Raw genomic sequence first — 288,358 nt, 5'->3', positions numbered from 1 at the left:
ACAGCATCCCACATGCTATGCAAAGTCTCATGAATCCTCTTGCAGAGACTATCCAATGAGACCTTTAGAGACTACTGACCTAACGAAACATCTGATACGACGAGAGTTAGTGAGTACTGGGTTACTGACATTCGATGACTGCCTGTCACGGAATTGATGAATGTGAGACGAGGATTCAAATGCAGAGGAAATTTATTAACCGGCAGACAAGGTACAAACTCAAAAACTCAGATTGCAAAACGGGAAGGAAACACCAGGAACAAGCAACTAGGACAAACAAACCAGCACAGGACTTCTTCTTCTTCTTTTATTTTTATCTGGCGGTTGACAACTTGTTGTTGTATTACCGCCACCTCTGGACTGGAGTATACCCACAACTTACATTTTCTCTATACTTTTTAAATTCTTTTTAAAAGCCCTGTATTTTTTAAAAAAGAAAACAATATTTGACACATCTTATCAGAACTTCTATGTAAAATATTTCTATAATTAAATATAATTTCATTGGCTTCTACTTGCTCAATAAACCTTTCCCTCTCATTCTTATATTTCTGACAATAAAACAATACATGCTCTACAGTTTCTGGGTTATTTCCAAGACAATACTCACAGATACCATCAGCATGCTTTTTCATTAAAAATAATGTACTGTTAAGTCTGGTGTGCCCAATCCTCAGCCTGGACAACACCACTTCTTCATGTCTAGTTCTACCTGACACTGCATTCTTATTTAGGCCTACTTTAGACTGTAAGTTAAAAAGATGTCTCCCACTTGATTCATTTTCCCAACAGCGCTGCCATATTTCAAAAGTTCTTGTTTTAATAATACTTTTAACTTCTGCTTTACTGAGCTTTATGTCAACATCAATGATATCTTTATCAGCTGCTTTTTTGGCCCATACATCAGCCAGCTCATTCCCCTCCACCCCTATGTGTGCTGGAACCCATAAGAAGGAAAACATTTTACCCGCCTTTTTCAATCCATTCGCTAACTGCAATATTTCAAGCAGAATGTCTTTCCTGGACCCTGAATGGGAATTCTTGATACTTAAAATAGCAGAACTGGAGTCAGAAGCTATGACAGATTGCCTATTCCCCGCATTACTTTCTACCCATACCAGGGCAAACCATATAGCTACAAGCTCTGCTGTATATACTGCCAAATCATCACTTAGCCTATTTCCTACAGCCAAACCCAGCTCAGGCACCACATGAGCCACTCCCACCCTTTTATCTGATCTTTTAGATGCATCTGTAAAAATAATCCTGTCATTTCTGTAGTTTTCTGTTATATATCTATTAACCATCCCCTTTTCCACTCCACCTACCTGCTTTTCCTCCAGAAGCCCTAAGTCCACTTTTAATTCCTCAAAAGTCCACGGGGGAACTGTAGAGTATGGTACTGTCATACAGATATTAAGAGCACTTAAACCCATACACTCAACTTTTTGTTCAATACCCCACCCAAAGCTTTTTACTCTTTTATTTAATCGCTCTTGACAATTTCTTAGGGTTATGTGAGCAATATGATCCTCTCTATGACCTTTAAGATTAGCCCAGTACACTAGGGCCAGCTGATCTCTTCTTAAATTCAAGGGCATTTCCCCCACCTCCACTTGGATGGCTGCCACCGGAGAGGACTTGACTGCTCCACTGCAAATTCTCAAGGCTTGGTTTTGCATTACATCAAGTTTATATAACATTGACTTGGAGGCTGACCCATATGCTACACTCCCATAATCGAATACGGACCTCATTAAACCAGTGTAAATTGTTCTCAAAGCTGCACCAGACGCACCCCACTCAACCCCACACAAGCACCTCATCACATTTAGAATTTTCTTACATTTCTCAACCATCTTCTGGATATGGAAGGCCCATGTCAACTTCTTGTCAAACCATACACCCAAGTACTTAAAAACCTCTACTCTTTCCAGCTCTTTTCCTGCCAAGCTAATCTTAAATTCAGGTCTTATACTCCCCCTAGAAAAGAACATAACTTTTGTTTTCTCTGCTGATATCCTAAATCCCCATTGAACTGCCCATTTCTGAACTTCATTTACTGCTCTCTGAATTTTCTTAACTATGAATTCCACATTCCTCCCTTTCTTCCACATGGCACCATCATCAGCAAACAAAGCTACTCCGTCAGGCCCCTTCACATTTTTAAAGATCTGATCTATTATTATATCAAACAATATAGGACTAACAATACTCCCCTGCGGAGTACCATTCTCAACTATATATTCATTACTTAATTCTCCGTTTATTTTAACCCTTAGCCTTCTTTCATCCAAAAAAGCTTTTATCCACTGGAGCATTCTGCCACCAATCCCCATCTGCTGCAACCTAATCAACAATCCGTTCGTCCACAACATGTCGTACGCTTTTTCAATATCGAAGAATACTACCACCACTGCTTCTCTATTTACTTGAGCTCTTCTTATACCATCTTCCAAACATACTATTGGGTCCATTGTACCTCTACCTCTTCTGAAACCACTCTGGTAGCTCTGCAATAACCCCTTTGACTCAACCCAATAATTTAACCTATCATTTACCATTTTCTCCATAGTCTTACCCACCTGCGAAGTTAAAGCTATAGGCCTGTAACTACTTGGATTATGAGGATCCTTACCAGGTTTCCTAATTGGCACAATTATAGACTCTTTCCACTCCTTAGGTATCCTTCCCTCCATCCATATCTTGTTAAATAACAGCAACAGCTTATCTTTCCCTATTCCACTCAAATTATCCAACATATCATAACATATTGTGTCTCTCCCTGGCGCAGATTTTCTTAATTTTCTCAGGGCAATATTTAGTTCTAGTCTAGTAAAAAATTCATTAATTCTACCTTCATCCTCATTCACAATCCCTTCCACATTCGAATATCTTAACAATGTCTCTCTCCTTCCTTCCTTTTCCTCCAAACTGAGGTTATCAGAACTATGCACCCTAGCTAATGTTTTAGCAATCACTTCCGCTTTATCTTTACTCGTCACCACTATATCCTCTCCATCTATAAGCATGGGGTACCCATAACTTCTATCTATTCCTTTCATTTTTTTGATCATACCCCAAATCCTCTCTATAGGAGTAGTACGACCCACAGCATTACAAAACCTCCACCAATATTCCTTTTTTGCCTTCTTAACAGTTCTTCTCACCAAAGCTTGAGTTCTCTTATACTCAATCAAGCATTGAAAATTATGTGACTTCTTCAATTTCCTAAAAATTCTATTCCTTTCTTTTACTGCCTCCTGACACTCTTTTGACCACCAAGGTACTATCCTATTTAAAGGCCTGGGCTCCGCCTTAGGAATAGTTGCCCCTGCTGCATCCACTATACTTGAACTAATTGCCCCACATAGCTCTTCCACACTCATACTTCCTTCAATAGTTGACATCCACTCATCACTGACTTCTCTAAACTTCCCCCAATCAGCTTTTCCTAGTATCCATCTCCCGCCTCTCCTTTCCCCGTCTTTTTCCAATTCCACCCCTACCTGCACTCTGATGGGGTAATGGTCACTCCCAATTGTCGTCTTCTTAAATACTTCCCACCCACACTTATCAGCTATATTTCTAGAAACTATTGTCAAATCAATTGCTGACTCTGTACCTCTAGAAACGTCTAGTCTAGTGGTAGAACCATCATTAAGACAAACTAAACCCTCTTCCTCAATAAACTCTTCTACGACAGTCCCATTACTATCATCCCTATCACCCCACAGTGTACTATGTGCATTAAAATCCCCGCACCATATTACCTTTCCAGTCAGATCTTTCCATATTCCTTCAAGCTGTCCCCTTTCCAATTGTCTACATGGATTATATAAATTAATAATCAAGATTCTACCAGTATTTGACCATACTTCAACTATAATATACTCCAAATCCTCTCCTTTCCTTACTTCTCTAAACTGGAGACCCCTCTGAATGAATGTAACTACCCCACCTCCTTTACCATTGTCTCTGTCTCTTCTTACTGATATATACCCCTTTATCCCAAAATCTAACCTTGGGATCAACCATGATTCTTGTATACATAATACATTTGGTTTCACCTCAAGATCTTCTACATACTTTTTGAACTCTTGCCCATTAGAAATCAAACTCCTTGCATTCCATTGGATTATATTCAATACCATTAAGACTATCCTTAGCATGACTGACTTTGAGATGACTCCTCAACATCATTAGCTTCTGAATCCTTAAGACAATCAACAACAAACCCCCACTCCACCCTTTGCACATTCAAGAACTTTTTGGCTGATTTAACTATGATCCTAATCCTATCTGTTCTACTACTTGTTTGAGCAGCTCCATTAACAACATCTGCCATGAAAAGCACAAAGTCCAATTTCTTTACTATCAGTGTGTCTTCTTGAATTTTTTTACATGCTATACACTCTCCTTCCATTTTGCTATTAACCTTCTTTGCCTCTGGAACTAGTTTAGGGACTTGCTTTACTGCCTCCGCATAGGACATTCCTTGTTCTGCTTTCATCCTCTGAATTTCTCTCATGCGTTTATACACCTCACATCCTCCATATGCTGCACTATGGTCGCCACCACAATTGCAACATTTTTGAGTTGCCCCTTCTTCGCATTCACCGTACTTATGTTCTCCTCCACACTTACTACACCTAATCTTCCCTTTGCATACAGCAGCCACATGCCCATACCTTTGGCAGTTGAAACATCTCAATGGAGGTGGGATGTATACCCTAACATTATAGCTCATAAACCCAATATACACCTTATCTGGGAGTTGTTTTTCATCAAACGTTAGCAATATTGACAGACTATCGCTCAACACACCATCCTTTTTCATTTTCAACCGTTTCGCTTCTTTTACTTTCACATTTTTTATGTTTCCCAACAACTCATCAATTGAATCTTTAACTGGAATCCCAGTAATAACTCCTCTAATCAGTTCATTGTCACTGGCTATAACCCCTCTCACTCCTTGGCCATTCATCTTTCTTATTTTAACTGCTTTCTTCTGTTGTTCCTCATCAGTACATTCTACCAACAATGATCCATTTCTCAATTTTTTCACATTCAATACTTCCCCTATCTCCTTATGTACACATTTCGTTAACTGTACAGGACTCCAATCAGAAAAGGAACCTCCCTCCTTTATAAAGGATATAAATACCTTATATACCATCTTCCTTTCAGAGATATCCATATCCTCATCACCTTGTTTACTAAATTTCTTTTTCTTGCGTTTTGGCCTACCTTCCTCTTCATACCCACGCTCAGATTCATCCATTCCCCACTGCTTACTCCGTCCCAGCACAGGACTACAAACACAGGGAGGCTAAATAGGGGAACAAACAAAGGAGGGTAACGAGAAGGGCAGGTGGGACAAATTAACCAATAATCAGATAACAAGATGGGAGGGGCTAGACAATAGACAGGAGAGCACATGGCACAAGGAAATAACATGACAGCCATGTGCTCACAACAGACCAAACAACACAAACACATGACAAACCGGGAGTGTCACAGCTCTGTCACAAACCAAGAGAAAACCCAGAACAAGGGTGACAGAACTGTGACACTGCCCAGAAAATTATTGGGCATGGAAGACATCATTCCGGAGTGTGATAAGAGACCTCAATTTAACCACCAGAGAGGAGTTAGACCTGCTCATAAAGTGGCTCGGGCCAGAATCATCACAAAAGGTCAAAAGAATCAGGTCAGTACAGGTTCATAATGCAGCACTAGGTGTTCAGATGACATGGCAGAGAATGGAGGAATGCTATGGTAGCACTGAGGTAATTGAGGATGCTCTGTTAAAGAAACTGGAGAATTTTCCTAAAATCTCTATTAAAGACAATGTAAAGTTAAAAGAGCTTGGAGACCTTTTGTTAAAAATGGATGTAGCAAAGTCAGGAGGCCACTTAACAGGACTGGCTTATCTAGACACTGCTAGTGGAGTTAAATCAATCATCGAAAAGCTGCCATACAGTTTGCAAGATAAGTGGATTGCACAAGGCTCCAAGTACAAGGAAGATTACCGTTTTTCCTTTCCACCATTCAGTTTCTTCACCAGATTCATTGTTAATCAAGCGAAGATCAAGAATGATCCAAGTTTTTCATTCTCAATGAGTAGTAACCAAACTTCTGCATCTGCAGCAATCTGCAGCAAGGTACAGCAACCGATCATCTGTATCAGTCAGAAAGACAGACGTGTTAACTGTGCATACACCCTTTCAAAGGAAAAACCTTGAAAAGAAATCGATTGAACCAGACAGTCAGTGTCCAATCCACAATAAACCTCATCCATTGGCAAAGTGTTGTGAGTTCAGGAGTGGACACATATATAATCACAAAAAGTACCTAAAAGAAAATGACATTTGTTTTAGATGTTGTTTATCTACTCAGCATGTTGCCAAAAGCCCTATTCGCACGGGATTAGTATTATCTGGGGACCTCGTGTGATTTAGAAATGACCCCCCCACGTCTGAATTTCATGTAGCGCATTCGCACGGGATAACCGAGGCCTGTGATTTTACTCGAATTTACTGACTTATCTCCCGGATATGATGTCAATAGGCTTGCTTGGAAATGACTTGTCGTTATTATAGGTCTAGCTGTATGAGTTATCATAAACAGAAGAATGTTCCTCGCCGCATGCTGCTATGCAGTGGCGTAACTTTAAAAAGTGGGTGGGACGGGGGACGGGGGATGGGGGACGGGGGGATTTATGAATGCTAAATCATAAATCGATGTAGGCCTATGTACAATAACATTACGATGTCCAGCAATTGATTTAAATGGTGCATTGGGTTTAATTTGTTGTTTAATGAGAATTTTCACATGAATAAATACATAAATCCGTTAGATAAAAAGTGTGGGCTATTAAAATGGTCTAGTGGTAGAACTTTTGCCAAGCGTGTCAGAGGTTCTGGGTTCTAATCCACACTCGTATAGGTTTTTTTTTTCTTATTTTTTCGTTTTCATACGTTTGTATGCATTTTGTTTTGTAATTTCACCAGAACGAATAGAGAGTCTCCACAACGGATTGAAGCGCATGTACGAGTGAAGACTGTGCGCGAGCCACAAGAGAATACAGTATCCGCGCCACTGATCGCAGCGGCAACGAGCACTTTGATCACTTGATTTCAGAAACAACACATTTCAGCGCTAGATCGCCCCTTACAAACGAACTAAATGAATGCTCTGCTAGTTAACTGGAGATGTTTTATTTATTTGTATTGGTACATTAGTGCAGCGAGATGTTTCAAAAATGGTGGGGACATATCCCACCTGCAAATTACGCCTATGTATGTCATTCATCTCCATCTCATCATGGTTTTCAACTTTCTCTTTCTGATAATTGTATAGTTGTATCGTATCATGGTGTATAGCGATATGACCCAGCGCCCAAAATACTATCAGAACACTCCAACACAGCCTCCATTCTTCACGAAAAATGGATAAAAAAGCGCACAGGAAACAAAAACCTTGAAAAAATTATATACACCCTGTTAAATCACAGAGATGCCGATTCGCACGGGACTAATATTATCACAGGACCTCGGTGTTCGCTGAAATATGGCAGGTCATTTGTGGAGGAATTTTTACTTTACAAATTACAGACATGGCCGATTCGCACGGGATTAAGATCACAGACAACCTCCGCAATTATTACAAATTACTAGAGGTCGCCAGGTAATACTAATCCCGTGCGAATAGTTCTAAAGACTGTAAAGTCAACATAAAGTGCAAAGAATGCAACAGTGAGAAGCATACCACAGCACTGCATCTGGGTCCAGCTCCCTGGGTTACAGAACCGCCTGTGGGAGAGAGCCAGCATGGCGGGGAGAAAGAAGAGGCTACTTCGACAGACATTGTATCCAAGTGTACAGAAATCTGTAGAAACATGACAAAGCCCAGATCGTGTTCTAAAATCTGCTTGGTGACAGTATATCCTTGTAACAAACCTGAAAATGTTGTGAGGATGTATGCAGTAAGATGATCAAAGTAATCGATCATTAGCCAAATCAAAGTTTTTTGATGTTTTCGGCATCACAGGAGAATAATTCTCATATACCCTAAAAACATGCTCGGGAACTATGGAGAAAAAAGGACGCAGAGCATCTGACTTCACAGTTCAATCCATCGATGGGAAAACTCAGGTAGAACTTCTGTCACTCATTGAATGTGATACTGTATGATGCTTGATGACCGATCTGAAATTCCAACACCTGATGTCATGCAGTACTTCCCTCATCTGAAATCTGTATCAGATAAGATTCCAGAACATGATCCTGATGCACCAATCCTTCTGCTGTTGGGAAGAGATATCTTAAGTGTTCATAAAGCATGTGAGCAAATCAATCAACTTTATATCTCGCAATTCTGAGAAATAAAGTCAGAATTGCGAGATGTAAACTCGCAATTGTGAGATAAAAAGTCGCAATTATCTTTTAAAATGTTTTATTCTGTGGCTTAAAAAAAGCTTCTATACCTCCTGGCCTCTTCCTCCAATCCATCCTCCCTGACGCGTTACGGTAGGGCCGGCCCAGCTATCGGTAGGCGCCAGGCCTGGAGTGGGTAATCGGGAGAATCGGGAGAATTCCCGGTGGGCCGCTTCACTTTTGGGCCGGTCGAGGAATTTTTTTTTTTTTTTTTTTTTTTTTTCACATTTCAATGTCACGTTAGTTACATAGGCTACACACGTTTCACATTCTGACACCGCAGCGCGCAGCCTCTGCATGGGTTGTACCATGTGAGGGAGTTCTCCCCTCCCCTCCTATAGAGTTGGTTGGGTCCATAGTCCGTCTTTTCCAAAACGTTTCCTCAGGAAGGCTACCGCGGCAACGCCGGCGCCTTATAATTTATTACAGCTGGGAAACTGACTTGCATAATGAGCTTTTTTTTTCACCTTAGCCTTTGTAGTTTTTAATGTGAAAATTTCCCAGTGTCACAGGAAGTCATTCGAGAGTTTGAAGACATTCTAACACTGCAGCGCAGTCTTTCTGGTGACGGTAATCTCCAAGTTCATTTTGCAGACTTAGAGAGACAGAGTGGGCTGTCTCCACCACTCAACTACTGTAGATAAATGATGTTGAAAATTACATAACACTCAAAAATATGTCTGGACTCTAAAATCATTAGTTTCTGATTCTTTGATATGATTATTTGTGTTACACATGCACATGTTACCAATGCCATTACAGTTAAGTATTCTCATAATCTACTGGGTAGCTTGATCTGCTATTTGCAAAGAACATTCATGCTTCCAGGAGGGTATTGATTCTGGAGATCCTGTAAACAGCCTTCACATACTTTAAAGCACAGTATTTGTTATATAATCCCTATTTTACTCATCTAGACAGTATAGTGTAACTTATTAACTGCTGATTGGGTAGATAGTTGTGCAGAAGTCAGATTTTTTTTTTTTAAGATTTTATTTTATTTTGTAACTGTTATTTCTAAATGAAGTACATGCAACAGCTTTATACATTTTAAACAACTTTATTTGTTCGCTGCATGTTTACACCAGTGTTTTTCTGAACGTCAGTGATTGAAGCTCTGTGTATAACATAAAATCTTAAGTTTTGTGCCAAGAACATGCCATGCATTTATGCTCTAAAAAAAAAAGTTTTGGTCCTTGATGAAAAACGGCTCCGTTACGACTGTAACCTCGGTTCCCTGAAGAGGGAACGAGCGTAGCGTCGAGATTGACGCTATGGGGAACGCTTTGCGTGATGATGTCTTGAAGCACATGTAAAATCAGTCCAATGGCGTGGCGGAACGTCAGACGTGGGTGACGTCACGTACCAGGAAGCTATAAAGCCTGCTCGAAAACAGAGATCGCCAGCTTCGTAAAGTCTGAAGTAGTCGCTGACAGGCATGAAGGAGATATGGCAAGGTGACGCAACGCTCGTTCCCTCTTCTGGGAACCGAGATTACAGTCGTAACCGAGGCGTTCCCTTTCAAGGGAACTTGTGTTGCATCGAGACTGACGCTATGGGGAACGTCTATACCAACGCCACCATAGCTACAAATGTCTGTCCTGTGTGAAATCGAGTGAGCAGCACTAGGATGACAAAACCTGAGACCCTGGTGTAGAGTCTAGGTCCAAAGAGTAAAATCTGACGAAGGTGTGCGGTGAGGACCAGCCTGCCGCATCACAAACGTCCTGTAAGGAAACTCCTGATATAAGGGCCTTGGAGGCCGCCATACTCCTTGTAGAGTGGGACCGGACAGTCATAGGAGAAGGCTGTCCGGCCGCCTCATTAGCAAGTGAGATAGCCTCAACCACCCACTTGCTCATTCTTTGCTTAGATGCAGGGGACCCCTTGCTTGGGGACCCAAAACACACAAATAGTTGGTCAGATTTACGCCACAGGGCAGCTCTGTGGACATAAGCATCTAATGCCCGTACCGGGCAAAGCAAATTACTTCTTTCCTGGTCCGCATTCTGAAAAGGAGGAGGACAAAAGGCCTGCAGAATAATAGGTCTGACCACATTAGTGGGGACCTTGGGGATATAACCCGGTCTAGGGTGAAGAAACACTTTGACCATACCAGGTGCAAACTCCAGGCATGAGGGAGCAACCGACAACGCCTGTAAATCCCCTATTCTCTTAAGAGAAGAAACTGCGAGGAGGAACAGAGCTTTCAACGTGAGAAACTTAATCGGAACATCCTCTATAGCTTCGAAAGGGGCCAGGGAGAGGCCTTGGAGAGCAACGGCCAAATCCCATGTGGGCACCCTGGAACGAGCTGCAGGCCTCAGCCTCAACGTGCCACAGAGGAAACGGGATACCAAGGGGTCCTTCCCCACAGACATTCCACCCAAAGGAATGTGGAAGGCACCCATGGCCGCCACATAAACCTTTAACCTGTTAACCGTTGCCAGTGCGCGGGCGCACTGAAGCGTTTTTTTTTTATATATAGTTCAAAGTTACTATTAGATTTAATGTAATACCTTGACAAACTATACATCATTAAAAAGATATAAGACTCAAGTTTCAGTATTTGACCACTATTGTATTCTGAGAAACTTATAGCGACAGTTATTTCTTAATTTGTGTCAGGAGTTATGAAATGAAAAAATGAGTCGATACCTTTAATATGAATTATGCGCGTCAGCCGCTTTCATTCATAAAAAACTCTGTGCTGTCGTCATGACAGCGATACACAAAACAACGTCCTTCAGGGCTTTTAGCTCAAAAATGTGCAGATTTGGAGAAATATTGATAGATTCTCATAGATTTACATCAGATTTCTATAGACAGGAATAATATTTATTGAATTTATACCCAAATGCGTCGATGTAATCATTATGAGCGTTTGGATACTCTGATACTGTGTTTTCAATTCATACCAATAGCCTGAGGGCGCTATTATGCACAATAATAGTCCATATATGGAACATGAAGAAGAGCCATGATCATGTGACATTCCAGGACGTCACTTATACACACAAAGCTAACAAGAGATCGCTGTAACATGCAGATACAGACGTTTTGAAGACAGTAAACATGTTTGCTATGATATTTGAGTTACCTGTGTTTTTCAAGCCATGCCAGGTATTTCCATAATAATAGATTATATTTATAATGTAATGCTAATCTATATAGACTGTCATTGTGCAGAATACCATACAATAGTATATTTTAGTGTATATTTTTAGTATATAGTATATATAATAGTATATATTTTTATAAATACTCACTTGCGTTATAAAAGTAAGTTTGGAGCACAAACATGGTTTTAATCTCATAAATTGTCGTGTATTGATGGTGTGCTAAGCTAACATGCTAGCTAGCCCTAGGTGCACCTGCCACCTAGAAGTTTCAAGAAATGCATTTGATACAGTTTAAAATGTGAGGTGAACTTTGAGAAAAGAAATTAGGGACTGAAACCCTATGAATAGCCTGTGAATAGCCAGTCGTTAGTAGCTATAATGCAGACAAAAGAAATGCATATTTAGAACCATAACCAGGCTGGAGAGGTGTGAATGTGTGCAGAAAAAACACATGAATTTCACGTGTTATCACATGTTTTCCACATGTGATTACATGTGACCTCATGTGATCACATGTGTTCTCATGTGAACAACATGTCACCACATGTGAACAGTGTCACCACATGTGAACAACGTTTCACCACATGTGAACAACATGTCACCACATGTGAATGTCACCACATGTGAACATAATGGAGCATGTGGCACATGTGGAAAACACATGTTCATTTTTAACATGTGAATCATCCCAGCTAACAATGACCTGGCGGTCCACCAGCGTTTTTTGGGCGGCACAAAGTCAGCGGTTTGACACGGTCGGACCTCCGGCGGCACACCATCGGCAACCCGACCAATCTGAACTGCCAACTGCCCGGTCGGTCTGCCAGCGTTTTTTGGGTGGCACGCCACCAGCGGTTTTCCGCGGCTGGGCCACCGTCGGCACACCAGTGGCAAGTCGATAGTCGGTCCATGTGTTTCTGAGCGCTTACAGGACATCTTTAATTTATAAATGTAGGATATATTTGTTTTAATTTATTTTTAGCGCAATTTTCCACCGGACAAAATTGCGATTGTTAACTCATGATTTCTGTTCTGTCTGTGCGCACCAATCTTGGACTTCTATCTACTCCTCAACCAGACCACCTAGAGACTTCGGGTTTTCGGCATTATGTTAAGGAAGGTCTAATCTCGGGAACGCACAAAAAAAAAAATCCAGGAAAAGATTTTGGATTTCCTGGAAATTCCAGAAAAAATTCTGTTTTTTGCAAATTTCTCGGCAACCATAATAGCTATCGAGTTGAAACAAATTGCAATCGATAGCTTATAAAATTTAAAATAATATTGGAAAAAAAGAATTGATCAAAAATCTTTCCTTTATGCTTCAAAAATTAATTAAAACTTTATATGAAGGGAAATAAGAAAAATATTACCTTTTCACCTATAAAACTATTGTTGTATATTTGGAGAAATATTGATTAATTATCATATGTTACTAAAATATTTCGCCAATACAGAATACAATTCCTATTCATTTTCCACTGAATTATACCATCTGAATAGCTCAAACAGCGCACTCTCCCCTACCTGATTTGCTTCAGATCTGACCTCTGAGAAATATGATTCGGCTGCACGGCTGTCAATCATCACACGTGATTCAACGTGACCTCTTCTGCATGACGCATCCTGTGTAAACTTCCTGATTCTGGACAGCCTTGATAAACAAAGCGAAAGTGACATTTCTTCACCGAAACTAGTTCTAATAAATGCACGATTTAATTATGTGTGTTTTGGGTGTTATTTTCGTGCGATTTGGGGTATTTTTTATATTTTATCTTTCATTTACTATCTCTTAGTGTTGTGATCCCATGACGTGAGAAAATTGCGCTAAAACACTCACTGAGTTTTTATTACTTGTTTACATTTAAAAAGAATCCGAAAGCACAGAATAAAAAAAAATGGTGAAACTGACCTAATAGCTGTAGCAATATCAAAAGCAAAGTGTTGGTGGTATAAAAAATACTGCCTATGAGCATTTTTAGCACGCGTTCAAATGGAATATGGGGCTTGAGTGTTCGTAAAAACAACAATAAAAAAATGTGAAATTATAAAAAAGCCACAATTGTCCCACTAATACTATCACGTGCAGTAGTGGTAATTTGCACCTATGAATGGGTCATAGAACTTCAAAATGAGTTTTAAATTCATGATTGAATAATGAGATTTTTATTCAAGTAAGGTTCTTATTCTAGATGTTTATGTTTGTAAATGCTGTGACTTTGATGCGTTTTAATGTGCGTGCGCGTGAACACTCGAGCCGCCTTCAAGTTCAAACCATAGACTGTAAAAAAATATGGACGTAGTGTCCGTGACGTCACCCGTAGGTTTCTGAAGAGCATTTTTGAAGCCTAAAGTGGGCGGAGCCGGCCGTCGCCATCTTGGCCTTGCGTCACTCCCGGATAACAGAAAATGGGCAAAGAGGCGGGGGGGCGTGAGTGGAGCTGAGGAGCCTGGCCGCCTGGCTATCTGAAATCACCTAGCTCGACGTGATCGAGTTAGCTGATGATGTAAAGCCAATTAAACGTTCCTATTTTTGCCCTTCGAAATATTATAATAGTTAAAAGACATGGCTACAAGTGAGACTGTGTATTACTTTGAGAGTATTTGTGTGTGACAGTGATTTATGTGCATACATGTCCGTCACTCTTTCATGGTCCGTCAGCGCGGCATTGCTCAAGTTCGTAGAGAGCTTATTCAGTCCATTTTAAATTCTGATTTTGGCCGCCTCTCAAATGGGTTAAACCGTTAAACATAGATATATTGCCTTTGAAGTGCAAGTAAATGCGCTAGAAAATCCGCGCTCATACATGTGCATTTATTGCACGGACGGAGAAAGCGCCGACGCCTGCATGATTTCATCTAACGGTACATAAGCATATTATAATCCATCTGTTCCGTGAGAGCAGAACGAACGAGCATTTATTGACGTTTTAAATTTGAAAACCCCAAAAAGCAACAAAATTGTCAGACATCCATTAGTGCATGTTCACGGAGGAAAACAACTGAAATACAGCGCTGGTTGTTCTCTCGAACGATAACGACGGAATCCAAAGACGTGGGCTTTGTACCCAAGTATTAAATTGTATGAAATAATCCCGAAAAAAAGCACAAACACTGCAGAGATGGCAAGTTCAGCAGCTAACATTTGCTGAGGTGAAGTGACGGCTAGTAACAGCAGACAAACGGCTAGCACTGACAGCGGCAATCCATCTGTCACTCAAGTGCCACTGGCCACACCCTTAAATTTAAATATTAATCAACTAAACGGACGAGTTATAAAATAATTCACCCCCCTCACAGTTGTTATGAAGGGCAAAATTAGCTGTATAGACCAAAGCCACATAGAAATCCAGGCTGTAAACATATTTTTTTCTGCTGTAAAGTTGGTAATTTTAACATGAGGGAGATACAGATTTGACTCACTTCTGCAGCCAGGCCAAGCGGCCAGTCAATGAATTGCAGTTTAACTCACTTCCGTGTTGGTTTCAAGAGAGAGATGGGGAGGTTGCCGCTTGGTTCAAACACTGGAGCGGAGATGAGTTGCCATGGAAACGGCACGGGACCGCACTAACGTTACTGCAACTGTAAGCAAAACTCCGTCTCTCGCTGTTGTTTTCACTGCTTTCAGGTGAGTTTAGCCTCTAAAATCACACAAATAATACACACAACTGTTCTTGACACTTATCTTACTTGTAATTGACACGCTTCTGTTGAATATTTACTTTATAGAAATGGTTTAGTGTCTTCGAAAAAATCCGTTAGCATCTCAACCGTTTTCAGAAGAGGTAGGCTAACAGTTAACTTTATAGCTTGAGCTTTTGTTTATGAAAGTTTGGGGCTTTAATCACATCTTATGTGTAGATGAGAGGTTTTGATAGTTTTGTAAAGATTTTGCTTGGACGTGAGCTAATTTATTTAATGTAAACGTACTGTTAATCGGTGACGTCATTTACATGGAGTGCTTAAAAATTGCTGAAACAAATAGGCCTATTGATAAAAATTGTTCTGTGATTTCAGCAGCAACACAAATAATCCCTCTACAACAGAGGAAAGCTCCAAAATGTCAACATTTCTGAAGAAAGCTGCTGCCAGAGAAGTGGGAAACACCGGTAAGGTGAGGAAGCTCATTAAATAACAGAAGGAAATTGGTTGCAACTCCGGTTTCATCACAAATTTAAGGAAACAGGCCTAACTAATATAGTTATGTTAAATTATTTTATAAGCGTCAAATTATTATTATTATTTTGTGATCAATTGTACTTTTATTTTTTGTGATCAATTATACTTTTATTTCTCCATCAGGGTGTGGCCAAAGTGATGCTCTGTCGTCATTGCAAGTTTTCTGACAAAAAGCCAGTTAATTCTCCTACAGCAGTGGTTCTCAATTCCAGTCCTCGTGACCCACTGCTCTGCACATTTTGTATGTCTCCCTTATTTAACACACCTGAACCAGATCATCAGCTCATTAGGAGAGACTCCATGAACTGAACTGAGTGTGTCAGATAAGAGAGACAAAATGTGCAGAGTAGTGGGTCATGAGGACTGGAATTGAGAACCACTGTCCTACAGCAATATCTACTGAAACACTGGCACGTGACCAGAACACTTCACTGCATTTACATACATTCAAAACCAAAGGTGCGTTAAAGACTCATCTGGCAAGATTTCACTCTGAAAAAAAAAGCAAGAGAGTTTTCTACATTCAGTTGTTCAGTTTGTGAGTTCAGTGACATCTGTGAGGAAAAGACATAGTTTAGCCATCTAAAGCAACATGAGACTGTAACATGCCCTTTTGCAAACTGTACATTTGAAACAAATATATTATCAACTTTTAAAACGCACAAAAATCGCAAACATAGTAGACAAACTCCACAGGATTTAAAAGGATCTGTTTTAATGCATTGCGAACAATTTGTAACTGAAGAGGGGAGTATTTGGCAAAAGTGTATTTTTCATACATATGTCACCAAATAGGCAGTACATGGTGAGAGAAAACAAAATTCACAATTCATTAGTTGTCTCTATCTGAGCAACAGATAACAGATATATTTTCATAATTACAAGATTCTAGAAAGTTCTTCAGCACTTCAAGTAGCTTTATCTATTTTCTTTCTCTTGTATACCTCTCCTCTTTCTACACTGATAGAGAGACTACAAAAATTATGTAAAGGAGCTTGAGGAGAGGCTGAAAAACCAAGAAAAGGAGATAAGGAGTTTGCGAAAATTAAACTTTCAAATGCAAGAGGGTAAGCATTTCAGTTTTACAGTTCCACCTGTACTGCATTTTGCACAAAAAAAAAATTCTCCTTGTGAGTTTTGTGATCAAAATTAATAAGAAGGGTAATTTCAAGAAATGTGCACCCAAAAATTCACCCTCAAGTTGTTACAAACCTGTATGAGTTTCTTTCTTCTGTTAAACAAAAAAGAGATTTGGAAAAGCTTGAGGGTGAGTAAGTGATGACAAAATTTTGATGTTTGGGTGAACAATTTTAATTTGATCATTCATACATGTATCGCCTTTTGCTTTGTTTCACACTGACCACTCACTGACATAAACATCTTTATCCTCATGGAAATAATATACAACTTTAATTAAAGGTACACTATGGCTGCGTTTACACTCGTGTCTCACCTCCCTCAGTGCTACCGCGACAAAGCACGTCGTACGCGACAAATGACGTCAGAAAAGTGTCAGTACATTATAATCGGTTTTGTCTATTACTATACCGATACCGAATCGCCCTCGTTTGTATCGCGATGCATCGTTGAAACGATTAATTTCGACACCCCTAATGTCACGTTGTCACTTCACTGTAGTGTCAGCTGCTGCAGTGTGCCAAAATCAAAATCGTTGGCACTTTAAATCGTTGACGCTTTAAATTCTGTTTCAGTATTTTATATTTTGTTCCTGGAGTTCATAAAGTTTGTGAGGTGTTTTGCGCTAAAAATGTCCAATGTTTGTAAATGTGATCATTTTCTAATCTCACCTCTTAAATGTGTAAATATCAAGAATATTTTGATTATCCATTTCATGACTCCTTTAGCACACAAAAATGTACTTTTTCACGTCTCCAATTTAAAAAGTCTCCAATTTTTCATTACTCTAATGAAAATAATACTTTTGCACTTTTTGATGAATCATCGACATATTTTTTACACAGTATAGATTATTGGATTATTTAGGCCCTCTTTGGCATTCCAAACTTGTTTTCAAATTTCAATGTTATCAATCTCATTTCTTACAGACCATGTCAAAAAGACACATCGGAGGCACTGAGATCAAGGTCTGCATGGCACAAAAGTTAAAAGATCTGAGGAGACGAGCAGAAAGGTAATCTTCAGATGATCCAACATCAGTCTATTCCTCAGTCTATTTTGTGATCTATTCACAAATTGTCAATAGTGCTTTTTATAAAAAAGACGCATCACTCTTATACAGTTGTTTAAGCCAAGATGAAAACGATATTGCTGTTCGCCAGCATTTTTTGTTTCCATAGCATATGTACTCGTCAGTACTTATAATGTACTGACGAGTGAATCTGACTGCAGTAGATGTGAAAGATATGTATAAAAATGATGTTATTTAAGCCAGCGCAAATACCTGTGTTTACATCCTGTTTTCAGTTGAAGTCCAAAGTAATCGATTGTCGAGTTCACGCGCGTGATCATAGGTAACTAAACCCTATGCGTGTGAACTCGACAATCGATTACTATGGGCTTCGACCGAAAACAGGAAGAAAATACAGGTATGTGCGCTGGCTGAAATAACATATTTTTTATTAATATCTTTCACATCTACTGCAGTCAGATTCACCCGTGTTCACTCAGAAGGAATCACTCACATTTTCTGTGCACTTGTAATGACACATCAAGGATGTTAAGAGGCTAAAAGCAGGTTTAGTACTTGCCCCATTGAAGTCAACAGGGTGCAAATTTTAAAAATAGAATAACTCGGTGTAGGCAACACCGATTTTTGTCGTTGTTCTCTGTATTGACAGCACTCCAAATGTACAAAAAAATGACCGATTGAATTGACCGGAGTTCTCCTTTTACCCTCCCTTCCAACTGTTAGCCTGCTATGAGCAGAGATGGAGAGGAGGAGCGCTAAAGCAAAAACCCTGCCCTCTGTTCAATATTCCGTTTCATTTGGAAACGTGTCACAACACTGAAATAAAGTCGGTTGGGAATAAGAGCACGTTTACATCCATGTTCTTAATGCGATTATGAACTCATTATGAACTTATTGAACCAACTCATTAAGATCTTCAGAAATGCTTGATAATTGGGCACAGGATTGGGTATTGCTAAGATACCGATGACACTAACTCCATTTTAAGGTTTTAATCCAAAGGAAACTTTAAAGACCTTATACGTTTTTTTGTTTTTTTTTATTGCTCTTTTATAGCATTTCAACTTACATGCCAAGGAACCTTGGCTGGCATGCCGTTAAAACACCAACCAACCTACAAAGATACTAATAAATGTGTAATCCTTAGAACCTTCTAGAGGGCATGCTGTAGGATCTGCTTGTTTATATATTTGGCTACAGCCAATATACATAGACCAGTCATCACTTGACATTAACAGATACAATCCTGAAATCAAGAAAGAAAAGAAAGAAAATTTTAGTTTATCAGGATAGACTGATAGTGTTTGCACTGCCCTAATCTTTGATTGTTTTTCTATCCCAAAACAGGATGCCTGCTGAAGGAGACAGAGGACTGAGACAACACACGTTCACAAACACACAATACACACACACACGCCCTTATACATCATCGTTTTAGAGGCTTTTTTTTATGTATAATTTTCATTTGGTTTTGCTTTGTTTTAAACATTAAATTTGTATTGCATATTTTGAAATGAAATAAAAGCTCAATTTGAATTATTTGTTTTAATGTTGGGAAACATGGCTATAGGCCCTACAAAAGAACATGGTAGGCCTACTGTTTTCTGTGGTATATTGCTTAATAATTTTACATGGGTTTCACATGAAGTTGCAGGTTTACAAGGGGTGTAGGTTTAACATAGATTGTTGATGGGTTTCAAATGTTATTCCACGGGTCTCGCATGGGAATTTTACGTTTCACATGTGATTATAGGTTTCACATGTGATCTCATAGGTTTCACATGTGATCTCATGGATTTCACATGTGATTATAGGTTTCACATGTGATCTCATAGGTTTCACATGTGATCTCATGGGTTTCACATGTGATTATAGGTTTCACATGTGATCTCATGGGTTTCACATGTGATTTCATGGGTTTCACATGTGATCTCATGGGTTTCACATGTGATCTCATGGGTTTCACATGTGATTATAGGTTTCACATGTAATCTCATGGGTTTCACATGTGATCTCATGGGTTTCACATGTGATCTCATGGGTTTCACATGTGATTATAGGTTTCACATGTGATTATAGGTTTCACATGGAAATTTTACGTTTCACATGTGATCACATGGGTCTCACATGGGTTTCACATGTGATCACATGGGTTTCACATGTAATCACGTGTAAATGTTCCAAAAGCACACATTTCCCATGTGCAAAACACGTTTCACATGTGATCCACATATTTCACATGTGCAAATCACGTTTTTACATGTTAAATTTCACATGTGCAAAATCACATGTGCAAAACACATGTGATCCACATATTTCACATGTGCAAATCACATGTTTTTACATGTTAAATTTCACATGTGCAAAATCACACGTGCATGTGGTCACATGTGACCACATGAGTTTATGCACATGTGAAGTTCATGTGTTTTTTCTGTAAGGGGGGGGGGAGACTGAGACTGAATGGGGCTCGTCTGCACCACAAAACAATAGAGACAATATACAGGATAGATGCTTAGAAGATGACAATAAACATCAGTTGCATTTTAGAGTCAAATCAAAATAAAGTAATTTGACATGGTCTTGAAAAACATTTAACTAAATACAGAGTTTTAGACTTATCATCTTCAGATTTTAAACATAAAATGTTTAGACGTGTGGCTTTAGCTGTAGTGCATTTCTAGATTGCTACAGTGCCAACTTCAATTTTATTTTCATGAGGATGTTTCATAAAAAATAATTTCTAATAACTTTACAAAATTTTGAAGCTATTTATAACATTTTTTTTTCATTATGACAATAATTAATTCTACATTTACAATAAACTGCCAGGTGTCAGCTTTCAAATGAGATCATACTTGTGCTTTTAGTACAAAGGGTTCATGAACTGTATCTGTTTCAGTTTGGGTATGTCATTTCTGGGGATTTTTCAAAAGTGGGGTTGCAGCTTAACAGGTTAAAGTGGACGGGGTTAGACCTGCAGTGAACCGGTCCTGCAGGAACTCCAGCACTGTACCAACTGGGCAGTAAACTGGGTCCAACCGACAGTCACTACACCAAGAAGTGAAAACTCTCCACTTCAGGGCATAAAGTTTCCTCGTGGAGGGAGCTCTGGAATGTAGAATGGTCTCTACAGCCTCAGTTGAGAGACCTGACTCTATGAGCTGGGCCCCCTCAGAGGCCAAGCCCACAGCTTCCACAGTTCTGATCGGGGATGAATTATCGAGCCCTCCGCTTGGGACAGAAGGTCCCTCCTGACGGGTAGCTCCAGGGGAGGCCCGTCGAGGAGAGACACGAGATCGGGGAACCATACTCTGCCCGGCCAGCGCAGGGCTACAAGAAGTAGGTGAATCCGGTCCCTGCAAACTCTCTCCAGAACTCCCGGGAGCAGAGCGATTGGGGGAAAAGCATATAGACGTAGCCTCGGCCACGTCTGTACCATAGCGTCCAGTCCCAGAGGAGCTGGATGCGTGAGAACCAAAGTGGACAGTGAGACGTCTCTCGAGACGCAAACAGATCCACTTGTGCTCGGCCAAACACCCTCCATATCTGCGTGCCAGCTTGCATAATGGGCGTGAGCGCAAACCCCCTTGATGATTTATGTAGGCGACTAACGATGTGTTGTCTGTGTGAACTAAAACATGGTGTCCCCTGAGATCTGTGAGAAAATGCTTGAGAGCTAGAAATACAGCCAACATCTCCAGGCGGTTGATATGCCATTTCACGAGTTCACACTTACAAATAAGTCAGATAGAATAAATGCGTATTTGGCGTGCTGTCCGAGGAGAGGGCTCCGGGCTCGGTATTCTGCCCGAACCCAGAGTACTCCCCCCGTATTCCTGGCTGTGAAAGAACAAGCCAAGAGTGAAAACTGTCAAGGAAGTTAGATGAGTTGACAGAGTGAATATATATATGCTTCCTCTCATGCTGATAAGGTAGACATGGTAATTGTTTGATGAGTTGATTGATTACTTGATTATTTGAACGTGCTCCTCCCGAACTTTGTTAATAAAACATCATGAAAGATGATGGAAATGATCTTCTAAATCTGCCAAACCAGCGTCCACTGCCTCACGGAAACTTGTCTCACGATTAAGTGCACTTTCAACTGACTGTTTAAAATCATGTTAATTTGTCTGTACTTTAGCACTAAGGGCCAATAAATCCACTTTGAGTTTGTCAATCTCAGTTTGCATTGTTTGAACAACATTTCCATTCAACACACAGCTTTCATCATCATCATCATCCGATTTTCTACGGGGTTATTATTGTTGCAATATTCCAAATAAATAGATACATATTCACTAATAAATGTAAAGAGATTCACAAAAATGTATCGAATTCACAAATAAATAGATTCATATTCACTAATAAATGTAAATAGTTTCACAAAAAATGATCAAATTCACAAATAAATAAAATGAGATTTGCAAATAAATAAAATATTTACAAATGTTTTATTATTTTACAAACACAACTCTGCCTGACATTTATTTGTGAACCGCTTTCTGTGCATTTGTAAATCGCTGCACACATTTGTGAATCGGTTCCTGTGCATTTGTGAATCCCCTCAAGCATTTGTGGATTTTGAAACACTTCTAGCGTCGACGTGCAGACAAATCCACAAATAAGTAGACTCCACCCACTGTGTACTCAAGCCAATCAGATAACGGCCACATCGAGCTGGCCAAGCGTAGCACGTTCTCGCTTCAACCAATCACGTTTGGCTTTACACTCGGGGCAGGAACTGATTCTTGCATCCTTGAAAGGAGCAGTAGTAATGCTGAACTGTTTGTGTGGTAAAAACACTCTGTTTTCAAAAGATTGTTGGAGTTTAAGGCCTCTTTATATTTCCATCAGGATACACTCAGGGAATTATGATAATCAGAGATCCCGAGCATCATGAACAGTCTCTACACCGACAAGAGGTGCGACACAGCACGTCAAAAGCAAATAGGCACTATCTATTCACTGCTGCTGTAGCATTTTCAAATAGCCTAATGTAAATATAGCATGTTTTAAAATGTTAACACATATTCCCTATGTGACGTCTGCTTAGCTGCAAAAATGTCTGCATAATCGTACTCTTAACGACTCTGATCGTAGCCTACTTATTGACTAGTGCTGGTTACTTGAAAAATCATATTTTGTGATAGTGTCCTGGACGCGGGGCATTCATTGATGGTAAACGGATGCCCGCACTTATTCTGATGTAGCGGCTACTCCATGCAATTAGGACAAATGTTTTGCACATTCGGTTTGCCCAGTGTAGATAGCCTCGCACGGGGTAGACACGATGCAAGAAATTACAGAACATACGATATTGCCTTTTAAAGCACAATCACGGTGACAAATAGCAATAGGACATAAATAAATGTAATGTAGAATACCAAATATGAGCCCAAATGACCACCCAATATGTAACAGTACGAGCCTCAGCATCAGCGTGTAGTAGGCTACTGGGGTCGATGCTGCAAATAAAAATCCTGCAATGCAAATTAAAAACTTGTGTAGCTATTTATGGGTTGAACCCAATTATTCATTAGTCAGCTACTTGATGCTTTTCTGTTCTATCTTGAATAACGTGACGTGTCCATAACGCGTTGTTCCCATAACAGAGATGTAAAGTGCTGTTTCTCTGGCTTTTTTCAAGGCTCATAAAAATTGTGGCTTGGCTTGACAAGCAGTCTAAGGCGGCGTTCACATATCGCGCCTAAAACGCATAGAAAACGCTAGGCGCGCCACGCTCTCCTTTTTCCAAAGCGCTCGAGTGGTTGCGCTCCGGAGGCGTCTGTCGTTGCTAAGCTTGGTTCTTGTCACGTGACCTGCGGTGCGCTTGCGGCATTCTGAAAAGTTGAGATGTTTTTATCTCGATGCGACGCGGACGCGCTTGGAAAAAACGAGCGCGTCGCTTCCATTATGAGCGCGCATACTTGGAAAAAACGAGCGCGTCGCACCGCGTCGCTTCCATTATGAGCGCGCATACTGCGCTTACATTTGAAATAACGAACTTGCACGCGCAAAAGATGCGATATGTGAACAGGCCCTAATGGTGTAATTCTAACAAAATCCAAATTTTAAACATATTTTATGGGTCTTTACACGTACACTTCCTATTTGAGCAAATGCAGATGAATGATGAATGAGCAGTTATTTCAGAGTAAGATCACCCAGTGTAAAGCCAAACTGATTGGTTGAAGCGAGAATGTGCTACGATTGGCTAGCTCAATGTGGCCGTTATCTGATTGGCTTGAGTAGGCGGTGGGTGGAGTTCACTTATTTGTGAATTTGTCTGCACGTTGACACTAGAAGTGTTTAAAAATCCACAGATGCGTGAGAGGATTTACAAATGCACAGGAACTGATTCACAAATGTGTGCAGCGATTTACAAATGCACAGGAACCGATTCACAAATAAATGCCAGGCAGAGTTGTGTTTGTTATAAAACATTTGTAAATATTTTATTTATTTGCAAATCTCATTTTATTTATTTGTGTATTTTATAATTTTTTTGTGAAACTCTTTACATTTATTTGTGGATCTTAATCTATTTATTTGTGAATTCGATACATTTTTGTGAATCTCTTTACATTTATTTGTGAATATTAATCTATTTATTTGGAATATTGCAACAATAATAACCCCATAATTTTCCCTCATCATCGGAAATTTCCCCTGTAGGATTACGTCTAGTTACGAATGGACCTGCAGTGAAATCTGCCACTTGTGTCTCATTCGAACCCCTTCTCGATCCCGATACATTATAATCAGGGTTATCTGTTTTTACAATCTGCGTATGGGTGTCATCATCATTTACATTCTGAATAATTCTCTCATCATTCACATTTGTATCTCCCTCCATAATTATGGACATACCAGAAAACAATATATCACAATGAAACAGTACGGCCCCGTACGGGCCACCACTATGTAACACTCCGCTGCTATTTAAACAACTGAGTGCCCACTAGTCAAGTCAAGTCATCTTCATTTATATAGCGCTTTTAACAATGTAGATTGTTTCAAAGCAGCTTTACAGAGATAAGCGTATAATTTAAGGTAACAGAGATTGTTTTGGCTTTATAGCAGAGTTAAGTTATTTCCATCTAAAGTTAGTTTTAATTGATTTGCTTCTGTCGCAATGATCATTTGTTATTAAATTAGGGGCCGCTAAGACGACACCATTCTCTCTACACAGACTTTAAACGTGAACCTGTGAGAAACGCTGATGGCGTTCACATGCGCATTTAGAATGGGTTCTATAGTTATGTGCGTTTGAATATACGCAGGTTTGGAATTCCCTACAAGCCAAGCCTAAACAAAATACTTGTCTTTCCTTATAAATTTTGATAAGGAATTATATTTTATTTGTTGCTTTGGGGTAGGGCCGCGAGACGAATTTTCCCGACAACGCCTTATCTGTATAGTGGTAGAGGGATCCTCCATAGGGAGAGACTAGTTGGCACTTCAGCACTGCGTTGTCATCGGTCCAGGCGAAGGTCCTTCGTCAGATCTGGATACGGCCTGGATCCGGCAGGCTGCAGGAAAACCTCGGGATAAACACAGACACTAAAATTAGCGTAGATGCCATTCTTCTCATGATGTAACGAGTACATCAGGATTTTTGGGAAGTGTTCCCGGTTCCGGCTGACCTACTATATGCAGCCTAACATTAAATTATAGAAGTCTATAATGTATTATGTGAATGCTAGGTCAAAGAGATGTGTCTTTAATCTGGCTTTGAACTGACAGAGTGTGTCTGCTTCCCGGACAATGGTAGGAAGACTGTTCCAGAGTTTTGGTGCTAAATAGGAAAAGGATCTACCGCCAGCAGTCGATTTTGATATTCTAGGTATTATCAACTGGCCGGAATTTTGAGATCGTAATAGACGTGAAGGACTATAATGCGTTAAGAGCTCGCTCAAGTACTGCGGAGCTAAACCATTCAGTGCTTTGTAAGTAATCAGCAATATTTTAAAATTGATGCGATGTTTAATAGGGAGCCAATGCAGTTTTGACAGAACTGGGCTAATATGGTCATACTTCCTGGTTCTGGTAAGAACTCGAGCTGCTGCGTTTTGAACCAGCTGTAGTTTGTTTATTAAGCGTGCAGGGCAACCACCCAGCAGAGCATTACAATAATCTAGCCTTGAGGTCATGAACGCATGAACCAATTGTTCCGCTATAAATTGGAACACTTGTTCCCATTGTCTAGTCCACATACAAATCACAGATTCACAAGAGATCACAAATATCACAAAGAGATTAGTTTAGCAAACAACCTCAGTGTATTAACAGCTTCACAGAACATAAATAACAAACCCATATATCACATAGATAATACAGACAGCTTTGATTACGTGTGTGTGTGTGTATGTACACCGCGTACACATACACACCGTCAGGTTTGTGAATAAGAAGACGCTTCTCCTGAAGACATACCGGCATACCGGTTCCTTTTATGGCCAAACTCATAGTCATTTCCTGTTTACCGGGTGAAACCCACGTGATGAGAAGTCACACGCAGATCTAGCGTGAACAATAATGAGGTTCCCAATACACAATAGTAGAGGCATACAGAGGAAAGCCGACAAGGTAATACATAAAGTGACACAACATACTTAGTTATATGGCACTAACCTTATTTAAAGGTCCCGTTCTTTGTGATCCCATGTTTCAAACTTTAGTTAGTGTGTAATGTTGCTGTTAGAGCATAAATAATATCTGTAAAATTATAAAGCTCAAAGTACAATGCCAAGCGAGATATTTTATTTAACAGAAGTCGCCTACATCGAACGGCCCGTTTGGACTACATCCCTCTACTTCCTTCTTTAATGACGTCACTAGAACCGTTTTTTGACTAACCTCCGCCCACAGGAATGCTCCCTCAACTCTACCAAAATTCGTTTATGTACTTGCGCACTTCTTATAACTTACTGTGTTTACTCAGCTCTTACGGTGATTTTCAGAAGTAAAACTGACGCTTCATCTTTTGTGTGATGTACAATAAACTTTATTAAACTCATCAGTATATGTTTGATCATCATTCAGACAGCAGACTTGTAGGCTATTAATAAATAATGGATACATACAAGCAGATGACAAATACGTTATAATAACCGTAATTAAACTACTAAACTATACCTGTTTCATCTCTATACAGCACTCTGACTCTGTAGGCATTATTGTCCGACTCGAAATGAACACCGTTACTGCGAGTTTCTGATATTATCATCATTCTGTGAGATGAAATTGTCCTGACAGACTGAGTGCGAGCTCATTAAGCTCCTCCCCCTGGGTCGTCCAGCAGCAGCTTATTTGCATTTAAAGGGCACACACTAAAACAGCGCGTTTTTCTGTGCCCCAAAAAATGACAATTTAAACATGCTGTAAAAAATGATCTGTTGGGTATTTTGAGCTGAAACTTCACATACACACTCTGGGGACATCCATGACTTATTTTACATCTTGTGAAAAGGGGCATAATACGGGATCTTTAAAAACTTCCCTTTTATGTGGCCACGCAAATGCTATTATGGGTGGTTGCCCTGCACGCTTAATAAACAAATTACAGCTGGTCCAAAACGTAGCAGCTAGAACCATCTTACCAGAACCAGGAAGTATGACGATATTAGCCCAGTTCTGTCAACACTGCACTGGCTCCCTATTAAACATCGTATACATTTTAAAATATTGCTGATTACTTACAAAGTGTCACGGTTCATGAATTCACTGTCTCTCTCTCGTCTAACGTGCTGTTATTTGTGTGTGTGTGTGTGTCTGTGGGCGTGGTCACTATCATCAGTGATCATTAGCGCCAGCTGGTTTCAATTGTATGTCCCTTTATAAGCTCAATAACTGGTGTCTCATGTTGTCAGATCGTTGTGGTTTTCCTGGTGTGTTTCCCGTGCTTGTTCCTGTGTTCCCCGTGCCGTTTGGATCTTCCTGTCTTCGTCGTGTCTTCCTGGATTTCTGCACTCTTCACGGATTCATCTAGCACTTCACGAGGGATTACCTATGGATGGGGAAATGAAGCCTCATGAATCACTGAGGCTTTCCCCTGACTGTTCCGGGAAAAGATTCAAAGCTTCGAGAGTGTCGAGAACAGCGCCGAGAACAGCGCCATCTGGTGCTTATTTAAAATAAAGCAGCCACAAGCCTGTGTTAGAAGCTCTGGCAGATGAAGCAACCACAACACACTCCATAGTTTCAATGTTATGTGTACAAATAAAAGCCTTACATGTTTGTGTTTGATTTGTTCATTAAATAAATTAATTTTCCCATTAAAGTGTGACAATAAAATATAGTAGCTTATATGATTCAATAAGATTTAATGTAGGCCTACTCTCTCTCTCTCTCTCTCTCTCTCTCTCTCTCTCTCTCTCTCTCTCTCTCTCTCTCTCTCTCTCTCTCTCTCTCTCTCTCTCTCTCTCTCTCTCTACACACACACACACACACACACACAATGAATAAGGACATTGTCTGATAGGATCATCTGTTATTAAATGTCAATAATTGTAAATATCAACCAGACCGACTGAGGCAACAATGACTCGTTAAATACGATCTGAAGTTCGAGCCTTCTGACACCCAAAGCGAAACGCGCACGTGACTGGACAGAAAGTGAGGCTTCGTTTGTCATCGATCACGTGACTCTAGCAAACCAATACACGCCTCGATACGGGGCTTCACTACAAATTGTGTCGCTTATGTGATACGCGCATCGAAGCTTCAGTGTCATATGTAACATCACTAGGATTACCACAGGATCATTGCACCAGCACCTGTTGCCCACCGAGGTCCCTGCATCACCTCACCATCAGCGTTTGTGTCCGCCCACCTGTCCCGCTGAGTTGGTGATCATCTGTGTGCTGTGTTTCTGACCATCTGTGTGTTTTCAATAAAGAGCGTTGTTGCATATACATCCTGTCTGTCATCCGTTACAGAAAGCACTAAATGGTTTAGCTCCACAGTACTTGAGCGAGCTCTTAACACATTATAGTCCTTCACGTCTATTGCAATCTCAAAATTCCGGCCAGTTGATAATACCTAGAATATCAAAATCAACTGCTGGCGGTAGATCCTTTTCCTATTTAGCACCAAAACTTTGGAACAGTCTTCCTAACATTGTGTGAAGCAGACACACTCTGTCAGTTCAAATCTAGACTAAAAACACATCTCTTTGACCTAGCATACACATAACACATTATAGACTTTTATAATTCAATGTTAGGCTGCATAGATTAGGTCAGCCGGAACCAGGAACACTTCCCATAAATCCTGATGTACTCGTTACATCATAAGAAGAATGGCGTTTACGCTAATATTAGTATCTCTGTTTATCCCGAGGTTTACCACAGTCCGCTGGATCCAGGCTGTATCCAGATCTGACGAAGGACCTGCGCTTGCACGCGACGACAGCGCAATCCTGAAATGTCAACTAGGCTCTTCCCTGTGAAGGCCTCCCTCCCCTCCCTTTACCTGTCTACAGATAAAGCGTTGTTGGGATAATTCCGGAAGCGATAAAATTCTGTATTTTTAATTTTAAGGCCAGACAAGTAGCATGTTGAGGGTTGATTGGGAAGGACTACACGCCTGCGCACATATATTCAAACGCACATACCTATAGACTGAACTCGTAATACGCATGTGCACGCCATCGGCATTCTCACTGGTTCGCGTTTTTGAAGTTTGCGCAGAAAGAACTTAAGAGTTTTCTGTTAAAACTGTGTCGTGTTAGTTGCCCCTAAGTTAATAACTAATGATCGTTGCGACGGAAGTGAATCAATCAAACTAACTTTAGCTGGACAATAACTTTATTCTAGAGCTGCTATAAAGCCAAAACACTTTACTTTAATTTCCTATTATCAATGTAAAGCTGCTTTGGAACAATCTACATTGTTAAAAGCGCTATATAAATGAAGATGACTTGACTTGATTTGACAAATGGACTATTATTGTAAACTGTTACCATTTCATATAAACCCAAACAGTCATGCTTAAAGATGGCCATCTTTAAATATCTACAGGCCATAGCACTGAAATTAGACATGTATTATTTATACTTTCACACGTTATTTGCTTCTATTTTAGAATACTTGATGATTATCTAATAAAAATATGTGTTACAGTGACGATAAAAAAAGAACTAAACTCAAATGCATTTCTGATTTGTTTATATTTCTGTCGGCTGCATGACGATACAGTTTGCTTCCTCATGTCTCTAGTTTTAAATATGCAACTTCGCTGGATAATGAATGCATAAAACCGAACAAATGGATATAAACTAAAGCAAATAGATGGTACCAATCATGACATTAAACATTTGGCTCAGACTTGCGTGTGTTTTTGTCACATTGTTTTAACCGCTTGAGATAGGCTACTAATGTTAGATTCTTCGTCAAATATACTGCTGTTCTCCACTAATACAGCATCTAGTCAACAAACAAATTGCTTTACAATGATATGAAAACATGTAAAGTAGTGTACTGTATGACATACTATTTTGTTGTCTGTTTTAAATCCTTTTGTGAAGAGTCCCGCTCTGTGCAGTCTCATGTCACGTGTCAATACAAACTGCATGAGGCATCAGTGAAAGTTCTTATTTCACCTCTAGAGGTATTATACTGTATAATGACAGCACACTTTTCTCAGCCACTCCAGCAATGGACACAACCCGGAAAATGAAATCAACCATGAAATCAATCATTGTGAGAGCACACCCCGGAGGCCTGATTATCTTAGTACACCTGGGGAATACCTACTTCTATATTCAAATAGCCAGCCCTCATCATGAGTGTTTGTAAGGTTGCTTCATAGGAACATCGTGCTGCTTCACAGTCCCTACGAATAAGCAAAGATTTCTGTGTACATTTATGTAATGTGTGATTGTGGCTCTCTCACCTCTAAAATGAGTGAAGTTTGCGTGCTGAATGATCTGGATGATTGACTGATCATGTTTCATTCATGGAGTGTGTTTAACCATCACAGACTCCTGCTTATCAACCACCCAAAATCTCCTTCTTAGGAAGTGGAGTTCAGCTTTATTTTCATACGGGCCCACCTTTGACAGGGGCACTCCCAGCCTGTAATTTATTCTCCGCCTGAGTTCGAGCCGAGAGTTTTCTGCCTTTGAGAGTTCTCAGGAAACACTCGGGCTGATTGCTGTGGCCTTGGCAGTGTGCCAACTGGGACTGCTTGATGTTCTTGCCCAGCACAGGCGGTACCCCTGGAAAAGTCCTTTTAAGTGTGTTTATAGGAGTTGTGAAGTAGTTGGCGATCCCGACGTGGCCGCTGCACTATTGCGATTTAGGCATTGTATTGGACTTATTGCTATATATAGGACTTATTCCTGTGACATGTAAGGGTTCCTGCCCCATCTTGGACATAGGACAGACTGAATTGTGCACTATCGAAGCATTCATTTACTGACCATATTGAAACAGACCCTCGCACATAAGTGGCCAAGAGACCAAGTGGCCATAAGAGGCCAAGAGATTATGTCAGTGGTCTTGAAATAAGTCTACTTTCATAGGCATTTGCTTATCTCAGTAACGTGGTGTAGAAGGCCTGGTGGTGTAGAAGGAAATGCACCAATTCTGCGATGCTGAGAAGAGAAGAGAAGAGGAGAACAGTTTTGGACTCGAGAGAGTTCAGACAGCCCATGCTCACTCAACTGTTGAGTTGTCATCACATCAGACGGTGGGGGAGGGGTGCATTGTTTTAATTGAGTAAACTTACACAATTTCTCATGAGTGTGTTAAATATATTAATAATATTGATTTGAATTAAGTAATATTTTTGTTTCTAGAAACAGTGTAATTCTCCATTCTCAAATATTTTGATATAATATATTATCAAATATATTAAGTGTATTATAAATAAATAATTGGTTTGTCAAATACTAAATTCTTTTAGTGAAAAAAATAAATAAACATAACTGTAAATTTTAGATAAAATTATCTGTTGGATTTTTAGTCAATTATTTTGGTATGTTTAACTCAAACAATCAAGTAAATGATATTCAGAGATTTTATTAAGTTAATAAAGTTAAATATTACTGTAATATTTACTAAGCCACAGAATTATTTTTTAGAGTGTAGGCATGACTACAGTCTATTTTTTCCCTGGTTAAATACAGTATGTATATACAAAATGCCTCATACATAATATCGATCAATCAGTGTTTTTCGGCCTGAAATCTCGAAATATCCGAATGCATGCGTTTTTTTTTTCCTATTTACATGGTCATAGAACACATCCGATCTGTGTCACATATAAGCAAAAAATCTATAGAGGTAGTATACTTAATGCCCCCGCCCTTTAGACTCTTTATTTCTGTACAACCAGAGTGGGGATGTCACTGATATCGCTGGCTTAATATTTAGCCATTGTGCACTCAGGACTAGAGACCTTAGGGAGTAACAGGAAATGGTATAGACACAGAAGCTGCTGAGTTCTGTTAAGTTGGACAAATTTGAGATGGAGTCTATAAAGTTACTGGTGAGAAGGCAGGGCCCTAAGAGTGATGGTAAGTTTTAGGTTGTTTATTGTTTCCAAGTCATTTTTAGTAGACATGTGGCAAGCATGCATGCATAGCTGATAACAGAATGGATGATAGTGCTTCTCTTGTGATGATTTGTAATGGCAGAATAACATTCTCTATTTAACTGTCCTAGTTCCCATACAATCCACCAAAATAACAAGTTAAACACATTTCATGACAGATAGGCTAGAAATATCATTGGGTTAGTAAAATGCCATTGGATAGCCAAAAGGTCTATTCACACCAAATGTGAAATGAAAATGTGGAACAAATCACTATTCTGTGTTGAGGAAGCATTATATTTTTATTTGACTTAATGCGTAAATGAACCATAGCAACCTTGGATAATCATATTTGGAGATTATTAATAAATAGGGATGTGCACGATCAGTACTCGAGTAATATTATTGTAAAGTGGTTTATCCATGTGTTGGCTTTCCTGTTCTAACTATTGGACACTCTATGTTCTCTGGTTGTGCACTGTCTGCTGTCTGGTCGTAACTTATGATAAAGTCAAAGACTGATGAAAAATGTTGCTGTAATTCCAGTGTTTTTTTATGTGTTTCCAGTGATTATTATTATTTTTTTTTTTTTTAGAAATGTACAAACAAAGATAATCTACAAATTAAAATCCCCACAAGTTTAAGGTTCCACTTGCACAGCGAAAGCAAAAATCCCAGAATACCTGAATGATTTCCTTAAACAAAGCACCTGCAATGTCAATGATGTATTGCTATGTTCTTCTGTTATCTAACCTTATGAAGATTTAAAACAGGGTTATCCCTCTGGCAATGAATTAAATAATATTCACAATCAAATCAGAATTTTGCAACCTGTACTGTTGTTATTCTCTGTCATTTTGTTCTGAAGAACACAATGATGATCATTGATACACTACAAACATTAATTCAATATTATTTATAGGTCATAAAGCTTCATAAACATGCATGTTCTTAACAGATTCAAAGAACACAGAATAAGATGTTACTATCCTTTGTGCAAGCATTTCCAAGAGTTCGTGAACAGAGAGCCTGATGAAATTTGGGGAGCGCATCGTCAGTAGTGTACCTTTGGTTCATAGGGTGTTTCGGCCTTTCACACTATACACCCTCCCCACAGGCGGCCAGCGACAGGGTGATCAATCCTACGCTTGCGTCCCATACCCAATTAGTCATAGGAGTTGCCTTGTTGTTGATAGCCAACATCCCATGGGACTATGCATGGCAGGGGCGTCCTCCTCCCTGAGTCAAGCATTGTTGACCGCATACCTCCTGACCCTCTCACTTCGGGGCCCAGCTGGGGTCTTTCCTCTTCATCCAGAGCCACTGACTGCTGCCTTCTGCCACCTCCGATACATCTCTGATTGCCGAACGCTGGCTCTGGCCCTTAATTCCCAGGTCTCTAAGCAGTCTGGTTGTAGATGTTGCCACAAAACCTCTGCAGCCCACCTCCACTGGTCGGACTTCTGTGTTCCAGCCATGATGCCGTGCTTCGGCAGCTAGATCGGCATAGCGCAGATGTTTTCGCTCATAAGCCTCATCTACCGAGTCCTCCCAGGGTACTGTGAGCTCAATAATGATTAATTAGGGGCACTTTTGACTACTTGACATTTTGAAAAATGAAACTTCTGTAAACTTTACTGGATTTATGTTAAAACATACCACATAAAGATTGGACTATGGCCTTGATTAGCCTTTGATTTCTGAAAGTTGGTGTAAAGTGTGATGAGTAGACATTTAATGTGTGAGATGGTAATTACATTTTGTTGTCATTTTTTTTCTTGAAAAAAAAAAAACTTGCTATGTGTAATATATGACACATAATAAAGCTATTCTCAGATCAATGTCATAATATTAATACATTTTCTAGTTTTAAAGATTCCGGCACTTTTAAATTTAAATACAAATATATTTATACAACAAAATTTCAACATTTACAACTATTATTTTCTTTTTACATACAGTGGAAAAAGTACAGTTGCAATCACAATGATTCAAGCCCCTGGAGACTGTGATAATTGACAAATGTAAGCTTTTGTCACATCTTGTTTTGGTTCATGTTTCATGTCAGTCATGTTTCATGTCTTGTCATGTGATTCCCAGTTATAGTCATGTGATCCTGCGATGTGTTCCCTTGTCTTGTGTTATGTTCTGATTGGTTAATTGTCTTGATTGTGCACAGTTGTCCCTTGTCTTGTCATTAGTCCTTGTATATTTAAGCCCTCCTGTTTGCCTTGGAACTTTATCAAGTATTGTTTTCCTGCAACCACTGGTGGAAAGTGCTATGTCTATGTTCATGGTTTTGAGTTTCATGCCATGCCTTTGTTTTATGTTTGATCTTGTTTTTGGATATTAAATAAACTGCACTTGGGCTCTGCAACTTGCCTCCAGTGGACTCCAGAATTTTTAACATTTTTAGTAGCATTAAATTGTAATGCTTTTGAGTTATAGGATTTTTTTTGTAATACAGCTATGTCCTAATTATTCAACCCCTATTCAACGCTGCTGTTTTTAAGTCACTTAGTTGTATGGTATAGTACAAAATTGTGTTAAAACACAATTAAGCCTTTGGAAGCTCTAACAAAACTGAATTAGCTTGATTTAAGCAATCTATTGTATAAAGTGCTATATAAACGTGACGTGACTACTGGAGTGACGAATTGCAGAGCTTGTGCAAACATATCAACCTAACATATTTTATGACGTGACAAAAACAAACATCAGAAGCAAATTAACACATTTGCACTTTGTCAAAATGCTCTCATGGAACATGCACAGAATGAAAGCTAAAAGATCATTATCTATCCCTCGTGCCATTTTGGTGAGCAAATGTGTGCTTCTTATCGCAGTTATTATCTCCACTATGGTTTAACACTTCAAGTTTATTTCATATCAGAAAGTATTTCCTCTGAACAAGCATTTTACACCTCAACTACAGAGTGCAGTTGATCTTAGAGTTTAGTTTTAAAGAATTAAGCAGGTGGTTGATTCTACATGACTGCCTACTGTATATGCAAAAAGATGCATTTAAAAACAATATATAAAAAAGTACATCTGGGTCATTTACTAATTTGCATGAGTATTAAAATTACCTTGTACCAAATATCACTCATAGCCAAGTGAGTTTTGCTATCAACATAAGCATAAGCAGCTGAATTCTTTTTGCGATTAACAAGGAAAATGGCACTTCATGACAAAAAGGTTGCCGACCTCTCACCCCTGCTCTGAGCATATAATAGTATGTCATTAACAAATATTAATATTATTACAATTATTATATTTTTAAATAGATTTAAGTCTTTTTATTAAAGCTGCACTACGCAGGATTTTTTCCAAAAAAAATAAAGTATAGTTTCGTAGAAAAATTACTCCTCTCAGTCATTGCTAATGATCCACAACAAGTTTGTCTACAGAGACATTGTCCTTTCCCTGTATTTTCTTATTCCATTCTTCTTTTGCTGTGTTCGGGATGTTTTTGGGCTGCAACCTTTGGCCAGTGGGTGTTTTGTCTGTGTCTGTATACTGTGTCAGATTAATACTCTGTAAAAAACTGTGGTGATTTTAAAGGTAAATGTACAAATGCTACAGTGAACAATTAAAGGGGTGGTATAATGCCCTTTTCACAAGATGTAAAATAAGTCTCTGATGTCCCCAGAGTGTGTATATGAAGTTTAAGCTCAAAATACCCCACATATATTTTTATATAGCATGTTAAAATTGTCACTTTTTGAGGGTGAGCAAAAACGTACCGTTTTTGTGTCTGTCCCTTTAAATGCAAATTAGCTGCTGCTCCCAGCACAGGGGTGGAGCTACAACAGTTTGTGTCCTTTTACCTCACACAGACATGCACTGAAAATTTCAAAAACTTTTAGCCTTTTATGTTCGGAGTCAGACAAAGATGGAGAGACTCAAGAAGAAGTGACAACGTAGAATGGAACAGGACATTTCTGAATGGTTAGTTGATGAATTTGTGTACCTTATGTGTAGTTATCTTCTAGCCATTGATTAGCATATTCTGTCATGATAATCTATAAATCATGTTCCCGGGGGAGGGGTTTATATAAATTTTCGGGTTAGTGATGTCACTAACCCGGGAGGAATGTCCTGTAGTCCCTACCAGCCGTTTGTTGTAGTCCTTAAAAAGCAATTTCTTTTAAAGAAAAAAAATCTCCCTTTGCTTTGATCTTTTTTTTTCATAATCTATAAAATAATGTACTGCAATGTGTCAAAAACATCATACAGCTCATGAAACATTCACAGATCATTGAAAATGGCACTTAATTTTTTACAGCATATTATTACAATTAAAATGAGCCCAAAATTAACATAATCTATTGCTTTTATGACAAGATATTCTTAATGGAGAAAAAAATGCCCAAGAGGGGGTGTCAAAGACTGTACAAAAAGGCTATCTCTTTTCCAAATGCTGTAATTTTTTATTCCTTTATCCAAATTTTTTTTTTTTTTTTTTTTATCCAGATGCAGCTAACATGTAGGGGGACTTCACTAAACAAGAATTTTCCTCCTACCTTATTTCCTTCCTGAGTTATTCCATGACAAATAAGAAAGATATGCAAAATCATAATAAAAAATTATATATATATATTTGTCTTTTATCAGCCGTTTCTCGGCAGGACAATGTCCAAATGTAATCTAATTTATATTTTCAAAAAATTTAAAAAGAGTTCTTTCAAATGATATCTACCTTTTCCTTTTGACTCTCCTTGCTACAGTTTTGGAGTTATGATTATATAGTTTTTATATAGTTTGGAGCATAATTTGTTGTGTGTTTGTGTGTGTGTGTGTGTGTGGGGGGGGGGGGGGGTGTCATATTTGCACTCTTGATGTTTTAGAGTGTCACCCCTTCATTGCTGTACACTTTTTTTCAGCACAGTGGCTGATCTGCAGCTTGTACCACCAAAAGTTTCTCTGAGTTTTCCTATTTTTTCGTATTTCCCATTCATTTCCTATGTCACCCGTTTTTGACCGGGAGGAAGCTAAGTGTGACTATTTTTTTTACGACCCTTTAACATATCAGAATCATCTCCTTGATTTTTTTGGGAAAAAGTCACCAAGTTTCACCCCCATCCGATGAAGCAAACAAATTAAACATTTCGAAACGTTCAAGTTTTCGGTCGTTTTCGGACGAAGAAGCCCATAAATTTTCCATACTATATGAATAGGGGTAATAGGCCGAACCGTACATTTAAAGTAATTAATAATTAAAAATACCTTTAAATTTACAGTTTTTGAACGTGAAAAAGAACAAGTCGCTGTATAATTTACCGTGAGAAACCATAAATTGACATTCCCTGAATTCCCTGCGTGACACTTCACATTTGATATATTTTCGTTGAAGTAACTGTTTTTTCTTAGTTTGTCTTACTTTTCCAATCAGTTATGTTACATTTAATGTTGGTACATTGATTTTGATTGCATTTTATCTATGTCATGTGTGTTACCATGATGTCAAGTCAAGTCAAGTCACCTTCATTTATATAGCGCTTTTAACAACATGGACTGTTTCAAAGCAGCTTTACAGTGATAATAGGAAATTAAAGTAACAGAGATCGTTTTGGCTTTACAGCAGCTCTAGAATAAAGTTATTGTCCAGCTAAAGTTAGTTTTGATCGATTCACTTCTGTTGCAAAGATCATTAGTTATTAACTTAGGGGCCACTTACACAACACCGTTCTAACAGAAAACCCTTAACTCGCTCCGGCCCACTCATTTGCAGAATTATTTATTGCTTCCGAGTAGCCATGTGAACCGGAACTAGTTTGACAACGTTTTATCTGTACAGAGGTAAAGGGAAGGAGAAGGGGCCTTCACAGGGGAGAGACTAGTTGACACTTCTGGACTGCGTTGTCGTCGTGTCCAGGAGCAGGTCCTTCATCAGATCTGGATCCGGCGGACTGCGGTAAACCTCGGGATAAACAGAGAGACTAATATTAGCATAGACGCCATTCTTCTTATGATGTAAAAAGTACATCAGGATTTATGGGGAGTGTTCCCGGTTCCGGCTGACCTAATCTATGCAGCCTAACATTCAATTATAGAAGTTTATAATGTGTTATGTGTATGCTAGGTCAAAGAGGTGTGTTTTTAGTCTAGATTTGAACTGACAGAGTGTGTCTGCTTCCCAGACAATGTTAGGAAGACTGTTCCAGAGTTTTGGTTCCAAATAGGAAAATGATCTACCACCAGCAGTTGATTTTGATATTCTAGGTATTATCAACTGGCCGGAATTTTGAGATTGCAATAGACGTGAAGGACTATAATGTGTTAAGAGCTTGCTCAAATACTGGGGAGCTAAACCATTTAGTGCTTTGTAAGTAATCAGCAATATTTAAAAATGTATACAATGTTTAATAGTATACAATGCAGTGTTGATAGAACCGGGCTAATATGGTCATACTTCCTGGTTCTAGTAAGAACTCTAGCTGCTGCGTTTTGGACCAGCTGTAGTTTATTTATTAATAAGCGTGCAGGGCAACCACCCATAAAAGTATTACAATAATCTAGCCTTGATGTCATGAACGCATGAACTAATTTTTCCGCATTTGTCATTGAGAACATATGACGTAATTTAGATATATTTTTAAGATGGAAGAATGCGGTTTTACAGATACTAGAAACGTGACTTTCAAATGAAAGATTGGTATCAAAGAGCACACCCAGGTTCCTAACCAACAATGAAGGTTTGACAGAGCAGCCATCAAGTGTTAGAAAGTATTCTAGGTTATTACATGAGGAAGGTTTTTGTCCAAAAATTTGAATCTCTGTTTTTTCAGAGTTAAGTAGTAGGAAATTACTAGTCATCCAGTTTTATATCAGCTATGCATTCTGTTAATTTTGTGAATTGGTAAGTTTCGTCAGGGCGTGAAGAATTATAGAGCTGAGTATCAACAGCATAACAGTGAAAACTAATTCCATGCTTCCTAATGATATCTCCCAAGGGTGGCATGTACAGAGTGAACAGCAATGGTCCTAGTACTGAGCCTTGTGGTACTCCATACTGAACTTGTGATCGTTAAGACATCTCTTCATTTACTGCTACAAACTGATAACAGTCAGATAAGTATGATTTAAACCATGCTAATGCAATTCCACTAATGCCAACATAATTTTTGAGTCTATGTTGTGAGAATTTTTTTGAGAATGTTGTGGTCAATAGTATCAAATGCAGCACTAAGATCAAGTAACACTAATAGAGAGATACAACCACGATCGGATGATAAGAGCAAATCATTTGTGACTCTAATGAGAGCTGTCTCAGTAGGCTACTATAGTACAGTCTAAATCCTGACTGGAAATCCTTGCAGATACCATTTCTTTCTAAAAAGTAACATAGTTGTGAGGATACTGGCTTTTCCTTTGACAGAAAAGGTAGATTCGAGATTGGCCTGTAATTGACTGTAATTCGAAAAGTCTGTAGGATCAAGTTGCGTTTTTATAACAAGCGGTTTAATCATAGCCAGTTTAAAAGTTTTAGGTACATATCCTAATGACAAAGATTAATTAATTATATTAAGAGGATCTATGACCTCTGGAAGCATCTCTTTCAATAGCTTAGTCGGAATAGGGTCTAAGATACATGTTGTCGATTTAGATGATTTAACGATTTTAGAAAATTCTTCCTCTCCTATAGCAATGAAAGAATTGATTTTTTCCTCAGGGAAACTACAATGCATGGTCTGATGCTATACTGTAGTAGATGGTTGCATAGTTATAATTTTCTCCCTGATATTATCAATCTTGTAAGTAAAGAAGTGCATAAAGTCATTACTGCTGTGCTGCTTGGAAATGTCTGGGGTTGAAGCTTTATTTTTTGTTTAAGCTACACTGTGTAATTTTTTAAGTTGATTCTTAGCAAAAAACACTTTGTTCTTTCAAAATTATATGTGCTCATTAATGTGTAATTACTTCTACCAACTAATCAAGTATTCTCGTGAGCGTAGAATCTGCCATTTAGAATACATATGAGCGAGTTGCTCGAATGGCGGAAGCCATGTTGCGCCTCCATCTTGAAAATACATTAGCCAAAGAGGGACATACCTGGAAATTCAAGCTTCGCCCTTCGTGTTTTTACACTCAGTGGCACCGTGACGAATGCGAGGGGGAGATTACTCGCGACTGCCGGCAGATTTGAAATAATACGGCCACCGTAGGAGTTAAAACGCCCTCGGAATGGGAGGGGCTAGAAAGTAATATTCAGTTGGTAGTCATATACAATTTCACCGCTAGATGGGAGAAAATCCTACACAGTATTGCTTTAATTTAGCCACTGTTTCAAATAAATACCTAGGGTTTTGTTTATTTTCTTCTAATAGGGTTGAAAAATAAGCAGATCTAGCTGTTTTTAAGGCCTCTCTGTACACAATTGTGCTCTCTTTCCATGAAATGCGAAAAAATTCCAGTTGCGCTCCATTTTTATCATGATGGTGTTTAATGTTTGTGTGAATGACTGTGCATCTTCTACATAATTAGTATTGACCTTCTCAGCTTGTGGAAAAGCTGCTTGTGATGAGCTTAGACTCATCATGCGACTCTCATCACCACCATGTTTGGTGGTTGTCAGTATATTATAAAGGTACATAACAGATATTAGTTCTTCAATAGATAGTTCATATCAGTTAATGAAATATGGTATTTTACTGTAAATAAAAAGGGACAATTTGTAAGATTTTTGGCTTACACTTTATTTTAAGGTGTCATTGTTACAGTGTAATTACATATTTAAGTACTGAGTAATATTAAGCAACTACATGTACTTACTATAGGGTTAGGGTAGGATTAAGATTTGGTTGAGGGTTAGTTGCATGTAATTATGCATAATTTACTGTTTTTATTATGGAGTACATCATGTAACATATGTAACAAGGACACGGTAAAATAAAGTGTTTTTGATTTTTGTATTAAAATATCCAAAAACCACTTGCACAGTGTTATATATTTCGTTCAATTGTGTACTTATCCTAAATATTTCCAAGAATTTGTAAATTCAGAGAAATTCATAATTGTAAAAAGTGTCCGTCACTTCTCGCCTGTCAGTGGCGTAAAATCTGTGTGGTTTCTGCTTGTACTGCCATAGTAACCATGGCAACAGACATGGACAACTGCGTAACATCTAGCGGTATGCTGTTGTTGTTTCGCTCTAAAACATTACGGACCATGGCAAGCAGACCTTGTGACAAAAGGAGAAATAAAACGAGGATCAATATCGGTGTGCCGTTTTTGAGATGCAGAGAACTTCACGACAGACTTCGACTTGGGAGTCGAAGAGCGGCTCTTGCATGTGCTTTATTAGACAGGTGAACAAATGTACATAAAACGAATCAATGTTATATAGCTCAACATAATGAAATGTTAGAATATGATCAGTATGATATTCTAATGTTACTGCTAGTATCCATAGCCAACAAACTAACAAATAGAATAACATTATAACTTTCAACACACTCAAATGCAGTTTAGTATGATAGTGTAGACCAAGTGAAACAGCGCTGCGTTACCTCACAATTTTAATTTGCCAAATAAACTGACCTGTATGAGTAGTAATTCAGCACTTGCAGGTAGTTCGATAGCATGAACTGTTCTCATTCCTTTATATCCCCCGGGACTCGCGTGTGGTAAATAAAGGCCTTCTGAAGCAAAGCGATGAGTTTGTGTAAGAAAAATATCAATATTTAAAACTTTATAAGGTAAAATAACAAGCTACCGACCACACAAACATACAGATTCCACTAAAATCTAAAGCACAACTTTAGAAGGCCTTTATTAACCCCCTGGTGCCGTGTGGAGTTCTTTTATAATGGATGGATGCACTTTTTTTAGCTTCAAACTGATGGTTGCAATCCACTGCCATTATAAAGTTGAAGTGCAGGGTGTTTATTAATATAACTATGATTGTATTCGTCTTAAAGAAGAAAGTCGTATACACCAAGGATGGCTTGAGGTTAAGTAAATCATGGGGTTATTTTCACTTTAAAGTGAACTACTCCTTTAAGTTAAATCTATAAAATCTAAAATGTGTCTACTGTATTTTTTACGGTAAATTTCTGGGAACCACAGCTGAATGTTTTTTACCGATAATTTAACTGAATTTTTCAAAAGTTCTTATGATGACCAGGGCAGTGGTTCTCAAACTTTTTCAGCATTAGGACCCCTTTGTGTAGGGTGCATCACTTTACAATTTTAATTAAAGCAAAAGCATATTAAATTATACAATGCTGGAACATCAATTATGTTGGTTGGTAACGTTATTTCCCTTTCGTGGTCACTCCGAGTTACGTCGGATGACGACGATTGGGGTTTCGCCTAGAAGCCTATCACCTTCGAGTATATAAAACGAGCCAATGGCAATGAAATGCCATGGGTCTGCGGAATTTGCATAGCGTAACTCCGCCCGCCGCAGGGGGTATATAAGGAAGTACGCTGGCACAATGCAGACATGTTTTCGCTTCGGAGCCGAGAACTTCTCCACTCCTGCAAGCCAAATATTCTGAGTTAGTCTTCTCTTACCTTCGAGACGAGCGAACTCTCCGGTGTTGGTGTGACGGCGATTTCAGCGAGTGCTCACTACCCTGCTGATCTGTTCAGTGATCTGACAGTTAGTGTGTTTTCTCCCTGTTCGCTTCAGCATCCGCGGAGTTTATCCTCTCACAAAAAGAGCATTGCACGTGGCACGTCTTTTTAAAGATGCCTCGCCCGTGCACTTCTGGTTGCGGTCGCGAGATATTTTTCTCTGATGGGCACGATCTCTGCTTGGCGTGTTTGGGCGTTGATCACGCTAAAGCAGCGTTCGTGGATGACTCATGTTCCCACTGCGGGAATATGACCATCTCCATGCTGCGGTCGAGACTCAATGAACTCACCAGAGCGAGAGTCCCCCTACCCACACCCCGATCTACTGGCTCCAAGAGGGCTAGTACTTCGGCTGGTGGCCGGGGTGACCTGAGGGTGACTGTGTGGGACATACCGCCGACACGTCCACGGTCCACACACCCCTCTTCAGCATCGGTACCCGCGAGTGTACAAACTGAGACCGCTGGTCCCTCTTCGGAGCCCCAGCGCGTCTCGTTTGGAGCTCCAGAGGAAGATACCATGTCGATCGCGGCATCACAAGGTGGGCGCGAGTCCTCGGCTGTGTTGCCGCCCTCGGGCGTGCCAGCATTGTCCGAGTCTGATCCCGAGCTGACCGCCATGCTTTCCCGGGCAGCCGCGGCCATTGGTGTTGAGTGGTCCCCGCCACCTGATCCAGTGCGCTCGCGGCTGGATGATTGGTTTTTGGGAGCGGCCGCTGACACCCGTCGCCGCCCAACCCCAATACCATTCTTCCCGGAAGTGCATGAGGAAGTCACGCGGTCCTGGAAGGCTCCCATGTCTTCCCGCGATCGTTCGTCGGCTTTCTCCGCCTTTCCTCCCCTCGATAGAGCTGATGCTTGTGGGTACACTGGGATTCCCACGGTTGAACGTTCTGTCGCGATGCAGCTGTGTCCGGCAAGCGCTTCATCACGTGGTGATCCAAAGCACCCGTCCAAAGCCTGTAGATTCTCGTCTACTATGGTGGCGAAGTTTTACAGAGCGGCGGGACAGGCAGCTGCTTCTCTGCATGCCATGGCCATCTTGCAGGTTTACCAGGCCAAGATGCTCCGTGACATGCACGAGGGTAGGACAGACCCAGGGCTCTTTGATGAGCTGCGCGCCGCCACCGACCTCGCTCTCCGGGCGACGAAGGTGACCGCGCGCTCCCTGGGTTTGGTCATGTCCACAGCTGTGGTCCAGGAGAGACATCTTTGGCTGAACCTGGCTGATATGCGTGAGCCCGAGCGGACTCGTCTGCTTGACGCTCCCATATCCCAGGCCGGCCTTTTCGGCGGTGCAGTCGAGGATTTTGCCCAACAGTTCTTGACTGCCCAGAAGCAGACTGAGGCGATCAAGCACATTCTGCCCCGGCGTGCTGTTGCTGCTAGGCCACCGGTACAGAATCCTCAGCCTGCTCGCCGCCGAGGGCGCCCTCCTACGGCTCCCGCCCCTCCCGCACGGCCCCAGCAGCAGCCTTCGTCTGGGCCGCGTCGTGGAGGAAGCCGCAGGAAGGCGCCACAGCCCTCTCCAGCCCCGCTGCCCGCTAAACGCCAGGCCAAGCGGCGCTCCTGAGACGGGCAGCTCAGGATTGGCTTTCCTTTCTGTCCAGGAGGTGGTAGCAGGGCCAGAATCTTTTGTTCTCCACTCCCCGCTGCTCGTCCCACGACGGGCAGCACCCTAATGTGGTTAAAGACAGAATCGAATTCCCCAATCCTGAGCCCACAGAGCCCGAGGGCCACAGTGCGCGCCACCCTCGGGTCCCGCCACTGCCGCCCTCCTCTGTCCCAGAGGTGCGGGATGACAGCACGCGCCGCCCACGGGCCACGCTCCTCTCATCCCCCTCTGTCGCCAGACCCCTGCCAGAGCACGCCCCCGTGGGACGCGCGCCCTCCCCTGGCCTCCTCTGGCAGGACGCGGTTAATGTCCGTGCCCCTGCACAGGGCCGCTATGCCACCCTCGCTGGTGCCGGTCATTCCGCCTCGCTGCCCCACCGACGGTACGTCTGTGGTTCGTATGACCCCGCTGGTGCACTTTCTGGAGGCCTGGCTAGAGCTTCCCAGACTGTCCCGCTGGGTCGCGAGAACCATCAGGCTCGGCTACGCGATTCAGTTCGCGCGATCTCCTCCCCGCTTCAGGGGAGTCCGCTTCACTATGGTCGGTGGCAATGCCCCTGTCATGAGAGCGGAGGTCGCCACCCTGCTGGCGAAGTGTGCGATCGAGATTGTCCCTCCAGCCGAAATGAAGTCCGGCTTCTACAGCCCTTACTTCATTGTACCCAAGAAGTCCGGTGGGTTACGGCCAATCCTCGACCTGCACGTCTTGAACCGCTCCCTTCACAGGCTGCCGTTCAAGATGCTAACGACCAAACACATCCTCCAGTGTGTGCGGCCGCAGGATTGGTTTGCAGCGATCGACCTGAAGGACGCCTACTTCCATGTCTCCATTTTACCTCGACACAGACCGTTTCTACGGTTTGCTTTCGAGGGGCAGGCATACCAGTACGTGGTTCTCCCTTTCGGGCTAGCCCTGTCTCCTCGCGTCTTTACGAAGGTCGTCGAGGCAGCCCTTGTTCCCCTCCGGGAACACGGGGTTCGCATCCTGAACTATCTCGACGACTGGCTAATCCTAGCTCACTCTCGAGACCAGGTTTGCGAACACAGGGACCTAGTGCTCCGGCACCTAGCTCGTCTGGGCCTTCGGGTCAACTGGGAGAAGAGCAAACTCTGCCCCGTGCAGAGGATCTCTTTTCTCGGTATGGAGATCGACTCGGTCGCCATGTGCGCGCAGCTTACGAGCGAGCGCGCGCAGTCACTGCTGACTTGTCTTCACCAATTCGAGGGCAAGAGTGCGGTTCCACTGAAACTATTTCAGAGGCTCCTGGGGCATATGGCATCCGTAGCCGCAGTAACGCCGCTGGGATTGCTTCATATGAGACCGCTTCAGCTTTGGCTTCGCGATCGAGTCCCGAGGTGGGCATGGCAACACGGCACGCTCCAAGTCCCAGTGACTCCAGCCTGCCGTCAGACCTTCACCCCGTGGACGAACCTCAATTTTCTACGGGCCGGAGTGCCCTTAGAACGAGTTTCCCGGCATGTTGTTGTATCAACAGATGCCTCCACCACGGGCTGGGGCGCCATGTGCAATGGTCATGCTGCCGCGGGCTCCTGGACAGGACCCCAGCGCCTTTGGCATGTCAATTGCCTCGAGTTGCTGGCTGTACGTCTCGCCCTGCACCGCTTCCATGCGTTGCTCAGGGGTCAGCACGTACTAGTCCGATCAGACAATACCGCAACAGTAGCGTACATCAACCATCAAGGTGGTCTACGCTCCCGCCGTATGTCGCAACTCGCTCGCCACTTCCTCATATGGAGTCAGAAGCATCTGAGGTCGCTTCGAGCCATTTATATCCCGGGACCCCTGAACCAGGTGGCCGACGAGCTGTCTCGAGTTCGGCCTCTCGCTGGAGAATGGCGACTCCATCCCCAGACGGTCCAGCTGATTTGGGATCAGTTCGGCGACGCACAGGTAGACCTGTTTGCCTCCCACGACTCGTCCCATTGCGACCTGTTTTATTCCCTGACCGAGGGCACGCTCGGCACGGATGCACTGGCGCACAGCTGGCCGCGGGGCCTACGCAAGTATGCGTTTCCCCCAGTTAGCCTCCTTGCGCAGACCTTGCGCAAGATCAGGGAGGACGAGGAGCAGGTCATTTTGGTTGCCCCGTATTGGCACAACCGGACCTGGTTCTCCGAACTAGTACTCCTCGCGACAGCACCTCCCTGGCCAATTCCTCTGAGGAAGGACCTCCTTTCTCAGGGACGGGGCACCTTATGGCACCCTCGTCCCGATCTTTGGAACCTCCACGTGTGGCTACTGGACGGGACGAGGCAGGTTTGAGTACCCTACCACCTGCGGTGGTGGCTACCATCACTTCCGCTAGAGCATCGTCCACGAGACATGCCTATGCGTTGAAGTGGAACCTCTTCGTCAACTGGTGTTCTTCTAAACATCAAGAACCCACGAAATGCCCGATCAGTGTCGTGCTTTCCTTCCTGCAAGAAGGGTTGGAGCGAAGGCTGTCTCCCTCCACCCTGAAAGTGTATGTTGCCGCCATTGTCGCACATCACGAAGCAGTCGATGGTAAGTCTTTGGGGAAGCACGATCTGATCGTCAGGTTCCTGAGGGGAGCGAGGAGACTAAATCCTCCTCGTCCTCCCCTCGTACCCTCTTGGGACCTCTCAGTGGTTCTAACTGCCCTGCAGAGTGCTCCATTTGAGCCTTTGCAATCAGTGGAGCTTAAGTTCCTGTCAATGAAGACAGCGCTCCTGGTTGCATTGGCCTCCATCAAGAGGGTAGGGGACCTGCAGGCATTTTCGGTTGACAAAGCGTGCCTGGAATTCGGGCCGGCTGACTCTCACGTGATCCTGAGACCCCGGCTTGGATATGTGCCCAAGGTTCCTACCACACCCTTTCGAGACCAGGTAGTGAATCTGCAAGCGCTGCCCTTGGAGGAGGCAGACCCAGCCTTGGCACTGCTCTGTCCAGTACGCGCCCTCCGTGCTTACGTAGACAGAACGCGGTGTTTCAGGACCTCAGACCAGCTCTTTGTCTGTCATGGTGGGAAGCTGAAGGGAAAGGCTCTCTCAAAGCAAAGGTTATCCCACTGGATAGTGGATACCATTGCTTTGGCATACCAGCAGCAAGGTCGTCCGTGCCCCCTTGGTGTGAAAGCCCACTCCACACGTAGTGTGGCTTCCTCTTGGGCTCTAGCGCATGGCGCCTCGCTAACAGACATTTGTAGAGCTGCAGGCTGGGCGACACCCAACACATTCGCGAGATTCTATAATCTCCGAGTAGAGCCAGTTTCTTCTCAAGTACTCGCTTCAACCAGCCGGTGCTAGATTCTGCTCAGGTGTCTTCGCTTGCTCGCCATTCCTCTCCACGGACGGGATACGTGCGATCATCTTCTCAGGTGAGTCTGATAAGCTCTGAGTTCCTCCAGCACTGGTTACGTCATCGCCTGAGTTATGCCAATTTCCATAACACAGCTTTTGCGCTTGACTAGATGCCTCCATGTGCATGGTTCCCCCTCTGGGCGACCCCCACATGTGTATTCCACTGTAAGTCTCCTTGTGAGCGTGTGTCTTTCCCTTGGCAAGCCACCTTGCCACCCCTGGGGTTTAAAATTCCACCTGCGGCTAGACACCCCAGTGATTTTCCATATGCAGCCCTCTGGGTCATATGTGTATTCTAGTCCCCCCCATCAATGGCTGGGCATATTGCATATTTCTCTCTGGAGATATGCTTCCCAGTGTACTTTGGTATCCCTGTGTTAAGTAGGACTCCTTCGTTCGTGCTAGTCTCACAACAGGGAGCTCAGACTTACGCAGGGCACTGGAAGACAGCCGAGGTGGCGTGATTAGACTGGAACCCCAATCGTCGTCATCTGACCTAACTCGGAGTGACCACGAAAGGGAACGTCTCGGTTACGGATGTAACCCTCGTTCCCTGAGTGGGAACGGAGACGTTACGTCTTCCTGCCACTTCCGCTGTACTGCTGAAAAACGCCTGGGGCCAGTCTCGGCTCCTCAGCGAAGACATGTCTGCATTGTGCCAGCGTACTTCCTTATATACCCCCTGCGGCGGGCGGAGTTACGCTATGCAAATTCCGCAGACCCATGGCATTTCATTGCCATTGGCTCGTTTTATATACTCGAAGGTGATAGGCTTCTAGGCGAAACCCCAATCGTCGTCATCCGACGTAACGTCTCCGTTCCCACTCAGGGAACGAGGGTTACATCCGTAACCGAGACGTTCTATCATGTTTGGAAAAGTGCAACAAAACAACGGTGACAGCCAACCATCGACGGTTATGCAGAAATGATCCCTTTAATGTGATTCAAACTTTAACTAATGTAAGAGACAATTTTAAAATGTTAAAATTAGTAGATGTTAAAATTAACAATGAACAATACTTTTAGTAACCTTAGTTAATGTTACAAGTGGTCTCTTATTGTAAAGTTTTACCATTTCATATAAACCCAAACAGGCATGCTTAAAGATGGCCATCTTTGCACACAAAGGCATAGCATTGAAATTAGACACATATGTATATTATATGTATACTTTCACACGTTATTTGCTTTTATTTTAGAACACTTGATGTTTATCTAATCAAAATATGTTACAGTGACGAAAAAAAAAAAAACTGAAGTCGAATGCATTTCTAATTTATGTTTCTGTCTGCTGCATGAGGAGTTTGCTTTCTCATGTCACTAGATTTAAATATGCCACTTCGCTGGATAAGGAATGCATAAAAGCATCCAGCTGGATATAAACTAATGCAAAAGTAATTAATTTGTAGACTAGATGCCGCATTAATGCTGTCGAGGCTCAGAGGATGCTAACGCTAGTACCTCAAGTGGTTAAAACAATGGTTTGTTACCATCGTGACATGAAACATTTGGGTCAGACTTGCGTGTGTTTTTGTCACATTGTTTTAACCACTTGAGGTACTAGCATTAGCGTCCTCTCAGCCTCGACAGCATTAATGCGGCATCTAGTCTACAAATTAATTACTTTATACTGATATGAACACATGTACTGTAGTGTACTGTATAACATACCATTTTGTTTTCTATGTTTTAAATCCGTTTTTGAAGTGTCCCACTCTGTGCTGCACGCAACCTCATGAGTCAAACTGGGCTACCAGGCATCAGTGATAGTTTTTGTTTTGCCTCTAGAGGCCGCTCTCCTAATGTATAATGACAGCAGACCCTTCCCAGCCACTCCAGCAACGGATGCAATCCGGAAAATGAAATCAGCTACTTGTTTGCACATGCTTGCATGCAGTTTGTATTTTTCCAAATTTATTTTGTAGTAAGTAAAAAATATGCTTTGTGGAAATGTATTGTAATGTATTGAAGTAAAAGTGTACATTTTATTTAGGAAATGTAGTGGATTAAAAGTAAAAGTTGACAGTCAGAAGTATAAAAACTCAAGTAAAGTACAGATTCTCCCAAAAAATATTCAAGTACTGTAACAAAGTATTATTACTTTGTTACATTACACCACAGTGAAATGATAATTGCTGCAGTCTATTTAAAATTTGAATTAATAAAAAAAAAAAAAATGGATTGAATGAATGATTCAATGATTCACTCATATAGACTTCAATTGTTACATTACTGGTCAAATGAGCATTTTTGAACCAATCTCTTGAATAAATGGTTAAATGAAAAAACATTTTTAACAGTCACTTGTTGCCACCTACTGGTGTAACAATGTAATTGTTACAATCTTCAGGCTATTTGAAGCATCTAGTTACTTTCAAAAGGATTTAGGCCTACTTTATTTTGACCGCTACCGTTGACATCAGTGTTTATATCCGAAATATAAATGTAACGCAGTTCGTTGTTTTGGGAAGAATGAGGCAGGAACCGGCGAACATTCAAATACTTTAATAATAAAATAAACAAATACAAAATGAAAGTAAAGACGGCAGCCCCTCACGGACGACTGCTGTCACATATAACAAAACACAACATAAAATCCAGGCCTGGTCTCTCTCGATCTCCACTGTCATCGCTCCACCTTTTATGCTTCCGCTCCTCCGTGAGAGATACGAGACCGGTGTGTCGCGCAGGTGTCGCTCATCATCAATCACACCACTGGCCTTGCGCCATTCTCTCACGACCCTTGGCCTTGTCCTGTTCGCCACAATAAACTTTTATCCAATTATATTATATCAAATAATTAGAATGTTTGTTAGACAATGTTGAAAATATTTTTTTTACACATTTTGCCTATACTAGGTTAAATACAAATAATAATAATAATAAACTAGAATACTGCTATATTATTTAACTGGAATATTTAATTTGACATAAATAAGCTGAAAAAAAAAAGACCTGAAATGCCATATGGGACTCAAATCGGTGAATCTGTTCCCTAAGAACCTTCCAAACGAAGTGATTCACTAGGACCGTTTAGATCAGGGGTGCCCAAACTCAGTCCTGGAGGGCCACTGTCCTGCAGAGTTTAGCTCTAGCCTGCCTCAACACACCTACCTGGAAGTTTCTAGAATGCCTAATAAGACCTTGATTATCTGGTTCAGGTGTGTTTATTTGGGGTTGGTGCTAAACTCTGCAGGACAGTGGCCCTCCAGGAGCAGGATTGGACATCCCTGGTTTAGATGAACCGATTTGCTAGAATGAACCAGATTTTCCAAAGCTACACATGAAAGAGTACCATTTTAGATGAACCGATTCAATAGAATAAATCGGATTTAACAGCGCTATATACAAGATAGAGCTGACAGTGTGGTTTACCTCCCCTCGCTCGTCAGTATGCCTATTCAAATGTGACATAAAAACAGAGATTGCCGCGCTGCACAGCTAATCGTTGGGAAAAGTAGCTCTTTCCTGGAAAAGCTTGTTTTGAAAGCAGAGCTCTTCTCAAAGTTTTAAGTGTTTGGTGTGTCACCATCATAGTGGAGTTTGGGAAGGATACACTGAAATTTCTAATCTAACTTCATTTTGTAGAAATTGTTTACTCACAGATGACTATGTTGTTGTTACCTTAGAATAAACAATCACTGTAAAAATAAAACAAAGCGGCACAGTATTATCAGCTCAAATCATCCGCTGCATAGCCGATGTTGTGACTCTGGAAAGCTCATCGAGCCGGCGCGAAATAAAAACATGATGTTATATGTATTTTTAATAATAGGCTACACTTTACAAATTATATATACACATCTTATGATTATTTTGCAGTTTCGTTTTATTTCCAAACCATTGGTAGTATATTCTGGCACCTTTGATTGGGTGGGCCAGCCATCAATTTGGGTGGGCCAGAGCCACCCTGGCCCTTATGTGGCCTCGCCACTGGTACATCTACTTGTGCTAACAATAGACTTTTGTTCTGTTGCAGACACTGATGCCACAGACGTCTCTGAGCAGATCACATCCTCCCCCCTCTCCCCCTTCGCCCGACTGTACATTTATGCCCTACATGGTTGCCTCTGTGAGGTGGCATTCACAGCATCCTGGGATTGGTACTACACCCATGACCACAGACTAGCAGGCCACACAAGCCTTTGGGCGCTCCTTATATACAGCTCTGCCATCTTCTACATGGAAGGTCTAAGTGTGACACTGCAGAAGAAACACTGCCCACTACCAGTCAGGTTGACTGTCTACACTCTCTTCATCTATCTATGGGAGTTCAGCTGGGGGTATCTGCTTAGGCTTTTCGGAGCATGTCCTTGGGACTACTCAGAATTTAGGTATAACTTCATAGGCCTGGTGACACTTGAATATGCTGTTCCTTGGGCGTTGGCGGCGCTTGTAGCTGAAAAGCACGTTATTAGGAACACTCTGAAGATGAGGCTATAAACTGACTGTATAAAAAAAAAGTACCCACTGTACACATAAACTGTTGAACAGAAACCTTTTACAAATCTTTGATTTTGTATTGGGATAAAGTGTTTAGCAGGCCTGTAAATCCTACAATGCTTACAGAGTGCAACAGTCGGGTTCCGGAAGCAAAAATCACATTTATTCTCGCAGTTCGCATTATTTCAACTTATTTTTTAAATAATTTTTAACAGCAGAATTCTTTCTTCAAAGAAATCTCCACTAATCAGAGAACTGAAATAAGGTAATTGTAGCAAAAGATCTCTTTAGTGCCCACCCACTCACATAAAGCAGTGTGAAAGACACTATGTACACTCAGCTTAACCATTTGTATATGCATATTTTGCAATGCAATATGTTATTTATATATACACTATCAACATATTTTAATTAATAGTTTTATATTTATGGTATTTTATATTTAATTATGTAATTTGCAATGCTTGGGATGCATGTAGATTTTACCCTCTTTTTTAAATATTTTTTTGCTTCAAATCAAAGTTTGAAGTGTTATTTTGTGGCTGTTTGGTTTGGTTCATGGCTTAAAACTCTTTAATGAAGACTTTTTTTTTAAATACACTGTTTTGAGAACTCTATTGCACACACACACACACACACACACACACACACACACACACAAATATATATATATATATATATATGTATATTCATTTCATGAATGTAAGCATTTGATAAGACTGAAGACTTGGCTGCAATGTAATTAGGTTGAGCTGTGTCCTGTATAGCAAAATAGCCCAAAAGGGAAATATATATATACAGTATATACCTAATATACCTAATTACATTGCAGCCAATCAGTCTTATCAAATGCTTACATTCATGAAATTTATATTGGATTGATAGAATAGGAAATATTACGCAGTTGGTATTTTTAGGTCCATAGGTGTTGGAAAATGAAAATTAAATGAAATGAAAGAATAATACGGATTATGATGGAGACTTAATTACAAAAATTATATTCAAGAAACTTTTTGAGAGTTTATTATTGACTTGCACCTTTGCACGTATAGAGTGTTTAAATTGATTAGAGGATTTGAGAGATGTTTCTTAAGATTTTTATTATTATTTAAGGCTTAATACAAGGAATGTATGTTTATTTGTCTAATGTCTGAATATGATGACTGATTGTGAATATAATACTGTGGTGGATACATAAGTGTTTACAATAAAAGCTGTACATTGGAAAGAATATGAAGTTTTAAAGGTCATACATTTTGCCCTAAACAAGTGATCTAACTTCTTTATGTGTCTCAGAAAGGTCTCTTCCTGTCTGGGTCTTGGGCAACATACAAAGCAACACAATCCTGTGACCGTTTCCACTGATACCTAAAGAAGCCCACACACAAACACAGTGGTGTTAATCAAACAGTTGTTATCATTCACACTGACATAAATACTTGTTGATTTGGTTTCTTTTCACTGAAATTTCCCATCCCTTGCAAACAATTCTTTCACTTAAAGAGGTCATGAAATGGAGAATCTTGATATTTACACATAAGAGGATACGCTAGAATAAAAATTGTCTCAGGTTACGTCTGTGACCCTAGCTCCCTTAGAAGGGAATGATACGCTGCGTCGATGACGCTTTGGGCACGCCTCCACGTGATTGCGTCTGAAGTATGAATGTCCAGTGGCGTAACGGGTGGGTGATCTCACAACCAGAAAAGAATAAAAGCACATCCGGAATGACCGCCGTTAGCTTCCATTAGCCGAAGCAAGTCGATCACAGGGATGAAGGAAGTATGGCAGGGCGACGTAGCGTCTCGTTCTCTTCTCAGGGAACTAGGGTTACAGTCGTAACCTGAGACGTTCCCTATCGAGGGAACTCACGCTGCGTCGATGGCGCTTTGGGAACGATAATATCCAAACGCCGTACTTACAAGTGCCTGTCTGTGTGAAACTGTGGCACAACTAAGACATAAGGACCTGAGTACCTCGGGCAGTGTCCAGGTCCAGGCTATAAAACCTCATGAATGTGATCGGGGAAGACCAACACGCCGCATCACAAACCTCTTGAAGGGATACACCCGAAATTAAGGCCTTGGAGGCCGCCATACTCCTGGTTGAATGAGCTCTGACAGCCAAAGGTGAAGGCTGACCAGAGACCACATAAGTAAGAGAGATAGCCTCGACTATCCACGTGCTGACTGTCTGCTTAAAAGCAGGAATACTTTTCTTAGGTGATCCAAAACAGACAAACAGCTGATCCGATATCCTCCACAGGGAAGCTCTGTGGACATATGTATCCAGCGCTCTTCCTGGACAGAGGAGGTTCAGCTTTTCCTGGTCCTGATCTCTGAAAGGAGGAGGGCAGAAGGCTTGCAAAACGATAGGATGCAATGCGAACTCAGGGCATGTGGCGGATACCGATAAGTCCTGAAGATCTCCTACTCATTTTAAGAAAAGAAATAGCTAGAAGGAAGACTGCTTTTTACATCAGAAACTTTTCTGAAACAGTTTCAAGGGGCTCGCAGGTCAGGCAGGTCCCAAGCAGGAACCCTGGTTCGAATTGCAGGCCTCAGCCTCAAAGTACCATGAAGGAAACAAGTTATTAGAGGGTTCCTCCCAAAAGATGCCTTATCCACAGGGCCATGGTAAGCCGCTATGGCAGCCACATAAACCTTTAAGGTAGAAGGGGATAGCCCTGCCGAAAAGCAATCTTGTAGAAACTCAAGCACTAAACCAACCTCAGCCCCTGTCTTGACAGGATGTCTGGTCCAATGTTTTGGTACCCCGGTATGTATACTGCTCTCAGAGAGAGAATCTTCCCTAGGGACCACAGGAGGATCCGGTGGGCCAGTTTGCATAGTGGACGTGAACGCAGACCCTCTCGTGATTTATATAAGAGACCACCGACGTGTTGTCTGAACGGACCTCCACATAATGGTCTCTTAGGTTTGGGAGGAATTGCCCCAATGCCACGAAGACAGTCATCATCTCCAGGCAGTTTATGTGCCTCTAAAGATGATGACTCCTCCATAAACCCTGAGCTATGCGGCCTTCCATTACCGCTCCTAATCCTGTGAGAGAGGCGTCTGTCATGAGAGTGACTTGATAATGAACTCCTAACACACTGGGACAGGAACCAAGGTTTTCCTCCATATAACCAAGGCGTGGAGACACGCCGCGTGGTCTTGATCACACAAAGTGGGTTCCCCCTCGGGGAAAACCCTTTGGTCCTGAGCCACTACTGCATGTGTCTCATGTAGCCAAAAGGAATCACGTTTGACGCAGCTGCCATCAGACCCAACAGTCTCTGAAACTGCTCGCCCACGACGTTCCCTCTCGCCATCGGACTAGTTGACATACGTGCTTCAGACGCAATCGCGTGGAGGTCAAGTCAAGTCATCTTCATTTATATAGTGCTTTTAACAATGTAGATTGTTTCAAAGCAGCTTTACAGAGATAAGCGTATAATTTAAGGTAACAGAGATTGTTTTGGCTTTATAGCAGAGTTAAGTTATTTTCCATCTAAAGTTAGTTTTGATTGATTTGCTTCCGTCGCAACGATCATTTGTTCGGGGCCGCTAAGACGACACCATTCCCTCTACACAGACTTTAAACGCGAACCTGTGAGAAATGCTGATGGCGTTCACATGCGCATTTAGAATGGGTTCTATAGTTATGTGCGTTTGAAAATACGCAGGTTTGGAATTCCCTACAAACCAAGCCTAAACAAAGTACTTGTCTTTCCTTATAAATTTTGATAAAGAATTTTATTTTATTTTGTTGCTTTGGGGTAGGAACGCAAAACACATTTTCCCGACAACGCCTTATCTGTATAGTGGTAGAGGGATCCTCCTTAGGGAGAGACTAGTTGGCACTTCAGCACTGCGTTGTCATCGGTCCAGGCGAAGGTCCTTCGTCAGATCTGGATACGGAGGTGTTCACAAATCATCGAAGCAATGCGAGTTCCCTCGAAAGGGAACTTACTGCAAGTTTCAGAACTCAAAACTAACTCTCCAGGTATGGAATCCATTTTCTACCCTTCTGAATACCAGGATTTGAAATCGGGAGAATCATGATGAGAATCACTATTCTCCTCGATGCCCCTAAAAATGTGTCACTGTCGTATGTAACCAAGGAGGTATTCTGAGCAACTCATGTTAGTCCAATCACAAGAGTGATACTGCTGTTGGATAAAGATGTTGAGTAAAATGGAATTCCAAAGTTGGCATAATAATAAATAACTATAAATAAATAAATAAATGTACAATGAAATGTAAAAAAAAAATAAAAAAAAATAAATGAGTATTTATACTCAAAGTATTTTTTCATTGATTTATTTCCACATTTATTTATGTATATTTGTATTTATGTCTACATTTATTTATTTCCACATTTATTTATTTCTACATTTGTGTCCTTACATAGCAATCGAGCTCAGAGTGGCAGTGCTGAAGCTTTGAGGCCACAGTGACACTTTGTGGTATGACCAAACAATACGCAAGAGGTTTGTGGACGTGACTTTACAGGTCACGCAGGAAATAAATGACTTAGAGATGGGCAATATGGCCAAAATCTTATATCACGGTTTATGTCCGTTAATATCACACTAACTATAGGTTTACCATACATAGGCCTACTCTTTATTCCGGACATGGCCGTAAAACATCAGCTGGTTGGGATTTCTCAAATGTCTGGGCACACATGAACAGAATACTCTGATAACAGACACTTTGACACGGAAGCGTGTCAATTATCCACTATTAACCACATTTTATGCCATGCATTGTAGATCCGTACACAGAAGCAAACTGCATTTTTTTTTTTTTTTACATTTTAGCAACATAACAGACAGAAAAGAGAAAGAAAAAAAACAATACTAATAATAAAAATAATAAAAATAAAATACAGCAAATTAAATCAAGTCAGTCCATGGTCACAGATCACGGTTCATCCTTTGTGAATGTTATGTAAACATGCCAAACCCTGTTATGACATGGTAGTGTCAGAGGTCCATAAGCGGTTTCCATATCCTCCCTTATTTTTTAGGGCGTATGTGCGTTGTTCCAGTCTTAAAGTTTTATTCAGGATTTGTTTAAACAGATTAAATGATGGGGGTCTTTGTTGATTCCAATTGAGCAAGATGCATTTCTTTGCTATATAGGACATTATGATAATCCTTTTACTGCATGTGGTGTCCAGTGTCTTGTCCAATTCCGTACCAAAGAGGTACCGTGTTGGTGTAATGTCCAGTGGGGTTTTCGCAATCTTAACAATTAGATCATGTACCGCCTTCCAGAAATGTTTTAATTTCCTGCATTCCCAAAAAACATGCATAATTGACCTTTTACACGTTTTACAATGATGACATCTGGGGGATGAGTTAGGGAACATTTTACTTAAGCGGAGGGGAGTAAGGTATATCCTGTGCATGAATTTATAATTTTGTTCGATTATTTTATTACAGGACAGTGAGGAAAAAAAATTCTGACATATCGTGTCCCACTGATCTTCACCAAAAGCACGCCCCATATCCTTCTGCCATATGTTCCTAAGTGAGGTCAAGGAAAAGCTGTAATGGTCCAACAAAGCACTATAAATTTCAGAGATTTTTCCTTTTAATGATGTTGATTTTACCAAAATCTCCTCAAGATTTTTTAGCCCCAAAGACAGGCGTTTTCCCCCTGTTAGGGTGTTTATTAGATGGCGAATTTGTAAGTATTTATAAAAGTTCTGTTTCGGAATTTCATATTCTGACATTAAAACAGCAAAGGACTTGAGTGTATCCCTGTCAAACAATTGTTGGAATTGATGAACACCATTTCCTCTACACTTGAACAAGGAACCACCAATAGGTGGTGGCAGATCTGGGTTTAAGGATGAGGGGGAAAGCCTTGAGATTTTGCCAAAATTCCCGCAGAACTTATTTATATCTTGCCAAGCCCGAAGAGTGTTGTAAACAACATATGTTTTTGTTATTTGATGTATTGCATTTACTATATGTTGTTAATGAATGGTAGCAAGGTTGTAGAAATAGGAGTACAAAGTTCTTCTTCTATGTCTATCCAGTGTGCATTATTACGTCTTTGCACCCAGCTAATCAGGCCCTTTGTCTGGGCGGCCCAATAGTACATCTGTAAGTCTGGTAATGCCAGTCCCCCTTTCTCTCTAGATTTTGTTAAAGTTTTAAAAGCTATTCTTGGTAAGGAATTTTTCCAGATGAAAGAGGTTAACATTTTGTTTATAGATTTAAAGAATGTTTTATTCAAGTAACAGGGCAGTGACTGAAATAAGTAGCTAAAACGGGGCAAACGTTCATTTTAATTACATTAATTCGTCCGAGAAATGAGATGGGGAGCATTTTCCAATGCTCTAATTCCTCCTTAATCTTTTTAAGCAATGGAACATAATTTATGAGGTAAAGATCCTTGAGTTTTAGAGCCACATTCACCCCAAGATATTTGAAGCTGCTTTGGGCCCAGGTGAAAGGTGAGATTGCCCTGAGTCTATTAGAAACTGACAAGTTAATTAATAATGCATTGGATTTTGTCAATTTGTCATATTTTATAGCCTGATATTGTTCCAAATTTAGTGATAAGGTCTTATACTGCTGGGATTGATCGCTCGGGGCTGGTTAAGTATAGGATTATGTCATCCGCATATAGTGAAATTTTGTTCTGTGTTTTCCCGATATTGATACCAGCAATCTCTTCATTAGCCCGTATGGCTTATGCGAGTGGTTCAATTGCAAAGTTAAATAAAAATGGAGATAGAGGGCACCCCTGCTAGCAGCCTCTAAACAAATCAAATTTTTCAGTGAGGGTACCATTTATACATATTTGGGCTTGTGGGTTGCTATACATAGTTCTGACCCACCCAATACATTTTTCACCAAGATGAGAGATGATCCTGTGGTAAAAAAATAAATCTAATCGGGAGTATGATTTGTGTCTAGCCGAATAGAAAGTGTAGTCTTTCCTTGTAGGATTAAGTTCTCTCCAAACATCGACCAGGCCTACATCAGCCGAGGCTAACCTCAGAGTCTTAGAAGCATTTGGGTTAGACAGTGTGGTTGAGGATTAAGTTACTATCCATATGACAATTAAAATCTCCAGCAACTAAGTCTGTATTATATCCCACTGGAACAGGTAACACCCTCAAGTTGACCGGCAAGTAACAGCTATCCGTCAACAACGCACATCTTGTTTAGAAAAAGGCGCTATCTCTCTGCAGGAGAACAGGCAAGAAAAGAGTTCAAGCTTAGCTTTCTTTGGTGGTACTTCACTCTACTTAACAGCAAGCATGTAGGTAAAAAAAATAAAAAAATGAAAAAAAAAAAAATATCCAAAATAAAATAGAATAAAATAAAATAAAGATAAAGCAGAAGTTTTGCACTGTCTGTTTGATAGAAACCAGTGTGTGCCTGCTGTGAATTGTTCATATTTCCCACTGTTGTAGAGTCACCTGGCTTAAGTGTTCACCATCAGGCCCGGTGGTGAGCCTGTCTCCTGCACATAAGTTAATGCACTCACCCCTCTCCATGTATGGAGAACGATTCGATTCAAACCTGGTCATGTGTAGGCTATTTGGCAGAGATTTTGCGGTAGAATTCCTCAGCCTCTTGTGGGGAGGAAAACAACTGGATTTTCCCGTTGTGTAGCACTCTTAGCCTGCACGGTTGGAGGTGAAATCCTCGGAAGGTCCCCATGTCAACAAACAGCTTTTTTACAGCGTTGAACTCCCGTCTTCGTCGGATCGTCTCCGCTGAGAAATCCTGGACGAATGCGAGTTTTGATCCGTCGTGTGTAATGTCCCATTTTCTTGTAGAGCGTAGGACGAATTCTTTATCCTGATAGTTGAGAAAGCGAAGGAGGACGGCTCGGTTCTGCTGAGGCCAGGGGACGGTAGGCTCTTTCCAGTATGAATACTCTGTCGGGTTCGCTGCCCAGCCACTGGGGTAGCATATCGGTTATAAAGTCCAAAAGAGGACACTTACCCTCAGCTCCCTCCTTAAGCCCAAACAGCCGGATATTTTTCCTCCTCCCACGGTTTTCCAGGTCCTTGGTCTTTTCCTCCAGGTATGTGAGCCGCTTTGTTGCTTTAACCAGAGCCCTCTCGGCCTTGTCCAACGTGTCCTCTGTAGCGGCTATGCTGGCTTCAGCCTCCTCGATTCGTTGTTCATTCGCTGTTACATCTCGTTTAATTTCACCTAAATTATTCTCCATGACCGAGACAGAGTTCGTCAGCTCCCCCAGTTGGTTGTTTATTCCGTCCAGCTTTGAGCTGAACTCGGAGTGGAGTGATTTAAGCTCAGTTAGCATGTCGGCTACACTAGCCATGCTATTACCTTCGACACTCTCGACCGGAGATGATGTTTTCGCGCTTCGTGAGCTTTTTTTTCGAGCGTTCGAGAAGATGTCACACTCCTTTGCTACCGGGGGTTTAGGCATTATTTGTATTATGTAGTTGACCAGGCAAAGGTCTGGGGCTGTTTCATGTGCGAGGTTGTAGGGAGCCGTCACGCTATGCTGCCATCTTGTTCGGGCTCTCTAGCGCCCCCCTATACTGCATTTTTAATGTATCTTCCAAAGCCAATGTTGACAACAACAGAAACAAACTTTTCCATAAAGAGGTGATATTTCCGCTATAAACTGATTTCTTGGGGCATTTTTGAAAACCTTATCAAATAGTAGGCTATATGCATTTTCATGTAGCCTATAAATTCTTAATTTTAACTGATCAATTCAGTTAATAAGGCACTACTGCGAAATTTGGAGAAAAGCATTTATTTTATAATGTGATTTACCCCCCACTTTCAATTCTTTTACTTCAATGAAAGGTTCGATTTTTGTGAATTTTTTGAATGAAGGATCAAAAGGACAAACAATGCAGATTTATTTTTTTACAGCCATTTTTGATCATATTTACCAGGGGTGCCATTAATTCTGACCACAACTGTACATACAGTTAGGGTGATATTAAATGACTTAAACTGTGATATAAGATTTTGGCCATATTGCCCATCTCGAAGTCATTCATTCCCTGTGTGACTTGCAAAGGCTTACGTTTAGTTTGGTCACACCAAAAGGTGTCACTGTGGCCTCAAAGCTTCAGCACTGCCACACTAAGCTCAATTGCTATGTCTGAGGTAAAACACGCCCAACTCATTACCATACGGACAAAGAAATGTATAAATAAATAAATGTAGACAAATGCAAAGACACATAAATAAATGTGGAAATAAAAAAATGAAAAAAAAAATGAATACAATTATACATAAATAAGTAAATAAATATTTAAAGAAATGTATAAATAAATAAATCAGTATTTAAACTTTTATCTACGTATATATTTATGTATTATTATTTTTTTATTTATTTTTTCTTCATATATTTATTTATGCATTTATTTATTATTGGGTCAACTTTGGAGTAAGACCATCAAACTCAGTCATTGTTCATTCAGCTTGGAGTACGTCAGAAATTGAACGAGGCATCAGTTTACTGTCGAGTGCATCCAGTGTTGACAGCATCACAGATTATAATGGTTCTATTGTCTTTTGGCATGGATATGATGCAATCACAGCAGTCGGCATTTACTTCCGTTTCTGCTAAGGTAACGCCCCTTTTCCAGAGAGTGTAAATAAGGATGGAAAATTATATATATTTTTTACAAATAATGGACCGCTTTTGGTGCAAAATCTGGAACTGCATTTCATGACCTCTTTTACACACACCAGTAACACAAATGCTCATCACACTTACTCGGTCTCTCCAAAAATAAGAAGACAATCCCCTGCAGACAGGATGTACTCCTTGCCATTCATGAAGACATTGGAGGACCCCTCCTAAATAAAACACAATCCAGAGTAGGAAAAGATAAGGAAAGTATAAAGCTAAAATATATATAAAACAGAGGGAACATAAAGATTAAACAAAAAAAACGTAATGAAGAAATTCTGTAACAATATAAAGAATAGATGTTACCAGCTGCCAAATCCAGCCATCAGTTCGTCTTCTAGAGGATTCAGAAATCCCAGGACCAAAGAGTAGCGTCTAACAGAGAGAAAATCTAAGTCAGCATATGCATCACTGCCATTGCTTGATTCTCGACCAAACCTTTATATTGTTAATTTCACGTTGCATCTTAAAGACTCTCTTGATGAAGGATTGCAGAACCGAGGAAAAAACTTTTATTTTAAATTCAAAACCAAGAAACTCAGGAAAACCCAGGCAGACCAGCATCAAACAGACTATATAGCTTTTAACCTAGACTAATAAGAGAACCAATAACTAACTCAGGGGCTGTTTACATGACACCGTTTTCAACTAAAAACATAATAAATGTTATGCGTTTTGGCTGTTCATTTACATGACAATGGCGTTTTGGGTGCCTGAAAAGTACAAGTACACTTTCAAAGTGCAAGTTTTTGAAAACGGTCTCCGTGTAAACAGCAAAAACGTGAATCTCTGAAGACGAAGACGTCAAGTCTATAGTGTTTAATCGCCATCTAATGGCCTGGCAGCAGAATACAGCGTTTTTAGTCGTTTTCGTGGATCCGTGTGAATTGCGATCGTTTTAACAATGGTGTCACCTGTACACTGACAACTCAAAGGAAATACTTCTCCATTTTAAGCATATCATTGTAAACGTACCCTACAACTGAGGGCTTATATGCACAGCAAACAAAGGGTAACTAAAGTGAGGAACACCTGAACTGAATACTCAAATCAATCCGTAACTATGGTGACAGACAGACAGACAGGGAACGGAGGATGACTGAAACAAACTAGAAAACTAATTTAGGGTCTGTTTGACACTGTTTGAAACACGACACTGTTTTCAACTAAAAACATAAAACTTTTTTTCCATTTTAAGCATATCGTTGTCGTGTAAACGTACCCTAAGAAACACAGACATGAACAGAACAGAAAAACAGATCAAAAACAAACTCAAAACGTGCCAGCTATACGTTACTATAATAGAGATAGTAAACGGTAGAGTCATCCTGTAACGAACGAAACTGTGTATTTACATGCATCACATTATTGTGCGCTGTGCCCTTTAAGAGACTGATCACGTCATTCATGACGTGCTCTGTGCGTTATGATGTTATTGAGTTCTGAGTGTGAGATAAGAACCACAGTAGATGATAAGCGTGCTCTACCTTCTTGTTGTACTTTTGTTTATTAGGGATTAGACTATTATTAATGTGACATCGCTAGCTTTTATCTAAATCGTTATCGCTTGCACAACACTATATCGCTAGCCTGTTAACCTGCCTTCCGTTTTTGCCGTCTCATGTGCACTCGCACCTTTTACAAGTCCATCAAACAACTGTGGTAAGTAGGATCAGTCAACAAACACAGTGAATAATGTCTTCTCCTGTTATTGTCACTTGCACTTTGTGTCACATGTATAGCATAGCCTTCTCTGTCAGCACAGAGGGCTTTTCATGTGATAAATGCAGGGAGATAGTTAGGCTGATGGAGAAGATTTCAGAACTAGAGACACACATCCAAACTTTAATCGAGGATAGTAAGAATGTAAGGTCATTGGATACTGCTTTGGATACGACTAGCTTAGTGAACTCTGTACATTGTTCAGTTACGGCTGTAGAGCCCGTGCAGCAAGGCAACTGGGTGACCGTGAGACGCTGTAGTCGCGGGACAAAACACTGCCCCTTCGTTCTGATTATAATAACAAATAGATTCTCCCCACTCAGTGAAACACCCACTGAGAATCCTGCTAAAAAGTGCCCTAGTTAGTGGTGATTCTATTACACGGAACGTGAAAATAGAGACACCAGCCACCATAGTCACGTTTGCCGGGAGCCAGAGCGCCTGACATCAAAGTAAATTTAAAAGTACTGGCTAATGCTAATTGTAAATTCTCTAAGATTATTATTCACGTCGGCAATAATGACGTTCGACTTCGCCAGTCAGAGATCACTAAAATTAACATTAAAGAGGTGTGTGAACTCGCAAGTACGATGCCATGCACTGTAATTTGCTCTGGCCCCCTTCCTGTTCGCCAGAGTGATGAGATACTTAGTAGACTGTCCTCACTCAATGGCTGGCTGTCTAAGTGGTGTCCGCAAAATAATATAGGGTTCATAGACTATTGGAAAGGTTTTTGGGGCAGACCTGACCTGTTGAAAAGAGATAGTATTCATCCCTCCTGGGATGGTGCTGCTCTTCTCTCTAGTAATATGGCACATAGTCTTAGAGCTCAAACATGAATTAGGGCTCAGGTCAGGAAGCAGACAGACTGGCTAAACCGACCATCTGCTACCTTACTCACGTCACTGAGGTCAGATAAATCTCATCACATAAGCCCCTTTCACACAGCGCGATGATCCCTGCAAATTGCCAGAACGCCTTCTGTGTGAACACAAACACGATCCGGGATTGATGCCGGCATCGATGCCGGGTTGGGGACCTAGTAACATTGCCGTGTTCAGTTTTGGAACGCGCGCTGTGTGAACAAAAGCCGTAATAATGCCGTGTTGTAGTGATGACGCTGAAGCCGGGATCGTTCGCCAGCTGTGAAACGGTACGTAATGCGCAAGTTTATGATCGAATCAGAGAAAAAAATGCACAAGCGTGGTTTCTCGAGAGAGAAATCGCAGCTCATAAGCAAACTTAAGACGCTGCAGAGACATTACAAGTCACATCGATGTCACATGTCTTTACAGGATTTTTACGGGTTGTGTGTGAACGCACTCTCTGATTCCGGAAAATCACTGGCAGTGTGAATGAACCAAAATCAAACAAACCCGGATCAAATCCCGGGTCACTTTATCCGTGTATTTTCCCGAATCTCTGTGTGAAAGGGGCTATAGAGACTCTTTCACCTAGATATCATCATATAGAGACTGTGTCTGTTCCCCCAAACTCATTTAAGGGTAAAAAATTGTATCGATTTTCAACAAATAAAAAATAGATATAATACAGATGAACAAATGATAAAGCTTGGGTTGCTGAATATTCAATCCCTTACTTCAAAAGCACTAAAAGCACTAATTGTTGGTGATTTTAATATACATATAGATAACGTAAAAGTCGCATTGGGATTGGCATTTAGAGACATTCTGAACTCTACTGGAGTTAGACAAAACGTGTCAGGACCCACTCATTGTCATAATCATACTTTAGATCTAAAATTGTCTAGGGCTGGACCCGAATATTCGAATATTCGTTCGGTGGGTTGGTATTGGATTTGAAAATTTGACATTCGAATAATCGTTTTTTTGGGGGGTTTTTTTGCACACCTGGGATCCCCCACGAAACGGTTCTCATTCGCGCTTGAATAAGGCCGGCGACACACTGGCTGCGTGGCATGAGCGTCTCAACTGCGTGGCGTGTCCGTTTTTATTTCGGCTCCCATGTTAACAGGTTGGAGTTTGCACACTGCCTGCATGAGACACGCGTCTCAGGTGCGGCTCGAGCCACGCGGAAAACGCGTGCATGCTAGAAATAGAACCGACAAGTGTTCCAGCAACGGGAGTGTTCTCTGGCTATAGAGCGCAGAACAGCGGAGTTTGTATGAACCGAAGTGCATGCCTAAGCTTGTGTTTTGGGTTAAGCTGCGTTGCTTTGACATTGTGGAAAATAGAATAATAGAAAAAAAAATGTATTAGTCTTTTTACCCGTTATTATCAATCTAAATTAATCTCGTTTTTAATTTAACTTAATTACATTTTTCTTAATTTAAATTTTGTTTTTTCTTTATTTAAATTTTGTTTTTCTTTATTTAAATCTACCCTTTACTGTATCAGTAATTTGTTAGTCAGAAAAATATTAGACTACCTTAAAAGTATTGCTTAATTTAACAGACCTGTGTGTGTGCGCTTTATATCACTAGTGCAATGTCCGTTCTCGGAGCATATAAGCCCTGCCCGAGTGAGGCGCGCCGCTTCCCGCTCACGCTGTTCTGTAGTTTACGAAAAGTTTATTAATTCTGAATGTGTCCGCATGTCCATATTGCACCAAATGCGACACTGCACTCCCTTGTGAAGTCGATTGGATGAACGGTTCTCGAAATAATCAAAATGCAAACAGACATACAGACACATAGAGAATACTGCCTTTATTAGAGAGAAGAATATGTTCAGCACCCTCTCTCCGAAGCTTCGAATATTCGATGTTCATTACTACCGAAGCTTCAAAGCTCAAAAAATGGTATTCGGACCAGCCCTAATATTGTCACATGGAATCAATGTTAATGCCAATGAAATTTTGCAGCAGAGCGATGACATCTCAGATCATTATCTAGTCTCGTGTATACTCCATTTAGCCAAGGTTAAAAAGCCGACTAGGCTAAAATATTCCTGATCAGTTTCATCTCCTCAGCATCCCAGATAGCTAAGAAGAACTCGATATTGCGACTTTTGACTCTCTCTTTTCCAGCACTTTAGACAGTCACAGAGGAGGCTCCCGTACTGCCTCCTCCGCACTACCGGAGGGATCCGTCTCCTGAATATTAACCATCTCGTTTTGAACTCCATTTCCCATAATGCCTCTCACCTAGGACTGATTGCGCAACACACCTGCACCTCATTTACACACACATATAAGCCACTTCCACACACCACATCTCTGCGAAGTCTTGATTTGCCCTGGCTGTCACTACTGAGCATTATTCCCCGTGTTTGCTTCTTGTATTATTGACCTTGGACTGTTTCACCATTTCCTGATTGTTTCTCTGCCTGGCCTGACTTGGATTGTTTATTGGACTCTGGTTATTGCTGCCTGCCCTGACCTCTGCCTGTTATACGGATGTTCTCTGTGATTCCTCCATTGGTCTGTCTGCTGTTGTTGACCCTGCCTGTACGACTATTCTTAATAAAGCTGCAAATGGATCCTACTGAGTCTGGTGCCTTGTTACAGAAGACTTCGCCAAAACCCGATCCAGCAGCGGTTATGCAACTGTCCACAGAATTGTCAGCTCAAGCTTCACAACTCACGTTGCATCACCACCAGCTTAACCATCTGACGACGCTTACTGAGGAGCTTGTCAAGAATCTACAAGGTCTCCGTGCATTAGCGGCTAATGCTCCCTCTGTGCAACCTCAAGAAGTTTCTCCACCCACCGTGAGTACTCCAGTTAACCCTCGACTAGCCTTTCCTGAAAAATTCGACGGCACCTCAACAAAATGCAAAGGTTTCCTGCTTCAATGCACACTCTTCATCGATCAACAACCATCACTTTACTCCGCTGATTCCAGCCGAATTGCATTTGTATGTTCACTCTTCTGTCAGATACCATCAAGCATGTTCAGAACTGCACCAATTGTCACACCTCCAAATCACTCCGAAAATTACCTGCTGGTCTCCTAAACCCACTTCCCATACCTCAATGTCCCTGGTCTCATATCGCCATCGACTTCACCGACCTACCCAATTCCCAAGGATACACCACCATACTCACCATCATGGATCGATTCTCCAAGGCCTGCCGATTAATCCCTCTAACCAAACTTCCCACTGCATTCGAAACAGCAGAGCTCCTTTGCAACCAAGTGTTCAGATTTTATGGCTTACCTGTTTACACACACTGACTGTCACTACTGAGCGTTATTCCCCGTGTTTGCTTCTTGCCTGTACGACTATTCTTAATAAAGCTGCAAATGGATCCTACTGAGTCTGGTGCCTCGTTACAGACACAGTTGCTCCTTTGCGCTTAAATAAGATTAAAGAAAATAGTCCAGTGCCGTGGTACAGCACACTCGGGCCCTTAAGCGAGCAGCCAGAAAAATGGAGCACAACTGGAAGAATACAAAACAGTAGACATTTTTCCGAATTTCGTGGTGAGAGAGCACGATTGCGTACAGAAAAATCTTAAAAACTGCTAGATCTGCTTATTTTTCGACTCTCTTAGAAGAATACAAACACAACCCTAGGTATTTATTTGACACAGTGACTAAATTAACAAGAAATAAAGCTCCTACTTCTGAGGTTTCCAAAGAGCATAGCAGAAATGACTTTATAAATTTACTTACAAGATTGATAATATTAGAGAGAAAATTATAACTATGCAACCATCTACTACATTATCACATCAGGCAGTGCATTGTAGTGTCCCTGAGGAAAAAATCCATTCATTTGTTGCAATAGGAGAGGAAGAATTGTCTAAACTCGTTAAATCATCTAAATCATCAACATGTATGTTAGACCCTATACTGACTAAGCTACTGAAAGAAATGCTTCCAGAGGTCATAGATCATCTTCTTAATATCATTAATTCATTTTTGTCACTAGGATATGTACCGAAAACTTTTAAGCTGGCTATTATTGAACCTTTTATTAAAAAAAACCTAACTTGATCGTACAGAATTAGTCAATTACAGGCCGATCTCAAATCTACCCTTTTTGTCAAAGATACTAGAAAATCAGTATCCTCACAACAATGTTCCTTTTTAGAAAGAAATGGTATCTGCGAGGATTTCCAGTCAGGATTTAGACCGTACCATAGTACTGAGATTGCTCTCATTAGAGTTACAAATAATTTGCTCTTATCATCTTATCATAAGAAGATGATCTATGACCTCTGGAAGCATTGCTTTCAGTAGCTTAGTCAGTATAGGGTCTAACATACATGTTGATGATGTTGATGATGCACGTCATCCAAATCATTTCGCTAGATAAGACCCTATTCCTCTGCTGGGATCGTGCAGAGCCCTTTGAAGCACTTTGAAACTGCACTGATTTGGACTTCAACAATTTGGTTACCGATGAAGTCCATTGTGTGGAGAAAAATCCTGAAATGTTTTTCTCAAAAAACTTAATTTCTTTTCCACTGAAGAAAGAAAGACATGAACATCTTGGATTGCATTGGGGTGAGTAAATTATTAGGAAATCTTCATTTTGAGGTGAACTAATCCTTTAAATTTAACATTTAATTTAATATTCAACAATAAAATTGATCTGCCTGCATTGACACTATTATACAAGAACTGAACTGAGCTGGACGATGATATCACGGTTTACTTCAAAGTGGCTATATATATATAAATGAACTTGAATAACTTTTTTAAAACAAAAATGAAACATCATTGAACTTACTTAAGCTGGACTGTGACGCTATTTTCTTCTGGAAAGAAACTTTTTTGCATTATTTTCCTGTTATCTCTGTAAAGCTGCTTTGAAACAATCTGTATTGTAAAAAGCGCTATATAAATAAATGTGAATTGACTTGACTTGACTCTACCTTATGCTTATGTCGATAACTTTCTGATGAGAAATTGCTCATAGTCAGACCTCTGATTAATGATTAGGATCTCATCTGACTGACTCCTGCAGGAAGTAGGACTGATTGGTTTAGCTAGCCGCCTTCTCACCTCAGTCTCAAACTTTGCTCCAAACATATCAACCGGCTGACCATAGGCCAAGGCAGGCTTCTGCTTTTCCACCCACTCACTGAAGCAGAACGGTGTCATCACATCCATAGTGTTAAGTGGGTATGGGGCTGGCTTGATGGGTTCAGCTGCAAAAATTAAACAGTTACTGGATAAACCAAATTATTAAGTACAAGAAATAAGTTACCACAGTGTATAACGGCTACTTGATATTAACAATATGGCACCAACATCACTTAAAGTGTTAGATCACCCCCAAAAATAAAATTGTGTCAATAATACACTGAATAGTTCACCCACATGTCATTCCAATGAGACCTTCGTTTATCTTCGGAACACAAATGAAGATATTTTGATTAAATCCGAGAGCTTTCTGACCCCCAGCCCATAGACTGCACCACTTTCAAGGACCAGAAAGGTAGTAAAGACATCGTTAAAATAGTCCATGTGACTAGAGACCTGCGTGGGACGGATTTTTCCAGCGCAAAATCCCGCGGGTAAACGTATAAGTAGTTTTTTTTTTTTAAATACATTGCATATTCTACATCTTTTAGTGCACTTGACACTTTCGACTGACTTGCCGTAAACGTCTGGGAAGTTCGGCCTTTCAAAACGGTGCACACATGACACTTCAGACCTGAAGTTCCAGACTTGTGAGTATTTTGCTGCATTTGTCACAGCTCGCAAAAGGAAGGTGCTTTCCATCGCTGTCGCATACTAAAACATTTCCAAATATCAGATTTTCCTTTGTTTGGTTTTGTAGTTTTGCATGTTCCTTTCTTTAATAACGAACTAATATCTGTAACACTAAACAATCCACCTGAGTAATGCGGTGCAAGGCTTGGCTGTTCCGCGCCTATGAACCACGCGAGAGTTAGCTTCCGACCTTGCGCCTGTAAATCGTTTTTATTTTAGTTATCCTTGTGTCACCGGGTGATTAAAGAGAGAAAAAAAAAAAATGAGCAGCAGGTGTGGAGTGGGGGCACAAGGAGATGTGAGGCGCGCAGCACGTGGGCGGCCCGGCCGCGGCGGGAGGCCGCGGGAAAGAGAAAAAGGAGAGGAGGACATGACGCGAGAGGACATGTGAGGCATGCGGCACGTGAACGGCTGCGACCGTGGATGCGGAGGTAGGCTGAGAGAGAGAGAGCGAGGAAGAGAGAGAGAGACAGAGAAGACTTCGGCTGGACTGCGGGTGCAAGCCTTAGCTGCACTGTGAGTCTGTTGAGTTGCAGTTTTATTGTGGAAATGAGCACGAGTGAAATCTTACAGTGTGTGGTGGATATGTGAGTGTGGGAATTGTTTCTGCTGTTCACTCGCAGTCACAGCTGTTCATTAACCTCTCCTTTATCTGAGCCTTGTGAAGTTACAGCTGCATTGGGGAAATGCCATTATCCTCCACTCTCTGTCTGAGGCTAGTGAAGAGCCTGCTAATACTGGAAGAGCCTGCTAATGCTGGAAGAGCCAGCTAATGCTGTGAGTTACACGTATTTATTCCTCTCTCTGTCTGAGTCCAGTGAAGAGCCGGCTAATGCTGTGAGTTAAACGTATCCTCCACTCTCTGTCTGAGGCTAGTGAAGAGCCTGCTAATGCTGTGAGTTACACGTATCTATTCCTCTCTCTGCCTGAGTCCAGTGAAGAGCCGGCTAATGCTGTGCCGAGATACGCGAAGAGAACGCTGAAGAAGAGAACGCGGAAGCTGTGAATTATGTTCATTCCTCTCTCTGTCTGAAGGTGCTGAGAAACGCGAAGAGCTCGCTGAAGAAGAGAACGCGGAAGCTGTGAATTATGTTCATTCCTCTCTCTGTCCGAAGGTGCTGAGAAACGCGAAGAGAACGCTGAAGAGAACGCGGAAGCTGTGAATTATGTTCATTCCTCTCTCTGTCCGAAGGTGCTGAGATACGCGAAGAGCTCGCTGAAGAAGAGAATGCGGAAGCTGTGAATTATGTTCATTCCTTTCTCTGTCTGAAGGTGCTGAGAAACGCGAAGAGCTCACTGAAGAAGAGAACGCGGAAGCTGTGAATTATGTTCATTCCTCTCTCTGTCCGAAGGTGCTGAGAAACGCGAAGAGAACGCTGAAGAGAACGCGGAAGCTGTGAATTATGTTCATTCCTCTCTCTGTCCGAAGGTGCTGAGATACGCGAAGAGCTCGCTGAAGAAGAGAATGCGGAAGCTGTGAATTATGTTCATTCCTCTCTCTGTCTGAAGGTGCTGAGAAACGCGAAGAGAACGCTGAAGAGAACGCGGAAGCTGTGAATTATGTTCATTCCTCTCTCTGTCTGAAGGTGCTGAGATACATGAAGAGAATGCTGAAGAGACTTTTTAAGATTGTTTTTATTATTTAATAAAGAGCATATTTATTTTTAATCCTGTGTCCGCCTTTTCCCTTCGTGTCCACGGTCAGCTCCTCAGGGGCGGCACTCAAGCGAAGGGGTGGGCGGCCCGCTGGCGCTCCACCCCGACCTGTGACACTTGGTGCTTGTGCATTAGATAAATAACGGTTTATTTGTTTCTAGTTATTTTATTTTGTTAGATATTTCCCGCAAATAATTTTATTTTCCCGCAACCCGCACACAATAATATCTTGCCGCCCACACCCGCATTCACCCATCAAATATTATCCCGTGCCGCACTCGGTTGCGCTGGGTCCCGCGGTAGTCCCGCGGGAGTGCAGGTCTCTACATGTGACTACAGTGGTTCAACCTTAATTTTATGAAGCGACAAGAATACTTTCTGTGCGCAAAAACAAACAAAAATAACAACTTTATTCAACAATTTCTTCTCTTCCAAGTGAGTCTCTGACACTGTTCACGTGAGCACCACAACGAATGTCAATACTGAGCCAGCATTCTGACGTAGAACCTGGAAGTGCTGCACTGTGTTTGCAATGAGAACAGCGTCAGAGACTGACACGGAAGAGAAGAAAGATGAATGAAGGTCTTACAGGTTTGGAATGACATAAGGCTGAGTAATTGACAGAACTTTCATTTTTGGGTGAACTAACCCTTTAATATTACACAAAACCTTCAGAAATAGAGAAGAACAAGTCATCAGGAGACCCCTGAACAACAGCACTATACAATAATGGCATGTTAAATGTAAAGGTATTTCACAACAAACAGTAAGGGGAACTACTCTATTTACCTGGATCAGGTTTTCCTGTTTTATGCTGTTTGGAATCCATAAACCTGATATATACAAAAGCAAGTCATTATTTGTGCTTACATCCATATGCACATGAAAAAACTGAGAGGACAACTGAGAGACTCCATTGACTTTATTTATTTTTTATTTATTCTTTATATTATTTGTTAGAATTTATTTTGTTTTTAAGTAATTATAAGGTATTTAGGCAAGGTATATTTGCAATATGTGTGTATATTTTCTTTAACTAAGGAACAGAATATTGAAGTTTCACATTCTTTTATTACATACTACTACGAAGAATGAAAACAGAACTTCTGCTCCAGCAACCAGTGCTCTTTTGGCTTCAAGCCCTCCTGCCCCATATATGCTGAGCTGTTTGGAGGTAACGGAGCACGCTACCGCCAGGCTCGAGTTGCCATGGCAGCGCGGGATGGAAGAGGCCGCTCGGGGAAGGCTGGACGAGCCGTTTCTTTCTGGCCACAATCCACCAGCTCCTGTGAGCCTTCCATTCCTTCCCGATCTGCATTCTGAGATTGAGAAGGTATGGAAGAACCCGTACTCTGCCTGCATCCATCGATGTCAGTATGCCAACTATGCAAATATCGAGGCAATGTGCGAGCATGGGTGTGAGTCAATGCCTCCCATTGAAGAGATGTTTGCAAGCTATCTCTCGCTGAGTGAGACATCAATGCAGAAAGCTCCGGCCTTGCCATCTAAGCCACTTAAGACTACATCACGCACAAATGGCAGGGCATATGTGGCAGCGGGTCAGGCTGGTGCTGCACTGCACACAATAGCAATGTATATCAAGCCGACCTGCTGAGAGACTTGGACCAGGGTCCGGTGGCCACGGAGAGACACCTGTGGGTGAACTTGGTGAGCATCAAGGAGAACGAGAAGGCCTTTCTTCTCGATGCCCCAGTTTCACCATTAGAATTGTTTGGCATATCCGTCGAGGCAGTGGTCGGGAAATTCAGAGAGGTGAAGGCGTGTTCAGTTACCTTTAGATCTTGTATACCACGCCGGTCCCAGTCAGGGGGCCCTGGCCCGTCTCAGTCTGAGGACCGAAGGTGGGGCCAGAGTGCTGCTGCTTGTGCGCCTCCTCATGCAATGAGAAGCAGGACCTCACAGGGAAGTGATCCAGTTCAGATGCGAACAGCGTCCTGGAACCAGCAGAGGCAAATAACATCGCCTCCTTCCCCTTTTGAGGGTTATTACAGCTAGCCTCTTCGTCTTCCTTCCCCCTCCTCACGCAACATCAGGCCCTAGAAAGGGCTGGAATGATGTCTGACGGTCCAGCTTGGGCTTTTTGTTAGCAAGCACGCCTTTCAACATAATAACAGAAGCGTGGTAGGCCTCTTCTTAATATGAAAGTTCACATGTCTGCGGCTTCCGCTCTCCAAATAACAGCTGTGAGCTTTGTTAGATCTCCTCCCAGTAGTGAGAATCGTTTTACAGAAATCTCAGTTCCCTGTAGCTCCATAGTTTTATTGTGGGAGAGTTGTTGGCATTCTTTAGCCTCCTCCAGCTAGCCTTTAGGAGGTAGAGCATAGTTAGGCCAATTCCTTTAAAAAAATAATTAAAAAAAGGGCTAGTCGGCCTCCGTTCCCTCAAGCCCCTATATTACTTGTGAAGCTGTTACAGGGCCTCTGTTGCTACTTTGTCCTAGTTATTTACAATAGCACATCTAGCATAGCGGTAGCTGGAGACGTGGGCCTTTCTGGTTCAAGCCCCCTCTGCTAGATTAAAATAGGAAGTATATCCTTCTTGGCTTCCTCTCAATTTGAGAGTCATTCTTTGCTTTACAGTGCTTCCGTCATCAGTCACGCTGAGGCGTTCCCCAATAGTGTCTCAGGACGCAGTGTCTCGTTCCCTGCTCTCAGGGAACCAGGGTTACAGTAGTAATCCGAGATGTTTTTCATATAATTTAAACAAATAATTTTGCCATTTTAGTAGATGCAGATACTGTTATAAATATAAGTTATATATATTAATATATAGTTAAATATAAGTTATATCTTTTTTTTACATTTTTTTATTTTATTATATATATAAAAAGAGAGAGAAACACTGGTGACTTACTCTTTGATGATGGGAACTAGTTGGGTTCCAAGGTTCTCACAGTAGAACCAACGTTCAAACAAGACATCTGTACTATTAACCACAAAGTACCTAGAGTAAAGTAAAAGGAAACCAAATATCACACACATATTTTATCTTTTATTCCATGATCTAGCATCCATTAGTATCATGGTTCAGATAAGGTCACAGGAGAATGGAAGACGTAATATGGAATGGATGTGACTGGGAGTAGTATCCCATGGTACCTGAGGCCATCTGTCTCTGATCGAAGCCTCCTCCTCTCCACCACCAGCCCTACTGTGTTTGCCTGTCTGTGAGGGGAGTGGGGAATCCGTGCTGGAAGCAGGAACATCTGAATACAGCAGCAATAAGCAGGCTTTTGAGCATATACTGTAAAATGTCTTTATAGACTAAATTGGCTTTTGTTACATGAATTCAGCCTGTCAGACAATAACAATAACAGAGCCATTTAAGAGGCAGCTCACACAGACAAATCTGGATTATTCTCACCTCTCCTTCTCGAATATGTACTTCTTTATGCTTGCCGTTCTCTATCACTTTCAAAACCATGTCACCCCTCACCTGGTAAAAGAGCTGAGACACAATGACAAGTGAAACAGGAATATCAGTGTTCTGTGAACTGTGGATAACAAATCTTTTAGCCTCATATGCCTTTATTTGAAATAAAGGGGTAAAGTACACTCTTATCATGTCTGTAATATCTAGAGAAAATACAGCCATGGCTCAGCTGGATAGTTTGCGCTGACCTCTGGTGATCAAAATGAAAACATTAACTAAAGAACAGAGTTCTGACTTCTGCTCACTAAACTATGTCATTTTTTGAAAGGGACTCAGCAAGAGACAGTTCTATTAAATTCCTGCTATGGTTTGATTTGAAAGCTGGCCACTGTAAAGGTGCTGTAAAAAAATTGCCATTGAGGAAATTTCTCTACTTCTTGAAAGATACTAAGGAATTATTTGCCATTTACACATTTAAATCTTTTCACTTAGCAGATGCTTTTATTCAAAGTGACTTACAAATGAGAAATCCATTAGATATTTATCCTACGAAACATAAGACATGCTGCAATTTAAGTTTCAAAATTGCTCAGAGAAGTAGACCAGAGCTGAGATAAAAGATGAAAGGAAGGTTTAAGACATTGGTGAAATAATGAGTTACATTTTTCTATAGAAATAGTTGAGATAGGATTGTCTTGAGATTTGTCAAAAAAAAAATAAAAAAAAAATAAAAATAATAATATACAAGTCAGGTGCTCTTTTTGCCACCCTAAAAACTAGCCAATCGGAAATGTTTGTAAATCATTTTGTGTGTTAGGAAGTGCTGACATAAGGTTGGCTAACATGTCTTTGAAGGGCGGGGCTTTGGAGAGGTGATGAGTGGGTGAAGATAGAAAAATAGTTAAAGATTAATTTTTTTATAATCGCTTTAAACAAAATTCCTATAATCGCTCACAGCACCAACATAATATTACACATAGGGATTTAATATTGCACTTAATACGCCTTAATGTTATTATAAGCTGGTTGTTACAGTATGTACTTAACTTTATAGTGACGTTACCTAAAACTTGCAAATAAATAAAAATTATAAATAATAAATAAGTTAAAATCAAATCAAATGGTAAAATCAAGAAAGACAATACAGTGTGAGTGACACTAAAATATATTAGGTACAAACATGCTCTTAAAAGCAGGTAATTGCATCTTCACATAGACTATTGTCCCCATTAAAAAAAAAATGCAAAGTTTACTTGGAAAACTATTCCAGTTTGGAATAGTATTAGTAGAATGCAATGTAGTGCACGTTTGTGCTGTAAATCCTGACTAGCAACAATTAACGTGGAGAGCAATCAAGCTTCAAAGCAATTGTAGAAGATCTGCAAAAATAGCACTATCAATATTCAGATCATCTTTAGTTATGAGTTTTGCCCCCTTGTCCATTTTCTCTTCTGAGTCTCAAGCACTAACCTTTTGTAAATCTCATGGCTAATTCTGTTCTTATCAACTGTTAGCATTCTCGGTGCAGTCTGATTCCCAAAATGCAGATCATTTGATCAAGAGAAAATCAAGTCAGCTAGTCTTGTCATGTCATGTAAATTTGTAATTTAATTGGTAGTACATGTAGCACCTTACCTCTTCCCCTTCCTCAATGTGATAATCCTTTCTCATGTTTGGACCACCAACATACATTATATTCAACTGATAAAAAAACCTAGAGAACCATGTAAAGATAGGGGTTATTGTTTGTAAATGTGATTTAAAAACATATTTTTTTGTTTGTTGATCAAAGATCATTTCAACTTACATTAATTTGTTGCAAACAGGTGGTGAAAATGAACTTTCATTCTCAGCAATCCACTTGTCAATGTTTACATGAAGAGATTGGTTGGTCATTTTTCTCTCTAATTTGGGAATACAGCGAGATGCTTGAATTAATCTGTCCGGTTAGGCAGCAACTGAGCAGTGGATCACTACATAAAAGAATTTATGACTTTGAGTTAATTAGTAATAGGGGTGGTGTTCATGTATGCAGTATGTGACTGTGAGGTTGAAATCCATGTTTACACAGCAGTAACCATTCAGTGTGGACAATGCAGCATAAACCTGGATTTCAAAATAGAGACCATTGTTTTACAGGTTTTTATGTGATATAAATTATTTACATTTGCATTTAAATGACTCACCATTAGACATTGAAGACCTGATATGTGAATAAATAAAGTTTTGATTTTGAGCCAAAGATCAATAAACCAAATAGCGCTGTCAATAGATACATTTTTTGAATCGCGATTAATCGCACACTTATCGTGAAACTAAGCATACACTATTTATCTTGATTAAAATATTCATTTTGTCATCATTGCTATCCAACAAAGTAAACCATCAGACTGAAGGGTGATTCTCACAAAATTGTATTTTGCAAGTTTTTTCAAGGTACATTTTTGAAACGGACTGATATATAGGCCTCATTGATCTGAGTTTATAGTCCAATTATCCAGTAAGCAAATGCATTCAAACAATCAGTCCAAAACACCTCTAATGAAAAGAAAGTCCACCGCTGTATGGACAGATTATACGCAAACCACGTTTCTAGGCTGGATAAAGCAAATCAGATTCTCGCTGTAAAGTTTTGGTGGGTGTGAATTGTAATCAAGGTAAAGAGTCGTACAGTAAGCACGTGCTACTCCGTTATTATTGCTGCATTATTTTTGTGCTGTCATTTGATGAATCGATTCTACTGATTTTTTTTTCTACTCGATTAATCACAATTTTTTCTGTGATTAATCGTGATTAATCGCAATTAATTTATCTTACTATTTATCTTTATCTAATATAGGTTCACTGTAAATGATTTCTGTTGTTTTCACAGTAATACTGTATTCTCAACAATTCCCTACTGTATGACGTTTTCGTCTAGGATTTCCTGATACTTCAGTGAATCCATCTTGCCTTCCATATGGCGCAGGTTTCCAGTGCCAGAGGATGCAAAGCAGCCCCAGAGCATCACCGAGCCACCACCATGCTTAACTGTATGCAGACTGTTCTTTTCGGCATATGCTTCATTCTTCTTCCTCCAGACATAACGTTGATCCATAGGGCCAGAAAGTTCTAGTTTTGTTTCATCGCTCTACAGAACAGAATCCCAAAACTTCAGTGGCTTATTTATATGATTTTGAGGGACTTTTCTTGTGCTTTTGGGTCAGTAGTGGTGTATGCCTTGGAGTTCTGGCATGGAAACCTCCTGAAGTGAAGCGACGTGTTCGTGTAAGAAAAATATCAATATTTAAAACTTTATCGACTAAAATAACTAGCTTCCGGCAGACGGCCATTCGCATTGTTTTACGCCAAAAGAGTAACACTTGACCTGATGCACAACGTACTGACGAACACAGTTGCCCAGCCATGTTTGTTTGAACCGCGAGAGGCGTCAATTGCCGTCATTACGTTGTGCGTCAAGTTCAAGGGTTACTCTTTTGGCGTAAATCGATGTGTACGGCTGTCTGCCGGAACCTAGTTATTTTAGTCCATAAAGTTTTAAATATGGATATTTTTCTTACATGAATGCATCCCTTCACTTCAGAAGGCCTTTATTAACCCCTGGAGACACGTGGAGCACTTTAATCATGAATAGATGTGCTTTGATGGACCTCCAAAGACATATAGCCATTCACTGCATTATAAAGCTTGGAAGAGCCAGGACATTTTTTTATATAACACCGATTGTTTACGTCTGAAAGAAGAATGTCATATACACCTAGGATGACTTCAGGGTGAGTAAATCATGGGCTAATTACAATTTTTGGGTGAACTATCCCTTTAACTTTGAACTGGTGTCTCTAGGAACATTTAGTGCCTTCGCTATCTTTTTGTATCCTGTTCCTTGTTTGAGAAGGCTGATGATATCTTCTCTTAACTTTTTGGACGACCATTCTTTTGACTTAGTCATATTTCTAACATGCAGTCAAACATGTCACACTCAACAAACCTAGCCTGTTCAGATATTCCATGCGTTCTAGCTCAGGCACACCTGATGCAACTAAACAAGGGCATGTGACAACATCTGTTTTGCAGATTTGTGCTGTTGTGAGGGATTCTATTCAGGTGGTTGACTAATTTTGAGACTGCAGAAGTCATTAAAATTAGCATTTTCAGTTGAATTTGGAGAAACCACTTGAAACATTTGTTGTGTTGAGCTATTTGAATTACTTTTGTTTGATCTGTTCATTGCAAACAGCTTAAAGTCTGTAAATTTTCCCAATAAACCTGATTTGCAATGGGGGTTGAATAATTTCGATAACATCTGTATATTTGTACATATACAGTAGCTCCAAGAAGAACATCATGTGTTGTCATCTTGAAATTATAGTAATTACAACATGCGTGCATGCAACTCCAACCCTAATCAAGCACACCTGAACCAACAAGTGATTTTAAAGGTTATATGTCCAATCAAAAAAACTAATTTTGGTGCAAATTCATATTGTCACATGGTAAAAGCTAGCTAAAGCTCTGCTGGATGCAAAAAAAAAAAAAAAAGCTAGCTAAAGCTCTGCTGGATGCAAAACCATGAACAAAACTACAAAAGGAAACAAAGAAAAAACAACAAAAAACAACAACAAATAAACAAAAACAAACAATTAGTTTTTTTTTTTTTTTTGCAAATGTTAGTGGGTCTGCAGAAATATGAAAGGAGTTTTTAATTTGCACTTTTTGTTTGGACCATCAGACAAAAAACAAACAATCAATCAAACAAGCACATTTTTAATGTCTGGGCATTTCTGTGAATGTTTCAAGCAACTGAATCCATGGGGTTGCAGTCATGATGATGATGCAGTGGCACAACTCCTTAATTAGTTCACGACAGAGCCTTAAAGCTACACTGTGTAGGATTTACTCCCATCTAGCGGTGAAATTGTATACTGTATGACTACCAACTGAATATTACTTTCTAGCTCCTCCCATTCCGAAGGCGTTTTAACTCCTACGGTGGCCGTATTATTTCAAATCTCCCTCTCGCATTCATCACGGTGCCACTGCGTGTAAAAACGTGAAAGGCGAAGCTTGTATGTCCCTCTTTGTCTAATGTATTTTCAAGATGGATGCGCAACATGGCTTCCGCCATTCGAGCGACTCGCTCGAATGTATTCTAAATGGCAGATTATACACTTACGAGAATACTTAATTAGTTGGTTGAAGTGATTACACATTAATGAGAACGTATCATTTTGAAATAACGTGTTTTTTGCTAAAAATCAACTTAAAATATTACACAGTGTAGCTTTAATGAGCTGTTTAAAAATGTCCTTGCCATTAGAATGTAATAAAAAAAATGGCTCATGAACCATATATAAAAAGGTGGAAGTGAAACCGGGTGTCTTCCTCATTAACATTACATAACCTCTTGTTTCCTCATAGAAGCTATGTTGTATTGTCCAGCCAACTGTATTTGAATTAATGAAACAAAACAAAAATGACATGTGGTAGCATTTATGAATACCATACCACATTATTAATGCATCATTCAAAGTCGAAAATATAAAATCTATTTCTGTGTTAGGTGTTCATGAAAAGGATTGTGAAATGAAAAGGAAAGCAATGATCTATTTCCTACAGTAGTTATATCATTTCCACTTAAACTCTTATACCATTCTAAGGGTATACCCTTATTCAATAAGCAAAAAGTTTATCAAAAATTGCAATTGTGACTACAGGAGTGTCAGAATTATCTGTTTGAATTATGAAAAACTAAAAAAAAACAACTTACCAAACTGAGGGTGAAGTGGTAGCTTTGCATACAAAAAGGAAGTGATATGACCTTAGTTCTGTCTGATGCATGAATTCCTCATTTGCAGGGAATGCATTAGAGATCACGTTGTCAGTCATCTTTTATATCAAATCCTTTCTAAGGCAATAACTTAAACCAGAAATGAAGGGCTTTGAAGAGCCAAGTCAAAGTACAGATTTTATATAAGATGTGAGGAGACTTTCAGCAGAGAGGCCCTCAAACAGCTGAAAAGTGTTAAACACAAGAAGAGATTTCTGCCAAGAGCAACACAATCAACAAAAGATTCATAGCAGAATCTTTTTTTATTATGATTTTTTTAATTAGTGTAAACTTTGAACAAATATTGGGTAACATTTTAACTATGTACTTACTATTAAGAATAATATTTGTTAGGTACAATGTACTTATTGTGTTCATATTGTATTGCAAAACACTTTTGCAGCAATTGTGTGATACGGGTAAGGTTATGGCCAGGTTTTGTGGCATATGGTCAGGTGTAAGGGATGGTTAAGGTGTAAAGGAAGAATCAACAGTGTAATAGATTTAATAACAAATGAATTACAGTTGTAGTAATTACATATTCAATTCAATTCAATTCAATTCAATTCAAAAACGTTATTGTCTATCCCCACAGGGTTAGAAAATTGTCTTTAGACAAAGGCTCAACAAACAATACAATAACAACACATAACATCAATTTTTAAAACCAAAACCTACACAATTCTTATGAAAAACATAAGACTCATCTTAAGATCCCATTTAAAATACCAATAGAGATTGGAATAAAAGTCTTCCTTAATTTGGCCTTTTTCACCAAACTTTATACCGTCTGCCAGAAGGAAGTAACTGACATGTGCTATGCAGGGGATTAGAAGAATCTGTCACAATAACAGAGGCTTTCCTTTTTACTGCCACCATGTAAAGATCCGTAAGCTATTCTTGTTTTTCCCCCAATTATTTTACTAGCCAAATTTATAATCTTTAAGAGTCTGTTTTTACTCTTAAAGCTCCAGTCCGTAACTCTTTAACTGGGTTAAAAATTATCCAAAGTAAATTTTTAAGCAGGTACATAACCAGCCAGTGTTCAAAACTATCTGCTTGCCTTAGCTCGATTTAAAACGGTAAGCTTGTAATAATGTTTTTAATTCAAGTGGTACTGGTGGATTTCGGTGGGAAATTCGAGCATGTCTTTACGTCAAAACTCCCACGTGGGGGAAAAAAACAGAACAAATACTAACAAGGCAAAAACACTAGGAACAAGAAACAGGAACTTAGACAAACGAACCAGCACCGGACTGAAAACACAAAGGAGGCTATAAAGGAAACATACACAAGGGTAACGAGACAACAGGTGAGGAATGTTAATTACTAAACAGATAACGAGAAGGGAGGAGCTAACAATTAGACAGAAAGCACATGGCACAGGAATAATCAGGAGCCATGTGCTCACATGAAACTAGACTAATAAAACACGTGACAGACAGGAAATGTCATAGCTCTGTCACCACACAGAACTAGTAACCAAAGGCAGAAGTGACAGAACCATGACATTAGGTGTAGATTATATATAATAGGTGTAGAACACAGATTCAACTAGTGATTTATATATTAGAATGTCCTTTTCAGTATCAAAACTCCTCAGTTTCCTTAACAAGCCTAGACGTTGGTAAGCCTTCTTAAAAACACTATCTGCATGCTTATCAAATGTAAACTTGTGATCAATTTCTGTACCTAGATATTTAAAAGATCCTACCAGCTAAACTTCCTTTCCATTAATTGACAAAGGCTCAAAAAATATACTTGCATTATTAGGCCCACAGCACATTTCTTTAGTTTTACTACAACCCCAAATCAGAAAAAGTTGGGACACTGTACAAATTGTGAATAAAAACAGAATGCAATGATGTGGAAGTTTCAAATTTCAATATTTTATTCAAAATACAACATAGATGACATATCAAATGTTTAAACTGAGAAAATTTATCATTTTAAGGGAAAAATAAGTTGATTTTAAATTTCATGGCATCAACACATCTCAAACAAGTAATAAAAACTCGGTGAGTGTTTTAGCGCAATTTTCTCACCTCATGGGATCACAACACTAAGAGATAGTAAATATTTTTTCCTGGATTTTTTTTGTGCGTTCCCGAGATTAGACTTCCTTAACATAATGCTGAAAACCCGAAGTCTCTAGGTGGTCTGGTTGAGGAGTAGATAGAAGTGCAAGATTGGTGCGCACAGACGGACAGAACAGAAATCATGAGTTAACAAGCGCAATTTTGTCCGGTGCAAAATTGCGCTAAAAAGTTCGGACAAGGCCATGTTTACCACTGTGTGGCATCCCCTCTTCTTTTTATAACAGTCTGCAAACGTCTGGAGACTGAGGAGACAAGTTGCTTGTAGCGACTGGGCTATTTGAATCATTCATTCGTTTGATTCTGAATTAACAAATTCGGACTCTCTGTGTTTTCTAAGCACATTCCTTCTTGCTGTCCCACTCTGAACCCCCGAAGGTAAATCAGTTGTGTTGGCTCCGGCTAGTCGGCGACAACTGGACTTTTACGACACTTATTGCACCTTGGGGGATAAGTTCTGCATTCCAAACCCCCCCCCCCCCCTTCCCCTCTCTGGACCACAGAGAGATAACGAAACTTGAAACTTTCTACACACACACACACAAACATCCTCCTATAGAAATATAGTTTTAATGTATGTAACTCAGATTTGGGTTTGATCTTCCTGTATGCATGTTTTATTAATTCGTTTGACCATATAATTATGATTTTCTAGAGGTGTGGTTTTGAAATGTATTCTTTAATCAATAGTGTTTTAGTTAGAGAGGGTTCACTAACATTCTCTGGCAATCCCTTCCCCCCTGTGTGGAACTGTGTTTTAGTACCTAACGGAATGTTAGCCAGCCAGGAATCTCACTGAGATCCTGGCAGAAGAGCAGAATTAGGTGTTCATCCTAGATATTTTATATGTATAACCATTGAAGAAATATGTAAGCCTGAATGTAATTTCTCTTTTTCATGATTGTTCTTCTCTGTGATGGGTTTTTGTATTCTTGTAAACCGTAAAGGAATAATGTTTCAGATGTGCACCCTGTTGCAATCATAGATATGCCATGTGGATCTTTCTAAAGTCCAATCTTCAATGCCCACTTATCAATGTACATCACATGTTGGGTTCATTTTATTCCTAGGTTGTTAGTTTAACTTTTAAGCTTATTTTTACAGAATAATAATCTATCTCGACGTGTACCTTCAAAACATATCTAATTCGGTATCCACGTAAAGCTCTCCTTGTACTGGAACCAAATGTATGCATCAGGATCTGGTAAAACGTATGATACTATTTTTACCCTCGTTAGAGTATAACTGATCACATAATAACGCTGCCATAAAACATGCAAATTAAACTGGGAACTAAGACAAAGAAACTTTTTCCCGCTCGAGATACTCTGAGATGATTGGTTCACGTACGTGGAGCAGGCGTGAGGCCATCCTCTCCATAAGAGACAGACACAGAACTTTCGCGAGAGCACTTTTACGAACCCGCCTCGCCAGCGAGAAGATCCATATGGCTCCCGTTCAGGGAGCATTCATTCACCGTCCTCGTGAATGAATTTCTCTTTTATTCTCTTTTATTTCTTTAGTTTTCCTATTCGCCTCTGCTCATTCACGAGCTGAATGAACTTAGCCTGAATCATTCCCGGCAACTTCACCTCAAAGAAAGACTCTTTGAAGCTCCCGCGCTCGCACGCGCGCCAGAAGACACAGCACGCGCACACCTCCCCTCAGACGACTCATGCTGCTTGAAAGACACGCAGAACCCTGCCTTCCTCCCTCATACACAGAGAACCATGTGCCATGCAAGTATCGATTATTGAATTGAACTTACAATGTGATTTCTTTGTTGTCTCTTACGGGTTACTGTCTGTGATTTTGCCATGCTGAGGTCATCTCGGTGATCTCTCTCATCCTGAACTTTAGTTTCACTTTCTCCCTTCCTCTCCCTCTCTCATCTGTTATCCGTTTAGTCTTGTATTTTGTTTATGTGTCCTGTACATACATATTTACTCGTGTAAATTGTAGAACTTGTATTCCTTAGTTCGATGTAGTATTAGTCTGATTATTAAATTCCATATGTCCTTGACTGACTCTGTTTTAATTGCCCATGTTACTTAGTCCCTGAAATGTTCGATCTTAGCTATATGCTTTATCTTGGTAGGCTACGATTTAAGTAACCTAATTTTAGTCTACAAACACCGAGAGTGTCTTTTCAAGGCCTGGAAAAGATACTCTTTCTCGTGTTTGTAAGAAGGATAATTTTCCTTGAGAGTTAAGTTAATCTTACGTATGTTTGCTGGACAAACAGATTGTTTGATAACTAAATTAATTCCATTAAAGTTATCCCATAACTTCGAGCTGAAATAAGAACAATTGATGTATTAATGACGAACCATAACCCGTTATGGTAATCGTTCATATATCAATCTAGTTCAGCTGCGATAAATTAATTTAACTGTAACATACAAAATATTAATCATATCCATGATTAATTATTAAAATTCCCTATAGATCATTTGAGCTAATATTAATATTAATGTACAACCCATTGTTGCTACAGTTGTGGTGGAGAACGCGACGCATTTCAAACTTTGTTTATGGGAAATATTCAGTTTCAGTCTGTTTATATGGTTATTAATAATTTTTGCGCATTATGAAATTATGAATTTGTGAGTTAAGTCGCTAACGCGAACTCACTCCTAACTGTCGAAGGCAAAAAGCCGAAGTCAGTAGGCCTAACGTACATTTTAACAAGTTGCTAAAATATGCCTAGACGATTTTAGCACTGTTAAATGCTACGTACACTGCAATATTTAATATTACAAATGTCCTGTTAAGAGATGAAGAAATATCTCTGCAGTTGATACATTTCTAATATTTGTTTTAAATCGCTGTGAACGAAGAATTCTCACGTGCGTACTACCGGTATTAATAAATATGTTTCTAAAGCGAGATTCCTTTTTAAACATTTAGGCCTTGCAATGCATGCATGCTATCGTTATTGAATTCGTGGTTAGTCCAGTGATATTCAACAAAACGATAAACTCCTGGTTAACATTGACCTAGCTAATCAATCGAAAACCTAAATACACAAATCATAAGTGCTATTTTGATAAATGTGTAATATGGGAGTCTAGCAACAGACGGAAAATTCCTGTTGCCCACATTTGAGTATTTGCGGCGAAGAAACCCCGCCATACTTTCTTGTGCAGTATTAATAGCACCCAAAGGTCCGCCGAGACCTCTGTCCTATTTGTGAGTGTTGCAGAAATCAGCGCGTGACGCGAGCTGAAAAGCTCTTAGCGTTTGAATCACATTGAAGTTGTGTAATTCCATTTACTAAACGCCAGAGGGCGTAAGTGGTTAGCGGCCTCAAATTACCCCTTTGCCCCCCTGATTTCCGCCTGCATGAGCGCAACAACGCCATCTCGTGGCCAGTTATCAGATAACGCTCTCTTTACGGCTGAATTCATTTCCCTGTGAATTAATGTTTAAACTCTAAATAACTATTCGCATTTATAGCTTTGCTCGTGCAATTATTATTTTGTGTTAGACAGTTTTCCTGCTTTTGGACTGATACATTTACTCTGAGTTTGGTTCAAACAAGATTTGGATTAAAACTCAGATTAAATCTCAGCCATTCCCTTAGAGGAAACAACGGCACCTAGTGGCCGCCTCCCGCTAGGTCGGTCCACTCAGCTCTTTTTTCTCTCTTTACAAATCCTGTCGGGAATTGTTTACTTCCACTTTTCTCTTTTGATTATCTTAATAATTATTGATGAGACTTCACTGTTACCATTAATTATTATGGGATATTATTCTGAGTTTTCCTTTTACATGTTCTTTACATGCTCATTCAAATTTGATTTAAACTAGTTTGAATTTTAAATTTAAATTGAGTTGTGTATTCACCCACTGATATCCACTTGGAGGAAACAGCACCATCATGTGGCCTTGTGGATACTAAGTCGGCATCACTATTTTCCTCCTTTCACTCTTTTATATCGGCTTTCTCTCCTGATTATTTTTATAAATAGGACTGATACTTTAGTGTATCTGGATTATTATAAGATATTCTGATTTTTACATTTCCTTACATGCTTATTTTAAATTTTAATTTAAACAAGTTTTGAATTTTTGATTTGAATTAAGTTTTCTGTTTGCCAGGTTGAGCACAGAGAGGGAGCACGCCCCATTGTGGTGAAAACCCACTACTGCGGCCTGCCTCTTCTCCTGGGTTCATCCTGTCATTTCATTTTGATTTTATTTTATTTTTTTTATTTTTTCTATCATTTTATTTCTACTGTTATTCTTTTCCTTCTCTCTTTTGGGTTAGGTCATTTTGATAAGTGACGTTATCATAATCTCCTTTTGTTATAATTATTTAGTAAAACCTTTGACTCTTATTGCCACATAAATAATTAATCCATTTGGTTTAAACAAACTAGTCTTAATTCACTTTAAGTTTCACTTGTTTATCCTTTTGTGTATTTATAGGTGGCATTCACTAGAGCACTGTGGTGAGTTGCAGTCATCTCGGGTTGGTTTCCGCGAGTGAGGTCATCTGTCCAACGCTACCTGGCACTGGCCGTGTGTCTCGGACTCTTCCGAATCTCGTACCTCCGGTTGTGGCACGCCACCCCGACATCAGCAATTTGGCCCGCCAAAAGGTTAAGTCAACGTCAGCGACACACAAGGCAATTTTGAGACAATCACTCGAACTGGGGTCTGCTGAAAGGACCACTCCGAAAGGAGAGTTCCGAGGAAAACTCAATCTTTCCGTGCCGTCTGATGATTGACACCTTGGCGTTGCCACTTTGTGTTTAAAGTCGCAAGTGGTTTGAGTGGGCACACCGTGGTACCGAGAGACGAGGTTGCCCGGGAGCACTGCGGTCAAGTGTTGGAGAACCGTCGGAGAGGTTGACCGAGCCACTGGTTTCCACCTGAGTGGCCTCAATTCACCGCAGGTAAACTAAATTTAGTAAAACCCATTCCACTTACTATAAGCCACAGAATATTAGATATCCCCCTGTGTACATTCTAGATGTTTGGCCCACCTTTCTCTCTTCTCTAAGCCATACCATCTTCCTAGGTTTCCTGCCCCGATAGCCCCCACTCACCTGTTGGTCTATCTTAAACCCTAGCAGTGGTAATAGCTTAGGTCTCTTTATCCTCTTGAACACGTACTGTGTTACTATTCTGTTTATTTTAATTTCAGACCTAGTCATCACTAGTGTTTTGTTGTACCTCAGTCTTTTCTATCCTTTGTTCGGTTGTGATTTGTTTCTTTCATTTTCACCCAGAGACAAGTAACCTATGAGAGCCACCAAGGAAGCTAGATAATAGGGCGACAAACCAAGCAGCCGGTGTCATCACGTGACCCGCGAGGCTACTGCCTGTCAAATCTCTAGTTCGGGTCTTTCGACCCAAGTCAATTGGCTCCGCTAACTGTCTAACTGTGCATCAGTTAGCCCAAAATTCTCATAAACGGCATAGGCCTTATGAGTATAGCTAATCAACCTTAGAACGAACTTGCATTGGTCTCTTTGTGTGTGTGCTGTGTTTTCTCTCGCCTACAGTGAAGCCAATATGTCCCGTGCATCCAGTCCCGCGGTCCGTCGGGAGCACTTAGCGACATGGCTGGAAGCGACAACGAGCACCTTGCTGCCCAAGGAAGCCAGTGACCTGCAGCATCTGAACCAAACGCAGCTGGATACTGAGCTGGACCAGCTGATGGCACAGGATCCTAGCCCGAGTTACACCCACAAAGAACTCGCCAGGATCACCGGGACCCTAGCTCACCTCCTCGTCGCCCAGGCACGGCTCAGCGAACGGAGCAACATCGACCTGGAGCAGCAAGCCGCAACGCTAAAGCTTCAAGCGGATGAGGCCTGGAAGGACCAGGCCCGTACCCAGAGTCGTCTAGATCAGCTCCTCCTCGAGACCCAGAACCAGCGCGAGAAAGAGGACGCCACAGATCCAGAACTACAGAAAGAAGTAGAAAGACTTCGAAATGCCCTGCAAGATCTGCGCCTCGACACAGACCAAAGAGAACAGTTGGAGAGAGAAACCAGAAAAGAACTCGACGAAAAACTCCAACAAAGTGACGCTCTCCTAGAGAGAGCCGAGACTGAACTAAAAGAAGCAGAAGCAAAAGCCAGGGCCTGTGAAAAACATTTGCAAACGGCCCGAGCTAAAATCGGCGAGCTTACTCTGCAGAGAGACGAGCTCCAAGATGAACTTGACACTGTTCATGCAGAACTGAGACATTCTTACAGACTGCAGAGTGGCTGGAACGGTGAAACGCACATCACAGAGTTTCCCCTGACCAGCTGGTCCGCACCTTTCAGCCAAGAACCCAGAGCTGAAAAGGGAGATGTAAGCCCACGGCTCAAGACATCACCAGCCAGCTTTCAAGAACACCTGTCAGCAGCAAAAGGGGGAGGACCCCTTCAGACAAGCCCCGACAGAGAGTGGAACCACTCTCGACACGACACTGGTAAGCTCAAGCCTGAGCTCACATCACATAACCACACTGCAGCCACGTCTGAAACAGCAGAGATCCTAAGGGTGCTGAAAGAGCTTCTTCACCAGAAACGTCGCAAGAAAGACAAGAAGGATGAGCCAGACATCTTATGCCTAAGCATAAGAACTGAAACCAAACCGTCTGACCGCCATCTGACTGAGCCAAGCACCCCGAACACTGCTTGTCATCCACAGACCACAGAGCTAACTGTCACATCACAAGGTGACAGCATCACCAAAGCTCCACAGCTGACAGCTGCACACCCTGAACGAGACGACACACTTCCTCACACCAAGCACCAAAATACCAAGGTACCAGGAAACACTGTTCTGTCTAACTGCCTCCACAGCAAGCCACACGAGACCGGTCCTAACCACCCATCGACGGTCACACCTGCCATGCCAACTTTCCTGGGCAACCTGATCAAAAAGGGGGTGGTCCGAAAACTCCACCTGAACATCACTTTGGAAAAGGAAGTGTGCATGGAAGCCTTGATCGACACAGGATCAAATCTTACAATGATTTCAGCTGAACTTTTCAAGAGACTCCAATTTGAAGCTAAGAGACAAGATCAAACTCTTACACCTCAAACTTGTGAACTGAACGTACAGTCATACAGTCAACATGACATCCGGCTCGAACAGGTAGCCCACATTCACCTGACGATTGGTCCTTTGAGTCTAGTCCATCCCGTGTTCATCTCAAAAATGGACACTTTTCCGTTCCTCATCGGCAGAGACCTTCTAGATCGTTTTGAACCGTTACTGGACTTGAAACAGCTCAAAGTCTGGGCTCAAGTACGAGAACTTTGCCCCCTCCAGTCACAGCCAGACGGTCAGGTCACAAAGGTCACAGAGTTCATAGGAACTCCCACAGCCAGCCAAAAAGACACAGACTCAGCACCAACTGAAGGTTCGAATCCGCTACCCTGCACCTTACAGCCCACCAAAGACTTTGACATTTGCTGCCTCAATGTCATGACTGACCTGCAGCGACATGACCTCATTCAAGCCATTGCCAAGCCTGGTGCATTAAACAACAAGCTGTGGTCACTTTCAACCCACCCACCCACCCTAGAGGTTGAAAAGCTTACGCACAGCATAAGAACTTTACAAGCTCAACTGCCTACTTCAGAGCCGCTTACGCTGGCTCCGCTATTTGAAAAGACAACCATAATGGACATGCGGGCTTTTGTCAGCTACATAAAGACTTTCCTTATCCACCCTCACACGCCGTCTGACCTCACTAACAACCAGTGCCTCAGACCACTGCATGACACCACGCACATGCTGCGTGTACAGAACAACATTATGAGCTGTGCACCGATTGACATCACTATGCCAAGGCATGTAATGCCACGGCGCACAAAGGGGGATAAACTGCTAATGTTCGTCTATAACGCATCATGTGCTGCACACCGCAACACCAGAGACACTGACGAGACACTGAAGCAAGCGACAAGCCAACAGCAAGATGTGGCAAAACATGGGCCAAGGCGAACTAAACCCAGTCGCCGCCCACGAAGTAAAAAGACTGCCCTGTCTAACCAAAGACAACCCTCGCTGGTTTCTTCCTCCCCTTTCTCTCTCTCTCTCCCTGTTGTCTGTACCAGGTTGCTGCTGTGGTTCGCCATGCTGTACTGTCAGCCAACCAGAGGACAGCTGCCACCGAGGGAACGACCGAGATCCCAGATCACTGACGGCAGGACCTACACCCAGCAAGTGCATGTTCGACTCATCCAGCCCCGCCCGGTCTACAGAGCACACTACCCCAGCTCCGTAGCCCAATACATCTGGACAAGTGTCCGACGGACAGAGGACTCCCTCTCTCACGCCGAGGCCAAGGTCGAACACATGCTCAACCAACTGGAGAAAGTGACTGTCGCACAATCGGGACTCCTAAGCACCAACCACCACTCCAGACGGCTCCTGGGAGTGTTGCTCCGAGTCGTAGCTGCTGCCAGAACTCTGTTTAACATTGGTATGTCCAGTGTAAATGCAGCGAACCAGACCGCGAACTCCATGAAGCCGCTGTTTACTGTCTTACAGAGTGACTTTGTCCAGACTCAGCTGGTTACAGCGCTAACGACAGACATGCTGTGGGAGGTTAACTCTTCCAGTAACAGCCTAGCCACAGCCGTAATCCTACCGCACCTGATACCCTCAAGCCTCGTGCTCACTGTGCGGGTTTCCGCCATCAACACGCCAGCTGACTTTCTACAAAAACACCTGGCCTACTCTCTGGGTAGCACCATCTCACTCTGCGTCGATCCCGAGCAGAGAGAAGTGGGCTTTCTCCTAAATCCGCCTATCATCGAGTTAAGCCAAGTCTACAGACTTACAGACATTTGCAAGGTCAGGTTTTGGGAACGCAACACCCACATCAAGATACGCACTCCAGACGTGGTGGCCTACCACAACAGCGACATACAACCGTACTCAGCCCCAAACCTGCACCTGTGCACTATGACCAAAGACATTCATTATCTCTGCCCTGCCGAAGCTAAGCCTCACACACAAGTGACAGAGACGCAAGCAGAGATTGTAGGTGAAAGGTGGTCTGCTAACACACCTGTGCGCACAGCCACTGTCACTCACGACCAGCATGACACAACCAGCCGTGTCAACATGCTCAACCAGAATACGGGACTTCAAGTACCGAAAGGTGTCATCCTACACCTTGATGGCCTAACATGGTACCAGCTTCCCAGCAAAGAGTACCAGACAGCACTGAAACTCCCATCCTCCAAGAACTTCAACTTCACCTTGAATCCAGGACTGGAACTCTGGATTGAGAAAAGGGGGTCCCAACTCACCGACCCTGCTCCTGTCAATACAGCCCTCCGAGCACTGTCTCGACGACCTGTTCTGAACACTTCATCTGCGGTCCAAGCCGGGACTGTAGCGACTGGGCTATTTGAATCATTCATTCGTTTGATTCTGAATTAACAAATTCGGACTCTCTGTGTTTTCTAAGCACATTCCTTCTTGCTGTCCCACTCTGAACCCCCGAAGGTAAATCAGTTGTGTTGGCTCCGGCTAGTCGGCGACAACTGGACTTTTACGACACTAATTGCACCTTGGAGGATAAGTTCTGCATTCCAAACGATTTCTTTCGTTTTCCTATTCGCCTCTGCTCATTCACGAGCTGAATGAACTTAGCCTGAATCATTCCCGGCAACTTCACCTCAAAGAAAGACTCTTTGAAGCTCCCGCGCTCGCACGCGCGCCGGAAGACACAGCACGCGCACACCTCCCCTCAGACGACTCACGCTGCTTGAAAGACACGCAGAACCCTGCCTTCCTCCCTCATACACAGAGAACCATGTGCCATGCAAGTATCGATTATTGAATTGAACTTACAATGTGATTTCTTTGTTGTCTCTTACGGGTTACTGTCTGTGATTTTGCCATGCTGAGGTCATCTCGGTGATCTCTCTCATCCTGAACTTTAGTTTCACTTTCTCCCTTCCTCTCCCTCTCTCATCTGTTATCCGTTTAGTCTTGTATTTTGTTTACGTGTCCTGTACATACATATTTACTCGTGTAAATTGTAGAACTTGTATTCCTTAGTTCGATGTAGTATTAGTCTGATTATTAAATTCCATATGTCCTTGACTGACTGTTTTAATTGCCCATGTTACTTAGTCCCTGAAATGTTCGATCTTAGCTATATGCTTTATCTTGGTAGGCTACGATTTAAGTAACCTAATTTTAGTCTACAAACACCGAGAGTGTCTTTTCAAGGCCTGGAAAAGATACTCTTTCTCGTGTTTGTAAGAAGGATAATTTTCCTTGAGAGTTAAGTTAATCTTACGTATGTTTGCTGGACAAACAGATTGTTTGATAACTAAATTAATTCCATTAAAGTTATCCCATAACTTCGAGCTGAAATAAGAACAATTGATGTATTAATGACGAACCATAACCCGTTATGGTAATCGTTCATATATCAATCTAGTTCAGCTGCGATAAATTAATTTAACTGTAACATACAAAATATTAATCATATCCATGATTAATTATTAAAATTCCCTATAGATCATTTGAGCTAATATTAATATTAATGTACAACCCATTGTTGCTACATGCTCAAGTTTAGGAATAGGAATGATGTCCCATTCTTGTCTAATACAGGCTTCTAGTTGCTCAACTGTCTTAGGTCTTCTTTGCTGCATCTTCCTCTTTATGATGCGCAAAATGTTTTCTATGGGTGAAAGATCTGGACTGCAGGCTGGCCATTTCAGTACCCAGATCCTTCTTCTACGCAGCCATGATATTGTAATTGATGCAGTATGTGGTCTGGCATTGTCATGTTGGAAAGTGCAAGGTCTTCCCTGAAAGAGACGACGTCTGGATGGGAGCATATGTTGTTCTAGAACTTGGATATACCTTTCAGCATTGATGGTGCCTTTCCAGATGTGTAAGCTGCCCATGCCACACGCACTCATGCAACCCCATACCATCAGAGATGCATGCTTCTGAACTGAGCGCTGATAACAACTTGGGTTGTCCTTGTCCTCTTTAGTCTGGATGACATGGCGTCCCAGTTTTCCAAAAAGAACTTCAAATTTTGATTCGTCTGACCACAGAACAGTTTTCCACTTTGCCACAGTCCATTTTAAATGAGCCTTGGCCCAGAGAAAACGCCTGCGCTTCTGGATCCTGTTTAGATATGGCTTCTTTTTTGACCTATAGAGTTTTAGCTGGCAACGGCGAGTGGCACGGTGGATTGTTTTCACCGACAATGTTTTCTGGAAGTATTCCTGAGCCCATGTTGTGATTTCCATTACAGTAGCATTCCTGTATGTGATGCAGTGCCGTCTAAGGGCCCGAAGATCACGGGCATCCAGTATGGTTTTCCGGCTTGACCCTTACGCACAGAGATTGTTCCAGATTCTCTGAATCTTTGGATGATATTATGCACTGTAGATGATGATAACTTCAAACTCTTTGCAATTTTTCTCTGAGAAACTCCTTTATGATATTGCTCCACTATTTTTCACCGCAGCATTGGGGGAATTGGTGATCCTCTGCCCATCTTGACTTCTGAGAGACACTGCCACTCTGAGAGGCTCTTTTTATACCCAATCATGTTGCCAATTGACCTAATAAGTTGCAAATTGGTCCTCCAGCTGTTCCTTATATGTACATTTAACTTTTCCGGCCTCTTATTGCTACCTGTCCCAACTTTTTTGGAATGTGTACACTGTAAAAAGAATACTGTGAAATTTACAGCAACTTGCTGGCAGCAATTAGCAAGTAAGTTGCTGTAGTTCATTTCACAGTATGCTTACTGTAAACGTATTTGCAGTAACTTTAAAAATACTGTAAACTTTTTTACAGTAATAATCACAGTACTGTGTTTCATCACCTCACATATCTTACTACTGTAATAGGGATTACTGCATTAATTTTGTGTACTGTAAAATGAAGACACTGTTTTTATCACAAAAATGCCGTTTATTGACAACTTTTCACACTTTAAATTTCAAAATTCATAAAATAAATAGCAAAAAAAAACACATTTTTTTTTCAATAGGTAAACATTTTTCTGTTAACATTTCATTTTGTTTTGTATACAACAACACTTTTCTGAACATAAAAATCAATCCTGTTCAAATGTATTAAAATGTTTGGTTAAAATTAGAGTGTATAAAAGACAAAATAAATTATTTAAAAACAGCAGGATTTCAAACAGTAGAATTTAGTCCCTTAATGTTGTTTTTCTCCCAGAACTGTATTTTCCTTCAAAAACGGGGCCTGAACTAGTCAACGTCCTGGGCTGGAGTCTTCTACCCTGCAGTGGAAGAAATTAATTATTAATTGAAAAGTTTATAAGCAAGACAGATGGGTTGATGACAATATATATAAAAGTTTGATTAGATCATTTGATTTAGTCAATCAACATGTAATACAATGTCCACTTCAACCAAAACTCTTAAAACACACATTTACATATATATTAGGGCTTGGAGAGAAAAATAGATTAACCTAGCTATCGTGTAGATTCTACAATCTTTTTTTATTTTTTTTTATTCCAGAATCGATATCAATTCAAATTCAATTGCTTTAATTTTGTCCTTGCTTGTAGATGAGGTTGACAGAAGTTAGCCACTTTCGTTCCAAGAGAGGATGAAATTTGTCGTTATCTATGAGTGTTTAAGTCGCGTAATATCCAGAATGGACGCATATAAGAAACATGAGACTGAACGCACTGAAAAGCCTTTGCACTGCTCATATGCTGAGAATGAGATTAGACAAAAGAGCTGCACGATTCATCTTCAAAGACTGTGATCTCGGTCATCGAGACCTTTCAATTCGTCTGTCGTATTAAACTTTGACAAAATCATATCGCAACATTCAAATTTGTGTTGGCGCTGCCGTTGACCCAGAGAGAGAAACGTTAGTCATGAAACAGCTTCACAAACAGTTTTTTAAATAAATATTTAAAATTGAATATATTTTTTAATAATTGTTAAACATCAAACTTTTATTTTAACTCACCGTGCAAATGGTAGAAAAGTTAATAATAAAAATAAAAGTTTGATGTTTAACAATTACACAACAGTCCATATAAACCCAAATAAACACTTTGAGAATTATTTTACTAGTCGGGTAGGTGGTTAAAAAATGACTACTCAAATATTTGTTCCCATTCCTAGTCAAAAATATATCAACAACAAATAAGTGCTTACCTCTGGATAAATTCTAATGTATAATATTTATTTAAAAGACTGTTTGTGAAGCTGTTTCATGACTAACGTTTCTCTCTCTGGGTCAACGGCAGCGCCAACACAGATTTGAATGTTGTGATATGATTTTGTCAAAGTTTAATAGACAGACGAATTGAAAGGTCTCGATGACCGAGATCACAGTTTTTGAAGATGAATCGTGCAGCTCTATTGTCTAATCTCTCTCTCAGCATATGAGCAGTGCAAAGGCTTTTTAGTGCGTTCAGTCTCATGTCTCTTATACGCGTCCATTCTGGATATTACGCCACTTAAACACTTTGGACACTTTGGAATCTAAGTGCAAGATGACGAAAAACTTTGTTCACACACAGTGAATCGATACAAATATACTTAACACTTAATATACTTATACACTTAAAATTGGGATCTATTGTGTATGTCTAGTGCTGGGATCTTACCGAGCATGATGAGCCTAGGAGTGCTTGGCAGGGAAATCTGGGCCTCAACGTCTGCTTGGGTGGAAGTTTCCTGTAACAAGTCAAGTCAAGTCATCTTCATTTATATAGCGCTTTTAACAATGTAGATTGTCTCAAAGCAGCTTTACAGAGATAAGCGTATAATTTAAGGTAACAGAGATTGTTTCGGCTTTACAGCAGAGTTAAGTTATTTCCATCTAAAGTTAGTTTTAATTGATTTGGTTCCGTCGCAATGATCATTTGTTAGGGGGCCGCTAAGACGACACCATTCTCTCTACACAGACTTTAAACGCGAACCTGTGAGAAACGCTGATGGCGGTCACATGCGCATTTAGAATGGGTTCTATAGTTATGTGCGTTTGAATATACGCAGGTTTGGAAATCCCTACAAGCCAAGCCTAAACAAAATACTTGTTTTTCCTTATAAATTTTGATAAGGAATTTTATTTGTTGCTTTGGGGTAGGACCGCGAGACGAATTTTCCCAACAACGCCTTATCTGTAGAGTGGTAGTGGGATCCTCCATAGGGAGAGACTAGTTGGCACTTCAGCACTGCGTTGTCATCGGTCCAGGTGAAGGTCCTTCGTCAGATCTGGATACGGCCTGGATCCGGCAGGCTGCAGGAAAAACCTTGGGATAAACACAGACACTAAAATTAGCGTAGATGCCATTCTTCTCATGATGTAACGAGTACATCAGGATTTTTGGGAAGTGTTCCCGGTTCCGGCTGACCTAGTCTATGCAGCATAACATTAAATTATAGAAGTCTATAATGTATTATGTGAAAGCTAGGTCAAAGAGATGTGTCTTTAATCTGGCTTTGAACTGACAGAGTGTGTCTGCTTCCCGGACAATGGTAGGAAGACTGTTCCAGAGTTTTGGTGCTAAATAGGAAAAGGATCTACCGCCAGCAGTCGATTTTGATATTCTAGGTATAATCAACTGGCCGGAATTTTGAGATCGTAATAGACGTGACGGACTATAATGCGATAAGAGCTCGCTCAAGTACTGCGGAGCTAAACCATTCAGTGCTTTGTAAGTAATCAGCAATATTTTAAAATTTATGCGATGTTTAATAGGGAGCCAATGCAGTTTTGACAGAACTGGGCTAATATGGTCATACCTCCTGGTTCTGGTAAGAACTCGAGCTGCTGCGTTTTGAACCAGCTGTAGTTTGTTTATTAAGCGTGCAGGGCAACCACCTAGTAGAGCATTACAATAATCTAGCCTTGAGGTCATGAACGCATGAACTAATTGTTCCGCATTTGTCAATGAGAGCATATGACGTAATTTAGATATATTTTTAAGATGGAAAAATGCAGTTTTACAGATACTAGACACGTGACTTTCAAATGAAAGATTGGTATCAAAGAGCACACCCAGGTTCCTAACCGACGACGAAGACTTAACAGAGCAGCCATCAAGTGTTAGACAGTATTCTAGGTTATTACGTGAGGAAGTTTTTTGTCCAATAATTAGAAACTCTGTTTTTTCAGAATTTAGAAGTAGGAAATTACAAGTCATCCAATTTTTTATATCCGCTATGCATTCCGTTAATTTTGTGAATTGATAAGTTTCGTTAGGTTTTGAAGAAATATAGAGCTGAGTATCATCGGCATAACAGTGAAAGCTAATGCCATGTTTCCTAATGATATCTCCTAAGGGTAGCATGTACAGAGTGAACAGCAGCGGTCCTAGTACTGAGCCTTGTGGTACGCCATACTGAACTTGTGATCGATGAGACATCTCATCATTTACTGCTACAAACTGATAACGGTCAGATAAGTATGATTTAAACCATGCTAGTGCATTTCCCGTAATGCCAACATAATGTTCTAATCTATTTAAAAGTACGTTGTGGTCGATGGTGTCAAATGCAGCGCTAAGATCGAGTAACACTAATAGAGAGATACAACCACGATCGGATGATAAGAGCAAATCATTTGTGACTCTAACGAGAGCTGTTTCGGTACTATGGTACGGTCTAAATCCGGACTGGAAATCCTCGCAGATATCATTTCTTTCAAGAAAGGAACACAGTTGTGAGGATACTGCCTTTTCTAATATCTTTGACAGAAAAGGTAGATTCGAGATCGGCCTGTAATTGACTAATTCTGAAGGATCAAGTTGCGTTTTTTTAACAAGCGGTTTAATCAAAGCCAGCTTAAAGTTTTTTGGTACGTATCCTAGAGACAAAGACGAATTAATGATATTAAGAAGAGGATCTATGACCTCTGGAAGTATGTCTTTCAGTAGCTTAGTCGGTATAGGGTCTAACATACATGTTGTAGATTTAGATGATTTAATGAGTTTAGTAAATTCTTCCTCTCCTATAGCAACGAATGAATCAAATTTTTCCTCAGGGAGACTACAATGCACTGCCTGATGCGATACTGTAGTAGACGGTTGCATAGTTATAATTTTGTCCCTGATATTATCAATCTTATAAGTGAAGAAGTTCATAAAGTCATTACTGCTGTGTTGCTTGGAAACTTCGGTGCTTGAAGCTTTATTTTTCGTTAGTTTAGCCACCGTTTCAAATAAATACCTAGGATTATGTTTATTTTCTTCTAATAGGGTTGAAAAATAAGCAGATCTAGCTTTTAAAGCCTCTCTGTAAGTAATTGAGCTCTCTTTCCATGAAATGCGAAATACCTCTAGTTTTGTTTTCTTCCAGTTGCGCTCCATTTTTCTGGCTGCTCTCTTAAGGGCCCGAGTGTGCTCGTTGTACCACGGCGTTGGACTATTTTCTTTAATCTTCTTTAAGCGCAACGGAGCAACTGTGTCTAAAGTGCTGGAAAAGAGAGAGTTAAACGTTTCTGTTGTAATATCTAGTTCTTCTAAGCTATCTGAGATGCTGAGATGATGAAACTGATTAGGAAGATTATTAATAAAGCAATCTTTAGTAGCAGAAGTGATAGGTCTCACATATTTGAAACACGGAGTCGGCTTTGCAGCCTTGGCTAAATGCAAATTACACGAGACTAGATAATGATCTGAGATGTCATCGCTCTGCTGCAGAATTTCAACGGCATCCACATCTATTCCGTGTGATAATATTAGATCTAGAGTATGATTACGACGATGAGTAGGTCCTGACACGTGTTGTCTAACTCCAATTGAATTTACAATGTCTTTAAATGCCAATCCCAATGCATCTTTTTCATTATTGATGTGTATATTAAAATCACCAACAATTAGTACTTTATCTGCAGTCAATATTAATTCTGATAGAAAGTCCGCAAATTCTTTGATAAAGTCTGTATGGTGCCCTGGTGGCCTGTATACAGTAGCCAGCACAAATCTCAAACGTGATTTATCGTTTACACTATATATTTTTACATTAAGCACCAATGCTTCAAAAGAATTATATTTAAAACTTGATTTCTTAGTGGTTTTGAAACTATTACTATAGATTACAGCAACACCACCCCCTTTGCGTTTCAGACGAGGCTCATGTTTATAACAGTAATCTTGCGGGGTTGATTCATTTAAAGTAATGTAATCGTTTGGTTTTAGCCAGGTTTCTGTCAAACACAGCACATCTAGGTTATTATCTGAAATCATATCGTTAACAACGAGTGCTTTTGAAGTAAGCGATCGAATATTCAGCAACCCAAGCTTTAGCATTTGCTCATCTGTATTATAGCTGTTTTTTATTTGTTGAACATCAATTAAATTTTTAACCTTAGTTGGGTTTAAACGTTTTTTGGATTTCCAAATTCGGGGAACAGACACAGTCTCTATATGATGATAGCTAGGTGAAAGAGGCTCTATGTGATGGGATTTATCTGACCTTGGTGACGCGAGGCCGCTAGCAGACGGTCGGTTTAGCCAGTCTGTCTGCTTCCTGACCTGAGCCCCAGATTGTCATGTTTGAGCTCTAAGACTATGAGCCATATTACTAGAGAGAAGAGCAGCACCATCCCAGGAGGGATGAATACCATCTCTTTTCAACAGGTCAGGTTTGCCCCAAAAACTTTTCCAATTGTCTATGAATTCTATATTATTAAGCGGACACCACCGAGACAGCCAACCGTTAAGCGAACATAATCTACTAACTATCTCATCACTCCTGCGAACAGGAAGGGGGCCAGAGCAAATTACAGTCCTTGACATCGTACTTGCAAGTTCACACACCTCTTTAATATTAATTTTGGTGATCTCCGACTGGCGTAGTCGAACATCATTAGTGCCGACATGAATAATGATCTTAGAGAATTTACGATTAGCATTAGCCAGCACTTTTAAATTTGCTTTGATGTCAGGCGCTCTGGCTCCCGGCAAACATGTGACTATGGTGGTTGGTGTCTCTATTTTCACGTTCCGTGTAATAGAATCTCCAATAACTAGGGCACAATCATTCTCAGTGGGTGTTTCACTGAGCGGGGCAAATCGATTTGTTATGGTAATCGGAACGGAAGAGTGGTTTTTAGATCCGCGACTAGAGCGATCCCTCACTGTCACCCATTTGCCCGGCTGCACGGGCTCTACTTCAGCCAGAACCGCGTCATGTAAAGAGTTCTCTATTCTATGCGCATCCAAAACATCTAAAGCACTAGCACTCTTACTATCCTCAATTAAAGTTTGGATGCGTGTTTCTAATTCTGAAATCTTCTCTGTCAACCTAACTGTCTCCTTACATTTATCACATATAAATCCTATATTGTCGACAGAGAAGCCTATACTAAACATGTGACATGAAGTGCAAGTGACAATAACAGGACAAGACATTACTCACCGTGTTTGTTGAGTGATTCTTACTCACCTGAGCTTTTTATGAACTCAAAGGCGCGGACGCGCGAGAGAAAAATAAATAAATAAAATAGCTGAGCGCACGGGTGGGGCGTTAACAGGCTAGCGAATTACTAGCGTTTTGTGCTAGTAGTACTAATTACAAAAGCTAGCGATGTCAGGTTAATCTGAGATGTTGGGTAAAATGTAGTAGTATAAACAACTAGAAATGGTAGTAAAATGATGGTTCAAAACAAAGAAATATATGGCTAAGACGGAGCTTATCGCACCGAATCAAACAAACACACTCACAGCAGGCAGCGAGGCAGACAGGAGCAATCGATCCAAACACAAAATAAACAGAAAAAAAAAACCTTTTAAAAATCACAAGTATAATAAATGGTAAATAAATGAACTAGTAAGATCTCGAAAAATCTTAATACAGTGCGAGTATATTATTATGCTTCCACAAGTCATGAATAAAACTTTCGAATCGGCCCGCTTAAATGTCTGATTCTTCAGGCGGCAACGTTAGCATTAGCAAGCATGAAAAAAAAAAACGAGTGAGATTATTCAAACGGCAACCGCGCCAACACATAAATTACATCAAATACACAATTACAAATTAATTTTATTCAACAATGCTACACGTTACTCTTTAATCAAATTTAAGACGTTATAAATGTAATGTTGCCAGATAAGACAAATCTTAATACAGTATAGGCCTATGCTCCCACATGTGAAGGACATTTGAAGGAATGGCACTTTAAATTAGGTTATCAACAATCTCGTTTCTGCAGTTTGACCTGCGATTAAGTTCAGAAAAATCATGATCCTATGAAAAATGTGTTAAGTCTTACCTCTACCTGCGTTTTCTGTCGAGTCGGCTGGCTTCACTGCTTCGGCACGCGGTGTCGTCCGCGGTGACAGTTGACGTGCTCAGGCAAGAGAAAAATCCAAGTGTAAGGGGATCAAATTTCCAGCTAGCGCACATACACAGTTCCAATTAAATTGTTATTCATTATGACGTTATCGAATGTTGCCAGATTAGAAAATTTATCGAAATTATGTGCAAATATATATAGATATATTTATTTTTAATTTTTTATAAAATGCACACAAGACACGAGTTTACTAGGAAGTGCGCCGCTCGTTTACTTGGTGCACTCTTAAAGTTGAACAAATAGGTAACTTTACAAGAGTAAACTGTGGAAATAAATCAGCAGTTACCTTTCTGAAGTTAAAATTCCGATAAAAGTGTGGAATCTCGTAGCTTTTCAGCTTACCATGGCAAAGAAATTGCTGTATTGTGATTCACAGAAAAAATATTTTTACTGTAGAATTTACCCGCCATTGAAAATTGACCATGATGCTTTGCAGATCTACAGTAACATGCTGTATACAGGTTCTACAGTAAGCATTTGCTCATTTTACAGTAATAATGCTGTGAAAACTACAGAAATTTGTTACAGTGTAGCTCTCATGAAATCCAAAATGAGCCAATATTTGGCATGACATTTCAAAATGTCCCACTTTCAACATTTGAAATGTTATCTATATGTAGCAGGGTGGAATAACTCCACCTATTGGGAGATCGTGCGCATGCCTGTGGCTTATTCACGGGTTTCACGTGACGTCACACAGCGGTGTTGCCGCCATTTGTAGGACCAAATCCAAACATGCCGTCTATCTGCTGTGCTGTAAGCTGCGATAACAGCAAATCTCAAAGAAATGAGAAATTAACGTTTTATAATATCCCTAAAAACCCGGAGCGTCGTCAGAGATGGATCGCTGCTATAAAGAGGGATCACTGGACACCTACAGAACACTCCAGACTCTGCAGTGAGCACTTTATTTCAGGTAAATAATGGCTAGGTTAGCATTAGCTGTTCTAACATTAGCACTAGTTCCTTACCAATCAGCCTTTGCAGACAAATTGAATTCGTTAATGTGTAGCTAGCTAACATTTCCAGACAAAATAGGTCATCTGTGTCTCTGCTAACCTTAAGTTAACTATATCCACTGTTAGACTGTTAGTAACTAATTCTGAGTAGGTAACGTTAATTGGTGTCTCATCTTCTACCACTGCAGGCAAAAAAAGTGAAAATCCTCTGAACCCCGATTATGTGCCAAGTATTTTTGGCTACCTGTCACCTGAGCAACGACAAAGAAGAAGATTATGTTGAAAGGATGCTGATGTAAATAAGTGGTGAAACTTATTAATCAAAACACTTTTGTAAATATATACACGTCAAATAACTACACGTTTTCTTCTGCACTCCACACATTTCCATGTCTTCGGTACCCTGCTTAATTTAAGGCAAGACTTGTGAAAGTGCTTCCGCGTACATTGTCCAGATGTGCAGGTGATGTCATCTGTGTCACAAGGTTTACCACAGTAGCATCCCATTTCAGATGGCTGTTCAGTGGTTGTAGTGTGTGTGGGAGTATGGCGTAGAGCTGTATACCATTTTCCCAGCAGCTCTGGTAGTACTCTAGTCTTGATGAATTCAACCACTTTGAGGTAAGCATTGTGGAAGAAAACAGGATCATACTTGATCCGCTGGATGAAAAACTCCTGCGGTGTCCATACAATAAAGTCACAGTAACTCACCATGGAAACATGCATCTGAACTTGCACTTGATACATGAACTTGTGGTCAGTCTTAAGCTCCATTGTCCCATCCTCTCCTATGCATAGACAGAATGATGAATCTCTGCAGCTTTCGTTGAGTGAACGGTCCCTGCTGTTGAATGGGCATTTTATCTCAAGGACGCCGTCACCATGGCAAGTGCATGTTACCATGCCGTCGGGTGATGCTCCAATCCAGGGTAGGTCTGGGTTGATGATGAATCCAGATGCTTTAACCTGAAATGTATGCACAATATATAGATAAACAGTAAATAAATATTGATAGGCTGTACTTGTATTAATTGTTGACAGACCTGGAAGTCTCCATGGTGATCTTGCATCATAGATGTATAGTGTGCCCTTGCTCTTTCCTCATTCACTTGACCCCATCTGACAAAAATTTAAATACAAACTGTTTATTAAAATGTATTTGTCAGAATGACATTTACTGCCTATCAACATTTACCTTAAAGGTAAGTATCCCTCATGTTGTTTCAAAGCTGTATGAATTTCTTTCTGCTGCTGAACAGAAAGGAAGATATTTAGAAGAATATCAGTAACCAGACAGTTTTTGGGTCCCATTGACTTCCATAGTATATTTTTTTCCTACTATGGAAGTCAATGGGACCCAAAAACTGTCTGGTTACTGATATTCTTCTAAAAATCTTCCTTTCTGTTCAGCAGAAGAAAGAAATTCATACAGGTTTGAAACAACATGAGGGTGAGTATATATGATGACAAAATTTTCATTTTAAAAGTGAACTTCTTTAAGGTGTTGCACTCTGACCGCAAAACTGTCATAAATACCTTTATGCTTCTAATTTGCTTGTAAACTGCTTCTCCTCATTTACTTGTATTGAATGGCTAAAGAGAGTACATAATGGCAAGTAACCATGTTTAAAGGACAACTCCAGTGAAAAATTAACCTTGGGGTAATTAACACATGGTTACCGAGTCGATCGTTCCCTGGGGTGCGTTTTCATGATAATCGAATGTAAAGAGTTTTATTTATAAAAACAGATTAGCTCATAACACTAGTATATGGGGCAGAGAGTAAGTAAAACTAGTCGAGCCACGAACACCGTGCTACGTTAGATTTCACAAACGTAATTCCTATCGACCATCTCACGTAGCAGGGCGTTCGTGGCTCCACTAGTCGAGTTGTCCTTTAATTGTGCTTCATTCTATTTACCTTGTTGCCTCAGTGGAAAACTGAGAAGAGCGTGGATAGCAAATTCTTTTGATCAAGGATACCGGTCTGTTTGCTTTGGCTGCCTCGTAGAATACTGACCCTGTGACTCTCCCTGCCCTTTGATCAAACCATACCCTACTGTTACTCTGCTCCCTGGTCTCCTCCTCAACTACCAAACACTGGAGAAAGGTTTGTTAGTTATTTAGTCAATTATCTAGATAGTCATGAATTTAAACTGCACAGGTAGAAATATTAGTAGTAATTAGTTGGTAACGTTTTTATACTTGCCTGTTGCTGTGTCAGATGTAGGTTATCAAAGACCTTGGCACTCTCAACCAGTAGCGTGGGCAAGTCCATCTCCAGCCAGGTGCTTGAATATATGTTTGACAGAGGAGTGGGCAAGTCCAGCTGCATCACCTTTGGCGTGTACCTGCAGTGGTGGAAGATGTATTCAGATATTTGACTTGAAAAGGTGACAGTCATAATTTACTCACCCTCAAGTTGTTCCAACCTTTTATACATTTCTTTCCTCTGCTGAACACAAAAGATGATATTTTAAATAATGCTGGTAACCAGACGGTTGACGGTAGCTACTGACTTCCATAGTATTTTTCTTCCTACTATAAAAAGTCAATGAGTGCCATCATCTGTTTGATTACAAACATTCTTTAAAATACATTTTTGTGTGCATATGCAAGATGTTGTAAGCATGATATTGTAAATCAATTTATACAGGTTCGAAACAACTTGAGGGTGAGTAAATGATGACAGAATTTTGAGTGAACTATCCCTTGAAAAAATACCATAGTAAAACATGTTGTGTCAAGTAAAACTGAGACAAAACGCAGGTATATACTTCATAAAAGTATCATATGCATTATGTTATTGGATGCACTTAGTTATATTTCAACACGGTGTACCTGTGGGAGTGGCCCTCGATGACAGAAAGAATGGCACTTTTCTTTGGCTTTGTCTCTTGCATTTCACTGTGATGAAGCATCTCAAAAAACACCCTGCACTCTTCATCTGATGGTGTGATGTCAGGAAAACCAGGGCCTTGAACATGACGGGGCTCTTGTTTATGACAGAAATTGATGTTACGGATCTCTGCATATTGGACACCTCGAACAGACTCCATACTTGGCTGGGCCCATGCACAGGGCTTCTGGGTGCAAGCCTGCCCATTATTGACATCAACAGAAGCCAAAACACAATACATTAGAGCTGCTGCATGAGAGCAAACCTCTCCTAAACCAGCCTTACAGGTACAATGAGCCATGAGAACAGTCCCATCTTCCTGTACTGTTATCCAGGGGTGTGTTGGTGTTACACTGAGGCTTTGTGAATGCTTCACCTGGAAACTTAATAAAAGTAAAATTACTTTTAATTTCACATTATTATTGCATATTACAGGTTAGCTAGCTAAATTAAAACATGTAGTTTACAAGTGGAACACGTATAACGTCATTCTAGACAGCTATCTTCTTCTTCTTCTTTTTCTTTCGGCTGCTCCCATTAGGGGTCGCCACAGCGGATCATCCGTCTCCATACCACCTTGTCCTCTACATCTGCCTCTTTTACACCAACTACCTGCATGTCTTCCCTCACCACATCCATGAACCTCCTCCTTGGTCTTCCTCTTTTCCTCCTTCCTGGTGGCTCCATCCTCAGCATTCTCCTACCAATATAATTCATGTCCCTCCTCTGCACATGTCCAAACCATCTCAATCTCGCCTCCCTCACCTTGTCACCAAAACGTCCAACATGCGCTGTCCCTCTAATAAACTCATTTCTAATCTTGTCCATCCTCGTCACTCCCAACGAAAACCTTAACATCTTCAGCTCTGCTACCTCCAGCTCCGCCTCCTGCCTTTTACTCAATGCCACTGTCTCTAACCCATACAACATCGCAGGTCTCACCACAGTCCTATAAACTTTTCCTTTCATTCTTGCAGATACTTTACTATCACAAATCACTCCTGTCACTCTTCTCCACCCACTCCACCCTGCCTGCACTCTTTTCTTCACTTCCCTAACACACTCTCCATTACTTTGCACTGTTGACCCCAGGTACCTGAACTCCTCCACCTTCTTCACCTCTTCACCCTGTAACCGCACCACTCCACTGCCCTCCCTCTCATTTACGCACATGTACTCTGTCTTACTCCTACTGACTTTCATTCCCCTCCTCTCCAGCACGTACCTCCACCTCTCCAGGCTCTTCTCAACCTGCTCACTACTCTCACCACAAATCACAATATCATCCGCAAACATCATAGTCCAGGGAGACTCTTGTCTGACCTCGTCCGTCAACCTGTCCATCACCACTGCAAACAGGAAAGGGCTCAGGGCCGATCCTTGATGCAGTCCAACCTTCACCTTGAACCAGTCTGTCGTTCCTACTGCACACTTCACTGCAGTCACACTGTCCTCATACATGTCCTGCACCACCCTCACATACTTCTCTGACACACCTGACTTCCTCATACAATACCACAACTCCTCTCTTGGCACTCTGTCGTACGCTTTCTCTAGATCCACAAATACACAATGCAGCTCCTTCTGTCCTTCTCTATACTTCTCCATCAACGTTCTCAAAGCAAATATGGCATCTGTGGTGCTCTTCCTCGGCATGAAACCATACTGTTGCTCACAGATGGTCACCTCTTCTCTCAGCCTGGCTTCCACTACTCTTTCCCATAACTTCATGGTGTGACTGATCAACTTAATTCCCCTGTAGTTACTGCAGTTCTGCACATCTCCCTTATGCTTAAAGATCGGTACCAGCACACTCCTTCTCCATTCCTCAGGCATCCTCTCACCTTCCAAAATCTTGTTAAACAATCTGGTTAAAAACTCCACTGCCATCTCTCCTAAACATCTCCATGCTTCTACCGGTATGTCATCTGGTCCAACTGACTTTCCACTCTTCATCCTCTTAATTGCTGCTCTCACTTCCTCCTTACTAATCCTATCCACTTCCTGCTTTACTAACACCACATCATCCAACCTTCTCTCTCTCTCATTTTCCTCGTTCATCAGCTGCTCAAAATACTCCCTCCATCTTCTCAACAAACTCTCCTCACTAGTCAACACATTTCCATCTCCATCCTTTATTGCTCTAACTTGCAACACATCCTTCCCAGCTCGATCTCTCTGCCTGGTCAATCGGTACAAATCCTTTTCTCCTTCCTTAGTGTTCAACCTCTCATACAGCTCCTCGTATGCCTTTTCCTTGGCTTTCGCCACATCCCTCTTTACCTGTTGCCGCATCTCCTTGTACTCCTGCCTACTTTTCTCATCACCCTGTCGATCCCACTTCTGTTTTGCTAACCTCTTTCCCCTTATGCTCCCCTGCACTTCCTCATTCCACCACCACGTCTCCTTGTCTTCCTTTCTATTTCCAGATGTCACACCAAGTACCTTTCTAGCTGCCTCCCTCATCACTCCTGCGGAAGTTTCCCAATCATCCAGCACCTCTTCACCACCACCTAGCCTCTGTCTGACCTCTTCCCTGAACCTCACACTACAGTCTTCCTCCTTCAGTTTCCACCATCTTATTCTTCTTTCAGTCCTTACTTTCCTCCTCTTCTTCTTCGTCTCTAAAACCATCCTACAGACCACCATCCGATGCTGTCTAGCTACACTGTCCCCTGCCAACACCTTACAGTCTCCAATCTCCTTCAGGTTGCATCTCCTACATAGAACATAGTCCACCTGTGTGCACCTTCCTCCACTCTTATAGGTCACCCTATGATCCTCCTTCTTCTTAAAATACGTATTCACCACTGCCATTTCCATCCTTTTAGCAAAATCTACCACCATCTGCCCTTCCACATTTCTCTCCTTTAGGCCATACCTACCCATAACCTTCTCATCACCTCTGTTCCCCTCACCTACATGTCCATTAAAGTCTGCCCCAATCACCAATCGTTCATTTCTAGGTACACCATCTACCACTTCATCTAATTCACTCCAGAATCTTTCCTTCTCCTCCATCTCACAGCCGACTTGTGGAGCATAGGCACTGATGACATTTATCATCATCCCTTCAACTTCCACCTTCACGATCATCACCCTATCAGAAACTCTCTTCACCTCCACTACACTCTTACTGTACTCTTCCTTCATAATCACCCCTACACCATTTCTCTTTCCATCCACACCATGATAGAACAGTTTAAACCCACCTCCAATGTTTCTGGCCTTACTCCCTTTCCACTTGGTCTCCTGAACACACAACATATCTACCCTTCTCCTCTCCATCATATCAGCTAACTCTCTCCCTTTACCAGTCATAGTGCCAACATTTAAAGTACCAACCCGAACCTCCACTCTCCTACACATCTCCTTTCCCCGTCGCCTCTGTAGACGTCTTCCTCCTCTCCTCCTCCTCCTTCGGCCGACAGTAGCCCAATTTCCACCGGTACCCTGTTGGCTAACGATACCTGAGGCGGTCGTTGTTAACCCGGGCCTCGACCGATCCGGTATGAAATTCTTATTCGTGACCCGCATATTTGATTTGGCACATGTTTTACGCTGGATGCCCTTCCTAACGCAACCCTCCCCATTTATCCGGGCTTGGGACCGGCACTAAGAGTGCACTGGCTTGTGCCTCCCTAATGGCTGGGTTATTCTAGACAGCTATCTATTTTTACATTACTAAACTTAGTTATATGTATGGCTGGATGATGTTGTTGTTACCTGCTTCAGTATGCTAAACTACTGCTCACTGTTTCTGCCTTAAATTAATACATTGTTTAAATTAATAGATTATTCTAACTGCGTGATTTTTAAACATTTCTGAAATGCATAACTTGGACCCTCTAAATTGTAATGTAACGTTAGACCCATGCATTTTCTGTAAAGCTGCTTTGAAACGATATTGCGAAAAGCGCTTTACAAATAAATGAGAATTGAAAATAAAGGTGTCCAAACCTCATTAATAATACAGGAGATGTGCTTTACCGACATTATTAGCAATTCAGTTCAGCGATTACTCGTGTAACGTTAATATCACTCACCCGTCCTGTTATCAAGAACATTTTCTTCATCTCCAGATGATAGATTTTGGGATCATTAACCCATCCCGAAGTGAAGTAGAGGTAGGCTTCAGTGCTTTTAAATGCCTTGAGAGCTTCGCCGGTGTATGGAGAGGGATTGTGGACGAGGTAGATATAAATATCAGCACACGTCAAATCTGGCAAGTTTTTACAAGACTTTAGTGGAGTCAGCAGTTCGCTTGGCAGTAAATAAGGATCTATACCTAAAGTATCTATTTTATTTAAATACCGTTGCTTTTCGTCTGTAGTGAGGTGTGCTATTTTAGTGTGCGACATCTTTCCAATCACACCAGGGAGAGGCTAGGTCCTAAAGATGGCGGCCACAACAAAAAAGTCACGTGACTGAAACCCATGAATTGGCTGCCCTTGTATGTAGTATAAAAGTGCGTTTTGGCGACCGGATATGCGTCTTGGTATTGCCGTCATGTCATCTGTTGCCGTCGACGGTTAAGACTGTGTCCTTGTCTTCCGTCTGCTGTGCGCTCGCGGTCTACTTATCATAGGTATGTTCAGCCTCCTTATAAACAAGTATTGATCGTGTTTCGCTGTTATCTGTTCTATTTTCAGTAAATATTTATAGCATGTTATTTACAGCGGTATGTTTCAGATCGAGCGGCTGCATTCCCGCATAGTGTGCGAGTCAGTGCGACCATGAATGGTTTGTTTACGATGACTGTTCGGATCGAGCGGCTGCATTCCCGCATAGTGTGCGACCATGAATGGTTTGTTTACGATGACCATCCTGCGGTATGTATAATTATAGCTTTGTTGTTTAGTAATCTGTTATTTTCTTTTACATATTCTTGTTATGCTCTGCAGATTTGAGGGTCCTCCCCGTCTACTCAATGGGATTGAGCGTCAATATTAACTCGTGAAGCGCCTAATTGTGACTACGTTGCTGTTTTGCCTCTACGTTTAGTTTATAGTAACTGTGCACGTTGTTGCGGTGTCGTGACGCGTCGGGGCTGGTGCGGCTTGCTGGCTGGTCTGTCTTCACCAGCTGCCACCTGCTTGATCTTCTGATTGTGCATCAGTATATTGAGTTTGTTTATGAATGTTTATTGTTTTTCATACTTCATTCTGGGCATTGTAATTTATAACTGCTGAGTCTGAGTGAAGTGTGTGCTTTTAATTTGTCTTTGCTTCCTTGTTTTTGTTTGCTGTGTTATACTTGTATTGTCTTTTATAAGTTTGTTGGTTTTTTATTCATTTTCTGTGCAGGAGTCGGGGGTATCTGGAGTGAGGAGGCTAGCTGTTAGCGTATGGTGTGTGGTGATTACACCTAGTGCCGTGTGTTTTCTTGCATCCAATCCTCACGTGTGTGTGCGGGCGTGTGTTTGGGTTACTGGGGTTCTTCTAATTGAGGCAGCTAGCCCGTGTCTCCAGGTACCTCTGCTGCTGGTCAACTAACTCAATTTAAATAGAAGTTTGTGGTTGTTGTGTCTGGTACATATTGTGCACGTTACTTTAAAATTGATTCTAAGAATCTTGCTGTGTTTTAAATATTTATATTTAAAACAATCACCAATCGTTCATTTCTAGGTACACCATCTACCACTTCATCTAATTCACTCCAGAATCTTTCCTTCTCCTCCATCTCACAGCCGACTTGTGGAGCATAGGCACTGATGACATTTATCATCATCCCTTCAACTTCCACCTTCACGATCATCACCCTATCAGAAACTCTCTTCACCTCCACTACACTCTTACTGTACTCTTCCTTCATAATCACCCCTACACCATTTCTCTTTCCATCCACACCATGATAGAACAGTTTAAACCCACCTCCAATGTTTCTGGCCTTACTCCCTTTCCACTTGGTCTCCTGAACACACAACATATCTACCCTTCTCCTCTCCATCATATCAGCTAACTCTCTCCCTTTACCAGTCATAGTGCCAACATTTAAAGTACCAACCCGAACCTCCACTCTCCTACACATCTCCTTTCCCCGTCGCCTCTGTAGACGTCTTCCTCCTCTCCTCCTCCTCCTTCGGCCGACAGTAGCCCAATTTCCACCGGTACCCTGTTGGCTAACGATACCTGAGGCGGTCGTTGTTAACCCGGGCCTCGACCGATCCGGTATGAAATTCTTATTCGTGACCCGCATATTTGATTTGGCACATGTTTTACGCTGGATGCCCTTCCTAACGCAACCCTCCCCATTTATCCGGGCTTGGGACCGGCACTAAGAGTGCACTGGCTTGTGCCTCCCTAATGGCTGGGTTATTCTAGACAGCTATCTATTTTTACATTACTAAACTTAGTTATATGTATGGCTGGATGATGTTGTTGTTACCTGCTTCAGTATGCTAAACTACTGCTCACTGTTTCTGCCTTAAATTAATACATTGTTTAAATTAAATTGCTTCACCTGCTTGATCTTCTGATTGTGCATCAGTATATTGAGTTTGTTTATGAATGTTTATTGTTTTTCATACTTCATTCTGGGCATTGTAATTTATAACTGCTGAGTCTGAGTGAAGTGTGTGCTTTTAATTTGTCTTTGCTTCCTTGTTTTTGTTTGCTGTGTTATACTTGTATTGTCTTTTATAAGTTTGTTGGTTTTGTATTCATTTTCTGTGCAGGAGTCGGGGGTATCTGGAGTGAGGAGGCTAGCTGTTAGCGTATGGTGTGTGGTGATTACACCTAGTGCCGTGTGTTTTCTTGCATCCAATCCTCACGTGTGTGTGCGGGCGTGTGTTTGGGTTACTGGGGTTCTTCTAATTGAGGCAGCTAGCCCGTGTCTCCAGGTACCTCTGCTGCTGGTCAACTAACTCAATTTAAATAGAAGTTTGTGGTTGTTGTGTCTGGTACATATTGTGCACGTTACTGTAAAATTGATTCTAAGAATCTTGCTGTGTTTTAAATATTTATATTTTCAATGTAGATGAAAATAAAAGTGTGTTCTTTTTTCAATATGACCCACGTCTCCTCAACCATCCTTTGATCAACGAACCAGTGCGCCCTTAGGGCTGTTAGTCCTCAGTATTCTGGGGTGGCGTAGTCGACAATTATCACCATAAGGTAGATTATTTATTGAGAGCCAATTCCGCTTCCTGCCACATATATTCTATTGTGAATAAAATATAAGTTTATGAGATTTGTAAATTATTCCATTCCTTTTTTACTCAATTTGTACAGTGTCCCAACTTTTTCTGATTTGGGGTTGTAGTATTAAGCTGCAAAGAACTCTCCTCCATCCAGGTTGTAAAGAAATTAACAAAATTTAAATGATTATTCAATGATTGAGTATCCTTCATCCGACCAATACCATGTTGTCTGCGTATTTTATAAGCATCAAATTGTCCTTATCACACGTCATCTCATTTGTATAAATAGAAAAAAAAATTGGGGATAAAACACATCCCTGTGGGAGACCAGTGCAGTGTGTGATTTTTAGCGGCATCTAGTGGTGAGGTTACAAATTGCAACCATCAAAAGTTACAGTGCCCGACAGGAAAAGATGTCATCATCTGAGACAGCGAGTAGCCAGTTAAGCAATGAGGTTTCTTTACGAAGAGGTTTCCCTCAACGTAAAGTTTGTTGCCCATCTGTTATTCACAGCAATACAAAGCCCCCCCCACCAACATTTTTCTTCGTTTTAAGAGCATCTCGATCAAATCGGATCCAGAAAAAACATCTGGTAAAACCATCCATATGAACATCCGTTATTTCCTGGGTGAACCACGTCTCAGTAAAACAAAAGAGGCTTGTGTGACGATAATCCCCATCATATCTGATCAACCAGACAGCTCATCAATTTTAATTCCTTAGCATTCTAACATTTGATAAAATGATGGTAAAGGCAATATAATACCTCTTCTCCGTAGACTTTTGAGAAATCCTCCTCTCAAACCTCTTTTCCTCCGTTTCCCGTTGATCTTTTTCCGACTGAAGCCAACCAAGAGACACCTCGGAACATTTTTCAAAAGTGTTGAATCGGTAGTTGGCATAAAAACAAACGGGCTTAAATCCAGCAGTAGTCCCCGGGAATAAACTAAGTTTTTCGCAGTTAACGTGCATGCTCCAATCGGCCTTGTCGGCGTTGTCCAAATAGCCAAGACTGGTTACAAAATGGACACCCAAAGAGCCAGAATTGCCCAAAAGTTAACAGATGGTTTATGATGCATAATAGGTACGTGAATAAATTTAAAACTACGAAAATAGTTATTACAAAACAGAACAAAACAAACAAATATAGAGCTTGTGTCACAAGTCGCACGAGCAGCGTTCCAAAGTATTCAAAGGAAGTGTCATATTAAGTGGCTTTAAGTATGTACTTACATTGAAATTAATAATTTGATACAGTGGACTTATTGTGTACATAGCCTACATGTTTTTACATTGTATTTATATTTTGAAAATACCTGCATGTAATTACAGCTGTAATTAATGCATGTAATTACATTTGTAATTACACTGACCCTTCCCTTACACCTTAACCCACCCTTAAACCTACCCCCATACCTATCACACCTCAATAGCAGCAAAAGTGTTTTACAATACAACATGAACACAATAATTTTTGTACTTATTTTACTTAAATCCACTTAATATAAAGTGGGACCCAGTTTTTTTTTTTTTATTAAATATAAGTAAAATGTAAAAACATGTATGGTCACAACAAGTGCATTATATTAATTGATTAATTTAAATGTAATATATAGTAAATTCGTTATGCCACGTGGTAGACAAAGGCACAGATATGATGATGAATGCTCATAAGGCTTTAATATAAACCTTAGGCTATCTAAACACAAGGGTAACATCCATGTATGTACTGACGAGAGCGGACAAACTGAACTGAATATTTAAAGATGGCCATCTGTAAGCATGACTATATATAAAATAACACTTTACAATAAGATTCCATTTGTAACAATAACTAAGGTTAATAAAAGTATTGTTCATTGTTAATTTAACTTAATTAATTGAATTAAGTTAATTGAACTAAGTTTTTGAATTAAGTTAATTGAAAAATGTAAAACATTTTTTAGTTCACAGTGCATTAACTAATGTTAACAAACAACTTCTGATTTTAATCATGTTATTGTATATTGTTCATTCATGTTAACTACAGTAGTTCATGAATGTTAACAAATGAAACCTTATTGTATGTTACCATTTTTTTTTTACTTACCTTAAACATTTTGACAGTTTTTATTAATTTAAAGAAAACAAAATGGAAGAAACAGAGTTAAAACTGAAACTTTCTTGAAGCTCAAACAGTGTTTAGAACCATTTTAATATGTTTTTGCTCCTTGAATATTTTGCATTTACTTGTAATTTTACTTTCAATACTTGTTTAATATATATAAAAATACTTTTCATACTTAGGTACAATACAAATCACATACTTTAAAACTTTTACTCAATTAATATTCTAAACATTGACTTGAACTTCTAATAAAGTCATTTTCTGGTAAGATATCTATACTTTTACTCAAGTGTGGATTTCAGGTACTTCGTCCACCACTGCTCAGGGCACCCAGGGTCTATGCTAACAGAGCAGAGGGTCAGCAGTCATGGGCATTCATGCAGTCATGGGCCTAGGCATTTTGTGACAACACAAAAGGTAGAATCTGCAAACAGATTGTTCTGAGACACTGCTTATGATTTATGGGGATTTAAAAAAAAAAAAAAAAGGAGTGGGTGGATTTTTATCATTATAGAGTGCTTGTTGCCGACACACATTTATGTTCAAATTTATGTGCATTTTGCATAATAGGTCCCCTTTACATAAAAAAGGGGAGATACCTGACTACTAACAGGGGTTGCTTCTTAATACTTAAAATTTGATTAAAATAAAAATATGACTTTAAAATGCTCCACACAAACAGTTTAGACAGTATGACACAAAATCTGATCATTAAAAAAAAAACTTTTTTAACTTGAATTATTTTTTTATTTTATTTTTTTTATTTTTTTTTGCAGAAGGAATATTCACATGCTGCTTTAATCCAGGAAGGAAGGGGGGCTAACTGAGCATGAGTAATATGAATATCATCTCTCTAGCTCATTCCTGACTGGAGAAATATGCTATGTTGCAACCATACCTGCTCTCCCCTATTCAAGGTGTAAACATATTAGGCCATATTAAAATATTAGGAAGGGATGTGACCTGATGCATGTGTTTTGATTAAATGCTTTATAATTTATGTATAGGCCTAGGCCTAAGGGTGACCCTGGGTTAAAACTGTTTGTCATTTTCTACTTATAGGCCTTCGTCATATCATTTTATAACATATACCAATACAATATTGTTAATACATTAATTATAACATTATTATTGCTTTTAGAATCATTACTACTTTTCAATTAGATACAGCACTGTAAACACTGGCGAGAAACAATTCACAGGAAGAAAGTGACCTATAGAGGAGGGAGTCATATTGTAATCATTACAATTGTTCTGAGTAAGTGGCAAGTGGACTGAACACAACACAGACAACAGGTCACCATTCACCTACAGTTTTGCAGAACTGAATTACTGGCCGTATAATATAAGTTTTGGTAAGTGAGGACATTGTATTGCTAACTCTGCTGGGACCGTAACAGAGCAACTCATTCACTGTTGTTTGGTAGTAGGCTACGTTGGTAACAGACAGATTTTTATCACTGAAGCAAAAGCATTATCTATTAAAAATTGTGAAATTGAAGAAATGCAGCTTGATTTAGGCCTATATTTTAATAGTGCTTTCTTATAATAATGTTATCTCATCGTGCTTCGAAAAGGCCACTGCTGTTAGCTGTCTTGCTATAGCATCTGCAATAGTACAAAATGCTGCTGTTAGTCTCTGATAATATCACGATACTAGCATTCAACAGAAATAATTTAATTCTTCACAAAACGTTCACAAAATCGATGACATTTTTAACTGCCGTTTACAATACTAAATCCATATAGCCTACACATCTACACACTTCAGTATGCTGTTTCTAACTTTCACAGCAAGTTAAAACACATGAAAAACAACGCTCAGTGATTCTACATTCTACATTCTGATTCTACATCAGAATATAATTATTGCATAAACATATCGCAATGAAATAAATATTATGTATGAATGGCATATATGTTTGTCATGATATATCTGATTGCAGCCAATGTGAGCGACGCTCCAGTGGCGCAATCGGTTAGCGCGCGGTACTTATACAGCAGTACGTTGCAGAGCAATGCCGAGGTTGTGAGTTCGAGCCTCACCTGGAGCAATGTTTTTGTAATTTTGCTAATATTAACTTTATGATCAGCAGTCTAGCAGTAATTATTGGCGGAATAATAGCCCGTTTTGGAAAAAATAAAACGTAGTTTATGGGGAGTTAACAGTTTTACAATTTAAACTGCTTAAGTTAATTATTTTCATGTGTATTTATTTGCCGTTTACGTTTTTTAATACAATATAAATAAATGATTCCAATGTTTTTCTGTGTAACCTGTTAATCTGATATTTTAATTTGTGAAATATGTTTATACATTTTATAGATTGTATTCTGATTTCAGGATTTCAATTGAATTGGTAGCAGTACCTCAGTCTAACAGCAGATCGCAGTCTAAGATAATCTAAAAGGCCTTTTACTTCTCGTTAACATGAAGCACTTACACGGGCCCGTCAGCTGGTGGCAGTGTAGTTCATTTCCCTCTTATTTACTTTTTTTTGGATGTTGAAATAAGATTTCATTTTACAGATCCACTGTCCACACATTTTACTAAATGTGGATTGTTTTAAAAAGTTTTTTTTTTTTCAACTTTTATTAACATTTTATTTGATTCTGTTCTGTTTTATTTTATTCACGTTTGAAGCACAGATCACTTTCAGATCACTTTGACTTGACAGACTTTTGAAAATTAAAAGTTTTGAAAAGTTTGAAAATTAAGAATTTTCACTCATTACAACCCCAAATAAGTATACTTTATTGTATTTGAAATAAATTCCCTTTTTCAATAGTATTGCAAATATACTAACAATAATTTTACTCTATAAATATATTAAAAGTATATTAGTATCATGCTTTTACCTATTTTCACAATACAACTTTTAACAAACTTTAAAATAATTGTACTTTAGTATATTTTCTAAAAATATATTTTCTAAAATATACTTTAAGTGAAAATTCTTTTTTTTGTGTGTGTATTTATTTGCACTTTATTAAAAATATATTTTAGGTATATTTTAACTGTGTGCTGGAAATGATCATTGTAACAATGCATTGAAAGTATACTTTCAAAATACATTATAGCTACAATAATATTTTGTACAAAGTATAGCTAAGTTTTATTTGTCTAATAATGTACATTTGTTATTGAAGACAAAGTATGCAATTTGTAGTATTTGGAATAAGCCAAAGGTATTAATGATCCTATACTTTTTACTCAACTATATCACACCACGATAGCCTCACGGGCAAGTGTCCCGATGTGTGCTTTTGGAGAACCGAGTTCGAGTCCCGGCTTGTGGATCTTTTCTGATCCTGTCCCTCCTCTCACTTCCTGTCTAGCTACTGTCCTATCCTAACAAAAGGTGAAAAAAACAAATATATATATATATTTTTAATAAAAAAAAAAATATATATATATATATATAAATACACTTATGGTATATTGCTTGTATGTTTCGAAGACACTCATAATGAATTTGTAATGTACTTATAACACAAATAAAGTACACTTTAATATCACTAATCAAGCTAGTAATTAGCCCCCTACCACAGGCATATACTTAAAGTGCAGTATACTAAGTATACTTGAAGTTGGTCCAATTTAGTACACAAAAGTACCCTAAATAGACTTAAAGTTATGCTTTACTACAATTTAATTACAACTAAAATATACTTAGTACAAAATTAGTTGTTTCAAAATAGCACACTTCAAGTTAACTAATCATTAACACACTTGTCAAGTCAAGTCAAGTCATCTTCATTTATATAGCGCTTCTAACAATGTAGATTGTTCCAAAGCGGCTTTACATTGATAATAGGAAAATAAATAAACAGAGATTGTTTTGGCTTTATAGCAGCTCTAGAATAAAGTTGTTGTCCAGCTAAAGTTAGTTTTGAATTTAGGTGTGCACGTGTATTACGCCTATAGGATCAGCTATAGTAGTGATGTTACATTCGTGAACAAATCGTTCTTTTTGAACGAATCTTTTAGGTGAACGAATCGTTCTCGTTCACGTAATCCATTGACTCATATTTCTCGTTCAATGAAATCCCTCCCTCCACAGCAGTGTGGCGCTATTGGCAGCTCATGCGCAGCTCAGTGAACCGGGTAGCTCTATTGACTTTTTCAATCTGTCAAAGAATGACTAAACCTCAAGGCAATAGCCTTCGAGTATGAGATGTGACAAAGCATGTGATTTGTTGAATGTAGTGAACGAATACGCCCGTCACTGACTGTGACCGAGTTGCTTTTTGAGTCTGAACGAGAGCGAGAGAAGCTCTTCTCGTTCGTGAACGAGTTGAACGAACTGGGACATGTCGTTCGTGAACGAAAAGAACCAGTTGTTTGAACGATAATGATGGGAAATAGATAGAGCTAGGCTTGTGTAAATGGCATATTTGCATCAAAGAAAGAAATTTACAATTTACCATTGTAATGAAAACAGTTTAATAACGCAAGCTGATGGTTAAATGTAACAAATTAACATTGTCATTTTTTACTTGGTTTGAGCTAAGTGGGCGAGGGGCACTTGACATTTACTTGATTTAAATTTACACTACTCTTTACCTGCTTTCTTATGTTTTATTTTTGTGTTTTATACTTAGTTTTGTGGTATTTTGCACTTTGAACAATTTACTTGACTACTGTACAGTGCTGGAAGCAGTGTTTTGTGTTCATGTTCTTGTTCATTTATCAAATTCATTACGTTTTATTAATGTCATGCATTTCTCTAAAAACTGTAAAACAAACAAACAAAAAATATGTCAGTATTGGTTAGGTCTCATTTGCGTAACGTCAGCAAATAGCATTTCAGTTTGAGCTGTGAAGGGGTAAATGTAAATGGTTGGATGAATTTACTGAACGAATACGCCCATCACTGAACGAGATCGCTGTTTTGAGTCTGAACGAGAGAGAGATCTCAATGAACTGGTACATTTCGTTCGTGAATGAAATGAATGAGAGTACCAGGTAGATCGGTCATTTAGCATGTGATTCAATCTCATTCAGCAATCAGCAAGTCAAGTCAAGTCATCTTCATTTATATAGCGCTTTTAACAATGTAGATTGTTTCAAAGCAGCTTTACAGAGATAAACGTATAATTTAAGGTAACAGAGATTGTTTTGGCTTTATAGCGGTTCTTTAATAAAGTTATTTTCCAGCTAAATTTAGTTTTGATTGATTTGCTTCCGTCGCAACGATCATTTGTTATTAAATTAGGGGCCGCTAAGCCGACACGATTCTCTCTACACAGACTTTGAACGCGAACCTGTGATAAATGCGTATGGCGTTCACATGCGCATTAAGAATTGGTTCTATAATTATGTGCATTTGAATATATGTGCGCAGGTTTGTAATTCCCTACAAACCAAGCCTAAACAAAGTACTGGTCTTTCCTTATAAATTTTGATACAGAATTTTATTTTATTTTGTCACTTCGGGGTAGGTACGCAAAACGAATTTTCACAACAACGCTTTATCTGTAGAGTGGTAAAGGGATCCTCCATAGGGAGAGACTAGTTGGCACTTCAGCACTGCGTTGTCATCGGGTCCAGGCAAAGGTGCTTCGTCAGATCTGGATAAGGCCTGGATCCGGCAGGCTGCGGGAAAACCTTGGGATAAACAAAGACACTAAAATTAGTGTAGATGCCATTCTTCTTATGATGTAACGAGTACATCAGGATTTATGGGAAGTGTTCCCGGTTCCGGCTGACCTAATCTATTCAGCCTAACATTGAATTATAGAAGTCTATAATGTATTATGTGAATGCTAGGTCAAAGAGATGTGTATTTAATCTAGCTTTGAACTGACAGAGTGTGTCTGCTTCCCGGACAATGTTAGGAAGACTGTTCCAAAGTTTTGGTGCTAAATAGGAAAAGGATGTACCGCCAGCAGTTGATTTTGATATTCTAGGTATTATTAACTGGCCGGAATTTTTAGATCGCAATAGACGTGAAGGACTATAATGCATTAAGAGCTCGCTCAAGTACTGGGGAGCTAAACCATTTAGTGCTTTGTAAGTAATCAGCAATATTTTAAAATTTATGCGATGTTTAATAGGGAGCCAGTACAGTGTTGACAGAACAGGGCTAATATGGTCATACTTCCTGGTTCTGGAAGAACTCGAGCTGCTGCATTTGGACCAGCTGTAGTTTCTTTATTAAGCGTGCAGGGCAACCACCCAGTAGAGCATTACAATACTAAATGTATTACAATTAGATATATTTTTAAGATGGAAAAATGCGGTTTTACAGATACTAGACACGTGACTTTCAAATGAAAGATTGGTATCAAAGAGCACACCCAGGTTCCTAACCGACAACGAAGACTTGACAGAGCAGCCATCACTGAAATTGTCACTGAACGAATCAGTGAACGAATCTGAACGAATCATTTTGGTGAACGAACTGAAAATGAACGATTCTCTGGAAAGAATCAAAAATTCCACCACTTGTCTATAGGTATGTGTGTTTGAATATATGTGTGCAGGCGTGTAGTCCTTCCCTACAAACCAACCCTCAACAAACTGCTTGTCTGGCCTTAAAATTTATAATACAGAATTTTTATCACTTCCGCGTAGCCACGCAAACCGGAATTATCCCGACAACGCTTTATCTGTAGAGAGGTAAAGGGAGGGGAGGAATTTTGAGATTGCAATAGACGTGAAGGACTATAGTGCGTTAAGAGCTCGCTCAAGTACTGCGGAGCTAAACCATTTAGTGCTTTGTTAAGTAATCAGCAATATTTTTAAATTTATACAATGTTTAATAGGGAGCCAATGCAGTGTTGACAGAACAGGGCTAAAATGGTCATACTTCCTGGTTCTGGAAGAACTAGAGCTGCTGCATTTGGACCAGCTGTAATTTGTTTAATAAGCGTGCAGGGCAACCACCCATAAGAGCATTACAATACTCTAGCCTTGATGTCATGAATGCATTAACTAATTGTTCCGCATTTGTCAATGAGAGCATATGACGTAATTTAGATATATTTTTAAGATGAAAAAATGCAGTTTTACAGATACTAGACACGTGACTTTCAAATGAAAGATTGGTATCAAAGAGCACCCCGGTTCCAAACTGACGACGAAGACTTGACAGAGCAGCCATCAAGTGTTAGACAGTATTCTTCGAGGTTATTACGTGAGGACGTTTTTTTTGTCCAATAATTAGAATCTCTTTTTTTCCGAATTAAGTAGTAGGAAATTACTAGTCATCCATTTTTTTTTATTCAGCTATGCATTTCGTTAATTTTGTGAATTGGTAAGTTTCGTCAGGGCGTGAAGAAATATAGAGCTGAGTATCATCAGCATTAACAGTGAAAACTAATTCCATGCTTCCTAATGATATCTCCCAAGGGTGGCATGTACAGAGTGAAAAGCAATGGTCCTAGTATTGAGCTGTGTGGTACGCCATACTGAACTTGTGATTGATGAGACATCTCTTCATTTACTGCTACAAACTGATAACGGTCAGATAAGTATGATTTAAAACATGCTAATGCAATTCCACTAATGCCAACATAATTTTCGAGTCTATTTAAAAGAATGTTGTGGTCAATAGTATCAAATGCAGCACCAAGATTGAGTAACACTAATAGCGAGATACAACCACGATCGGATGATAAGAGCAAATTATTTCTAACTCTAATGAGAGCTGTCTCAGTACTATGGTATGGTCTAAATCCTGACTGAAAATCCTCGCAAATATCATTTCTTTCTAAAAAGGAACATAGTTGTGAGGATACCGCCTTTTCTAGTATCTTTGACAAAAAGGGTAGATTCGAGATCGGCCTGTAATTGACTAATTCTGTACAATCAAGTTGCAGTTTTTTAATAAGCGGTTTAATCATAGCCAGCTTAAAAGTTTTTGGTACGTATCCTAAGGACAAAGATGAATTAATGATATTAAGGACTGGCAGCTGAATTTTAAATTTAAACTATTAACCTCAAGCTTTAAACAATTTTTAACTTGTATAATGCATATCTTAATTTACCTAACAAAAAATAATTTGACGGTTGTTAATCTTTATTTATTTAATATATAACTTTCAAATTTGCATGTAAAAAATGTCATAAAACAATGTACTTTCATTTATTAATTTTAACAATGTACTATTATTTTTGTAATGACACGTCTACAGGATGAAGATCCATCTGCAGTTTTATTGAAAATCAGAGTTACGCAGTAAAGGTGCAGTCTACAGCAATGACAGTAGCGAGGACGAGACAACAGCATAAACAGAAATGGGCAGTAGTCCGGGCAGGCAGCAAACGTACAAAGTCCAAAGGCAAGCAGAGTTCAGGGCAGGTAGCAAACAAATAATAAAAATAATTCATTACAGTATATAATGTATATATGGATAATTAGGTGGCCATGATGGACAGAGGCCACTGGGCAAATTTTTTGAGACTTTTTTTGGGATTTTTTGTGACCACAGAGAGTCAGGACCTCGGTTTAACGTCTCATCCGAAGGACGGTGCTCTCTAACAGTACAGTGTCCCCGTCACTATACTGGGGTGTTAGGACCCACAGAGTTCCCTTTCGTTCGGGATCTCCTACGTCTCGTCGGAGGAGTTTCCAACGAATTGGGATCACGCTAGGGAGACCAATTGCCTTCGAGTGAATTAAAACACCTACGCGTCGTTCTGTGCTCTAGATGCGCGGTCGAGATTCGTGTGCCTCAACGAGGTGGAGTCCCTTTGCTTTTTCCCCGATCTTGTTTCTCTTCTGATGTCCCAGAAAAGGGCTACTTTGGCTAATAGCATTGGTGATCTGAGGATTACAGTAAGAGTACCACTCACTCCTCTAGCGCATCGCAAACATGCTGAGACTGCGTTCGTGGGTGGTTTATGCTCTCTCATGAGAGCATGACCACGGCGGCACGTTGCTCGTCTTGCCTTTTTCATGAAGGCTTGAGCGCTCAGCGTGCTGTGTGTCAGCGATGGCCACCTTCACTGTCTTGCATGCCCGGCAGCTTCAGATGGCATTCTGGTCCTTCTCATGAGGGACCAGGTATTTCATTCGGGGCTCCAGGGGAGGATCGGATGTCGATCGCTACATCGGAGAGAGGGCTGTTATACTCTGGAAATTAAGTTGATGCTGAGTTCCCACTATAATGGTGTGTGTGCGCATGCTGAATCAGATTCAGACTTGACAGCCACACTTTCCCAGGCTACTCTGGGGGCGCTGTGCGACGCTTAAATGCCTTGCCCGCGCCTGCCCGGATGTGTGTGAAAAACTTTGGCAGTATGGAAGCATTTTGGCGCCAATATGGCAAAATCTGCAGAAAAGTTTTTCCTCTCTCACTACCCTTGGTGGTGAGGCGGCTTTGTTAATTGCAGACTGCCTCAGTGCACAAGGGTAGTTCAAAAATAAAAAATAAATAAAAAATCAGCCCGCTCGGAGTTCATCTACCCCCCCCCCCCCCAGCAAGAGGGAGGGAAGCGACTCTGAGACGGGCGACCCAGAGGATGTGACGTCTGCTCTTCAGGAGTGCGTGTCGGCACCACTCCTTCCCCCTTTCCCCAGACTCTGTGCAAGATCAGGGAGGACGAGGAGCAGGTCCTGGAGCAGAAATCATACTCCTCGCGACAGCCCATCCTTGGCCGAATCCTCTGAGGAAAGACCTTCTCTCTCAGAGACGGGGCACTCTATGGCACCCGCGTCCAGACCTCTGGAAACTCCATGTCTGGTAAAAGAAAAAAAAAAAAAGAGAGAATGGACGGGACACGGATGTTCTAGGTGGCCTACCACAGGCTGTGGTAGACACCATGACTTCTGCTAGAGCCCCCTCTACGAGGCGCCTCTATGCATTGAAGTGGAACCTATTCGTCGGTTGGTGTTCTTCCCGCCGGGAAGACCCCCGAATTTGCCCGATCAGTGTCGTGCTTTCCTTCCTGCAAGATGGGTTGGAGCGAAGGCTGTCTCTCTCCACCCTCAAAGTGTATGTTGCCGCGATAGCCGCAGATCACGATGCAGTAGAAGGTAAGTCTTTGGGAAAGCACGACCTGGTCATCAGGTTCCTCAGGGGTGCTAGAAGATTGACTCCTCCTCGTAATTAGCACCCCGTGCCCTCTTGGGATCTGACTTTAGTGCTCAGAGCACTCCAGAATTCTGCATTTGAGCCCTTGCATGCAGTTGATTTAAATATCTTGTCAATGAAGACAGCTCTCCTGCTCGCTTTGGCGTCCATCAAGAGGGTAGGGGACCTGCAGGCATTTTCGGTCGACGAATCGTGCCTAGAGTTCACGCCGGACTTCTCTCACGTTGTTCTGAGACCCCGGCCCGGATATGTGCCCAAGGTTCCTACCACTCCTTTTAGAGATCAGGTAGTGAACCTGCAAGCGCTGGCCCCGGAGGAGGCAGACCCAGCCCTGGCTTTGCTCTGTCCTGTTCGCGCTCTGCGCTGCTACATTGACAGAACTCAAAGCTTTAGGACCTCATACCAGCTCTTTGTCTGTTACGGAGGCCAGCAGAAGGGGAAGGCTGTCTCCAAGCAGAGGTTAGCCCGCTGGCTAGTGGATGCTATCGTCCGGGCTTATGATTCCCAGGACGTGCCTTGTCCACCTAGGTTGAGGGCACACTCTACTAGGAGTGTTGCCTCTTCCTGGGCTTTGGCTCAAGGCGCCTCACTGACAGATATCTGTAGAGCTGCGGTCTGGGCGACACCTAACACGTTCGCTAGGTTTTATAGCCTTCGTGTAGAACCTGTTTCCTCCCGTGTACTCGCTTCGGCCAGTAGCGCGAGGAATTAGGTTAGTGTCGGCTTGCTGTGCCATTCTCGCCCCAGGGGCCACCCTAGGGGCCTACCCTACGGGCTAGTGCACATGTGTATTCCTAGTGCCTCCCTTCGGGCAGGTTTTGGGCTCCGCAGCATTCCCTTTTACATCATGGGCACGCTTTCCCAGTGTTATCCAATGTCCACTGAGCGGGTCTTGCGGAACAGCAGTGTGACCTCTTCCCAGCTAAGCTTCCGCACATAAGAGATAAGTTTCAAGAAACTGCTGGCTGAAGCTTAGGTAGGGCGCTGGAAGGGGCCAGCACCATGGCGTTTTATTAGGGATCCCAATTCGTTGGAAACTCCTCCGACGAGACGTAGGAGTTCCCGAACGAAAGGGAACGTCTCGGTTATGTATGGTAACCCTCGTTCCCTGAGTAGGGAACGGAGACGTCTCGTCCCGTCACCATGCTGCTGTACCTTCGCGGAGGACTGGACACCGTTCGGCTCCTCAGCGAAAAGCATTTGTGTATGCGCTTGCTTCCACCTTTATACCCGCACTGGTAGGCAGGCCGCGGAATGCAAATCTTGCATGCCAATGTTCATTGGCCCGTTTTAATTCACTCGAAGGCAATTGGTCTCCCTAGCGTGATCCCAATTCGTTGGAAACTCCTCCAACGAGACGTCTCCGTTCCCTACTCAGGGAACGAGGGTTACCATACGTAACCGAGACGTTTTCCCAGGAGGTCTCCCATCCAATTACTTACCAGGCTTGGATGGGAGACTGCCTGCTTAGCTTCTGTGGGCAACCAGTCGTGGGCTACAGGGTGATATGGCTGCCGGCCAATCCAAACGGAATCCAAATGGCAGGCAAGGGTCAAGGCAGGTGGCAAAGAATCAAATACGAGTAACAGTCCAATTCAAACCTCATTTGTAACAATTTTGAACTCATTTTTTATTTACAAAATAATTTTATTTTTAAATGGCCAATTAAAGGGTTAGTTCACCAAAAATAAAAATTCTGTCATTAATTACTCATGTCATTTCAAACCTGTAAGACCTTCGTTCATATTTGGAACACAAATAAAAAAATATTTTTTGATGAAATCCAAGAGCTTTCTGTCCATCCATTTGGAGTGACGCAATTTACACATTCAAGATTCACATTCAACGATAGGAAAGACATGATTAATATATTACAATATGTTGAATAATACATACGGAATTTACACTTTTCATATATTGAAAAATATGTGATAATATATTTACTAATAAATAGTATAATAATATGTATGTAATTTTATATTCAGCAATACAATTCATAATATATAGATGTATATGTGATCAGATATGGTACTGCATGTGTAATATATTGCAGATATATTTACTCATGCAACATAAACACCCATATTTAGAGAAATATATAATGTAATATATTTCTTTTTTATTTTTATTATTTACATTATACATGTAAGGGTGGATTTCCTGCAGGGGTTCAGCCTGTAAGACTGCCGAATGACTAAAGAAACGTTGTCAGCAAGATGGTAGAAAACTGTACATTTCTTGTCTATTACCACCCACTGCTACTTACACCAACGACGTAAACAAGCAGTTACAATAGCTTAATATGTGGGAGAGTGTTGCTATAGTGAGTGACAATATTGTATTGCAATAGGTAGCAATTCAAAGTCAATAACAAATCAAAACTAGTTAGCACATCCTTTGTAATTGAAAAGTTTTAATGACAAAATATAGTTCCCTTTCGTCCTGGGAACTCCGACGTGTCGTCAGGGGAGTTCCCTGACGAATTGGGATCCCAATTCGTCAAATAATTACAACTTCCCCCATTGTACTAAAGGTGTGACAATTCATATACCCCTGAAGTACACACATCTTGGCCTACAGGCCTTGATCACTATCAGCCCCTCTGTGCCTTTGGGAACTCCAAATGGTCCTTGTGGTAGAAAGAGTGGGTGGAAAACAGTAAAGCAAATGTCTTTGTTGATTTCAAATATCTTGGATTATTTTCAAACCTACACAAATGTTTCATATTTTCAAGCTAGTTAACAAAAGTACAAGCACACCTACATGTACTAAAGTATTTAATCAAGAGACTATCACTATGCTGAGGAATGCACAGCCATTACTTTTAAAATTTAGTAATCATAGTCTTAATGGCCTTTGGCCAGTTGTCAACCAAACCAAAAACTCACACATACCAGAAAAACTTTTAAATTCCAAAATAATAGAACATGAAACACAAACAGATCTCCCTTCTATATTAATATTGAGCAAAACACATTAAATAACACTTCATTTTAACTACAGCTAAAGTTCTCCGTTAACAGTCAGAAGCAAAGCATGCTGGGAACTAGAAATCTGTTGTAACTCATTCCGTGAATGTGTGTGTGTGTGTATATATATATATATATATATATATATATATATATACATATGTGTGTGTGTGTGTGTGTGTGTGTGTGAACATTTGAAACACGAAACACGTTTATGAAACACGATCATGAAGTCGACATGAGAAAACTCCATAAAGAGGCATAACGGGCCGAGCACACAAGACACCTCGGAGCTACGCTCCATCTGCCACCAGAAACGGATCGGAAGTGAGAGTGAGAGGCCGCGGATGTCAAACAAGGCGTCTTTAAAGCAGTTGCCCCCACCCACCATCAACAATCGGCGGGACGTCACGTGACCTATAGAGGAAACAGAAACAACCGCACAAAGCAGCACAAACACTGTTCCCATTAGGCTTGACAGCATAACACCCCCACCCTTAAAGAAAATAAATTGGGGTTTAAATCAACAACTAATAAATATTTACAAATAAACATTTACAAACCCACATTCAGCAATGGCTCCAGAAACCTGCTAAACTAAACAGAAAAGGAAAAAAAAATAAGGTGCAACAAGTAAGTTTTTTTTTTTTTTTTTTACTATACCACAATTTATTTACCATACTTTCCTATCAAGCACGAGACAATGCATCGGCAACTACATTGTCACGTCCTCGGATGTGCCTGATCTCCAAGTTACAACCTTGTAGAATCAAGCTCCACCGCATTAAGCGCTGGTTAGAATTGCGCATGCGATCAAGAAAAACCAAAGGGTTGTGGTCTGTATGGACATGCAGCAAACCCACCTCCCACATAGACCTCAAAGTGCTGATAGGCAAGCACAAGAGCAAGAGCTTCCTTTTCTATGGTCGAATAAGCACGCTGATAACAGACTCATGATGGCTGAGCGCCAAATTCGAACGGCACCTTCTTCGTTAAAAGCTAACGTATGTAAAATTGGCAATTTCATTGTTACCTATTTAGTATTTTTGTATGAGAGCTGCTTTCTGTATTGTTTAGTTTTCACATCAGTACACTGTGTAAACCGATCTGTTATACGTACGTTATACTGCAATATGTGCAATTTCAGTCACAAAAAGTTACATTTTGACTGTGCTCTCTGCAGATGGTCATTCACTTTTTTTGTATAAGCTGTTTTTGATTGTAGTATACAGCAAACATTTCAAGTCATAACTCTTTATTATTTAGTTGTGTATAAGAGTGGCTTTGTATGTTACTAATTGAAGCTACAGTAAGTTGTTCAAAAATGTTCATTTTGTCTTCTTAATGATTAAATTGGACAATTTTCTTCTAGAAAGACAAGGTGTTCAGGTGGAGAAAAAACTTTTTCTTTACCTTGACATGTTTCGACTGCAACCTGCAGTCTTCTTCCACCTGAACACCTTGTCTTTCTAGAAGAAAATTGTCCAATTTCTACAGTATGTTGGTTCTGATCTACTTCCTAAAGGAAATAAGCCTTTCATTTATTTGTTATTGTTTAGTTCAACTTGATAAGTCACAACACAATGTGATGTATTCATTTCTGTGTTCTACAGAACATAAGCTACATACAAATAATTCTGAAGTTATAACTACACGACACAGAAAGTGCTTTGAGTTGTTGTTACTCAATAAAAGAGTTAAGTAATTCAGCAGCTGACTTTTTTTAATACTGCAATCACTTTGTAGTGTATTTTCGTTTACTGTTGTGAAATGGAAAATCAATAATCGCTAATCGAGAATCGTTAATAATCGAAAATCGACTGTAATCGAATCGGGACTTCAATAATCGTAATCGAATCGAATCGGGAAATCAGACAGATTAACCACCCCTAGTAGTAACCTACCATGCCAAGAAAGCAACGGAGTTCGCGGCGGGTGGTTGGAGGAGGATAATTCACAATCGCCTCAACTTTAGACTGGACAGGGCGCACCTGCCCACGGCCAACCACTTTACCCAGATATACCACAGTGGCCTGGCCAAACTCACATTTAGCTAAATTGATGGTTAAATTAACTCCTGATAGTCTGCGAAACACAGTAGAAAGATGGGCCACATGCGAAGGCCAGGTGTCACTATAGATGACCAAATCATCTAAATAGGCCTCTCAATTAGGCACACCTTCAAGAACGCCGTTGATAAGCCTTTGAAAAGTGGCGGGAGCGTTACGAAGGCCGAAGGCCATGGCGGTATACTGTAGGAAGTGATCGGGTGTCACAAAGGCTGAGATCTCTAAGGCACGGAGTATCAGCGGAACTTGCCAGTAACCCTTCAATAGGTCAATTTTACTGACAAATACAGCTGAGCCCAAACGATCAACACAATCGTCAATACGCGGTAATGGGTAGCTGTCAGGTTTTGTAACGGCGTTCACCCTCCTAAAATCCGTGCAAAAACGCATGGAACCATCACTTTTTGGAACCAATAAACAGGGCGAACTCCATGGGCTATTACTAGACTCTGCAATGCCGTTTTTCAGCATAAACTTCACCTCATTTTGAAACAACAACCTTTTGTGTGGATTTACACGATAAGGATGTTGTTTAATTGGACATGTAGCGCCCACATCAATGTCATGTTCAATTGCCGTGGTCCGATGAGGCACATCAGGAAACAAATTCTCATGTTTCTTAATCAGAGAGATTAAATCATTACGTTCTAAGGTGGATAAACTAGACAAAAATAGATCTAGATCATTAAGAACCTCAGAATTCTTCATTCTCCCTTCAATAACCTCCTTCGAGGGAGTATGACCCTCATCTTCAAATAAAGGACTAGTCACAGTACCCTGTTGTACCGACGGAGACGTGCTTTCAACTTGTGCCGCAACTGCCAGTGAAGAAACAACTTGAGCACCACACTTCTTAGACAGCGCCACTTTTGTTGCGCAAGCATTATTTCTGACAGTTGAAGTGCAAAGCGACTTGAGTTCCGAAATTGAACCTTCTCCACGATCACAAAACAACTTCAAACGATTAATGTGACAGCGTGGTCTTTCTCCTTCGATCTGGAGTGGAGATGACATAGTTTAAATCACTCACTCGTCGTTCGACACGATAAGGACGACTGAGCCTACTACGCATATTGGACACATAATCCGTCAAACTGGGACACTCTTTAGTGCCACGTTTCAAGCCACGACTCTTTCAACAGCTTTAAAGGTCCACGAACCGTGTGCCCGAAAACCAGCTCCGACGGGCTAAAACCCAAACTCTCTTGTACTACCTTGAGCACAGCAAAAAGAGCAAACGGAACACCTTCATCCCAATCACGCTGGAACTCGAGGCAGAAACACTTGAGCATACTTTTCAAAGTTTGATGGAACCTCTCAAGTGCACCTTGGGTCTGTGGACGATACGGGCTAGATGTAGCATGGTGGACCGCGAGCTGACGCATAGCTTGTGCAAACCCACGGGACATAAAATTAGTACCGCGGTCAGTCTGAATAGTTTTTGGAAGGCCAAAAAGAGAGAAAAAACCCATCAGGGCTTTAATGATGACAGGAGCTGTGATCTTACGGAGCGGAATAGCTTCTGGAAAACGAGTCAAGCTGCACATTATGGTGAGTAACCATTGATTCCCAGTCTTTGTTCGAGACAATGGGCCAACACAGTCCACTATAACGTTTTCAAAAGGCTCAGACGTAACCGGAATCGGCTGTAAAGGCGCAGGTGGAATCACCTGGTTAGGTTTACCAGTGACCTGACACAGGTGACATGTTCGACAATATCTCACAACATCTTTCTTAATACCTGGCCAAAAAAAATGGCATAAAATTCTGTCAGTAGTCTTATTTACGCCGAGATGACCCGCGAAGTGACGGTCATGAGCTAAACTCAAAACTTTATCACGAAACGAAACTGGGACAACAATTTGAAAAAGAACTCTCCACTCATCTTGCGCTGAGGCCATAAGAGGTCTCCACTTGCGCATCAAGACACCATCTCGTAAAAAATAGCCATGCAGTGAATGCTCAATATCTTCTTCAGACATAGCTTCCGAAAAAAAAGAAGACAGAGACGGGTCATTTTCCTGTTCCTTAATAAGCTGCTCTCGACTCATAGAAAAATTAGGAACATCAGAAGAAAACGACAGTGAAACAGAATTCCCAGATAAGTCACTATCGCTTGAGAGTGAAGGTCGAGCAATAAAAGTATGACTAAGATCAAGTTGATCCTCAATTCCATTCTCTTTTTCGTTTCTCGCCATAGTACGAGTAACCACACTAGAAGAAAAAACCTCAGGGAAGTTTGACAGGTCATCAGTACATATTTTTGGGGATGCATGAGACACTATGGGGCAAGGCAAGACTTTTCCACCACACAAATCGTTACCAAGTAGCACCGCTACATTTTCAATAGGCAAGGAGGGGCGTCCACAATAACCTTGCCAGTAACTAAGTCAGACTTAAGAGAAATCTCATGCAAAGGGACGTTAACATAACCCATTTAGAATCCACGTACAAGAATACTATCACCAGTAAAAGTCTTATCACTAAAAGGCAACACATCTTGTAAAATAAAGCTCTGTGAGGCGCCAGTATCACGCAGAATTTTTACCGGAATTTTTAAGCGCTCACTAGACTCACCGGGCAAAGAAACAAAGCCATCCATTATAAAAGGTGCAAAACTGTGATTGCCAGTATTGGAGTCGTCCCTACTCACAGGCATGTTTGAAACACACAAACCCACTTCTGATCTATAAGCCGGTTGACTCGCTGCCTTATTTTTACGCTTTAAAGAATAACAGTCGGCCAGAACATGACCACGTTTCTTACAATAGGCGCAGGTCGGAACTGTAGCGTTAGATACTGGCGGACGCCAGTCGGGAGAGCAAGCAGAAACAGGCACGGTTTCTCTAAAAATCTTAGACACATTTGGATGACTAGAAACGTTTTGTGAAAATTTAGAATTAGAAGGAACACGCTTATGTGTGAGCACATACTCGTCAGCAAGCACGGCTGCACGAGCAGAAGTCAGATTCTGATGCTCACTAACATGGGTAGCAACTGTCTGAGGAAGACCGTTTTTAAAATCTTCAAGAATCATCAAATCACGAAGAGATTGGAATGTTGTTACTTCTTGAGAACTAAGCCATCGATCAAATAGCATTTCTTTTTCTCTAACATACTCGACATACGTGAGAGCTTCAGGTTTATGATAACTACGAAACTTTTGTCGATAAGCCTCTGGCACAAGAGCATAGATGCGTAAAACAGCATGTTTGACTTTTTAGTAATCTGCTGCTTCTTTAAGAGTTAATGAGGAATAAGCTTCCTGTGCTTTCCCAGTGAAAACACATTGCACATTGCAAATTTCTTTGGGCCATTTAAAAGTCAACGCTACGCGCTCGAAATGTGCAAAAAACTTATCAACTTCGCCCTCATTAAAAGGTGGAACGAGTTATGTCAAATTGATCTGGCTTGAATGAAACACCAGCTTCACGGGCCTTCAGCTCAAGTTCTTTAATTCGTAATGCCTGCACAAATTCAAGATCTTTCAATCACAATTCGTGATCTCTTTTTTCTCGTTCTCGTGCTGTCTGTCTATCAGCCTCCAATCTAGTTTTTTCGCTTTCCCATTCAATTTCCTTTTCTCTTGTCAAGTCAAGTCATCTTCATTTATATAGCGCTTTTAACAATGTAGATTGTTTCAAAGCAGCTTTACAGAGATAAGCGTATAATTTAAGGTAACAGAGATTGTTTTGGCTTTATAGCAGAGTTAAGTTATTTCCATCTAAAGTTAGTTTTAATTGATTTGCTTCTGTCGCAATGATCATTTGTTATTAAATTAGGGGCCGCTAAGACGACACCATTCTCTCTACACAGACTTTAAACGCGAACCTGTGAGAAACGCTGATGGCGTTCACATGTGCATTTAGAATGGGTTCTATAGTTATGTGCGTTTGAATATATGCAGACTGTAAACGTTTCAATTCTAGTGCTGCTTTACTAGGTGAAGGTGAAGGGTCAGTAGAAGACGTTTACCCTGATCAGGCGACGTAGATACATCAGGAGACACTTTCCCAAACACTCCAAGTTCTCGCAAATCTTCAATAAGCTTATCCTGAAGCTCAGCCTTGGAAGGACTACAACTCACCTCAAGCTTATAGTGGCCAGCGATTCTAACAAGGTCATCACGCGTTACAGTTAACAAAATATCCTGTGAAGGAGCAAGAATAAACGCGTCTAAATCAAACATTGCGAGTGACACAAAATTCCCTAAATAAGTGAAAAGTCAAGGAAATGCACAACAACAACTAAAAAAAAAAATCACCGAAAATCTAACGGCACAAAAAGAGCAAAGGGCGATCACAACAAACTAATGCGCACTCACAGTGTGCAGTGTGACCACCACGGAAAAAGATTTTCACAAAGGGAAAATCTGACTCACACATGTCTACCGGAGAAATAACACTTGCCTTCCTCCCGTTTGAAAACAAAAGACAATGTTCGCCGTGAGTCTTCCGGGTCCTCTGATTGCTACCCTAACTAATCCTAAACTAAAGAACATGTGAAAACCCATCACCAATTACCACCAGCTCTAAATAAAGTTATAAACTAAATCTAACAGACGTGCATTCCACTCCGGGAACGTGCTTATGAAACACGATCATGAAGTCGACATGAGAAACTCCATAAAGAGGCATAACGGGCCGAGCACACGAGACACCTCAGAGCTATGCTCCGTCTGCCACCAGAAATGGATCGAAAGTGAGAGTGAGAGGCCGCGGATGTCAAACAAGGCGTCTTTAAAGCAGTTGCCCCCACCCACAATCAGCAATCGGTGGGACGTCACGTGACCTATAGAGGAAACAGAAACAACCGCACAAAGCAGCACAAACACTGTTCCCATTAGGCTTGACAGCGTAACAATATGTTTTGGCCAAGTAAAATTAAACAAAGTTAAACAATGAAAATGGATGTCAGGCCATTGATGCAGAGAACTTGTAAAAACGTGGAAAAAACTGTAAAATAACTGTAAAATACACAACAAACACAGGCTGTTGGTAGAAATCAAGCGTGCCACAAGCCCTGAAAAGTGAAGCCAAAACGTCTCGATCGCCCCCCGGTGACTGGTCCTAAGATAGGTCATAAGCCCCGCCTCCCTGTGTTATTCAACGGGACGTGAGACCAACTAAACAATTAAATTACACTTCAAATATCTTTTTTCCAAAGGTGGTTTCTGTCATTTACTGTAGTTTTTATCACGCTGATGTAAGTTCAAGTGTCTGTTTAAAAAATAAGTTGGTTTTTAGTTAGTTACGTGATGCTATAAAAACGGTGGTGTAGCGAAGTAGTCACTGAAGCACCAACTGACATTTTTTTAGGGATCTTCTTTTTTTACAGTCTATGGTAGAAATACATAACACCTTACCTCAACAACATTTTTTATTCAACAATGTATTTTTAAGGCAGGCACTCTTGCACTGCAGGTATCAGCTCCAATGTTCATCAACAGCCTCTGAATCACCTCACAAGTGTATCTGAAGTGTTAAACTATACTTTGTCACGAAATAGAGTTGTAGAAAATAAATAGCAAATGTTCGTCTTTGAAACTACCTACATATTTGAAAATTCCGTTGGCTAATTACAGGGCCTAACGTTAAAGGAATAGTTCACTTTAAAATTAAAATTCTGTCATCATATTGCCCTCATGTTGTTTCAAACCTGTATGAATTTCTTTCTTCTGCTGAACAGAAAGGAAGATATTTAGAAGAATATCAGTAACCAGACAGTTTCTGGGTCCCATTGACTTCCATAGGATATTTTTTTCCTACTATGGAAGTCAATGGGACCTTCAAAGAAATTCATACAGGTTTGAAACAACATGAGGGTGAGTATATGATGACAGAATTTTCATTTTAAAGTGAACTACTCCTTTAACCCAACTGATGGAAATAAATAACTGAACTTGTAACAGTTTTGTTACAAAGCACAATATTATGGTGAAATTAGATCTCATGTCTCATTAAAACCGAATTATTGTTGTATAAGTATAGCAAGCATCATAGAAAAAAGGCTAACAAACGTAAGAGTTATACCCACCAATTAACATTAGCCCTTCATTCATGACATGGATACCGTAATCATACAGAGATAACATAGTTGCATACCTCGTTTCTCCTCTTCTTCTTTTTTTTTTTTCTTCTGAATTGGGCACCTGATGGCTTTGACCTTTTCCTGTCCATCTCTGTTTATTTGGCACTCGGCAATCAACAGATTTCCCATCCCCCCAACACGTCACTCACAACCTGAAATCAAGACTAAACCAATTCACCTTGGTGACCACATAATCGTTTTGTATAACCTATTTTTATTAGCCATTTCACATAATTCAGAAAAACACAAATTTGCAGGAACTATAGGCCTGTATTTATAATATTATGAATGAAATGTGCGTTATTTGGAAGAAAGTCGAGGTGTGACTGACTTTAGCCCACTATTTCCATTAGAGTATTGCTCTATACAGTGTTTTTTTTTTTTTTTTTACTACTCGTGCCGCCCCCCATGTGTCATGAAAAAATGCCACACAGGGCAGCTGCCAAAAACCGCTACTGCCTCCCCCCCAAAGAAAAAAAAAGTTTACTGATTAGAACTTCATTAGAAGTTTATTTAGTTAGTTAGTCATGGATTTAATCACAAACATCTTTATTTGTGTTCCGAAGAAGAATGAAGGTCTTACAGTTTTGGAACGACATGACGGTGTAACTTTCATTTTGGATGAACTATCCCTTTAGACTGAGAGAATTAGGTCAAATACTATTCACTGTGAATAAATGGAGGCATTTTGCATATTCGTAGATCTGTACACTAAATGAAGCAAGGGTATAAAAAGTTACAACCAAGCTACAATACTAAAAAGGCCTGAAGAAATTGATTTCACAGGGAAAAAAAAACTTTCAATATGTCATTTTGATTATCAAAGATAAAACAGTTTTAAGGGATACAATTATTGACTAGAAGGTGACTAAGTAGTTCTAATTGATTTTAAATTCTTCTGCATTAACAAATGGGATATCAACTTTTTCTTCAATATTTTGCAGCACTAATAAAAATTATGCAGGACAAGAAAAATTGCAAGAAAGGAAATGCCCATAATTTACGAAAAAAGTACAGTAGAAATATATGTACTTACATTTTTATCTAGGCTGTCCATTATGGTCCTCATGCAATGTCAGCACAGCGCTTTGAACGGTACAGACCAAGAGTACTTCACAAGTCCTGAAAAGTGAAGCCAAAGATCGCACCCACTTGGTTGGTCCCAGTATAGGCCATAAACCCCCGCCCTCCCCATGAAGTCTAATGAGACACGATGGAAACAAAACAATCAAATTACACTTCAAATAAAATTTTTTCCAAAGATGTTTTCTGTAATTTTAGGTATTTTTTATCACGCCGATGTAAGTTTAAGTGTTTTTTTAAATAAGTTTGGTATTAGTTAGTTATTTGATGCTATAAAAAAACGGGAAACTGATGTCATGATTGACAGCTTCTCTAAATTAAGTAGTCACTGAGGCACCAACAGACTTTTTTGGGGGATGTTCAGGAGTAGATTGGAGCTTCAACTTTAACTCTATATTAAATAAATACGTGTCTATGTCCTGCATGTTCTACTTGTCCATAACTGTTTATTTCACACCGACATAATGAGTTGCTCTGCAGTAAACTTTGCACTAACTGTTTCTGCGGGAGTGAGGGCGGGACCTTGATATTGCGACTTCACTTCACGCTCCTTACTGCGCAGACTCGGGTCCTGCGTTTACTACAGCACAGAATCAGGTCCCAAATCAGCACAAGATGTCAACGCCATATTAGGACTTTGGTGGCTTCACTTTTCACCAATGGAGGAGAGCGAAGGGGAGTCGTCCATCTTTTTTTACAGTCTATGGCACAGACATAGCAGTTTTGGTAGATACTGGTCAAGACCTTCATGAAAGGAAGGTCCAGCGACATTAGCCTGTTGAATTCTGCACTAATCTAAAGTTATTACATTAATTGATACAAAAATAACAGCAACACTGCAAAAAAGTATATCTACATATTCATCTAAACACCATTTTCAGCAGTGTGGGACAAAAAAGAACCCCGGAGGATTCTGATAAACCTGCCGCACTACTCACACAGTTTTACATTTAATTACATTATATTTGTCAGCTCGTTGTTATCGTACTCACATGTCAACACTGCTTTCCCTGTATGGTGATTAGACACAGTGATTTTGGTGCAAAGAACTTGAACACAAGAGTGAACATGAAAGTGCGTTATTTTTCATGTCACGAATTTCCTGCTCTGTATTTTGGCATTCATCTGTTTCTTTCCCTCAGCTCTGGGTGTCACAGTGTCTGGTTTGTGTATCCCTGGTGTCCACTAGAGGTCCTCTTCCCCACGGTGTCATACTATTCATGAACTGCATTCACCACAATCCTTGTCTGTACCAATCACTATTCATTGCACTCAGCTGTTCCCCGTCATCATTGTACCCAGCTGTTCCCTGTTATTCATTGTTAGTTCTTTATTATATATGCCCTGCCTGTCTAGTGTTTGTTACAGATTCCTTGTCTATTATCACGCCACTTCTGTTCCCTGTGTTTCCTGTTTGTGTTCTTGTTTTTGGATGGATTTATGATGACGACTAATTGCCTGGACTGGATTTATGCTTACGGAATTCCCCAATAAATATTATTACTGCACTTGGATCTTCCCTTTTTCCGTTCCTTCGAGTGTGGATCGTGACACTGGGCTTCTTGTCCTCAGCTCTGAGCTTCTTGTCCACAGCTTGGGGTTTCTTGTCCTCAGCTCTGGGCTTCTTGTCCTCAGCTTGGGGTTTCTTGTCCTCAGCTCTGGGCTTCTTGTCTTCCACTTGGGCTTTCTTGTCCTTACCTCTGGGCTTCTTGTCTTCAGCTTGGGGTTTCTTGTCCTTAGCTCTGGGCTTCCTTGTCCTCAGCTTGGGGTTTCTTGTCCTTATCTCTGGGCTTCTTGTCTTCAGCTTAGGGTTTCTTGTCCTCAGCTCTGGGCTTCTACCCACATAGCACCATTGTGACGGCCCAGATCCGGCCCGCATCTGGTACATGTGGAATCTGGCCCATATGCAGTGTGGAATGACGGCCCTTTGGTGGCCCACTCCCGTTTGCCAGATCTGGGCTGCAAGCAGGCCATAGCAATGCCACATGTCAGCCAAGAGGAAAGAAATAAACCAGAACTGGAACTTATCTGAGACACAAAATCTCTGTATATTAAATATGGAGTCATCTCAGCCTTAACAAGCAGAATCACTGAAGGAAAGAAGGGAACAGAAAAAGAGATGAGCAGAAACAAAACAACTACAACTGACTTCCAGCCATAGCCTCAGATGAAATCAACTGAAGATAAAAGAAGACATTACATTTCTGAAGATCTCAGCAGAGGAGGATTAAACAACTCCACAAACAACATTACCAGTTTCACTTATTACTTACCAGATTGACTTTATTTCTGTCAGACGTCTACAGAAGTTGATATTGAGAATTAACAGGGGTTTAACTCTAATGTGTTTCATTTGATGTCACCATACTGGTGATTAGTGATTCCATTTGTTGGGCTCTTAACTCTTATTATAGCTTTTGTCTTTTTTTGGCTGCTGTGACAGTGTGTAACACAGTGTAAACACATTTGCAGCAGCAGCAAAAAAAAGCTAACAAATAGTAAAGCTTGGACTATTCATAACTTTTCTTTTTAAAAAGTGGTTTGTAATGACATAAATATAAAGCAAGATGGGATCAAACAGAGCAGCATTGAACAGTAATGTCAGATTCGAAAGAATGAAATACTGTGACTCATTTTTTTCTATACTGTACATTTTTAAGCATGTATTGCATATTGATCATTTATGGTCTTCCTTCTAGCTCTAATGCAGACTGAATAAAGGCTTTTTTGGGTGTGGCACATCAAAGATTCTGATAAGAATATCAGATTTCAAGCACAAATGTATACATTTCTTTGACCTTGGTTCGTAATGGCAACCAAAACATCTGTTCCCTTTCGTTGTCACTCCGAGTTATGTCGGATGACGACGAATGGGGTTTCGCTTAGAAATCCTATCATCTTCGAGTATATAAAACGAGCCAATGGCAAAGAAATGCCATGGGTCTGCGGAATTTGCATAGCGTAACTCCGCCCCACCCTGGGAGTATATAAGGAAGTACACTGGCAACATGCAGATATGTTTTCGCTTCGGAGCCAAGTTGATGTACTTCACTCCACAGCCAATCCTGAGATTCATCTCTTCATTTCTCTTCGAGACGAGCCTCTCTCCAAGTGTTGGTGTGACAGCGAGTTCCAGCGAGTGCACATTCCCTGCTTATCTGTGCAGTGATTTGCCAGTGTTTGTGTGTTCTCTCCCTGGTCGCTTCAGCGGAGAAATCTCCTTTCTAAAAGAGCTTGCACGCGGCATGTCTTTTTAAAGATGCCTCGCCCGTGCACTTCTGGTTGCGGTCTTCTCGTTTCTGACTCTGATGGGCACAATTGCTGTCTTGTGTGTCTGGGTATTGAGCACGCTAAGGCAGCGTTTGTGGATGAGTCATGTTGTCATGAGTCACCCGCCAAAGGGTACACTGGGGTTCCCCAGGTTGAACGCTCTGTTGCGATGCAACTGTGTCCTCAGAGTGCTTCTTCCCGTGGCGACCCAAAGCACCCCTCCAAAGCCTGTAGGTTCTCTTCCACGCTTGTGGCGAAGGCCTATAGAGCTGCGGGACTGGCGGCCTCCTCACTGCATGCCATGGCGACACTCCAGGTCTACCAGGCCCAGATGTTGCGTGACATGCACGAGGGGAGGACTGACCCAGGGCTCTTTGATGAGCTGCGTGCCGCCACCGACCTTGCTCTCCGAGCGACGAAGGTGACCGCACGCTCCCTGGGTCAGGTGATGTCCACTTGCGTGGTCCAGGAGAGACATCTGTGGCTCAACCTGGCTGATATGCGTGAGGCCGAGCGGACCCGGTTCCTTGACACTCCCATATCCCAGGCTGGCCTCTTCGGCGGGGCGGTTGAGGACCTTACCCAGCAGTTCTCGACCGCCCAGAAGCAGACTGAGGCTCTCAGACACGTCCTGCCCCGATGGCCAGCTGCTGCCTCCACCCAGCCGTCGGCACAGGTGCCTCAGTCTGCTCGCCGCCGAGGGCGCCTTTCTACGGCTCCAGCCCCTCCCGCACGGCCCCAGCAGCAGCCTCCATCCGGGTCGCGTCATGGAGGACGTCGTAGGAAGGCGCCACAGCCCTCTCCCACCCCGTGCCCCGCTAAACGCCAGGCCAAGCGGCGCTCCTGAGACGGGCTGCTCAGAGATGGCGTTGAGTTCTTTCCAGGAGACGGTAGCAGGGCCGCTCCTTCCCCCGGTGGAGGGCCGGGGGAGAATCCTTGGTTTTCCCCACCCCGCTGCTCGTCCCACGACGAGCAGCACCCTTTTGTGGTTAAAGAAAGAACTCACTTCCCCATCTCTGAGCACACAAAGTGTCCGGATGACAGTGCGCGCCGCTCACGAGCCTCGCCACTCTCGTCCCCCTCTGTCGCCAGTTCCCTGCCAGAGCATGCCCCAGTGGGACCTGGTCCTCCCCTGGCCTCCTCTGGCAGGACGCGGCTAATGACTGTGCCGCTATGCCACCCACGCCTGGGCCGGTCATTCCGCCTCGCTGCACCACCGAGGGTACGTCTGTGGTCCGTATGACCCTGCTGGTACAGTTCCTGGAAGCCTGGTTAGAGCTTCCCAGGCTGTCCCGCTGGGTCGCGAGGACCATCAGGCTCGGCTACGCGATTCAGTTCGCGCGGTCTCCTCCCCGCTTCAGGGGAGTCCGCTTCACTATGGTCGGTGGCAATGCCCCGGTTATGAGAGCGGAGGTCGCTACCTTACTGGCGAAGGGTGCGATCGAGACTGTCCCTCCAGCCGAAATGAGGTCCGGGTTTTACAGCCCTTACTTCATTGTACCGAAGAAATCCGGTGGGTTACGGCCAATCCACGACTTGCGCGTCTTGAACTGCTCCCTTCACAGGATGCCGTTCAAGATGCTCACGGCCACGCGCATTTTCGAGTGCATACGGCCGCAGGATTGGTTTGCAGCGATCGACCTGAAGGACGCCTACTTTCATGTCTCCATTCTTCCTCGACACAGACCGTTTCTACGGTTTGCTTTCGAGGGGCAGGCATACCAGTACGCGGTTCCATTTCGGGCTAGCCCTGTCTCCTCGCGTCTTTACGAAGGCCGTCGAGGCAGCCCTTGTTCCCTTTCGGGAACACGGGGTTCGCATCCTGAACTATCTCGACGACTGGCTGATCCTAGCTCACTCTCGAGACCAGGTTTGCGAACACAGGGACCTTGTGCTCCGGCACCTAGCTCGTCTGGGCCTTCGGGTCAACTGGGAGAAGAGCAAACTCTGCCCCGTGCAGAGGATCTCTTTTCTCGGTATGGAAATCGACTCGGTCGCCATGTGCGCGCAGCTTACGAGCGAGCGCGCGCAATCACTGCTGACTTGCCTTCGTCAGTTCGGGGGCAAGAGTGTGGTCCCACTGAAACTATTTCAGAGGCTCCTGGGGCATATGGCATCCGCAGCGGCTGTCACGCCGCTCGGGTTGCTTCATATGAGACCACTTCGGCTTTGGCTTCGCGATCGAGTCCCGAGGTGGGCATGGCACCACGGCACGCTCCGAGTTCCAGTGACTCCGACCTGCCATCAGACCTTCACCCCGTGGTCGAACCTCAGTTTTCTTCGAGCCGGAGTGCCCTTGGAACGAGTGTCCAGGCATGTTGTTGTGTCAACAGATGCCTCCACCACGGGCTGGGGTGCCATGTGCAATGGACATGCTGCAGCGGGCTCCTGGACAGGACCCCAGCGCCTTTGGCATGTCAATTGCCTCGAGTTGTTGGCTGTACGTCTTGCCCTGCACCGCTTCCATGCGTTGCTCAGGGGTCAACACGTACTAGTCCGATCGGACAATACCGCGACTGTAGCGTACATCAACCGTCAAGGTGGTCTGCGCTCCCGCCGTATGTCACAACTCGCCCGCGACCTCCTCATATGGAGTCAGAAGCATCTGAGGTCGCTTCGTGCCATTTATATCCCGGGAGACCTGAACCAGGTGGCCGACGAGCTGTCTCGGCTTCGGCCTCTCGCTGGAGATTGGCGACTCCATCCCCAGACGGTTCAGCTGATTTAGGATCAGTTCGGGGACGCACAGGTAGACCTGTTTGCCTCCCACGACTCATCCCACTGTGACCTGTATTATTCCCTGACCGAGGGCACGCTCGGCACGGATGCACTGGCGCACAGCTGGCCGCGGGGCCTCCGCAAGTATGCGTTTCCCCCAGTGAGCCTTCTTGCGCAGACCTTGCGCAAGATCAGGGAGGACGAGGAGCAGGTAATTTTGGTTGCCCCGTATTGGCCCAACCGCACCTGGTTCTCAGAACTAGTACTCCTCGCGACAGCACCTCCCTGGCCAATTCCTCTGAGGAAGGACCTGCTTTCTCAGGGACGGCGCACCTTATGGCACCCTCGTCCCGATCTTTCGAACCTCCACGTGTGGCTCCTGGACGGGATGAGGCAGGTTTGAGTACCCTACCACCAGCGGTGGTGGCAACCATCACTTCCGCTAGAGCATTGTCCATGAGACATGCCTATGCGTTGAAGTGGAACCTCTTCATCAACTGGTGTTCTTCTAAAAATCTAGAACCCACGAAATGCCCCATCAGTGTCGTGCTTTCCTTCCTGCAAGAAGGGTTGGAGCGAAGGCTGTCTCCCTCCACCCTGAAAGTGTATGTTGCCGCCATTGCCGCACATCACGACGCAGTTGATGGTAAGTCCTTAGGAAAGCACGACCTGATCGTCAGGTTCCTGAGGGGAGCCAGGAGACTGAATCCTCCTCGTCCTCCCCTCGTACCCTCTTGGGACCTCTCAGTGGTTTTAACTGCCCTGCAGAGTGCTACCTTTGAGCCTCTGCAATCAGTGGAGCTTAAGTTCCTGTCAATGAAGACAGCGCTCCTGGTTGCATTGGCCTCCATCAAGAGGGTAGGGGACCTGCAGGCATTTTCGGTTGACGAAGCGTGCCTGGAATTCGGACCAGCTAACTCTCACGTGATCCTGATCAAATACCCTCCTGGTTTTGATGGTGTCCATCAGCAGGGTCAGAAATTCACGAGTAGGCCCCCTGCTGTCCAAAGCCTCTTCAGTCAGCCCTACATCATCTGTGAATTTCACCATCAAGCTGCAGGTGGGGTCAAATGAGGAATGCCTGAAACCTCTTAAGGCACCATCCCAGACATTTGCCCGGTTAATGCTAAATCTGCTACAGGATGTTTTTTTTTAGATTAATTTACAGATTTGACACTACATCTGCAGCTGTTAGCCCATCATGTCCATCACTGTAAAATAAGCAAACAGTCTGTGAAAAGCAAGAAATATTAACACTGCCTCTTCTTAGTTTTGTTGATTATTTAAACCATGACTTTTCAGGTTTTTAGGATAACACTCTCTTAAAATATTTAAACATGTTTAGTAGGGGTGTAACGATTCGTTTTAACAACGATTCGATTCGTATCGCGATTCGTGGTTGTCGATATGATTCAAGGACGATCTTGGATCATTTAGAACGATACGATCCAAAACGATTCAGTGACTTGAAAGCGATTCTTGTAAGGGAATCAGGTATCAATTAATTATGGATATAAACAAACAAGTAAACAACAATTAATGTCAAATGCATTCACATTTTATTTGAATAAAGTAGGACTGTGTGATTATGACAAAAATCATAATTGTCGATTATTCCCTTGAAATTGTAATTGTGATTATTAATTTTGATTATCACAATGATGTTTTGAATAGTTTGGCCATGGGACCCACATTTCCCCCATGGTCATCAAGCCGTGACCCACCTTTTTAGGAATTATATAGGCCTATTATAATACATTTGTTTACACAAAAAATGTTGACACACAAGTTCTGTCCCCCTTTACTTAATTTACCCCTTTACTTTTGCGCTTTAGTGAAGTGATACAGCGTGCGCCGGCGCATTTGCGCGTGCAATTAAAGAGTGCACGATGACAGGACATGAAATTTCGTTTTTCTGAGGTGAGAGACTTTATTTCGTTACAAGTTATGAAAATAATGATAGAATAATGACACGGACATATAGCCTGACAACATCATCTGACCGCAGATACTGAATCTGGACAACACGTTTTTTTTTTTTTTTTCTAATTTAAAACGTAATGACGTTGCATGCTTGTACATAGTTTATTTTGTGCTTTATATATAGTGAAGCGCTATAGGCCTACAGCGCACTCCACCGCATTTGCGCGTGCAATTGAAGAGTGCGTGCTACTGCAGCCTAGCGGCTGAGAGGACAGGAAAGTCCGTTTTTCTGAGGTGAGACCCTTTGCGCTGCTTGTTGTCTTTGCGCTGCTGCTGGCGCGTCACGCATGGCGATGACGTCACAGATAGGCAGACTGAATAGAGTAACGTTTAACGCCTTTATCATTAAAAGTGGTAAGAAAAAACATCCATATAAAGTCTGACGTGCTTAAATCCAATGCGTTATTTCCTAGTATCGATACAATCGATTCATTACCTTTTAAAACGATGTTAGATCGATATATGTCGTCCGGAAGGCCAACTTGCCGAGCACAGATCGATGTAGTTGGATCAGGAATATAAATCGATACATCGATGTAGTTGATGAATCGTTACACCCCTAATGTTTAGTGATAACATTGATAGAACATTATCCCCTAACATTTTTATAAAGTTTTAGCCGGAAGTTTCCCAGCAGACACAGGACTGAACCTCTTAAAAGAGGTTTAGATGTCGAAGTTTGTTTGAAAGTAATAGTCTGGTTTGGTCACCATTGTGGAGGTCAGTGATTGCTTTAGTTAGGCTCTTTGGCCTTTACTATTTGTTGTTAGGTTTTCTCTGGCTGCTTAAGTGTTTGTTGCAGCAAGAGAAAAATGTAATTGAGCATGAGGTGATATCTTCACTGTAATTAAACCAACAAGCTTCACTATTAGGTTTCTCTCTCTCTCTCTCTCTCTCTCGCTCTCTCGCTCTCTCTCTCTCTCTCTCTCTCTCTCTCTCTCTCTCTCTCATTGGTTAATTCATTCTAATTCATTAAAATAAATATTACAGGGCTACTTTATTTCACTTCAGAATTCTAGATCTGAGCTGTAGTTAAAGTAAAATGATTTCTAGACTATATATCTGTTCCGTCAGATTTTGCGCTGCAAAATGGGTGGGAATTAATGTAAACACAGATATTAATAACACACATGAAGGTCTAGAGGAGATCAGCTGATCAGAGCACTACATGATGATTATATCGTTATCATCATCATCATCATCATTTTCTCTTACTGTTCTTGTCGTAACAAACAGTTACAACAACCAGAGGAAAACTAACATTAAAACATCAAGAGTCAAACTGCCGAACTAAAGCTAACACTGAAACCAAACTATTATCTTCAAGAAATCATCAACACCTAAACCTCTGTTAATCCAATAAGGACTTTTGTACACATTTGACAGAAGTAAATCTGGTTTGTAATAAGTGAAGCTGGAAATGCTGTTTAAGGAGTTTAATGACATTGGAGCCTGACTTCAAACAAATGTTTAGACGTCAACCCAATTTTCAATTTCAACCAAATTTTGACATCTGAGCAATGTTGGAGTCCATGTCCAATAACAATTCTAGCTGGGGTGACCTCACATTGTGGCCATAATTTGAGCAAACAGTGAGTGCACTGTGAGGTTACACTTGTAGCTCACAGTGACCTCACATTGTGATCATATGGAGAGATCACTGTGAGATCAAAGTGTTGACTGACAGAGATGTACAGTAATAGTTAGTTATTAGTTAGTTAGGAGCAGAAGTGTGCATGTTTATGTGTGTGTGCTCAAGGACACAAAATACTGTGGTTCTACTGTGGTTCTCCTCCTAGAAGCTTAAAAATAAATCAGCCATCTTGACTTTACTGGAGTTCAAGGACATGAAAAGGCGTACAGCTTGCTCCTGCGAGGCCTTGAGAATAATCTTGGAAAATTTGGGAAAGTAACAACTTGCATCAATCATGAAGATTAGAACCTAACTTCGGTGGGAAATAACAGAGGCAATCAGCTCATCAGATTTTTTATACTCCTTTGGATACTGATACATCATTAAACCCACATACACTTTAAAAAGTTTAACTATATGATTTACAAAAAAATTTTGGTGAAATATTTTTACACTCAAAAAAATTGAGTAAATTTAAAGCTGTGAAATCAATGAAATATACTGTATGAATTGAGTAAATGCAAGTAAAAAATAAAATAAATCTGAGTAACTGCATCTGGTACATTAACAAATAAAATTGAGTAGAAATAATTTAACTTTTAAACATTTAAAAAACAATATTTATGAGTAATATTACCTGTTTTTATTTATGAGTAATATTAACTTTTTTTATTTCCTCTAAACCTTTGTAAAATAGTATTCCATACAACCACCAGTCAACATGACATTGGCCTTTATTATAGATGAGTACAGCAATAGAGCATATTTTACACTGTTTTAACATGTAATATTGCCTAAATTAAAACTCATTTAACAAACATTTTAGAATTAAAATGAAACATTTAAACATTCAGGTAGCCTAATTCAAGTGTAATCAACCAGTCTGTTGTCCAATTTCCAGCGGATCAGCGCTGGTTCTCGTGACGGAGATGGACTTGCGCTCTGCGATCCTGCGTTTCACTCATAGCCGAAAGATACTGAGAGTGACTGACTCCATAACCTGCCAATAAACAAACAGTGCACAGTTCTGGGGGCATTGTTTTAATTGAGTAAACTTACTAAATTTCTAAAGAGTGTGTTAAATATATTAATAATATTGATTTGAATTAAGTAATATTTTTGTTTCTTGAAACAGATCAGTTTAATTCTCCATTCTCAAATATTTTGATAGAAATTTCACAAATATATTAAGTGTAATATAAATAAATATTTGGTTAGTCAAATACCAAATTGTTTTAGTGAAAAAAACTTTAATGTAACTGTACATTTTAGATAAAATTAACTGTTGGATTTTTAGTCAATTATTTTGGTATGTTTAACTCAAACAATCAAGTAAACGATATTCAGAGATTTTATAAAGTTAATAAAGTTAAATATTACTGTAATATTTACTAAGACACAGAATTATTTTTTAGAGTGTAACAACACTGTGACAGCCCAGATCCGGCCCACATCTGGCACATGTGGAATACTGATCTGGTCCACATGCAGTGTGGAATGACGGCCCCTTTGGTGGCCCACCCCTGTTTGCCAGATCTGGGCCACAAGCAGGCCATAGCAATGCTACGTGTCAGCCAAGAGCAAAGAAATAAACCAGAACTAGACCTTATACAAGCCACAAAATCTGTGTATATGAAATATTAAGTCATCTAAGCCTTAATAAGCCTGTTAACAAGCAGAATCACTAAAGGAAGGAAGATCGAAAAAGAGACGAGTAGAAACACATGAACTACAACTGACTTCTGACACAGCCTGAAATCAACTGAAGATAAAAGACAATAAATCTCTGAAGATCTCAGCAGAGGAGGATTAAACAACTCCACAAACAACATTACCAGCTTCACTTATTACTAACCAGATTGACTTTATTTCATATGTCTACAAAATGTATTAAGAATTAACAGGGGTTTAACTCTAATGTGTTTAATTTGAAGTCACCATAACAGTGATTAGTGTTTCCATTAATTGGGCTCTTAACTTGAGATCAGGTGATGATGTTAATAACTTTTTATCATTTTAAAATCATCATGAAATAATCTAGTGATGTAATTTAAATCTAATCAAATCTAGCAATTATGTTGTGCCATTAATATATTTACGTTACATCCCTGTGTTACTGCAGAATCAGATCCAGCAGTATTATAAAAAATCAGTAAGAAGATTTTAACAAACATGAGCACAAAAAGATAATATATGATGACACGCACAGATATCAACAATCAGCACATGAATCTCAACAATGGTGACAATCCAAAGTACCTTACTGCAATGCATGCTGGGTACCAGCATAGTACAACACTCCCAGCATGCATTGCAGCGTGAATAAATTATGCAGCTGAATTGTCCTATTATTTTGTTTAATTCTAAATATTTGCTTTTATTTTTTGCTGTTGATTTAGTAACTTTTATGTGATGTTCAGAGTTGATCTGATTATCTGAATATTTTGTTGATTGTCACCATTGTTGAGATTCATGTTGTTCATGTTCATGCATGAAAGGAAAGGAAATTGAGAGGAGTAGATGATGGCTTGAATGAAGCTGTTTAACCCATGTTCTTCAGATCTTGATTTGGGTTATTTCGCCTGCTCGTTTACATGGTTCCTAGTCTGAGAGAGCGAGAAAAGCGAGAGAGAGCTTTGTTTTTGGGTCTAAGGTTTTTAAAGGAGCCCTGGTATCCCAGTAGTAGTAAAGGGTAATGTCTGGTCCTTCCCCTGAAGAATGAACAGTTAGCTACAAGTATACTACAATACTAATTTGTTCTATAGCGCGGTGCCTCCAATTAACAAACATATATTCTCAGGGGTTTGAGAATAAAACAAACAGGTTGAGCATAAGAAAGTGTAAGATTAATAAGGGAATTAAGATTAATATAACTCAAAGGGGATTGAATTACAGGGAATAAGAACCGAATTATTATGCAAATTATTCAGAATTAATATTTAACACTTTATCAACTATTCGTCCACCGATAAGTTGAGATTAGGGTATTTTATCAATTCTGGAAAGAATATTATCCCGTGGCCTACGGTAATAATATCATAAAGTTATGATAACTGATTAATATGAGCAAGGTAGCAAAATCTACAGTTTAAGGCAGTAACTTGTAAGCACACAGCACAAGACGCTTGTATGTAAAATCAACCAAGACTTTATTGAACTACTCTGAAACATACAAACTAAACTAACACGAAAACACACAAACATTCATTCAAACAGTGACAGAGAGTGATGTTATTAACGGAGGGTGAATGGAGTCCCAAATGTCTAGCGTTAGACACTATTTCTTGACCGCAGCCTGAGAGAATCAAACTACTAGCACTGTAATCTTAGTTCGTTTTCTTAATAAGATTTGCACCAGTTCACTTCAGCCAGAATTAGGAGAATTGTGTACTTGCGTTTAGATGCTCCTGAGCGCGTGCGTTCCCTGTGACGAAGTTGCTGGAGAGGGAATCTCTTCGGCGCTGATTGGCTGGCAGTCGGTCGATGATGCGTTCTGAGGGACAGCACCACTGATCTATATAGAATGACTGGATAGCTCATGACGTCATAAACAGTGAAGCCACCGCGCCGCCATATTGGTATTCCCTAGTGAGCTCACGCGTTCTATTGAATCAATAGGAAATTTTATGATTTAACTGAGAAAACATTGCCTAAGGAGACACAGTTTTAAAATCTAAAGTCTCCCTGTATATTCTCACAACGCAAACATCCTAAGCATTTAAATGGATTTGTTTAAAGTCGGGAATTTTTTCCTGCTTATTAAAAAACGGCAATTTCTTTACAAAAGGAATAAAAAGCTGTACGAGAACACTAGTCAGAATTCACTGAAGAGCTATCATCACAGGTAAGAAAAACAGTTAGATAATATTAATTAAATAGTGAATGCTACAGACCTATATTTTTGTGAATTGGTGAATATTCAGGTGAATATTGTTTCGTGACCACGAATTAATAATACCTCAGCACGTTATCTTGTGGCCACGTTGTAATTCGTTAAATCAAAATGAGGGAGGGAATTAGTTCAACGTGTCCACGATTTATTAAAACGAGGGGACAAATAAGTCATCGTAACAACGAATTATTTAGGTGGACAGGGCGCATAAGAACAAGCAGAGAGAGAGCCCCGGCCGCGCGCGCGCGCGCACTCTCACCGCCTTCAAACAACACGAGCGCTCTATGTTCTCTCTCTCTCGCGCATATCAACATAAGTTGACACAATAGTAAAAGGTCGGAAGACCGAATGTGTTTTATAGATTAGTAGTTTGTTCATATAAAGTGTTTGATTAGCAAGTACATGTTAAGGTAATAAAATTGTATGGGTTAATGTAACGTTAACGGTAAACGGAGTCTGCACAAAGCTCTTTTGAAGTCAAATGGTGTCGCTCTTGGACACTTACCGTAATTGTGATTATTGCTGCCCTGAGGTTTCTTATAGGCTACTGTTGATTGTTTTATCGTTGTTTTTTGAAGAAGCAGCAGCATTACTCTTGCCTCGGAGAAAACAACACGGGCATAGCGACAATTTTGCATATAAATTATTACTTAAAGGGCTTGAATTACAACCTTTGGGTAGTTTTTCTACATCCTTTTGTGAACGTCGTTTTACACTTGTTTACTGCACAGCGGGGCATCTTAAAAGTGCCATCGGAGCTACCGATCTCTGTATAACGGGCGCTGGAGCCCTCTGCTGGTAGGGAATCGTAAGATGGCCGCTCGAACACTTCCGGTGGCTTCACTGCCTAGTGGCAGTTTAGAACGTCATGAGCTATCCAGTCATTATATAGATCAGTGGACAGCACTCGATGGTGAGTGGTTGGTTGGCTTTGCCGGGTGGCGCTTCGTTCGCGGGATTTCCTGGATTGCGGGTTGCTATGCAACGGAGTTTCCTCTGAGTCTGGAGCGACTCTGAGAGGGGTTTCTTTGACGAAGTTCAACGAAGGATCTTACGGAAGAGTTGATGAGTTTTGCGTGAGCTCTTGGTGGTTTGAAGAGTATGTAAGCATACACGCTGGACGATGGAAAGGTCAGCAAGAGCAAAAGTCACTGCAAAAGCGAGGCACAAGGCAGGCAAAAAGCAAGGCAAAAAGCAACTCATAGCTGCTTGTCATTGGGTTATAAGCGTGTCCATCTGACCCGTCCTTCCTAGTGCGACAGCCAATCAGATATTGTCTTGGGCGGGACCTACGCCCCGTTCTCCGGTTCTTGCATGTAATTAGCGTAAAGTCCACATGATCACGTGTGCCCAAACTCCTGAGAGTTTAGTTAAACGCTTTAATAAGTAAACTTAATAGTTTAAATATGGTGCATCCTACACACATCTACTTTATATCAACATTCTAGAAATCATTTACCCATCAAGTAGGTACCAAAATACATATACTTCCCATAGTGGAGGTGGAACTAAATAAGGATTTCGCTGTGATAAGTGTTTAACACACAAAATTAACTTCAGTAATATACAGCATACATACTACAGAGAATACACATGTATGAGGCAACTTCTGGTGATTAGTTCCTATAACTGAGGTAGAAAACCTTACAAATAGGCTGTAACGAAAGTTAAACACACAGAAAGAACTCCACAGGTTACATAAAATATACATGATACTTAAGATATATGTGAGGTAAATACTGGTGATCAATTCAGCTTATTGGAAGCAATTTTGAGATCGTTGTTTGTATTAAACCACAAGTGGGTTAATTTCAGTCTATTGGTTTTGGAGACAAAAGTCTCTGGAATTTACAACTGCAGAAAGGGGGGTGTCCCCTGGTTTAGGGTTTGTGGTGATTCTGGGCCATAAGAATGCTTTAGCATCCTTCGTTTCCTGATAAGGCTGTGGATTTATGCATTGGGGTCACCACAGGGTTCTTGGCCATTTGGTCTTAAGTTTGTGGAACAAAGAGGAATCTTTTCCTGCTGTCCTGGCATCGCTGGTTTGAGATTAGACACACACAACAAGGGAAAGGGGGGTGACATCTCCTTTAGCCATCTCGGCACCATGACTGTGTTTTATGACTTACTAATGATTCACTGGGGAATCGTTCCGAACTGTGGAATGGTGTGTTGGGTTAATATGAAATGGACCGTTCAAGGATAATCCTACAAAGTTATAATAAACCCTGGGGTTTATTGAATAATCCCAAAACAAAACAAACAAACAAAATAAAAATAAAAATAAAACAAAAACAAAGACAAATAAATAAATGACAGGAATATGAAACTACTAAATAATTGGCTTACACAGTGATGGAATCTTAACTGGTTCAGGGAAACCCAAAATACAGTTATCACATTTATATAGTGCAACCCTTTAACTGATCCAAAATCAGTACTACAGAAACTTAAAATAGTCAGACCCAAAAAAAAAAACAAAAAAACAGTTAGCTCAAATACTCTTATTAACAACAATTAATACTTATTTGAACATATAGGACTGGTTTACTCGTTTAAACCCAAAATAACTCAAATTTCCTTCTTAAAACAGATTTTAAACACTCAATACCTCAATAATAAAAATGAGAACCCACACACTTAGTCTCTAAACCAGTACATGTACAATTTCCATGAACCGTTGGTGCACTTTTCCTCCAAACGATGAGATTCAACAGAGCTCAGTCCAAATGTAAGTTACTCACTCATCTGCATGTGCATGAACATGAAGGCTATAATGCGCGATGGCGGTCCAAGGTCCCGAATATCTTCAAACCGAAAAAAAATAAGAAGGTAGCAATCTCAAATCAACGATGCCCAATGAATCAGTCCTCCAGTAGGCCGTGGGTGAATTTCCGCCAGGAGCTCCAACCGAGTCCTCCACTCTCCCTCGAGATTTCGGATCCAGTCTTCTCCTCACCGCTCGAAATTTCGTAACGAATCGTAAACAAAACTGTTCATCAACTCAGTTCAGACAGCAGAGAAGAATTAGTCTCTGTCCAAGAGTCAGCTTGCTCAATTTTACTCATCCAACAACAAATTATCACGCACTTCTCTCCTTCACCGAACTCCCCCCTCTCTCAAAAAGGGAATTTCCCCCACACCCCCGCAGCACAAACTCTCAATGGTTAAGAACAGACGAATACAATTTCAACATGTTTACAGAACTTAAAGGTTCACTCTTGTTACAAAGCTTACATTGGCAAAACCTTTAAACAAACATTTTTTTAGAAGAAAAAAAATACTAAAGGAAAAAAATACTACAAACATAAAACTCACTATTTTGCCAGTGCTTTTTATTTTTATTTTCTTTATAGCCCTGAATTTTCAAAAAGGCTACATGTTCCAGTGATGTTCTATTACTAAACCTTGAAAGGAAAAGATATCACCTATGGGGTCAAAGCCTGTTCCCCAATGGTATCTGCTGAAGCCTTTGCTGGAGGCATATATACCCCTCGGGTCCCAGCAAGTTTTCACCAAGGTGGTAGGACCCAGCGATCCATTGCACCACTTTGCATACCTTGTTTATTTCTGTAGCCTGCCATCCAGATAGTAAATATGCACTTGCTTTTTGCAATTCATCCATTGGGTTATTATGGAATCAAACTAATCAAGAGTTCTAGACTTTGACGGGTTCTTCTTATTTGCTTTCATGTTGCTTTTCACATGATTGCTGTATGAGATTTTTATAGACAACTATGCCTAGGGCCTTGAAGTTCTATCACACCACATGTAGCCACTTATATGTTTTCTCACTTGGCATATGTAACTCTTTAGGTATTTACAACACCACTGTTCACTATATGATTAAAGTGTGAAAATTAATTGTAAGAAAAAGTTTATATTAGTTCAAGTTTGCTCTGTGTGGATGTATTGTTCTGTTCCAGTGATGTTCTATTACTAAACCTTGAAGGGAAAATATATCACCTATGGGGTCAAAGCCTGTTCCCCTATGGTATCTGCTGAAGCCTTTGCAAGATACATATATACCCCTCGGGTCCCAGCAAGTTTTCACCAAGGTGGTAGGACCCAGCAATCCATTTTGCCCCTTTGCATACCTTGTTTATTCGTGTAGCCTGCCCTCCAGATAATAAATATGCACTTGCTTTGCAATTCATCCATTGGGTTATTATGGAATCAAACTAATCAAGAGTTCTAGACTTTGACGGGTTCTTCTTATTTGTTTTCATGTTTCTGTTCTCATGATTGCTGTATGAGATTTTTATAGACAACTATGCCTAGGGACTTGAAGTTCTATCACACCACATGTAGCCACTTATATGTTTTCTTACTTGGCATATGTAACTCTTTAGGTATTTACAACACCACTGGTCACTATATGATTAAAGTGTGAAAATTAATTGTAAGAAAAAGTTTATATTCGTTCAAGTTAATTCTGTGTGGATGTATTGTTCTGTTCCAGTGATGTTCTATGACTAAACCTTGAAGGGAAAAGGTATAAAGTTTTTGGGGCAAACCTGACCTGTTGAAAAGAGATGGTATTCATCCCTCCTGGGATGGTGCTGCTCTTCTCTCTAGTAATATGGCTCATAGTCTTAGAGCTCAAACATGACAATCTGGGGCTCAGGTCAGGAAGCAGACAGACTGGCTAAACCGACTGTCTGCTAGCGGCCTCACGTCACCAAGGTCAGATAAATCCCATCACATAGAGCCTCTTTCACCTAGATATCATCATATAGAGACTGTGTCTGTTCCCCGAACTTGGAAATCCAAAAAAACGTTTAAACACATCTAAGGTTAAAAATTTAATTGATGTTCAACAAATAAAAAACAGCTATAATACAGATGAGCAAATGCTAACGCTTGGGTTGCTGAATATTCGATCGCTTACTTCAAAAGCACTTGTTGTTAATGATATGATTTCAGATAATAACCTAGATGTGCTGTGTTTGACAGAAACCTGGCTAAAACCAAACGATTACATTACTTTAAATGAGTCCACCCCGCAAGATTACTGTTATAAACATGAGCCTCGTCTGAAACGCAAAGGGGGTGGTGTTGCTGTAATTTATAATAATATTTTCAAAACCACTAAGAAATCAAGTTTTAAATATAATTCTTTTGAAGCATTGGTGCTTAATGTAAAAATATATAGTATAAACGATAAATCACGCTTGAGATTTATGCTGGCTACTGTATACAGGCCACCAGGGCACCATACAGACTTTATCAAAGAATTTGCGGACTTTCTATCAGAATTAATATTGACTGCAGATAAAGTACTAATTGTTGGTGATTTTAATATACACATCGATAATGAAAACGATGCATTGGGATTGGCATTTAAAGACATTGTAAACTCAATTGGAGTTAGACAACACGTGTCAGGACCTACTCATCGTCGTAATCATACTCTAGATCTAATATTATCACACGGAATAGATGTTGATGGCGTTGAAATTCTGCAGCAGAGCGATGACATCTCAGATTATAATCTAGTCTCGTGTAAACTACATTTAACCAAGGCTGCAAAGCTGACTCCGTGTTTCAAATATGTTAGAACTATCACTCCTGCAACTAAAGATTGCTTTATTAATAATCTTCCTGATCAGTTTCATCATCTCAGCATCCTAGATAGCTTAGAAGAACTTGATTTTGCAACAGAAACTTTTAACTCTCTCTTTTCCAGCACTTTAGACACAGTTGCTCCGTTGCGCTTAAAGAAGATTAAAGAAAATAGTCCAATGCCGTGGTACAACGAGCACACTCGGGCCCTTAAGAGAGCAGCCAGAAAAATGGAACGCAACTGGAAGAAAACAAAACTAGAGGTATTTCGCATTTCATGGAAAGAGAGCTCGATTACTTACAGAGAGGCTTTAAAAGCTGCTAGATCTGCTTATTTTTCAACCCTATTAGAAGAAAATAAACATAATCCTAGGTATTTATTTGAAACGGTGGCTAAACTAACGAAAAATAAAGCTTCAAGCACTGAAGTTTCCAATCAACACAGCAGTAATGATTTTATGAACTTCTTCACTTATAAAATTGATAATATCAGCGACAAAATTATAACTATGCAACCGTCTACTACAGTATCGCATCAGGCAGTGCATTTTAGTCTCCCTGAGAAATTTTTTATTCATTCGTTGCTATAGGAGAGGAAGAATTTACTAAACTCATTAAATCATCTAAATCGACAACATGTATGTTAGACCCTATACCGACTAAGCTACTGAAAGAGATGCTTCCAGAGGTCATAGATCCTCTTCTTAATATCATTAATTCGTATTTGTCTCTAGGATACGTACCAAAAAACTTTAAGCCGGCTATGATTAAACCGCTTGTTAAAAAAACGCAACTTGATCCTACAGAATTAGTCAATTACAGGCCGATCTCGAATCTACCTTTTCTGTCAAAGATATTAGAAAAGGCAGTATCCTCACAACTGTGTTCCTTTCTTGAAAGAAATTATATCTGCAAGGATTTCCAGTCCGGATTTAGACCGTACCATAGTACCGAGACGGCACTCGTTAGAGTCACAAATGATTTGCTCTTATCATCCGATCATGGTTGTATCTCTCTATTAGTGTTACTCGATCTTAGTGCTGCATTTGACACTATTGACCACAACGTTCTTTTAAATAGACTCGAACATTATGTTGGCATTAGTGGAAACGCACTAGCATGGTTTAAATCATACTTATCTGACCATTATCAGTTTGTAGCAGTAAATGAAGAGATGTCTCATCGATCACAAGTTCAGTATGGCGTACCACAAGGCTCAGTACTAGGACCGCTGCTGTTCACTCTGTACATGCTACCATTAGGAGATATCATTAGGAAACATGGAATTAGCTTCCACTGTTATGCTGACGATACTCAGCTGTATATTTCTTCAAAACCTAACGAAACTTATCAATTCACAAAATTAACGGAATGCATAGCTGATATAGCCTGATTTGGAGATGGCGCCGCTGTGTTTGGCTTGTCACCTGCTCCTCTGTTTTTTCAGATTTGTTTTTGCTACCGTCTCGTCGTTTATTGTTTATGATCGCACTACGCTGCTGGAATTACATATTACAACTAATCGCCTCCTAAATGCCCAGTCCTTTAAACCACCACCGCCACTGTTGACATCAATTCCTCCTTTCCTGAGACGCCCTGTCTGCCTGTTACCAGGCAGTAAGCGCCGCAAAAGACGCGGTCGGAGAGGCGGGTTACATGTCAGGCTGAGGACTCACCTGGATTCTCCGTCGCTGAGGAGTGGAGATCGATCGGGACCTGGCAGTGCTAGAGGATCGCGGGAGTGCTACCGATGGCTTCGGCCGGTTGGCTTCGACACTGGCGTTCCATATCCATGTCACCGCCGTGTAAAAACATCCACCCGGAGCTGTGTCCAAGGAAATCTACGTCCTATTCCACGTGTGACATCGCCGCCTGTCAACTTGACCACGTTTCGCATGGCATTATGTAACACCAGATCGCTCAATAACAAAACATTTGTCCTCAATGATGTCATCTCCTCTCACAATCTGGATTTGTTTTTCCTCACTGAAACCTGGCTTCCCCCAGGTGACGTCAGTGCCTTCTCGGAACTCCTCCCCTCTGGCTATCTTTACCTAAACACCCCGAGGCAAACGGGTAGGGGCGGGGGGATAGCTACCACGTATAGACAGTCCTTGAAGTGCCGCCAGCTGTCCACTAGAGGGTATTCCAGCTTTGAGCTACAAGCATTTGTGCTCACATTGCCCTGTCCTATTTTATGTGCAGTAATTTATAGGCCGCCTAAATTAAATAGAGATTTTTTAAACGAGTTTTCAGAGTTTCTGACAGAGTTTCTGGCAAAGTTTGACAATATTTTAATCTGTGGTGATTTTAACATTCATGTTTGTTGCCCCTCTGATAAACCTGCTAATGATTTTAAGGCACTTTTAGATTCATTGGATTTGACCCAGTCCATATCCTGTCCCACTCATAGGTTAGGTCACACTCTTGATCTTATCATCTCTCGCGGGGTGACAGTGTCAACTTGTGAGGTGCTGGATTTTCCCATCTCTGACCACTCTCTCATACGGTTTGATATCTGTGCTGCTCCGCCTGCACCCACGTCCACTGCCCCCCATCGTCGTCGCATCTTTACCTCATCTACAGTTGATGATTTTGTTGCTGCCTTCTCTGTTTCTGATCTCGCTTCTACTGCTGCATTGGCATCGCCTCTATGTCCTGACCTTTTCCTCTCCTCCTTCCACACCATCTGCTCCCAGATTATGGACTCTGTTGCGCCTTACAAGGTAAAGATGACCAAAGGTCCATTGGACCCCTGGCTAAATGATACAACTTGGGCCCTCAGGCGTAAGTGTAGACAGGCTGAGCGAAAATGGAAGAAGGATGGACTGCAGGTGTCACTGGAGATGTTTAGAGACAGTCTTGCCACTTATCAGAGAGCTGTGAAGGAAGCTAAAGGACAGTATCTTTCCAATCTCATCCATAGAAACAGCCACCGCCCTGGAATTCTGTTTAGCACTGTTAATTCTGTCATAAATCCGGTGTCTGTTGTTGTTTTGAATGATGTATCTGAAAATACATGCAATGCATTCAGACAATACTTTTTGGACAAGGTTTTGTCTGTTAGACATACCATTACACAAGCCCCTGGTGTTGCCATGTCCTCCAGAGCAGCGCAATGTGTGCTGGAGAACTTTGAGGAAGTTACTCTTGCGGACCTCAAAAAAGCTGTCCATGAGTTGAAGCCTACCACTTGCCCTCTTGATGCTGTTCCTGCCAGGATTTTGAAGGAGGCTATTGACACCATAGGTCCCTTCCTTGTCTCCTTCATAAACAGCTGTCTTAGTTTGGGAACTGTTCCCACTGCTCTCAAACACGCCATTGTCAGACCGCTGCTTAAGAAACCCAACCTTGATCCATCCATACTGTCCAACTTCCGCCCTATATCTCACCTGTCATTTTTGTCTAAGTTGATGGAGAAGCTTGTTTTCTCCCAGCTTCAGTCTCACCTCCAACTGCACGTCATTGCAGATAAATTTCAGTCTGGTTTCAGGTCTAGACACAGCACTGAATCAGCGTTACTGAGGGTCAATAATGACATTCTAGGAGCCCTGGACAGTAAAAGCTCTGTGGTTTTGGTGTTACTGGACCTGACCGCTGCATTTAACACCGTGGATCATACAGAACTTTCTCAGTAATGCTTAATGACTTTTCCTCCTCAGCTGCCCCCCTGTCATCCGGTGTGCCACAAGGATCCATTCTCGGTCCTATTCTGTTTTCACTTTATATGCTGCCACTTGGTCAACTCATCTCCAATCACAACGTTCAATTTCATTTCTATGCAGACGATCTCCAGATCTACCTTCCTGTGATTCTGAGCAATCGTTCTGCGCTGGACCCTCTTCATAACTGCCTTCAGGACATCAAACAGTGGCTTTCGCAGAATTTCCTTCATCTGAATGAAGGAAAGACTGAGTACATCCTATTCAGCCCGGACTCACCCAATAGTTCTCTCAGTTTTGGTCCTCTAACACCGCAGTTTGCACCCACTGTGCGTAACCTGGGTGTTATTTTTGACAAATGCTTGCAGTATGACAAACAGATAAGTGCAGTTCTGAGGGCGAGCTTTTACCAGCTAAGGCTCCTCAGTAAGGTAAAACCATTCTTGTCAAGAGCTGACCTTGAAAAAGCCATTCATGCCTTCATCAGCTCAAGGATAGACTACTGTAATGCCCTCTACACTGGACTTAATCAATCATCCCTCAATCGGCTTCAACTGGTACAAAACGCGGCAGCACGCCTTCTTTGCAACACCTCCAAACGCTCACACATCACCCCAGTCCTCCGCTCGCTCCACTGGCTCCCGGTGCGGTTTAGGGTGGAGTATAAGAGCCTGCTGTTTGTGTTCAAGGCCATTAATGGTCTGGCACCGGCCTACCTTGCTGAATTAGTAACGGTCTACCAACCTGCCAGAACTCTGCGCTCCTCTGAACACACCTCTCTGGTCACTCCCAAGTTTAAATATAAAAAGTTTGGAGGCCGGTCATTTGCCGTCCAGGGCCCAAAGCTGTGGAACGCTCTTCCGCAATACCTACGAAGCATTACCGTGTTGAGTGTTTTCAAATCCCAGTTGAAAACACACCTATTCAGACAAGCTTCCAACACGTAGCTTCCTATTTGACTGTTATTTTATGCACATTTATGTTTTTATTTATTGTTGTCTATTGTTGGTTTTACTGGAAAGCGCCTTGTGCACCTTCTGGCTGTTGTTAGGCGCTCTACAAATAAAATTTGATTTGATTTGATATAAAAAAATGGATGACTCGTAATTTCCTACTTCTAAATTCTGAAAAAACAGAGATTCTAATTATTGGACAAAAAACGTCCTCACGTAATAACCTAGAATACTGTCTAACACTTGATGGCTGCTCTGTTATGTCTTCGTCGTCGGTTAGGAACCTGGGTGTGCTCTTTGATACCAATCTTTCATTTGAAAGTCACGTGTCTAGTATCTGTAAAACTGCATTTTTCCATCTTAAAAATATATCTAAATTACGTCATATGCTCTCATTGACAAATGTGGAACAATTAGTTCATGCGTTCATGACCTCAAGGCTAGATTATTGTAATGCTCTACTGGGTGGTTGCCCTGCACGCTTAATAAACAAACTACAGCTGGTCCAAAACGCAGCAGCTCGGGTTCTTACCAGAACCAGGAAGTATGACCATATTAGCCCGGTTCTGTCAACACTGCATTGGCTGCCTATTACACATTGCATAAATTTTAAAATATTGCTGATTACTTACAAAGCACTAAATGGTTTAGCTCCGCAGTACTTCAGCGAGCTCTTAACGCATTATAGTCCTTCACGTCTATTGCGATCTCAAAATTCCGGCCAGTTAATAATACCTAGAATATCAAAATCGACTGCTGGCAGTAGATCCTTCTCCTATTTAGCACCAAAACTTTGGAACAGTCTTCCTAACATTGTCCGGGAAGCAGACACACTCTGTCAGTTCAAAGCCAGATTAAAGACACATCTCGTTGACCTAGCATTCACATAATACATTATATACTTCTATAATTCAATGTTAGGCTGCATAGATTAGGTCAGCCGGAACCGGGAACACTTCCCATAAATCCTGATGTACTCGTTACATCATGAGAAGAATGGCATCTATGCTAATTTTAGTGTCTGTGTTTATCCCGGGGGTTTCCCTCAGCCTGCCGGATCCAGGCCGTATCCAGATCTGACGAAGGACCTTCGCCTAGACCCGATGACAACGCAGTGCTGAAGTGCCAACTAGTCTCTCCCTATGGAGGATCCCTTTACCACTCTACAGATAAGGCGTTGTCGGGAAAATTCGTTTCGCGTTCCTACCCCGAAGTGACAAAATAAAATAAAATTCTTTATCAAAATTTATAAGGAAAGACAAGTACTTTGTTTAGGCTTGGCTTGTAGTGAATTCCAAACCTGCGTACATATATTCAAACGCACATAACTATAGAACCAATTCTAAATGCGCATGTGAACGCCATCAGCGTTTCTCACAGGTTCGCGTTTAAAGTCTGTGTAGAGAGAATGGTGTCGTCTTAGCGGCCCCTAATTTAATTACAAATGATCGTTGCGACGGAAGCAAATCAATCAAAACTAACTTTAGCTGGAAAATAACTTTATTAAAGAACTGCTATAAAGCCAAAACAATCTCTGTTACCTTAAATTATACGCTTATCTCTGTAAAGCTGTTTTGAAACAATCTACATTGTTAAAAGCGCTATATAAATGAAGATGACTTGACTTGACATGTAGCCACTTATATGTTTTCTTACTTGGCATATGTAACTCTTTAGGTATTTACAACGATTAAAGTGTGAAAATGAATTGTAAGAAAACGTTTATATTAGTTCAAGTTTGCTCTGTGTGGATGTATTGTTCTGTTCCAGTGATGTTCTATGACTAAACCTTGAAGGCAAAATATATCACCTATGGGGTCAAAGCCTGTTCCCCAATGGTATATGCTGAAGCATTTGCTGGAGGATATATACGCCTCGGGTCCCAGCAAGTTTTCACCAAGGTGGTAGGACCCAGCGATCCATTGCACCACTTTGCATACCTTGTTTATTCGTGTAGCCTGCCATCCAGATAGTAAATATGCACTTGCTTTTTGCAATTCATCCATTGGGTTATTATGGAATCAAACTAATCAAGAGTTCTAGACTTTGACGGGTTTTTCTTATTTGCTTTCATGTTGCTTTTCACATGATTGCTGTATGAGATTTTTATAGACAACTATGCCTAGGGTCTTGAAGTTCTATCACACAACATGTAGCCACTTATATGTTTTCTTACTTGGATATGTAACTCTGTAGATATTGACAACACCACTGGTCACTATATGATTAAAGTGTGAAAACGAATCGTAAGAAGAAGTTTATATTAGTTCAAGTTTGCTCTGTGTGGATGTATTGTTCTGTTCCTGTGATGTTCAATTACTAAACCTTTAAGGGAAAAGATATCACCTATGGGGTCAAAGCCTGTTCCCCTATGGTATCTGCTGAAGCCTCTGCAAGAGACATATATACCCCTCGGGTCCCAGCAAGTTTTCACCAAGGTGGTAGGACCCAGCGATCCATTTCGCCCCTTTGCATACCTTGTTTATTCGTGTAGCCTGCCCTCCAGATAATAAATATGCACTTGCTTTGCAATTCATCCATTGGGTTATTATGGAATCAAACTAATCAAGAGTTCTAGACTTTGACAGGTTCTTCTTATTTGTTTCATGTTGCTGTTGTCATGATTGCTGTATGAGATTTATATAGACAACTATGCCTAGGGCCTTGAAGTTCTATCACACCACATGTGGTCACTTACATGTATGCTTACTTGGCATATGTAATTCTTTAGGTATTTACAACACCAATGTTCACTATATGATAAAAGTGAGAAAATTAATCGTAAGAAGAAGTTTATATTAGTTCAAGTTTGCTCTCTGTGTATGTATTGTTCTGTTCCAGTGATGATCTTTGACTACATCTGAAGGGAAAAGATATCACCTATGGGGCCAAAGCCTGTTCCCCAATGGTATCTGCTGAAGCTTTTGCAAGAGGCATATATACCCCTCGGGTCCCAGCAAGTTTTCACCAAGGTGGTAGGACCCAGCGATCCATTTTGCCCCTTTGCATACCTTGTTTATTCGTGTAGCCAGCCCTCCAGATAATCAATACGCACTTGCTTAGCATTTTTTCCATTGGGTTATTATGGAATCAAACTAATCAAGAGTTCTAGACTTTGACAGGTTCTTCTTATTTGCTTTCATGTTACTATAGACAAATATGCCTAGGGTCTTGAAGTTCTATCACACCACATGTAGTCACTTACATGTATGCTTACTTAGCAATGTAACTCTTTAGGTATTTACAACACCACTGGTCACTGTATGATAAAAGTGTGAAAATTAATCGTAAGAAGAAGTTTATATTAGTTCAAGTTTGCTCTGTGTGGATGTATTGTTCTGTTCCAGTGATGTTCTTTGACTAAAAGCTGCAGTCGGCAAGTCTGGCAGATTGGATCGACTTAGCCAAATTTTGAATGTTTACAACTCTCATGCCCCTCCCCCACTACCAGCGAGCACCCTCCCATAGAGTTCGTGTTCGTCAGTGGGTGTGTACCTGATTTTCTGTGAACGCGCGCGTCTCTTCAGCATCGATCAACACCATGGACTCGGAGGTAGGCTGCTCTGGCTAATATACCCATAGATAGCAATAACCGAGGAATTGGAAGCTTGTTAGTAGATTTTCTCTCCGCCATCACGCTTCGTACAATCTTCAGGCGAACTTCAGGCGTGTCGTGTGCATGTGATATTGTTACGTGCGCGAGCCGCGAGGGAGAGGGGATCTGTGGCGTGTGCACGACCTGTGATTGACAGTCAGATCTCACACCCCCCTGCGCTGATTGGACCCGATGATCCGGGAGCGGTGGATTTTTGCAAAACAAATAACACGCTCCAGGTGGAGTTAGAAGCTCGTTTTTTTTTCTAAAACCACCTTATTTATGTTGTTCTGTCGGATTATAGTGTCGATTTCACTGAATATGATCAAAAAAATGTTGCCGACGGCAGCTTAAATCTGAAGGGAAAAGATACCACCTATGGGGTCAAAGCCTGTTCCCCAATGGTATCTGCTGAAGCTTTTGCAAGAGGCATATATACCCCTCGGGTCCCAGCAAGTTTTCACCAAGGTGTTAGGAACCAGCGATTCATTTCGCCCCTTTGCATACCTTGTTTATTCGTGTAGCCTGCCTTCCAGATAATCAATATGCACTTGCTTAGCATTTTTTCCATTGGGTTATTATGGAATCAAACTAATCAAGAGTTCTAGACTTTGACAAGTTCTTCTTATTTGCTTCCATGCTACTATAGACAACTATGCCTAGGGTCTTGAAGTTCTATCACACCACATGTAGTCACTTACATGTATGCTTACTTGGCATATGTAACTCTTTAGGTATTTACAACACCACTGGTCACTGCATGATAAAATTGTGAAAATGAATCGTAAGAAGTTTATATTAGTTAAAGTTTGCTCTGTGTGGATGTATTGTTCTGTTCCAGTGATGCTCTGTGACTAAATCTGAAGGGAAAAGATATCACCTATGGGGTCAAAGCCTGTTCCCCAATGGTATCTGCTTAAGCTTTTGCAAGAGGCTTATATACCCCTCGGGTCCCAGCAAGTTTTCACCAAGGTGGTAGGACCCAGCGATACATTTCGCCACTTTGCTTATCTTGTTTATTCGTGTAGCCAGCCCTCCAGATAATCAATATGCACTTGCTTAGCATTTTTTCCATTGGGTTATTATGGAATCAAACTAATCAAGAGTTCTAGACTTTGACAGGTTCTTCTTATTTGCTTTCATGTTACTATAGACAACTATGCCGAGGGTTTTGAAGTTCTATCACACCACATGTAGTCACTTACATGTATGCTTACTTGCCATATGTAATTCTTTAGGTATTTACAACACCATTGTTCACTATATGAGAAAAGTGAGAAAATTAATCGTAAGAAGAAGTTTATATTAGTTCAAGTTTGCTCTCTGTGTATGTATTGTTCTGTTCCAGTGATGTTCTTTGACTACATCTGAAGGGAAAAATATATCACCTATGGGGTCAAAGCCTGTTCCCCAATGGTATCTGCAGAAGCTTTTGCAAGAGGCATATATAACCCTTGGGTCCCAGCAAGTTTTCACCAAGGTGGTAGTACCCAGCGATCCAATTCGCCCCTTTGCATACCTTGTTTATTCGTGTAGCCAGCCCTCCAGATAATTAATATGCATTTGCTTAGCATTTTTTCCATTGGGTTATTATGGAATCAAACTAATCAAGAGTTCTAGACTTTGACAGGTTCTTCTTATTTGCTTTCATGTTACTATAGACAACTATGCCTAGGGTTTTGAAGTTCTATCACACCACATGTAGTCACTTACATGTATGCTTACTTGGCATATGTAATTCTTTAGGTATTTACAACACCAATGTTCACTATATGATAAAAGTGTGAAAATTAATCGTAATAAGGAGTTTATATTAGTTCAAGTTTGCCCTGTGTGGATGTATTGTTCTGTTCCAGTGATGTTCTTTGACTAAATCTGAAGGGAAAAGATATCACCTATGGGGTCAAAGCCTGTTCCCCAATGGTATCTGTTGAAGCTTTTGCAAGAGGCATATATAACCCTTGTGTCCCAGCAAGTTTTCACCAAGGTGGTAGGACCCAGCGATTCATTTCGCCCCTTTGCATACCTTGTTTATTCGTGTAGCCTGCCTTCCAGATAATCAATATGCACTTGCTTAGCATTTTTTCTATTCGGTTATTATGGAATCAAACTAATCAAGAGTTCTAGACTTTGACAGGTTCTTCTTATTTGCTTTCATGTTACTATAGACCAGCCTTTCTCAAACTTTTTTCAGTCAGGGTACCTTTCAAAAGTGCATAAAATCTCAAGGCACCCCAGTGTAAAATATAATTTAAAAACACTGCATAACCCAAATGTAAATGCAAATGTCCTGTTTAGACAGGACAGTAATGAACAGAGCATAATACAATAATAATAACAACTTTATAGCAACTTTATAGCACCTTTACCTCTTAACCGTTGCCAGTGCGCGGGCGCACTGAAGCGTTTTTTTTTATATATAGTTCAAAGTTACTATCAGATTTAATGTTATACCTTGACAAACTATACATCATTAAAAAAATATAAGACTCAAGTTTCAGTATTTGACCACTATTGTATTCTGAGAAACTTATAGCGACAGTTATTTCTTAATTTGTGTCAGGAGTTATGAAATGAAAAAATGAGTCGATACCTTTAATATGAATTTTGCGCGTCAGCCGTTTTCATTCATAAAAAACTCCCATGCTGTTGTCATGACAGCGATACACAAAACAACGTCCTTCAGGGCTTTAGCTCAAAAATGTGCAGATTTGGAGAAATATTGATATATTCTCATAGGTTTACATCAGATTCTATTGATAGGAATAATATTTATTGAATTTATATCTAAATGCGTCGATGTAATCCTTATGAGCGCTTTGTACTCTATATACTGTGTTTTCAATTCATACCAATAGCCTGAGGGCGCTATTATGCACAATAATAGTCCATATATGGAACATGAAGAAGAGCCATGATCATGTGACATTCCAGGACGTCACAGATACACACAAATCTACAGAGATCGCGCTGTTACATGCACATTAAGATGTTTTGAAGATAATAAACATGATTGCAATGATATTTGAGTTACCTGTGTTTTTCAAGCCATGCCAGGTATTTTCATAATAATAGATTATATTTATAATGTAATGCTAATCTATATAGACTAATCATTGTGCAGAATACTATCAAATAGTATATTTTCTGTCTGATTTTTTTATCTGATGCCAAATTAGATCACAGAAGATTATTGAAAACATTTTATTTGCGTTATAAAGTACGTTTGGAGCACAAACATGGTTTTAATCTCTAAATTGTCATGTATTGATGGTGTGCTAAGCTAACATGCTATAGCTCTAGGTGCTTCTATCTTGAAAAACATTTAACTAAATACAGAGTTTTAGACTTATCTTCATATTTTAAATATAATATGGTCACACATATGGCTTTAGCTGTAGTGCATTTCTAGATTGTGTAGCGTTTACGACTCTGGGTAAATTTGAATTAGCTCAAGAATATGGGGAATTCTGGGAATATTAATATTTATGACTCATGGTCATAATTCATAAGTCGCATGTACATTTATTTTATCAATTATCGAGATTACCTTGTTCTATAACTGGTCTGACCAACATTTAATTCGTCCAGCGAAACAAATGTAAAATCATTACAGTTAAGAAGAGGTATTCATCCTGGTATATATATCCTGGCCACGGACATCAAACTTTCTCGAAGTTATTAATTAAAACTACTGAATGTAGTCTAATATCGAGCTTGTAGCTTAGATCTTTTAGATTCATTGACTTATAAGGTAGGCTTTATACAGAGACAGTGAAAAGTATTCCATGGATTTTAATAAATGTAAAACTAGAGATTATATGAGCTACAAATATAACGTACGTAAAAATGCAAACAATAAACAAACAAACATATAACCAAACAATAACATAAGTGATCAGAATGAAACGAAATGAAAGAAAGAAAGAGAAGAGAAGAGGAGAGGAAGATGGGTAACTTAATTCACAGTCCTAAGAGATAGACACCAGGAAAACAGCTTTTATCAACTCAATATACTTGCAGAATTCTGTGCTCTTTCAGTGCGATGCTGTAAAAGAGGGGCGCGTGTCCGGCTGGTTTGCGTCTGGCTTCGTCTTCTGGGTCGTTTCGCAAGACGATGTAAAGGCTCACTTGAATTTACGTTACCGGAAAATAAGATTCATCTCCCGGGATGGGAGAGGTTTAAAGTCTTTGTTGCAAGGGACGCAGCTACGACTCGGACATGTGCTCGCTCGATAGAGAAGACTAAGGCCTTCTTCAGATGATCCTTGGAGAAGCGCTGCGCCGGGGAGAGGAGGAAGGGTGAGAGGTCAGGGATGAGAGCGACCGGAGAAGAGAAGAGGGTCGATGAGAGAAGAGAGAGAAGAGTGGGGGTCTCGTCCTTTTAACAGACATCTGTTTTACGCCCTGTTTTGTGACAGAGCGAATCAAAACTACTGATATGTAGCGGGAAGATGTCTTCTTTGTGTGAAGAAAAACACGCCCCCTTGTATCATATGTCTTCTGAGCGAAATAATTAATATTTCCTCTTAAGATTATACATACAGAATAATACATCTTACGATAATATTATGTGCGGGACTGGTTGAATTAAAACAGGACGGTCAGACAGATACCAAGAATTACAGGTAGATATTGGACACACATAACATTACGTTCATATGCATCATTACACACAAATAAAGCTTGATTAAACACACAATAAAATTGTCAGTGTTTCCGTTATGGCAAACGACGACACTTTGAGAAACATAGGAATACATATCCACCTTCAGTGGCTTGTTATGTGGGGGGAATATCTGTTTCAAAGTCCAGAGTGTGTGTTCTGGAATGTCTTACGAACGTAAAGTTTTATGGTCTGAGGTAGGGTTACCACAAGACACTATTGAGGACCTTCTTTCAGTGAACATTTAGAATTAAAGATTTTTCTCTTAGCAACCCACACCTCTATTATAAAGCAAAGCTAATCACACACATTCATATCGGAAGGTATACACTCAAGAGCCATATTTCTACATGAAATTGTACTCAAAGGAGGTTTTGTGTGTGTGTGTGTGTGTGTGTGTGTGTGTGTGTGTGTGTGGGTCATGAGGTTGTAAAGTCACAGGGAGTCCATGCTGAAATGGGGGGTTTTACAAGGGATTGTCCAGAACAGGGTTCCTTTTGTGACTAAAATGTTCCTCTGGGAACAACAGATTGCAATTTTGACATGTCCAAGCAGACTTAGCGACGCCGTGGACAGACCTGTTGTCTGAAAAGACAACGGAGGATGTGTTTGGAGACAAGGAATTACTAATTGGAACAGCATGTGACCGCATGTCAGGCATTGTCGCTACAATTGCTACAGTGCCAACTTCAATTTTATTTTCATGAAGATGTTTCATAAAAATAAATTTCTAATAACTTTACAAAACTTTGAAGCTATTAATAACAATTTTTGTCATTATGACAATAATTAATTCTACGTTTACAATAAACTGCCAGGTGTCAGCTTTCAAATGAGATCATACTTGTGCTTTTAGTACAAAGGGTTCATGAACTGTATCTGTTTCAGTTTGGGTATGTCATTTCTGGGGATTTTTCAAAAGTAGGGTTGCAGCTTAACAGGTTAAAAACACAGGTTTGCAAAGTAATTCACAAAATAATTAATCAGTGACACAAATGCAATAAAACCGTAAGAGGTGGACCGCCCAATACAAGAACCCACCAACAAATCCAGACCAGGAGATGCAGGATGCAGTTAAAATAAAATAAAAAGGGGCAGACATGACAAAAATAAATAAAATCAGATACAATACAATAAGAAAAAGATGCATGTTAAAAAATGCACCAGAGATAAGCAGGAATGTTTTTCCATATAGTCCTTGTTCTCTTACGAGAGGTTCTCTCGTATTGCGTAAGTTGCTTACGCATCGGGAAAGTCTTCTTTCTTCGAGATCTGAAGCCAAAAATTATCCTTAATTTTGTATTCATTGTCAACGCAGTGCGGCAGCCGGCAGACCTAGGCAGGCTGTATAAGCGTGCTCATTGGCTGCTCGGCGGCAACTGCTTAAGCCTATCAGTGAGCACTCTGAAACGTGGCCTCCAATGAGGGCGCTTTGCGCCCTCCACACCCTTCTAACCGTCAGAATGGGTGTGGCCAGCGTGTATATAGCCAGTGCTCACAGGCTAAATATCTGATTTTCTTGTCTTCAGCGAAGCTCTTCGCATCGCTGGATCTTGAGAGCCGCCGCCGTTGAAACCAGCGACCAGCAAGCCTAGGACAGCGCCTGAAGAAGCCGGCCGCCTTCGCCGCCTTCAGCCAATCGTGCCTGCTACGCTATCCGGCGACATATCCTTTTATTACTGCTGTGTGTGCTCGCCCTGCGACACACACTATCTCTCTCTGTTCTAAAAGAGCACGAGGCGTTTTTGTCAAAACGCCTCGTTTTTCCTGCAGCTCGTGCCACGCCCCGCTCAGCAACGGAGACCGCCACCTCTTCTGCGCTCTCTGCCTGGGCCGCGAGCACGCCGCCACCGCACTCTCTACGGGCGGCTGCCCCGAGTGCTAAGAACTTTCAATGTCGACCCTGCGGGCTCGACTTGAAGTTTTCGACCAAGCTGTCTAACCAAAAGCTAATGTGTTCTCCCCTGTGGCTCAGTGGCAGAATCTTAGGCTTTTGCGCTAGAGACCCGGGTTCGATCCCGGCTCTCGCGGCAGATAAAAATTTATGCTGTTCGCTTCTCCAAGCTCGCGGCCAGTTTTTGTTACATACAGAAAGCCAACCCGCACTTCCCCTTGTCAGGCCGCGCAGATTGCGCCGTTCACAAGGGATGACAGAGCGGACGGTCACGAGCAACGTTCAGCGCGCGCGCCTCACTCCCCGGCGAAAAGAGGAGAGAGAGTGTTTTCGTCCCGCTGTGGCCGGACAAACGCCAATTCTCAAACATTTCTCAGTCCCCTCTTAAGTTCAGGCGGCTGGAAATATTACTATTGCAGTAAACGAGCCTGTTTTTAATACACGCACGACTGCAAACAAACATGAGGTCGTACTATTATATGCTCGCGCTAACTGAAAGCTAATACAGTTCTTCCAACTCAATCCTCCCTTTTCAAGATTCTCAGTTGTCACACGATAAATTTCTTCTCCTGTTGTTTTGTTTGGCAGCGGTTTGCAAAATAAAAAATTCTCTCTAATACGGTCCCCATCCACAAACCGAACATTTGCCAAGAGCTGAGCGTGCCCACTCACGTCCGTTGACTCATCAAGTTGTAAAGAAAAATGTCCACTTGTCTTGATTTTCCCCAAAACGACATCTTCAATGTCCACAGACATGTCATTGATTCGCCTCCCTATTGTACAATCCGACAGCGGGACCTTTGAAATTTCTTTTGCAGATTGAGGCCCTAGCATTTTGTTCACTATTGCTGTACATGCTGGCATAATTACAGTTTCTGCAATAGTGTGAGGCGTCTTTGTTTTAGCTACTATTTCATCTACAAGGTAGCTAGCTTCCAGTGCCTTCTCCGAGACTTTAGCGGATTTAATCATCATTTGTTCTTGACGGCTTTGTTGACTTTTCATTCCAACAAAATATTCAGGATCCTTGTCAGCAAGTGATGGATGATTGGTGGTCAGGTGTCTTTTAAGTTTGCTCGGAACCATCCCTTGGTTTGACAGTTTCATACCACATATTAGACACAAAGGGAGAGGGCATGTTGCATCCCCAGTACTGATAAAGCCAAATTTTAGGTAATTGTCGTCTTTTTTTAGCCTTGTCTACCTTTGCGACCTTTGGTGCCGACTCAGAGCTGGTGGAGGAAGTTGTAGGCTGAGGCTCCATTTCACAGTAAAAACTGTGAAATTGACACAGCAATATCTGATATTCCGATTGTCAAATATATACAAGTGGAAGTGTTTTGTTTTTTGAACACCATTATAACGATCGCGTTAGTTGAGCTGTATGCGCGATGGGAGCCGCCATGTTAGTTTGTGCCGCAGACGCAGTTCAGAGAATCGGATCTGTTGGATTTACAACAAGTGAATTCATCCACTTCTCCCGAAATACATAAAAGTAAGTGGCAGGTGAACTGGGAGAAGAATAGAGTAAACTTTAAAGTTACTTACACAATGTGTATCTGATATGAATAAAACTAATTATAATGGAAAGGATTATTATTGCCTCTTCCTTTGACATCAGTGTGTATTTTACAAACTCTAAATGTATTGTTTTTTTAGTACTTATGTCTGAAACCTAAAACAAACATTATGTGGATGAAAACACTGAAAAGTTTTGATATATGACAGCTGAGCGCACCTGTCTCTGGCTCAGCTCCAGCCAACGGGCAAAAGCACATTTGAATTTAGCAGTTGATCACGTCATGCAATGAACGTTCTAATCACACCGGTGTGATCGTACGCTCCAGGGACCAGCCTAGACTGATCACTCCGGTGTGATTGTACGTGCGAAAGGGTTAAAAAGAAGAAGAATGTATTTATGTAAATTCAAATATATTTATATATGAAATATCAGATTATTTTTTTTTTTAGCCTACGTAATTTTTTGGCGGCACACCTGACACAGTCAGGGGGCACCCCAGTGTGCTGCGGCACCCACTTTGAGAAAGGCTGGTCTATAGTAACATGAAAGCAAATAAGAAGAACCTGTCAAAGTCTAGAACTCTTGATTAGTTTGATTCCATAATAACCCAATGGAAAAAATGCTAAGCAAGTGCATATTGATTCTGGAAGGCAGGCTACACGAATAAACAAGGTATGCGAAGGGGCGAAATGGATCGCTGGGTCCTACCACCTTGGTGAAAACTTGCTGGGATCCGAGGGGTATATATGCCTGTTGCAAAAGCTTGGGCAGATACCATTGGGGAACAGGCTTTGACCCCATAGGTGATATCTTTTCCCTTCAGATGTAGTCAAAGAACATCACTGGAACAGAACAATACATACACAGAGAGCAAACTTGAACTAATATAAACTTCTTCTTACGATTAATTTTCTCACTTTTCTCATATAGTGAACACTGGTGTTGTAAATACCTAAAGAATTACATATGCCAAGTAAGCATACATGTAAGTGACTACATGTGGTGTGATAGAACTTCTATATTTTATTATAAAATAAAATATTATTTTATAATAAAATATTATATATTATAAATATTTTACTATAAAAACCTTGCGAGAACCCAGGCTCAGTCGGGGGCCAGTCCTCCTCTGGCCAATGAGCAAACAGTGTATGATTATGGCAGCATTACAGGTCAGAAGTCAGACTGGATCAGAACATTCAGAATATTATCCAGTTCCATCTGGTTGGAAGTCGGAGTCAGCTCGCTGGTATGGAGACGAGTTTGTTGAGGATCAGTGCCGATGGATGTCGTGTCGATGAGGCCTTCACAGGGCTGATGAGGCTGGCACTTCAGGGATGCGTCGTGGATGGGTCCAGGCACAGGTTCACCATCTGATCTTAACTGATTTGAATAATAGAAATTCTATATGAATGCCAGGTAAAAGAGATGCGTTTTTAGTCTAGATTTAAACTGACAGAGTGTGTCTGCTTCCCGGACAATGTTAGGAAGACTGTTCCAAAGTTTAGGTGCTAAATAGGAGAATGATCTACTGCCAGCAGTCGATTTTGATATTCTAGGTATTATCAACTGGCCAGAATTTTGATATTGCAGTAGACGTGAAGGACTATAATGCGTTAAGAGCTCGCTCAAGTACTGCCCATACAGAAAAAAAATATATTGAAATATATTTTAAAGTGTCAAAAATATATGTGGCATATATTCCAAATACATTGAAATATATTTGCATTGTTGTTCACTTATATGTTCACTTAGATGTTAAGTGTGAAATATATTTACATTTATAACATGTAATGTAAAATATATGACAAAATATATGGTCATAAAATGTTTAGCTTGCTAAAGAAGGGTCGAAAATGTATTTTGATCATAGTAATTCCTCTACCTTTTCCCCTATACACAACTGTAGGCTACCATATTTCACTACTGTGATAACCCGAGTAATTAAAGATGCACGCAGACATTGCTGTTTATCGTCTTTACTAAACTCAGCAGAAAGTACAGAAAGCGGCTTGCAAAACGGCAACAACACATTCAAAACATCCGGTGTGCAACAGCTTAACCAGGACCGGGGGGGAGCAAAATAACAAACAAAGGTTCCGGGTTCCACCCCGGCCTACACAGCAAATAGTCCCTCTGCAACACTTCTCCCTCTTAAAGTGCAAACATAAAACATTAATACACGCACTGTAAGATAAGTGCCTCTCTACCAGGAGAAACATTGGTAACAATATGAACATCAAATTTTTGTTAAACAAACAACACTCTTTTATATGGTATACTTAATGTTTGTATATCTGTAGCTCAACATGTCAGTCTGTTTGGAGGCCTGTGTTGTCTCTTAGATCTCCTAAGCTCAGGAATGGTGTCCTCCGAACTGGAGGCAGGCTCTGGTCCCCCCGGTAGGCTCTGAGCAGGGTCAGCCGTAGCTGCCTGCTCCGACAATTCATCAGGTGCCTCCTCTGAGGGCTCAGACAGACCCTCATGTGACATTTCCACGTGCCGTGGAGCTACTGGCACGGCCTCTGCAGAGCCGCCCACACTGTCTTTGCATGAAACCCCGTGAGAACTCTTCCCTCCCCCATCATGGCGGACCCGCAAGTGATCTTGGTGCCTGCGCACCTGCCTACCATCACATAATTCAACAACAAAAGATACTGGCCCTGTCTGGCGGTGGATAACCCCTGGCAACCAGGGTGAACCTATGGCAAAGTTCTTGACATACACACTGTCCCCTGGGTAAAAATGTCTCTCTTTGGCATGTTGGTCCCTCCTTGCTTTTTGCTCCTCCTGATACCTGGCAACCCTCGCTCTGATGTCTGGCTGGAGGAGGTCCAGATGAGACTTTGGTCTCCTCCCCAGCAACATCTCAGCTGGAGACACTCCAGTAGTTGTGTGTGGAGTAATCCTGTATTGAAACAGGAAGCGTGTGAGCTTGGTTTCCAGAGATTGTCCTGACATCTTCCGCAGCCCCTCTTTGAAAGTCTCCACAGCCCGCTCTGCCAAGCCGTTGGACGCGGGATGATAGGGGGCAGTGCAGACATGGCGAATCCCGTTTCTATCCATAAACTCCTTGAAAACCTCACTGGTGAATGTGGGCCCGTTGTCTGTCACAATTGTGTCTGGCAGCCCATGTGTTGCGAAAATGCTTCTCAGTGTGTCTGTAGTACTAGGTGCAGTAATATTTGACATGATCTGTGCCTCGAGCCACTTGGAGTGCGCGTCCACTAGCACTAAAAACATCCGACCCATAAATGGGCCAGCAAAATCCAGGTGAAGTCTGGACCACGGACAGCCGGGCCACTGCCATGGGTGTAGTGGCGCTGCCGCTGGCATCTTCAGGTTGCTTTGACACTGAGAACATACCTTCACCTTTTCTTCCAAAGCACTGTCCATCCCAGGCCACCACACAAATGATCTGGCGAGACTTTTCATACGGGAAACCCCGGGGTGGGCCTCATGTAGCTCATCCATCACTTGAGCCTGCCCTGGAGGTGGAACAATCACTCTGGAACCCCAGAGGAGACAGCCATCAAGGACACTTAATTCAAGTTTGCGCTTGACGTAAGGTTTGAACCCCTCCTGTTCCACAGTGGCAGGCCACCCCTGCATCACCCACCTCTTCACCTGCGACAACACTGGGTCTCTTTCAGTCCACAGCTTTATTTGCTTTGCTGTCACTGGAGCCTGTGCCAGTCTGTCCATCAGAAAAACAGTCTCTGGGGGAAAACCTGTGTGGTGTGGTGTGTCTGGGAGAGGCAGACGGCTAAAAGCATCAGCATTTGCATTGTCGCTACCCGCCTTGTACTCTATGCTATACTGGTATGCTGACAGGGTTAATGCCCAGCGCTGTATTCTTGCTGAGGCCATGGGTGGAATGCCCTTTGTCTCACTGAACAGACCCATTAGAGGCTTATGGTCTGTGAAGATGGTAAAAGGGCGACCAAACAGGTAGTGGTGGAAACGCTTTACTGCAAAAACAACCGCCAGGCCCTCCTTCTCTAATTGCGAGTACCCCTTTTCTGCTGCAGTAAGAGTACGTGACACATAGCTGATTGGCTTTTCACTTCCATCCTCCATGCGGTGCGAAAGAACTGCCCCCAGCCCATACGGGGAGGCATCACACGATAGAATGACCTCCTTGTCTGGGTCAAAATGTACCAGCAGTCGTGTTGAGTGTAACATTCCTTTTACGTGCTGGAAAGCGTCGTCCTGATCCTGCTGCCATCTCCACACACAGCCTTTGTGCAGCAGCTGGTAGAGTGGGGCCAGCACGGTCGAGAGGTCTGGTAAAAACTTCCCATAATAATTCACTAGACCCAGGAACGACCTGAGCTCTGCAACGTCCTTTGGTGTTGGAGCTTCCTTAATTGCTCTCACTTTGTCTTCGACTGGAGACAAGCCCTGAGCTGAAATCCAATGGCCCAGATATGTGACACTAGGAGCTTGAAAAACACACTTACTGCACTTCAGACGCAGCCCCGCCTCAGACATTCTCTTTAACACCAGTTCAAGGTTTTGCAGGTGTTCCTCTTCTGTTTTACCTGTGACGAGAATGTCATCCAGGTAGACGGCAACCTGGGGAATGTTCTGAAACAGATTGTCCATGGTGCGTTGGAAAATAGCCGGGCTTGAGGCAACGCCAAACACCAGGCGGTTATACTTGAATAGGCCCTTGTGAGTGTTTATAGTCACATATTGCTTAGAGTCTTCATCTAGCAAAAGTTGCTGATATGCGTGACTCATGTCTAGTTTAGTGAATGTTTTTCCACCTGCTAGTGTAGCAAATAGGTCCTCCACTCGCGGTAGGGGGTAGGTGTCGAGCTGTGAGGCCTGATTAATGGTCATTTTGTAATCCCCACATATGCGCACTTCCCCGTCCTCCTTCACCACTGGCACTATTGGGGCTGCCCAGTCAGAAAACTCCACGGGCTCGATCACCCCTGCCCTTTGCAGCCTTTCCAACTCCGCCTCCACCTTAGCTTTCATGGCATATGGTACTGTTCGCGGTTTGAAGAAACGCGGTTGTGCTTTGGGGTCAACACACAGTTTAACTGTGGTCCCTCGGAGGGTACCCAGTTCCTCTTTAAAGACATCAGCATATTTCCCTATGATGTCCTGTACCACAGTGGTATGTTTGATTTCACCCCAGATCTGTCCCCAATTCAGGTGAATTTTCTGGAGGAGATCCCGCCCCAACAAGCTCGGTCCCTCCCCCTCAACCACAAGCAGTGTCACCGCGGCCTGCTGTGCCTGATATACAATGTCCACCTTGATAGCCCCCGCGAGTGGAATGCACTCACCCGTATACGTTCTGAGCCTAATACTTGTCTCTTCCATTGCAGGTGCACCCCCTGAGCTCCACAACCTGTTGAATGTGGTTTGACTGATTACTGAAGCTGAGGCCCCAGTGTCCACTTCCATGTTCAGCTCTTTGCCATTTACCTTAATTGTTGCATATATGGGCTGAGCCCGGGGCTGGCCACGTATATTAAACATGTTGAATGAGCACTGCTCCTCAAAATCCTCACTCTGCAGGTGATGTGTGTTGGGCTTAGGTGCTTTTCCCCATCCTTTTGTCTGTTTATTTTTAGCACCCCTGCACTTTTTTGCAATATGCCCCCTTTTCTGGCAATTATGGCAAACGGCGTCTTTAAAGCCACAGTCATTCGCAAAATGCGGACCCCCACAACGATAACACTCTGTGTGTTTTCCCGAACTACTTTTGCCTTCTTTAGCTACAAAATGGGCAGTATCTGATAGTATCCCTCCGCCTGCATTTTTTATGTCAATCGTGTTGTTTGCCGCCGTCTCCATGGCTAGGGCAATGTCTAAAGCCTTTTTGAAAGTCAGTGTGGCTTCACCCAATAAGCGGCGCTGTATGACGTCATCGTTAATTCCACAGACTAACCTGTCCCGCAACATGTCCTCCAGCACTGCCCTGAACTCACAGTGCTCAGATAGCTGCCTCAGCTCAGCCACGAACTCCGCCACTGTCACTCCTGGCTTGCGTGAATGCGTGTGAAACTTGAAGCGCTGCACAATCACCGAGGGCTTGGGGTTGAGGTGATTTTGCACCATCTCCACAATTTCTTTAAACCTGATCTCTCCCGGTTTCTGCGGCGTTGCAAGATTTCGGATCAATCTGTACGTTTTAGCCCCGCACACACTCAGGAGGATTGATCGTTGTTTCTCCTCATCCACAATGTCATTAGCCAGGAAAAAGTGCTCCAGTCTCTCGACATATTCCACCCAGTCACCATCCTTCTCGGAGAACTCACTGAGCGAGCCGACAGTAGCAGCCATAGCTTTTGTTTAATTATGCGCCAACTTCTTTGCTGCCGAACCGGCTGACTTACTGGGACCTTGGCTTGGTTATTATCGGTTTTAATCCTCGTCGCCAGTGTGATAACCCGAGTAATTAAAGATGCATGCAGACATTGCTGTTTATCGTCTTTACTAAACTCAGCAGAAAGTACAGAAAGCGGCTTGCAAAACGGCAACAACACATTCAAAACATCCGGTGTGCAACAGCTTAACCAGGACCGGGGGGGAGCAAAATAACAAACAAAGGTTCCGGGTTCCACCCCGGCCTACACAGCAAATAGTCCCTCTGCAACAACTACTGTATTATGACACACAACTATAATAAATACTATACTTACATTTAAATGACTGCAATGTAAAATGACAGATAATTGCTTTCCTAGGACTATTAGGCCATGGTGGCACGTACCTAGCACTAAGTGCAATTATTAGATTTATTGTTGTTTTATTGACATCTTTCCTGAAGTCATTTAAATATTGAAAATATGCACAATATTTTTGATGCAAGTATAACAGTGACACTCCAACAGTGAAGTACACTTAAACAATAGATATAACTCAGTGTCTAACACTGCATACACACACTATTAAATAACTGTATTCAATTCTGTAAAAATAGGGAAAAAAACTCTGCATTCTGTGTGTTATTTCCTACATAAAATTGTAATTTTAGGCCAATAAAGTCAGTAAAGGGGTAGCCGTGGCCTACTGGTTAGGGCTTCGGGCTTGTAACCGAAGGGTTGTCGGTTTGATCCCCGACCAGGAAAAATGTGGGCAGGGGAAGTGGTAGAGCACTGCTCTCCCATGCCCACATCCACGGCTGAAGTGGTCTATCTAAAAAAAAGGAGGTTTTTTGCCCAATAATTAGAAACTCTGTTTTTTCAGAATTAAGTAGTAGGAAATTACTAGTCATCCAAATTTTTATATCAGCAATGCATTCCATTAATTTTGTGAATTGGTGCGTTTCGTCGGGGCTCGAAGAAATATAGAGCTGAGTATCATCAGCATAACAGTGAAAACTAATTCCATACTTCCTAATGGTATCTCCCAAGGGTAGCATGTACAGAGGTAACAGCAACGGTCCTAGTACAATAAGCCTTGTGGTACTCCATTAAGACTTTTTCGAATAAATCTGGGATGCTGACGAGATGAAATAGATCAGGAAGATTATTTATAAAGCAATCTTTAGTAGCAGAAGTGATAGCTGTACCATATTTATAACACAGAGTCAGCTTTGCAACTTTGGCTAAATTAAGTATATGACAATGACAATGTGGGGCTCAGGTCAATCCCAATCCCAATGCGTCTTTTTCATTATCTACATGTATATTAAAATCACCAACATTTAGGACTTTATCTGCAGCCAGTACTAACTCTAATAGAAAATCAGCAAATTCTTTAATAAAATATGTATGGTGCCCTGGTGGCCTGTATACAGTAGCCAGCACAAATGTTAAACGAGATTTATCACTTACGCAAGATAACGTTACAGAAAGCACCAAAACTTCAAAAGAATTATATTTGAAACTAGACTTCTGAGTAATACTGAAGATATTGCTATAAATTACAGCAGTACCTACCCCTTTTCCTTTTAAACGAGCCTCGTGTTTATAGCAGTAATCTTGCGGGGTGGACTCATTTAAAGTAATGTAATTGTCTGGTTTTACCCAAGTTTCTGTCAAACACAGCACATCTAGGTTATGGTCTGTAATCATATCATTAACAATAAGTGCTTTTGAAGAAAGGGATTGAATATTCAGCAACCCAAGCTTTATCATTTGTTCATCTGCATTATATTTGTTTTTAATTTGTTGAACATCAATCAAATATTTACCCTTAAATGGGTTTGGGAGTTTTTTGTATTTCCTAGTTCGGGGAACAGACACAGTCTCTATGTGATGATATCTAGGTGAAAGAGTCTCTATGCGATGGGATTTATCTGACCTCAGTGACGTGAGACAGCTAGCAGACGGTCGGTTTAGCCAGTCTGTCTGCTTCTTGACCTGAGCCCCAGATTGTCATGTTTGAGCTCTAAGACTATGTGCCATATTACTAGAGAGAAGAGCAGCATCATCCCAGGAGGGATGAATACCATCTCTTTTCAACAGGTCAGGTCTGCCCCAAAATTTTTCCAATTGTCTATGAACCCTATATTATTTTGCGGACACCACTTAGACAGCCAGCCATTGAGTGAGCACAGTCTACTAAATATCTCATCACTCCGGCGAACAGGAAGGGGACCAGAGCAAATTACAGTGCCTGACATCGTACTTGTGAGTTGACACACCTCTTTAACGTTAATTTTAGTGATCTCCGACTGGCGAAGTCGAACATCATTAGTGCCGACGTGAATAATAATCTTAGAGAATTTACGATTAGCATTAGCCAGCACTTTTAAATTTGCTTTGATGTCAGGCGCTCTGGCTCCCGGCAAACATGTGACTATGGTGGCTGGTGTCTCTATTTTCACGTTCCGTGTAAAAGAATCGCTAATAACTATAGGGCACATTCAGCAGGATTCTCAGTGGGTGTTTCAATGAGTGGGGAGAAGAGCAGTGTTTTGTCCTGCCACTACAGCGTCTCACGGTCACCCAGTTGCCCTGCTGCACGGGCTCTTCAGCCGGAACCGAACAATGTACAGAATTCACTAAGCTAGTCGCATCCAAAGCAGTATCTAAAGCCCTTGCACTCTTACTATCCTCGATTAACCCCCTGGGTTCGGCGGTTGTGCCGGCGTGACCAGCTCGCTTTTTTTCTTATCAGTACAAAAGAGACTCAAAATACTCTGTTGATTTTGATCTTACATATTAGTGTTATACATCATTCAAAACTTCAATGTCTTTTATTTGTATACACTCATAATAAAAACAAAATGTTGTGTTTTTTTGTAAAATAAAGTAAATGAACATGATGCACGTTCTGCCGTCTCTCAATGTGAAGTTCATTCTGAAACAGGACAGAAAATGTCCTGTAACTCAGCGAATGTTTCTAAGTCACACAGACTTGAGACATATGACACATCTTTACAAAGTTGACATCAACCCCACTTAAGGCAATTGAAAAAAAATGCAGCAATTGCTGCTGTTTTGCACAATATCCATTTGCGCCACCTGGCAGTCATTTCGCGAAAGACTTTGAAATGCGACTGGTTTATTTTTGCCGTGGTAGTTTTGCCGCGGTGGCTGGCGCGGCGGTAATAGGCATTCTGGTTGAGTACCATCTGTATGTTAATCCATATATTTTTCTCTAGTGTAGTGTTACTGAAGTGTTCCTTTTTAACGATTTATAGGCCGTCTGCTTTAGGCTATTGTTATTATTATTTTATGCAGCCCTACAAGAATATGCCTACATGGCACAACCAACCTGGTGTTCAATATATATATATATATATATATTAGGGGTGGAATGGTACATGTATTCGTATTGAACCGAAACGGTACGGGCGTCACGGTTCGGTGCATACATTTACACGGAGAATACACTGCATAAAAATAAATAAAATTCACATGCAAATTAATTAATGTAATGCGGAACTACTGTTAGATACGCAGGTTCTTTAGGGACACCTAATCTGTAGCCCTGCCTTAGCTCTGAAGCAGGCTGATGTTGTGCATGTGCATGCCCGTTGCAAATGGCACCCCAGTTGGTGGTGGAGGCATCTGTTGTGACAACAGCATGCCTGGACAATTGTTCTAGGGGCACTCCTGCCCATAGAAATGTAAGATCCGACCAAGGGCTGAATGTTTGGCGACAGCTCAGTGTGATGGCCACATGGAGCATGCAGTGGCACTATGTCCATCTTGGGACTTGGCTGTTTAGCCAGTGCTGAAGCGGTCTCATAAGCATCAATCCGAGTGGCGTGATCGCGGCTGTGGATGCCATGTGCCCCAGGAGCTCTGAAATAGTTTCAGTGGAACCGCTGTCTTCCGCCTGAAAGTTTTCAGGCAATTTAGCACCAACTGTGCACGCTCGTTGGTTAGACGCTCTGTTATACTGACTGAGTCCAACTCCACACAGAGAAAATTTTTCCCAGTTGACCTGAAGACCCTGAGGTGCCTGAGCAACAGGTCCCTGTGTTCACATAACTGATTCTGAGACTGGGCCAGAATGAGCCAGTCGTCGAGATATTTGAGTATGCGAATGTCCACCTTCCTAAGCAGGGCAAGGGCAGCCTCCACGACCTTGGTAAAGACGCGAGGAGACAGGAGCTGTGTCCCAATTCAGGGGCTGCATCCTCCGAAGGCCACATTTGAAGGCCGATTGCATCACAGTGGCACGACGAAGGCTGTCCCAAGTCGAAGGATCCTTCTACTGCAGCCTACCATCAGTGTTGCCAAGTCCGAGGTTTTCCCGCAGAATTGGGCTACTTTTAAGTTGTTGCCGTGGGTAAACTTTTTTTCCGTTGGTTGATTTCCACCCCCGTAAGTACGATTTTGGTGCTCCAACACCCCCAAAACATCCCTCAGACGTACAATCCACTGGAGAATTCAGCCGTGCGATGGAGAAGAGCCGATGGGCTTTTTGGGCTACTTTTGTTGCACAGACCTGGCAACCCTCCTACCGTTCTTTTTTTCCCCCGGCCGCGAAGGATAGAACGAGGAACCAGCACCAGCCAAGAGACACGAAACCAAGAGGAGGAGCTGATCAATATATTTTGGGAGGACATGAAGTTTCAGAGAGACAGGGCAGGGAAAGAATGGGCAGATTGTTTTCTCTTCTTGATTGGTAAAGAAATAAACTTTTGGTTATGTGAATTAAAATTAGTAAATTAAACAATCGTATACATATTTCTTTTTGTAAGTTACAATTTGCAAATGAAACAAAAAAATAATAATTCGATGCATTGTTTATTTTTGTAATGCAAGTTATAACTTGTAAATGTAATACAGAATTTATCCTGTACATTTATTTTTGTCATGTCAATTAATTTGTACATTTGATAAAAATTTGATAAATTGTTCTATACATTTTTACTTTTTACAACTATTTACAGTTACATTTAAGATAAGAAATACAAAAGAAAAATTTAAATTAACAGTATACATAAAACAGATTGGAAGAAAACATTTTTCTGTAGACTTTTATTGAGCTGAGCAGGTGTCACATGCCTGTCCTGTCTTGTGCTGCACATGGGTGTTTTTGTTGTTTTGTGCCATGTGCTCTCCTGTCTATTGTCTAGCCCCTCCCATCTTGTTATCTGATTATTGGTTAATTTGTCCCACCTGTCTTTCTCGTTACCCTCCTTTGTTTGTTCCCCTATTTAGCCTCCCTGTGTTTGTAGTCCTGTGCTGGTTCGTTGTTCAAGTTACCTGTTCCTGGTGTTTCCTTCCCGCTTGCTATCTGAGTTTTGTACCTTGTCTGCAAGTTACTAATAAATGTCACGTCACGTCTGCCGAGCCTGTGTCTTCAGACAAGATGGCCACCACAGAGATTGTTCACGTCACGTCTGCCGAGCCTGTGTCTTCGGACAAGATGGCCGCCGCCGAGACTGTTCACGTCACGTCTGCCGAGCCTGTGTCTTCGGACAAGATGGCCGCCGCCGAGCTTGTTCACGTCACGTCTGCCGAGCCTGTGTCTTTGGAGAGGATGACCGCCGCCGAGCCGGTGGTGTCTGTTCCTGAGCCGGTGGTGTCTGTGCCAGTTCCTGAGCCGGTGTCTGTGCCAGTTCCTGAGCCGGTGTCTGTGCCAGTTCCTGAGCCGGTGCCCGTTCCAGTTCCTGAGCCGGTGCCCGTTCCAGTTCCAGTTCCAGTTCCTGAGCCGGTGTCCGTTCCAGTTCCTGAGCCGGTGTCCGTTCCAGTTCCTGAGCCGGTGTCCGTTCCAGTTCCTGAGCCGGTGTCCGTTCCAGTTCCTGAGCCGGTGTCCGTTCCAGTTCCTGAGCCGGTGTCCGTTCCTGTTCCTGAGCCGGTGTCCGTTCCAGTTCCAGGTAGTTCAGTTCCAGTTCCTGAGCCGGTGCCCGTTCCAGTTCCTGAGCCGGTGCCCGTTCCAGTTCCTGAGCCGGTGCCTGTTCCAGTTCCTGAGCCGGTGCCTGTTCCAGTTCCTGAGCCGGTGCCCGTTCCAATTCCTGAGCCGGTGCCCGTTCCAGTTCCTGAGCCGGTGTCTGTTCCAGTTCCTGAGCCGGTGTCCGTTCCAGTTCCAGTTAGTTCAGTTCCAGTTCCTGAGCCGGGGTCCGTTCCAGTTCCAGTTAGTTCAGTTCCAGTTCCTGAGCCGGGGTCCGTTCCAGTTCCTGAGCCGGTGTCGCCGGTGTCCGTTCCAGTTCCTGAGCCGGTGTCCGTTCCAGTTCCTGAGCCGGTGTCCGTTCCAGTTCCTGAGCCGGTGCCCGTTCCAGTTCCTGAGCCGGTGTCTGTTCCAGTTCCTGAGCCGGTGTCCGTTCCAGTTCCAGTTAGTTCAGTTCCAGTTCCTGAGCCGGGGTCCGTTCCAGTTCCAGTTAGTTTAGTTCCAGTTCCTGAGCCGGGGTCCGTTCCAGTTCCTGAGCCGGTGTCCGTTCCAGTTCCTGAGCCGGTGTCCATTCCAGTTCCTGAGCCGGTGTCCGTTCCAGTTCCTGAGCCGGTGTCCGTTCTAGTTCCTGAGCCGGTGTCCGTTCCAGTTACTGAACTGGAACGGACAGTTTAGTAACTGGTTCAGTAACTGGTTCAGTAATCTGGTTTTCCAGTTCCAGTTCTTGAGCCGGGGTGAAGTTCGGTGAGAACTTCCAGTTCAGTTCCAGTTCCTGAGCCGGGGTCCGTTCCAGTTCCAGTTCCAGTTCCTGAGCCGGGGTCCGTTCCAGTTCCAGTTCCAGTTCCTGAGCCGGGGTCCGTTCCCGTTCCAGTTCCAGTTCCTGAGCCGGGGTCCGTTCCAGTTCAGTTCCTGAGCCGGGGTCCGTTCCAGTTCCTGACCTGTGGCCGCCCGAGGGGTCGTCTCCGCCGTGGCCGTCCGAGGGAAAGTTTCCGCCCTGGCCTCCCGAACCCTGTGGGCCGCTCTGGCGTCCCAAATGTTTTGTTTCCCCCGTCCCGTCCTGGTCTGTCCCTCCCGTCCCGCCCTGTTCTGTCCCTCCCGTCCCGCTCTGGTCTTATGGAGCATCTGGTAGCCGCTCCGTAGGGAGGGGGTAATGTCACATGCCTGTCCTGTCTTGTGCTGCACATGGGTGTTTTTGTTTTGTGCCATGTGCTCTCCTGTCTATTGTCTAGCCCCTCCCATCTTGTTATCTGATTATTGGTTAATTTGTCCCACCTGTCTTTCTCGTTACCCTCCTTTGTTTGTTCCCCTATTTAGCCTCCCTGTGTTTGTAGTCCTTTGCTGGTGTTTTTGAGTTTTTTACCTTGTCTGCAAGTTACTAATAAATTTCCTCTGCATTTGAATCCTCGTCTCACGTTCAACTATTCCGTGACAGCAGGAGCTCCTGGCCTCTGCCGGTGGGACATCATCTGGGATGAGTGCATATTTCCACTGTCCACCAACAGGTTTGTGGGGCTGACTCAGGCGTAGGCTGCCATGTCACTGAGATGTTCTCAGAAAGAGGGAAGTATAAAAGAAATTAACTCACATACTCCAATCAAACCATAAAATATTTTAACAAGCAAAACCGTTCTATGAGCTAAACTCTGCAGGGCAGCAGCCCTCCAGGACCGAACGTTGCCTATCCCTGATCTATAAGACATATTTTTAGTGTTTCTATTATATGCTGTTCATATTTTTTTTAAACAATATCTAATATCAAAATCTAATATCCATGTGTAAAAAGTCAGTTTTTCATAAAAAGTAAATGGTATACCTTAATCCAGAGTAAATTTATGTCATTATATTCCACCACTGGTTATTTGGAAAATGAAACTAACAAAATGTTTTGTCATATTAACAAATTGTTGCTTACTGTGTCCCGGGAGTTGTTCAATGGGACGGTCTGGTTTTGTCGCCTAGCAACTGTGACAGCCGCTGTGACGAGCGCCAGTAACATTTGTACTCGACTTTATATATACAACTTTATATATATATATATATATATATATATATATGTTATAACTGATTCAAAACAAAACAAAAAAAACATCTAAAAATGTTCACCATGGTCAATTTATGTACATTTTTATCATTAGATACATTAGATTACTCTACTAAATTGAAACACAATACTTACATTTAAAAGTGTAATCTGGCAATTTGTCTCTAGTGCGCAATGAATTCTGGGGTAGGCAAAGCTGCAAAGAATCCTTTTGATGTATCCTGGGATTATTCACGGGAAAAGAAGGACGCATTTGCAGGCCGCATTTTGAAGGTGAAGGCACGTGAAGATGCATTTCTGCATAAACATCTGAAACGGATGCTTGTGAAATGCCAGATTCAACACACGCAAATCCAAGATTGGCAGTACGCCCTTGAAATGCGAACTCCCACCCGTGGCAAATGAGGGTGTGACTGAGAGTGAGGAAGCAGAGCGTCTCTCACTGTCAGCACAGACCCAGTATGGCCTAGAGGCTGAGGAAATTGCTCTTTTATTGAGAATGTGGGTACATGACCAGCGGTGGGACAGAAATAAAATGAAACTGTAGATTCTCTACCCAGCCCTCCTCCGGGGGAAGGAGTGGTGCCTTTACCATCTCCTGATTCAGAGCAGCTCATCCATCTCTGGGCTAATTAAAATAGCTATCTTTGCATAAATTTACTCTTATTTTGTAGAGGTGAATGGAAAAGAGCGATTGCTGTGCAGCTGCTCGGCTCCGAAGCAAAATATGAATGAAGTGAGTAATGCTAGTCCTATTTATACCCGTATATCCGGGTAGGTGTGATTTGGCGTGCAAATCTACCTGGCCAATATTTATTGGCTCGTTTTATTAATACTTGGAGGTGATTGGGATCCCAGGCGAGACCCCATGATGTCAGTCCGATGTAATGTCAAACGTGGCTGACTGAATGGGAACAACATACGGACAGAATTGTAATTTTTGGGTGAATTATTCCATTAAGGCCTTCAGTCAACAATCATTTTGAGATTGTTGTCTTATGACTTCACTAGTTAGCGTGTATTCAGCTTGATGTGCCTAGCTATCGTCAAAGAAATTCACTTTTAGTGAAATGCGGGGTTAGCACCGCTGCTTTGGAGCGATGGAAAGGTGATGGAAAACACGACAATTGGAGTGAAGAAATGGCCGTTTCATTCTAACCTTTATATTTCAAAAAGTTCACTCAGAAAAAACTTGATATTACTGTCAGCAATGCGTAATATGAGGGTGCGCAATGCTAGAGCTATTATGTAAACAGGTCACGTGGTGCGTTGCAAATAAGGACTTTGACCCGGGGTTTAGGAATGTGCAGTGTGAAACTGAAGCTTATGAATACCCAGGATTAACTGTTAACCCCTGGGTATAGTATGATCAGTGTGAAACGTGAATAAACATAACCCAAGATTCCGTTTACCCGGGGTTTAGGATGACCCGGGGTTAACTATTTCAAGCGTGAAAAGCCCTATTCTTTACTACTATTTTCCACATTTTAGTGTAATAGAAAAGTAATCAAAACTATAAATGAATAAATAGAACTAAGCCGGACACTTGTTGGCTGATTTTACTTTGTTATCTGTTCCATCTTATCTAACTAACTGAATTAAAATATTTCTGTAGCAAAGGAATTCATATGGTTTGTTCGTCTACAAAAATCATTTCAAGCTTTTAAGCATAAACATTTTAGATAAAATTATTTTTAAGATCATGAGAAATATAAATCCAGGCATACAACTCCATACCTTTGACTGGTAGTTTAAATGTGTTTGTTTTGCATTTACATTTCCAAATCCAATTTTGTTAAAACATTTGTCAAATCAAGAGACATGCGACATGAATTAATGGGATCTGGTTACTTGTGGGATACAGTATTCCATTCATGTGCTCAGAATATTCAAAGTAATTATAGAAATTTTAGCTTCTACACAAAATTATGTTTTATTAACAAAGTTCGGGAGGAGCAGGTTCAGATAATTAACCAAATTATGCACAGCTGGAGATTAATCAGTAATCAACTCAATGACAGAGTATAAATTCACAGCAGACCTATCTCTGTTCATTGAAAGTTTGTCAGCATCCCTCCTCCACCCCATCTCCTCACTTCCAGTTCCATTTACACTTACCAACTGGGGGGAGTACTCTGGGTTCGGGCCTAACTCCGAGCTCGGAGCCCTCCCCCCTGACAGCACGCCAAATACGCATAAACTTATTGTACTAATTATATGTAGATGTGAACTCGTGAATAGTGGGAGCAGTACGCTGTTTTAAACTTTCCCTGTGTGTGATGAATGCATAACGGAAATAATGGGAAAAGAATAGAGGAAGTTGTGGGAAGAACCCCGACTCTGTGGGATCACCTCCCCTCTCTCTAATCACTACTCGTGACCTCACCAGTGCTGTTGTTGGCTCTAAATAAATGGTCGGGGTCGGGGCCTGGACCCAAGGGGAACGGCCCCTGCCATGAGTGATGGAGCGGAGCCTGACCCACGGGCTGTTTACACTAGCACACCAAACATTCTTCACCCTCATTTGTGCCAACTTCCATTCACCTTCTTCGGTGCAGAAGGATAGATTAATCAGGATAAGAGACTTTTATTTACCCTCACTGGGCTGAGCAGGACAAATTACTTTTGAAAGTCAGACTCGGCTGTGAGCCCGGTCCCTGCCGCAGAGCCTAAGGGTCCTCGAGCATCTACATCCACCCCTCAGCCCCCTCTCATTTTCTTACGTTTTTTCACTCTCTTTCACAGGTGTTTTGCATTAAGAGGAAATTACGGCATGCTGAAGGCACACGTACAGGTTTTTGATCTGAGACTTAAGCTTGCGCTCATATATGCAGCTCCATGGATTCTGAAATGATCTTTTAAGATACTGTTCCATTTGCCAAACAATATCGTTTTGATGTCTTAAAGGGACAGAACTGTCATATTCTGTCATCATTTACTCACCCCCATGTTGTTCCAAAGCCCGTATGACTTTCTTTCTTCTGTGGAACATAAAAGAAGATGCGTACAGTACTTTCATCATTCATCCATGTGAGTTTACGTCATAAAATAAATAAAGGAAAAAAGGTCATGCTACTAGGCTACTATATGCAGTGGAAGTAGCCTAGCTTGAAGCCTGAAAACTGAACAATTGAACCTCAAACCAAAAAGATTTTGCAAGCAAAAAGAGATAGGGACAGTACCAGTAATAAAGCTTGAATCAACATAGTTTGCATAGTATCGCATTTAACCAGTTACAATTTTTTTTAAACTATTTACCTGTAACTAGCCCCGCCTAGTTAGTCTTAGTAGTCTTTCTTCCCTTTGACGCATATCCGAGTGTAACATCTTTTAGAACAAGACAATTTTTAGGGTGGGACTCCATTTAGTCCATTAGGAATTGATTAGATCGTTGTGGTTTGCTATTGCTACGATCTCATGTGAGTGACAGGTTGTCCAAGCCCTCGGTGAGAAGAGGGATGCGTCCGAAAGCTTAGGTAGCTGACGTGTTGCCTTGCTGCCCTATCAGGCAATGACTTTGCAGGCAGTGTTTGTGCATAAAGGTACCTCACGAAACTGATTTCGGACAGACTTCTAACTGTGCGTTCACACCGGACGCGAATAGCGCGTCAAATTCGTGCCTGCCGCATCTTGACCACTTTGTGTTAATTCGCGCGTCAAGAGCGAAATTGACGCGCGTAAAACAAAAGTTTGAAGCGAAATTAACGTGCGTCAGAGGCGAAATCCGGAGGCGAAAGTTTTGAAACCCGTTGGCGGCCATATTTTTTTAGATGTTTATCGTGCATTAGCATTAGCATTAATCGAGAGAGTCACTGCTCGTATATGCTCTGGAGAGCAGAAACAGCTGCGTAGGGGACATCGTCGCTGTACTCGGGTCCACCAGACCCTCCAGAGGGTTTCAGGAGTTTCACAATTTGCTCCAGGAGCTAGGTTTGGTGGACCTAACGGTGAGAACGCTGACGAGGACAGCGTAGGCCGTATAAGGCCTCGGCCTCGAGTGGTCGCTGCCTGACGAGCCCGCGCTGTACAGCTCGGCACAAGGTTCACCCTCGCCCGCACCCACCTAATCTGTCATTTACTTTTGTTTTGATAATAAATGGAGCCAGCCTCCAAAAGTGAAACCTGTCCTGTAATTTTTTGTTTTTTGTTTTTATACACTAAATTGTGTTTGTTGTCTTTACATTAGATTAATGTTTCATATAATCTAGAATAGATATGGAATAAATAGCATTCAATACAAAATGAGTATCTCTCATATATTGAAATCGATTTTTTATGTGAAAGATTTGCTTTTTTGTGCATTTTAGTCATATTACAAAATAATTTATTTAAACATAAAATAACATTATAAACTGTCACTTCACCACGTGACAGCAGCAAGCAGACTCCTGATTGGTTAACGCGGCGCGAATTGACGCAGAAGTTCAGATTTTTCAACTCGGGCGGCAGACGCAGAAAAAAAAGACGGCAGAATGCACAAAAAGCACTAATAAAATCATTTGCGCTTAACGCGCCAGACACTCAATTTGCGCCATTCGCGCGAATGAGGCATATTCGCGTCTACCTGTGCCGCGCTCTACGCCTCACTCGCGCCGCAGGATTTTTTTACGCGCGTAACGCGTCTTTGCATTGACTTAACATTGAAATCACTCGCGCCTGACGCGCTATTCGCGTCTGGTGTGAACGCACCATAACCCCTCATTTAAGCCCAATTTATACTTCTGCGTCGAACTTACGCCGTAGCTACGTCGTAGGCTGTGTGTAGCGCGCGTACCCTTCGGCGTACCCTGATGTGCACCTCTCCAAAAATGTAACAACGCGTCAACTCTACGCGGACGCAAGCGCTGTGATTGGTCTGCTAGGACCGCTCCCTCTACGCGTGTCAACGTGGACAACGACGCAGAAGTATAAATGAAAACCAACGCGTTGCCTACAGCGTAGAGGCTCCGGCGTAGGTCCGATGCAGAAGTATAAATCAGCCTTTACACTGCACACGCCTGCGGCGCATTATGGCTGCGACAAGGTTTTATTCCGTCCTCCATGCGGTGCCAACTCACACCGGGAGCATATCAGAAGCGGAGCGACTGGATGCGTGAGACCCCGTGATTTGCCTGTCCGACGTGTTTTTCTGATTTGGGGGTTTCTCCTACCAAGGATATATTGCCAATATACGTGCAATACGTTTTGGAGTCTGCACAGGGTGTTTATTTTGAAATTGACAGCGTTTTTTGACTTTTATTTTGTATTTCCGGTGTGACTTGGACGCGCGTCCTCAAAAATAGACTAGGCGCCTATATTTGGCGAAGCGGTGCGGAGAATCCGGAAAGTGGAGTGCCGCTTCTGGGAATCTTCTGAAACGCGGCGCGGCGCGGCCGGTGTAAACACAAGCATTGACTAGAATGGGCGCGATCAGCTCCGGTAGCCGTGTCGCAGCCGTAATGCGCCGCAGACGTGTGCAGTGTATATAAGGGGTAACGGTGCGTGTCCACTGGCACGGTGCGAGCGGAGCGGAGCGAGCGTTTTCAGTTCATTCCTATGGAAGTCGAGCTTCACGCTCGCACAATGCATTTTGGGATTGACAGCGGACCGGAGAAAGCGTTGACGGTGCGTGTCCACTACAGTGGCAAAAGTCTGCTCAGTGCCGCTGGTAACGCTGTAACGTCTCCGCTTTGGGGTGTGTCTGTTGCGAGTGTGTTTAATCAAAGTTTTTTTCAACACAAGGACAGTATAATCATCAGCGATACACGCGATTACATTTAGAAATAGACAAGCTTTGTTTGCAAATGCACCAAGCAAAGATATCCTTTCAATTTTATAAACCCAGCCAATGTAATCACAATGAACACATCCAAAATAAAATATTTAACATACATAACAACTGCAAAGCGTCTAATTTGTAAACAAAATGATTTACGCACTAAATCCAGCATAAACTCCGGCACAATTTGCATATTTTTAAACTCTCAAAACAGACGTCACATCCCGAACCTCACAGCAATTGGCTGCCGACCGCGTTTTTCGCTTGATATTTGCATAAAGTCGGAAACTGCCCAAGCTTTTGACGCTCTCGGTCGCTCTCAACGCTTTCTCCGGTCCGCTGTCAATCCCAAAATGCACTGCGCGAGTGTGAAGCTCGACTTCCATAGGAATGAATTGAAAACGCCAGTGGACATGCACCGTGAAAGCGACCGAGAGCGTCAAAAGGTTGGGCAGTTCTCGACTTTATGCAAATATCAAGCGAAAAACGCGGTCGGCAGCCAATTGCTGTGAGGTTCGGGATGTGACATCTGTTTTGAGAGTTTAAAAATATGCAAATTGTGCCGCAACAGACACACCCCCAAGCGGAGACGTTACAGCATTGCCAGCGGCACTGAGCGGAGTTTTGCCGCTGTAGTGGACACGCACCGTAAGGCAGCATAACAGTTTAATGATCTACAACAGAATAGAGAGAGCTTTAGTGATAACTAAGTGAATATTTAATTACTACAATACTAATTTCTTGCTAGAAATTTTTTTTAGCGTAACTGTCATGGAATGGAATACACAGGATTGTGGGATATCAAAGGGAGCAAGGATTCATCTGCCTTCAAAAATCAATCAGGTGAAAGTATTTTAGTTGAAAGGGTGTGGCACGATCACTGAATTCGGATGTGCCTTGTTGCCTTTCTATCTTTGTATGCTGCCTCTAATTTAGCGCTGCTAAACTTTTGTAACGTTACTTTAAAACAACAATATACTTTTACTTGCTTACTTTTACTTGCGGGTTCAATTCTCAATACTGGTAGGAAAATGTAGGTGGGGAATGAATGAACAGCGCTCTAGAATAGCGGATTTAAAGCATAACTCATGTATTTACCAAAACAATGTTCCTCCAAGTAACTTGTAGTTTTATTTTCCAACCACTAGAGGGCCAAAAGTTATATAGGGTTGCATTCAAATATTTTTGTATTCTGCAGTGCATTTTTTGCACTGAGACTGAGACTGAGTAAATGATGACAGAATGTTCATTTTGGGTGAACTATTCCAGTGTGATATTTCAAACAGACTGTAGCCAACTTCCATGCCTCACAGCCTCGAATTCATTCACACTAAATGAATATAGTTCCCTTTCGTAAAGGGAACTCCTGCTGCATCGATACTCGATATTTTGGGGAATGCCTTCGGCATGAAGCGTCTGAAGTCAACTATGGAACTATTCCAATCTTGATTGGTGCAACGTCACCCGTGACGTCGCATGTGACGGTGATCTGGAAGCTACAAAAGGGTCACAGGAACCAGGAAATGTTAGCTTCTGGTCTTCAGCAAGCGCTCTATGTCATCTTGTCTGTTCTATTTGGTGTTGTTTGTCCCGTGAAAAGAGTATTATTTATGGCAAAAAAAAAAAAAAAAAAAAGAGAAGCTATTCAGGCAGTGTGCGTCCCCTTGCCCACGTTATTTAAGCGAGGATGACACACACACGCTTTGTGTAGTTTGTCTGGGAGTGGAGCATGCATGGGCGGTGCTCGAGGGCACTGTCTGTGCAAACTGTTTTCAATGAAAAAGCTCCGCTCCCGTTTGAGCTTGTTCGATCAATTAGATCAGGCTCGCGTTTCCAGTGCATCAGGTCCCGCGTCTGTTGAGGCAGCGCGCCGCTTGTATGCATGTGATTCGCACGTGGGGCTGGCATATGATACTGAGGCTTCTTCCGTCCGTGTTAAAGACACAGCGTTTGATTTATCTGGCTCCGAGGAGTTAGATATTATCTATTAACACTGAATCACGTGGATAGGGGGATTCGCCACCCCATATTCCCGTTAGTGAGGAGTTGCTGGAGGTTGTAATCAGGGCAGTGGTTAAATTAAATGTTAAATGGCCATATAATAAGCAGGAAGCGACTAAGAAAAATAAAATGAATGAGCGCTTCCTGCAGACCCAGTCACAATCTTCGTTTCAGAGCCTTCCCTTTTTCACTGATCTCCATACTGAGGTATCAAGATCGTGGAAAAATCCATTTTCATCTCAATTATTTTTCCCCATGTATATATTTACTCATCCATTAGGGAATCTAATGAAAATGGTTATTAGGTGATGGCTCGGGTTGAGGAATATTTTGCGAAATATTTTCTCCCCGACATTGCGTCACCCCTGATAGCTCAGACACTTCCCTCCAAATCTCGTACATCGAATTTGTTAGGGAAAGCATATATGGCGGTGGTCGAGCTGGTGCATGCCCACACACGATGGGGTTATTACAGGCATACCTGACTGACCTCCTCAAGTAGGTGGATGATAACTGGGAGGTCTCACTCTATATTACTGAATATCGTAGTGTATCTGACTTATCTCTCCGTATTATTAAAGAGACGGCCGTGCTATTGGCCGTTCTATGGCAGCACTAGTCGTCTCAGAGAGACATTTATGGCTTATTCGCTTGTGGATCGGGAAGAAAGATAGGGCTTTCCTTCTCGATGCCCCCCTTTCACCTTCTGGCCTCTTTGGCGACGCGGCAAGAACCGTTGTCGAGAGCCTTCAGGAGGCAGAGCGACAATCAGCTATCCCCAGTTGTCAGTCCAGGTCTCATGGGGTTGCTGCCAGGGGGCAGCCTCATGGGACAGCCGCCAGCTCCTCATATTTTGAGAAGGTTTCCTCTCGTGCCCCCCCGTATAAGGCTTGGGGCCAGAAGAAACATTCTCGCACGAAGCTCTCCATACCAAAGACAGGTCTGAGGACTGTCTCTCGGGCTATGAAGGCTTCAACTAAGAGGTCTTGTCGTAACACGCAGACCCTTATGGGCGTTCCCCCAGGAGAGCGAGTACAGGAGGATCGCCCCCTTATGCAGCCCTTAGGAAATCGATGTTTGCTTCCCGCCGCCGATGGCGCTTCGGGACACATCGGCTTCCAGCGAACACAAATCGCAGTATCTGCCCGAAGACGTTGTGGCACTGTCTAGTTCGGCGCCTCTCAGGAGGTCTGTAGAGAGCATATTTCGGTTAGTTCCTGCCAGTTAGCTGCTTCAGGTCACCAAAGCCATTTGGAAATTTATAGCCGAGGCCAGTCTCGAGGGACTGGTCCCCATAATGGCATATTTAAACACCCCGAGGGGTCTTCAAAATATAGCCTAGGGGGTCCTGCTTATGGTGGAGCTAATATACAAATATTATCTACTAAGGGTGGTTCACATGTCGGCCAGCCCGAGCAGGGTCGGTTTTTGGAACGGGAAGTCTAGTCCCTCTTAACACAGGAAACCTCAAAGTGGGCTCTTCCTTGGTTACGGGAGCCCGGGTTTTACAGCTGGCACTTCATAGTTCCTATGAGGGGGGGGAGTTAGGCCTTATTTTGGATCTCAGGGTACTGGATCAACCTCCGAGGGGGTTCAGATTCAAGTTACCGACTGTCAGTCAGACCAACTCCGAGGACTGGTCTGTCTTGATAGATCCACAAGCTCCTTAACTCCTCTTTCCCTTCTAACCCCATCACAGGAAGTTTCCGAGATCCGCTTTTGGGGGGAAAAGCGCATCAGTTCTGGACTCTTCCAGTCGGCCTAGCCTTATCCCCTCGCACCTTCACTAAATGTATGGACACGGCCCTTGCTCCATTGAGACTTCAGGGGGTCCGTATCTTATAGATGACTGGCTCATTTTGGCTCAGTCAAAAAGAACTAGCAATTCAACATCGAGATGTTGTTTTGCGCCATCTGAGGTGCGTGGGGTTGAGACTCAATGTCAAGAAAAGTTCCTTAACTCCTCTTCAGAGGACTACGTCCCTGGGAGTAGAGTGGGACTTAGTCACAATGCGGGCACAATTGTCTCCTGCTTGTATAAATACTATCTTAAACACAATGAAGAGTATTAGGTTAGGCCAGGTTATCACTGTCAAACACTTTCGAAGAGTTTTGGGTCTTATGGCTGCAGCTTCCACGGTAGTACCCTTTGGTCTGCTCCATATGAGGGCCTTGCAGTGGTGGCTCAGGAACAAGGGATTTTCTCCTCTGGGAAACCCTTTTCGTACGATCAGAGTTACGCGCAGATGCCTTCGTTCTCTTGTCGTATGGAAGAAACCATGGTTCCTGTCTCAGGGCCCGGTTTTCGGAGCACCATGTGAGAGAAAAACTCTGACCACGGATGCGTCCCTCACGGGCTGAGGTGCGGTTATGGAGGGCCGTTACACCCGAGGTACTTGGAAAGACCATCATCTCACATTGTATATTAATCGCTTGGAGATGTTGGCTGTATTTTTTGCCCTGAGGCACTTCCTTGTAGACCTCAGAGGCCATCATGTTCTTGTTAGGACAGACAATATGTCGGTGGTCTCTTATATCAACCGCCAAGGAGGTTTGAGATCTCGCCCTCTTTGTAGACTGGCACATCAAATTCTTCTTTGGTCCCAGGACAAATTTCTCTCTGCCAGATCTATTTATATTCCTGTGGTTTAAAATATGGGAGCAGACATCCTGTCGAGGCAGGGGCCGAGGCCCGGGGAATGGTGGCTCCACCCTGAAGTGGTTGAGCTTATATGGAGAGAGTTTGGCCGGGCGGAGGTTGACCTGTTCGCTTCTCATGAGAACTCTCATTGCCCGCTCTGGTACTCTCTCTCACATCCAGCTCCTTTGGGCTTGGATGCCACGGTACAGATGTGGCTAAGGTCACATCTGTACGCTTTTCCCCCGATCGCTCTGCTCCCTGGGGTTCTAGAAAGGGTCAGGAGGTACGGAGTGAGACTACTCCTTGTAGCTCCGTACTGGCCGGCCCAAATTTGGTTTTCGGACCTTATTAGTCTCTTGGAGAGTCCTCCATGGAAAATTCCTATTAGGAGAGATCTTCTGTCTCCGGCTGATGGTATATTATTTCATCCCCGACCAGAGTTATGGAGACTATGGGTCTGGCCCCTGAGGGGGTCCCACCCATAATTAGGTTGCCCTTTCCACCGAGGTGGTCAGGACATCCATACTATAACCCCACTCTACTAGGAACTAAACAATTAAGTTAGGGAGGGCATTGAACCCAGTTTATTACTGCCCACTGGCTTCAGTACTGGTGTTCCATCCCGCTCTCTAACGGGATCTCCTGTTCATGCTTAGGGCCTCTGTGGCGGCCTCAGTGCCCTCCGCAAGCCTCTAAGGGTGTTCTCGAAAGGACTTTCCCACTGAAACTCCATGTTCCTGTAGATTGGAGGATGAATCCTGTCATCCAGCCTATTGGCATCAGGCTGATGGGTTATCCCTGGCACCCATCATGTCCTGTGGGTGAGGTATACAAATATATATTTGAGATATATAAGTATATATAGGAGAATCTATTGAGTCTGCTTCCTGCTCGTCTTACTCCCTGGAAGAGTGGTGGTGCTGCCCCCTCTTACTTGCTAGCGTGGGAGCCACTCAAAGTTATTTTTGCCCGGTACTGAGGTACTTGTAGGCAATGTTAAGATTCTTCAGGTATTCCATCCTCCATCGCATGTGTCGGATGGTCAAGGTCGTAGCCTTTGAGGTTCCTACATTAGGACTCAGGCTGAGAGGAGTCAGTCCATCTAGTTTATGCATCAAGGGTTAGGAGCTATTCCCTTTATTAAGAGTACAGTTGGTTATCTAAAACCACTCATATTTGAAGTACAAGGTGAGCTTCTGCCTTCACCTCTCATCTAATATTTTCTACTGTCTGGGGCTCCCAGCCATGAGGTCAGTCGAGCCTCCGGCTCCAGACCTCCCCTTCTTGCACCAAATCTTATGACAAGCTAGTTTGGATCTGCCCTCTACTCATTCTATCGTCCGTGAGTGTACCAGATGCTTTATACCAGGGCGTTTTTTCTCTCAGTGTGGCGGCGTGGGTATTCGTTCCCCAAAGTATCGAGTATCGATGCAGCGGGAGTTCCCTTTACGAAAGGGAAAGTCTCGGGTTACGTATTTAACCCTCGTTCCCTGAGTAGGGAACGAGACGCTGCATCCCTTGGCCACACTTTTCGCGCCCCTGAGAACGACTTGCTTTGACCAATTAGAAGCTAACATTTCCTGGTTCCTGTGACCCTTTTGTAGCTTCCGGATCACCGTCACATGCGACGTCACGGGTGACGTTGCACCAATCAAGATTGGAATAGTTCCATAGTTGACTTCAGACGCTTCATGCCGAAGGCATTCCCCAAAGTATCGAGTATCGATGCAGCGTCTCGTTCCCTACTCAGGGAACGAGGGTTACATACGTAACCGAGACGTTTTTATGGTTAATCGCTTTAAAGTAGCTTTTTCTTTTTTTTTGTCATTTATACTTCTCACTCACATCCATTCAAAATTCTGTATGCCAATTTGCTATAGGCCTGTTTAAAATGAAACCTGTGCGAAAGCTGACCAAATGCTTGAGTTTTGAAAATTTGCCAAGCTTTCAAAGTGCTCAGACCTTCCTAAAGGTCCTCCTTCATGATGGATATTGCATGCTGAGGTGGTGTGTAATGGATTTGATCCAAGACAGTGGTTTATTCAGCAGTCTTAGTGGGAGCGGACCGCAGCTGTCGCTACATATATTTCCTGAAGAACGTTTCTGCCTTGTAGCTGAAGGCTGTGAATTCAGATTTCTCCCAAATGGCAGATTATAGGTTTTAAGGAACATCTGTATACACACACTGTAGAGGGAAGTGTGTGTTTTGCATTTGAAAGGGAGATGAGCGAGATCAAGTCGGTCCTCTGACTTCCACCCAGTTAAACGACAGCTGGCTTTAGCAAAGCAGCTGACAAACATTTCTCTTATGGTCATTATGCCTAAACAGTTGCTTTGCACATTTACTTCAGTGCACGTCCCTACACTCCAAGTGACTGTCTGATAAGCGTTTTATATGAAGTTGACGTCATTGGGCTGTTTGATTGCATAGAATCATCTCCAGCTCAGCCTTTCTCAATTTCATTCTATTTGTTGAATGCAACTTACATAAAATGTGATGAGATACACTAACAAAAAGTACTGCAGTGTGCTGTAAAAACCATAAATAATTCAAGTTAATTGGTTAATAGTAAGTTACCTTACCATATATCAAGAACATTATATTTAACAAAATAATACAAAAAGTATTATATTAAAGTTAATATAAAAAAATACATTTTATATTTTACAAGACAATATAAGTAATTTTACTGTAAAATCTTGTTGTCGTAAATAAAGTGTATGGTTTACCTCATAATTAGGACAGTTTTGATGAAATCATCAAATGAACTTTCACCTTACATTACCACTTGTATTATAATGGCGGTTAACAGATTTAAGAAGTTCAGGTAGTTTGGAATATTAACAGTTTATCAATTAACAGCAAACGGCAGTGTTACTCAAATCAAGGGCTGGATTTTACTGATACATTATGGATTTGTACTGATTTGAAAGGGTATTATCAAACAGCGGATTAAGGTGTGTGTTAATGCCTCTCAAGCTTGACATATGTTTGCATTTATTTATTTAGACAAAGTGATTTAGCTGTTCAGTGGTGTTAGAAGAGTTTGAAGGTTAAGGAAGGTATTCCAGTGTGGCGTTCTGCACTCGTCCTCTCCCCTCCAATGAAATAAACACTTTATAGAATGTCAGGAGAGGCTCTCTTCTCCGTGTGATCTTTGTGTTTTATGGCTGTATGTGGGAAGCTCGTATGCAGTGGGCTCAACATTGATGTGAGTCCACTGTAACTGTGGTTAAGGGTGTAGTAAACCCTGGGCCCTTCACTTTTATGATCTGAATGAAGTAGCTGAAAAACACTGTTGGGAAGAACAGCATGCTCTCGTCCTCCAACCTCTCAAATAGACTGCAAAAACAAAACTGGCTGGATAGATTATAAGGATGGAACTTTCAAGCAGTTTCTAATGCAGAATTAGGATTAATTTCAGTCATTTTTGTGCTTATTTATTTATTTATTTATTTATATATTTATTTATTTATAGCAACAGTTCCTCTTTAAAAATGAATAAGAGAGGAACACAATAATTTCCATTTCATTTGGGTTATATAATAGAATTAAGAAAAACAGAAATACATCAATGTATTTTTAAAATAAGTATTTTGCCTGAAAGAATATACACTATATTAAAAATATACACTATCGTTCAATAAGATTAAAATTATGACATATGAAATATGATTACAATTTAAAATAATTGTTTACTGTTTCAATTGATTTAAAAATGCATTTCATTCCTGTGATCAAAGCTGCATTTTCAGCATCATTACTCCAGTCTTCAGTGTCACACTTCATTCTGATATGCTGGTTTGCTGCTCAAGCAACATTTCTTATCATTTTCAATGTTGAAAACAGTTGTGTAAGATTAAAAATGTCTTCACTGTCACTTTTGATCAATTTAATCCAACCTTGCTGAATAAAAGTATTAATTTCTTTCAAGAAAAAAAATCTTACTGACTTTTGAATGGTATAGTTTTCCTACTATGTGGTTTCACAGTTGTGTTCATATTTTAGTCAACACATCATGTCTGCATCATGAATTAAACATATTATTATAACTGGTGGAGGCATTAATCAGTCAGACTAGACCAATATATATATATATATATATATATATATATATATATATATATATATACATATATATATATATATATATATATACATATATATATATATATATATATATATATATATATATACACTCACCTAAAGGATTATTAGGAACACCTGTTCAATTTCTCATTAATGCAATTATCTAATCAACCAATCACATGGCAGTTGCTTCAATGCATTTAGGGGTGTGGTCCTGGTCAAGACAATCTCCTGAACTCCAAACTGAATGTCAGAATGGGAAAGAAAGGTGATTTAAGCTATTTTGAGCGTGGCATGGTTGTTGGTGCCAGACGGGCCGGTCTGAGTATTTCACAAACTGCTCAGTTACTGGGATTTTCATGCACAACCATTTCTAGGGTTTACAAAGAATGGTGTGAAAAGGGAAAAACATCCGGTATGTGGCAGTCCTGTGGGCGAAAATGCCTTGTTGATGCTAGAGGTCAGAGGAGAATGGGCCGACTGATTCAAGCTGATAGAAGAGCAACTTTGACTGAAATAACCACTCGTTACAACCGAGGTATGCAGCAAAGCATTTGTGAAGCCACAACATGCACAACCCTGAGGCGGATGGGCTACAACAGCAGAAGACCCCACCGGGTACCACTCATCTCCACTACAAATAGGAAAAAGAGACTACAATTTGCACGAGCTCACCAAAATTGGAAAGTTGAAGACTGGAAATATGTTGCCTGGTCTGATGAGTCTCGATTTCTGTTGAGACATTCAGATGGTAGAGTCAGAATTTGGCGTAAACAGAATGAGAACATGGATCCATCATGCCTTGTTACCACTGTGCAGGCTGGTGGTGGTGGTGTAATGGTGTGGGGGATGTTTTCTTGGCACACTTTAGGCCCCTTAGTGCCAATTGGGCATCGTTTAAATGCCACGGCCTACCTGAGCATTGTTTCTGACCATGTCCATCACTTTATGACCACCATGTACCCATCCTCTGATGGCTACTTCCAGCAGGATAATGCACCATGTCACAAAGCTCGAATCATTTCAAATTGGTTTCTTGAACATGACAATGAGTTCACTGTACTAAAATGGCCCCCACAGTCACCAGATTTTAACCCAATAGAGCATCTTTGGGATGTGATGGAATGGGAGCTTCGTGCCCTGGATGTGCATCCCACAAATCTCCATCAACTGCAAGATGCTATCCTATCAATATGGGCCAACATTTCTAAAGAATGCTTTCAGCACCTTGTTGAATCAATGCCACGTAGAATTAAGGCAGTTCTGAAGGTGAAAGGGGGTCAAACACAGTATTAGTATGGTGTTCCTAATAATCCTTTAGGTGAGTGTATATATACACATACATATATATATATATATATATATATATATATATATATATATATATATATATATATATATATATATATATATATATATCCATTATAAAAAAAAAAAAAATAATCCATTTTGTATATAAGCCTAGCCTGGTTAAAACCAGACCCTTCTCAGTTGAAACTGAGTATAGGGTCTGGGGAAGCTATGTATACAAATCATTTCCAAAGGGGCATCACCAACCGACGTAGCTCAAATTCATCTGGGCGCAATTGTATAGTCTTAAAACCAATCAGATCGATGAAGAGGATGCCGTATGCTTCGAGTGTTGTTCTTTGCTCCGGTTTTAACGAAAACGGTAAGTTTAAATCGCTCAAAACAGACGCGATAATTGATTCGTTTATATACTGTCTATGATTCAAACGAGTGATGTTTCACGGCGGCAACCGGCGTCACATGTTGATGCTAAAGGGTGCCCTTTGCGTCGGATATTAAAGAAATTTCAAAAGCGTCAGTAGGCTATTATGACGCCCTAGGATGAGAATGCGTTGCATGTAAATCCCTCCCCAAACGTTTCTGATTGGTGCCGCGATTTCAGCGGCACAGTAATGAGTTTGAATGGGCTCTTCTCCAGACTATCCTGAAGAGAGAATTAAAATTCGCCGGAAGTAGTCTGGGTTTTCCCAGGCTAATATAAGCCTGATGAGAATGAGAATCTCTATCAACTTCTACAGTGTTAAGAAACTACAGCACAAAATGACCACTAGGTGTCGCTCTAAGACAGCTTATTTTTGAACAGATGACCCTGTTGGCTTACAACATGAGAGTGGAATGCTACTCAACCTCTAAAACTGTAAACAAATTAACACAGTTATACGAATCCCAGCAAATAACTACATGAATGCTAGTAACAGTTGAAGCAATCAGATTAATTTGACTGTTTAGTAGAGTTACAACACAAGTGTGTTTTGGGTGTTTGCCCACCCCAAGTGTCTATGATATTCTGTTCTCTAGATATGTCTTGAGTCCCTCCTAACTACGTAAGTTTTTATGATTTTTCTAAAAACCCATTTTATCATCCATAAATGAAAACTGAGTCTCATTACTTAGAAATTTGAAGGACACCTCAAAAAGCCACACGATTTCAAATGTTTATGGTTACGTGCCAAAGTTTTATACTTAAGGTTAGATATCTAACACTAATATGAGCAGTAGTAATAATAATAATAATGCAAGCACCTCTAATAATATAGATAGAAACATATCAAACAATGGCAATGAATGACCAACTATTACATTTCAACTTGTTTAGCTTCTATATGGGTTCTGACAGGTGCTCTTAAACACTTCTATGCCTCCAAGCGTCAATGCCCGTATTTACTTTGAAGACAGTTTTGATGGAATGTTTCCGTGGGGCACACGGCCCAACGAAACCCTTATCTTCAAGCAAACTATGCAGTGAAAGCCCTGCTTCCCTACTGACTGGGCTTGAATAGAGACAAATGATTCCTGCATGTAGGAGGGACTGATGTCTCATGTGGAGTTTTGGAAAAGTTCTCAGTGAGACAGCTGCTGTCTAGACTGTCACCCTGACATCTCACGGTTGTGCCGTAGGGCCAGATCTGTGAAGAGGAGCACTTGACAAGAAGCTTAACTGATCCTTGCGGCCTGTAAGATTATCTGCTCTCCTTTAAACATCCAATGCCTGTGTCATACCTGCTTCTGGAGCAAAAGAAAATGCAAGCAAAGGAGCTCATATGACCAGTGAACCCACTGCACCTGAATGCAGACTCTTTCTCTTTGACACGCACAGTGGAACTGTAATGCAGGCTGACCTGTGCAGGTCCATAGTCACTTTGTGATGGTAAAAGTACATATTTTGTTGCTACCCCAGGTGAAACACGATTTTTAAGTAGTTTCAGTAGTATTGGACTGGTAGTAACATTTAAAATCAAATGAAGGAAGTTATCAGAATAAGTTATCAATTTAATTCAAACATAAAATAAAAAAACTTTTTAAAAGGACAAATTATTAGTCATGATAAATTTATCATTTTTAAATTGAAAAAGAAACCGACATTTTTAACAGTTTATTTAATTATTTAAAAATGCAGTTAAAACAATACAAAAGTAAATATAATTAAAATGATTTTTAAATGCACATTTTAAATTGCATCTTTAAAAACCATTTGCTAGTTGCTTTTCTTTGTCCATTTGCCAAAATGCTTTTTACTGTGTCATTTTGTCAATTGCTTTGCTTTATCCACTTGTCAATAGAGTTAAAAATGCCACATGACTTTTCCGGGCAACAGTCTAATGGAGAACCAATATAGGAGCAATTCTCAATCATGCCTAAAGTCTTAGCTTAGATGGCTGAAGATCCCGCGCAGTCTGCCTCGACCAGACTAAGACCAGAAAATTAGTGTATATTGTTTGATTTTGTAGACAGAGTCACATTGTAATAGAAACAATCATACAGGGCTGAAAATTTACAATATACCAAAAATGTATGAGCTAGTTTAGCTGGTGTTTTTTTCTTAGTGAAAAAAATAAGCACACTTTAGCATACTTTTAAAAAAGAGTTTAGAAATAATACCCTCTTTATTATGATATGCTTTAGTGTGAACTGATTGTAATCCTTTTGAACACTTGCATGTTATTTGCAAATTTTGTACATAGTTTAAATTTATATTAAATGCAATTAGTAGAACTTTAAATTGTACTTCATCACTGGCAAAATTTTGCCAGTTAATAAAACTTGGCTATCTATGCAGTAGAAAGGCGAAACAAATTTGAATCGGCGCTACCTGACTAGAAAAAAAAGAAAGAAAAAAGGGCCTTTTTCCCCCCTTTTGCCAACTAGGTAGGAAAACTTAAACACCCACAATGCACTGGGCATGGTGCCATCTAAGGCTAGTCCCACCAGTCTGCTATGGATACGCTTGACCAGAGTCAATTAAAATGCTGTCATCATTTACTCGCTCTCAAGTTGTTTCAAACCTGTATGAATTTCTTTCTTCTGCGGAACACAAAAGAATATATTTTGAAGAATGACGGTAACCAGACAGTTGATGTACCCCATTTTTTTTCCTACTATGAAAGTCAATGGGGTTCATCAACTGTCTGGTTATTCTTCTAAATATATTCCTTTGTGTTCAGCAGAAGGTTTGGAACAACTTGAGGGCGAGAATATGACAGAATTTTCATTTTTAAGTGAACTATTTCTTTAAAGTCACATCAGAATGTGATGTGCTTTACTTTAAAGCATGACAAATGATTATTAAAACAATGATATGAAATGTTTATAGTAAAACACTTTTTAAGTGTACTTTCTGTTAAGAAACATAGTCATGAAAGTGTATTCTCTTTAAGTACACTTAAGTGGCCTTTTATTTAATTAATATTATATTAAATGCAAGTGCAGTAAAAAAAAAAAAAAAAGGTACTTTGAGGTACTCTACAAGTGCACATTCAGTACAATTAGGTCCTGTCCCAAACGACACCCTAAACACTCGCGGCCTTCCTTCGAGTCTGCACTTTTGTGACGTAACGCCGCTTTGACTGTCGGGAAGAAGTCTGCTGTGGAGCTCACATCAGTGCGGGCTCGGCAAAAGTGCACATCGAGGGCGCATATCGACCGCAAAGGGGGCACTCGCGACCACCCTTTCTTAAAGCTAAAATGACAAATGGGACACCTTACGGTCTCATGGACTTAACGGACACGCACACGCGGCAGCCAATGTAAGTCCACAAGACTGAAAGTGCACATGAAATGTGCCATTTGGTACAGGGCCTTAAGTGCACTTCTTTTTCACAAAGGTTAGCTGGCCAGCAGGTCCTGACAAAAAACCCAAATCAATACAAAACTATCGAAACAGACTAGTGTAAGTTACCACCTCATCCTGGCTAGAAGACTAGCTAACCGAAAACTGTTATTCCAGCAAGAACATATATTGTGGAAAAGAATCAAACTTCCTTTCTCAATTCTGCTGATTCAGGCCCAGACCAGCTGTAATTTAATGAAGTCTAAATGAGGGCTGGCAATGCAACTGTCACATTCTCAACCTCTTTCCTGTTTTTCCTGCACAATGTGCAAAGCTATTTAAAGCAGCTCTGCCAATAGTAGGAAATACCACAGCTGATGTGAGCTGCCTGAGTGGCTAATGGCGATTATGCTTGATTTAAGCCGAATGTGTCATTAACTAATCACGCGGTATTCTCCCAGTTTGAGGTCTGCCAAGTTCTGCCCCTTCAAAGAAGCCCATTATACTTCAAGAGAGAGTAAACAGCCGGTCCCTAAGAACCATGCTCTCTAGAGTTTAAAGAAACATCATCTATCACCCCGCCAGGCACCTGCAGGTGTGACCTTGCTCTCTCAACACAACTGACACTGGAGAGAACGATCTCCCAGGCTGCCCTCTTCAGGCTGATGGTGAGGTCAAATGAAAAGCATGATGGGATATATATTAAGTGGCTTCAGGCGAAGGCGCAATTTGTGACATTCAAGGTTTGGGCCTGGGACATACTGTTGCTCTGCCATGACAGTGGTTGACCTCAGTGAGATGACTGACCATATAAGAAGCCAGATAATGCCAATGGACCCTTTAAAAATATAGAGAGATTGATTAGGTTGGTCAGAAGATGTCAAATTTGCCGTCAATCCTTTGCGGTTGTATAACAAACACCCTTGCAGCAGCGTTAATTTGTTTGTTGGCAGTTACTGAGGTAATATAACACTATATAGGGTTGTAAATGTATATTAAAGTTTTTAAAAATGAAAATATGAAAAACTTTACTAGATTTGTGACGTTGATAACTGTGGAAATGCATCATCATAGTATATGAAAAGGGTTTAAATAAAATGAAAGTGGAGAAATGGCTGCTTACTGCCCTGGTATGTAGTTGGAATGGCCCTGGTAACAATGCCAAGAATGCAATGCATAGGCTATCTGTGTTGCATTACACAGCAAAAAATGCTAGGCCTAAATTGTTTAATTAGTTATTTTAATAAGTGTTTAATAAAAATAAAAATAAAAAACAGTAAAAAATATCTAAAAGTCCTTAAAACAGGTTTGTTTGCTTGAGAAGCAACACTGCATAACTTTATGACTTGTTTTCAGAGAATGTATCTTTAATAAAGTGTTTTTAACTGTTATGAGGTTGTTTTTACTATTTTATATGTTAAAAAGTGAAAAAAATCTGCCAGCACAGTAAGAAAATAGACTCACATTAAAGATAGATTCAATGGAAACAAGTTTTATGCAGCAAAACAAGCCTTATATTATATATACATTTTACACAAACTAAGACAAATATTAGTTATAAGACAGCTAACTGAAATACACTTAAATGGGCTATATGTAGAATTCAAAAACCCTTGTTATTAGCGACACCGGTGGTTGATAAGCGAACTGCGGCCAGCAACTTATTGCTTAGTGACCATTTTATAAAAGCAAAAAGCCTCGTGAAGCCTTGGTTACTGAAGTCGGTACTTTTTTACAACTCTATTGCTGGAATACTTAAACTATTCATGACCATGTTTTCTTTTTGTCTGAATCTCACAAAACTTGTCATGAACATGTCCAGATAAAGTTACCTCAAATTCATAGAAAGAAATATACATTTTTTCTTAAATATGTTTATAAACCATTTGCATTAATTGATCAATGCATTTTTTTGGATTGAGAAAAAAAAAGAAGACAAAAAAGTTAAATTACAAAAAATGTATGACAAATTACCATAATGCAAAAGGAAGAAAATGCAGAGCAAGCTATGTTTTGACAAAACATTACGAAGATAAATATTTTGGGGAATTTACAATGACGAAATTGTGTACAACAAGACTAGGAATGAGTAAGTTGGGTCCATTTTGATTCAATGTTCACTTAAGAGAATTGCGTACATGTTGGCATTCAGGATGGAAAGGTAGTTGCTAACATTCTTGGCTATTCGTAATTTTGTCCCCTTGTCCTTGCGTGCCAGTCATGATAATTTGTGCGGTTGTGTGCAGGTATGAAACAGAATTAAATTTTTGTGAGCTCTGTGAGGTCCAGAGGTGCAGTTGGGTAAACAGTGCTGAACAGCCTGTGCTGTGTCCCTGGGACGGAAGCCAAGGTGACACCAACAAGGCAGCTCAGACACACATACACACACTGTGAGTGAGAACGAACGCTGAATGTGAACTCAATGTGCTAGAATCTACACGTAGGGTTGAGGCACCTGCCCACCCCAGCGGAGGTGTTTCAATACTACCAAGGCCAAATACCTCCCTGCTAATATTGACTCAGATAGTGGAAAGGATATTGATGGGTCTTCTGTGTGTACACAGGAAGAACAGTGGCATTGTATAGGCAGTACCTCTTTATCAGCGGCTGTGTGCAGAGAGCTTATGTAAAGTTGGGTTTCTGATAACGTGCTGTAAACACCACAGCAGATGCACTGTTATGCTATTTGCACAAACGATAAGCCAGCAACCTGAAATAGACTTAGACCTACATGTTGTTGCAGACATTTAGCTTCTCTGAATTTTACAAATAAATCATTGCTGGAATACTTCAACTATTCATCGCCTTTTTATTTTATTTTTGGCTGAATCTCACAAAACTTGTCATCAACATGTTCAGATTTTTACCTCAAAATCATACAATGGAATATAACATTTATTTTGGTAACACTTTATTTTGATAGCTCACATAAACATTCTACTAACTATAAGTAACTTTGCAACTACATGTCAACTAACTCGTTAGAGAATTAGCAGACTGCTAATTAAGCAGTCTGCTTAATATCTGCTAACTCTTTATTTTGATGCTCCCCAACAGACATTATACTCAGTATAAATAACTTTGCAAGTACATGTCAACTTATTCTACTAACCTAAACAATAACAGTCTACTAATACTCTAATGAGAGTTCGTTGACATGTAGTTGCAAAGTAGTTAGACGTAAAGTCTAAAGTAGACTATTGGAATTAAGTGTAACAAAAAAAAAAATTGCAAATATAAAATTATTTTATAAATATTTAGTTTTTGCACATAAAAAAAATACAAACATATATTCAAAAAATGTATGACAAATTACCATAATGCAAAAAGAAATCTCATTAGTTGAAATAATGCAAAAAAAAAACAAACAAAAACAAATAAACAAGCTACAGATTTTTATTACAGCACTTTTACTATTTCTTATTTGGAAATTATATTTCATTATACTGCAATATGAAAAAATAATCATATGTAAATTGTAAGGTATTTGTTATATTGTGTTTTTGATTGATTTAATTAAGAATAATTGTATTTTTTTATTGTAATACAATAATGAGAATCTATTCAGAATCAATAACAAAAAACTCAAAAGTAAACTATTTAGAAACATTAAGCCAATTAATTGTTTTTGCTTATGAAAATAATGTCGCAATTCAAATTATTTTTTTTGTGCCATTTCCTTTGACGACTATAGTGGCACAGATATTACACACGCCACCTTTAGCAACATTTATTTATCTATTTATTTGTTTATTTAATGAGGACAATGTACATTAATGCACATCAAAATAAAAACAAAAAATGTTAACGTGCTGGATTACTGCATCACTGCTACTGACAATAACTGATTCATGAATAACCTCTGAAACATATACTGTCTTCATATGCTGGCTGATAATGATTAGGCATCTGTTACAAAACAGCACCATTTAAACAAAATCTGTAAAACATAGTTCTTCTAACTCTCTTGGAAAACCTTTTGGGAGTTTCTCTCAATGGCTGCAATGCAAAGAACAGAAATTACCAGGGGACCATATTTAGTCATCATGAGGCCAGTGCAGATCTGCACACGCTGAGAAAACAGCCGCTAATAACAAACCAAACAATAGTAGAGATGAAACGACGTGCCAATGCACACTAATCTTGGCAGAATAATTGTGTGAGAGTTGTTTGAGTTGAAAACTGTGCAATTTGAACTCTTTGTCAAACACGCTTGTGTAATTAACAACATCTGTTAAGAGGGAAGGGTAACAGGGTTTGAAAACAAGTGAGCCAGTTTTTTCCCTCTCTCCCTCTCCTCTGTCTTTGAGTGAGTACAATATTTTACTCTCTCATCAATGTATATGAGAAACTTGTCATGTGGGGAAACTCTACTCTCTAAAATAGCCTCTATCAAAAGATGCTTTCAGTGAGGTTTATTCTCTCTACCACCCAACCCGGTATCACTGATTGTGCAAATGTTTTTTTTGTTTTTTTTGTCCAGAGCATGTACAATTTTGGAAAGGTTACAATATGTTATTTCATAAGAGGCTGTGAAATGTGGCTTGCCTTCACTATTTTGTCATAAAGTGCTGAAGACTATTTGAATGCCGCCTCTGCACAGCACTGTTACAAAATATTTGTGACATTTAATGTTGTTTTCTTGGGTCTTTTATATTTAAATTGACTGCTGGTTTGATGGATTTTATATTTTATTTCATATTTGAATATATTTAAAAAAGTTATTCCTGTGATTGCAAATCATAATTTTACTCATTACTACAGTCTTCAGTATCACATGATCCTGCAGAAATCATTCTAATATGCTGATTTGGTGCTCAAGAAACATTTCTTATCATTATCAATGTTGAAAACATGGTGCTGTTTAATATTTTTGGAAGCCGCAGCATTTGTGTAGCATTTATTTGAAATATAAATATTTTGTAACAATGTAAAAGTCTTTGCTGCTACTTTTGATCAATTGGATATGTCACTGCTGAATAAATGTATGAATTTCTTTAAAAAATTAAACATTTCTTTAAAAATTACCACCCTTATGAGTGGCAAATCAGTGGAGTGTCTAAATTTGTATGAAAACATTTATTTTTGCATTTATTGCAGTTTGCATTTTGGATGGTATTCAAAATCACCTTTAGACTTGCAACTAGAATGTTTCATCCTGAAGTGGACAGCAAACATCAAAACACAATAGTGTACTTTAGCTAAGGTGGATAAATGTTTAGTATTTTTGTTATCAGGAATAGAAAAGGATAATTTGTAGGTACTGTACATGATTCAGCCCTTTTTAACTACCACACGCTCTCCAGTGACATAAGCTATGTTATGCAGAGCAGCCTCATTGTCCCACTGGGTAATCTCCTCACAGTTTGCATTCTTCTCATGGATGCTGCAGTGTTTTGTGGTGAGGAGGATCTGTCTTTACAGATTGGTTTTGTTCTAATTTGATGGTCCCAAGGCTGGTTTCACACATGGTTCAAACCCAAGTTCAACTCCACCCTCTCCCCTTGCAGATTTTTTTTTCTGTACACTCTATTATTTGGGGCTAAACCGGAGAACATTTGCGTCATTACACGAGTACCACTGTGGGTATTACGTTAGTTGCAGCCTGTTTTCTGCTGTATTTAGAAAACAACTCGGGAGGAAAACTGTGAACCATACGATTCCACATGTTTTGCGTTTCACTGCTACCCACCAAGTTTAGCATACCATGTTAATGCCAACAACATCCATACTTTCATGTCAAAAAGACTCTGATCCACACCAAACGCTCTAGTGTGAAAGCTTCCAAGAGAATGTGTGGGTTCCTGACATAGCTATAGTGTCTGCTAGACATTTTCTGGCGGTCATCAAAAGGAAAATATTGAAAAAGAGACTGAGAAAAGTATTTTGTTCACTTTATTAATGCCCAAATTTGTAATTTTAATAAGAACAGCAGAAATCAATGAGAAGTACCAATTTCAACTGCTATTCACGAGTTCACACTTACATACAATTTGAGGGGGTAAAGTTTAATGCGTATTTGGTGTGCTCCGAGCTCGGAGTTCGGCCTGAACCCAGAGTACTCCCCCCGTATGTAAGTGTTTAGGACTAGAAGCGTGGAGAAGGGGTGGTGGAGGGATGCTGCAAAACTGTCAATGGATTGAGGTGAGACTGCTGAATGTATATATACCTCTTACCATTGATTGCTGAGTGCTCTCCACTTGTGTTAATTATCTGAACGTGCTCCTCCCGAACTTTGTTAATAAAACATCATTTTGTAAACCTGTGTTTGTGAGAATGAGAGAATATGTACAAGCAGTTTTTTTGCCTATACCCCAAACTGCTTTCCTGAATTCAGTGTGGACAAATCAGTGTCAGCATAAACAATCTTGTCACACAAATCAACTGTTTTATTTAAAAAAATTTATGTACACCCAATTTCTCGATGTTTGTGTCCCTACCAAGAACAGGTGTCCTCTCAGCGCCATTTCCCATCTCATTGTGTTTCCGTTGTGTGGTGAGGTTCCGGCCCATGGAAACAGCTGTTACTTATAGTGAAAGACTACAGTACTTTGAAGGTCACTCTGCTCTTTGTCAGTTTGTGCCTCAAAAACGCCTCGGTTACGACTGTAACCTCGGTTCCCTGAAGAGGGAACGAGCGTTGCGTCGAGTTTGACGCTATGGGAACGCTTTGCGTGATGACGTCTTGAAGCACATGTAAAATCAGTCCAATGGTGTGGCGGAACGTCAGAGGCGGGTGACGTCACGTACCAGGAAGCTATAAAAGCCGGCCCGAAACAGAAAACGAAAGCTTCGTAAAGTCTGAAGTCGTGCTGACAGGCATGAAGGAGATATGGCAAGGTGACGCAACACTCGTTCCCTCTTTAGGGAACCGAGGTTACAGTCGTAACCGAGGCGTTCCCTTTCAAGGGAACTCGCGTTGCGTCGAGTTTGACACTATGGGAACGTCTATACCAACGCCACCATAGCTACAAAAGTCTGTCCTGTGTGAAATCAAGTGAGCTGCACTAGGAAGACAGAACATGAGACCCCGGTGTAGAGTCCAAATCCAAAGAGTAGAACCTGACGAAGGTGTGCGGTGAGGACCAGCCTGCCGCATCACAAACGTCCTGTAAGGAAACTCCTGATATAAGGGCCTTGGAGGCCGCCATACTCCTGGTAGAGTGCGACCGGACAGCCATAGGAGAAGGCTGCCCGGCCGCTTCATAAGCAAGCGAAATAGCCTCAACCACCCACTTGCTCATTCTTTGCTTAGACACTGGAGATCCCTTGTTAGGGGGCCCAAAGCATACAAACAGTTGATCACTTTTACGCCACAGGGCAGCTCTGTGGACATAAGCGTCTAACGCCCGAACTGAGCAAAGCAAATTATTCGCCTCCTGGTCCGCATTTCGAAAGGGAGGAGGACAGAAGGCCTGCAGAACAATAGGTCTAGCCACATTAGTGGGGACCTTGGGGATATAACCCGGTCTCGGATGTAGAAAATCTTTAACCATACCCGGTGCAAACTCTAAGCATGACGGAGCAACCGACAATGCTTGCAGATCCCTTATTATCTTGAGAGAAGAAATAGCCAGAAGGAACAGAGCTTTCAGAGTTAAGAACTTCTCAGGAACCTCCTCAATGGGCTCAAAGGGGGCCAGGGAAAGGCCTTGCAGCGCAATGGACAAATCCCAAGGTGGCACCCTAGAGCGAACTGCAGGCCTCAGCCTCCAAGTGCCACGAAGGAAACGAGATACCAAAGGGTCTTTCCCCACAGACCTCCCACCCAAAGGAATGTGGTAAGCACCTATGGCCGCCACATAAACCTTTAAAGTAGACAGGGTCAGACCTGCCGTGAACCGGTCCTGCAGGAACTCCAGCACTGAACCAATTGGGCACTTAACTGGGTCCAACTGACGGTCACTACACCAAGAAGTGAAAACTCTCCACTTCAGGGCATAAAGTTTCCTCGTGGAGGGAGCTCTGGACTGTAGAATGGTCTCAACAACCTCAGTTGAGAGACCTGACTCTATGAGCTGGGCCCCCTCAGAGGCCAAGCCCACAGGTTCCACAGTTCCGGTCGGGGGTGTAAAATCAAGCCCCCTGCTTGGGACAGAAGGTCCCTCCTGACAGGTAGCTCCAGAGGAGGCCCGTCGAGGAGGGACACAAGGTCGGGAAACCATACTCTGCCCGGCCAGCGCAGGGATATAAGAAGCAGGCAAACCCGGTCCCTGCGAACTCTCTCCAGAACTCCCGGGAGCAGAGCAACTGGGGGAAAGGCGTACAGACGTACCCTCGGCCACGTCTGTACCATAGCATCCAGTCCCAGAGGAGCTGGATGCGTGAGGGAGAACCAAAGTGGACAGTGAGATCAAACAGATCCACTTGAGCTTGGCCAAACTCCCTCCATATCAGCTCCTATATTCTGGACCCCAGGGATGTAAGCTGCCCTGAGAGATAACAGCTTCCCCTGGGACCACAAGAGGATATGGCGTGCCAGATTGCATAATGGGCGCGAGTGCAAACCCACTTGGTGATTGATATAGGCGACTACCGACGTGTTGTCCGTATGCACTAGCACATGGTGTCCCCTGAGATCTGTGATAAAGCTCCTCAGAGCATGGAAGACAGCTAACATCTCTAGGCGATTGATATGCCATGAACGATGATGGTCTTCCCACAGACCTTGAGATGAGCGACCCCCTAGGATCGCTCCCCAGCCCGTGAGGGAAGCATCCGTCGTTAGCAGTTTGCGACGACAAGGAGCTCCCAACACTGGGCCCTGGGACAGGAACCAAGGTTTCTTCCACATAACCAAGGCCTGTAGGCATCGCCGCGTGACCTTGATTGTGCGAAATGGGTTGCCCCTCGGGGAAAACCCCCTGGTCCTGAGCCACCACTGCAGGGGCCTCACGTGCAGTAGTCCAAAAGGTATCACGTTGGAAGCTGCTGCCATGAGACCCAACAGTCTCTGGAACTGTTTGACAGTGAGTAGCTGGCCTAGCTTTACACTTTTCACAACTGCAAGGATGGACTCTATACGTGGCGGTGACAGGCGCGCCTGCATCGACACTGAATCCCAAACCACGCCTAAGAAAGTGGTCCTCTGGAGTGGAGAAAGCACACTCTTCTTTGCGTTCAGCCGTAACCCCAACTCTTTCATATGGGCGAGAACAACATCTCGATGTTGAACCGCCATCTGATCTCATCTAAGCTAAAGTCAACCAATCATCGATGTAGTTCATGATGCGAATACCCTGGAGGCGCAGGGGCGCCAGAGCTGCATCCACGCATTTGGTGAAAGTGCGGGGTGATTTTGCCAGGCCGTATGGAAGAACTCGATATTGGTATGCTTTGCCCCCGAAAGCAAACCTCAGGAACTTCCAATGACACGGACGGATGGAAATATGGAAATATGCGTCCTTGAGGTCTATCGTGACAAACCAGTCCTCGGACCTGATCTGTGGCACGATTTGTCTCAATGTTAACATTTTGAACTTGAGCTGCATGACTGACTCGTTCAGAACTCGAAGATCTAAAATGGGACGCAATCCCCCGTCCTTCTTTGGAACTATGAAGTACCGGCTGTAAAACCCGGTTTCCCTGTTGGAGGGAGGTACATACTCTATGGCCCCTTTCTCTAACAGAGTGTTTACTTCCTGTTCCATAACCAGAACCTGCTCCCGCTCAGCAGCCTCATAGAAAGAACGGCGGGGGAGAAGTTTCTGAAGTGCAGCTGCCTGTTTAGAAGCTTCTTGTGATTTAGCTACAGCACTATTAACTGCATCTCCAAATAACCCCACAGTGGAAACTGGTGCATCCAAAAGAACATGTTTTTCTTTGTCCTTTATATCACTTAGATTGAGCCACAGATGCCTCTCAGTGGCCACCAGGGCTGCCATAGAGCGGCCGATGGATTTAGCCGTCTCCTTGGTGGCCCGGAGAGACAGATCTGTGGCTCTACGTAGTTCAGACACAGTATCGGGACCAATCCCCCCGCCCTCCTCTAAATCACCCAACAATTCAGCCTAGTATGCTTGCATAAGTGACATCGTATGCAGACACGCTGCAGCTTGACCAGCGGCGGCATACGATTTATGAACCAGGGAAGATGTAAATTTTACTGTTTTGGAGGGTAATGCAGGAGCCTTCAGGGAAGATGCCGTTGCTGGAGAGAGATAGCTCGCAAGCGTCTCCTCCACCTTCGGCATCTCCCCATAACCATATTCTTTATAATTGTATATAGTGGAGTAGTGTGATGTTTGTGGACTGTACACTCTGTAAGATACGGGTTTCCCCCACGATCTCGACACCTCAGTGTGGAGATCGGGGAAAAACGGAAGGCTTCTGCGCTGAGGCTGTGCACGAGATGGCAGGAAACGTTCGTCAAGCTTGCTTTTCGAGCGAACGCCCTGCCTATCTTCTGGCCACTCAACAGATAATCTCTCGACAGCTCTTGTAACTACGTCGAGTAATTCCTCAAACGCATGAGACTGAGGTGGTGAATCCTCAGCCTCAGCGTCAATACTAACAACGTCCAACTCCTCAGAGCTGGACAATTGCAGTACTGGTGCCTCCATCGGGGGGGAAGAAACCGCAGCGCGTGCTTCCACACCCTGATGAGAGGCACTGGATCTATCAGAAAGAGGCTGAGATAAGGCAGAGCCCGTCTCAACATCCACTGATAGATCCATTTGCGAACCCCAGGTCTGAGATCGACACCGTGCCTCGGCAGCGGCGGGACCAGAGCCCTGGGGAACGCGATCCTGGTTAAATAATGGCAGGCGGGATCTGAGCGTACGCATTGGAAGCGCGTCGCAATGCTCACAGCCAGCACCCTCGAGTGCCGACTGGGCATGCTCTTCACCCAAACAGACAATACAAAGAGTGTGAGTGTCCCCACCCGTTAAATAACGCGGACAGAACACACACTCTAAACTGCTGCTGCTTACTCGCCATACTGAATATATATATAATAATATAGACAGACAACACCAAATAACAAGGACAGATCACACAGAGCGCAACTGAAGACTCAGAAAGCTTTCGTTTTCTGTTTCGGGCCGGCTTTTATAGCTTCCTGGTACGTGACGTCACCCGCCTCTGATGTTCCGCCACACCATTGGACTGATTTTACATGTGCTTCAAGACGTCATCACGCAAAGCGTTCCCATAGCGTCAAACTCGACGCAACGCGAGTTCCCTTGAAAGGGAACTACCGTATATACCCGAATATAAGACGAGGTTTTTGTCCTAAAAATAGGCTGAAAAATGGGGGGTCGTCTTATATTCGCGATATAGACAAAATCACGGGGGGAAAGGGAGAAAGAACAACTGAATAAATATGAAATAGTGACTGAAACATGACCCATTAAGCCAAATGATTTCGGCTATACTTGCATGTAAAATTAGAGAAGCAACATTGTGTTTAACTGAATTAAAACGCTGCTCCTCTCTGCCGCGCTAGACGCAGAGAGAGAGAGAGAGAGAGAGAGAGAGAGAGAGAGAGAGAGAGAGAGAGAGAGAGAGAGAGAGAGAGAGAGAGAGAGCGCGAGAGAGAGCGAGAGGTGCGCGCGCGCGCGAGATGCAGAGCGAGGTGCGCTAGACGCAGAGAGAGAGAGAGAGAGAGAGAGGTGCGCGTGCGAGACGCAGAGCGCAAGAGAGAGAGATAGAGAAAGGTGCGCGCGCGCTGGAAGAGAGAGAATGAATTATCACGGCAATTTTCAAATAAAATTATTTTCTGTTGAAAACCAGATTTTTTCCACAAAAATCTCTTTTTGTCCCAAAAATAAGTCTGGAAAATGGGGGGGTCGTCTTATATTCAGGGTCGTCTTATAGTCGGGTATATACGGTAAAACCATTCTTACAAAATGACATTGTAGGACATTAGAACGGCTAGACTCTTCCTGCATTGTACCCTTGTGAAAAATAAGTGCACTTATTGAATGTGCATAATAGTATTAAAACCTTAAAAGTATATATTTTAAAACCATATTACAGATAATATAATGTTAATGAAATAAAAGGCCACTTAAGTAAAGGAACCCGCACATTACAAGATAATCGGGCCGATTTTGGGCCCAATTCTCCCCTTTTGACAATCCTACCCTTACAAAAAGAAATTTATTCCAGTGTGATATTAGTATACCTCTTTCTTAGTATAATTCCCGTGGGATTCCTGCAGGATGGGAGTCATCTTTGCTATTAAACACGGGATTTGGACGGTACAGGATAAATGGTTAACGGGAGCAGACGGGAGCGGGAATCAACCAATAGCAAAGACGACAAAAAAAGAAAAAAGTAAATGCACCATTTTGTAGTTTCCTTTTAATACGCCTACAATGTAACACAATTAAAAAATAACTACACGACCCAGCCGTCCCAGAAGCCATCAGTGCTTTTTGTCACGGCTTCCCGCCGGAATTCAAAGAGCAGTGATGGAGGGAGCTAACAGCTGCGGAGAAGTCGATGTGGCAAAAAATGATTTACAGCGCAAAGTAATGACATGTCTATTAAGTTCACAGAACTGGTCGGAAAGTCTGAAATATTAATTAAGTTTATGAGAGTAGAATGTGACGGTGATAGCACGATGTACGCTGCTTGTAGGAAATGCTTAGTCTTAGTCAAGTACGCAAGTGATTCAGGAACGAGCGGTCTGAAGAGGCACACTTGCAAGGCAAATTCGGGAAAGAATCAGCCAAGCATCGCTTCGTTCATCAAGCGAAAATTGCCGTCAGGTGTCAAGTCTCGTCTGACCGACAAAATTGCTCGCATGTGCAGCCAAGATCTCAGACCCTTTGCTGTGGTAGAGGGGAAAGGCTTTACCAACGTAGCATAGGAGCTGCTCGACATTGGAGCCAAATATGGAAGTAACGTGCAGGTGGAAGACATACTGCCATGTGCACGCACAGTTTCCCGTCACGTAGAAGGGGAGTATGAGAAAATAAAACTGCTGGTCATGGAGGAGCTCCGTCAGGTATGTCACTCTGCACTATTTTTATACATAAATTGTACCTCTCACGCAGTAGTCTGTGATCTATAGATTCTAAACCCTATACACCAGATTTTCCTTACAATTTTTAAACGCCATAATATCTCCATATTCTAAACTGGTAATCTTTTTTACATGTAAGATATTTTGTGGCCCATTAAAATATAATTCTTCCTTTCATGCAGACTAGAGACCATGCTGTAACCACAGACCTTTAGACAGAGGAAAGGACCAACACACACTACATCACTGTTACAGTGCATGACATCCTTGACTGGAAGATGGTAAACCGGATTCTGGCCACAAGAGAGATGGAAGGTGTTAAATCCAGTGACCACATCAGAAGGACTGTGGAGAGAATCCTTCAGGTATCTCTCTCCGTGTGTCTGTCTGTCTCTCAAATCAGATCATCTTTATCCACAAGGCATATGTACTTAATATTGCTAATTAATGATAAAATTGGGAAAAGTATGAGAACAGAGTGCAACAGTAACAACAACAAAAAACATGTTTACAAGAAAAATTATACAATAAGAGAAATATATCAATAAATACACCCTTACTGTACTGCACATCAGTTTGTTGCAGGCAGCTGCATGTGCTGCTCTCTGTGTCGGAGGCAGTTTTACTTTTTTGATAGATTAAGGAAAACGTTTCATAAAAATTTCAAACTTTTAATAATAGTTTTCATATTTACATATCTTAGTGTCCTCCTGTGCTGATATGCATTAAGCATATGTGTAAACACTGTATGTTTTGTCCTAATATAGTTATAAACATTTATTGTAAAGTTCTCTGTTCAGTTACAGGACCGTTAGTAATTCTGTTTTTATGCTCTTATTTCTGGGCTTCTTTTTTTTTTTACCTCACACAGGAATTTGGCATCCTGAGCAACGACACCGCTTTTGTAACAGATAATGGCTCAAATGTGGTTGCAGCATTCAAGGATTATGTCCGACTCTCCTGTGCTGGCCATAATATCAACTTAATCTTAAAACATGTATTTGACCACTTGGACGAGGACAACCCAGTGCACAGCAACATCATCAAGCTGTTTAAGGACACAAAGACCCTTGTCACACACTTCAAAAGAGCAGGGTAAAAAGCATACAATTTTATGTCTTCCTGGTAAAGCTGCTTATATAATTTGAAAGAAATTAAAGTGAAATAAATAAAAAGAAGCTACTGTAATTTATACCTGCACAGGTCTTTTTTTTTTTTTTTTTACTCAATTTTAAATAAATCTCTTTTTTTTAAATAAATGTTGTTTTCCCAAAAGAGAGGCCAATGAATTGGAATTTATGTCACCGTAACATCCATTTTTCTTGTGCAATCTCTTTATATTTTAGGTTGCAAAAAGCACTGGACCAGTCACTGAAGCAATCTGTGGAGACGAGGTGGAATACCAGACTAGCAATGCTCCAATCTGTTAATGATGCTCTGAGATCTGGGAGGCTGCATGACATCCTGCTTCGCCGAAACGAGCTCCGTTACCTCAACAACATAGACTGCGAACTTCTTGAAGACATCATCCAACTCCTGAAACCTTTCGATGAGGCTACCAGGCATGTCTCCACTGATCAGACACCTACCCTTCACCTTGTCCTCCCAACCAAGGCTACTCTACTGAGGGGTTTGTCGATCCAGGATGGAGACAGTGTGATTGTAAAAGAGGTAATACAATACATTTCTGATTTTCATTTAGTTGGTGGTCATTCAAGTAGCAAACATAAGCACAGTGCAATGATGTTGCATGTATCGTCATGCTCCTCCTCCCCTAGCTGAAACGGAAGTTAGCCCAGGCAGTGGAGATGAAATTCAAAGTCCACCTGTACCATAAGGTAGCCACAGCTCTCTCTCCAAGCCTGAGGAGTTTCTTAAGGAAAACTCTCAACGGTCAGGAGTATGAGGAGGTCATCAGCACCCTGACAGCACTCACAGAAACGGCAGGGACAGAGGAGAGAGTGAGAGGCCTTGTGGAGAAAGAGGGTGAAAACACTAGCATCAACAGCATTTGCAGAGCAAATGACAAAATTTATTTTTCATTTATTTATCTGCAATACATGAGTGACACTAAGTTGACACGTTTCCAGTGTCTTCTTGACACTAGTTAAAGCTGTGAAGTATATTTACCTCCCTTCTCTCCGTCTGAGTCCAGTGAAGAGCCTGTTAAAGCTGTGAAGTATATTTACCTCCCTTCTCTCTGTCTGAGTCCAGTGAAGAGCCTGCTAAAGCTGTGAGTCATACGTATCCTCCACTCTCTGCCTGAGTCCAGTGAAGAACCTGCTAAAGCTGTGAGTCATATGCATCCTCCACTCTCTGTCTGAGTCCAGTGAAGAACCTGCTAAAGCTGTGAGCCATACGTATCCTCCACTCTCTGTCTGAGTCCAGTGAAGAGCCTGCTAAAGCTGAGTCATACGTATCCTCCATTCTCTGTCTGAGTCCAGTGAAGAACCTGCTAAAGCTGTGAGTCATACGTACCCTCCACTCTCTGTCTGAGTCCAGTGAAGAGCCTGCTAAAGCTGTGAGTCATATGTATCCTCCACTCTCTGCCTGAGTCCAGTGAAGAACCTGCTAAAGCTGTGAGTCATATGTATCCTCCACTCTCTGTCTGAGTCCAGTGAAGAACCTGCTAAAGCTTGAAGAGCCTGCTAAAGCTGAGAGGTATACGTACCCTCCATTCTCTGTCTGAGTCCAGTGAAGAGCCTGCTACAGCTGTGAGTTATACGTATCCAGTCCGGTGTCCAGGAAAGGAAGACGGAGCCATCTTTCTGAATTCATACCGACCTGCTCTGCTTACCCGTCTATGCTGAAGTCCCGCTGAGCCAGTGAACTGAGTCGAATCTCCACTGCTGTCCTCCAGTCCTGTGTCCAGGAAGACGGAGCTATCTTTCTGAATTCATACCAACCTGCTCTGCTTAGCAGTCTATGCTGAAGTCCCGCTGAGCCGGTGAACCGAGTTGAATCTCCGCTGCTGCTTTCAGTCCTGTGTCCAGGAAGACGGAGCTATCTTACTGAATTCATACCGACCTGCTCTGCTTACCCGTCTATGCTGAAGTCCCGCTGAGCCAGTGAACCGAGTCGAACCTCCGCTGCTGCTTTCAGGAAGACGGAGCTATCTTACTGAATTCATACCGACCTGCTCTGCTTACCCGTCTATGCTGAAGTCCCGCTGAGCCAGTGAACCGAGTTGAACCTCCGCTGCTGCTTTCAGTCCTGTGTCCAGGAAGACAGAGCTATCTTACTGAACTCAAACCAACCTGCTCTGCTTACCCGTCTATGTGGAAGACCCGCTGAGTCAGCGAATCGAGTTAAACCCCCATTGCTGCGTCCAGGCCTGAGTCTGGGGGAAGAAGTCCACGTAGTCACCGGTCCTGACTGACCTGTCGAAGCAAGAGGGGCGATTGGCCCGTTTCTTTTTCATTGACCGCCTTTTAGCTAAATAAATAAACTTGAGATTCATTTTATTCTTGTTGCCCGTCCTCTTTGTGCTGCAGGGTAGCTCCTCAGGGGGGTACAGTAGAAGGAGGGAGTGTCGGTTGGCTGGTAACGCCCCCACAACCCCGGCCTGTGACACATGCTTTGATTGTTATACGGTAGGGGGTAGAACTATCAGTATACCTATAAGTTCACTTGTAGTTGTCAGGAAACAGACTTGCAGAAGTAGTGAATTACAATAAACAAGTTTTATTCAAACAGGTGTATGGTAAGTATATTTGCAGGCAGACAACAACCATGAAGACAATGATAAAGAAGTAGTAGAACACAGGTATGTGGCACCACATGCACCCTACTCACCACTATAGTGTAGGGTACTAAATAAATGAGATGTAACCTCTTACAGGGAGTTGGAGAACTGGAGACTGGAGACAGGCAGGATTGGAGACGAACACGGAAGTAGGTATCTCAGGTTAGGAATATCCACAACTTGGGTGAGTCCTAGTTGAGACCAGACAATGATGGTGTGTGTGGTGCAGGCTTTTGTAGAGGGTGCTGATGAGTGTGATGATTGCTGACAGTAACCCCCCCCCCACCCTCCACAGCCTGCTCCTAAGGGACCCCCAACGTCGAGGTGGTCACCCTCTGCTGCGTAGAGCTGGTCAATTTGGATGGTTCTCATGGAAGGAGGAAAGTAGATCAAGGTTAACCCTCTGGGGACCAAGGTGTTTTTGGGGCCCTTGAGATGTTCTGACATGCCTTGACATTTGTGATTTTTTCAGTTATTTATAAACATGTTAATGGCAAAGGTGTAAATTCACTCTATATAGCACAAACAGGGCTACCATAATATGCGAGCAACTTGTATGTAGATGTTTGTATTTTTAAGAGAATAATGTTTATGCGTGGTTATTGGAAAAAATTTAAATGAAAGTTGCTGAATTAAGACCACAAAACACATATTAAATATGTGTCCACAAGACTTTTGACTAATGGATGTTGTCCCTTTGAGTTCTAGCTTCAAAATTATGTGAAAATAGTCTTGCTTTATCGTTCACAAAAAAAATATACATTGATTTAAATGGTGTAAAACAGGTTTTGCTTGGAAAGCCAATATGCGAGGGGGAGGAGTAGTTTACACCTTAGATTACAATGTCCCACCCACTCTGCATAATGACTCTGCCTAATGAGCCATTCTTTCAGGTGTGACACTGACTGAGCCACAATGCAAGGACAAAAGATATATTAAGAAGAAGACTTATATTGACCATTTAAGATTTTGCTTACATCTCTCTTGTAAATATGTTTTGCTATTTTATTAAAAATGTTACAATTACAACAATAATTACAATTTCAACAATATTTCAAGTGTACTCTTTCTTTGTAAAATAGAAAAAGAAAAAAGATTATAGGCCTACATTTTATCATAATATGTATTCATTAGTTTGAATATAGCCAACATTGGAACATCTAACATCTTAGTCTATGACTTTATTTTTGACAAATATATATATATATATATATATATATATATATATATATATATATATATATATATATATATAATGTTAGATATGAGCAGAAATTGCTAAACAAAAGCTTATTTGATGTGGCAGTATATTCTACAGTAGCCTAAAAACTGTACCCAAATCTAGTCAACAAGTGACTGACTGTAACGTTGTTTTTATGAAATATTAGGGCATATAAATGCTAATTTGCAGTTTAATACGTTGCTTATACAAATACATTTTATTTCAACATATTCCAGTCGATTTTTACTCATCTCAGTAGGCTATAGCAAAGCAGTTTATTCTTTCACACACAGACGCGCGATTTATATTTAGGCTAAACAGTCTTTACTAATATGTACCCTTCATTCATCTCACAGAAAGGCGAGTCATATTATAGAAATGCGATTCATCTTTTTGCGGTTTACATAGGCCTACACTAACGTTATTCCATAACGTTATTCCACACTTGAGAAAAGAAAACAGCCTACCTCACTCCTCAGCGGGATCTGCTCCTCATATCAGGAGATATTGCTCCTCATATCAGCACTGTTCTGAGGAATCTTTTCTCCATAAGGTAGGCTATATTATGCCTCACTCGATTGCGACGCGCTTTGTTTACAGCTGATGTGGGCGTTTCACAGGTCTGAAATAGTTCTCAGAATTTGCGTTTGAATAGCACGCGCTCTCCGGGGAGTGGTCACATTACTGTGAATTAGCTCGTAATGAGCTCGACTGGAGTCGCTCTCTTTTTATACAGATTACAGAAGCTGAGAATATTTGTTTTTTATATAAGTTACTTCATTTAACAGATGCGATCTCAAGCTTTATGCCCGTGGGTCTGTTTGCCTGTTTGACTGAATTTTCGCGGAGTTATAGATCATTTTCGAACGCGTTTCAAATGGGAGTTTACTGACAGAGAGAAGGCTGAAATCGCATCATGTTAATTTTTCTTTATTTGTCAAAAAGCAAAACACTTTATTTTTATTGTGAGTATACAGAAAAAAAATAGAAACTGAACAGGATCGATTGATGTATTACACGAAAATGAAAGATCAAAATTAACAGAGCATTTAGTGTTTATTTTCATTGCTAAAAAAAAAAAAACGAGCAAAACGCACGGGCGCGTTTTTGGTCCCCAGAGGGTTAAGTACCTAATTTCTTGGAACCTAGGAACACTCCTCTGGACAATACAACTCCCAGTCGACGAGGTACTCCAATCAACCACCTCGGCCCCGGGAGTCCAAAAATCTCTTGGACTGAGTAGACTTCCCTGTCTTCTACGATGGCTGGCAGGGAGGGGCTCGTCAGTGGTAACAGGATCTGTGGAGGGAGGAGAGACAGGTGAGTGGTAGGGTTTGAGATGAGAGACATGAAATACAAATCGGATGTCTTTGATGGAGAGCCATACCTTTTGTCTGGGTTGATAAGAAGGTGCTTGGGTCTGCCGGACATCAGCATGGCTCTTGTGTCGTTGAATGGCTCCCTGCAGATGATGATGCGCAGAGTCCCAGACCCTCTTACTCTCTTGGAACCAGTGATTCACAGAAGGAAAGTTGGAAGGTTCCCCAGACCATGGGAACAGAGGCGGTTGGTATCCAAGTACACACTGGAATGGAGAAAGGCTGGTGCTCCTCTGTGACGCAGGGAATTCTGGGTGTTCTCTGCCCATGCTAAAAACTGGCTCCAAATGCATTCTTGTCACATTGACGATAGGAGTTTTTAAAAATCGAAACCAGTGAAAAAGAGAGCCCATTGTGATTGATGTGGGTTAAGGCGTTTGTCTTCCCGGAGTTATTGGAGGTTCTTATGATTAGTCAATACAGTGAAGAGATGTCGTGCTCCCTCAAGCCAGTGTCTCCATTCTTCGAGTGCAAGTTTGATGGCAAGAGGTTCTCGATTTCTGATGTTATATTTTTTCTCCTCTGGGGTTAACTTACAGGAGAAGAAGGCACATGGATGGAGTTTTAAGGTGTCCCCTGCTGCTGGGACAACACTGCTCCTACCCCTGTGGATGAAGCATCAACCTCCACTGTGAATGGCTTGTCAGGGTTAGCGTGAGTCAGGAGCGGAGCACTGCAGAAAGCTTGCTTCAACTGCTCAAAGGACTTTGTGGCATCGGTGGACCAGAACAGAGACTTGGGCTTCACTCAGAGGAAGGAGATTAATGGATTGGTAATTCTACTGAACTGAGAATGAATTGTTGGTAGAAGTTTGCAGAACCCAGGAATCTTTGGAGTTATTTGACTGTTGAAGGACTAGGCCAGTTGCAGATGGTGTGCACCTTCCTCTCGTTCATGGTGATGCCATCTTGACTGATGTTGTAACGGAGGAACTGTGTTTCAGGTTGATGGAACTGGCACTTCTCCGCTTTCAGGAACAGGTTGAATTGACATGGTTTCTTGAGGTCCTCTGTAAAATGGTAATTATGTTCAGCTAGATTTCGAGAGTACACAAGGATGTTGTCAATATAGACCCAAACAAACTTGTGAAGAAACTCTCTGAGTACTTTGTGCATGCAATCTTGGAAGATTGACCAGGTTGACCAGGCCATACGGAATAACGCAGTACACAAGCCTCCGTCCTTCTTTGCCACAAAGAAAAAAACTGGAAGCAGCAGGGGATGTGGATGGATGGATGCAGCCCTGTTGGAGAGCTTCCTGGAGGTACTCATCCATGGTCTTCTGCTCAGGAATGGATAATGGGTACATTCTTCCTCTGGGCACTGGCTCACCTGAAATGAGATCATGGGACAGTCCCATGGCCTGTGCTGTGGAAGGTGGAAAGCTTTCTTGGGGCAGAACACGTCACTGAAGTGGGAATAACTCTCAGGAATCTCTAGTGACTGCTTCTCGAGAGGGCTTTCAATGGATGTGGAGTTCACAGGATCCGGCTGGACGGGGCAGGAGTGTTTCAAAGGCAGTTCTGGGAAACAGGATGGAAAAAAGTCATCTCCCCACTTCAGGACTTCCCTGGTTCTCCTAGAAAGCACAGGATGATTATGAATAAACCACAGTCGCCCTAGTATGATGCACAGGGTAAAGAGAGAAATAGACAATACAAGTAATATACACATGATGTTGACTGAGAAAACAAGCTGCTGCATTGGCAGATATGCACATTTCTGCACAATGATGACATTAGACAGAAGGAGGTAGGAAAAAAACGCCCCCCAAACAGCAGATCTATTGCCAAGCCATGCACTGCTTTTTTAAAAAAAAAAATGGGACTGCATGTTTTACTATCTATGTGTGCCTTGGCTACCTTGCTGACCAGCTTAACACTAGTGACCTAAGGCTATGTGCACCTTGGCTACCTTGCCGGCCTGCTTAACACTAGTGACCTAAGGCTATGTGCGCCTTGGCTACCTTGCTGACCAGCTTAACACAAGTGACCTAAGGCTATGTGTGCCTTGGGTACCTTGCCGACCAGCATAGCACTAGTGACTTAACGCTATGTGTGCCTTGGCTACCTTGTCGACCGGCTTAAAACTAGAAATGCATGCTATGTGTTCTAGTGAACAATAGATATAACGATGCAAGCTGTTAGAGATAGTAACCCAGCAACCACCTGAGCAAGCATCATCAGTAAGTCATTTGATAATTACAGAGATTACAAAACCCTTATAGTCTTATTTGAGAAATGAAAAGCCATTAGGAGTAATAATGAATGACAAGAGCAAGCTCTGACGCTGCATCAACATGTTAAGCATAGCTAATGAAAACATTACCCTTGAAATAAAAGAGCGTATATATTTTTTTGTGCTTATTTTACTTAAACCTTCTCATCCATAGCTTAGACAATGTAGACAACTTAGACAAACAATAGACCATTTGCTGCTTCATAGACACAACTTCATAACGCTCCAACTTATGCCTAGTAAATCACTCCACAAGACTATAAACAGACGCTTTAACTGTATTGATTGATCTTTTAGCGTGACTCGGACAGACAAGCATCTGAATCAACCACACCCATTTTGCATTGCTAATAAAAATGTGTCATTAAAGTAATCCACTAAATCCATGAACGGCATTTAAAGCGCAAATGCTTATATCACTTTAACTGTTTTCATATCCATGCTAACACGTATAAACAGAGATGACATACAATATATAATACTTATTCCAGATGTGTTCTAAAAGCATACTGCAGACTGCTAACAGCAACACTACCGGTATTTGTTTAAATGTTGAGCCGCAGCTCATTGGCTGCTGATGCAACAACCACCAGTCAGCTGTGCTATGTAGATAATGACGTGATCACTATCAAATGAGGTAGACCTATCAGCCTGTGCCATCTAGAGTTTCATGCCAGAACTAGGTAATAAAATGTCATCTGTGTAGAGAGATATTGCTTGTTGGGTACCCTTAATCGAAATGGAACAAATTTGGTCTTGTCTTATTTTTTGTGCTAAAGGTTCGAGGGACAATGCAAATAACATTGGTGAGAGGCAACATTGGCATCCTTGCCTTGTTCTTCTCAAGATAGCAAAAGGTTGGGAGTGTAAGCCATTTGTTGCTATAATTGCTGATGGATTATCATAAATTATTTGGACCATGTTAATAGATTTCTTGTCAAAACCAAATTTATCTAGCACCCTCCATAAATAATCCCAATTTAATGTCAAAAGCTTTGTATGCGTCTAAAGATAAAACTGCACAAGGGGAATTTTTATCTTTACTTTCATTAATTACATGTAGCAACCAACGTAAATTGTCTGCAGCCGAACGATGTGGAATAAAGCCGGATTGATCACTGAATTCATTTGCAGATATATTTTTCAAGACGTAAAGCTAAGACCCTAGCATGACCCACTTGATATTGCTGCAGTTTAGAGGTTTGCCAGCTATGGATTGGGCTTGGTAACTCTTCTCGTTGAAGGTCTTTTGGTGGCAGAGCAGACGGCAGAGGTCCCTGGAGATTAAATTTCCAGCTGACCCAGAGTCAATAAGGGCGGTGACTGAAATAGACACACTAAAGGCAGTAATGAGCACTTTGGAAGTAAGTGGAGTAGAACTAACACATGCGTTTCGGACAAAACTCACCAGAGGACGTGGAGGACGAATAGGGCATGAACTGATCATATGCCCACCCAGGTGAAAATAAAGTGTACTTGAGTGCACTAAAAAAACACTTAAATACAAGAAAGTACATTTGTAGTACATTCCTATTTTTTGTGCTAAAGAAAAGTTTAAAAATTATACACTATAAATACACTAATTAAAAGTATATTTTTACTTAAGTAGTACTTAAGTGTAATTGCAAAAGTATACTAAATAACATTGATATTTTAAATGTATTTTTAGTGCATAAGAAAAAAGATATACTATTGAAAAAATACACAGAAGTGTTTTATTAGTGTATTTCTTACAAGTAAATTTTTAACACATTAAAAATAGTTCATTGTTAGTGCACTTTTAGAAAGCTATTATAAGTTTAAATTAAATTGATTTTACTTAAAATATATTCAAAATATAATAGTCAAAAATTAAATTTTCCCAAAAGTATTATTTAAGTACACTTTATAAAAATAAACTAAATATTACTAATTCTTTAAATTGATTTTAAGTGTATAAGGTCCCAGGTGAAAATAAAGTGTACTTGAGTGCACTAAAAAAACACTTAAATACAAGAAAGTACATTTGTAGTACATTACTATTTTTTGTGCTAAAGAAAAGTTTAAAAATTATACACAATAAATACACTAATTAAAAGTATATTTTTACTTAAGTAGTACTTAAGTGTAATTGCAAAAGTATACTAAATAACATTGATATTTTAAATGTATTTTTAGTGCATAAGAAAAAAGATATACTATTGAAAAAATACACAGAAGTGTTTTATTAGTGTATTTCTTACAAGTAAATTTTTAACACATTAAAAATAGTTCATTGTTAGTGCACTTTTAGAAAGCTATTATAAGTTTAAATTAAATTGATTTTACTTAAAATATATTCAAAATGTAATAGTCAAAAATTAAATTTTCCCAAAAGTAGTATTTAAGTACACTTTATAAAAATAAACTAAATATTACTAATTTTTTAAATTGATTTTAAGTGTATAAGGTACTCCCAGGTGAAAAAGACATAGTATTAAATGTATTAAAAATATACTTGAAATACAAATAGTATAATACATTTGTATTACCAACATGCTTATTTGAAGCCCAGGTGAAAAAAAAGTGCACTAAAATACATTTTATTTAAGTGCACTTAGTACACTTCCATAATACACTTTCATAATGTACTTAAAGTGCTCTATTTTCGACACACTTATTTTGCACTTAATATACTAAAAGCTCATCTTTAGTACTGCTTAATATAAACTTAAAATCATCTTAGTGTACTCAATTGTGCTTTTTTGAGACACACTGAAGATGAATTTAAGTGTATTTTTAATATACTATTTCATATTTTTAAAAAATGTATTTTGTTACCACTTTAAGTATAATTGAAATCATCTTTAAATACAATAATAAACTATTTAAATTATAATAATAATAATATGAAATTATATACAAATTATACTTAGAATGTATTCCTAGATTAAAAAAGTGCACTAAAATACATTATTACACTTCCATAATACACTTCCATAATGTACTTAAAGTGCTCTATTTTCGACACACTTATTTTGCACTTAATATACTAAAAGCTTACCTTTAGTACTGCTTAATATAAACTTAAGATCATCTTAGTGTACTCAATTGTGCTATTTTGAGACACACTGAAGATAAACTGAAGTGTATTTTTAATATACTATTTCATATTTTCAACAAATGTATTTCGTTACCAGTTTTAGTATAATTGAAACCATCTTTAAATACAATAATAAACTATTTGAATTATAATAATAATAATTTGTAATTATATACAAATTATACTTATAATGTATTCCTAGATTTAAAAAAGTGCACTAAAATACATTTTATTACACTTCCATAATGTACTTAAAGTGCTCTATTTTCGACATACTTATTTTGCACTTAATATACTAAAAGCTTACCTTTAGTACTGCTTAATATAAACTTAAGATCATCTTAGTGTACTCAACTGTGCTATTTTGAGACACACTGAAGATGAACTAAAATACGCTTTAACATACTATTTAGGCTTTAATTTATTTTATTTTGTTACCCCTTTTAGTACAATTGAACCCATCTTTATTGCATTTTAAATACACTTAAATTATTTAAAATTTAAGAATATATAATATATACAAATCATATTTATGTATTGCTCACATTTTTTTATATAGTAAATAATTTCAAATATGTTTTAATACTGTGAACAGTACCTTTATAAAACAATTAAATATGTTAATGGTGTATTAAAACACATAAAAAAATTGTATAAAACACACTTTGAAAGCTAGTAAACTTTAATGTATTACCCAGTGTACATCAGTACAGCAGCATATGTAAACTGTAAAAAAAATACATTAACAAAATACAGTGATCTGCAGAGGTATTATAAACAACAACAAAAAAAATAACTTCAATAAACCTAACTAGTCAATAAAGTGCAATCATTAATAGCTGCAAACAGTTACAGTACTGTTACTAATTGGTCTTTGAGTTTGCCTTATTGTTGCATTTCCTTCGAATCAGTGCTCGCACCTCAGACGTGTTGGAAATTGTTTGATCACAGTGTCTGTGAAAGGGGAAAAAGAGGAGTTTATTTTTATATTAAAGCTAGTGCTGGGCGGTTTACCGGTTCATACCGAATACCGGTGTTTATTTTTGTTACGATATTTTTAATATACCGCAATACCGGTGTATGTCGCTTTAATCGGAACGCGGCGCTGCGCGACAGTCTCACCCCTCATTTACAACACACGTCTGCGGCACATTACAGCTGCGACAAGGTTTTATTCCGTCCTCCACACGCGTGCGTCAAAATAGACTAGGCGCCTATATTTAGCGAAGCGGCGCGGAGTGCCGCTTCTGGGAAGCTTCGATCTGAAACACAAGCATTGACTAGAATGGGCACGAGACGTGTGGGGGTGAGAGTGTCTTTTTTTCTCGCGGCGCGCGTGTTTTTATACTGTATTAACGTATCTGAAGTGAACTGACGGTCTTTAGAAAAGTTTGTTTGTTATTACGATTGAATCTTTCTTTATCTTTCCTGATAAAGCAGTGTTTATGAGCGTTGCTGCTTTGTGTACAGCCGTTACCGGGGAAACCACTGTTTCTGCCGCTCCTAAAGCGCGTCCTGCTGGCACCTCTTTGTAAACAGCCTTGCAAACCTGCTGTATTATTAATATTAGTGTGGATTGTTTCTATAATATTCACTCATGACAATAAAATAGGGCATTATAAGTAAATCTACTGCAGTATTTCCTCTCTCACTCAGTAGAAAATGTGGTTAACACCCATCATGCTTAAAAAAAATAAAAAAACCGGTAAAAACCGTGAAACCGGTATAATTTAGAAAAAAAACGTGATGTTGATTTTTGGTCAAACCGCCCAGCACTAATTAAAGCAAAATTAACCTCTGTTAAAAAAGTAACTCTTCCCTTTCAAAAGGGAACTTGCACTGCTTCGATGATGCTATTGGGGAACGATGTTCTCTAGACGCCTCTTTAATACTTCTGAGTCGCACTAGTAGTGTCATAGGCTGTCGCCAGTCAAATTCTATTGCCGTGATTTCAAACACCGGTTCACATGGAGGATGTTCCTCATCAATGCAGTGTCTCATTCCCTGTTCTCAGGGAACAGAGGTCGTAACCTAGACGCTTTTTATTACAACACAGTATGACGTTTTGACATTTCCCTCTGTTGTACATACAAGGTGAAAAAGACATACTGTTAAATGTATTATAAATGCATTAAAGTATATTTGTTTTGTACTAAAAACATACTTAAGTACATATTTATTACATTTAATAGTAAGTCTTTTTCACCTAGTAAAAATGGAATTCTTTAACATAGCATGTAATGCTTAGTTCATATATTTTAACAGTAGACATTTAATATAACATGTTAATTAAGAAAAGGAGTTAATAAAATAGCTCTTGAACAACTGTTAAGTCTACATATGTCACTGTATCACAGCAAAAAAGGGCAATTTAGGCTAACCGTTTAACTGAAAAAGTATACGCAGCCAACAAGAATAATAATTAAAATGTACAACAAATGCTAATCTTGTTTTAGTCAGCCCCCTTTGACTTTGAGAGCAAAAAAAAAAGTTATGTGCAGAAACACAAACTCTCAAACTCTTCAAAGAGTTAAGGAAATTAGAAGTAGTGCAAAATATTGTAAGCCATGACAAGTGACTTGCAGCTGTCCCAAAAAAACAATTAAATAGATTTTTACATGAATGAACACAAATTAAACTAAACAGTGAGCTATTTATTTATGCAAACAGCAACTAAAACTTACCAGTAACTTCTGATAGCAGTATCTTCATCTCTTCGAGATTCGACTTGGAAAAAATAAAAACAACACTAACAGTTACTTTTTCTATTAACGTTAGAAAAAAAATCTAAATACTGTCATGATCACTCATTAGTTGCAAAACATTTAAGAATTCCGTTAATCTTAGAAATAAAAACTGAAATATCGTAGACTAATGAAACCTTCACGTTTGAAAAGGTTAATCGCAAAAAAACTCACCTAATCCATATGAATCGCGTGGTTTCCTCCAAGTCCTCTAAAGAAACACGATCGCTCTAGTTTGAATTTAGACTTCTATCTCTGAATTATTACACCGTGTCCTAACTACACGCGACACGACGCCGAAATATAATCACATTCAATGAACGCACAGCCGTCAGCAAGCTCTGAGTGAGGTGTGAGCTCATAATTACACCAGAACCAATCACAGACGTTCAACAGCTGGAACCAATCAGGATTAGTCACGTGTGTTATTAGCGTTTTTCAAATTCGAACAAGTACAACATATTTTTGGACAACATTTAAACATATTTGGAAAATGTATCTATGATGCATTTAAAATAATATGATGTTGATATCCATGTGGGAATTTCAGTAGTAAAAACATATCATGTAATGGACAACAGCCATTTACAAGTAGCCTACAAACAAGCAAAAGTGAACAACATTCATTTTAAGTGCTTATTGCAATGCTCAATAATAGTTGACAAATGTTTATAATACATTAGAAGTTGGTACAAAAAAATCTAAAATATTAAAATGGTAAAATGATAAATATTACAAATATATTGCAGTAGGCCTAAGTGTTTAAAGTACTTTAAACACATTAAAAGCTTTTTATATTTTAGATTAACCATTTTAATATTTTAGATTTAGCTATGTTCTTACACAAGTTACACAAATGTACTTTAATTAAGAGCAACATAAGTATGTTTTCTTTAAATACACTAAAACTTCACACAAATGGTAGATTGTGTTAGCATATTTCTTAAAAATTTAACTAAGCATATTTATTAACAATGTACTTGTAGTGCTTTTTATTAGAAATATATGAAAAGTATGCCTGTGTTTAGCATATTTATTGAAAGTATAATTAATCATATATTTATTACCAATGTACTTGTAGTGCATTTGTTAGAAATATATTAAAATTATGCTTGTGTTTAGCATAATTATTTAAAGTATAATTAAGCATATATTTATTACCAATGTATTTCTAGTATACTTTTTAGAAATATATTAAAATACAATTCAATGTATTTTTTATGCACTTCAAATAAGCATGTTGGTAATACAAATGTATTATACTATTTGTATTTCAAGTATATTTTTAATACATTTAATACTATGTCTTTTTCACCTGGGAGTACCTTATACACTTAAAATCAATTTAAAGAATTAGTAATATTTAGTTTATTTTTATAAAGTGTACTTAAATACTACTTTTGGGAAAATTTAATTTTTGACTATTACATTTTGAATATATTTTAAGTAAAATCAATTTAATTTAAACTTATAATAGCTTTCTAAAAGTGCACTAACAATGAACTATTTTTAATGTGTTAAAAATTTACTTGTAAGAAATACACTAATAAAACACTTCTGTGTATTTTTTCAATAGTATATCTTTTTTCTTATGCACTAAAAATACATTTAAAATATCAATGTTATTTAGTATACTTTTGCAATTACACTTAAGTACTACTTAAGTAAAAATATACTTTTAATTAGTGTATTTATAGTGTATAATTTTTAAACTTTTCTTTAGCACAAAAAATAGGAATGTACTACAAATGTACTTTCTTGTATTTAAGTGTTTTTTTAGTGCACTCAAGTACACTTTATTTTCACCTGGGAGTGCATAAAAAATACATTGAATTGTATTTTAATATATTTCTAAAAAGTATACTAGAAATACATTGGTAATAAATATATGCTTAATTATACTTGAAATAATTATGCTAAACACAAGCATAATTTTAATATATTTCTAACAAATGCACTACAAGTACATTGGTAATAAATATATGATTAATTATACTTTCAATAAATATGCTAAACACAGGCATACTTTTAATATATTTCTAATAAAAAGCACTACAAGTACATTGTTAATAAATATGCTTAGTTAAATTTTTAAGAAATATGCTAACACAATCTACCATTTGTGTGAAGTTTTAGTGTATTTAAAGAAAACATACTTATGTTGCTCTTAATTAAAGTACATTTGTGTAACTTGTGTAAGAACATAGCTAAATCTAAAATATTAAAATGGTTAATCTAAAATATAAAAAGCTTTTAATGTGTTTAAAGTACTTTAAACACTTAGGCCTACTGCAATATATTTGTAATATTTATCATTTTACCATTTTAATATTTTAGATTTTTTTGTATAATGTACCAACTTCTAATGTATTATAAACATTTGTCAACTATTATTGAGCATTGCAATAAGCACTTAAAATGAATGTTGTTCACTTTTGCTTGTTTGTAGGCTACTTGTAAAGGGCTGTTGTCCATTACATGATATGTTTTTACTACTGAAATTCCCACATGGATATCAACATCATATTATTTTAAATGCATCATAGATACATTTTCCAAATATGTTTAAATGTTGTCCAAAAATATGTTGTACTTGTTTGAATTTGAAAAACGCTAATAACACACGTGACTAATCCTGATTGGTTCCAGCTGTTGAACGTCTGTGATTGGTTCTGGTGTAATTATGAGCTCACACCTCACTCAGAGCTTGCTGACGGCTGTGCGTTCATTGAATGTGATTATATTTCGGCGTCGCGTCGCGTGTAGTTAGGACACGGTGTAATAATTCAGACATAGAAGTCTAAATTCAAACTAGAGCGATCTTGTTTCTTTAGAGGACTTGGAGGAAACCACGCGATTCATATGGATTAGGTGAGTTTTTTTGCGATTAACCTTTTCAAACGTGAAGGTTTCATTAGTCTACGATATCTCAGTTTTTATTTCTAAGATTAACGGAATTCTTAAATGTTTTGCAACTAATGAGTGATCATGACAGTATTTAGATTTTTTTTCTAACGTTAATAGAAAAAGTAACTGTTAGTGTTGTTTTTATTTTTTCCAAGTCGAATCTCGAAGAGATGAAGATACTGCTATCAGAAGTTACTGGTAAGTTTTAGTTGCTGTTTGCATAAATAAATAGCTCACTGTTTAGTTTAATTTGTGTTCATTCATGTAAAAATCTATTTAATTGTTTTTTTGGGACAGCTGCAAGTCACTTGTCATGGCTTACAATATTTTGCACTACTTCTAATTTCCTTAACTCTTTGAAGAGTTTGAGAGTTTGTGTTTCTGCACATAACTTTTTTTTTTTTGCTCTCAAAGTCAAAGGGGGCTGACTAAAACAAGATTAGCATTTGTTGTACATTTTAATTATTATTCTTGTTGGCTGCGTATACTTTTTCAGTTAAACGGTTAGCCTAAATTGCCCTTTTTTGCTGTGATACAGTGACATATGTAGACTTAACAGTTGTTCAAGAGCTATTTTATTAACTCCTTTTCTTAATTAACATGTTATATTAAATGTCTACTGTTAAAATATATGAACTAAGCATTACATGCTATGTTAAAGAATTCCATTTTTACTAGGTGAAAAAGACTTACTATTAAATGTAATAAATATGTACTTAAGTATGTTTTTAGTACAAAACAAATATACTTTAATGCATTTATAATACATTTAACAGTATGTCTTTTTCACCTTGTATGTACAACAGAGGGAAATGTCAAAACGTCATACTGTGTTGTAATAAAAAGCGTCTAGGTTACGACCTCTGTTCCCTGAGAACAGGGAATGAGACACTGCATTGATGATGCTATGGGGAACACCCTCCATGTGAACCGGTGTTTGAAAAGCTGTACAATCTCGGCAATAGAATTTGACTGGCGACAGCCTATGACACGACTAGTGCGACTCAGAAGAATTAAAGAGGCGCCTAGAGAACATTGTTCCCCAATAGCATCATCGAAGCAGTGCAAGTTCCCTTTTGAAAGGGAAGAGTTACTTTTTTAACAGAGGTTAATTTTGCTTTAATATAAAAATAAACTCCTCTTTTTCCCCTTTCACAGACACTGTGATCAAACAATTTCCTACACGTCTGAGGTGCGAGCACTGATTCGAAGGAAATGCAACAATAAGGCAAACTCAAAGACCAATCAGTAACAGTACTGTAACTGTTTGCAGCTATTAATGATTGCACTTTATTGACTAGTTAGGTTTATTGAAGTTATTTTTTTTGTTGTTGTTTATAATACCTCTGCAGATCACTGTATTTTGTTAATGTATTTTTTTTAAAGTTTACATATGCTGCTGTACTGATGTACACTGGGTAATACATTAAAGTTTACTAGCTTTCAAAGTGTGTTTTATACAATTTATTTATGTGTGTTTTAATACACCATTAACATATTTAATTGTTTTATAAAGGTACTGTTCACAGTATTAAAACATATTTGAAATGATTTACTATATAAAAAAAATGTGAGCAATACATAAATATGATTTGTATATATTATATATTCTTAAATTTTAAATAATTTAAGTGTATTTAAAATGCAATAAAGATGGGTTCAATTGTACTAAAAGGGGTAACAAAATAAAATAAATTAAAGCCTAAATAGTATGTTAAAAGCGTATTTTAGTTCATCTTCAGTGTGTCTCAAAATAGCACAATTGAGTACACTAAGATGATCTTAAGTTTATATTAAGCAGTACTAAAGGTAAGCTTTTAGTATATTAAGTGCAAAATAAGTATGTCGAAAATAGAGCACTTTAAGTACATTATGGAAGTGTATTATGGAAGTGTAATAAAATGTATTTTAGTGCACTTTTTTTAATCTAGGAATACATTATAAGTATAATTTGTATATAATTACAAATTATTATTATTATAATTTAAATAGTTTATTATTGTATTTAAAGATGGTTTCAATTATACTAAAACTGGTAACGAAATACATTTGTTGAAAATATGAAATAGTATATTAAAAATACACTTCAGTTTATCTTCAGTGTGTCTCAAAATAGCACAATTGAGTACACTAAGATGATCTTAAGTTTATATTAAGCAGTACTAAAGGTAAGCTTTTAGTATATTAAGTGCAAAATAAGTGTGTCGAAAATAGAGCACTTTAAGTACATTATGGAAGTGTATTATGGAAGTGTAATAAAATGTATTTTAGTGCACTTTTTTAATCTAGGAATACATTCTAAGTATAATTTGTATATAATTTAATATTATTATTATTATAATTTAAATAGTTTATTATTGTATTTAAAGATGATTTCAATTATACTTAAAGTGGTAACAAAATACATTTTTTAAAAATATGAAATAGTATATTAAAAATACACTTAAATTCATCTTCAGTGTGTCTCAAAAAAGCACAATTGAGTACACTAAGATGATTTTAAGTTTATATTAAGCAGTACTAAGGATGAGTTTTTAGTATATTAAGTGCAAAATAAGTGTGTCGAAAATAGAGCACTTTAAGTACATTATGAAAGTGTATTATGGAAGTGTACTAAGTGCACTTAAATAAAATGTATTTTAGTGCACTTTTTTTTCACCTGGGCAGCAGTGCCACAATATAAGCATAATCTCTGGGTCAGCCATCATCATCAGCGAGTGGATTCAACTTGCATAGGTTCTGGTTCTGGATGGCTGGCTTGCTCTGGCTGGCAGTGCAGGGAGGAAAGCTGACCCTGGGTGGTCTCCTGACACATCAGCATACAATGGGAGACACGAATGGCGAGTTGGATGAACTTCTCCAGACCAATAGTGTCATCGTATGCAGCGAGATGTAGTCATAGTGAAGGTGTCAACCCCTGACAAAACGTCGTGATGAGTGCAAGTTAATTCCAGCCACTTGCAGCTGCCAGGGTACGGAAATTAAGGGCATAGTCATGAACAGATGATCTCCCTTGATGCAGATGATAAAGCTGGTCACTTACTGATGAATCGCCAATGGGTTTACCGAACACTTCCCAGAAGTGAGCATCGAAACTGTCAAGGGATTGCATGACCAGTCCAGACTGCTGCCAGGTCATATCAGTACATTGCAATGCTCTTTAGAAATGGGAACTTCGGATCATTTTACTGACTCGGATCTTTGAATCTCATTCATCAAAATGAATTTAATTAATTTCATTAAGTAATTTCGTTTATTTCAGCAGAATTCCCCAAACACATCAAATGTTGATCACATTTAGAATAAGAAAAAAAGAGGCGTTTACCTCACCTCCCGATCTAACATGTTCGTTCATCCCGTGACATCCCCATAAACAGATCTATGTAGTCATACAGAATTGATTAGTTCACCCCTCGAGTCTTCGGGTTCGAGTCCTTCCTTTTTTCACGTAACTGTATGTTGATATTATATGTACAGTATGTATCTTTGCTTCATAAAAGTATTTTTCCCCATCATACGGATAAAGTTTAAAGCATTTCAAACTCTTTATTACCACATTCAATGTTATGGAAAAGAACCATCATAACCATGGCCGTAGCCAGCTATGAGGTCACCGAGGTCCGGACCTCGGTCATTTTTTTATATTCAAAAATAAAATTTCAAGCTCTCTGAATGATTAATTAGCCGTTTAAACCGCGTCATATGTGTGTTTGCAATTTATGTCGCTGCGAGAAGGTAGATCAGTGAACGGGGCTTGAGAGCGTGTTGTGAGCATAGACTGTAAAAAATGCGGCAGAGCGCTTTATGTCACTTTATTATAATTTATAAATAAAGCGCAAAAGAAACTACAAGCATGATGCAACAGCATCGTAGTTGATGTCAATTTGAAAGTCATGAAATGACCAAAAAGTGCCAATAAACTTTTTTTTCTTTTACATTTCCGATAATGGCGCGTATAATTTGCACTAAGTGCCTGTCTTTTTAGCAAAAAAGGCACCCACAACTAAATAGCTACAGTTGCACGGGTCGTTGGGCGTGCGTGAGGTGCTTGAAACTAAGTAGCTTTTGACGCGTTCGACTCGAGTTCGAATCCGCCTTTTGCCGAACTCGCTCTTCTCCCTCTTCTCCCTTTTCCCAATACACATGAGATGTAAAATGTATAGCCTAACATAAAGGTCTCTAGCGTTATATTTTGCCAACGAACTAATATCGAAACCGTGATATGGTTTTGTGCTTTATAAAACAGCACAAGACTTTAAGTATCCTATATAGGCATTATGTTTGTGCTGCGTGATTTAAAGAAAAGTGCGCACTTTGCTCACGCGATCAAAGGGTTTATTTCTTGCAAGTGAAGACATTAGGACAAAAGTATTGTAATTTTCCTATAGTGTAATGTAAAATATACTTTTGAAATATTCATTTTCATTTATTAGGCTATATGGATTTTATGTCATAGGAATAATTATAGAAATCATTATTATATTATTATACTAATTGTTTGGCATACTAAAACACCAGTTATAATGTAATGTAGACTGAAACTCCATATCATAACTAAAAAATATGTTTGAGCCCCCTTTAATGTCCAGGTACAAGTCAATGTTTTTTATTTGTGCACAGTTCATGGGTTGAAGCCCGTTGAAGCTCTTAATTTTGAGCTCTCAAAGAGCACCAGATTGATGCATTTAACCTTAAAATGTACAAAATTTTCTTGCGGGGGAGCATGCCCCCGAACCCCCCTAGAGGGACAGAGGTTTACCCAACATAGTTTTACAAAATCCTATATGGGAAAGATCTATCATTTATGAACTTTACTCCAGCATAGTACAACAAAGTTCCTTTTAAGTCAGTAAACTAAAACTCTTAATGCAAAATTAAAATGTCCTTGGACAAACTATACATTAGGCCTGCCTAAGGGGGGGCCTACAAGACATTGATTGTGCCCAGGGGCCTCTGAATTCTTAATCCGGCCCTGCACCTCACCTCGGACCTCACTAATTTTCAAACCCTGGTTACGGCCTTGATCATAACAGAAATTAAAAAAACTTAATTCATGACACGTTTAAAAAGTTCATAAATATCAAAAAACTTATTTTAAATGTAGTTCATTTTAATTACATTTTAATTATTTGTGTTTTAATCATCTTTTGCCATGCTTTAAAGAAGTACACTTAATTTGATGTGTTGACTAACATACTAAAGCACATGTAAAGTACTTGAAAATAATTTTAACTGGAGTGTGTTATTCAATTTTACATTTACAGATACATTTTATAAATACTAAATTTACACTTAAAGGGATAGTTCATCCAAAAATGAAAATTACCCCATTATTTACTCACCCTCAAGCCTTCCTAGATGTATATGACTTTCTTATGTCAGACAAATACAATCAGAGTTTAATATATATATAAGTCCTGGCTCTTCCAAGCTTTATAATGACAGTGAATGGAGGATGATATATTGAAGCCCAAAAAAGTGCATCCATCTGTCATAAAAGTAATCCATTCTGCTCCATGGGATTAATAAAGGCCTTCTGAAGTGAAGCAATGTATTTGTTTAAGAAAATTTTCCATTTATAACTTTATCAACTAAAATAACTAGCTTCTGGCAGACGGCCTACGCAAGTCGACTTACGCCAAAAGAGTAACACTTGACGATGACGTAGAATGTAGGAGTAGCGTAAGCTTTGACACCTCTCGTGGTTCAAACAAACAGAGCTGGGCAACAAACTCAAGCTTCGCTTACATTTCTCTTTAAAAATTCTTGTTTTAGACTTCTAATTCGCGATCTGTGTTTTGTTTTGCTCTATCCTCTGCGCTTCCGCGTTCGTCAATGCGTAATGTTTCAGGTCAAGTGTTACTCTTTCGCCGTAAATTGATTCATATGGCCCTTTGTCGGAAGCTAGTTATTTTTGTTGATAAAGTTTGAAATATGGATATTTTTCTCACAAAAACGTCAAAAATATTGTATGTTATTATATTGTTATTATATATTGTATATTGGCCTTTATTAACCCCCCCGTAGGCATGTGGAGTACTATTATGAAGGATGGACGCACTTTTTGGGCCTTCAAATTCATATCCTCCATTCACTGCCATTGCCAGTGGACATAAAGCTTGGAAGAGCCAGGACATTTTTTAATTTAACTCTGATTCTATTCGTCTGAAAGAAGAAAGTCTTTGTGTGTCACATGATCCTTCAGAATGATTTATGATTTGCAGCTCAAGACTTTCTGATTATTATCAATGCAACTTTTTTTTTTTTTTGAGGATTCTTTGAGAAATATGCTACATAAAGCTACTCTCAGACATGACCTTGATTTGCAAATTTCAATAGGATTTAAATAAAAGATTGTAATTAATACAGTACTACTTACTTATCTACTTGGCCTCTTAACTTTTTCGGCTTCATATTGTCAGTAGCTAATATTTCGTGGCAGGTAACAATGAGATGTGACGCCTTGCCAAAACAGAGGCTACTTTCGAAATAGAACAGGGCATCAGTTTACTATCAATGATTTGTTGTGTTGCACCACATCCAGTAGGCAGCATCACTGATTATAATGGGTTCTATTTGCTTTTGTCTCGTCGCACCGCTAGTGTCTTGTGTAGACACACTTTCTGTGAATTTAATGTGGATTCATCATCTGCTTTGTTTACCTTGCACTGGCTTGTTCATGAACTTGTCCATGCTTAATGCAGAACCATGCATCTTTCATCTATATTTTTCTATGGCTCCCTGCAATACTTTTGATTTTTTTAATCATGCTATCTAGTGGTCTGGTATTGCATGACAACAACCGCAAACTGACAAACAAACCGCTCAAGCGAGTACTGCGGGTCATTTTGAGGTAATCAAATAGGTAAAATATATATTTTTTTGTGTTCAATTATTTACTTATGTGCCAAGTAGCCGCATAATAAGTGAGGAAATTACGCAGTGGGGTCTTGTATCACCCTGAATATGTTTCTTTTGCATAACAATATGCTGACTGTACACCACTGGTTTAAAGAATAATATTTCCATAATAAGTACTCTTTTTAAAAAAATGTCATTCTTTTTCACAAGGGTATTCCACACAACGTTCTGGTATGGGATTAGTTTAGCATTGGCAGGCACATTTTATTTTGAGATTGGGTCTTATGTGATAAAGCGAAGCATAGCTGACCTATTAGACACTCGTTGCATGGATCTGTGCATGATTTAATGTACATCAATCATGTGGTGGTGGTGGTAGTGATATGTGCGTCTGGGACCACCCACACATTATAAGACTAACAGCTGGACTCCCTTCCAAACACCACCTTCCCCACCTGTAAATCGTTTGTTCCCCTGTTACAAATCTAGATCAAAAATTTACATTGTGACATTATTTTAAAAATTAAGTTTCATAATTATATTGCAAATTCCTATTTATTTGGGTTTATTTGTTTTGGAAATTACTGTACAAAAAAAATACCATACTACAATTATTTATTATATTTAAATTAGTATTAAAAGTGCAACAAATACTACAATGATGTAGCCTGGTTAAAACCAGACCCTTCTCAGTTGAAACTGAGTGTAGGGTCTGGAGAAGCTATGTAGACAAATCATTTCCAAAGGGGCGTCACCAACCGACGTAGCTCAGCTTGATTGACAGGTGATCTGACCAATCATACTTCGCCATCCGCCATTTTGTCCGACAAAGCAGTCAGGAGAGTAGTAACAGGATTTGAACTTGAAAAACGGAGTGTACTGACGCCTTTCCGTGGTTAAAACAACATTCCTTCTTATGTTTGTTCATGTTTATTTGAGGCTATAAATTAACTAGTAGGAAGAGATGATCGGTTCACAAGAACAGCTTTAACTGATGCTCTACAGCGATCTGTCACGGCACATTAAAGAGCAACAAAACGGTATTTATTGTTTAAATTTCTTTTAAAAAATTACCAAATTTGAAAGCTGAGACTTTGTTTAATATGTTTAATATCAAACGTAACCGAAAAGTAGCCTGCTCTGTCCTGTCTGCCAGCGTGTTGTCAGTCTCCTCTCTGCTCCGCAATGTATTTTTCACTGCGTGAGAACCCCTTCAGCGTTGCTGCGCTGTCGTCATCATGTAAATCCCTCCCTCAACGTTTCTGATTGGTGCCACGATTTCAGCAGCACAGTAATGAGTTTGAATGGGCTCTTCTCCAGACTATCCTGAAGAGAGAATTGAAATTCGCCGGAAGTAGTCTGGGTTTTCCCAGGCTAACAATGATGTATAAATACCTTACAATTTACATTTTTACAGTAAGAATGAGTTTTTTTTTTTTCCTATTTAAACTGACTTTGAAAAAAAAGAGTAATTAAATAATTTTCTTGAAGAAAAATAAAATGTTCTATTTCTTTCTATGATGTTGAGGTAAAATTTGACCTGGACATGTTAATGACAAGTTCGTCTAGATTCATAAATAATTCAGGATTTATTATTATTATTATTATAGGTTGCCTTGTTTTAAGGTTGTTTTGAAAGTTTTACTGGAAATTCATACAAAAATACCACAGCACAGGTGTGACGTTTACTTATGAGGAACAAATCTGCTTAGTAATTATAATGTGATATAACACACACACACACACACACACACACACACACACTTACACACACACACAAAACATATTCAAGTTTCTTTGACATTTCACCTGCTCCTTTCAAACCCTGATCAGACACGATATTTACGGTGCTAAGCAGACTATATTGCTCCGGTGGAATAATAGACAGGGGATTGCCAGCTTAGATGACACTTTTTGAAAACATGATCACGTCTTGAGAAGCAGCTCTCTCCTCTTTCCACCCCAAGTCCCAAAGGTCTGTATTGAGGAACACATAAAAACAGGTAATTGAACCGGTCTGGCTGGCATTACGCGACTAGGATTTCGTTTTTCATCCTTTAGGAACCTTGAGATATTAGTTTTAATATCTGTCATGGCTTTATTCGGCAAAGGTCAGCTTCTGTCACAGCCTCCTTATGTGTGTTGATCCACTGCACTGCATTGGCTACTTCACTAATCCTCATAGTACTTGTGCCTCAGGTATCGAGTGTGGAAATGTGTCAACTATGGAAGTAGGTTATAAGCTCAGGGATAAGTCTAATAGCTTCATTTCTCTCTCTCTCTCTCTCTCTCTCTCTCTCTCTCTCTCTCTCTCTCTCTCTCTCTCTCTCTCTCTCTCTCTCTCTCTCTCTCTCTCTCTCTCTCTCTCTCTCTCTCTCTCTCTCTCTCTCTCTCTCTCTCTCTCTCTCTCTCTCTCTCTCTCTCTCTCTCTCTCTCTCTCTCAGCGACTGTATTGTTATCGACCTGGCTTTGCTCCAACACTTCAATTCAAAGAAGTTTGTCTTATTGAATTTCATCCAGAAGAGATATTATAGTCTAAAAAGGTAAAGTTACCCCTAGGCCCTCCCTTGAGTCTATGATAGTCTCTCTGTCCCCTTTTCTGTCTGAGAGAGTCAACAACAGCTATTTGACCGAGACCCGTGGAGACACCTTCTTCAGACGGTTGTTTACATTATCCACTCCCAGGTTACAACCTCTGGAACCCACCGTGGGTCTCAGGTGAGCAGCAGGTGCAGATGCCAGGACAGAGTCGGTGTCTGAGGGTGAATGCAAGGGAAATTCATTCCGTAGAGAATATATTAGTAGTAATGAGCTCCTGTGTTCATTGATAACTCCTGTTGATTCAGGAAGTGAACTGACAATCAGCAGGATTCTCAGAAATCTGTCAAAATAAGAAAAATCTGGGCGCTACAATGATGATAATTGGAATTCTTCAATAATTACACTACCATTTTAGTACTAATGTATTTGAACATGCAAATCAAATAGTACTATTGCGTATAACAAAACATCATTGTTTTATCAAAGACATGAAGACGCAAGCTAAAATGGCATGGCATGGCTGTTAAACATAGGGTTTAGTGTAGGTGGTATGTTATTTTCAAATGCGATAGAGCATGAAACTTTAAGCACCACTCAACAGACATTTCTTTAACAACCTGCTGCAATACTTATAACAACCAGCTAAATAAAACATTGCCAGCTTCACGCTTATCTATTTTGGAAACTAAATGTGCTTTTACAGCCACTTACTGGACTTTTCACAAAAAAAAAAAGAAGTGGGTTTTTTAAAATAGCGTAATATAATTTCACAGAAATGTTGCCACAGGTTCATTTTTACAACGAGCCTGGGTCAGTTACAGTGTATAGTACCTATATAGTAATATAGTTCATTAAAATAAAAGCAGACTGTTTACGGCTGACAAGAAACGTAGCAAGCTGCAGCAGCTTTTAAAAGAGATACAGTTTTTGCTGTCTTTTTTTAGTTTCTAGGCCATTAGCTTAAAAAATACAGCTAAACATATAAATATGAATATTTATAATTGCAAAATAAAAAGCATTAACTTTTAAAGGGGAAGAGAAAATGTTTTCTATATAAAAAAGAAAAGAAAACATTTTACATATAGGTACAAAAGGTACACATAGGTACATAGAGTACTTTTTATTTCCCAACAAATGGTCAGTGAAAGGAGGTGCTTAACCTTCAGAACCTCAGGAGGTTAAACTAAATATTCTATGAGCAGTTTTATTTTTTTAATTCATTTTTTATTAGGTTTCCAATTTTTGCCACCCTGTTTCTAAAAATGAATGTCTAAATAAACTAAATAAAGTAAATTTGTGTGATTTTGGTATTTTCACTAACAAAAGCATTTTTTTTTGCCATTAAAATTGGTAGTTTTTAACTACAATAAATATCAGTTCAATATATAATTTATATTTATTCAATACAATGTCAATACAGTGAAAGTCAAAACCTGTGAGGTGGAACATATGTGGGGGATCACATTTTCATCCTAGTTTTTTTTATTTTATTTTATTAGATTATATGAACTCCTCAAACATGAGATTTGTACCAAAGTCGTTTTTTACCCAAGAATCAGTGATAAAATGGGTGCTGTATTAATCACAATGCAAAATACAGATAATGACTGTCCTCATTAGTACAGTGCAGTGGATCTATGGTGTTGCTCAGCAGATGGAGGTGTTACCCCATCACTGTTATCCTCAGAGGCAAAGGCACTATCAGGTTTCAATCCCAACAGCGGCAGTCCGCTCCTCGTGTCTGAGTGTGCCAATGTAAAGTGGTGTAAACGTTAGTTCTTAAGCTAACACCGCAGAGTGTTTTCAGCTCTTAACATTTCCAGTAAGCAGCTACTGCCACCGCTATTAATAATGCATACAGAAGAAGGAAGTCCTTCAATTTGTCAGCTGTGTCGACCAACAGATGGATCACAGTTACTATAAATGAAGCTAACATGTCTAAAAGCAAACCCTCATATTAAATTAAATACATTGACAAAGGTTAATTGGAGAAGGAAAGGGCATTTATTATTATATGTTGTCACCAGCAATCCGTTTTTGAAAAACCTAGTGAGCTGCATACGACAGATGTAAAGGCTGTTTCAAAAACTATAGGAGAATGATTATGCTTGAGATCAATCCAAGATGGCGGATGAAGTGAGAGAAATGGTGCTAATTAATATAATAGGCTATAAAGTTTAGATATTATCATTTAAAAACACCACAGTTACACTTTATTTTAAGGTGTCCTTACAGTGCAATTATACTTTTAAGTACTGAGTAATATTAATTAACAACATGTAGCCAGTAAGAGCTGTGCGTGTAAACCTCACTCTAGTCTCAAGAGGCATGCTAGCGGCTGCGGTCTTAAGTATACTTGTTAGCTCGCCGCCCTTCCACGCCAGAGACCCGGGTCGAATCCCGCTCAGAGCATGTCGAGTACCAGTTACATATAATTAGGATTAGGATTTGGTCTAGGGTTAGTTGCTTGTAGTTATGCATAATTTACTGTTATTACTACAGTTGTCAGGGTTTTGTCTTGTTTAGTTGTCTTGGTTTCATGTTTTACCATTTCAGTTTTGTCTTTAGCGTGTCCTAGTTAGCCCCCCTAGTTAGCCCTCAGTTTAGTTGTTTAATTGTATAAATTTAATTATATATTGTATTTAATTATATATAGATATATTGTCCTAACCAATCCCTAACCCTAAACATACCCATTGGTAAACCCTCTTGAAATATTTAAACTAATTTGTTTCAACATATGAGCAACTATATTCTGGTTTTAAATTCAGTTTTCTTGGAAAGAAAGACTATTTTTTGTATACTGTATGTGCTAGACTTCAGTTTATTAGCCGCAGCTCAGCGTGGCGCTTCACGTCTGATGTGTGACCCTAAAGTGCAGTAAACAGTAAAACAATTGCTCTACAAACTAGTATGTTTATTAGTACGTTAATAAATTAAAATAATTTGAAAACAAATACCAGTTTACAACACATACCAGCACAATGAACTTTTTTTGCACAGCTAAAAAGTAACTGGAGACTGCTGACACCGACAGCCTTGCACATTCATATGACATAGTAATTCAGTTTTTTAATACCTTACTCCAGTATGACATGAATATGGTGGTCTCTCAGTACCATGGTATCAAAGTACCATCTGATTACTGTACTTTGTTTGAAAGTCGCTGTCTTTCATTTCTCTCTCTTAGTGAATGAGTAGCACACAACCACTATGAATGACACAGTATACAGTAGAAACAGGTGCCATAACAAATCTTAGCTCAGATTCGGAATGGTGGAACGCGTGTGCGTGTCTTCGTGCCATTACAAACAACAAAGAGGAGTCAAAACATTCCGGCACTGCTGTTCAGCCCATGTTTTGGCCACTGCAAAGGATCCTGTGGTGGAAATGTCAGAGGTTGAGTCAGCACAGAGACATGCCGCTGGTCTGCTAAGAGAGAGAGGAAATGTACTGATTGAAGGAGATGAGGGAAGTATATGTGTGGATTTGCCCAGTAAGTTCCAAGTTAACGTTTTTCTCCAAAACAATCCTGACTTGCTTTCTTTGTTGGTCATTACTTAGTCTCACTTTTCAGACCTTTGACTAGTGACAATAAGTCTGGTCCACACTGCAGCTTTGGACCAGAACCACCAACAACCACCCATTTACTGTGTACAGGAAGAGATTGTCTGACTGACATTTAAAAAAAAAAAAAAAAAATCACTGCTTGTTCTGTTTTTAAGTGCCATTTAGGGGTCGTTTTATCTAAAATATGTTGCACAATAATAGACCTACATGAAAAAAGATTTATAATTATAATAATGTTGTGAGTGTAAGACTCTGAATTTGGAAAGAGAACACGTGTAGATATGTGTAGTGTTGTGAAATGTGTAGACATTGTAACCAGATTGTCTGCTGTAGAATATAGAGTTCTGGTTGTGGATATCTAGTTTACGAACCAACATGCGTCTCAGACTAAAGATTTAATCTGGCAAATCAGGTATCTTGCAAACATAATTTTACTTCATTTCCAGACAAAAAGGTTTGTTGCAGTCAAGCAGTCTCATTGCAACTTGCAATTTCACAAGTCCTTGCCAGTTCTGTGTACAGTTGAGCCTGAACCACTAAACCACACCACCTACATGTAACTTTTGCAACGTTTGTCATATTTCTGCAGTTTTTCCAAATAAAACATAATCTTGATTATGAGCCATTATGAGTTGATTAACTGTCCCAATAATTCCATCATTTAACAATGGATATATAAATACACAATTTGGTGTTCTTGAACTACAGGCACAATTATTTATTTGTTAAAACAGATTTTAACGTTTTATTGGTAACAATTTTGATTTTTCCACTTTAGAAATTCTATAAGTAACTTTGCAACTACATGTCAACTACCAGTCATTAGAGTATCAGTAGACCTTCTGCTTAATATCTTCTAACACTTTATTTTGATGCTCCCCCAACAGACTATTACTTTGCAAGTACGTCAACTTATTCTACTTACCCTAACTCTTACCTAACAGTCTACTAGTACACTAAAGCCGGGCTCAGACTACAGGAGTTTTTAATCTCAACCGATTGTGAAATCTGGTTGCATCACTCACATAAGGAGAATCTTCACAGATTTTCTTTTTTTCAAATCTCAAATCTGCACACACTACAAGATTTGAAAATCGTGGCGCATCACGAACTACAAGATATTGTTAAGACTATCATGCCAGATTTAGCACCTCGCATAGTCTCACAGGGAAGTAGATGTAAACAAAATGGATACTGTGTCGCTGCAACTTGCTGTAGATATTATATGAGGAGACATTATAAAGGCAGTCATGTTGTTGACACATTTCCACCAGCCGTTCCTTCATCTCTGTTGTTCACTGAACCTGTACAGCTGGTTGTTGTTTCGCGGTCGCCATTTCAAAAGTTCCATCATTGGCATTTCAAACGTTCCATCATAGTCTCTCATTGGCTATTGTGGAAGTACTGATAATCATAGTGTTAATAATCCCGTGAAACATGTTTGATATTTTCTTTGAAACAATATGTATTGTGAAAAGTACTATACAAATAAATGTGAATTGAATTGAATGTAGTTGCAAAGTTAGTAGAATGTCTAAGGTGGACTATCGAAATAAAGTGTACCATTTTATTTTTTTATATGAAAGATTTACATTAAATCTGCTTTGGAAACATTTTACCATGCTTTCATCGTTTATTTTTTTGCTTTATTTTTTTCTACAGATGTTATTGTTTTACCCTTGTCACTGACAGACCTTCTTAAAATACCTGAACTTATTAACTAATTATTAAACGTCTTAAAATACAGCCTGGTCTCATTGTTAATACGTAGTATTAATACGTAATTTTCAAAGATAATAAACGTCTCGGTTACGTATGTAACCCTCGTTCCCTGAGTAGGGAACGGAGACGTTACGTCGGATGACGACGAATGGGGTTTCGCTTAGAAATCCTATCACCTTCGAGTATATAAAACGAGCCAATGGCAAAGAAATGCCATGGGTCTGCGGAATTTGCATAGCGTAACTCCGCCCCACCCTGGGGGTATATAAGGAAGTGCGCTGGCAACATGCAGATATGTCTTCGCTGAGGAGCGGAGACTGAACTCAGGCGTTCCAGCGGTACAGCGGAAGTGGCAGGGAGACGTAACGTCTCCGTTCCCTACTCAGGGAACGAGGGTTACATACGTAACCGAGACGTTCCCTTTCGTTGTCACTCCGAGTTACGTCGGATGACGACGAATGGGGTTCCCAGTGTAATCACGCCACCTCTCGACTGTCTTCCAGTGCCCTGCGTAAGTCTGAGCTCCCTGTCGTGAGACTAGCATGGACGAAGGAGTCCTACTTAACACAGGAATACCAAGGTACACTGGGAGCATATCCAGTGGAAATATGCAATCATGCCCAACCCGAAGGGGGGGACTTGGAATACACATATGACCCCGAAGGGCTGCATACGGAATAACACTGGGGTGTCCAGCCGCAGGTGGAATATTTCAACCCCAGGGGTGGCAAGGTGGCTTGCCAAGGGAAAGACACATGCTCAAGAGGCTTACAGTGGAATACACATGTGGGGGTCACCCAGAGGGGGAACCATGCACATGGAGGCACCTAGCCAAGCGCGAAAGCTGCCGGTGGCATAACTCTGGCGTTGACGTCGTCAGTGCTGGAGGAGACTCAGGGCTTATTAGGCTCACCTGAGGAAAATATCGCACGTATCCCGTCCGTGGAGAGGAATGGCGAGCAAGCGAAGACACCTGAGCAGAATCTCTTACCGGCTAGTTGAAGCGAGTACATGAGAAGAAACTGGCTCCACTCGGAGATTATAGAATGCGCCCAGCCTGCAGCTCTGCAGATGTCTGTTAGCGAGGCGCCTTGCGCTAGAGCCCAAGAGGATGCCACACTCCGGGTGGAATGGGCCGTCACACCAAGGGGGCATGGTCGACCTTGCTGCTGGTATGCCAAAGCAATGGCGTCCACTATCCAGTGAGACAACCTTTGCTTGGAGAGAGCCTTTCCCTTCAGCTTCCCACCATGACAGACAAAGAGCTGGACTGAGGTCCTGAAACACTGCGTCCTGTCAACGTAAGCACGGAGTGCGCGTACTGGACAGAGCAGTGCCAAGGCTGGGTCTGCCTCCTCAAAAGGCAGCGCTTGCAGGTTCACCACCTGCGAAAGGGTGTGGTGGGAACCTTGGGCATATATCCAGGCCGGGGTCTCAGGATCACGTGAGAGTTAGCCGGTCCGAATTCCAGGCACGCTTCTTCAACCGAAAATTCCTGCAGGTCCCCTACCCTCTTGATGGAGGCCAATGCAACCAGGAGCGCTGTCTTCATTGACAGGAACTTAAGCTCCACTGATTGCAGAGGCTCAAAGGGAGCACTCTGCAGGGCAGTTAAAACCACTGAGAGGTCCCAAGAGGGCACGAGGGGAGGACGAGGAGGATTCAGTCTCCTGGCTCCCCTCAGGAACCTGACGATCAGGTCGTGCTTTCCTAAGGACTTACCATCAACTGCGTCGTGATGTGCGGCAATGGCGGCAACATACACTTTCAGGGTGGAGGGAGACAGCCTACGCTCCAACCCTTCTTGCAGGAAGGAAAGCACGACACTGATGGGGCATTTCGTGGGTTCTAGATTAGAAGAACCCAGTTGACGAAGAGGTTCCACTTCAACGCATAGGCATGTCTCGTGGACAATGCTCTAGCGGAAGTGATGGTAGCCACCACCGCTGGTGGTAGGGTACTCAAACCTGCCTCATCCCGTCCAGGAGCCACACGTGGAGGTTCCAAAGATCAGGACGAGGGTGCCATAAGGTGCCCCGTCCCTGAGAAAGCAGGTCCTTCCTCAGAGGAATTGGCCAGGGAGGTGCTGTCGCGAGGAGTACTAGTTCTGAGAACCAGGTGCGGTTGGGCCAATACGGGGCAACCAAAATTACCTGCTCCTCGTCCTCCCTGATCTTGCGCAAGGTCTGCGCAAGAAGGCTCACTGGGGGAAACGCATACTTGCGGAGGCCCCACGGCCAGCTGTGCACCAGTGCATCTGTGCCGAGCGTGCCCTCGGTCAGGGAATAATACAGGTCGCAGTGGGACGAGTCGTGGGAGGCAAACAGGTCTACCTGTGCGTCCCCGAACTGATCCCAAATCAGCTGAACCGTCTGGGGATGGAGTCGCCAATCTCCAGCGAGAGGCCGAAGCCGAGACAGCTCGTCGGCCGCCTGGTTCAGGTCTCCCGGGATATAAATGGCACGAAGCGACCTCAGAAGCTTCTGACTCCATATGAGGAGGAGGTGGGCGAGTTGTGACATACGGCGGGAGCGCAGACCACCTTGACGGTTGCTGTACGCTACAGTCGCGGTATTGTCCGATCGGACCAGTACGTGTTGCCCCTGAGCAACGCATGGAAGCGGTGCAGGGCAAGACGTACAGCCAACAACTCGAGGCAATTGACATGCCAAAGGCGCTGGGGTCCTGTCCAGGAGCCCGCGGAAGCATGTCCATTGCACATGGCGCCCCAGCCCGTGGTGGAGGCATCTGTTGACACAACAACATGCCTGGACACTCGTTCCAAGGGCACTCCGGCCCGAAGAAAACTGAGGTTCGACCACGGGGTGAAGGTCTGACGGCAGGTCGGAGTCACTGGAACTCTGAGCGTGCCGTGGTGCCATGCCCACCTCGGGACTCGATCGCGAAGCCAAAGCTGAAGTGGTCTCATATGAAGCAACCCGAGCGGCGTGACAGCCGCTGCGGATGCCATATGCCCCAGGAGCCTCTGAACTAGTTTCAGTGGGACCACACTCTTGCCCTCGAACTGACGAAGGCAAGTCAGCAGTGATTGCGCGCGCTCGCTCGTAAGCTGCGCGCACATGGCGACCGAGTCGATCTCCATACCGAGAAAAGAGATCCTCTGCACGGGGCAGAGTTTGCTCTTCTCCCAGTTGACCCGAAGGCCCAGACGAGCTAGGTGCCGGAGCACAAGGTCCCTGTGTTCGCAAACCTGGTCTCGAGAGTGAGCTAGAATCAGCCAGTCGTCGAGATAGTTCAGGATGCGAACCCCGTGTTCCCGAAGGGGAACAAGGGCTGCCTCGACGACCTTCGTAAAGACGCGAGGAGACAGGGCTAGCCCGAAAGGGAGAACCGCGTACTGGTATGCCTGCCCCTCGAAAGCAAACCGTAGAAACAGTCTGTGTCGAGGAAGAATGGAGACATGAAAGTAAGCGTCCTTCAGGTCGATCGCTGCAAACCAATCCTGCGGCCGAATGCACCCGAAAATGCGCTTGGCCGTGAGCATCTTGAACGGCGTCCTGTGAAGGGAGCGGTTCAAGACGCGCAAGTCGAGGATTGGCCATAAGCCACCGGATTTCTTCGGTACAATGAAGTAAGGGCTGTAAAAGCCGGACCTCATTTCGGCTGGAGGGACAGACTCGATCGCACCCTTCGCCAGTAAGGTAGCGACCTCCGCTCTCATAACTGGGGCATTGCCACCGACCATAGTGAAGCGGACTCCCCTGAAGCGGGGAGGAGACCGCGTGAACTGAATCGCGTAGCCGAGCCTGATGGTCCTCGCGACCCAGCGGGACAGCCTGGGAAGCTCTAACCAGGCTTCCAGGAACTGTACAAGCGGGGTCATACGGACCACAGACGTACCCTCGGTGGTGCAGCGAGGCGGAATGACCGGCCCAGGCGTGGGTGGCATAGCGGCCCGGTGCGGGGGCACGGTCATTAGCCGCGTCCTGTCAGAGGAGGCCAGGGGAGGACCAGCGTCCCACTGGGGCGTGCTCTGGCAGGGAACTGGCGACAGAGGGGGACAAGAGTGGCGAGGCTCGTGAGCGACGCGCACTGTCATCCGCGCTCTCTGTGTGCTCAGCGATGGGGAAGTGAGTTCTTTGCTTTAACCACCTTAGGGTGCTGCTCGTCGTGGGACGAGCAGCGGGGTGGGAAAAACCAAGGATTCTCCCCCGGCCCTCCACCGGGGGAAGGAGCAGCCCTGCTACCGTCTCCTGGAAGAACTCAATGCCATTTTAGAGCAGCCCGTCACAGGAGCGCCGCTTGGCCTGGCGTTTAGCGGGGCACAGGGCGGGAGACAGGCGGTGCCACCCTCCTGCGACCTCCTTGTGCTCTGAGCCAGTGAAGGCTCGAGGGGAGGAATCGCAGAGGGGCGGTGTCGGCGGGAAGCAGGCTAAGGAGACCGCACGGACAGATGACCGTCGGTGCAGAAGGTCCTCAGCCTGCTTATAGAGTGATCGAAGACTGTTGGGCGCAATCCTCAATCACACCGCCGACCAGGCTGCCCGTCTCAAGAGTGCTGCTTAGGCTGGCGTGACAGTCTAAGGGGCGGAGACAGGCAGCGCCGCCCTCCTGCGACTTGCTCCTGCTCAGGGCCGGTAAAGACCCGAGGGGAGCAGCCGTACAGAGGGGGCCTTGGCGGGAAGCAGACTAAGGAGACCGCACGGATGGATGACCATCGGTGCAGGACCCGAGTCTACTTCAGGTGGTCGAAGCCACACCGCCAAAGAGCCCAGCCCGGGACATGGGGGAGCTGAGAATATGAACTCTCAGACACCCCCACATCAACCTGGCTAAGCCCATGTCTGGACCACACTAGTGGACATCACCTGACCCAGGATCACGCAGGTACTGATGTCGCCTGAGCGAGGTCAGCAGTGTGCGTGGCGGAACAACCAGGCCGGGCATGGGAGGCATAGCATCCCAGCATAGGGGCGTGGTTAGAGTTTCCGCGTTCTGCCAGGGTTGGCCAGGGAAGGACTAGCGTTCCACTGCGGCAGGTTCTGACAGAACTCCCGGGACAGCACTGCATCGAAGGCGCAGGCGACACACAGCACTGCATGACCGTGCCATGATAGTGACAGGGAACATACAGACCATGATTGCCGTGCGATCGAAAGCAGCGAAGGCGGAGGACACCCGCGGGCCGCGAAAGTCACGTGGACTCTCGCGGAGCGCAGGCGTCCTGATGCACGTCTGGGAGAAGCTTACAGCGCTCGGGGGGAGGGCGGGGCCACTCCAGCCGATGCTTTCAGCTGCCCGGGAAAGCATGGCTGACAGCTCTGGATCGGTCCCGGCAACGATGGCACTCCCGTGGGAGGCAACGCAGTCGAAACTTCATTTCCAGAGGAATCAAGCCCGCCTTGTGATGCTGTGAGTGCATGACACCATCCGCCAGAGCCCCGAATGAAACACTGGGTCCCCGAAAGAAACCAGGCACACACGGAAGCTCCACGGTTTGCGATGTGGAGGGGGGTGTGGCCCGAGGAATTGACTCTTCGGTTGTTGTGCCACACCGAACCCTCAGATCACCCTGGCCACCAGCCAAAGTATCCCTTCTCGAGGAAGAGATAAATTGGGGTGTGGCAGAGGGGACTCTACTCACATGGAGATCATTGAGTCTCGATCTATAAACACCGCGGTGGTCATGTTCCCGCAATGAAAACATGACTCATCAACGAGCGCTGCCGAGCGTGATTTAAGCCCAACACGCAAACGTTTTGTACGTCCCTTGTCAACGAAAGGGAACGTACGTTTTGTACGTTTGGATAGATGCTGAAACGTATGATATGGACGTATCTGCAACAATTAAACGTAACATTATTACGTTTTTTACAGCTACAAAACGTAAAATATTTACGAATCTTTCATATCATTAAGATATCTGTATAATTTACCTTTTACCGTTTTATAGATAAATGGAAGATCCCTTAACCCCACTCCCAAACCTAAACATAACGTTACCCATTTTATACAGAATATAAAAAGGACAAAACGTACAGAGATGTGTAGGGAAATGGCAATTTTATTAACAATATAGCATTAAAAGATTTTTTTTAGCAGCTAATCTTACTCCTACCCCTAAACCTACCCATAACAATTTCTTAAAACTACATAGGCTACAATTATGAAGAAAAATTACAACATACGTGTAATCACAATAATTTATTTATTGCGAAAATGTCAAAACCGGTACCAAAAGTCGTTCACATGACGATGTGTTGCAGTCACAGTCCTCTCTTTCAGTATAATAGTTTTGAATGAGGTACAGAGCAGAATTTATTAATCTGCTTTATTAATCTGCTCTGCTCAGAAGTTATTAATCCATGAAAATGTTAATCCGGCTTAGCTCTGTGTGAAGGCGCGCGCGCTTCTCCATTTCAAATGTAGTTTACCGACTGAAATACGGCATGTCGCAATCTGGGGCGAGAGCCAATAAACGTTTGATATCACTGCTGTAAAACATGTCGTAACGCTTCTTGAGGGCGCAATTTTTGAATTTGAATTCATCACGAGCGCGGAATTTGACAGTTACGGACTGCGCTGCTGTGATAGCCTGTGAAATGGAGATGAAGATCACTCACTGGATAAAGGGCTGAATTTGGATCTCTTTCTTGCAAACGTATGGATTCTAAAGATTTGGATTATAATATCAAGCTAATAAAATTGATGTATTTTGTGAATTTATGTTGGGTTTTGGTGTATTATTGTTCTATTGGAGAAAACGCATTTTGTGTCTCACTCTAAATAAACTAAATATTACAAAATGGTTAAACGATTAAATAAGGTATTTTTAAGGTTTTAAAGTGTATTCTTGTGTAACTGCATGTAGGCTAATCCTCCGAAACGAGTTTGCAGCAGGCACGAAGCGAATGGTTATTTGCCTATTTCTTGAGTAAACTGCATTTAAAAATAATAAATGCGACTGAAAACGTAATTGATAAGGCATTTGAATGCAATAGAGTCAAAACATTAATGCCACGATTTTAATATGCATAAATAAGAATACGTACAAATATGTACGTCGGTACAGTTGTTCATACGTAAATAATTTACGTTTTTGTGCTGTTAATACGTAAATATTTTACGTTTTAGTGCTGTAAATACGTCAGTATTATACGTTTCTGTGTGTATAAAACGTAAGTAAATGTACGTATGGTAGAATTACACTTTACGTAAAAATACACACATATTCTCATGAGATCACGTTGCAAAATACCATGAACTTACTAAACTTTAAAAACTATTATAAAACTTTGATTTAAAGTGTGAAATAACATCAGTGAAGAACTTGAGATGTATTTTGAATCATGAAATAAAAACCAAGGTAAATATTATGCAAAATTAGTATACATACAATGTTGTTGTGAAATTAGATTGAGCAAGACAAAGGAGTAATTTTAATCCAAAAATGCTTGTAAAAATGTTAAACAATTAAACTAGTGAGCAAATATATATGAAACGTGTAAACAGTATTTATTTTATCCACAGAGTCAAAAGTGACCATGTAATACCCAATTACTGGCTAATGGTGACTTTTCACCACAAAACAATACGAAAATGGCTTCTTCTTCTTCTTTAAAAAAAAACAACAACGTAAATTCAACTTTACAAACCTTTGTTTGGGCCACATTAATTATTAAAATGCTCCACAAGATCCTGATTCAACTGGTCAAGGAAGTGTTTGCCATTATTAAATTATTATTAATTATTTTGTCAAAATCATTTTGTAAAGAGAGAGAGAGAGAGAGAGAGAGAGAGAGAGAGAGAGAGAGGAATATACTGCAAAAATGATTCTCTTAGGCCATGTCCACACTAATACGTTTTTGTTTGAAAACGCATGTTTTTCTCTCCGTTATCTTCGTCCACACCGAGATGGTGTTTTTATTAATAAAACAAAGCTTTTTGAAAACGCAGTGGATACATTTGACAATGCCGTTTTTGTGTTGTAGTGTGTGGACTGTGAAGCCGGAGGTGTTTGAAAATGATGGCTTAAGTTTAGTCATGTGACTTATATTGTACCAATAGATATTCATGTTTATACCGGCGGTATTGAGCCTGCTATTCACTTTCACACAGTTGCTACAATATATAAAATTATAATACTATCAAATATTATAAAATATAATACTTTACACACTCTTCATATCACTCTCCTGCAAAGATGACAGAATTTACTCATATATGCTCGACACATCAAAGTATCTGGATTAATGTAGACGTAGCCTTAATTAGAAGTTTATTAATCTAGTTTAGTTTAGATTTCCAATAAAAATATCTGAATATCCTTAAACCAAGAGGCTTGAGAAGTTTTGACAAATTTATTTTTTACTCCATTATGTTCAGTTTTCACAGACTTTTAGTTACCACAGACTTTTAGTTTGTATTTCATCAGTTCCTGTGTTAGTTTGTTTGTAGACTATTCCCGCCACTCGTTTCCATAGTCACCGTCGTTATGAAATTGTTTGTTTCAGCTGTGTTAGATTAGACAATTTCCTTGTTTGAGTCCATCTTTAAAGGCCCCCTGAAATCATAATTTAAGTTTCTTAGCTTTAATTATGAATATGTTAGCATTTAAGGTTATGCATAAGCTGGTGTGTTCCAAAACAATGACAAAACACACATTTAGGAGATATAAGCATTCGAAACTTACAGTCTCCCACTTCTGCTAAAATGGATCACAGATTTTTATGACATCAGACTTCAGCTTCTCATCACATCTTCTGTCCAATCAAATGCTCTCTAGAATCTAACGTATCATCAGCGCTCGGATTCGCTTCCATGGTGCTGTCGAGTACGACTTGCCGTCTGTGAGGTAAACTAAACGCTAATGGCTATTTTAAAAAGGGGGAGGAACCCTTCAATATGTCCCGTCTTAGTTTCCTGTTTTAGTGGAAATTATGTCAATGCATCATACAAAGCTGCGTGTTCCAAGGCGCTTCAGTGGGCCTTTAAGCTGCACCCTTGCCTGCACTCCTCCATTACATTTAGTGTGCTTTGCTTCTGCCTGTTCACCTGCCTAGTGAAATATTATTAAACTTTGTGTTTTGGAACTTAATTCTTCATCTGCCTTGCTGCAAACACACGTGACACCAGAAATATAAGTTTAAAAATTTTATGAGTTTCGTACTTTTTTCTAAAGCATTTATAAAAGCTTGTAAAAATCATTTAGATTTGTACAAAAATCTGACAATGTTTTTTTTTTTTCTTTGCTCTCAAAGGACATTTTGCTCTTTAACTCAAACCAGGCTAGAAGAATATTTTTTTTCGCCCTGGTCCAAAAAGGCAGTTTTAACTGAAAGTCTGGACATGTCGCCATATTAATGTTACCATTTCCCCCATTCTTATTTCTCCTACATGTCTCTGATTCTGCGCACCGGTGGGTTTCCTGTTCCTTACATCACATTATTTATAGCTCCACTTTTCATCTAAAAGTCTGTGTTATTTCCTCAATATTAAACTGTTTAAAAAACACTGTTATTCCATTGGCTGGGAAATTTGGATTCAGAATCCCAATCCAAACACGAACAAGCTAAAGCTTGAACTCTGTTGAGTGATTCTCGTGGATTCTGTATTAATCTGGAACCTCAATCACTCGTCACTCCTAATGTGTACATTAAATCATATTGTTTATATCAGCCCAGCAGAAGAGTGGCCTTTGTTCCACCCTTTGTAATGTTTACATGAAAGCCTACCGAATCATGAAACGTAGTAAATTAAGATAAGATATTATACCGCACAACCAATGATGTATTGTTTATGATGCACATATACGTGGCTTCGGATATAATGAATACACGCACAGACAGTGTATCTATCTTTCAGTAGGCTGGAAGGGTGTTTAATATTCATCTGAGCCTGTCGTTGTTTTGGGAGGGCTACATATGGTGTAATTATGTGGGTAATTTATACCTTCATAAAGCAGTGCCTTCTGGTCCTATGTGAGTAAACTTTAATGTGAAACAGACAGTGGGAGCGCTTCAGCGGTGCTGTGAGAGAGCGTGACTGCTCTAACTGCTCCCCTGAGTGCACTGGAATCCACCTCACACTGCCACTGTCCACTCACACACACACACACACACACACACACACACACACGAAACTGAGGCAGGATTGTATATCTGCACTGTGTTCACCACACTTTACATGGATTATTGTTTGCGATTAGGCCTAGAAACACTGTAAAATGTGAACATGTTGCAGTTGTTACGTTAAAGGTGAAGAGTGTAATTTTTGCGGCGTCAAGCCGAATTTTAAAATGAATGGACCTCATTTATGTAACACGGGCAGAACAAATTTCTGTGAAAAATCAATAATATTCACATTTAAAACCAACCCAGACTCACTGGAAATATGCGACTCTGGATGTGGATATAAAAGTATACACACCTCTGTTAAAAAAGCTAGTTTTTGTGATAAATCAGTTCAGAACTTTTAATCAGCATGCTTAATGTAAAGTCTGCCACTAAAAACCAAAGTGACATATTTCAAGTGTGCACACCCCTGAACTAATAATATATTAAAGCTTGTTTCAGCCACAGAATATAACATTTTAAAAGATAATTACGACTTTTTATCTCACAATTCTGACTTTATAATGCTCAATTGCAACTTTATATCATGCAATTTTGACTTTATATCTCCCAATTGCGTGTTATAAAGTCAGAATTGCGAGATATAAACATGCAATTTTAAGAAAAAGTCAGAAGTGCAAGTTCATTTCTCGCAATTGCGAGTTTATATATCACAATTCTGCCTTTATAACACAATTGCGACATTATATCATGCAATTCTAACTTTTTAACACATTTGCGACATTATATCATACAATTCTGACTTTATAACTAGCAACTGCAACTTTATATCATGCAATTCTGAGAAAAAAAGTCAGAATTTCAAGTTTATTTCTCGCAATTGCGAGTTTATATCTCACAATTCTGCCTTTATAACACACAATTGCAACATTATATCATGCAATTCTAACTTTATAACACACAATTGCGACATTATATCATACAATTCCGACTTTATAACTAGCAATTGTGACTTTATATCATGCAATTCTGAGAAAAAAAAGTCAGAATTGCAAGTTTATTTCTCACAATTGCAAGTTTATATCTCACAATTCTGCCTTTATAACACACAATTGTGACATTATATCATGCAATTCTGCCTTTATAACACACAATTGCGACATTATATCATGCAACTCTGCCTTTATAACACACAATTACGACATTATGTCATGCAATTCTGACTTTATAACACTCAATTGCGACATTATATCATGCAATTCTGACTATATAACACAATTGCGACAGTATATCATGCAATTCTGACTTTATAACTAGCAATTGCGACATTATATCATGCAATTCTGAGACAAAAAGTCAGAATTGCAAGATAAAAAGTTGTAGTTACCTTTTTATTTTATATTCTGTGGCAGAAACAAGCTTCCATACTAATAGTTGAAGCACCCTTTGATTTTATTACAGAACTCGGTGTGTTTGGATAGGACATTTTGGACATCAGCTTGGTACATTTTGACTTAGCAATATTTTCCCACAAAATCATTCCAGATCTGTTAAATTGCAAAGGCATCTTTATTAATCAATAATCTGCCCATAAAATTTGTTGGTGTTTTACTCCCTCTATAATATAGTTCTGCACTTTTTCTGACATGTAGAGTAATGAACCTAGGATATTTAAAACTGGTTGTTTAATGACAGAAATGTGTTTAGCTTGTGTTTCATGAATAAGGCTCAATGATTGTTCCCTTCGGTTTTCATGGTTTGGACAAACAGGTCCATGGACAAACCATGCCATTGGTTGAGGCACATGCTCAAATGATGCACCACACAGTTCCCTTACGAGAACGTTCTCTCGTACTGCGTTGCAAACGCTATGGGAAAACTCCTTTTCTCGAGAATATTGAAGCCTTTATTTTAAAACGCATTTGCTACAGCACAGGCGAGAGCATCAGACCCACGTGAGTGAGCTGATAGGCTGTGCTGTGGGCAACTGCACGAACCAATGGCGGATAGACAGAAGCGCGCGAGCCAATCAGGGCGCTTGGCGCTCTGTCACTGTCAAGCGCGCGAAACTACACGTGACCATAACATATAAATACAGATAGAATCCGCCATTTGACAGATTTAATCTCCTTCAGCTCGACTCACCTCGTCGCTGATTTTCTCCGGTCGTAAGAAGCCCTCGTCGTGGAAAAGCCGCCCAGCGGAACAGCTTCGCATCCCGGCATCTCGCCAGCTGAGCGTTTCCCTGTGGCATCCGACGAAAAATTATATCCTTTTCATTGCATATTTATCTAAAAGAGCAAACCGCTGTTTTCACAGCGCGGCATAATGCCTCTCTCCATCTGTGAGAGCTGCGGGGTCTCCCTGCATGCATCCGACGGACACACCCAGTGTGCGGCCTGCCTCGGCCCTGAGCACGCCGAGGCAGCGCTCATGAAAGGCGGCTGCCAATTCTGCGACGGGATGCCTGTCTCCGTTCTCCGTTCAAGGCTGTCTTCGACGGTGACCGATTCCGCCCACCTTCCGTCTTCGGCGCCCCACGAGCCCCGTAGGAAGAAGCGGCGCGATCAGAGGCGTCCTGAGCTCGGTGAGTTTAGCGAGTGCACGCCGGGCCTTTCTCCTCGTGCCTCGCCCACGCCTTCTTCGCCTGTCCTGTTCTCTCGGAGCGAGCAGCGCCCCTCGTCTGAAGCGGCTGGACTCGTCTCTTTCGGCGCATCTCCGGATGACGTCGATGACGCACTTTCTATGGCGGCATCTGAGAGCGAGGATTGGTCGGGCTCCGCGGACCCCGCCCCCCCCTCTCAGCTAGAGTTTTCTGATACTCGAGCGAGCATTGACGCCGAACTTCTCCGTGTCATGTCTCGCGCTGTTGACGAGTTGGGACTCGATTGGCTTTCTCCAGCTGAGCCCGCCAGAAGCCGCCTCGATGAATGGTACCTGCCGGGGCGCCAGCAGGCCCCTCGTCAGCGCGCCGCTCCATTTATGCCTGAGGTTCACGAAGAGCTCACAAAATGCTGGCGCGCGCCCTTTTCAGCGCGAACGCGCTCATCTGCCTCTTCTACGCTCTCCACTGTTGACGGCACTGAAGAGAAAGGATATGTGTCTCTCCCCCCACTGGAGGAAGCGGTCGCTGCACACTTATGCCCCCCCACTGCAGGTAGTTGGAGGTCTAAGACGGTGCACCCTTCTAAGCCGTGCAGAACTACTTCGGCCATTGCCAGCCGCGCATACGCTGCCGCCGGTCAAGCCGCCTCTGCACTTCACGCCATGGCGACGCTTCAAGCCTTCCAGGCCAAACTTCTCCGTTCCATGGATGAGTCAGGCCCGGACCCAGACACATTTAAAGACCTCAGGAGTGCCACGGATCTGGCACTGAGGGCCACGAAGACCACCGCTCAAGCCCTGGGCCGCAATATGGCCAGCCTAGTGGTAATGGAGCGCCACCTCTGGCTAAACTTAACCGAGATCAGGGACGCGGATAAATCTGCCTTCCTCGACTCGCCCGTCACAGCCTCAGGTCTCTTCGGCCCATCTGTCAGCGGCTTCGCCGATCGCTTCACTGAAGCTCAGAAGGCTTCCAGCGCCATGAGACACTTTCTACCAAAGCGCTCCAGCTCAGTCCAACGGCGCCCCAAGAGCACGCCGCGACCTGAGAAAGTGGTGTCCCAGGTCCTCCAGCCCCGCCCAGCGGCTGAGACCAGTAAGCACATGAAGCCAGCGAAACGGTTCCCGTTCCCTAAGCGCCAGGGCCCGCGGCCGAAGCTGACGCTCGATCACGAGCCCAAGAAGCCGTCCTAACCGGCACAAAGAGGGGTCACTGTCCCGCTGCGGCCGGACCAGCCCCAAAAATCGCTCGACTACTGCTCACGGCTCCCTCTTCAGTTCAGGCGGCTGCAGCAGTTCTAAATGCAGTTCATGGGCCCGTCACATGTCACGCACCCCTGCAAACAAACGCTGTTTTAACAGCGACCCACACAAAGCACAAATCGAGCATAATTTCTCACATGCATACATGTCAGTCCGAGCCCCCCACTCTGGGTGTTCCAGATATGATAATGCCTCTAGCTCTGCGGGCTCTAGCTTGGCAAGCTATCCCCGGAGTTTCAGTATGGGTGATGAACATCATAAAGCATGGTTACTCGCTTCAGTTCGCCCGCAGACCACCGCGTTTTCGCGCGGTTATACAAACCACGGTAAGGGGCACATTGAGTCATGTCCTCCGCACCGAAGTGTTAAGTCTGCTGGCGAAAGGGGCCATCGAGAAGATCCCCCCTTCTCTGAGCGAGTCAGGTTTTTACAGCCGATACTTTCTTGTTCCAAAGAAAGACGGCGGCCTGAGACCCATTTTAGATCTCAGACATCTGAACAAGGCTCTCATGTCACGGCCGTTCAGAATGCTCACGACCAGACATATCCTGACGCAGATTCGCCCAGGCGACTGGTTTTTCTCAGTAGATCTGAAAGACGCTTACTTTCACATTCAAGTGAACCCCCACCACAGGCCATTCTTGAGATTCGCCTTCGAGGGGCAGACATACCAGTACACAGTTCTTCCATTTGGACTGGCACTAGCGCCTCGTACATTCACGAAGTGCATGGATGCAGCTCTCTCCCCCCTGAGACAGCGGGGAATGCGCATCCTAAACTACCTCGACGACTGGCTCATACTGACCCAGTCAGAGGCGGAGTCACATACTCACAAAGCCTGGCTCCTCAGCCATCTAGAATGTCTAGGGCTCAGGGTCAATGTTGCAAAGAGTGTTCTGTTGCCCAGCCAACGTATCACGTTCCTGGGAACAGTTCTCGACTCCGTACTTATGAGAGCATGGCCCACACCGGCCCGTGCTCTAACGATTCAGCAGCTCACGGCATCGTTCATAGAGGGCTCTCTTGTACCCCTCAGAACGTTTCAGAGGATCCTTGGCCTGATGGCCTCTGCATCATCAGTACTCCAACTAGGCCTACTGCGTATGCGTCCTCTTCAGCTGTGGCTGGCTCCTCTGGTGCCACCCCACGCCTGGCATTCAGGCCACTTGATTATCAAGGTGGACCAGCGCTGTGTTCAAGCCCTGGCCCCTTGGAAAAACGCCAGCTGGTACCAGCAGGGCGTAAGCATGGGGGTAGTTTCAGAGAGGAGGATGATTTCAACAGACGCCTCCAACTCCGGTTGGGGAGCTCTGTACGAGGGCAGGCCTGCCTCCGGCCTCTGGTCGAGCTCGGAGAAACGCCTACACATAAACTGCCTCGAAATGAGAGCAGTTTTTCTAGCCCTAAAAACATTCCTCCCATACCTGGCGGGACACCACGTGTTGGTACGGACGGACAACATGTCGGTGGTCTCTTACATAAATCGCCAGGGCGGCCTCAGGTCCCGCAACCTGTTTACCATAGCCTCACAGCTCTTGCTATGGGCTCACACCAATCTGCGCTCGCTCAGGGCAGCTCACGTGCCAGGCACGTTGAATACAGGAGCAGACATGCTCTCTCGGGGCAGAGTTCCCCCAGAGGAATGGTCTCTCCACCCTCAGACAGTTCTCCTACTCTGGGAGGTCTTCGGGAAGGCAGAAGTAGATCTTTTCGCCTCAGAAGACAACTGTCAATGCCCAATCTTTTTCTCAAAGAGCAGGGATGCGTTGGCCCACGACTGGCCCAACCTTCCTCTCTATGCGTTCCCCCCGGTCTCGATGCTCCCTCAGGTCATCGAACGGATCAGGAACACGAAAAGCGCAGTGCTATTAGTAGCTCCTCTCTGGCGGACCCAGGTTTGGTTCCCAGAGTTGATGCAGCTGTCTGTAGCAGACCCGTGGCCAATCCCAGTGAGGCGCGACCTCCTGACTCAGGCCAACAGGACAATCTGGCATCCCCGTCCCGACTTATGGGCCCTACATGTATGGCCACTCAACGGGTACCCCAGAACCTCCCAGAGGGCGTCCTGAATACTATAAAGGAAGCTAGAGCTCCGTCTACCAGACGCCTCTATCTCAGTAAATGGTCAGTGTTTTCCAGCTGGTGTTTAGCTCGAGACCTCGACCCATACACTTGTGAAGTACCAAGAGTACTGTCTTTTCTACAGGAGATGTTGGACGCGGGTCGCTCCCCCTCCACTCTCAAAGTGTACGTGGCAGCCATTGCTGCTTTTCACGTATTGGAAGCCGGGGCCTCCTTAGGAAAAAGCGACCTTATAGTTCGCTTCCTCAGGGGCGCCAGGAGGCTTAACCCGCCTCGGCCACCGTCTGTTCCGGCCTGGGACCTCTCCTTGGTCCTGCGGGCTCTTAAGGGACCTCCCTTTGAACCACTTCAGTCAGCTGATCCTAAGTCTCTCTCTCTGAAAACCGCCCTGCTTCTAGCACTGGCGTCAGTAAAGAGAATAGGGGATTTACAGGCGCTGTCTACCAGCGCTTCCTGTCTGGAGTTTGGTCCTAATGACTCCAAGGTCATTCTTAGGCCAAGACATGGATATGTTCCTAAGGTGCTCTCAACTCCGTTCAGAGCCCAGGTTATTTCTCTGTCAGCTCTCCTCTCCTCCGAGGAGGATAGCGATTCTCTCATGCTTTGCCCAGTCAGAGCTTTGAGAATTTATCTGGAGCGTTCGGCCTCTTTCAGACAGTCTGAACAGCTCTTTGTGTGTTTCGGGGGCCGATCCAAGGGCCTCCCGGTCACTAAAACCACACTGTCCAGATGGATAGTTGACGCCATTGCCCTGGCTTACACCTCACTGGGCCTCTCTTGTCCCATAGGTGTTAGAGCTCATTCCACGAGAGGTGTTGCCTCTTCGTGGGCTTGGTCAAGTGGTATTCCCATTGAAGACATTTGTGCGGCGGCCGGCTGGTCCGCTCCGTCCACATTTGTGAGATTCTATAAGCTGGATGTCCCTGCTCTGCAGACATGCGTTCTTTCTGTCTAGACTCTGGCTCTGTGGATCCAGACTAGTTTTGAACCATGGTCACTTGGGTATTCCCATCTATAGCATATGTGCGGCGGCCGGATATCCGCTCCGTCCACATTGTTGAATTATAGCTTTAATGCCCTTGCTTGTAGCTACAGTTCTTCTGTCTAGACACTGGCTCTGTGACCCAGTCTAGTTGATATTGAACACACGGTTTTCACTTTGTGGGCTAAGTGACTGGCTCTGGCCAGATCCGATGAATTATAACTTTAATGTCCCTGCTTTGCAGTTACAGTCTTTTCAGTCTAGACTCTGGCTCTGCTGACCCAGACTAGTTTGATATTAAACACACGGCTATCACCTTGTGGGTTAACCCTCTGAGGTCTGAGCTGTTTTCTGGGCCCTGGAGGTGTTCTGACATGCTCTGACATTTGTGGTTATTTCTGTTACTTGTGACATTTTCATGGCTAAAGTCTAATTACACTGTATTCAGCACAAACTCTGCTACAATAATATATCAGCAGCATGTATGTAAAAGTTTGTAGTTTTGAGATAATGACATTTATGCGTGGTTTGTGAAAATACAAAAATAAATTCTCACTGAAATAAGGTCATGAAACCCATACTGATTATTTCTTCACAAGACTTTTGAAAATTGTATCACGTAGCCTAGAATATTTGCTCCAAAACGATGTGAGAATCACCCTGACTGCTCATTCAGAGAAGACAATATATTGATTTAAAAATTTTACGACGTGTTTTGTGTTAGAAAGCAATATGCGAAGGGGCGGATCACCTCATTAATATGAAAGCTTTCCACACCTGAGAAAGACAAAGAACCTCCCTAATGGCCCTATTAGGAGCTTATCAGGGCCCATCATTCTGACCAACCTTGCACAAAGAATGAGGAGATTTAAAAAAGAATGGCTTTTAAAATTGTTTGGATTTATTTACAACACAACATAATCTAAAGATACACAACAAAAAAGCACTTATTGAAGAAAGAGACCTTTGTGCCATTCCTAAAAACATTGTACATACCTTTCATTTTCTAAGGTGTTTGATTTTCACTTTACCATGTTCGTGTACAGAGACATGTACTGTGAATGTTGAAGTCAGCAGGACTCAGTGGCATCTGGGCCCTGAAAAAAAAAAAAAGTGAACATACTGATATCAAGAGAAAGGCCTGCACGATTTTGGGAATACATTTTAGATTTTTCTTGTTAAAGTTGCTTTTTAAAATTCACAGAATACACACACTCACACAAATGTTTCCAACAATATATAATGAACACCAGGTTTGTTGTGCCTTGTAGGTATAGGCTATGCGCAGTGCTGCATAAAATAATAAAAATATAGCAGCCTATATATATTTTCAAAAAGATTTCAGTAACAACTAAGCTAGAGAAAAATATATTGATTATCATGTTACTTCAAATGTTTCCATTCGTTATGATAATATGAAATGAGATAATAGTAAAAACATGAAGCCGTTTGGAGCGTTTTGCTTTTCCAAAATATGATACATTCAAACGCGATCGCGATCAAAAATATGATACATTAAAACGCGATCGCGATCAAAAATATGATACATTAAAACGCGATTGCGATCAAATATAAAACATTATGGTTAGGCCTACCATATACATAGCCTATCTACGTTTGAGCAGATATCCACAAACACAGTAACAGTAAACACGGGTCTAAATATTATAATATTCACCATATATCTAGCAACAGTTCAACTGCAATGTGAAATTTATGCAACAATAGCAAACTAATATGTAAGAATTTCTTACCTTATCTTTCTTGTCTTCAAATATCGTTCTTCTTCTTCTGATGTAAATCCAATGTAAGCTCAGGCACGTCTTTCAAACTCGACGAAAAGTGAAGTGAAGTGTTTTGTTGTTGAGGTAATGAGGGCGATCGCGTTCCATGTGGAGATTTGCATGTGAATATCTTTTGCGCGAGTGGGCGTGGCCGAATTAAAAATAATTAGGAAGCGTTTGAGAAGCTGGAAATCTTGTTGGTTTTATACAAATTACTTAAACAGAGAATATTTGTTTTCGTTTTGAATCCGATCATTTAAAAGTACACACTTAAATGTTTATAAAGGTGTATGGCTCATAAATGTGTAACAAGTATTCGCTGAGTTTTGTTTCAGTTTATAGACGTGCTCAAGAAAAAAAAGTTCACCGCGACGGAGAGGCAGAACGCACACACTGTTTTTTTTCCTTATTTTACAAAAGCACAATGTTTTGATTTGATTGGAAGTGGACACATACAAAAGTAGAAATACCACAGATTCTTTTTTTATATTTATTTTTTCTGTATGACCATAAATGACGGAGAAATTTAAGTTTAAAGTGCTACAATGTGGAGAAAATCCAGCAAAACGCGCCGGCGCGTTTGTCGACCTCAGAGGGTTAAATGACTGGCTCTGGCCAGTCTTTATTACGGATAATTGATGGGCCCGATGTTCGGTCTCTTTTTATCCTGGCTATTCTGTACTTCCCGGAACTCTGGTGAGTCAGAGCGGCCAAAAGATTAATAGCACGGCGTTTTAAATGGAAACGTTCCCATAGCGTTTGCAACGCAGTACGAGAGAACGTTCTCGTAAGGGAACGTACTGGTAACTTTCGTAACCTCGGTTCCCTTAAAGATAAGGGAACGAGTACTGCGTTGCCTTGCCGTGCTATTTTTCTTATGGCAGGTTTGTCGCTTCAGTCGATTATACCTGTCAAATGGCGGATTCTATCTGTATTTATATGTTATGGTCACGTGTAGTTTCGCGCGCTTGACAGTGACAGAGCGCCAAGCGCCCTGATTGGCTCGCGCGCTTCTGTCTATCCGCCATTGGTTCGTGCAGTTGCCCACAGCACAGCCTATCAGCTCACTCACGTGGGTCTGATGCTCTCGCCTGTGCTGTAGCAAATGCGTTTTAAAATAAAGGCTTCAATATTCTCGAGAAAAGGAGTTTTCCCATAGCGTTTGCAACGCAGTACTCGTTCCCTTATCTCTAAGGGAACGTCTCGGTTACGTATGTAACCCTCGTTCCCTGAGTAGGGAACGGAGACGTTACGTCGGATGACGACGAATGGGGTTTCGCTTAGAAATCCTATCATCTTCGAGTATTAAAACACGAGCCAATGGCAAAGAAATGCCATGGGTCTGCGGAATTTGCATAGCGTACCTCCGCCCCACCCTGGGGGTATATAAGGAAGTCGCTGGCAACATGCAGATATGTCTTCGCTGAGGAGCCGAGACTGAACTCAGGCGTTCCAGCGGTACAGCGGAAGTGGCAGGGAGACGTAACGTCTCCGTTCCCTACTCAGGGAACGAGGGTTACATACGTAACCGAGACGTTCCCTTTCGTTGTCACTCCGAGTTACGTCGGATGACGACGAATGGGGTTCCCGTATAATCACGCCACCTCTCGACTGTCTACCAGTGCCCTGCGTAAGTCTGAGCTCCCTGTCGTGAAACTAGCACGGACGAAGGAGTCCTACTTAACACAGGAATACCAAGGTACACTGGGAAGCATATCCAGTGGAAATATGCAATCATGCCCAACCCGAAGGGGGGGACTTGGAATACACATATGACCCCGAAGGGCTGCATACGGAGTAACACTGGGGTGTCCAGCCGCAGGTGGAATATTTCAACCCCAGGGGTGGCAAGGTGGCTTGCCAAGGGAAAGACACATGCTCAAAGAGGCTTACAGTGGAATACACATGTGGGGGTCGCCCGAAGGGAACCATGCACATGGTGGCACCTAGCCAAGCGCGAAAGCTGCCCGTGGCATAACTCTGGCGTTGACGTCATCAGTGCTGGAGGAGACTCAGGGCTTATGAGGCTCACCTGAGGAAATATCGCACGTATCCCGTCCGTGGAGAGGAATGGCGAGCAAGCGAAGACACCTGAGCAGAATCTAGTACCGGCTAGTTGAAGCGAGTACATGAGAAGAAACTGGCTCTACTCGGAGATTGTAAAATCTCGCAAATGTGTTAGGTGTCGCCCAGCCTGCAGCTCTGCAGATGTCTGTTAGCGAGGCGCCATGCGCTAGAGCCCAAGAGGCTGCCACACTCCGAGTGGAGTGGGCCGTCACACCAAGGGGGCACGGTCGACCTTGCTGCTGGTAAGCCAAAGCAATGGCGTCCACTATCCAGTGAGACAACCTTTGTTTGGAGAGAGCCTTTCCCTTCAGCTTCCCACCATGACAGACAAAGAGCTGGTCTGAGGTCCTGAAACACTGCGTTCTGTCTACGTAAGCACGAAGGGCGCGTACTGGACAGAGCAGTGCCAAGGCTGGGTCTGCCTCCTCCAAGGGCAGCGCTTGCAGGTTCACTACCTGATCTCGAAAGGGTGTGGTAGGAACCTTGGGCACATATCCAAGCCGGGGTCTCAGGATCACGTGAGAGTTAGCCGGCCCGAATTCCAGGCACGCTTCGTCAACCGAAAATGCCTGCAGGTCCCCTACCCTCTTGATGGAGGCCAATGCAACCAGGAGCGCTGTCTTCATTGACAGGAACTTAAGCTCCACTGATTGCAAAGGCTCAAATGGAGCACTCTGCAGGGCAGTCAGAACCACTGAGAGGTCCCAAGAGGGTACGAGGGGAGGGCGAGGAGGATTTAGTCTCCTCGCTCCCCTCAGGTACCTGATGATCAGGTCATGCTTCCCCAGAGACTTACCTTCAACTGCATCGTGATGTGCGGCAATGGCGGCAACATACACTTTCAGGGTGGAGGGAGACAGCCTTCGCTCCAACCCTTCTTGCAGGAAGGAAAGCACGACACTGATCGGGCATTTCGTGGGTTCTTGCTGTTTAGAAGAACACCAGTTGACGAAGAGGTTCCACTTCAACGCATAGGCATGTCTCGTGGACGATGCTCTAGCGGAAGTGATGGTAGCCACCACCGCTGGTGGTAGGGTACTCAAACCTGCCTCGTCCCGTCCAGAAGCCACACGTGGAGGTTCCAAAGACCGGGACGAGGGTGCCAAAGGGTGCCCCGTCCCTGAGAAAGGAGGTCCTTCCTCAGAGGAATTGGTCAGGGAGGTGCTGTCGCAAGGAGTATGAGTTCTGAGAACCAGGTGTGGCTGGGCCAGTATGGGGCAACCAATATAACCTGCTCCTTGTCCTCCCTGATCTTGCGCAGGGTCCGCGCAAGAAGGCTCACTGGGGGAAACGCATACTTGCGTAGGCCCCGCGGCCAGCTGTGCGCCAGTGCATCCGTGCCGAGCGTGCCCTCGGTCAGGGAATAAAACAGGTCGCAATGGGACGAGTCGTGGGAGGCAAACAGGTCTACCTGTGCGTCGCCGAACTGATCCCAAATCAGCTGAACCGTCCGGGGATGGAGTCGCCATTCTCCAGCGAGAGGCTGAACTCGAGACAGCTCGTCGGCCGCCTGGTTCAGGTGTCCCGGGATATAAATGGCTCGAAGCGACCTCAGATGCTTCTGACTCCATATGAGGAGGTGGCGGGCGAGTTGCGACATACGGCGGGAGCGTAGACCACCTTGATGGTTGATGTACGCTACTGTTGCGGTATTGTCTGATCGGATTAGTACGTGCTGACCCCTGAGCAACGCATGGAAACGGTGCAGGGCGAGACGTACAGCCAGCAACTCGAGGCAATTGACATGCCAAAGGCGCTGGGGTCCTGTCCAGGAGCCCGCGGCAGCATGTCCATTGCACATGGCGCCCCAGCCCGTGGTGGAGGCATCTGTTGAGACAACAACATGCCGGGAAACTCGTTCCAGGGGCACTCCGGCCCGTAGAAAGCTGAGGTTCGACCACGGGGTGAAGGTCTGACGGCAGGCCGGAGTCACTGGGACCCGGAGCTTGCCGTGTTGCCATGCCCACCTCGGGACTCGATCGCGAAGCCAAAGCTGAAGCGGTCTCATATGAAGCAATCCGAGCGGCGTTACTGCGGCTGCGGATGCCATATGCCCAGGAGCCTCTGAAAAAGTTTCAGTGGGACCGCACTCTTGCCCTCGAACTGGCGAAGACAAGTCAGCAGTGACTGCGCGCGCTCGCTCGTAAGCTGCGCGCACATGGCGACCGAGTCGATTTCCATACCGAGAAAAGAGATCCTCTGCACTGGGCAGAGTTTGCTCTTCTCCCAGTTGACCCGAAGGCCCAGACGAGCTAGGTGCCGGAGCACAAGATCCCTGTGTTCGCAAACCTGGTCTCGAGAGTGAGCTAGGATCAGCCAGTCGTCGAGATAGTTCAGGATGCGAACCCCGTGTTCCCGGAGGGGAACAAGGGCTGCCTCGACGACCTTCGTAAAGACGCGAGGAGACAGGGCTAGCCCGAAAGGGAGAACCGCGTACTGGTATGCCTGCCCCTCGAAAGCAAACCTAGAAACGGTCTGTGTCGAGGTAAAATGGAGACATGGAAGTAGGCGTCCTTCAGGTCGATCGCTGCAAACCAATCCTGTGGCCGCACACACTCGAAAATGCGTTTGGCCGTGAGCATCTTGAACGGCAGCCTGTGGAGGGAGCGGTTCAGGACGCGCAGGTCCAGGATCGGTCGTAACCCACCCGATTTCTTCGGAACAATGAAGTAAGGGCTGTAGAAGCCGGACCTCATTTCGGCTGGAGGGACAATCTCGATCGCACCCTTCGCCAGTAGGGCGGTGACCTCCGCTCTCATGACAGGGGCATTGCCACCGACCATAGTGAAGCGGACTCCGCTGTAGCGGGGAGGAGATCGCGCGAACTGAATCGCGTAGCCGAGCCTGATGGTTCTCGCGACCCAGCGGGACAGTCTGGGAAGCTCTAGCCAGGCTTCCAGAAAGTGCACCAGCGGGGTCATACGGACCACAGACGTTCCGTCGGGGGTGCAGCGAGGCGGAATGACCGGCCCAGGCGTGGGTGGCATAGCGGCCCAGTGCGGGGGCACGGTCATTAGCCGCGTCCTGCCAGAGGAGGCCAGGGGAGGACCAGCGTCCCACGGGGGCGTGCTCTGGCAGGGGTCTGGCGACAGAGGGGGATGAGAGGAGCGTGGCCCGTGGGCGGCGCGTGCTGTCATCCACAGCCTCTTGGGGCTCAGAGAAAGAGCATAAGTTCTTTTGTAGAGATCTTCACCCAGCCCTCAAGCGGGGGAAGGAGTGGTCCTGCTACCAGCTCCTGAAGAACTGAGCCCTAACTCCAAGCTGCCTGTCTCAGGTTTGTGCTGCTCAGCCAGGTGTTAGCCGGCTAAGGGGCAGAGACAGGCGGTGCCAGCCTCCAGCGACCCCCTTGTGCTCAGGCCAGTGAAGGCTCGAGGGAAGGAGCCGCAAGGAGGCGGCGTCGGCGGGAAGCAGACTAAGCAGACCACACCGACGGATGACCGTCAGTGCAGAAGCCTCAGTCTGCTTGTGGATTGATCGAAGACTGTTGGGCGCAGTCCTCAACCACCCCGCCGACCAGGCTGCCCGCCTCAAGGTGCTGTTTAGACTGGCGTGGCAGTCTAAGGGGCGGAGACGGGCAGCGCCGCCCTCCTGCGGCTTCCTCCTGCTCAGGTCCGTTTGCAGGCCAGAGGGGAGCAGCCGCATGGAGGGGGGCTTGGCGGGAAGCAGACTGAGGAGGCCGCACGGATGGATGACCATCGGTGCCGGACCCGAGTCTGCTTCAGGTGGTCGAAGCCACCCCGCCAAAGAGCTCAGCCTGGGACATGGGGGAGCTGAGAAAAAGAATTCTCAGACCCTGCCACATCAACCTGGCTAGGCCCATGTCTGGACCACATAGTGGACATCACCTGACCCAGGATCACGCAGGTACCGATGTCGCCCGAGAGCGAGGTCAGTAGTGTGCGTGGCGGAACAACCAGGCCGGGCATGGGAGGCACAGCGTCCCAGCATAGGGGCGTGGTTAGAATTTCCGCGTTCTGCCAGGGTTGGCCAGGGAAGGACTAGCGTTCCACTGCGGCCGGTTCGACAGAACTCCCGGGACAGCACTGCATCGAAGGCGCAGGCGACACACAGCACTGCATGACCGTGCCACTATAGTGACAGGGAACATACAGACCATGATCGCCATGCGATCGAAGCAGCGAAGGCGGAGGACACCCGCGGGCCGCGAAAGTCACGTGGAGTTTCGCGCAGCGCAGGCGTCCTGATGCACGTCCGGGAGAAGCTTACAGCGCTCGGGGGGAGGGCGGGGCCACTCCAGCCGATGCTTTCAGCTGCCCGGGAAAGCATGGCTGACAGCTCTGGATCGGTCCCGGCAACGATGGCACTCCCGTGGGAGGCAACGCAGTCGAAACTTCATTTCCAGAGGAATCAAGCCCGCCTTGTGATGCTGTGAGTGCATGGTCTGCGATGTGGAGGGGGGTGTGGCCCGAGGAATTGACTCGTCGGTTGTTGTGCCACACCAAACCCTCAGATCACCCTGGCCACCAGCCAAAGTATCCCTTCTCGAGGAAGAGATAAATTGGGGTGTGGCAGAGGGGACTCTACTCACATGGAGATCATTGAGTCTTGATCTATAAACATCGCGATGGTCATGTTCCCGCAATGAAAACATGACTCATCAACGAGCGCTGCCAAGCGTGATTAAGCCCAACACGCAAAACAGCGCTCGCGACCGTTAGGCAGATGACTGACGCACACACATCCAGAAAATACACGGGCGAACCGTCTTGAAAAAGACGTGCCGCGTGCAGCTCTTTTAGAGAGTGGAAAAGCTCAGCAGAGTGCTGAAGCACCCAGGGAGAAACACACTCACTGTCGGCAGATTACTGCACAAATCAGCAGCAGGAAATGCGATCTCGCTGGAAGCGCCGTCACACCAACACACTGAAGAGCCGCTCGTCTCGAAGAGATTTGAGATGACACTCAAAAGGCTTGTGGAGTGAAGTACTGAACTTGGCTCCGAAGCGAAAACATATCTGCATGTTGCCAGCGACTTCCTTATATACCCCCAGGGTGGGGCGGAGGTACGCTATGCAAATTCCGCAGACCCATGGCATTTCTTTGCCATTGGCTCGTGTTTTAATACTCGAAGATGATAGGATTTCTAAGCGAAACCCCATTCGTCGTCATCCGACGTAACTCGGAGTGACAACGAAAGGGAACCGAGGTTACGAAAGTAACCAGTACGTTTTTGCACTCTTCAGGAAGTTAACTTACAAATGGTTTAGTTATACTGCACACTCTTTACCTTTAATGTGCTATTTATATCTGTGACCTTTAAAAAAATGACTTAATCTATTCCTTTTTTTTCCAGCAATATTATTAATTTTTTTTTAAATTTAAATTAAAACCAGTTATTAGATTTTAACATGTGAAGTATAGGTTACCTAACAAATCCTTTTTTTTTTCATAGCAACATTAGATGTAGTTTTCTGAAAGGTCATTGGATGATCTTACTGCAGTTATAACACATGGGCAATGGATTTTAGTGGACATTTATGGACATAACTAATATTCAACATCTTTCCCTGACAAAACTCTTAACTTAAAGATGAAATGAAAACTCTGTAAGTTTTTGATGAACTATCCATTTAACCCTTTTATATAAATCACCAACAAATATTTAAGTATAAATACATGCAGTTTAAATAATATCTCATTACTTTTTAATTTTTTTATTAAGATTATTTTCATTATAATTAAGCACATTTCCCCCAGCAATTCTCATTACCATTATGAAAAAAACCTCATTCTCATTACCATAATGTAAAAAAGTAATTATATCTAATCTACATCTTATTTATACTTAATTGCCCTAAAGGCTTAATTTCATTCACCTGATTATTAGATGACCAATCCGCTGATTACTATATGCTGTGCCTACCACTGCATGTCACATGCCTGTCCTGTCTTGTGCTGCACATGGGTGTTTTGTTGTTTTGTGCCATGTGCTCTCCTGTCTATTGTCTAGCCCCTCCCATCTTGTTATCTGATTATTGGTTAATTTGTCCCACCTGTCTTTCTCGTTACCCTCCTTTGTTTGTTCCCCTATTTAGCCTCCCTGTGTTTGTAGTCCTGTGCTGGTTCGTTGTCCAAGTTACCTGTTCCTGGTGTTTCCTTCCTGCTTGCTACCGGAGTTTTTGTATCTTGTCTGCCAGTGTCTAATAAATTTCCTCTGCATTTGAATCCTCGTCTCATGTTCAACTATAGGTTGTTTTCACATGACGTCACGCTGCTGCATGGCGAGAGCGCGAAACTCAGATGGAGGGCAGGAAGTGAAATAGCTGAATCTGCTGTGTGAAAAAATGCCAGTGTATTGTGTAGTTTACGGCTGCTCCAATCGTTCTAATCGAGAAAAGGGAAAGGGTTTTTATAGAGTACCTAAGAGTGTCACTCATAAAGGTGAGAAATGTAAAAAGCTCACAGAACAATGCCGTAAAAAGTGGATTTTTTACGCAAGTTACTGGATTTGCCACTGCGACTGTCATGTAAACAGGCAGATCGTGAGGCATTACGTTAGGCAATGTCTCCGCGGTTAAAGCCAATTAGGCAATGTCTCCGCGGTTAAAGCCAATATTTAAACACAATATGCTTCCACCAGTCCTGAGATCTCTTTCACACATAATAACTGAAGCATATGTGCAATGATGGCACTTTTCGTCCTCCTTCGCCTCATAATCATGATGATGTTTGGCGAACTTCGCATATATCGCAGAGCATCCAGCATATTTCGCGTCCGCCCATCTGTGCAAGAGAATTTAACCGTTTAAGCATGCGCGATGTTTCAGATAGTATGGCAAGTGTAAACACATGAATCGGATATGGGTTAACGTTAGAGTTGAAAGAATGTGTAAACGGACGGTCAAAAAAATCGGATAAATGTACAATACGGACACTCCCCAACGGTTTCCTCCATAGACGTATTCTCCATGTTTACTTCCTGCCCTCCATCTGAGATCGCCCCGCCTTCGCGCGTCATAATAATCACGTGACTGAAACCCAGCTATTCCGTGACACTGCATTGTAACTGGTTGCCACAAAATAAAGTTTTAAATGGGTTTAAAAGACAATTCAGACACACTGACAAAATTTGAACTGAATCGAGCTGGATAATGACGCTAACTTTGCAACATTGCCACTATCATTGAACGGAAATGAATCAATATTGAACTGACTTGAGCTAATAATAACACTTTTGTCTTCTGTTGAGTTGCTGTTAGCTGAATTAAACTTGTTTCATGTGCGATGAACTCCATTGACACTGTCATTTAATTAAATTGAAACAACATTGAACTGACTAGAGCTTAATAATGACACTATTATCTTCTGTAGACCTCAGCTGACATTTAATTCATTTCGTAATTGATTGATTATTTAACATTGAAGTCGGCAAGAAACAGAAAATAGTATTTTTTCCCTATTGTGACATATATCTGAGTAAAACTGTTTCTCGAGCAAGAAAAAATGTAGAGCAGGACTTGATTTTGTGCATCATGAGGAATTGATTGGATTGTTGGATCATTGTTATTTGCTATTGGTCGATCACATTTGAGTGACAGGTTCCCCGCCCTCGCGCCAGTAAACGCATCATCAGAGAAAAAAAGAGATGTCGCTGCAAGAGGGAGGGGAAGTTATTTTGATAACAAGGACACATGAAAAAAAAAAAGAAAATAATGATGTGCACCGATAAATCATTTATAATAAATTCTGCAATATTCCATAAAATAAATTAGAATTTTGATTTCATGGTGACTTTAACATCACTCTTATTGTGTTGCTTTGTGTTGTATTGCTGTTCAGTGAGGACAGAAACATCTGAAAACATCTGGTCTGAATACACAGTGTTTGATCTGTTGATCCCTCTTCCATGGACATCATTTTCCATATTATGTACTTAATCCATTTAACAGTGTCAAGATAAATGACTTTCTATGATGATTTGGAGCCGAGCGCACACAAGTGTGTGTGTGTGCGCACTGCAAGGTCATGAACATTTCCTCCACCGTCACGCCTCCAAAGCAAAGTCAAGTAGTGCACACAGTTCACACTGTTGGCTTGTGTGAAGAACCCACTTCTGCTGCTGCTCACTACTGGAAAAATAAAACACAAAACTATACAACCCAACACACATGGGCTTCATCATTTACTGACTCCCAGCACCAGGTCAGGAAAGAAATGCTCTTTCATGGCAAATTCTCCTTCTGTCATAAATCTATAGGAAACAGTGGGCTTTGTTGTGTCTGACACGTAGGAACAGCCAGACGCCACAAATGAAATTACATTTGAGAGCGAAAGAGAGAGAGCATTATTATTATTATGACTGTAAATCAGAATGGATGAATGGAACGTCTTCATGTCCTCACATAAAATTTCCTGTTTTCTGTCTCACATGAGTTCGAGTAGCTACTGTACATTTAGGGAGATTTGTTTCACCAAGCAGTAGTGAATACGTTCAGAGTAACATACTGCTATTCATACTATTTTGACTTTAAATAGTATATATACTAGGCACCTTATGCAGTGTTTGTCAAAATGCGCAGAATAACAGATCTTGCTCATCTTCCATTTTTAGTGTGAATGAACTGAAAGGAATGTTAAATCTTTTTTTTTCAAATTCATTTGTGATTATTATATCTTTCCTGATTCTTATTTGATCAGACTGCCGAATTTTAAGCCTTTATAAACAAAATTTGATAAAATACACTACCGTTCAAAAGTGTGGGGATGGTACGATTTTATTATGTTTTTCAAATATGTATCTCATGCGAAATAACCATGGCTCTATTTATTTGATCAAAACTATTGTAAAATATTTTTAAATTAATTCATTTCTCTGATGGCCAAGAATAATAATAAAAATAATTTATTTCTTTTCAGCAGCCAAGAAATTAGCTGCTAAAGAAATATTTTGTATAATTATAACAGTTGTAAACGGTAATGCTGCTTAATATTTTTGTGTAAAATATATTTAAAAAAACAGTAATGTTTTATAAAAAATATACTTTTAAACTTTTCCACCATTCTTTGATAGAATATTCAAAATAACATTTATACAATAAAATATATATTTTTAGTAACAATGTAAAAGTCTTTACTGTCAATTTTGATCTATTTAATTCATCCTTGCAGAATAAAATGATTATTTTCTTAAGAATAAAAATCATACTGACCTGAAACTTTTGAACGGCAGTCTATTCGATATTTTAAATTAATCATTTTTTTTATCTAATTTAATCATATCTATCAATTCTATCTAATCTAATCTATTAATTAAACATTTCATTTATGAGGTCATGACACAATAATGTAGCAAAATACTGTTAAAAATATGTATGTGATATGAAATGTAAATGTTGCCTAACGCATAATTATAAAAATTACAAACTTACTAATTAACTAATTTCATTATTTTAAAACATACATACATACACTTTTATGTATATGTACATGTACAGTATACTGCTGATTTCATTACTTACATGTTAAGCATGACACCATGAGTTACCATGAAAATGCTGTTATCTGTTAACCATTCAGTACCATGTTATAAATCAAAGTTTCATTGTCCTGCCACAATACTGGAATCTTTCATAGTAGTAACAACATACAGAAATTCTGTGAGAACAGATTGTCACAAAAATCAGGAAGGTGAACCCCATTTGTTCACTTTATTCTGTGTGTTCGAACATCTGCAAAGTCTTCCTGCAGCTGCCGCAGAACAAATGTCTTCTTCTGTGGAGAGCCAGAGGTCTGCTGACCTTCTCTACACCTGCCATGCCTCTCAAGGTGAAGGAGACAAAGAGAGAAATGTTTACTAATCCTACTGGGAAGCTCCTGATTATAGGTTTGGGAGTCTTACATATTGATGTGTATTGAAGTGATTGTAGTCAAATAAAATGTTGGATAATTTCTGATGGTGTAATAATACCAATGTATCCAGTTTATGAGGTGACAGGCAGCATGAGACTAATTAAACACATCAGTTACACGTTTAATGTGCAATATTTGATCTTTTTTCATTTCATTAGAACTGAAAACTTCCTGTTTGTGAGAAATTGAAAAGGAGAGAAAGAAAAATAAAATAGCTCAGCAAATCCATTGAATTCCGACTAAAATCACTTGAGCTTAAATCACATTATAATTACGACTTAGTTAGTAGGGACTTCCCAGGAGGACTTGAAAGCAGCGTAATTACGTCATTATGGTGGGGTTCATGTGCGCTCATCACATAAATACTATAATTCCGATATGACTTCAGGCTGCATGCATGTTGCGATGAGGCTGCGCAATGCCAAAAGTTAGGCTCTCTCTCTTTTCTTTCAGTCCAGATCAAAACCAGATCAGGCCGGCCGGTCTCTCTCCTGCTTTTCATAGTGTCCCACACTACCCAGAAAGAGCCCTTGAAGTGCGGATTGGGAGTCAGCTAACAGATGGATAGAATTTGGAGGCTAAGGTCTGGCCAGGCCAGCTGGTGAGAGCTCACATTTCCACTGGCATGAAAATGTTCTGCTTATATCATCTGCAATCTGAGGAATTGCATTCAGGTGTTGCAAACCAATGTTTTTTTTCTTCTCACAAGGACAGGGAATGCTTTGGCAGCAAAACAAATGCATCCTGAATGCACACACACACACGTGCACGCACACACATACACACACAGATACACACATGCATTGAACATGTGTTGAACAAACCTATAATGCTAAAAATTCAACTTTGATGGGTAACTTGTCCCATACTATTTGTGTTACAGATGTAATGATACAATAAATTATTGTGGGTTTTTTTTTCGAGAAAAGATGTGCTGTTACTTCTCTAAGTGATCAGACTTATAACTGGCTTTTCACACTTGAATAGTTAACCTGGGTTATAAACCCCGGGTAAACCGAGTCCTGGGTTATCTTGCTTTACGTTTCACATCACAATTTACCCGTGGTTAACAATTAATCCTGGGTATTCATTAGATGCTGTTTCACACAGTACATTAATTCGGGTTACAGTAATGTTCTTATTTGGATATTTACAGTCAGTAGCCGCTTTCACACATACAATCTTTACTGGTAATTTACATGGATCATGTGTGAACAGGACCATTTCAAAAGTACCGGTAAATTGGTTCCGGCAATTTACCGGTAAGGGAAGTTGTAATATTACCAGTAAATTACTGGTTATGTGCTCTGTGTGAACGCGGAATGAAGATTACCGGTATTTGCATGTGCAAAGTCAGAACGCGATGACATAAGAAGTCTGCTTTGAGCCAATCATAAAGACTTGTGAAGATGACATTATTACTCAGCGCTGTTTACAGTAAGCTTTTTAATAGTTTTTCTATTTAAATATGTGCTAAATGATCATCTTTGACTGTTGTGCCACGTCTTGCGCTCAAAACCCTTCCTTCTTTTCCATTCATCAGCGCTGCGACTCTACAGTTGGTTACTATTATGCGCGTCTTGTGTTTTTAAGAGCAAAAAGCGTTCTGTGCAAAAATGCCTTCCACTCAGATGTCAAAATGTTTTGTCAAATTGAACAGATAGTGAAACTAAAGCGCTTCTGCTCATGCGGGTGAATGTAGACAACGGCGCAGCGTTTAAAGATAATTTGATTTAGCCTATTTTTAGCTCAACTGAGACTTCAGCGTTTGTAGATTTTTAAAGGAATAGCTCACATAAAAATTAAAGTTCTGTCTTCATTTACTCACCCTCAAGTTGTTTAAAACCTTTATGAATTGCTTTCTTCTGCTGAACACAAACAAAGACATTTTGAAAAATGTCGGTAACCAGACAGTTGATGGACCCCATTGACTTCCATGGTAGGAAAAAACTGTTCATCAACTGTTTGGTTACCGACATTCTTCAAAATGTCTTCTTTTGTGTTTAGAGGAAGAAAGAAATCTTAGGTGTTAATGCCTCTTAGGTGTTGAGGACTAGTGCATCTTTGAGCCTACAGTACATTCAGTGCGAGTAAAATATTTAAGTACAGTTAAAATCAGATACTCTAACACCTTGTTTCACAGGCAAGGCTTAAGCCTATCTCAGACTAAAATGCTGCTTTAATTGAAAGCAGCTTGCACTGACATATCTTAAAATATGTCAGTGCCATTGTTTTGTCTCAAGATGCACACCAGTAAGATTTTTTTAAGACACATTTATAAAAGCTGCTTAAATGTCCAAATTGAACTAAGGCCTAATCCTGGCTTAATCTAAGCCCTTTCGAGACCAAGACAAGACCAAGACCAAGACCAAGACAGAATAAGTCAAGACCAAGACCAAGTCAAGACCAAGACCGAGACCAAGTCGAGACCGAAAAAAAAAAAAAAAAAGACTAGTGTTGAAGCTAAGCTATAACTTGTATGAATTCAAGAACAGCAGCATAGGGTTCAGCCGCAGTTGGCAGAACAATACAGAGACAGTCCATGTCATGTGTGTGACTGTGAGCTCACTGTAAATGTTTTTGCAGACTGGGTGAGATCAAATATGTGAGCAATTATTGCATGACGGCTTTTACTGCACTATTAGAGGATTGAGACTCCCTTAACTTTTGTGTATGTTGAGGACTGACATGACTGGTACTGACTGGTTCATCTGACAAAACATCAAACACCTCCAACACCATCTTGCTCCTCCAACAAGTCTCTAAAGAATGAGAAATATTTAGACTCCAAATTAATCCATTCTGCAACTTTTAAATACATAATTAATTTTTTAAAAACGAAATTATAGGCTTAAGTGCAGGATCCGAAAGTTGGTCGTTTTGTCGCTATGGTTACACACACAACACACACACACCGTTTGGCGGTGCGCTCAAAGTCATCTGTCAGTTGTGCAGTTACCCAAAATCTCCTGAATGAAGATAAAACCCATCATGTCACTGATATGTGTTTTTTAAACCAAGTGATCAAAGTGTTTGTTGCCGCTGCGATCAGTGGCGCGGATACAGTGTTTTCTCGTGTGGCTCGCGCACACACCGCACCGTCATCAATCCGGCGCGCGCTTCAATTCGTTCCGTTGCGGATAATAATGTTGCATTATCGAACGTTGTGTTGTCGTGGATATTGTAGTATTGTATTTCTAAATCCCCCGACCACTATGTCGGTCTGAGACAGCGAGACCTAGACAAGACCGAGAGGTCCGAGACCAAGACAAGACCAAGACCAAAGACCGTCAAGGCCGTGACAAGACCGAGACCACGTAAAAGTGGTCTCGAGACCGGTCTCGAGACCAAGACCGGTCTCGAGACATACATCACTAATGAAGGGCACAGACAGATTTTTTAGCTTCAGACTATGAACCCACGCAGTCTGTGGATACCAAACATGTTTGATATTTTTAGCCAATTTTAGACATATTGTTTTCATTTGTCATGAGTCTCCTAGCAACGAGGTACATGTTTCTATGTGGTTGTTTGTTGCAAGGACTTCAACAACTTTTTAATGTATGATCCTGATCCTCTGTTACCATTTACAAAATTGGCAAGTGTAGTGTTTTAAAATGTGTGTAGTTTTTAAAAGTCATGTAGTACATTCCATACTTTACTTTTTACTTGGTGGACAATAAAACGACTGAAAAATCCCAGATTGATCCCCAATTGTTAAATTATTTTACTGTAACAATCCTGATTTCAAATGGCATTTGCGGCATCCTTAGATGTTTATTGAGACCCCCAGTTAAGAACCAGTGATGTTAATTACATATATATTCAGTGTTGAGTGTTTGATTTTTATGTTAAATGTTTACTTTATTGCAAGTTTATTTAAATTTGTAGCCATACATGCAATATAACAGTTTGGGGAAAATGTTGCAGTTGTCAAATTTTCTGTTTTCATCCAAGCAAAGCTGTCAACCCATTCAGAAATAGGCTATGGGGGAATTAGGCAATTATGCTGTTAGACCGTATATTTTACCTCAGTGCGGCGGTAACACAATGAAATTTTAAAATGCCAGAAACCGTCACGTCTACCGTCAGCTCTTAGTGCTGGATTAGGAGCCTTTACCCTCAGAGCTGCTAAGCCTCGGCTTACCTCAACAATCGCACCAGGCAAGTTGTTGAATTGGTTGTTGGTGAGGTAATGAGGAGCCTGCAGTTTGGGGACATGGACTCCAGGGCAGCACAGCTATGACCCATGGGAGCTCATTATTTACCATGCAGCCAGGCCTGGAGTTCAGCCTCACGACTAAAGACACACTCTAGCTCGTTTACACGTCATCCCTGACCTGTAAATAACCATGAAAGTGAATTAATGTGGTGCCATCGGGATCATGGCTCGAGCATGCGCCGTTAACACAGGAGTGCTCTGTTTTACACAGACTATGGGAACGTATACAGTGAGTGTTGTTGGAGAGCATGTTAGTATGCAGCCTTTCGCTCTCATGGGTCCTGTGCAGGGATTGATTGAGTTATGCTTAAGGGAGGATTGGAGAGACATCGATAGTATGAACTGTTTCCATCTGGAGTACTATTAAAACATGCAGAATGCTGCGACTTTCCATACTCAAACTGAGGAAATCATTATCATTTGTTCTGTAATGTTGCTCTTAAAAGCTGTGCTCATCTTCACTTCCATGGTCAAGTATGCACTCTTCTTGGCCTCTCTGTTGAGTATAACAATTTCTGTTAGAATTTCTATCTACGCATTAACACAATTATATTACAATAAATATTTAAAAATAAACAAGTGCAGTAATATAATTGATGGCACTATCTACTGTTAAATTCTCAGTGAGGAAATACATTACTTCAATTTCTTTGTGGTACAGTACGGAAGCCCTGAACCACAACGTAAAAAAATAAATAAAAGAGATTAAAGTCGAAATGCTTGATTAAAAGTAGAAATGGTTACTTTTATATTCTTTCTTGTAAACTTTTTTTTTTTTCTGTAGAACTATAAGATAAAATTGATCTGTGAACAGAAAGATCTTTTTAACTTATTAAAGATACAGACTAAAAATCAGCAGAAGAAATGTACAGAAAATGTTTAATTTGAGGAGCTTTTCAGTATGTGTGTTCATTGTATGAGTGACCCCTGTCTTGAAATGAAAATCAAATGCCATGGTGGCTTAAAAAGGCATATTATTGGTTTATTCAAAGACTGTTGCCATATGGAAACACTGTACCAGATATGGTTAAAGTTAATTTTATAAGGCACTACTTTCTCCTATTTCTCTGTTTTTAATGTGACAGGGTGGATATGTTTTCTGAACCATATCCATCATAGAATTAACAATTATGAATGT

The 288,358-nt window shown here is 41.4% G+C and overlaps 2 protein-coding genes and 1 long non-coding RNA gene across 5 annotated transcripts in view; 1 reads left to right on the top strand and 2 right to left on the bottom strand.

Annotated features, from left to right (window-relative positions):
* hcar1-3 (hydroxycarboxylic acid receptor 1-3) overlaps nucleotides 1-5,309 on the bottom strand; it is a 22,619-nt gene extending 17,310 nt beyond the window's left edge. The window contains exon 1 of the mRNA XM_081350538.1: nucleotides 5,251-5,309. The gene's annotated coding sequence lies outside the window, so the exon portion shown is untranslated. The remainder of the gene's footprint in view (nucleotides 1-5,250) is intronic.
* A 48,113-nt stretch (nucleotides 5,310-53,422) lies between these two features.
* Nucleotides 53,423-81,340, bottom strand: haao (3-hydroxyanthranilate 3,4-dioxygenase). 2 transcript variants are annotated; one of them, XM_081350414.1, is made up of 11 exons: nucleotides 81,298-81,340; nucleotides 77,338-77,503; nucleotides 77,166-77,244; nucleotides 75,522-75,605; nucleotides 75,257-75,363; nucleotides 75,012-75,101; nucleotides 72,927-72,970; nucleotides 69,768-69,913; nucleotides 62,413-62,481; nucleotides 62,191-62,273; nucleotides 53,423-53,806 (listed from the first exon to the last, which is right to left on the bottom strand). In XM_081350414.1, the coding sequence occupies exons 2-11, from the start codon at nucleotides 77,424-77,426 to the stop codon at nucleotides 53,731-53,733; spliced, it is 867 nt and encodes a 288-aa protein (XP_081206540.1). In that variant the 5' UTR covers nucleotides 77,427-77,503; nucleotides 81,298-81,340; the 3' UTR covers nucleotides 53,423-53,730. The 2 variants fall into 2 exon arrangements, with proteins under 2 accessions (XP_081206540.1, XP_081206541.1); XM_081350415.1 differs by having other exon boundaries at nucleotides 77,338-77,434; nucleotides 81,298-81,339.
* Nucleotides 71,321-223,005, top strand: LOC308681479. 2 transcript variants are annotated; one of them, XR_014029029.1, is made up of 3 exons: nucleotides 71,321-71,376; nucleotides 222,654-222,844; nucleotides 222,884-223,005. It is a non-coding gene; the product is annotated as an uncharacterized lncRNA (long non-coding RNA). The 2 variants fall into 2 exon arrangements; XR_014029030.1 differs by lacking the exon at nucleotides 71,321-71,376 and adding an exon at nucleotides 222,520-222,556.
* The last annotated feature ends 65,353 nt before the right edge of the window (nucleotides 223,006-288,358 follow it).

Source organism: Scardinius erythrophthalmus (assembly GCF_964197995.2).
Source record: "Scardinius erythrophthalmus genome assembly, chromosome: 21".
Taxonomy (NCBI): Eukaryota; Metazoa; Chordata; class Actinopteri; order Cypriniformes; family Leuciscidae; genus Scardinius; species Scardinius erythrophthalmus.
The sequence above is the reverse complement of the archived record's forward strand: the minus strand, read 5'-3'. Positions and strand labels throughout refer to the sequence as shown.

What these genes read in the sequence shown, in the direction of transcription:
- haao (XM_081350414.1), bottom strand. Translation starts at nt 77,426, where the DNA reads ATGACCAACCAATCTCTTCATGTAAACATTGACAAGTGGATTGCTGAG. An exon ending in CCTGTTTGCAACAAATTAAT is followed by an intron (nt 77,245 to 77,337) that starts GTAAGTTGAAAT and finishes ATGGTTCTCTAG; the next exon opens with GTTTTTTTATCAGTTGAATA. An exon ending in GAGCAAAGTTTGAGACTGAG is followed by an intron (nt 62,482 to 69,767) that starts GTGAGAAGGCGG and finishes TCTCTCTGTTAG; the next exon opens with ACGCTACTCTTTGGTCCTGG.